This window comes from Malaclemys terrapin, chromosome 1 (genome assembly GCF_027887155.1).
Source record: "Malaclemys terrapin pileata isolate rMalTer1 chromosome 1, rMalTer1.hap1, whole genome shotgun sequence".
Classification (NCBI taxonomy): domain Eukaryota; kingdom Metazoa; phylum Chordata; order Testudines; family Emydidae; genus Malaclemys; species Malaclemys terrapin.
Genome location: NC_071505.1, coordinates 264,801,386 through 265,068,958, shown reverse-complemented (window position 1 = coordinate 265,068,958; position 267,573 = coordinate 264,801,386). Strand labels below are relative to the sequence as shown.

At 43.2% G+C, this 267,573-nt stretch overlaps 4 protein-coding genes across 7 annotated transcripts; 3 read left to right on the top strand and 1 right to left on the bottom strand.

The window, feature by feature from the left end:
- The first annotated feature begins 86,722 nt into the window (after positions 1–86,722).
- On the top strand, positions 86,723–93,622 carry LOC128828212 (G-protein coupled receptor 183-like). Of its 2 annotated transcripts, none has more exons than XM_054012678.1 (2): positions 86,723–86,795; positions 90,033–93,622. In XM_054012678.1, the coding sequence occupies exon 2, from the start codon at positions 90,044–90,046 to the stop codon at positions 91,109–91,111; it is 1,068 nt and encodes a 355-aa protein (XP_053868653.1). In that variant the 5' UTR covers positions 86,723–86,795; positions 90,033–90,043; the 3' UTR covers positions 91,112–93,622. The 2 variants fall into 2 exon arrangements, with proteins under 2 accessions (XP_053868653.1, XP_053868645.1); XM_054012670.1 differs by having other exon boundaries at positions 86,755–86,795; positions 90,030–93,622.
- GPR183 (G protein-coupled receptor 183) lies at positions 86,770–202,130 on the top strand. Of its 3 annotated transcripts, none has more exons than XM_054012649.1 (2): positions 86,770–86,795; positions 196,892–200,257. In XM_054012649.1, the coding sequence occupies exon 2, from the start codon at positions 196,896–196,898 to the stop codon at positions 197,994–197,996; it is 1,101 nt and encodes a 366-aa protein (XP_053868624.1). In that variant the 5' UTR covers positions 86,770–86,795; positions 196,892–196,895; the 3' UTR covers positions 197,997–200,257. The 3 variants fall into 3 exon arrangements, with proteins under 3 accessions (XP_053868624.1, XP_053868633.1, XP_053868616.1); XM_054012658.1 differs by lacking the exon at positions 86,770–86,795 and adding an exon at positions 160,367–160,389 and having other exon boundaries at positions 196,892–202,130; XM_054012641.1 differs by lacking the exon at positions 86,770–86,795 and adding an exon at positions 185,216–185,285 and having other exon boundaries at positions 196,892–202,130.
- UBAC2 (UBA domain containing 2) lies at positions 108,262–262,688 on the bottom strand. The gene is made up of 9 exons (XM_054012694.1): positions 262,563–262,688; positions 240,215–240,342; positions 237,558–237,677; positions 236,819–236,925; positions 159,402–159,525; positions 156,610–156,657; positions 138,697–138,942; positions 115,873–115,995; positions 108,262–112,082 (listed from the first exon to the last, which is right to left on the bottom strand). The coding sequence occupies exons 1-9, from the start codon at positions 262,591–262,593 to the stop codon at positions 111,975–111,977; spliced, it is 1,035 nt and encodes a 344-aa protein (XP_053868669.1). The 5' UTR covers positions 262,594–262,688; the 3' UTR covers positions 108,262–111,974.
- Positions 229,834–235,659, top strand: GPR18 (G protein-coupled receptor 18). The gene is made up of 2 exons (XM_054012708.1): positions 229,834–230,416; positions 234,069–235,659. Exon 2 carries the CDS (start codon positions 234,095–234,097, stop codon positions 235,085–235,087), a length of 993 nt encoding a protein of 330 aa, XP_053868683.1. The 5' UTR covers positions 229,834–230,416; positions 234,069–234,094; the 3' UTR covers positions 235,088–235,659.
- Positions 262,689–267,573: the final 4,885 nt, after the last annotated feature.

The following is a 267,573-nucleotide window of genomic DNA, read 5'->3' as shown; positions in this document are numbered from 1 at the left end:
CAGTGCTGGTTGTGATAAACATTTGACCAAATGATTAGCTTGGATCCCTCGCAAAAATAGGTCATGGTCTTTTAGGCCCAGGATTTCTCATGCAAGAGTACAGGTCCAGTTAATTTCATGTATATATTTCCTGCTTTAAAAGTGTGAATGTAGCTCAGAAAAATTAGTTTCAAGAAAGCAAACATGATAATAACATACACAATTTTAACTATGATGGCTTTTGTCTAGCAATGAGGTAGTAAAGATCTGCATCACCTTTCAAACGTCTACCTATGGCATCCAACCTGGACTTCTAATTTGCTGCTCCTAGTAGCACTTTAACATATGAACTGAAAAATAAGAGGAGAAGAGAGTTTATAGTGAGATAATACATCATAGGAACACAGCAGCACAGTTCAGAGCAACTGCACCTGTGTTTCACCCTGATGGTCCAGCTAGGCACACATTTAGGCTGCCAGCTTGTTGCCAGCACAGGGTGCCCGAGGACAGCACAGTGAGGTTCGTGGCCCGGTGTGCTTCGCGCCAATAAACACACCAGGGGTGGAGGAGCAAACAAAGTTTATTTGAGATCTCAAAGCGGTGCAAGGAGACTGGCACATCTCAAATCAAGCACACTAACAGAAACAGCTTTTCTTCTTTTATACATTTTGCAGTCAAGCCTCATCCCCTCCCGCCCCCGGTAACAATTACTAGGCAAATAGCAATTACATTTAAGCAGTTAGATTATGTTGGCAGCTATAAGCCTAGCTTGTTAGTAACTTCTTTAAACCATTATCTTGTCCTTTTTCCCTTCAGCCAGAAACAATCAGGCCTCATTATTACCGCTTGGTACTGGTAAGGGGGGAGGGGTTACCACTGATAGCAGGTTGCTTACACATTCCACTTGCGGACCCTAAGACAGTTTTTGAGGTCGATTAGAGTTTAAACATGGAAGGAGTTTGGTTCATTTTAGGCCTGGTGCACGAAGGCTTCATTGACACTTGTGATTTTCCCACCCTCCTGAGTTACCTAGGGTGATGGTGATGCCTGGTGATGTCAACAAGCTCCTCAACCATCACCTTTCTTGATTGAGGGTTGAGACCTATTTCTCTCTTCCTCCTACCAAGGGTTTTTCCAGGCTGCACAGTTCCCTGCCTACACTGTAGTTCTCCAGCAAGCCTAAACACACTTGCAACTGTGCTTTGCTTTCTCCTCAGAGGCTATAAACATAATTGTGCAGTTGTAAGTTACCACACAGCCCTTTCTGAGCAAGTACATTTACTCTTAAAGTGAAAGTATTACAGCGAAAAACATTTAAAAATAAAAGAACCTACACATGATAAAAATCTTATCTGAGATTACCCCAACTCCAGCCTTGAGTTCTGGCAGGTGTCAGTCCTTCTAAGTCTTCCATAAGGATTGCCCCCTTGGACAGAAGATCCTATGTATTTGCTGGATTAGAAAGAAGACCCTAAGACAGTTTAAACTCAGTTGTTTTTTTTTTAATCTAAAAGTCCTTTCTTTGTCTGTTGGTCTTTGGGGAATCTAGTTTGAAGCAGAGTTTCTGCAGGTGGTGGTACTTTTCTAGGGTTGCCATATTTCAGCAAGCAAAAAAGAGGATGAGAGGAGCCCCGCCCCCGTCCTGCCCTAGCCCCGCCCCTGTCCCTCCCACTCCCCCCCCAGAACCCCCAACCCTCCCCCCACTCCTTGTCCCCTGACTGCCCCCTCCTGGGACCCCTGCCCCTAACTGACCCCCAGGACTCCACCCCCACCTAAGTCTCCCTGTCTCTTGTCCCCTGACTGCCCCCTCCTGAGACCCTCCCCCCATCCTAACTGGCCCCCTAGGCCCCTACCCCCTACCTGTACCCTGACTGCCCCAACCCTTATCCACGCCCCCACCCCCAGACAGACCCCTGGGACTCCCACGCCCCATCCAACCACTCTCCACCCCCTGACAGCCCCCCCCCAGAACTCCCGACCCATCTAAACCCCTCTGCTCCCTGTCCCCTGACTGCTCCAATCCCTCTCCCCATTCCTGCCCCCCTGAAGCCCCTCCCCCAGAACTCCCCCCCCCGCTCCTTGTCCCCTGACTGCCCCCTCCTGGGATCCCTGCTCCTAACTGCCCCCCAGGACCCTACCCCCTACCTGTACCCTGACTGCCCAAAACCTTATCCCACCCCCCCTGAACTCCCAACCTCCCCCCCCGTCTCTTGACTGCCCCCTCCAAAACCTCCCTGCCCTTTCTCCGACCCTCTGGCCCCCTTGTTGTTGGCCTTCGCCTAACGTCTCTCATCCCAGCATGCTGGGGAGTGGGGGAGGAGCTCCAGACTGCCGGAGCGATCTGCGAATGCAGGGAGGGAGGGAGGGAGGGAGTGATCTCTGCTGCAGTGGAGGCGGAGGACGGGCTCTCTCTGGCTGTCGGAGCCCCATGTAAGTGGCACCATCCGTCCGGCTGCCATGTTAGCCCCGCGCGCTCTGCATGGGGGGGTGGGGGAGGGGAAATCCAGACATTTACAAATTCCCCCCGGACGCTATTTTTAGCTCAAAAAGCTGGACATGTCCAGGGGAATCTGGACGAATGGTAAGCCTAACTTTTCTGAAGGTGTTACTGCCTGAAAGAATTTGCATAATCACCCCCCACTTCTTAGTTCCTGGAGGAGCTGTGGTCACTCTCCCTGTGGGAATTACACACAATCCCTGGCCTACAATCATACATAAACTTAAGTCAGATCTTCCAAAGATTTTGCAGGAAACTGCCATAGTGTTATGCAGTATTCATACGACACAAGGCCTGAGCAGATTAATGTGGACCAAAAGGGGCAACTAACCTTATATACTGCACCTGGAGGGGAGCCAGGACTTGATGAGGCCCAATATTAGAAGAATCCCAGGTGGATGGAGGAGCTAGGATAGAATTGTAACACTGGCAGATTAGGTGCCAGCTCACTGAATACTACAGATGTATAGCTGGAAACCAGTCTGGTTCACTAGGGTTACCATACGTCCGGTTTTTCCCGGATATGTCTGGCTTTTCGGCAATCAAACCCCCGTCCGGGGGGAATTGCCAAAAAGCCGAACATGTCCGGGAAAATGCCGGCTGGGCACTTCCCTTCCCGCGGCGGCTCTGCTCCTCCCCTGACTCTTTGGCTCTGTTTAAGAGCCAAGTGCTACGGGCTTCGGGCAGCCCCCATGCCTCTGGACCCTGTGCCGCCGGAGCCCGGGAGGGGAAGTGCCCGGCCTGGGGCGCAGGGTCCGGAGGCAAAGGGGCTGCCCGAAGCCCGAGCGCTACTGGCTTCACGGGCAGCCTCCAGACCCTGCGCCCCCGGCTGGGCGCTTCCCCTCCCGGGCTCCGGCTGTGCTGGGGAAGCGCCGGCCGGGGGCGCAGGGTCTGGGGGCTGCCCAGCAAACCGTGAAGCCGGTAGCGCTCGGGCAGCCCTTTTCGCGTGACTGGGAGTGGGAGGGAGGAGGGGGCGGAGTTAGGGCGGGGTTGGGCGGAGAAGGGACGGAGTTGGGGCGTGGCTGGGAATGGGAATGGGCGTGGCCAGGGCCCCATGGAGGGTCCTCTTTTTTTATTTGTTAAATATGGTAACCCTAGGTTCACCTTTGTGTTAGTATTGTTAAAATAGGTATTGGATTTATAAAAATGTGTTTAGACTTTATGAAATGCTTGTAAATTGCTGCATGCATTAATCTCACTTAAATATTACTTCTTACCATGGGATATAGATATTATAAGTGTTTTATCTGCAACTGTAAAGCTCTACAGCCAGGAGAGAAACATTACCAAGAGTGAAATACTGGTTTTCCATAAGAGGTGTCATCTGCCCAACCAAAGAAGGCCCAAAGACTCCAGACAAGAGTGTCAGAGGACAAAAGACTTTGCTGATTGCCTCCCCCATGCCCATGAAGGGGAGATGTACAGGTGGACTTGTCCCATCAGCTTGAACTCTAAGGAAAGGGAATAAAAATCCTTGGCAAGAAGGAACTATATCTCTTTATGTTGCTTGGAGTCTGAGTGGTAATGATTTCTAAGCATAAGCAAGGGATCCCCAGATGCATAGCCTCCGTTAGCCCTAAAGGACCCCCACAGCTTGCATGTCACAGCAGCTACTATCACTTTTTGAAGCCTGAGGCTGTAACTCATTTGTGTGTGACTTCATGTTAAGGCTATTGTAATACATGAGGAGTTCACACTTGATTACTGGTTGGTGAAATCTATGATGCACAACCAATTTGAGGTGTGCCCTGCTTTTTTAACAGTCTGCCCTGAGGTTGGTCCTCATGCTCCTGAGCCACTCCAGACAGCTTGAGACGGATTATAAAGCTAGGAAGTGAGAACAGTAGGAGGCAAAACTGGTCTGAGGCTGGCTGAAAAGAATACTGACTGGCACTTGGGTTGTTTGGACTGAGGAGACTGGCTGAGTTGGAGCTGAGGCTGAATTGACTGGACTGAGCTGGAAGCCATTGTGGTGGCTGGTCAGAGATATTGGAGTTGGGGCTGGCAGTGGAGGCTGGACATAGCTGTTGGCAGCTGGGCTGGCTGCAACTGGCCCCCAGTTGAAACCAGACCAAATGCAAAATGCCAGTGGAGATACTGGGGGAAAGAGAAAGTTACCTTGGACTATGAAGGAGAAGAAGCAGGGACTGAGGAATGGTCTCCGATCAGGAAAAATTAAAAAAAAAAAAGACTTCATATGTGATGATTTGAAGAAGGAATACATAGAAAATTAAAAAAAAAAAAAGATAAAAGTCAACATTTTATAAATTGTCAAATCAGTGACAGAAGATGTGAAAATAGGAGATGTTAACCCCCTAAAAATGGCAGACTGAATTAAAGCAGTGTTGGTGAAATACAAGGACTTAAAAAAATGCAGGATGGAGATCTATTGATTGAATATACACATAAAGAGCAAGCTGGAAAAAAAACTTGCTAAAATTGTATCCTTCGGGAAAATGAAACTTGCTTGTCAGCTGCCTAAATTCCAGACAGAAGCAAGAAGGGCTATGTAGGGAGTGCTACTAGAATTGTCTGAGGAGGAGATAAAAAAGAAAATACCAGGGAAGATAAAGTATTGTTTGTTAAACATATACTTAGTAGGCGAGAGGGAGAAAACCAGCCATCTATGGCCTTATGCATAATACTTAAAGGTGGGACACTGCTGGATAGGTTCCAAATGAGGTACCAGTCTTTCTGGTTTCAGAGTAGCAGCCGTGTTAGTCTGTATCCGCAAAAAGAAGAACAGGAGTACTTGTGGCACCTTAGAGACTAAGGTTAGTCTCTAAGGTGCCACAAGTCTTTCTGGTAGAAACCATATATTCTCCTCCTGTGAAGTGCTATACTTGTCATAGGTTTGGACGTGCAGCAGTCATTTGTAAGGGAACAGTGAGGGGCAGTAAATGTGGAGGGGGAAAAAAAATTTCTTATGAGAACTGTGTAGAGAAGGAACAGAACCTAAACGCAGCAATTGCAGGGGAAAGCACATTGCAGCTTATAAAGAATGTGCAGTAGCAGAACAAGCTACAGAAATTAAATTAAAAAAATTAACATTATTCCAAAAGTATCATATGTGGAGGCTACCATAAGATATGCACTGCAGGAAAAAGAAAAATTCTCAAGTAAAAGAAATGATGTTCAGGCCAGCAGAACACATTTGTGGTCAAGAAGGAGACTGAGAAGAATGAGAAATGCTGTATTACTTGAAAAGAAACTCATAGTGTTCATTACAAAAGTAATTGCACCTTGCAGACGGGGAAAAAATGAAATGATTAAAATTGTAACAAAAGCAGCAGAAATATATCTAAAGATAGACCACATTCACGCAATTTTAAATGAGAGCAATAATACAGCTTAAATAACGTGGTCTTAATGAGCCTTTACTGGAATGCGCATAGTTTAATAATGCATGGACAGGAATTTAAGAAAGCCATCTTTGAAATGGGGAAAAAGCCTGATGTAATGTGTATACAAGAAGCGTGGCATAAGTAAACTGTGTTCAGTCTACCAGGATATAATGTACTCTGGAGACATCGAGAATAGGTGGGGGTCTGTATGTTCATAAGAGAAGGATTTAAGTTCTGCACACCCACGGAGGCGTCAATACAGTTCTGTATTGACTTCTGGAAAATGAATGCAATTTAAAAATTCAACTTTTACACCATGTCTAGGGTTGACAAACTACTGGAAAAACGGGGGGCTGCTAAGTATATAGCCACCCTCGATTTCATGACGGGATACTGGCAAATCCCCTGGACACCTAATTTAAAGAAAAAACTGCCTTCCCCAAACTGTGGGGGTTATACCAGTTTGAAATGATGCCCTTTGGACTTTATGGGGCTTCAGCCACTTTCCAGCATCAGATAGACCGAGTGTTATGGCCACATGGAATATACGTGGCCACCTACAATGATGATAGCATCATCTACAGCAAGAGCTGGACCAAAAATATATGAAGCATATGGTTGCAATATTATGGGTTCTCAGGGAGGCAGATTTGATGGCCAACTCAAGCAAGTGTTGACTGGCCACCCAAGAAGCCATCTGTAACCGTGCCTCGTTGGGTCACAACTCAGGATGCCAAATTCAGGACGAACTGCTGAGAAATAGGGCAGATATATCCCAAGACTGGTGGCTAATCCCCCATAGGCTATGCCAAACCAGCAACAAAAGTAAACTCCTGTTTCACAACACTGGCTAACAAGAAGTCATAAAAGCAATTTCCTTGGGCATTCCAGTTCTTATGTCACCACCAAAAACACTGGATTTAGAGATGAGTGGTTCTTTATAACCAGTCTCATCAAATAATAGGTTCTTCTGATCCCAAAGGACCAGCCACACACGCAGGTCAATATATAATTTAGATCTTACTAAAGGATTGGCATCAGCATGATTTTTGGGTATCTAAAATCTAAAGGTTTATTTATAAAAAGAAAGGAGGGAGTTTAAATTACTTAAAAGAATCAATTATATACAGTAATTGCAAAGCTCTTGGTTCAGGCTTGTAGCAGTGATAGAATAAACTGCTGGCTTAAGTCAAGTCTCTGGAATACATCCACAGCTTGGATGGGTCATTCAGTCCTCTGTTCAGAGTTTCAGTTTGTAGCAAAGTTCCTCCAGAAGTAAGCAGGATTGAAGACAAAATGGAGGTGTTTCCAGGGTCTTATATAGCTTTTGCCATGTGGAGAGCATCCCATTGTTCCTACTGTGGAAAATTACAGCAACACGATGGAGTTTGGAGTCACATGGGCAAGTCCCATGTCCATGCATTATGCCTAGTCACAGCGAAATTCTGTTAAGTGTAGATAGGTGTCTCCCATGGTCCATTGTCAGTTAAATGTTCTTTCGATGGGCCACTCAATTTGAATAGTCCCTCCAACATGCTAGCTTCCTTGTGGGCGTTACCCCAGAAGCAAACATTTGAAATCCAGGTATAGAGCCAATACTTATACCTTCAAATACAAAAATGATACATGCATACACATAGCGTAACCATAACCAGAAAATCATAACCTTTTCATAGACACCTCACTTGACAACCTTTATACAAGATTTGCTGCAAATATATAACTGTGGTTGCAACAATGATCTATATAGTCATATTTTAATCAGATAATGTAACATCATCTATGTAGGGCATGCTGGGGGATGGGGACAGCTACAATCTTTGGTGGACAAAGTCCATGCCCTAATGGGCTGCCCCATCCCTTCCACCAAGAGGCAAGTTTGGCAGTGTTGGGAATTAGTGGGGTACTATCAGTGGTTCATCCCAAACTTTGCCACCATCACTACCCTTTTGACGGCCCCAAAAGAGTCTGGTGGACCAATAGCTGTGATGAGGCATTTAGGGCACTTCAAGACCAGTTGACCCAGGAACCAGCTCTATCCTACCCAGACTTCTTGAAGTCCTTTATTCTCCAAACAGATGCCTCTGATGTCAGACTCAGGGCAGTGTTATCTCAGGAATTCAGAGGAGAAGAATATGCTGCTCTCCATCTTAGCAGGAAGTTGTTCCAACAGGAGGTAGCCTACTTGGTCATTGAGAAGGGTAAAATGGGCTATTGATAACCTACAATATTACTTGTGTGGGCAGCTTTTATGCCTAATAACTGACCATGCACCACTCTCCTGGTGGAACTCAATGAAGGACCATAGCCCACACATTATGCAGTGGTATCTCTCGCTACAGCCATTAGCTTCCAGGTGATTGTGACGGATCCCTGGGGTACAGCATGGAACTGTGGGACTCCTGTGCCCCCTTAACACTCCTCCCTGAGCTGTGTCTTACAATGCCATACTAGTGACAAGCAGTAAACCCTTCCAGGTGCTGTGGTCACTCAACCAACAACACCCAACTAAATTGCATGAGTGCTCTCTAAGCCCCTCATGAACTATACAGAGGGAGACACCAGAAAATTCCTCCAGCCTTAAACCCCTGAAGTACACCATCGTACACTGCTCAAAATCTTCTCTTGAACAATGCAAGCTCATTAATTAATTTGCCACTTCAAAGGCTAGTGGACATGCACCAGCCTTTGTAATCTGAGCAGATTTCCCAAGCACTTTAGACAAACTCACTGCTAAGGATAAAACATTAAAATAAGTTTAACAACTACAGAAATATGGATTTTAAGTGATTATAAGTGTAGGCATAAAGGACATGACACCTACATGAGAAATAAAAAATAAAACTGAGGTCTAAATTCTAAACTTTCAGTCCAAGCAAGATTTGACTCAAGCAGTTTCTCATCCCACTAGCCATTATAAAAACAGCTCAGAATTCTTATACACAGGCTGAATTCTCTGCTCGGCCTGGGACCAATCTCCCCAGTTCAAAGTCTTTGTCTTCCCAACGTTCTTGTCACCTTCAGAGTAGATGTGGGAGGAGAGAGGCCCTGGGCTGATGTCAGACTCCAGTTTGTAACACCCCCCCCCCCTCCCGCCCAATCTATGTGCATGGAAAGTACTGTCTCAAACTTCAAGTTAGGGGGTCATGTGTCCTATGTGCCCTGCTGAGACACTGGGCCTCCATTGTCTAAGTGCTTTGGGAGGGGCCCACTGGGAGAATGGATTCTCCTTAATGGGCCATCAACCCATGTCTGGCTAGTCCTAATTTAAATCTGTCTTGGAGGTGTTAGTTGATCCTTTGTTGCCACCAAAAGGCCAGCTGTGGGCATCTCCCGGATTCACAACGGATTTCAGTAACACACACATAGCAAAACTTCATAACTTTACATACAATGGTAACATAATTCAACAGGCTAGTAATGTTTAACAGATCATAACTTCTTAAATGATACCTCATAAGGCATACTTTGTACAAAACATATCATAATAATATCAGTGATTCCAGGGTGCTATTTTGAGATACAGATTTCAGAGGGATAGCCTGTATCAGCAAAAACAACGAGGAGTCCTTGTGGCACCTTAGAAACTAACACATTTATTTGGGCATAAGCTTTCATGGTCACAGCTACAGCCATATAGCTTCCAGGTGGTGCATCTGCAGGTACGGAAAATAAGAACTTCTTTTCACAGGATGCTGGGGACACCAACTAACTCCAGGACACCACAGCTCAGGGTCTGAAGGGGAAGGTGTTTGATGGCATATACAAACATCACACTGGGCCAGAAAGGGTTAAAGGACAGTACTGGGTCGAGGTAGCCCTGCCCCTCCAGCCCTGTAGAGAACGCTCCAACCGGAGACAAGGTTAAAAAGGGAACAACCCAGCTTAGAAGGGGGAAAGCTGGGATGGAAGACAGACCTACCTAGTAAATTTGTTAGTCTCTAAGGCTTGGTCTACACTACCCCCCCCAATTCGAACTAAGGTACGCAACTTCAGCTACGTGAATAACGTAGCTGAAGTCGAAGTACCTTAGTTCGAACTTACCTTGGTCCACACGCGGCAGGCAGGCTCCCCCGTCGACTCCGCGGTACTCCTCTCGCCGAGCTGGAGTACCGCAGTCGACGGCGAGCACTTCCGGGTTCGACTTATCGCGTCCAGACTAGACGCGATAAGTCGAACCCAGAACTTCGATTTCCAGCCGTCGAACTACCTGGTAAGTGTAGCCAAGGCCTAAGGTGCCACAAGTACTCCTGTTCTTTTTGCGGATACAGACTAACATGGCTGCTGCTCTGAGACCTACCTAGAAGGCTCCTGACAAAGGCACTGGAGAAGTCTCCCTGAGGGAACAGGACTAATTACTGAGCCCGGTTGGGTCTGACAGTTTGGTTTCTTTTTACCTTATCTGGGGCCAGAAGCTAAGGGAGGAAAGCAGCAGTAGGAAGTGACCCAGAGGGTAACTCAGCGCCAGCCTCCCCTCCCCCCCCCCCGCACCTCCCTCGGACACCAAATGCTGTTGACCTTCCTAGGGCTCTGGATCAGAGTCCAGTGGAGTGGGCAGGCCTGGGCTTCCCTACCACTGCCCCACCCCCACTATGGGCAGGCCTGGGCTTCCCTACCACTGCCCCACCCCCACTATGGGTGGGTGCTAACCACTAGACCACCCAGCCCACCAAGGACCATATTATGGGGCCTTTTCAGAATTAAATGTTATGAATATTTCTGTTGTCACTTGTACAGTTACTATCTAGGAGCATTCTATAACAACATAGTAAAAGGAATTACAGGAGCAGCCGCTCTGGTCAGCTACAAAACATCAAATTGCCCTCAACTTAGATATCAGGTTTCCTGGTGGAATGAGGATTGCAACCTAGTAATCAAGGAAAGAAATAAGGCATACAAGCAAACAAAACACACAAATGAATAGTACAAACTTAATGAATTACAAAGGACATAAGGTGGTGGCACAAAGAATTATCAAAAAGACAAAAAAGAAAGTTGTTCCATTTCCAACCGAAATTTCTCCAAAGATTCAAAGTTTTCAGAAAAATATAAGCAAATTCAAAGAATGAATGGAATTCATAATAAAAGTAAATGTATACTTAGTCTTATTGTAAACAATGAATTGAGCTCTCCAACTTAGGAAAGGCAGACATTTTAGCAAAAGAATTCCAGAAGGTCAGTAGTGATATGAATCAAAGCAATGAGTGTGTGAGGAAAACCCCCCCCAAAAGGTTTATTGAGAAAAAACTATTAACTGGCTGGAGATAATATGACGATGATGTGCTAAACAAAAAGTTTTGTATGCAGGAGCTTACTGCAGCCATTAGAAAGAGGAAAAATACAGCTCCAGATAAAGATAATATAATTAATGAAATTCTTCAACACTTGTCAGAAGGGAGTCTAAAGGTTCTATTGACTATTTCCAATAGAATGGAAGCAAGCATTGGTGATACCTTGCCTGGTTTCCTAACTGATACATAAAAGAACCTAATGCTGATAGGGCTGTAGCCCTCACATCATGTGTGGGGAAAATCATGGGAAAAAAATAAAAAAAAATATATAGGAATAGTGGAATACTTAGAGAAAAATTATATTCTGAGGTACAAAGAGTTTTCAGAGAAGGAAGATGAAGAGTTGATCATATAGTGAGACTAGAAATGGAAGTACAAAAAAGCATAAGGACTAAGAACTTTATGATAACCTTACTGTACATTGAAAAAAATCACATGACATACTATGGATGGAAGGCCTCCTATAAAAACTAGCCAAAATTGGAATTAAAAGGCAGAATGTTTCTATGGACAATGGACTTTTAAAGTGACAGAAATATACAAATCAAAGTGGGAATAGCTTTGTCCAAAAGCCTATAAGCTTACACATGGAATGCCACAAGGGAGTATTATCAGCCCCACTTTGTTTTCCATTATGCTAAGTGACCAGAACCGGCTCTAGTTACCAGCAAAGGAAGCACATGCTTGGGGCGGCACAATTCCATGGGCGGCATTCCGGCCATTCTTTTTTTTTTTGCTTGGGCAGCATTCCAGCCACCCGTGGTTTTTTTGTTTGTTTATTTTTTGCTTGGGCAGTTGTGCTCTAGGAGCTTGGGGTGGCAAATTTTTTGCTTGGGGCGGCAAAAAACCTAGAGCCAGCCCTGTAACTAACCTCCCAGAAAGTGTGCAGATGGGAATAGGTATTTCCCTTTTCACAGATGACTGTGCTATATGGACTAGAGAGCCAAGGTGGGTGAGGTAATACGTTTTATTGAACCAATTTCTGGATCACCAGAGAAGTAGATCACATCGTGGAATGGGCCACCCAAATACCCCGAGAGAACGTGCTTCAATACAGAAGTAAACTGCTCTGTGACCACACACCCTCCTTGTCATTTACCACCCTCCACTGGAATCAACACAGGATATCATCAAACAACTACAACTCATACCTGATGGGGAACCCATCCTGAAAGAAATATTTCCTGAACCCTCATTTTTGGCCTTCAAACATCCCCCCTACCTCTATAAGCTCATCATCAGAAGCAAGCTCCCCATAGACAAGTACATACCACCTCAAAATGGCATCAGACCCTACCAGAACAGATGCAAAACCTGAAGACATATCTTCACTGGTATGATGATCAATACCCCCCACAGCACACCTTTAAAGATGCATCCTTTCAAGATCCATGGATCTTACACATGCCAATCACAACATGTGGTGTACCTCATCCAGGGCACCAAATGCCCCCAATAACAGCTACGTGAGTGAAACCAGACAATCACGATGCTCTCAAATGAACCATCACAGGAAAATGATAAGAGAAAAACCATGATATCATCTGTGGGTGAACGCTTTTCAAAGTGATCACTCTATGTCTGACCTATCAGTCCTCATCTTCAAAGGAAACCTGCACGACACTTTCAAAAGATGAGCCTGGGAGCTTAAATTCTTCACTCTTCTAGACACTAAAAATCATGGACTGAACAGAGACTGGATTTATGGCTTATTACAACAACCTATACCCACTAATACCCTCTTTTTGTCCGATGACTGCAGAGGTGTTAACGGGCCACACTGCTTTGAATGGTCCCTGTGATGGGGGACACTCACCTCTTATGAGCTCCTCCTGTCAGGTGGATGTGACCCTGCACACTGTCTCTTTCTCTTTGCAGTGCCCCCTGTAGGCTGTTGCCCTCATCAGGTGGGTGTTCAGTGGCTCAGCCCTCCAGCCAAGTCACACACAGTTAAAATGTGAATGAACAAATCCCTTCTGGGGTAAAAAGTCCAACAGGTCCTGTCCCTGTGCCCTTTTTAAAGTCTTTAGCCCTGCCTCTGAGCTCAGTCCTCGGACCCTTCTGGGCTAACTTTACGTCCATGTCTTCCCTGGTATAGAGGAGTGCCCCCCAGGGTTTTCTCTCTTGAGACTCTTTAAGTCCTGCCCTTCACTTAGGCCTTTAAAACAAGTCTAATCTCCTTCTCGGGCCTTAGGACACCCTGCTAGTGGCCGGAGGGAAGACCTGGACCCGCCCACTACTTTGGGTCCTGACCCAGGGACCCTATAAATAGGAGCCACAGGCTGCTTCCTGCAATAGTTGCTGCTGCTGCTACTATTCCCTGGGCCACTTCCTCTTCACCCTTACCTCAGGATTCTTTGTCTGTTCCCTGCATGAGCAGGGTCTCTTCCAGACCTCCTCACCCGGAGAGTCTCACAGCCTTCCAGTCCTTTCTCACCCTTCTGGTGCTGGCTAGCAACTGATCTGCTCAGGCCCTGCAGTTCCTTTTATCTGAGCTTGCTGTGCTCCAATTGGCTGCTTCCCTGCAGCCTTTCTACGAAGGCCTGGAGAAACTACCTTTACTTCTCCTTTTCCTGGGGCAGAATGTGGTAGGACCACGAGGCCTTCAGCAGGGGGGGGTCTCTAAGGGCCTAGTACACCCCATCACAATACCTCCCCCCACAGACAGGATTGGGGGTGAGAGTTCTATTGACAGTTATGTCCCCTCCTATCCAGTCTTTTGCCCTTCTTAGTTAGGGTCTTCTCTCCCAGGCCTCTCTGCCTGGCAAGCTATTCAGTTTCTATCCTGGTTAGTCAAGGTGTCTCCCAGGCCTCTCTTGCCTGGAGAGTTTTTTCAGTTTCTGTCCTGCTTTGATCAGGGTCTTCTCGCTCAGGCCTCTCTTGCCTGGAGAGCTTTTAACAATCTCTTCACCTCATCTCAGTCTCCTGGACTTTGGGATCTCTGCAAGCCTAGGCTTGTCCGTCCCTGCATACAGAGCCTCTACTTCAGTCTCAAGTTCATAAATTATGAGGAGTAAGCGTTGTTTTTCCTTCCCAGTGAACTGGAGATTTGTGGTGAGTTATCTTTTCTGGAACTTCAATTCACTTTCTGATGATTCCAGTGACTCTTTCAGCTCGTCAACCCATAGGAGGGGGGCCATAAAATAGGCCCGCACTACCTCTTTCCCCATCCTGGGGTCCTGTTGCCTACCCAAGCCCCCTTCTTGGGCCTCTCTCTGTTGGAGCGGTCTTGTCTTCTAGCTTGTTCAATGGGTAGTCCAGCCTGGGTTCCCACAGTACCCTGCTGCACCTGGGGCTCTGTCTGGGTCCCCACTGTAGCCCGCTGAGTTTTCCCTCTCTGGGCCTTGGCCAATTCTTCCTGGGCCAATTCTTCCCGGGCCAACTCTTGTTCCACCTGGACAAGTTGGCTGATGATTTTCCGCAGTGAGGTGCTTACATCATCCAACTCCGGTTGGCATTTCCTAAGCTGGTCCCTCAAGCCTTGGGGAAAATCATGTTCTCCCTCTTGGTCCCCCTTTTCCATCCTTACTCCGGCATCCTTACATCCTTTCCAGTTGGACCTGGTCCCCACTGATCCTGGGCCGCTGTCCTAGTCCCTCCTGCATGAGGATTGAGAAACTCACTCAGTCTCTCCCCAGAACTATGGGCCAAAGCAGGTCCTTGACCACCCCAACGGGCAGTCATGCTCTCTGGCCCTGCACATCTCCACTGTCCCTCCTTTGACTATCCCAGGCTTGTCTGATCCTGGGGTCTCCCTCTTATTGCCACTCATTTCAATGTTGTTTTAAATGCCCTGTCACCCCACGAGCAAAACATAACTGTGCTGCCCTTGCTTTGACAATGAGAGAGTATCCCTCAGGACCCATGCAATACCTCTCATGCCCTGTGTCACTCTTGCCATCATGGTTTACATAGGGACAGGTCCTTCTGATATGTCCAAATTGCCCACAAGCATAGCATATCATCAACTGGACCTCCTGCCTCTTAGGCCCTGGAGGAGTTTCTGTGGCTCTTCCTGTAGTTTGCCCCAGCAACTCTGTCTTTTCCCCTGGTTCACCCAGGAGGCAAGCCCTACTTAATGTCCCCTCTGTCCACAATCATAACATCTCCTTGGCCAGGCCTCAGCCCTGAAACTCTCTTATCTATCCAGTACCTATAACCATTGCTGCTGCTTCTTTCCTGCAGAATCTGTAACAGGCACTGCTGCTCTTCCTTTAGCCTGGCAAGCCACTGTTGCAGTTCTAGGCTCACCCACAAGCTGCCACCCCTTGGCGGGCCCATCCCACCCCTTCCTTTTTGATGTCTATGACAGTCATGCTTAGTTGGATGCTGTCGTGGTTACTGGGCTCCCTGCCAGGCTTGAGGTGGGTGTTTCTGGAGCTGTTGCTGCTGCAGCGGAAGAACCACCTGCTCTTGTTAGGAACTCAGCTGGGCCTCTTGTTGCCTTTCTGCTAGTACCCTCTGGGTTTCAGCAGAGCTATGCTGCAGCTGGGCTAACAGAGTCTTCTTAACTCCTCCATTGTCCTCCAACAAAGAAACTGTTGATCATGTGCCATGGCATTGTGGGCAATATTCTATGGAAAAGAACGTTTATATTTGAAAAATTGAGTTGGCTTGGAATCAAAGATTTTTCCCTAAAACGACTTGTGAGAATGTCAGGAAAATGGAATAGTGCAAAAAGATCCTTGCTACATTTCCTTAAGGATACTAAACTAAGTGAAAGGATATTAAATAATAATAATAATAAATGTAACCCTTCTGCCCGTCAGAGTTAGCAGCAACAAGGGCCAGGTTCAGTATCTAGGAGTTCCTTTTCAATAACACAATGCAAAACCGGCTCGAGCCCCCACCCAGTGACCTGGGATAATTACATACCACCCCCTGGGCACCTCTAAGAGGCAATACTTCCCCTCTCACAAGCACAGAGTCTGAGTGTAGCAAAAGCCTTTTAATAAAGGAGGAAAACAATGTGGCATTATGTGGGGAAACACCACAAACCATGAGCAAAAGACCCACCCCCCCAAGTAAATTTGGCAGTGTCCCTTTCCCCTCAGGGTCTTAAGTCCAGGAACCCAACAGTCACCCCACCCATGGTTTCTGCCCTTGGTCAGTGCAGCCCCAGAGTGGTTCTTGAGTCCAGCAACCCAAAAGTCACCCCTCCCACAGGTTCTGTCCTTGATCAGTGCAGCCCCAGAGTTCAGAAGTTCATCTGCAGAGTTTACCTCCCAGCCCAAGTGGAAGGGCAGGAGGTATGGGGGCACCTTACATGCTCCGCTGCTTGGGTCGATGGCTGATTGCCACATCTCTCTGTAGGGTTCTGCTGCAGTCTTCACCGCCAGCCGCTACTCTCTGCAAACCATCCTGCTAGCCACACCTCTCCAGCAACTGTCCTGCTAGCCCTCCTCTCTGCCAACCATCCCGCTAGCTGCTCACCAACATGTCTTCAGGGCTCCCCATTTAACACAGCTCTCAGCTTTTAAGTGATTTCAGCTATTAATAGGGGAGCCTCAGTGCTAGTACACTCAGAACCACTAGCCCAAAGTAGGTCTAATACTTAGACCTAGGAATCAGTGATTTCAGCTCTGCAGTACATAATAAGACCCCCAGTAGAATCAAAATTAGCTGTTATTATATCATAGAGAGCTCAAACTGATGTTTGGGGCCTGCAAGTACATACACATACCTGCCCCTTCTCTCAATTCATTGGGCTTTGGAACCCATGTCCCTTGCCTAGTGAGTGCTACTTAGTTGAGGGCGAACCCCTCCATCATAAAATGCCAGGTACAGTTCTACTGTCCTTGATTCACATAACCAGGATAACAACACTTTAATACTCCTGCCCCAATAACAAAGAGACTGAGGATCCCACAGCAGCCAAACTGACCATTTGGGCAAGCAGTCCATCATGCTGGGCAGGGTGGGTGTGCGCATGCAAACGAGATCAGCCCCTGAAGTCCTTTTCCACAATTCACCACCAGATGTCAGGGTAGAGCTCATTCTGATTCTCCTTACATAAATAATCATCATCATCTTGGCTAAAATGAATGAAGAAAGTGCTGGTCATAGCCTCATATGATGAGGCTGCTGTACGAAAAAACAAAGGAAAAAGTGGAGCTACAGGGAAGGGGTCTGCAAACACTCTCTAGAGAGAAAGGGAGGTGGTCAGGGACAAGGAGGAAGTTCAGGGGAAGAGTAAGCCCTGGGATCCTGCCCTATATTAAGGAGTCTGGTAAGAGACTGAGGGGGGCTAAAATAGGCATGGAGGGCAGAGGAAGCTCCAGGGGTAAATGGAGAGCTGGAGAGGTGGGGTAGGAAGGAGTCCAGGGAAACAGCAACAGAGAGTGAGCTCAGCTGGATTGCTAGTCATAGGGTCCCTGGGCTGGAACCCGGAATTGTGAGTGGGCCTGGGTTTCCCTACCAGCCACTGGGAAGTGGCACAGGAGCTAGAGGCAGAATGCAAGATCTTCTGAGGTAGCATCTGGACAGCTTCTCTGGTGGAACTTTGATACTCTGGATGAGGGGACTGTATAGTGACCTGGCTAGACAGCTGAATCACCAAGAGGGAGCACTTAGACTTGTGAAGAGAGAAAGGGACCACAGCGTGAGCAACCAACAAGAGGGATACCATATGGGATGAAAGTTAATTCCCAGACCTCACCACAAGAAGGCACACTTATGGTGAATGGAACTCTTTACATCCAGATTCACCTACATGCTTCAGCTGCTTTGCCTTTCAAAGACAGATGTACAGCATTTGCTGAAGGTCACATGGCAAACTAGTTGCAGAGTTGGGAGTAGAATCCAGGTTTCCTGACTTCCTGTCTCTAAGCAGATAAGGCTGCCTCTGCTTAATAATTACTCTCTCTTTGATTTCTCCCATCTAAGGTTTTTGCTAAGGACAACAGTTAGGGTTGTTCAGAAACTGAGTACCAGTCAAGAGTCATTTGTGATGGTCACAAATTAAATTAAGCCAATGGTAGGTTAGATAGTTAAATACCCAGTCTAGCAGTGGACATCTATTTAATACTTAATATTCAGAGCAACTAGGACGACTCATTTCTAGTTACTGTCTATTACTCTATGGTAAAATAATGGTTTCTGTATTATACATTATCTGGTCAAAGACCTGGAGTCCCAAGGATATTACTGCAAGGAATAAAGTTTACAATTTCACAAAATAATTGCAGTGCTTTGATAAAGATTACTTTACAACAGGAAGCTGTAAAGGAAGAGAGAGGATTTTATTGACTTCCTGTTCAATATAATGCGTCTTTCTGAATGGGTGTGGTTCCCACACAGTACATCCAAAAAGTTTTTATTGAAGATTCTTCTATTTTCTGGGCTTTCCTTATAGCTTTAGAAATAAAAAAAGTAACAACTCTAAGGGAGAACCATATGTACAAACAGGGAACCCAGGCCATTACCCGATTTTTTTTTTCTGGCTGGTTTACTCCCAGAACCTCTTCTGTTCCCTTCGTCGAGCTCTTTCTCCTACTTCATAAAGCCAATCAGCCTTTTTTCTCAGTGAAATAGCTGCAATGTGATGTAAACAGCAGGATAACTTTATGCCACCACAGAAGGTCCTAAAGCCTGAGATGCTATGACACAGTCTCATATGTAAGTCTTATGAGCACCTACAGAAAAATATTCCAAGAAAAATGTACAGAAAAAATCATACCTGTATGATATTTTCACAGAAACTTTCTTTATGTGAATATAGTGCTTTTGAAAGGAACTGGCTTGACCGCCCTGGTGATTAAAGGCTTCTTTTCCCATCAAATAAATGTTGTACCAACAACAGCCATGCAAGCCTCCACACATTATCCCACTAATGAATCCCACTATTTTTCTGTAGGAAAGGATATTTCAAACTCTGCCCATTTAGTTCTTGGCCTCGCCACTGACACTGCCAACAGGTGTGCCTATTAATGGCTACTGTGGTGTGTTTTGTGATTTAATTAGGGCCAAATCCTACCACTTCCTTTACCACTGCAAAAGGCCCTGACCCGAGAAGAACCTGTAAATTTCTGCTGTGAAAGAAGGGTGAGGATTTGGAGACCCAGTAAAAAGGTGTCATGTTTTCCATGAACATTATGCTGAACATCAGAACCCGCCTCCTCTGGTTCTGTGAAGTTGAGGCAGAATTCATGGGTTATATTATGTTTTTCAATACAGCCACTCTCCCCTGGGCAGCCACACCATGGGAATCCCTAGTAGTGCAACTCCAATAGATGACCCTGGCCCTCAGAATCCTCAGGTTGCCTGGGTGGCTCTGTCTACAGCTTATTCTGTTAAGGGTCAAACCGGTCTTCCCGCATGGAACAATTAGTGCGGATCTACATAGGGAATTCTCTTGATGATTTTTCCTTCAGAGTCCCCAGTTGTAGGTTTCATAACAGAGGTTATGATGTAGTCCAAAGTCTGCAGGAGTTTTTATAGAACAAACAGAACACGCTTCACAGGCTTTACCAGGAGAGACTTTAAGGTTATACAAAACAGCATGAAATAAAAACACAGAAAATTTTACTGTTTTAAAATGGAAGAAATCAGCAAAAGCTAATGTAAAAGAACGACCTGAGATTTATTCTTGAGACATCCTTGTAATAAAATACATAAAAAAATACAGCGGCCAAAAAAACTGAAAAAAGAATTCAGCTAATTGAAAATGTTTTAGTGTTTACCCTTTTATTATTATAAACTCTTCTGATCGACTTTTACTATTACTATTCCTTTTTTGCTAAGCCATTTCAATTACCTCCTGATTTATTGGTTTACACGTACCTTGGGAGTCACTGACCCCAGTCTCTCCATGGGGAAACAAATTTTAATTTAGTTAATATGGCAATAAAAGACATATAAAGAACTAAAAACCTCAACAATATTAGAAGTTGTACCCCATTAGTAATGGGCAAGTCATAAGATTTTTTTTATGACCTACTGGTTTTATTTGCTGCTTACAAAAGATGTCAGCTGTCTAGCTGCAGTACAAACACTACAGGTTCAGTTTCTAAGAAAGAAGTTTATATAAGTATAAGGAGAACAATAAAGAAAACAATGCAAAATAAAGCTCAAAGTCAAAGTACTTTTACAAACTATAAAATTCCCTCATTTCTTCCGTTTAGTTCCCGGGTGGTGCTACCATTTTGCTGCATAATAGCTTGAAATCTTTGACTGTCCTGATGGTTTTAGAAGAGAATTCCTGCCAAACTTATGCATTCTATCAAGCAGATTCACCATTCCCTAAAAAAGGAGCACAGCCAAACCTTCTGTTCCATTAGCAGCTCATTGAACAACTGACTTAACATACTGCAGAGTATCTGGCTACAGCATCTTGCAAGCCTGAGAGGTTTTTGAGGTCTTCTAGACAGAGCATTGGGTCCATCTTCATATTCAGTTCTTGTTTTTCCTTTAAATAGTTCAGAATGCCCATATACCACAGATAGGGATTACCCAAATTCTATGCATTAGGTCATCTTCTGAATACCCCTTCATCTCAGCAGTTTCAGAAAGGCCCATAACAAGGTTATTCCCTTTGGTTATTATTTCAGGAGTCAAACATCTGTGTAAATATCTACAGTTGTCTGGTTTTATTTTGAGTTGTCAGGTTAGATGGATTTTAGGGCTTCATCAGTTTGCATCTGCAGGAATATGTACACTAACGTATATACTTGATTTAGGGATATATCCAAAGCCCACTGAAGTTAACAGCGAGACTCCTATTGACTTCAGTAGGCTTTGGAACAGGCTCTTAATTAGGTGGTGGTAAGATTAGGTTAGGTATAAAGACCCTGAAACTTCTTATCATACAAACATAGGGCCACATTGAGAGCTAGTGCAGCTTGGTGCGCCTTCTGGCATATGTTCATGGAGGTGGGGCCAAGGTATAAAAAGAGGATTCAGAACTGACATAACTGGGATAAGGGTGGGATAAGCCCATATCACAGGCAGCGTGTAAGTGCTGTGAATGGAAATGGAATAATTAGAGGTAGTGCATGATGGCAGAAAAGTGTCTATCAGCTGGTATAAAATAAAACGTCCCCAAGCTGATTTAACTTTGGCAGAGACTACTCCCACCATCCCTCTTCTTCTCAGCAAATACTGCAAAGCTATCACATATCTATATCTGACTATACCATACACAGGATGGAAAGAGAATTATAATCCCTAAACTCCAACAGAAAAAAAATGAGGAGAGCAGAAGAATAGAAGAGATTCAATTAATGTGAACTTGTAACCTTGCTCATCTCCTTGAAATGTAAACAATACTACCAGCCCCAAGCATTCCAAAATCATGAGTCAAAACCTCAAAAAATCACCAGATTGGTTCCATACCTATGATATTTTAAGAACAATAAATATTGGGTTCTTTTTATTTGCCTTCTGTTTTTTCAGCCTTCAGAATACCCATGGTTCATGTTTTTCAGCTTTTCTCTGCAACCAGGAGGGCTAGAAACCTACTTTTTCTTTCAAATGAAAGCTGAGATACTCATGACTCCAAGATCTGGGACTTACAGTAAAACACCAAATATTGCAAGACTCTTCATAAAATCACAAGAGCTGACGACACTGTACAAGTTTGGTAGAGTAAGGAATACAAAGCCAGGCTCTCCTAACACATAGGGTTTGTCTACATTGGAAAATTACATCATGTTAGGATGCAATCTTGAGGAGTAGTGGTAACTAACACAATGTTAGAGAGAATGGAGCTCTCAGTCATGAGCTCTAGGGTCAGCCACATGACCTGGTGACATGATGTTAAACATGACAGTCCCTGTCCACCCGGAGTGTTTAATTTCATGTTAGTTACTATGACTGCTCAAGTCTGTGTTCTAATATAATGTAATTTTTCAGTGTAGACAAATTACTCTTGGGTCTGTTCAGGAGTTTTGAGGTTAAATGAGAAATGAACTCATGACAAAAATCAGATTGAGACCCCTGAACATTGATCAGTTCAGATAATGAAGGTTGAATGGCTGAGGTCAGAAAATGAGGTTATGGGCTTACATTCCTCTTGGCATGTCCAACAGCTGCTCAGAAGAGTCCATGAGGATAGTTGCCAATAGGCTGTGGAATCAAACCCTCACAGCTTATTGCATGGTGGCATTTGGTAACTACAGAATGAGGTGGCTTGTGGTGAAAATTATCAGTTATCAATTTTCTGGAAATACAATACTGTTGGCAAACAGCAGAAGTAAACTGGATGTATTCTAATTACAAATCTGTACAAATCATCCCATACACTGGACCCATTGGCCTTTCTGTAAAGGTACTGAGCTAGGGCACATTAATGATGATCAAAATCAGGCACTTAGAGACATTTTTTCTCAGTTTCACTGAAGTGCTCTTGGCAGTGGAACTGATGTAGTTCTGCTGCATATAGAACTTGTGGGGAGCTCCGCTGTGTGGTGGCTTTCTGCACATCAGATAGCAGCAGTGCCAGAGAATCTGCTGCTACACAGATCCTATTGTCCTTGTCCCACACACACAACAAGCAAAGGGACAAGTGTTAGGCTATTGCAGCCTCCACATTGCAACTCCACATCCTCTCTGCTGGTTTTGATGGAGGGTAAGTATTCCTTCTCCTTATATATTGCTCTAACTGACATCAGGCATCAGTCTCTGATACAGTATTATACCTTAATGGGGGACTGGAATTTAACACTGTCAGAGTGCAGGAATATGTTGCATTTATTTTGTAGGAAAATGTTAACATTGAAAATTAAAGCAACAATTCATACATTCCACAAACATGAAACTCCAGTTTCCCATGTAGTCTACAAGAACTTCATTTGGAGTTGAGGTTGCATAGCACCTCACAGGATAAGGTTCCAAAGGCTCAAAAGAGAATCCCCAAGCAGTGGAAAGCAATGATTACAAAATAAAAAAGTGATAGCTGAAAGGCTACATGTCCTTTTTTGCTTTTAAGTGTAACGTTGTCATTGCTATAGTATTCAAAGCTGCTTAGGGGAAGCATGTCCTTTTGAATAGAAGCACTTCGCATTCACTCAATAGATAAATATTAGTTGTGCCCAGCTGGATGACTCAAGCAGCATACAGAAACCAAACTGGTAATGTCACTCTTCTTAGAAAAGTTTTATGGCATTCACCATTGGTTTATGAATCCTTGTTCAGTTGGATGATTCAGAATCTCTGTAAGTTATGACTGACTTCAAATTAATATTTAACCTAGTTACTTATGTTTAGTTTGGGATGTCCGTGGACTAAAGCAGAGGGCTATTTCCTATTTTATATTACTTCATGCAGCTCTAGAATTCTGTAATACATCTGAGCATCTGACATGCCAAATGTAGAAGATAAGAAAATAGAAATTACTATCTAAATAAAACAGACAAAGCAAACTATGTGCTGCTGTGTTGGGTGAAGCCTGCTGCTAAATTACATCCAAGAAGATGAAAAAGGTGATAAAGAGAGCAAGCTGCCATTGCTGTATCATCAGTTATCAGTTTTCTAAATTCACCCCAGAGCCTATGCTGGCTTCCTGTCGTGGAGATGATGGTTCAGAGCCCCCAAAGCACAAAGTCACATGTCAAAGGGGACGTTGAAATGACGTGAAAAAGCTACAGTGACTGCTCCTACAGGGCAGAGGAGACAAGTTATACAACTTAGTCCAGACCAAAAAATAGTGATTCTGGCTGGAGAATAGTCATCTTCACAAGATGTGCTGAATTAATGCGTCATCTAAGCAGCTTCTACTTGAAGGGTTTCTGTGGAGTCTCTGGGGGATTTTAAACCTGCTATCGCCACCATAGAACAAGAAGGAGGGAAGATGGCTGTAATGTTGCTTGTCCTGCTTGACTCTCCCCATACCCTGGAGATAGTTTAGCTCAGGGCATGTTAATTATATTATACTATAATTATATTTTTATTAGCATTAATAGCAGCAGTATGAGCCTGGAATAAAGAAACCTTTGTTACAGGGGAAAGTGGAGTCTTTTTTTGGCTGAGACAAAGGGGAAAGGTTTCTTTTCTCCAGGCCCTAAAACAATCCAAAATTAGTTGCCATTTGTTAACTCTTTAGCAGTCTATGTGAAATGAATGGAATAGTCTCAGTTCATTTCGCAGTGTACAAGTGTCCAAAAACCTACTATCATAATTAACATTTGTGAGCACTTGTGTTATCTAAGAGGCTAATTGTTATGTTTCATGGCATACAAACAGGGAAGTTAGATTTAAAAACAAAAACCCATAAAATACTCTTGCTGGAAGGTTGCAATGTAATACTACATTGTTTCTTAGAATTCAGAATGATAATCCATAAGAATCCCAAAACAGAGAGAGATAAAGCAGGCTATGCCCTAAAACACACAACGCACCCCACCTTACTCTAAACTGGCTGTCTGCAGACTCACTCTGCTAGGCCGAGATTAAGTGTTTCACTACCGAGTGCCCTAGCCTGCAGGCAAGACCAGGAAAACTCCCTGAGCATTTAAAGTAATAGTTTATCATTTTAATCCAGATTTCAATGCACCATATTAAAGTGACCTGGAAACTGACCTATTCTATAAACTCTAGGGGTTGGCCCCAAAATTATTGTTGAGGTACATTGTTCGGACAGTAAACAGGAAGGTTGCTCGGCCAGTGCCCATACAGTACCTGTTATATGTCTAATCCAAAACATATATCCCCCTTTCTTTGGTGGAATTGTACACCTAAAATTAAGTTTCAGTGGACTACCAAAACACATTTTATGTTAAAATTAAGATATGAAGACATGGTCATAATTAGAAGAGGAAGTACAGTTTCCTCCACTTTCAGCCAAGTAGGGACAACAATGTCTTTGTCTCTGATGGAATTGCCAGATAAGACATTCCTTTTTACTAGTTTCCTACAGCCAACATTTTCAGAAGCATTCACTAATTTTGAAGTCCTCAGTTTTTTGGTGCCAAACTTGCAAAAAATGTGTGTGTGATTTTCCGAGATGTCAAGGATCCGCAGTTCCCATTGACTTCAGTGATAGACACCCAAAGTTTGGCATCCAGAAACTAAAACACCCAAAATTAGGTACATCTGCATATTTGACTCCATGTTACTTAAGTAATTGTCTATTGGATGCCAGTTGAAGGGTGAGTTACACCTATGTGTCCCTACTGAAGGAACAGAGACAATCAAAATTGGGGTGGTGTGCGTTTTGCAACATTTGATTGGTTTACTTTTAGTTAGCAAAATCAACAGCAAGGATGGTTCAAATGTGGTTCCATTTTATCTAAACCTTCAAAGTTTCAAAGTTAGGGGAACAGATTGTATAAATAACTGGCTTTAATAACTGGTTTTAGCCCATCACTAATTTACAGGTATTTTCATATATTGGTCATCGTGCAGTGCATTACTAAGCATAATGCAAACTGTAAGAACAAATTTCTCTTCCTGAAATCAGAGTGATATAGGGTGGAATTTTCAAACACACTCAGTGTTGGCATAACTCTACTTCCATTGAATTCAATGTATGCCATGTCAATGGTAAATTGAATTAAATGGGAGACTTAGGTCAAACTGAACACTTTTGAGAATTCCACTCATAATGTTTGTAAAGAATTATTGCTTAGGTATATTAACTGTCTCTGGGGTCTGTCTGAAATGTTATACATTAAGAGAAAAGTGCCTGTACTGAAAGTTAGGGCTTGTGCCACTAAAGGAAATGCATATAGAAGATTTATGTTTAGCAAAATCTAGCAGATAAATGCTATTCTTCTTTAAACATTTGAAATAGTATCTTAAAGCTCTTACCTGACAAAAATGGGTCAGTTTGTAAGACTCTTATGTATTGTATGCTGAGGATTTTATTTGCTAGGTGATGAATCTTAAACATCTATTATTATCTGGGTCACAGTCCTGAGCACGAAAAGCTCAAGAGGATAATCAGGTCCTCATGGAAAATGGTGAGTTTGCCTTGCACAGATACATTCACTCAGAATGTCAGGAGATTATCTTCCAATTAGCCATGATAAAAGTTCAGCCCAAAGCAGGAACAGCTCACCAACCTGTGCTGGATCCATGCCTTGACACCGTCTGGAATGGACGGAAGTAAGGAACATGCAGAGCTGGAAGCGCCTCAGTTGAATATGTTGGTGGACTAGGAACACTTCTGCACAGGAAGGACAGACAAGTTCTTCCACAACACACTGTGAAACAATTCTTAGGGCGGCTCAGGTAAGTGATGTTAAGAACTCTAGGATATACCTCCAGATATCCTAACGCCAAACCTGGGTAACTGCAGCACCAGTGTGGACACCACTATGCAGTAATGAGTCATGTGTGGCTTTACAGTGTGGATGTTCCCAGATGGGCCTGGAAAGCCTGGGTGACCATGTCTGGGCGCCCAGACCCAAGTACACTCTGCAGTGAAGACATGCCCTATAGGACTAGAAATGAGATGAGAGCTGCCTGCTCTACCAGGAGCCATCTACACCAGAGGAGGTAGGAGTTGACAATGAGACCAGAGCCACCAGTGGGAGAGCAATGTCAAGGGAAGTGGGTAGTAGGGAACTAGGCAGCTGAGAGGCTGAGCAATTTGTGCATGAGGCGGGGGGTGGGAACCAGAGGAACGTGGTAGGGGAGTATGGGCAGGAATAATGGGGAGAAAGAGACCAGGAAGCAGACAAGCATGTGGGAGGGACAGAGGAGGAGAGAGAAACAGAACAGATGGGCAAGGGAAGATGAAATGAAGAGCAAAAAGGAGATAGTGTGATTTTTTTCCCCCAAAGGGCAAAACACTTATAGTTAACAATAAATACATCAATATTTGCCTAATGTTTATGGGAAACAATAACAATTGTGTGACTGTGAATGGGAGTTTGGGAAGGAAGCAAGACAATTAAATGTGGATGTGGCCTTGTTACTGTGCCTCAGTGGGTCACAACTGAGAATATCAAATTCAGGACAAGCTGCTGAGAAATAGGGCAGACACACCCCAAAACTGGAGGTTATTCTCCCATAAGATATACCAAACCAGCAAAAAAAGTAAACTTCTGTTTCACCACACTGGCTAACAAGAAGTCAGAAATGCAGCCTCCTTAAGTATTCCAGTCCTAGATTCAACACCCAGGGTACGTCTACACTTACTTCCTGGTTCGGCGGCAGGCAATTGATCTTCTGGGATCGATCCCGGAAGTGCTCGCCATCGACGCCGGTACTCCAGCTCAGCGAGAGGAGTACGCGGCATCAACGGGGGAGCCTGCCTGCCGCGTCTGGACCCACGGTAAGTTCGGACTAAGGTACTTCGAATTCAGCTACGTTATTAACGTAGCTGAATTTGTGTACCTTAGTCCGAAGTGGAGGGGTTAGTGTGGACCAGGCCCCAGACACTAAACTCAACGATGAGTGGTTATTTAAAACCAATTTAATCAAAGGGTTTTTCTGATCCCAAAGGATCAGCCACATACCCAGGTTGATATATAACTCAGATCTTACCCAATAATCACGCTGTTGCCAATCCTTTAGTATCTAATATCTAAAGGTTTATTTATAAAAAGTAAGAAAGGGGTGAGAGTCAAAATTGGTTAAAGGGATCAAATACATACAATAATTGCAAAGTTCTTGGATCAGGTTTAAAGCAGTGATGGCATAAACTGCTGGCTTAAGTTAAGTCTCTGGTTGCTCCCAGTGATTGGAAGGTCCTCAGTCCCTTGGTTAGAATGCTCCCAATAGTATAAATCCATAGTCCAGAGATTAGAGCAGGAAAGAGGCAAAATGGAGATGCTTCCAGGGCCTTTTATAGCTTCTACCATGTGGAGGGAAACTCACTGTTCCAAAGAAAGCCATTATCCCAATTTGTGGAAAAGTACAGGTACAACGTGGAGTTTAGGGTCACATGATCTAGTCACATGCCCTTGCATGTGTCGATGAGTCATAGCAGAGGCCATTACCCATATTCTAGTTAGAACATGCACAAGAAGGGCCATCAGGTAGGGATAAGCCTCTTCTATGATCCAGTGGCATAGCCAGGATCTAAGGGCAGGGGGAGCAAACATAAAAAAGATGCCCCCCCTTGGCTCCTCCTCTGGCCATGCCCCCATTGGTTCCTCCTCCGTCTGCTCCGCGCCCCCCCCTTGGCTGGCTCTTCCGGCTGTGCCGCCTCCCATTGGCTGCCGGCCGCCATGCTGCGCCCCCCCCTGCTCCTCCGGCCACGGCTGCTGGCCGCCCTGCTGTGCCCCCCCTCGCTCCTCCGGCCGTGGCTGCTGGCCACCCTGCTATGCCCCCCCCTCGCTCATCTGGCCGCGTCTGCCACGCCACCCCTCCCCCGCTCTGCCTCCTCCGGCCACGCCCGCCGCCACCCCATTGGCTGCCGGCCGCGCTGCCGGCCGCCCTGCTGCACCCCCCCTCACTCCTCTGGTCGTGCCGCCCCCTCCCCATGGCTCCTCCGGCTGTGATGCCCCTCCTTGCCTGCATGAGGTTAGCGCCGGCAGGCAGGCACGCCGCTTTTTGAAAACGTGCTGAGGGGAAGCAGCTGCTTCCCCTGCACCCCGCTAGCTACGCTACTGCTATGATCCACTGTGAGTTAATTTTTCTTTGATGGGCCAATCAACTTGAATAGTCCCTTCACAATGTGCTGGCCAGACTAGAAGTAAGCTGCCTTGTGGGTGTGAGCACAGGAGTGAACACAGTTGAAATAAAGATATACAGTCAATATTCATAATTTTATATATAAAAATTACATGCATACAAATAGGATAATCACATTAAGCAAATTATAACTTTTCCATTGACACCTTACATGGCACAGTTTGTATAAGTTTGTTGTGATTATATAACAGTGGTAGCAACAATGATCTACATGGTCATATTTTAATCATATAATGTCACAGGCCTACACTAAGGAAAAGGTTTTTGAAACCTTGCACTAGGTTCTTTGTTCACCCAAACAAGTGAGGAAACCAAGTAGAATAACAGAAAACTGTAGCAAAACTCTCTGTCTTTAACAATAGTATTAAAAATCTACAAGGTAGATCTCTAAGCCACAAAACAAATTGTTAAATTAAAGAGATACTGTACTCTTAAAATGGATGTACTCTCTGGCTCTTACAGTTGATGTTTAGGTCTGTTCCAGCAATGCTATTAAAAATTGTTTAGATCAGATTTGTTTGCCCTCACTTGCAAACCACTAAACCTCTTTGCTGGGTGTGAACATTGACTCCAGCAAAGTACTGTATTAGTACCAGTTAGACAATCGAGAGGCAGAAATACACCAGAAGCAGATTTTTGTTTTTGTGTGTGTAAGACCTGGTCTAAGCAGGGCCAGATCCAGGGTTTTGGCCACCCCAAGCAGCCAAAAAAAAAGCCGCGATCGCGATCTGCGGCGCCAATTCGGTGGGAGGTCCTTCGCTCCGAGCTGGAGAGAGGGACGTCCGCCGAATTGCCGCTGAATAGCTGGATGTGCCGCCCCTCTTCGGAGTGGTCGCCCCAAGCACCTGCTTGACAAGCTGGTGCCTGGAGCAGGCCCTGGGTCTAAGACATTGCTCCAGCCATTATTTTACAGGCTTGAGAAACCTTGTGCCAATTTGTCCCAAACATTAATGTGGTAGGATTGATCTAATTCTTAATCCAAACAGCTCATAGAATTTCAATGTCATGATTTTATATAAAATAGTAAGTAGAAAACTAGAGCAATTATTATTCATTTTAACTAAAGAAATTCATTGCAAACCAAAGTGATCTTGGAAACCTTTGCAGACTTTTAAAATACAGGACTAAATTGTGTGCTGATTTACGCCAGGTGTAACCCCACAAAGTCAGATTGTGCAGGTTATAAATAAACAGAATTTGATCCTTTGGAGAGGATTGGCCCGGGGGAGGGTGATGGGGGTGGGGGAGAATGAGTGTGGGGTATTTAAATAAGACAGGGAAGGGAGGCACACACCACAAAATGCTGCCAACACTATGGAAAACTTTTGGGTAAATTACGGTGAGGGGATATTGCAACATGATAATGGCTCTTATAACAGAGATAACTCTGATTCTGAAAAATAAAGTAAATCTGGGGATTCTGCTTACATATGATGCATGATGATGGGTAGAAGAAGCAGAAAATAGAGGCTGTAGTTTAAAAAAATCTCACATGATCCTTTAATTTGTTTGTATACTACTAGCCTGACAAATCTCAAGATATGTAAAAGGATAATCTTGTGGTTTAAAAACTCTCTCATATAAGGTTGAGATCTGTAAAAGCTACCCTGAACAGACCAGAAAGAGAAAACCGTATTTGCCACTTTTACTGTCACATGAACAGAAATGTCATGTGGTACAATGAGATAAGGAAAGAACAACTGAAGGCTATCTGTTCCAGAATTTTTGCAAGTTAGCAACATTTCTCAGGCTAGACAGCCTCTTCCGGGTCTAACTTTATAATGTGCAAAACATTCTTGTATTTTTGCTCCATTTTTGTCTGGTATTAAAAAAACTGTGAAGTACACCTCTACCTCGATATAACGCTGTCCTCGGAAGCCAAAAAATCTTACCGCGTTATAGATGAAACTGCGTTATATCGAACTTGCTTTGATCCACCAAAGTGCGCAGCCCCGCCGCCCCCCCTCCCCCGAAGCACTGCTTTACTGCGTTATATCCGAATTTGTGTTATATCAGGTCGCGTTATATCAGGGTAGAGGTGTATAATTACTGCTGATGAAAGGGATGGACTGACAATTCTGAATACTAAAAGTAGCGTGTAGCCACAGCAGCATGAAAGGCTAGCCACCCCAAGTACATGCCTGGGGTCTCAGATGGGTAGGTACTCAGAGCGGCTAAACCATCCCACCACTTGTGCTGTCATGGCTAACTTTATTTTTAGCACACTAGCAAGATGAGAGCTAGCTCAATCTGTCTCCTTGAGCTGGGAGATTCCCAGCTCCAAGTGTAGATATGCACATATGTAAGAGGAGCTGAAAGAGGAGCTTGGGTTGATTTCCATGGTCATTCAACTTGGTCTCTCATCTGCATTGTCATTTAAAGCTACCACTTTGCACCTTTTGGACACAACTCAAAGAAATAGGCCATGTCTACACTACGGGGATTATAGGGGCATAGTTACAGCATCATAGCTATGCTGGCATAACCCCATTGCATAAATGCAGAACACAGTGGTAGAAGGGGTTTTTCTGTTGGCGTAGAAACACCACCTCCCTAAGTGGCAGCAGTTAAACTACATCTACACTGAGAGTTAGGTCGGCATAGCTACGGCGGTGGATTTTTCACATGCTGACTGCCGTAGCTATGTTGACCTCAATTTTAAGTGTAGACCAAGCCCTAGACTCCAAACTCATTTCTCAAGGTATGTCTACACTACGAAATTAGTTCGAATTTATAGAAGCCGGTTTTATTGAAATCGGTTGTATACAGCCGATTGTGTGTGTCCCCACATAAAATGCTCTAGGTGCTCTAGTCGGCGGACCGCGTCCACAGTACGAGGCTAGCGTCGACTTCCGGAGCATTGCACTATGGGTAGCTATCCCACAGCTATCCCACAGTTCCCGCAGTCTCCGCCGCCCCTTGGAATTCTGGGTTGAGATCCCAATGCCCGGATGATGCAAAACAGTGTCGCGGGCGGTTCTGGGTACATGTCGTCAGGCCCCTCCCCCCCCCGTCACAGCAACGGCAGACAATCGATTCGCGCCTTTTTACCTGGGTTACCTGTGCAGACAACATACCACGGCAAGCATGGAGCCCGCTCAGCTCAGCTGAGCTCACCATCACCATATGTCCTCTGGGTGCCGGCAGACGTGAGACTGCATTGCTACACAGCAGCAGCTGCTAACTGCCTTTTGGCGGTAGACGGTGCAGTAGACTGGTAGCCTTCATCGGCGATCTGGGTGCTGGCAGCCGTGGGGCTGCATTGCACCAGCCCCTTGCCTTTTGGCAGTAGATGGTGTATTACGACTGTTAACCGTCCTATTACAAGTTGGGTCATCGCACATTAGCAGAGTCTTCCCCGAGCAGCAGATCGTGCAATAGGCCTGAAGACCATCATCATACACTAACTGCCAAGCGCCCAGTATTTGCTGCCAAGCACCCAGAAAGATGCCGAGGGCTATCAGTCACGCTGCACCGTCGTCTTAAGATGTAAAAAATAGATTTGCTCTGTATTCATTTGCTTCCCCCTCCCTCCGTCAAATCAACGGCCTGCTAAACCCAGGGTTTTCAGTTTAATCTTTGGGGGGACCATTCTGTGTGACAGTTGTTTGTGTTTCTCCCTGATGCACAGCCACCGTTCTTGATTTTAATTCCCTGTACCTGTACGCCATGTCGTCACTCGGCCCGCCCTCCCTCCTTCCCCTAGTCCGTCAGATACTACTTTCGCGCCTTTTCTTTGAATTCTGGGTTGATATCCCAATGCCCGGATGATGCAAAACAGTGTCGCGGGCGGTTCTGGGTACATGTCGTCAGGCCCCTCCCCCCTCGTCACAGCAACGGCAGACAATAGATTCGCACCTTTTTACCTGGGTTACCTGTGCAGACAACATACCACGGCAAGCATGGAGCCCGCTCAGCTCAGCTGAGCTCACCATCACCATATGTCCTCTGGGTGCCGGCAGACGTGGGACTGCATTGCTACACAGCAGCAGCTGCTGACTGCCTTTTGGCGGTAGACGGTGTAGCATGAGTTATAGCCATGGGGCTGGCAGCCGTAGGGCTGCATTGCACCAGCCCCTTGCCCTTTGGTAGGCGATGGTATATTATGATTGGTACCCATCATCGTCGTACTGGAGTGGCTGTCAATCATGGCCACCTGGGCAGACATGCTACTGTTTTGATGATGATGGCTACCAATCGTAGTATACTATTTTCTGCCAATTGCCCAGTATTGTCTGCTAAGCACCCAGAAGAGGCCGAGGGCGATGCTGGGCGCTGGCGGACGTGGGGCTGGCAGACGTGGGGCTGCATTGCTACACAGCAGCAGCCCCTTGCCTTTTGGTAGACGATGGTATATTATGACTGGGATCCGTCATCATCATACTGGAGAGGCTATCACTCATGCTGCACCGTCGGCTGCCAGCTTAAGATGTAAAAAATAGATTTGTTCTGTATTCATTTGCTTCCCCTTCCTCCGTGAAATCAACGGCCTGCTAAGCCCAGGGTTTTCAGTTTAATCTTTGGGGGGACCATTCTGTGTGACAGTTGTTTGTGTTTCTCCCTGATGCACAGCCACCTTTCTTGATTTTAATTCCCTGTTCCTGTACTTGTACGCCATGTCGTCACTCGGCCCTCCCTCCTTCTCCTGGTCCATCAGATACTAGTTTCGCGCCTTTTTTCTGACCAGGCGCCATAGCTAGCACTGGGATCATGGAGCCCGCTCAGATCACCGCGGCAATTATGAGCACTATGAACACCACGCGCATTGTCCTGGAGTATATGCAGAGCCAGGACATGCCAAGGCGAAACCTGGACCAGCCGAGGAGGCGATTGCAGCGCGGCGAAGAGAGTGATGAGGAAATTGACATGGACATAGACCTCTCACAAGGCACAGGCCCCAGCAATGTGGAAATCATGGTGTCACTGGGGCAGGTTCATGCCATGGAACGCCGATTCTGGGCCCGGGAAACAAGCACAGACTGGTGGGACCGCATCGTGCTGCAGGTATGGGACGATTCCCAGTGGCTGCGAAACTTTCGCATGCGTAAGGGCACTTTCATGGAACTTTGTGACTTGCTTTCCCCTGCCCTGAAACGCCAGGATACCAAGATGAGAGCAGCCCTCACAGTTGAGAAGCGAGTGGCGATAGCCCTGTGGAAGCTTGCAACGCCAGACAGCTACCGGTCAGTCGGGAATCAATTTGGAGTGGGCAAATCTACTGTGGGGGCTGCTGTGATCCAATTTGCCAGGGCAATGAAAGACCTGGTGATATCAAGGGTAGTGACTCTGGGCAACGTGCAGTCAATAGTGGATGGTTTTGCTGAAATGGGATTCCCAAACTGTGGCGGGGCCATAGACGGAACCCATATCCCTATCTTGTCACCGGAGCACCAAGCCACCGACGACGTAAACCGCAAGGGGTACTTTTCAATTCTGCTGCAAGCCCTGGTGGATCACAAGGGATGTTTCACCAACATCAACGTGGGATGGCCGGGAAAGGTACATGATGCTCGCGTCTTCAGGAACTCTGCTCTGTTTCGAAAGCTGGAGGAAGGGACTTTCTTCCCGGACCAGAAAGTAACCGTTGGGGATGTTGAAATGCCTATCGTGATCCTTGGGGACCCAGCCTACCCCTTAATGCCATGGCTCATGAAGCCGTACACAGGCAGCCTGGACAGGAGTCAGGACCTGTTCAACTACAGGCTGAGCAAGTGCCGAATGGTGGTGGAATGTGCATTTGGATGTTTAAAAGCGCGCTGGCGCAGCTTACTGACTCGCTCAGACCTCAGCGAAAAGAATATCCCCATTGTTATTGCTGCTTGCTGTGCGCTCCACAATATCTGTGAGAGTAAGGGGGAGACCTTTATGGCGGGGTGGGAGGTTGAGGCAACTCGCCTGGCTGCTGATTACGCGCAGCCAGACACCAGGGCGGTTAGAGGAGCACAGCAGGGCGCGGTGTGCATCAGAGAAGCTTTGAAAATGAGTTTTGTGACTGGCCAGGCTACTGTGTGAAACTTCTGTTTGTTTCTCCTTGATGAACCCTCCAAACCCCCCCCCCCGACCCGGTTCACTCTACTTCCCTGTAAACCAACCACCCCACCCCACCCTCCCCTCCCCAGTTCGAGCACCGCTTGCAGAGGCAATAAAGTCATTGTTTTTTCACATTCATGCATTCTTTATTAGTTCCTCACAGAAGTAGGGGGATAATTGCCAAGGTAGCCTGGGATGGGTGGGGGAGGAGGGATGGAAAAGGACACACTGCATTTTAAAACTTTAAGTCTTATTGAAGGCCAGCCTTCTGATGCTTGGGCGATCATCTGGGGTGGAGTGACTGGGTGGACGGAGGCCCCCCCCCGTGTTCTGGGTGAGGAGGCTATGGAACTTGGGGAGGAGGGCTGTTGGTTACACAGGGGCTGTAGCGGCGGTCTCTGCTCCTGCTGCCTTTCCTGCAGCTCAACCATACGCTCGAGCATATCAGTTTGATGCTCCAGGAGACGGAGCATTGACTCTTGCCGTCTGTCTGCAAGCTGACGCCACCTATCGTCTTCAGCCCGCCACTTGCTCTTTTCATCCTGCCATTCAGCCCGCCACCTCTCCTCTCGTTCATATTGTGCTTTTCTCATGTCCGACATTGACTGCCTCCACGCATTCTGCTGTGCTCTATCAGCGTGGGAGGACATCTGCAGCTCCGTGAACATATCGTCCCTCGTCCTACGTTTTCTCTTTCTAATGTTCACTAGCCTCTGCGAAGGAGAAACATTTGCAGCTGGTGGAGGAGAAGGGAGAGGTGGTTAAAAAAGACACATTTTAGAGAACAATGGGGACACTCTTTCATTACAGGGTCGCATATTTCGGCTTGCAGGCAGCCATGGTGGGCCACAGTGTTTTGGCTTTTTTAACCTTCTTAACATGCGGGAGAGGTTGCAAACAGCAGTGCATTTCCCATATCAAGGATGAATTGGGTTGTCCATTTAAAATGGGTTTTCAATGTAAAAGGAGGGGCTGCGGTTTCCCGGTTAACATGTGGCACAAACACAAGTAAACCACCCCCCCCACACACACACACGATTCTGTGGGATGATCACTTCACCCCTCCCCTCCACCGCGTGGTTAACAGCGGGGAACATTTCTGTTCATAAGAGCAGGAACGGGCGCCTCTGAATGTCCCCTTAATAAAATCACCCCATTTCAACCAGGTGACCGTGAATGATATCACTCTCCTGAGGATAACAAAGAGAGATAAGGAATGGATATTGTCTGCATGCCAGCAAACACCGGGACCATACGCTGCCATGCTTTGTTATGCAATGATTCCAGACTACGTGCTACTGGCCTGGCGTGGTAAAGTGTCCTACCATGGCGGACGGGATAAGGTAGCCCTCCCCAGAAACCTTTTGCAAACGCTTTGGGAGTACATAAAGGAGAGCTTTCTGGAGATGTCCCTGGAGGATTTCCGCTCCATCCCCATACATGTTAACAGACTTTTCCAGTAGATGTACTGGCCGCGATTGCCAGGGCAAATTAATCATTAAACACGCTTGCTTTTAAACCATGTGTAATGTTTACAAATATTTACAAAGGTACACTCACCAGAGGTCTCCTGTGTGCCCTGAGGGTCTTGGGTGAGTTCGGGGGTTACTGGTTCCAGGTCCAGGGTCACAAACATATCCTGGCTGTTGGGGAAACCGGTTTCTCCGCTTCCTTGCTGCTGTGAGCTACCTACAGTACCTCCATCCTCATCTTCCTCGTTCCCCGAACCGTCTTCCCTGTGTGTTTCTCCAGTGAGAGAGTCATAGCACACGGTTGGGGTAGTGGTGGCTGCACCCCCTAGGATTGCATGCAGCTCCGCGTAGTAGCGGCAAGTTTGCGGCTCTGCCCCGGACCTTCCGTTTGCTTCTCTGGCTTTGTGGTAAGCTTGCCGTAGCTCCTTAATTTTCACGCGGCACTGCTGTGTGTCCCTGTTATGGCCTCGGTCCTTCATGGCCTTGGAGATCTTTTCTAATACTTTGCCATTTCTTTTACTGCTACGGAGTTCAGCTATCACTGCTTCATCTCCCCATATGGCGAGCAGATCCCGTACCTCCCGTTCGGTCCATGCTGGAGCTCTTTTGCGATCCTGGGACTCCATCACGGTTACCTGTGCTGATGAGCTCTGCGTGGTCACCTGTGCTCTCCACGCTGAGCAAACAGGAAATGAAATTCAAACATTCGCTGGTCTTTTCCTGTCTACCTGGTCAGTGCATCTGAGTTGAGAGTGCTGTCCAGAGCGGTCACAATGAAGCACTGTGGGATAGCTCCCGGAGGCCAATAACGTCGAATTCCGTCCACACTACCCCAATTCCGACCCACAAAGGCCGGTTTTATCGCTAATCCCCTCGTCGGAGGTGGTGTAAAGAAACCGGTTTAAAGGACCCTTTAAGTCGAAAGAAAGGGCTTCGTCGTGTGGACGTGTCCAGGCTTAATTCGATTTAACGCTGCTAAAGTCGACCTAAACCCGTAGTGTAGACCAGGCCTCAGAGAGTGCCACACTGCCAGTAAATAATAGTGACTTTCAGGCCCCTCCTTGTTCGTCAGGGGTATGAAAAATCCGTATCCCTGACCGACATAGATGTGTCTGCACTGGGGGTTAGGCTGGCATAGCTATGTTGATGGAATAATGCTCCCACAGACTTAACTAGTGGTGTTTGGGTAGATGATATGCCTACACCGACGGTAAAACCGCTTCTGTCACTGTAGGTGGCATCTACACCATGGGGTTATGCTAGCATAGCTACGGCATCATCTCCTAACCTCAAGTCTGGTCTACGCTTAAAACATAGGTCGACATAGCTATGGTGCTCAGCAGTATGTGTGACATTCCCAAGTACCGTAGCTATGTTGACCTGACCTCTGGTGTGGAATGCTTCTGTCGACCTAGCTATCATCACCCGAGGTAAAAATGAACCCTTTCAGCACTGTATGTTGTGACTATGCTGTCGGTTTACAGCAGCATAACAACAGCACCATAGCTAAGCCACTATAGCACCTGTAGTGTAGACACGGCCCCAGACACCCACAGTCTGGGCCACGTTTAAACCAGTTACTTAATAAATAAAAGTAATACAGGATAGCTCTTTACACACATTAACGAAACTTCACAACACCCCATAGGCCAGCAGGCATTGGTGTCTTTGTTTACACTTGCCTAAGGCCAAACAGCAAGCAGTGAGAAAGCCAGGATTTGGGCGTACCTGGCTCTAGGTCTGAGCTCAGTTCCTTAGAATGTGCTGATTCTCAAACTTGAAAGGGATTTCTCAGTGAGGGAGGGCATCTGAACCAGCTAGCATGCCACTTACGTCAGTGTTTAATGTAAAAATTATTGTTAATTAAAAAAATAACTGGGGAAAAAAACCTTGACATTTATAGAGTTAATTTAGGGCCTGTTCTGGGAAATCCCTCCTACTGAAGTCAGAGGAGCTATTTGTGTGACTCACGTGAATAAGGACTTCAGTAATGAGTCCTTATTTTTTAAAAAAGCCAGGAGGATTGGTCCATAGAAACTTGAAAACTCAGTGGTAAAATATCAAAGGCACCATTACAGGTGTTTGTTTTGAGGTCTTGATGCTTTATTTTAGTGCAAACTTATTCCTGTTTTAAACGGCTCTGAAAAATAATATTCAGGTGTCAGATTCATTACCTTGATCTCATACCAGCGTAAATCAGTAGTAACTCTGCAGAAGTCAATGGGCCTGTGCATCGGCTCCATTAAGGTATTGGCAGAAGGCAGTCTTAGCGTGCATAGGGGAATCCCCAGGTGGTATAGGACTAGCAGCTCTTGTGTTACCCCTCCAAGCTCTCCCTGGTGTAGGGGGACACAGACAGAGCATCTTTGAGCTCCAGCTATCCTAGCTGTAGGAGTTGTCCTTGGGAACATTGGTAGCTCATAAACCTGTACAACCCCTCGTCCATCAAATTTGCTCACAAGGACTGGATCAGCAAATGGGGGGTTTGGCGTCAAAGGGGAAAGAGGGCAGCTTTCTCTCCTCCCACTTGCCCTGAGCTCAGATGGATTCTAACCAGCTGGTCCTGAGTTGATACTGGTGAGATTAGAATCAGGCTCTTAATAGTGCTTCAGAGAAAGCAGCTCGGCACTTAAGCCCAGAACAGATGTTTCCAGGAAGGACAAGTTTCTCACCATTAGAAATTCTAGATCAAAATTCTAGACTAAAAACAAATCTTATTTGGTTTGATAACTAAGAAACATCAGACTAAACAAAGATTTTAAAGTTTTTAAATAGTTCTTTTTCTTTTTTCATCTAGCCAAGAACATGGAATGAACATGAGCAAGTTATGAAGACCCGATTTATGCTAATAGAAAAACCAGGTGAGAACATATCCGAGCACCTATACTGGGTTCCCTATTGTGAAAAATAATCTTTACAAATCTGGTGTGTACTATGATTTCAATTTATAAATTAAATGTATTTAAAATTTATGGACTTTGACTGCATGAGCAACTACTTGCCTAGACTTTAATGCCAAATGTTTCCTTGTTTTTTTTCCTCTGGGTAAAGTAAACCACATTTCTAATAAACATGGAAAGAGCTTTCCAGATAAAGTCACTATTTTTATGTAAAGTACCCTCCAGACTCATTATAAAAAAAGGTTTACAACCTAAATTGTGCAAGTATTTTGTAACTGTTAAACTTATATAACCTGTACTATAAAAAAAAAAAACAGCCTATTGTAACATGTACACCTCAACATCAATGAGCAACATACAGTAAGAGTTGAACTATAAAGGAAATTAGCACATAAAACTATGTGTTTCAGTTAAGCTGAGCATCTAACACAGGGGCCAGCAACCTTTCAGAAGTGATGTGCTGAGTCTTCATTTATTCACTTTAATTTAAGGTTTCACGTGCCAGTAACACATTTTAACGTTTTTAGAAGGTCTCTTTCTATAAGTCTATAATATATAACTAAACTATTGTTGTATGTAAAGTAAATAAGGTTTTTAAAATGTTTAAGAAACTTCATTTAAAATTAAATTAAAATGCAGAGCCCCCCGGACTGGTGGCCAGGACCCAGGCAGTATGAGTGACACTGAAAATCAGCGTTTCACTTTGCCATTAACTTTCCCCAATATATCTATATTCAGATACCTAGAGGAAAGATCTAATCTATTTCAGGGTGTTTCTGTTCACCACTGCAGCTTCTTGGTGATAGCACAGGACCATTTGGGGAAATCAGTGGTATTAAAAGTTACAGTGAAGTCCAGCAGTATGGATGTACACAAAATTGAGTACACAAATTTAGAGATTGTTTTGAAAAATGTGGCCTTTATGGCAGTAGCATTTCCCCTAGGAGCAGGCATGAAATCTAGGGGTTTTATTTCAAATATTTGTATTCACATTGTTTCATGGACTTTTAATGCTTCAGGTGGTCAGTTATGGAACTGAAATAATACAAGATCTAGTCTTACCACAATATTTAAATGCCTGGAGTAAAAATTCCATAGCAAGTCCATATCTAAGGTTATTTTAACTTTGTAATTTGCCCATCAAACCATCAATAAGCCTATGAAAAATGCAGACACAAATGCAAGAATATTCAGCTTTATTTGGGTTTACTCAAATACAGGTAATTTGGGGGTCAACTGTGGTTCTGTGTAACTTAGCCGCTCAGTCAATTACATGCAATGCTTACAAACACTGTGGAAGACAATGGAAAGGCAAACACATATGTTATCATTACTGGGATTGATCTTTATGTGAAGCATTTGTTAGTTTAATCTCTAGATGGTGCCAAATATGTATTTATATCTTCTCAGGTGATGGAATTTCTCTTCATGTGGATTCGAGCTTCACCTTTGTCAGAAAAACCTCTTTCCTCAGCTTTTGCCCCTGTGGCCTCAGCAAATTTACCCCCAATTACCTTTGCCCAAGGTTCGCTGGGTGAGTCCTTCTAACCTCTTCAAAATCACTGCATGTTGGGCCATAAGAATTGCTCAGAATAACACAGGAAATCTGATTTAATGCCTTTCTCACGTGACACTAAGCAGCACTAACCACTGAACAAAGCGTGAAAAACTGCAGCAATCCTATATTTGCAAGGGATAGGCTGTGAACTAATAGATCTTTTCCATCTCTAACTTCTATGATTCAATGACCATGTGGGCCACAAGGCTAGTTCTCACTCTCTGAAGTTTTGTCTTTTAGGTATATATTAAACGTTCCTTAAAAAAAAAAAAAAAAGCAAGCAAGCTCACTAAATGAAACAAGTAGGTAAAGTCATGCTGCATATGGTACTAGTAAAAATGTAATAGTAAGAGTTGGCTACAGCCAAGCAGCCTTTGTATTACTTCTCTGGAGCTTAGAATATAGTCTAATGTAATTACCTGCTCTACTTTTTAACATTTTATGAGAAAAGTGTGTGTTTTAAAAAGTTATATTTCCATATAAAACATAAAACAGACAGGTCTGGAGTAGACAAAGGTCCTAATTCTGTTCTCATTGAAGTCAATGGCAAAACTTCCATTGACATAAATGAGAGCAAACCCATGAAATAAAAGTGAATTTATCAATGTTTTTTTTTTAATTTGGTGACCAGAGAATCAGGTTTTATTAATAAGGTTTCTCTAATTTATGGTTTCTCTATGTTTTTCCCCTACCCACTACCCCCAGATAACCCACTTTTTTCTTTTGTGATCACAAACCACCCTATATTTTCTTCTGCAACCCAATATGCCAGATTCTTGGATGTCTCTATCCCAGAATCTCTTGCATTGTTTCAGTCAAAAAAAATTAAAATATAAATACATTTAAAATTATCAATTTTTAAAAGTGCATTTTGACATAGATTGCCAAAGGAGGAATTTACATTCATACATTCTTATTGAAAAATGTCATGAACTGCACATTCCCTGGCACAATAGATTCAAAAACCCTAATGACTGAAGCACTTTTCATTTGGAAAGGTATCTGTGCAAGCAAAAGGGGTGGAATGCTTCTTTCTTTCTTTCTTTCTTTCTTTCTGTGTGTAATAAATGGAAGTTTAGATTTTATAGAGACGTTGGTGATCCCTAAAAAATAGTCTTCTGACCTGCGCTGGGGTCGTCATCCCGAAGGTTGAGAACAATGGCTCATACTGAATTGTTTGTTTCTCTTAGCACGGGTCATGCAAGGAAGGAACTTCTCCTGCCAGCTGCCTCACCTCATTAGTGACATGTTCCCAGCACATTGCTCTTTCTATATGATGATGATATTTCTAGCATTTTTATAACATACATTTTCTTTGATCAGTTTGTAATTTCAGGGTTTTTTTTAAATATTTCGCATTACACTTAGACTAAAGGTTTCCAGGTTTCACTTTAAAGTCTTGAAAGGTAGAAAACATACAAACGCTCTCCCTCACCTCTCCTTTCTTTAATCTTACCACACTGCTTGTCAGTGTCATGGCCAGGAGTGAAACAAAGCTGAAAGTGAGAAGCGTGCAGAGCCTGGCCCTACATGAACACTTGCTGAAAAATACGCCTCCAAATCATGCCTTGATATACTTCAACCAGGGTGTGAAAGAGACCTGATGTATCCATTTTGTGCCAGAAGAAATCTTATGTCAGTAACAATACATCCTCTCTCACAATTTCTATGCGAAATACATTTTCCACACGTTGTTCTGTCCTCTTGTTTATTTTCAGGTGTTTACTTTCTCTAATAAACACCTACCTTTACCATACTGGAGTGTGTCCCCCAGTTGTGCTAGGTTTTTCATTCCTAGTTCTTCTAGCCTGCTTTTCATCTACTTAGTCATGTCTTTAGAAGGAGATTAAAAACAGATCTTATTAAATTGACATAAAATTCAATAAAGCTGCACTAAATTGTTTATTCCTATCAAACTCAGTGTTTATTATCAAGGTTTGCTTATTGAGTCTCTGTGGGAGACTTTTAAGCATGGAAGGTGGGATAAAATGTGGTCTGCTGCTCACACAGGCGGCTGGAGGTCAAGACTTCTGGGTTCTATTCACACTTCTGACACTGAATCTGCGTGACCTTAACCAAGTCACTTACAGCCAGATTCTGCCACCATTATTCACTTTAGGTAGCACCCACTCCATGAGCAGTCCTATTGAAACCAACAGGACTAAAGCCCCAATTCAGCAAAGCATTTAAGCACATATTTAAGTACTTGGATGAATACAGATGGACTTCTGAATTGGGACCTAATTGCTGAATAAAATATTATTCAACACGTGAGAAAGGAAGATTCTAGGCTTTAATCTCTCCATGCATTAAATTTCCCAACTGTAAAATGGACATAATTAATACTTCATGAGGATTGCAAAATGTCTTGAGAGCCTAGAATGAAATTGTATTGTATTTATTGTAATTGTAAACTTTTATTTTTAAGATCACGTGAATTCTGAAAATGGATGAGTATTCACGTAACACGCTGACGTACTGAAAGCATCTGGCTTGTCAATAGGACTATATTTCTTTCAACTTACAGCCTACGCTACTGCTTTCATCTTTGCAAGACTGAAAACCTCTAATACTACTTAATAGAAAGTGCATCACTTCTGAAAACATCAACAGCTTTTTGTTTACCCGGAAGTAGCAAATAAAACCTTCCCACAATAACAACCAAGATAATATCTGGGCAAATACTGCAAAAAAATAAAGTATGACTAAAAACCATGAATTCATTTCAGAGATATTCAGAACCCATTTTTTGGTTTCCCGGACCATTTGTACAAGTGATTGTTTGTTTGCTAGAATGTGTTCAGAAAGCAAAAGGCTCACGAATGCATGTGCGAATACTTTTGCAAATTAATGCTGGAAGCATTTGCAGAGTCCAGGGGATGATTGTTGTTTCGTAGTTAGAGTTCAGATCCAAGGCATATTTTAGGCCGGATAAAAGCCAGCTGTGATTTTTTAAGCGACTGTTCTGATAACGTTTATCAGCTTAAGCTTAAATAGAACTGTGCGTATGTAAGAAATTGCAGAGTAATCATGTTTGTGGGGAAAACGAAAAAATCAAGTAATCATTAAGCTAAACTTGTTTTGAACGAGCACAAAACTTACCTATTGACAGGTGGAGAAGTGATATGAAAATGAGAAACTAATCTATATGAATGAGAAAAGATAACAAAAAAGTTATAAATAGATCAGCCTAAACTAAGGGAAGCTGAAGCAGTGTGTTGTCCGCTGCTGGAGGTGACTATCCTGATGAGTGTCTTATTTCTGAGTAACTGATCACTTCTTGCTGAGCATTGTGCCTTACTAAAGATTTGTTAGACCAATCTGCTGAGCAGTGAATTTCAGTCCCAAGAGTTAGTGCCAAGGGAGTGAGGACTACCATACTCTGGGCTCTTCTAATCCAGGTTGACCCACTCCCCCAGTGTGGGAACAGTATGACCTTGGCCAGTCAGTTGGCCTTATCCTAGTCTGATCAAGTCAACTCAGCTGAGAAACTAGGTGAAAAACAAAGATATCAATGTCAACCGAACGCTGCATCTGAGTTAAGCTTTTCTGAATAAAAAAATATTTGCTAAATTAAAGAACTCGCGCCCTTTAAATGCTCTGCTGTGATGCAAGCAGTGCAACTTCTTAATGGGCCACATAACAGGAAAAATGATTTATGCATCCCAAACCTAGGGTCTTGCTTGCCAGCACTGCAGATATTAGCATTTACCTACAGAACCCAGCCAAGTTTCTGTAGCAATTTTGTATGTAGGACTAGGAAAGGACCCTCATGAGAGACTTCTTACAGGTAGAGAACTCCTTAACTGCACACTGATTTAGTCAGTTCACTGCCAGCTTCCCACTGTTCATATCATATAGACTAGTTCTTGCTCATTTGTCCCCAACTCTCTTTGTTCTTTGTCTTTCTGGAGTGCACCCTGGTTTCTCAGCAGTCCTGGTTATTCCCTCAGCTCTCTCAGACACTGCCCAAACCAGTCCACTCTTTTCTGTTCCCATTGCTCTTCAAGCATCCCCTAACCTCCCAGACATTTCTTGGAGATGATCTTTAATTCTACACTTTCATAAAGAAGTTCTTGTGTGAGAAAGAAACCACTCGATATTACCAAGCAGAAAATCAGCTCCTACACTATTACGAGAGAGAAAGAGAAAGAATACATAAAAAATGAATATGTGGTTTAAGCGTGAAGATCAAATTTTGTTCACATTTCCACTACAGTAAATGTGGCGTAAGTCTACTGCAAACAAATTCTGATCTCAGTTCTACTGCTGAAGTTAATGGAGTTACTCCAGATTTACACTGACAGCAGGATTTGGCCCTCACCCTTTATGTATTATGAATAATTTTGTTCTAGTAATGAGCAGAGCTGTGTGAAAGTCCGAGGTTTAAGTTCATTGGGGTTAGTCCACATTTTTTCTCAGTTTCACTTTGAGTTCATTTGACCTAACCCTGAAATTCAAAGTGGAAACTTGCCTGAAACTATTACGGTCACTTAAAAAAATTTTTTTTTACTTGTACACTACCCAAAAAATGTGAGGCATTTTACAGAATAAGGAAATATCAGGTCCCTGCCCCAAAGAGATTACAGCCTAAATTTTAGGCACAAAAGTAAGGGGGGAAGTGATAAGGTAAAACAAAACTAACAACATGAGCACACATTTACCCCCTTTAAGCAGATGCATATCTTAATGACTGTATTGCTTTCATTTATTTTAACTCACTCCTTGTATAGTAAGGGGCAGGGTGCTTAAGGGAAGTGGCCAGATTTCCCTAAGTGCTCAGTGCCCATTGTTGTCAATTAAAACTGATGAACACTGAGCAATTTTGAAATGCTGGTAACTCCATTATGTGCTTCGGCTGTTTAGTACTCAGCCTTTTTGAAAAGCTGATGATGCTAGGTGCTGTGGCAGAAGAAGAGTTTTATTGGCTTTCCTCCACAAACCACAAAATAGCCTAACTTCATTCATAAATTAGCCCAGGCTTGAGAAGTTCAGAGAATCTGGTTTGTGTTTTGAATCTGTAACAAAATCTCCAACCAGGGGAGTGGAATTAGGTTTTGTTTGTTTGCACAGCTCTACTAATGACTGTTAATTGTTGAGCACAAATCCTAGTAGGCTCTGTAAAGAACAATGAGGAGGTAAGGCCCCTGGGCTCAAATAATTTACAATATAAAGGCTCAGTTCTGCCTCTCTTAATCATACTGAGTAATAACTTACTCCCCATGTTTATTTAAATGGCCCAGTCACAGAGTAAGTATTTGTAAAGATTGGGGATATCCCCCTACTTGTTAAAAGTCCTGCACTTAAACATAGAAGAGATTCTATATTTTACAGATTTTATTTCTTTCCTGCTGTTATAGATGTTTTTTCTTTGTATTTCTGTAGACTTAGTCCTGTAAAAAGGGTGGAACCAATTGCATAATTTCACTCACAATAATTTGTTTAAATGCTGAGCTCTGTTGGCATTAGGGAAGAGCTTTACCTTTACTTTTTCTGCCCAAAAGTTGAGAGATGAAATATTATGCTGAAATGGTCACACAACTTACTGAACAATTTGTTGTATTTATAGACCACAAAACAATGTAAGATAATGATAAAATACAGATGAGAAGTAAATGGTTTTGTAATGTGTTACAGTAAAGAAAACATGTCATAGGGGGATCAGTTGACCAAGATCTGGGTCTCTAGTCTCCTGGCTCAGAATATAAGTACCTGTACAGTAATGGAAGTTACTGGTATTCTGTGGCAGGTGAATCAGGCCCTTGGATGGTTTACTCATGAATCAAATATTACACTTCCAGTACCTGGAGGTTAACAACATTCAGACATGTGCAATCAATAGAGTCCAAGGGTCAGATTCCTTTGCCAGATTCCTTTGATTACATGTTTATGGAAAATTAATTTTTTTCAAAAACATGTACAATAAACATGTCATCTACCATTAGGGATTTTACATATTTGAAATGTTAATTTAAAAGTAACATCTGGTGTTTAATTAACACTTCTTTGTTGTCTTTATCAGTTGCCACAAGTGGTACTGGAACAATTTTTATAGTAGGGGTGCTGTAAACCCTGTATATAATAGAAATCACTGCAAGCTAGGGAGTGTGGCAGCACCCCTACTTCCTGCACCTGTGACTGCCACAGATTTTTATAGCAGCACTGGATGTACCTCAATACTACACTATAAAGCAGGGGGTTGGCAACCTTTCAGAAGTGGTGTGCCGAGCCTTCATTTAGTCACTCTAATTTAAGGTTTCGTGTGCCAGTCATACATTTTAACGTTTTTAGAAGGTCTCTTTCTCTATGTCTATAATATATAACTAAACTATTGTTGTATGTAAAGTAAATAAGGTTTTTAAAATGTTTAAGAAGCTTCATTTAAAATTAAATTAAAATGCAGAGCCCCCCGGACCGGTGGCCAGGACCTGGGCAGTGTGAGTGCCACTGAAAATCAGCTTGCGTGCCACCTTCGGCACACGTGCCATAGGTTGCCTACCCCTGCTGTAAAGCCTTTGTCTGTGGGTGGGGTGTGGGTATGGGTGGATGGTCTCAAGCCTGTGTAAATGACCCCACTGGAGGCCAGCGCTGCGAGTGCTGTGGTACACCAGTCTCCTCGCTGTCTAGTACCACTCTGGATGTACCATACACTCAGAGGCAGGCAGTGTAGGTGCTTCAAGCACTAGGCCTTGCAGGCTGTAGCCCTTGGTGGGTTTCCATACACACTCATTGCAGCGGAATAACAAGGATTGCTTTAGTAACCCTGCCAGGAAGAAACACTGCAGATACCCAGGGCAAGATGACTTTAAATGATGAGCCAACGGTTCCTAACTCAGCCCGTAGGGCCAGTTCAGGACAGGAGTATGAAGACAGAGCTCCTCAGACCTAGTGCCAGTGATAGGCACTCCAAGCCACCCCTCTCCCACAGGCAATCATGCACTGCCCAAAAGTTGAGAGACCTCTGAAGCACACCCAGACAACATCTGTACATGCTTGTTCTGCATACCAGCCATTTCCTCACCCTTATGTTGTGTCCTGACACCAAGTGGTGGGACCAGCTACTACCTCAGGAGGGCAAGGACCCCCAGTAGACCAGCCTGTATTCCTCTCTGGTTCCACAGCCCACAGGGGATATTAGTTGGCAGCTCCTCCATGTAACTGTGAGCATAGGTGTGTACCTGGCACGGTTCATGAACTCCCCCAACGGCTGTCCCTTTTGTAGCAAGGAGACCCTGGCACACGTCTACCTACGGAGTGTGTGTCAAGTTGCATCCACTCTTCCAGCTCCTCCAGAACCTCTCACTGAGCCTCTGTCTGTGCTTTACCCTACACCTCCTGATCCTAGCGCACCCCAGTCATGGCCCCACAAAGTCCGGGGGCCTCCTCATCAACCTCCTCCGGCTCTGGCCAAGAGGGAGCCAGCCATCATACCAGGAGGAGGAAGCTGGATGAGGGGGTGGGGTGTTCTGCAACTATGGGGTCTATTCCTATTCCCTGGTTCAGTCACATCTCCAGGCAGCGTTTCTCTGGGCATTATCCACTGACTCCTTAGATGGCTTTGAGGAACAGTGGGTGCTGTCTGGGGTTCTCTGCTTGGTGCCCCCCACATTTTTAATCCCTGACCTCACTCCAGCCCCTGTTTTTTTCATGTACTGTCCAAAGAACTTAATTGTAATCTGGGCTTTGTGGTTCCTCCCCACCCCCGAGCTGAGGGGGCAGGGCCTTTAGTTATGGGATGCCTAGATCACCTGTCCCAGATAGTACCAGCAGCCTCGAGCTCCCTCTTGAGAGGGGTCCCCCTCACCTCTGGCAGTACTTCCCTTTCTTATGCTGGAGAGAGATCACAGAACTCTCTGATGGCTGGGTTTTGCACGGGGAGAGGGAGGATGTAACACAGTACCCAGTAAAAAGCCACCAGGATCATTTACACCTGGTTCAAATCCTCAGCTAACATGGGATAATTCTTTTCCACAAAACTGGTTTGGCTCATTTAATTTTGGTCCATTGGCTTCCCCTCCCCGTACATTTCTAAAGTGCCCATCTTGTGCTACTTCACTACAGAATTATATAATTGACCTGCAGAGGCTCATTGACAGTTCAAAGAAACCACTTCCTTTCCCCACTGTCAATATGAATCTGCAAAAAGGAATGTTGACAGCAGCTTGTTATAACACCCAAACAAAAACAAGTCGAGCAAAATTAACGGTCATAAGAAACATGGATTTGTTTCAGCAAACTACTTAAGCACATGCTTAACTTTGAGCATGTCAGTAGTCCCATTGATTTTAATGCGACCATTCACATGCTCAGAGTTAAGCAGGTGTATAGCTTTTTGCTGGATCAGGACTTGAAGCTGTTAGTTATCATACAATCTGCACAAAGTTGTAATAGCCACTGATGAAGGAGCCAACTTTTCATTGTCTGGTGGGTACTCAGGTGCAATATACACAAGAAGGCCAGGTGCACAAGGATGGCACAGTATTGCCACCTCTCTCAAAGCATGTGATTTTGTCCCCTATTTTAGCAGTTCTCTTAATGTCAGGAAGAGCACCTGCACTCACATGATTTGGGAGGAGGTAGCTGCATGCTCCTCTCACCCACTTCCAGCAACCACCTGATTCCCCTCTGCCAGTTTACGAAAGCCACCTGCTCTCCTCCTCCTTCTCCCTGCTCCTAGGGGGTAGCTGCTTCCTGCCTCCTTCCTTGCCCCCAGCTCACCCTACTCATGGCTGCTTTGAGTTCCTTCTCCCCCTAGTCCTCTCACTGCACTCCAGCCCCAGCTAGTACTGGCTTTGTGGTCTCTTCCCTCCAGCTCCCAAGCACTCCTGCTTCTCTCCTCTCCCTTCCATCTCACCGACCCAGCCCAGGAAGGTGCCTGCAACCTGGCCCCTAAATTCCATCCTCTCTCTCCCACAGCTCCAAGACCTCCCTGCTTGCAACTTCCAGCCCTGACAAATACCTGCTACCTTCCCCTCCCTTGACCCCAAGTCACACCGATTTTCAGTTTCTGCTCTCTGCCCTCACCACACCAGCTCTGACAGGTCCCTACTACCCAGATCCTTCCCTCCTCACTCTGGGTTCCAGGAAGGTACTTGCTACCCTGAGCCCTCCCCACCTCCTGCAGCCACTTGCTCCTCTAACCCCTCAGAGTGTCTGCCCTGCCCCATTCCCACCAGCTCCCCGCTGTCCCACTTCCCAAACTGCTCCTGCCATCCACTGGAGCCATCTTGGAGGGGGCCTGTTGGTACTGACATGCTCCCTTCCTCTCTGTATGCTTCTGGGAGTGACTAGCTGGCCTATGCCCATCTTTCAGTGGGGGGGCACCTGCAGGGCTGTAACCAGGTGGGGCAAGCAGCGCAGTGGGGGTTGGTGGGGCCAGTGGGGACCAGCCTCACACAACAGGATGGTGGTGCTTGGTGGGGCCAGGCAGCCCCACATGGCAGGGCTTGGGGCGGGAGTACTACTTCCACCCCCTGGCTCACCTCAGTGGGCCACCCAGCCTGTCTGGCTTAGGGGAGGTACAACCAAAAAATCCCTGCCCCACACATTGCCTCTAGTAGGGGGTGCAAATATGCTTGCTCGCCCCAGGCAACCAAAATGCCTAGTTATGGCTCTGCATTAAGGGGAACCACTGACCCTCCCCCATCTGATATACAGTAGAACCTCAGAGTTACAAACACCAGAGTTACAAACTGACTGGTCAACCACACACCTCATTTGGAACCGGAAGTATGCAGTTAGGCAGCATAGACCAAAAAAAAAAAAAAAAGGTGTACAGCACGATACTGTGTTAAACTATTAAAAAATGAAGGGAACATTTAAAAAAAAAAGATTTGATAAGGTAAGGAAACTGTTTCTGTGCTTGTTTCATTTAAATTAAGCTGGTTAAAAGCAGCATTTTTCTTCTGCATAGTAAAGTGTCAAAGCTGTATTAAGTCACTGTTCAGTTGTAAACTTTTGAAAGAATAACCATAACGTTTTGTTCAGAGTTACGAACAACCTCCATTCCCGAGGTGTTCGTAACTCTGCGGTTCTACTGTAGTACCTCTGTTATCAGGGGAGTGGCCCTTCCCCACTTGCTGGGACAGCACAACCAGCCCCCACTCTGACCAGCTGAGCTCTAGACCGCAGCCTGCTAAAGGCAGAGCCAGGAAAGCCCAATCTTAGCAGTGTGGGGATTCCCTCCAGGAGAAACCCATATATGCTCTGGGGGAATCCCCTGACACCGACTTTCCTAGCTGACTGACCAAGGGCTTCTTCAGTGGTTTCCCCAGGAATTGAAATTGGGGGGGGGGGTGTTCAAATTTACAGTGGGGGTTGTCAGGGCCAATGAGACCCTTTCATATAAAAGAGATATGAAGAAAGTACATTTTTTGTTAGGATAATGCAAATTACACCAAAACACATAACAGGTCTAGATTTTTAAAAAAATACAATTTTTTAAAAAACTGTATTTAATTTAAATTGACTTTTGAAAACTAAGCCATCATGGGATAAGAGGGAAGTCCTCTCATGGATCAGTAACTGGTTAAAAGATGGGAAACAAAGGGTGGGAATAAATGATCAGTTTTCAGAATGGAGAGAGATAAATAGTGGTATTCCTGAGGGGTCGGTACTGGGACCATTACTGTTCAACATACTCATAAATGATCTGGAAAAATGGGTAAACAGTGAGGTGGTAAAATTTACAGATGATACAAAACTATTCAAGATAGTTGTGGAGGAAAAGACCCCCCCCCCAATTACATAGGCCTTGATTTGTTAACCTGGGCCCAGTAGCGGATGGCGCCATGGAGCCGGGCCCACACTCCAGGGGGGCCCCAACCAGGCCCACTCTTCTCCACCCCCCGCTCTCTCCTGCGGGGGCCAGAAGCTTGGTGCTCCTGGCAGTGAGGCTCCTGCTGCAGTACAAGCTCCCCCTCCCCTGCCTCTTCTCATAGCTTGCTCCCTTCCCACCCTCCCCCTCCCTGCCGCCAATCAGCTGTTTGCCGGCAGGAGGGTGGGGGAGGAGCACAGCCGCAGCATGCTCACCTGGGGAGTGGAGGCAGAGAAGAGGCGGGGGTATCCTTTGGGAACGGGGGTGGAATGAGCAGACCTACTCTGACTGCAGAGCTGCACAGCCAGGCTGAAAAAAGAAGGTGCTGCTCAGCTCCCGGGACTTTGCAGCTGGACACCATCTTCTGGGTCCTAGTGCTGGTTGAGATCCCTTCTGTGTGCTGGGAGCCATCCTTCATCTTGTACAACAGTGAGTGCCCGTGGTGGGTCAGGCAGGGCAGGGGGACAGAGGCAGTGGGGAAGGAAGGGGGTTGGATGGGGAGGAGATGGAGTGGTGAGGAAGGGGCATGGGATGGGGAAGAGAAGGGGATAGGGCAGGGATCGGCAACCTTTGGCAAGCAGCCCGCCAGGGTAAGCCCCCTGGTGAGCTGGGCCAGTTTGTTTACATGCCGCATCCGCAGGTTCAGCCGATCATGGCTCCAGGCAAATAGGGGGCTGCAGGATGAGGGATGTGCTGGCCGCGGCTTCTTGCAGCCTCCATTGTCCTGGAGCGGCAAACCACGGCCAGTGGGAGCCGCAATGGGCCGAACCTGTGGATGCGGCAACTAAACAAACTGGCCTGGCCCACCAGGGGGCTTACCCTGGTGGGCCACATGCCGAAGATTACCGATCCCTGGGATAGGGGAAACGGGGGCCCAGCATGCGGATCCCCTTGGCAGCAGCTGGGGCTCCCCTGTTAAGCTGGCCCATCAAACCCTCCCCCTGACAAGCCCCAGCTCCCCTGCATCTGTACCACCCTGATGAGCCCCCCCAGACACCCTCCCCACTGAGGCCCAACCATCTACACCTAGACCCCCACGCAAATGAACCCTGTAGATAAATCTCTGTATTAAGCATCTTCACATAACTTTCATATGACTTTGTATTATGACTCTCCATATAACCCTGTATTAAGCTATTTTCATACAACTTTGAATCAAGTCCTTTGATATAGGAACTTTGTATCAGATCCCTATGTAGAAAAACTTATAGAAAACTCTGTGTTAAGCCTTGGTATAATGTTATAGTCCCTAAGGATAGTTAAAGTAGAAGAAAAATGTCTTTTTTGCTAGGAGTAGAATAAGATTCCCCCTCCCCACACTTCCTTAATCAATTGGCAGGGGGGAGGGATAGCTCAGTGGTTTGAGCATTGGCCTGCTAAACCCAGGGTTGTGAGTTCAATCCTTGAGGGGGCCACTTGGGGATCTGGGGCAAAATCAGTACTTGGTCCTGCTAGTGAAGGCAGGGGGCTGGACTCGATGACCTTTCAAGGTCCCTTCCAGTTCTAGGAGATGGGATATCTCCATTAATTTTTTGCTAGGAGTAGAATAAGATTCCCCCTCCCCACACTTCCTTAATCAATTGGCATGTTGAATGAATGAAGTGTGAATGAGCAAGGCGTGGAAGGCAAGCACCTCCAGATAGCTAGTTGGAGAGGGGATGGAAGCCAGACCCAAGGACAATCAAACTTGTCAAGTGGGCTCACTAAAGAAGAGCAGACATATTGACGGCCTCGGGGGGGGGGGGGGGAGAAAGGGGGCGTGGTTTAGAATCAAGCACTTTCTTTTGGAAACACCTCTTTGAACAGTATTGGGACAACACCCAAAAGGAAGCAGCACAAAGGACCAACGGACACAGATTTTGAATCTGGTATAGATTTGCATGAGAGGGAAGCTGCTATAAATGTGAAGTGTCTTGCAGAGGACACTGGGTCTTGGCAACATGGGAGCATTGATCCAGATCGGCAGAAGCCCGGCTTCACCCCTCCCCTATCTAACTCACCTGGCCAGTGAAGTTAAGGGGAGGAACTAGTTGGTAACAACAAGATGGAGTGTGTTTGAGTGTGTGTATGTATGTGAGTGCATGAGTGTAATATAGATCATATGCATATGATACAGTGTTGATTGATGCATGTATTACCAAGGAATGTGGCATTTGCCTTATTCCCCCTGAAAAGATCCTGTGCAGTACTTTAAGTACAACAACCCCACCTCCCCTGCACCCAGACACCCCCCCCACTGAGCTCCAACCACTTTCACTTGGTCCCCTCTGCAGACTCCCATTGCCCCTGCACCTGGCACCTCCCTGTGCATCCAGATCCCCCATTGAGCTGCCTGCACCCAGACTTCCCCCCACAGAACCCTCTTACCACCCCCCCTACAACACTCTTACCCCTATCTGGATACCCCTACACTAAGTCTGTCTGCACTTGGATCCTGCTGCTGGGCTGAGCCTCCCTGCCCACATCTGGTGTGCCTGGCACAAAAGGGGCAGGGCCCCAGGGTGTTTCTGTGGCAGGCATGGCCCTTGTGCTGGGTCAGGGTCAGGTTCAGTTTCACTGTCAAGTCCTTGTCCCAGGGGGGGTGGTAAGAGGCCACAGGCTGCAGGGTATTCTCCCACCTCCATGCAGCCAGTGGCCTGTGCTCCCCACTGCCATGGTGGAACTTCCACATTTATTTACTATAAAAAAAAATCAGAATTTTAAAATATTATGCACAGAATTTGATGCAGAATTCCCTCAGAAATATGGGGCGCTGTACAGCTGTGCTGGTGGGACTGTGAAGGGGGTGCTGGACAGTAGGGGATCTGTGGCTGTGGGAGTTGGGCAGGGGGTATGGTGTGCAGGGTGCTGTGTAGTTGTGGTGGGATGTCAGCAGGAGGGGTTTCTAGGCAGGGGGTGCTGGGCATAGGGATCTGTTGGGGAAGTCTCTAGGTGAGGGGGCACCTGCATAAGGACAGGGCACTGGGCAGGGGGCAGTGTCGAAGGGGCACGCTGGCAGCACAGGGCTAGGCGGGCCAGTGTGCGTCGAGCAGTATTAGGTTTGTAAACAGTGCCCTTGTGCTGGGCTGAGTGGGGCCACTCCTGCTGCGCTGCGTCTCATTGCCCCCAACCGGCCCCTCGCTCTGCGGACCACTCCCCATCACATGCCCTATTTCCCCAATGGGGGCCCACAAATATGTTTGGGCCCACAAAAAGTTAATCCGGCCCTGAATGGGCCTGTCTTGTTTCTAACAGGCCCTAAGTCTGAACCAAAACAGCTGTGTCCCCTGGCTGCGGGGGAGCGCAATGGAAAGCCCCAGAAGCAGGAACTATTTGTAATATGTGCCTAATGCTTATAAAATATAACAACTGCTTGTGTGAGATAAGATTGTAACCAATAAGTGTGAAGCATTTGTAACGGTAACCTTTACGCTTAAGAAATGTGTAACTGTAACCAATGCCCTCCCTTACGCCTGCCTTGTAACTACCCCGTGAAATTGCTGTACCCCGTGACATGCTTGGTGTAATGGTATCCCATAAAAGGAAGGTTGCTAAACACTGGAAAGTACCTGCCGAGACCCTAACCCTTATTACTTCCATAAAAGGTATATGAGCAACCACTTTCTGGAAAGTACCAGAAAGACCCAAGAAGACCCTAACCCCTGTCAGATGTTAATTCCAAATAAGGGCAATTATTACTTAAATGTATGATGTATTTGTGGTTTTCAGCTTTATATACTTGGGTGATGCTTCGTATCAAGGGGCGCAGTATCCAATCTGCTACCTCCCAACGCGTTGGTGTGTGTTCAATAAACGGGCCTCAGGCTTGAGTCTCTGATCAAATTACTGCCTGGGTGGCTTTTTCCAGGACAGTTTGGGGGCTCGTCTGGGATACACGTCGCCCCACTGGACTGGAGGACCGCGGACTGCTTTCACACCGATCCCAGGTGCCAGGTAAGAGACTGTTGTCTCTATTTGGGCTTCGGCGGGGAGCTGCCCGTTGGCTCTAGGTTTAGGTGAGGATGCGCTGTATCTGAACCTTTGTTGCTAGACTCATTTGCCTGACGCTTGTTCGTCTTGTGTGTGTGTGTGAAGGTCTGTTTGTTTGTTGACCCAGGGGGAAGCAAGCATCCCGGTTGAGACCTGGCCAAGACCCCAGTTGAGAGTAAGACCGACCGAAAGGGCCGTTGAGTAAGACCGGCTGTTGAGTAGGACTGGCCGAAAGGGCCGTTGAGACCAGGGGAGTAAAGACAACCCCTGTTGTTGGTTGGCCAGTGAAAGCTCCCGTCAGTACTAGGCTGGCGGTGAGTACCAGGTAGGGCTGTGTGCCAACGAACGGGATGAGTGAGGGTCACAGGATTCCCTTCCCTGTTTCCCTCTTTGAGCCCTAGGTTCCCTCCCTTGCTCGGAGAGCAGGGGAGTCCCGGGAAACTGCCCAGGAACTCCTAGGTTGCAGGGTATCCTACCCCGTTCTCTTGAAGGCGGGCTGGTGCCTTCTGCTGGGGGAAGGGTGTGCGGGGACCAAGCCCTTCCTTGACCCTCCTGTTGTGTGCCCAGTGACTGAATTTCCTCCCCAACCGGAGTGCCGGTCCCACCCGGGAGCCTGAAGCTTTAGGCTCCCTCCCCCACTCGGAGAGAGGGGGAGCCCCAGGAAACCGCCCACCGTACCGGAGGCAATAGGGTATCCTACCCCGTTCTCTTGAAGACGGGCCGGTGCTCTTTGCCGGAAGGGGTGTGTGCAGCGACCGCCTCTTTTTCCCTGACCCTCTCTGGTGTGAATGTTGGGATGAGGGCATGCAAGAAGGGCACACGGTAAATGTTACATGTTTTGTCCACTGTACTAGCCGGTTTGTTAAGTGTTTTGTGTTTAGTCCTTTGTGTATGCCTGTCCACCTGGCTGTGGTTGTCTAAGATGTCCATAATGGGGGCAGGGGAGTCTGGGTAAATTCCCATGCCAGAGAAGGGCACTCCTACCGCGTACATGTGCTCTGCTCCAGCACAATCTATACAAGCAGCTGCTGAGGCAGGTCGCCCAAACGAAACTTTGTGGGAAGCTGCTGCCCAGCCCCCACCGGCCCCAAGGGCAAGAAACATGAAGCGCCTTAAGTATCAAAAGCCCTTACACGTACCCCTCAGACAGTGCCAGGACATGCAGAGGGGGAGAAGGGAAAAGCCAGACGAAGGTCCCCACCGTCCACCTCCCCCGGGATCCAGTAAGAACACGTGTCACTATTGTAAACAGATGGGCCATTGGAAAAGGAAATGTCCCTAACGCCCTGGCCGCTCCCCAAGCGGTAGGGGTGGGCAGCATTCTTGTTCCCCACCCCGTCTTTTCACCTCTGACCATTTCTGTCGGTCCTCTGCCTAACTATCATGCTTTCCTCCTCAGTTCTTGTTTACTTGATGACCTTTTGGGAAAAGATTTGCTGTATAAATTAAATTGTACAATCTGCTGTACCCCAAATGGTGTGTATCTGGATCCAGCTCACAATAAGGTCCTGGCAGTTTTGCAGAAGGACAATCGAAAGGAGGAGACCGACCCCACCCCTTCCTCGTTGCAACAGGAACTGCTGACTGAGGTCCCCCCTCCCCTTATTGTGGGCTGATCATGCCAACCCGGTTGGGCACATTGGGTCTGTCCAACTGGTTGAAATTCACCTAAACTCGGCAAAACTCCTTCCCAAAGTGCAGTAAAACCCTCTCTCAAACTAGACCAAGAAACAAATTTAACCTGCAATTACCTCCTTAATTCAACAAGAAGTCATTATTCCTACGGTCAGTAAGTGTGACTTCCCCATTTTACCGTGCTGTTCATGCTCTTCTTCTTCCTTCCTTTCCCGTTGTCCCTAGTCCTGCTACTATTCTTTCCTACAATGCACCAGTGATGAGGGGTTGTTACCTCCTCAAGAAAAAAAATTGTATTAAGTCCGGACATAAAAAAAAAAAAAAGGTTATTGTTAAATAAGATGCATCTAAATATAAAAAATAAATGTGTGTATGTAAATAGGTGTGTAAAAATGAATAAAATGGGGGTTAGCTAAAAAGCCCACCCTCCTTGCTTACAAGGTTGATTTTAAAAAAAAAAAAAAAAGATGGATTGGGGGGGGGGAATTATGCCCAGAAAACTGTTGTGGAAAAAGCCACCCAGGCAGTAATTTGATCAGAGACTCAAGCCTGAGGTCTGTTTATTGAACACACACCAACACATTGTGGGGTAGCAGACTGGATACTGCGCCCCTCGATACGAAGCATCACCCGAGTATATAAAGCTGAAAACCGCAAATACATCATACATTTAAGTAATAATTGCCCTTATTTGGAATTAACACCTGACAGGGGTTAGGGTCTTCTTAGGTCTTTCTGGTACTTTCCAATGTGGTTGCTCACATACCTTTTATGGAAGTAATAAGGGTTAGGGTCTCGGCTGGTACTTTCCAGTGTTTAGCAACCTTCCTTTTATGGGGTACCATTACACCAAGCATGTCATGGGGTACAGCAATATCATGGAGTAGTTACACAACAGGCATAAGGGAGGGCATGGGGTACAGTTACACATTTCTTAAGCTTAAAGGTTACCATTACAAATGCTTCACACTTATTGGTTACAATCTTATCTCACACAAGCAGTTGTTATAGTTCATAAGCATTAGGCACATATTACAAATAGTTCCTGCTTCTGGGGCTTTCCATTGCCCCCCATCCCCGCAGCCAGGGGATACAGCTAGTTTGGTTCAGGCTTAGGGCCTGTTAGAAACAAGACAGGCCCATGTTAACAAATCAAGGCCTATGTAATTGGGGGGGGTCTTTTCCTCCACAATCCCCCCATTTGATGCCGTTTAGGCATCATTAAGACCACCCTCATCAAGGTCTATGTTACTGAGATCCGTTTTTATGGGGTGCATAGGGCAGTAACCGTTGCTGGACACTGAGGCGGACTGCAAGCTAGCCTGTTTAGGAGTGTTGGGGTCGGTGTTGACATGCTCAAGGGTGTTGATACTAGCAACTACTGAAAGAGGTGCTTTCACGTGAGTACACCTCCCAGGTGGGGGACAAGAAGGCACCTTGCTCATTCCTCCAGCTGCTCACTGTTCGCTCTGGCCACTGATGTTTGTTGTGCCACCGTTCATGCCAATGGCCCTGCGCAGTCACCTTCTGCTGCCACCTGGCACTGTCACCTCTGCGAGTTTGGTCTCTTGAGGTTCCACCAGCTCTCAGTGATTTCAGCTGAGCTCTCGGTGGGGGAACCTCGCTGCTAGTGCAGTCTGGGCCGTCTCTTCCACAGAAACACTGTCCCCACAGCAGGACTAAGCACTTAGACCTGATTGATTTCAGCTGCAGTGGTCACTTAACAGAACAAAAGACTATCTATGGAGCCTAATCAGCTCTGTCTTTAAACAGTGGAGAGGGAGTGGTAGAAGATGGTATATTACGATTGGTATCTGTCGTCATCGTACTGCAGTGGCTGTCAATCATGAGCACCTGGGCAGACATGCAACTGTCTCGATGATGATGGGTATCAGTCGTAGTATGCTATTTTCTGCCAATCACCCAGTATTTTCTGCTAAGCACTCAGAAGAGGCCGAGGGCGATCTGGGTGCTGGCAGACGTGGGGCTGGCAGACATGGGGCTGCATTGCTACACAGCAGCAGCCCCTTGCCTTTTGGAGAGGGACAGGTCCCCACCCTCTCTCTTGATGCCCTCAATCAGCACAGGCTAAGTATAGTTCTACTGCCCTTTACTCATACAATAAGAACAACAACATTTCATTCCCTTCCCCCTCTCCCCCGCATTCAAGTAATTTGTAACCCAACCCCAGCCAAAATCTATCACTTGGGCAACACAGGATATCTAGGTAGATCAGGACCAGATTGTATTTACATTCACACCTAAAGCCTTTCCCCCCAGCCCCCAGCTCATCACTAGCTGTCAGAGAGAGCTCATTTAGGCTTTGCTTACAAATCATCATTTGAAATTATTAGGTTGGCCAACATCACCGAAATGAATACACTGACATTGTCATAAAAAACAACAGCTGTATAAGGAAGCTAGTCTATGTTCATACTTTTCAAAATCTATTCTACTTTTTCAGATACCTTAGAGACTAACAAATTTATTAGATCATAAGCTTTCGTGGACTACAGCCCACTTCTTCGGATGCATATAGAATGGAACATATATGTTATATATGTTATATGTTCCATTCTATATGCATCCGAAGAAGTGGGCTGTAGTCCACGAAAGCTTATGCTCTAATAAATTTGTTAGTCTCTAAGGTGCCACAAGTACTCCTGTTCTTCTTTTTGCGGATACAGACTAACACGGCTGCTACTCTGAAACCTGAAATTTTTCAGATACGTGTTTTATCACACACTGTATATGCTTTTAAAGTGTGTATTAATGTTTCAATTTCAATTCAAATTTCCAAACAGTCACTAAATTGGCATGTTTCAGAGTAGCAGCCATGTTAGTCTGCATCCGCAAAAGGAACAGGAGTACTTGTGGCACCTTAGAGACTAACAAATTTATTTGAGCATAAGCTTTCGTGGGCTACAGCCCACTTCATCAGATGCATAGAACGGAACATATAGTAAGAAGATATATATACATACAGAACATGAAAAGTTGGAAGTTGCCATACCAACTGCCCATTTAAGACAGTTTGACAAGAAGGTGTGAGGATACTTAACATGGGGAAATAGATTCAGTGTGCGTAATGGCTCAGCCATTCCCAGTCTCTATTTAAGCCTAAATTGATTGTATCTAGTTTGCATATTACTTCAAGTTCAGCAGTTTCTCGATGGAGTCTGTTTTTGAAGCTTTTCTGTTGCAAAATTGCCACCTTTAAATCTGTTACTGAATAGCCAGAGGTCGAAGTGTTCTACTGGTTTTTGAATGTTATGATTCCTGATGTCAGATTTGTGTCCATTTATTCTTTTGCGTAGAGACTGTCCGGTTTGGCCAATGTACATGGCAGAGGGGCATTGCTGGCACATGATGGCATATATCACTTTGGTAGATGTGCAGGTGAACGAGCCCCGGATGGCATGGCTGATGTGATTAGGTCCTATGATGGTGTCACTTGAATAGATATATGGACAGAGTTGGCATCGAGCTTTGTTGCAAGGATAGGTTCCTGGGTTAGTGTTTTTGTTCTGTGGTGTGTGGTTGCTGGTGAGTATTTGCTTCAGGTTGGGGGCCTGTCTGTAAGCAAGGACATGTCTGTCTCCCAAGATCTGTGAGAGTGAGGGATCATCTTTCAGGATAGGTTGTAGATCTTTGGTGATGCGCTGGAGAGGTTTTAGTTGGGGGCTGAAGGTGACGGCTAGTGGCATTCTGTTATTTTCTATGTTGGGCCTGTCTTGTAGTAGGTGACTTCTGGGTACTCATCTGGCTCTGTCAATCTGTTTTTTCACTTCAGCAGGTGGGTATTGTAATTTTAAGAATGCTTGATAGAGATCTTGTAGGTGTATGTCTTTGTCTGAGGGATTGGAGCAAACGCGGTTGTATCTTAGAGCTTGGCTGTAGACAATGGATCATGTGGTGTGTCCTGGATGGAAGCTGGAGGCATGTAGGTAAGTATAGCAGTCCGTAGGTTTCCGGTATAGGGTGGTGTTTATGTGACCATCGTTTATTTGCACTGTAGTGTCCAGGAAGTGGATCTCTTGTGTGGACTGGTCCAGGCTGAGGTTGATGGTGGAATGGAAATTGTTCAAATCATGGTGGAATTCCTCAAGGGCTTCTTTTCCATGGGTCCAGATGATGAAGATGTCATCAATGTAGCGCAAGTAGAGTGGGGGCGTTAGGGGACGAGAGCTGAGGAAGCATTGTTCTAAGTCAGCCATAAAAATGTTGGCAAACTGTGGGGCCATGCGGGTACCCATAGCAGTGCCACTGACTTGAAGGTATACATTGTCCCCAAATGTGAAATAGTTGTGGGTGATGACAAAGTCGCAAAGTTCAGCCACCAGGTTTGGCATGTAACTAGTTCACAAAACTGGGGGAGGGTGTTGGCGAAATTCAGGGGGGGTGTAGGGAAATCACTGGGCTTCTTGCAGGAGACCAGCAGGCTCAGGAACAGAAGCAGAGCCCATAGAAGATAGGGGGACACTAATTGTTTTTTTGGAGGGAAAGGGGTACCAGTAGCCATTGACTTTTGGGAGGAGTGAAGTTTTGTGCAGCTCCGTGTGTGATGTGTTCCTCATCTCTAAGGGCTTGTGTACACAGGAAGTTCCTGGGGATGGTAAAACAAAATAGCTAGGCTGTGAATTTAAAGTACAATAGCTATTCTGTGCTAGCTCCCTATTTGGACACTCTTATTCCTCACTAAGCATGCCCATGTGCGGTTTAGTATAATCCACTACCAAAATGGATGAACCTAGTCTATACAAGAGCATGGGCGGTGGCTATCATAGGCTGGGGAAAGCTGTGCCTTCCCAAGCAGCCAGGCGTGGCCCCCGCCCACACTCCACCCCCAGACCCCTTCCTGCAGTGCTTCCCACTCTTCCCAGTTCCCCTGTGCAGTGACCCCGGCTCGGGCTGGCACTGGGGCCGCGCGTACCGCCCACCCACCTGCCTGGTGCTCTCGGGCTGGGGCCGTGCCACCCGTCTTCCCGGCACTTCAGGGCTCAGGCTGCTCCGGGGCTGGGGGCACTAGCCTGGGGCAGTGGCCAGCAGCTGCAGGCGGGGGCTCTGGGCTGCAGTGGGGAGGTGGAAGGGGCGGGGCTTTGGCCAGAAGGGTCTGGGCTAGTTAGTGCAGAATAAGTGTCCTCGTAGAGAGCTAGTATGGACTAGCTATTCTGCATTAGCTATTCCAGGCTTTATCCCCATGTAGCCAAGCCCTAATTGTCACACTTACGCACTGGGCTGGGCAGGGGGAGTGCAGAAGTAAAAAAAAACAGACTAAAAACCACAATATAATATTTTTGTAAACAAAATTCTCATGATTTTGAGGGGATCTCATTAATGATTATTGATCTTTTGAGGTTGGCAATATTGGTGTCAGGAGGGAGGAAATATGGCTTTCCCCTTATAAGCTAATATGCCTCTTACTATATGGTGTAAATCAGGAATAACTCCATTGAAATCCCTGGAGATGATATTATGTGATATTCAGTGATCACTTGGTGCATTGCTTAAGGAGCTTGCAAGATAGCTGGTTTATTCTGTGTATGGTTTCAACCAGCTGTGCATAACACCACCACCAACTTCATAGCACCCTGCCCAGACTCTGGCTGGGAAACTTAGCCCTGAAAGGCACAATCCCCACCACCGCACACTCCTATAAAACTAGTGTAACAGGAGAATGAGATCTCTACATTTTAAATGCCTGATGGCAGTGACTGTTTTAATATTTGTCATGGTTACAGGCTACTTGCATTTCTGTCCCCTTTCTGATCTCCCTGAGTGCACGTGCTCAGGGGTTAGGTGTTCTCTGTCTTGGGGTGGGTTTTTTCTGTTCTCCCACTCTCGGACCAGGATCTGGGTACAACACCCCCTCTATACCAACCACTTGCTACTGTGCAGAGCCAACTTGACACCCACATTTCTTCCCTTCAGGAGCCAGTGACCAGAGCTATATAGTGATGAACAGCCTTCTAATACGTATGTTTATTAGTAAAGGGAACAGAGCATTAGAGAAAATGATTTTAAAACAAACAGCCTACATGCATGTTTAGACTAATCTAATCTTACATTTTACCATGTGCTTAGTTAGAGTTGGAGATGAGAAAGTGCTGCTAGACCCCTGGGTCCATCTCCCTTCATATGCAGGATATACAACACCATAGAGAGGCTGATAAGTTGATAGTACTGGAAAATAAAGTAGAAAGGGATGTAGTGGACTGGGAGTCTTGCTGCCTGGTTTCTATTCCTGGCTCTGCAATTAACCTGCTGTTTGACTTTTGACAAGTCACTTAACTTCTTTGTGCCGCTCTATCTGTGTATAGAGCCTAGGCAATGGGACTCTAGGTATGGTCTGGCTGTCCCAGGACAAGCTTATAGGTTATATCAGCAGGGTGGGCAGAGAAGAGGAGAAAATAAAATGAGTTTCAGGTCGGCCTTATTTTGATTGCAAATATTCAACTGCAAAGTCAAAGAAGGGGATATAATAAGCATCTTTATCTAGCCCCTCCATATAGCGGCAAAAACTAGCTATCAAACCATTGAAATCTACAGTTGTCTTCATTCTAGTAAATGCTAATCTTACTGACTTGCAGGAGCTGGTATTTAAGTCAGATCTGTTGAGGAGAATGAATCTATAGTTACAGTTAACTCAATTGAATGTTTTCTTTTAAATCTAATAAGATCATGACAATTGGGTCATCTCTAGTGAAACTGATTAAATAAATGATTTTTTAAGGTCAGTTCAAGTAGTCAGATGACTAGTGCACTGAAGAGATGGGAAATTTCTGGGGCTTTTGCATTTACCTCAACCTGTGAAAGCATTACCCTTCTTGTCCTTTTGTATTCCCATTTTCTATGAGATAATTATGACTCATTCCAACACTGACTAATAAGGACATCTGGATAATCCAGATACATCTTTTTATAAATGGTGAAAAGAAGTTTGGACAGTAATAATACACACTTGTAATAAAGGTTTCTAAATATAATATGGGAGTTACTAGCCAAATATTAATTATTTAAATGTATTTGAGGTTGATCAACAATGTAAGTTAGTATACCAAGTACAGAAGTGTTACATCACATTAAATATGATTGTAGTAAGGAATTGTTTTTGTAGAGAAAATACAAGAAAGATAGAAACAGAACTAGATATGAAGGGGTGGGTCTGTATGTCAAGAGTATTTACAATGTCAGCAAGCTATGGAGAATCTGGTGGTGAAATTCTTTGTATAAAATATGAGTGAAAAATAAAGCGGAAACAACCATCTGATTGAATATTTCTTAGGTATGCATCACCATAGTAGCCAAGCAACCATGGACATCTGCTACAGAATATGAATGTTGGCAGACAGCAAGAACACAAAATTCCTGGACTAATTTCCATGGTGCTCTAAACCACAGGACATGGGGCTAATGGGAGAGTTTAATAGACCGTGATATCTGTTGAATAACAAATACATAGAAAAACATCTCTTCAAAAAAGTTTCTAAATCACTCAATAGGACCAATTCTTTGTTCTGTCTATTACTTGAAACCTAAATCCTACTTTTTATACTTAACAAAATCACTGTTGTTTATTAGTAAACCCAGAGTAAGTGATTAATACTGTGCATATCTCTCTATCAGTGTAATAGAGGGTGGACAATTTATAAGTTTACCCTGTATAAGCTTTATACAGAGTAAAATGGATTTATTTGGGGTTTGGACCCCATTGGTGGCTGGGGGCTGGAGTCAAGTAACCTGCTGAGCAGTTTTTAGTTAAAAGTCTGCAGCTTTGGGGGTGTGGACCAGATCTGGGTCTGTGTTTCAGCAGGCTAGCATGTCTGGCTCAACAAGACAGAGTTCTGGAGTTCCAAGCGGGCAGGGAAAATGGGCTCAGAGGTAGTCTTAGCATGTTAGGTGCAGTGGCAAGGGGGTCTCTGTGACCAGACCCCTCACAGATATGATGCTGATGAATGCCATATAAGTACTTAGGCAGGTTGATGTAAATATTCTTTACCCATGTGAGTAATGTCATTGAAGTCATTTGCAATTATCACATAATAAGCAGTACTCATGTAAGTATAGGCTTGCCAAAACAAGGTCAGTGTCAGTATTCTGAGCTGAGTTTTTTAGAGCGACAAGGTTGGTGGGGCTGGGGGTGATATATTTTATTGGACTAACTTCTGTTTCTATGCTTGAAAGCTTGCCTCTTTCACCAGCATAATTTGGTCCAATAATAGATTTAAATTTTATTAGAGAATATTTAAAAAATAAATGATACAGAAAATTTGAAGCATCAGTTATTAGTCATTGGGGGTAACATACAGAATATAGGGGTATGTTGGTGTTTTGGGGTTGGGCAGCACACATAGTATATACAGACTGCAATGTCCCCAATGAGGGGTGGGTAATCGGTGGGCGGGATCAGGAAACAGTCGATAAGCAGTGAGGGTCTATCACCCATACAGGAAGTAGAGACAGTCATGGGTATAAGTAAGTGGGCTGGGTAATGGGGATGGGGTGACCCTCACGTGGTGGGATTCAATTTGGTTTGGTGGGTTCAGGGCTCAGGGGATAGAGTCCAGCAGGGGGGGTTTGTGGGCGCACGAAGTCTCCCCGGCTCACTCTCGGTATTGTGGCCAGTGATGTGCTCCGTGTAGATGTCCCAGAACCAACGAATAGTGTCCAAGACCATTAGGCGTCTCATGAACCATGCGTAATGACGGCCCACCCCACAGGTCCTCAGCACGCGTTCGTTACATGGGTCCCAGGCACCCAGGGCCCCAACGAGCAGAGTGTCGACATGCACCTCGTAGCCCTTAGCCCACAGGGTGTCAGCCAGGGGGGCGTACGAGCTTGCGGGCTCGGGCTTCACGGAAAGCCAGGGTCCTGTTCTCGAACGGAATCGTTACGTCGACCAGGATGATCTTTACCTCCCTCAGCTTGTCTCTCTAATGTCCTGGGACTAAGGTGACCGTATTTCCCAAAGGGAAAACGGGACACCCCCAGCTGCTTGAGTGCCCCCTCTCCCACGTGAGGCTGTTGACTGTCACTGGAACCCTGCCAGCCCCCCCCACATGCTGGAACCCTGCCTCCCCACCAAGTCCAGTCTCCCCCCCCCCCCACACACACACACCCTCTTTTGAAAAAAAAAAAAGTTTTGACGGACAGGACAGTGTTTAAAAAAACCAGGACTGTCCCGGCCAAAACGGGACATATGGTCACCCTAGCTGGGACGGACACAACACTGAGTGTTTTAAACATTGGGTTTGACTCTGCAACTGCTCTGTGCTCATAGCTCCCACTGAAGTCAATGAATGTTCAGCTTGCATAGCCACTGCAGCATCAGGCTTGCAGCTTTTCATTGTTGCTGAATGGGATGTGGCTTCCTTATTTTATTGTGTTGTGTGGTTTTGATTTCTGAGTGCTGCTCCACTTCTCTGAACATAGGCTCATGCAACCAAGAAAAGCTTAATTTTGCATTCTTCTTTAGAACCATTTTTCTCAACTGTCACATGTTCGGAAAATGCCGATGCAGGGGCTCTTACAATTTTCTTCTGTAGTTTTGATGGGGCGTTCTTAAATGTCTTTGCGTGGCATTACAGTAATATGAGAGTTCCCTTTTGGTGCAGTACTGTTTATTGACAAAGAATGTCCAAAGTCCAGCAGCCTTGAACACAGGAGGAACCAGAACAAAGAGAGAGAGTTTCTTTGCTTACAGCCCCAAGCCTCTTTAGCCAGCACCAGATTCAGAAGCCCCTTCACCAGGCTTCTCTCACGTCACACACCATGCTTGTCCACATTGCATCTGTATCTATCTCAGTCTGTCTTGCTTCTGTCTACACTTTCAGTCACTTCTTTACAGTCAACCTCAGTAAAAGGTCTGGTTTAGCCCACCCCATAATAACAAGGTTTAACCCAACCCACAACAATAATAATAGGGGGCTAAGATTTGGCCACCCCATATGAGTGCACTAGAAGTGACTACAGGCTCAGTGACTACTTTCCCCCCAGGAACCTAGGCAGAAACAGCCATAATTTGGTTGCTAAAGCTCTGGGAGTATTAGGAGGGAGACCAACAAACACTCCAGACCCCAGAACACAAGAGTGGGGAAGTAAAGACATGTCTTAACATAATATTTAGCCAAATTACCATAACATCCCTGGATATTTAATATAGTTAAAATCCCACTGAAGCCATTTTTATGTATGAGCCCTAAATGGCATAGTTTGTTATAATGTTTGCTAAAACAGTACAATACAGTAATTTAAAGCATCGCTTTTTAATGGTTTGTATTCAGTAAATCATATCCCAGTCCTTGGCCTTGTGTATATAAGAAAGTTGCACCAGTTCAACTAAACTGATTTTAGGTACAAGCTTCCTATGTAGGTGCTCTGAAATCACTTAACCCTTACTTAGGCTGGTTTACCTTGTGTTGGTAAAATATGGAATTAAAGTACATCGATTATAAGCCAGGGTCAAACCAGTTGCACTGGTTTAACTAGATTAAGTTGAAATGGATTTACTTAAATTGATGCAATGTGTTTCATGTAGACAAGCCCCTGGTGTTAGCTACCAGAAGATAGAGAAGATGGCTATAGTAAATGAACATTTAATAATGACTATCTTAAGGAACCAGTTGATGTTTAAAAGCCTGAAATTTACAGCTATAGGTAATTCATTCAAAGCTCAGAGTAAGTGCAGTTAGGGCAGTGCAGGAAGGGGGTTGGTTGATAAGTCAGGAGTGTATATGTATTTGTGCATCCATGTGCTTGAAATAGCAGCTGGTGGGGAGCGGGAGGGTTGGTGATTGCAATGGAACAAGGAGCTAAACTCCAGTAACAACTTGGAGGAGGGGAGAGATATTATGTGGAAAAAAGTGGAAGGAGAGTGAGATGAGGTGGCAGCTGGGAACCAGAGAGGAAGGGGTGGATGGGATGGGAAGTGAAATTCAAGTGGGAAGCTGGGGAGAGTTGGATGGACAACAGGCAACCTGGAGAAGGGGGTCAAGTGTGACTGCTGTTTGGCAGTGGGGAAAGAGGAGGTTTCAGATGGAGCTGTAAACCATGGGAGGTTGTGGGGAGAGTTCGGTGGCGCATGATGCTAGGGTGAAATGAGCATCAGGGATAGGAAGGAGCTGGAGGAAGGTACAGATCATTGGGACCTAAAGCAAGAGGTAGGAGGAAACACCAGAACAAAGGTTCTGCTAGAAAAAAAAAAAGGATAGGATTGGCTCAGAGAGGAGTGGGGGATGTGGAAGAACAAAGGACCATGAAGAAGAGACAACTACTAATCAGGGCGTCTGTTAAAAAGACTTTGGCACCATCAGGAATGCTAAACATTTTGATCTCAGCCGCTCACTGCAGTAGTGAATAGGAATAAGGAATGGTAAAATGTAACTTTTCCTAGACACAAAGGAATATCAACCTACTTAGGGTTTATTGGAAAAAATATTAAATTAAACAAAATAAAACCAATATTCCCCGAAAAGTCAGACTGCAGAACTGCCAAGTAGTTTCTTTGCAGTCTTGAGATAATTTTTTTGTATGAACTGCAAAGCAAAAATGAAAAGTGAGAGATTTCTGAGCAGTAGTTTCTTAGCCATTTAGCACAGAACAATATTTTAATTCCAGTTTTTCCTTGCAAAATCCTTTTGGTACCTAGAGAACTTTGTGTCTAACTGGATCTTCAGTTTGCTTCAGTTCACTTTTAAAATGGTGGATTCTGTTTCATTTCCAACATACGCTTAGTGCTTGTCTAGAGTAGGGAAATTTATCCCCATGTAGATATAGCAGTGTAAATCCCTATTGTAGATTCACTGCTCCTGGACAAAATGGTGTTTGCTCCAGGGAAGTCATGTTTTGACATGCCCCATTTTACTCTGGTGAGCATTATAGTTGGCACTAATAGCACCACATATTGTTAAGGTTGCACAACACTTTCCATTAGAAGAACCTGTTTTCAGTTGTGTCTAACTTTGCTTGCATGTGCTGAAATTTTATGGGCTGGGTGTATGCCTGAAGGTGAATGTTTTTGAAAAGTTTCACTAAAATGATTTATCATTTCTGAGACCAAGATTAGGGAGAAATACAATGTTTTATCCAGGTTAAAAAATCTGTACAACCATTTTTTGAGAAAATATTGCACCTCCATGCTTTGATGCAGGGACTTGACTTCCCTGGTGTTAGGGATCTGTTTTTTGCTGCCCAAACATGGCCAAGTAATAAGGCTCACAAAAATTGCTTGGCACAGTTTGTTAAAGTTTGGCAGCTTAACTCCCCAAAGATTCCACCTGTAAAGTCAAGCTCCATCCCAGAGCTTCAGAGGTTGAGCAGGACTTTCAGCATGATTGCCAGGGCAGGAGGGGGGCAACTGTGGTTTGATGCCAGACACAGGAATTGAGAGCAAGGACACTGTCTCTCTTGTGCTTCTCCTGCTGCTGCTCAGGCAGCACGGAAGCAATGGAAAAAACAGCCTCGTTGAAATGCAGACACATGAGAAATCAGGTAGGGGCCCAGACATATATGTTTGCCCATGACAGGTTAATCCGGCCTTGCTGAGCACTCATAATTGCAACTGAAATCGATTGGAATTATGCATATAAAGTGGTATAAAAATGCTAAGTACTCTGGAATATCCTACTCTAGGGGTCTCAAACTGGACAATCAAAATTAGTGGACACATCTTGATCTTCATCTCTCTGTGCTTCAGTTCCTCAGATGTAAAATGGGAATAATCCCACCTGTAGATTCCCATCTCACAGGGAAGACCTTAATACTGGCATTTTGAATTCTTGCCTTTGCATCCTGGGATTGCTTTTAAAGAATTTTTTTGGATGTAATATATACATATAGGGCACACAGCACCGGTGTAAAAAAAAAAAAAAAAAATCCCCTAGTATAGACAGAGCTTCAATCCTCCACCGTTGATAAGCATTTAACTGTCTTTGTCAGAAGGGTTCAACTATTTTTTATACCACAGGGATCAGATAATGAGAAACTTTCATCTTATTTCTATAGAATCAAAACTGAGTGTCTAAGTATTATTGCAGTGCAGGAATGACTAACTTTTGTGCTCACAGGAAGAAGTTATTTCATAACATGAATTTCTTTGGTATTTCTACAACTGGGGTGCCCAAACTTTACTTAACTAAGGGCTGCCACTAATTTGCATAACATGGAGCCAACTGCAGCCACCTTTATCTAATACAGAGGCAAGGAGATCACAAGTCCCAGTCTGCAATATGGCCTATCTGCTAATGCTGAGGTAGAGCACAGACCTGTATTCTCTGCAGCCCACACAGCTGTATTAAAGGTGAGAGAGACCAAGGGCCACATTGTAAAACTGTTTGAGTTGCACTGCAGCAGCCTTTAATTAGGGTTACCATACGTCCGGATTTTCCCGGACATGTCCGGCTTTTTGGGCTCCAAATCCCCGTCCGGGGGGAAATCCCAAAAAGCCGGACATGTCCGGGAAGATCAGGACATGCGGGCGGGGGTGCTGGGCCGGGGGCCGGGGACGCTCAGCGCCGGCGGGGCAGAGCGCCGGCGCTGCCGGGGGACCGGGGGCCGGCGGGGCCGAGCGCCGGCGCTGCCGGGGAGCCGGGGGCACCGAGCGCCGGCGCTGCCGGGGGCCGGCGGGGCAGAGCGCCGGCCGGCGCTGCCGGGGGACCGGGGGCCGGCGGGGCAGAGCGCCGGCGCTGCCGGGGAGCCGGGGGCACCGAGCGCCGGCGCTGCCGGGGGCTGGCGGGGCAGAGCGCCGGCCGGCGCTGCCGGGGGACCGGGGGCCGGCGGGGCAGAGTGCCGGCGCTGCCGGGGGCCGGCGGGGCAGAGCGCCGGCCGGCGCTGCCGTGGGACCGGGGGCCGGCGGGGCAGAGTGCCGGCGCTGCCGGGGAGCCGGGGGCACCGAGCGCCGGCGCTGCCGGGGGCCGGCGGGGCAGAGCGCCGGCCGGCGCTGCCGGGGGACCGGGGGCCGGCGGGGCAGAGTGCCGGCGCTGCCGGGGGCCGGCGGGGCAGAGCGCCGGCCGGTGCTGCCGTGGGACCGGGGGCCGGCAGGGCAGAGTGCCGGCGCTGCCGGGGACCCGGGGGCACCGAGCGCCGGCGCTGCCGGGGCAGAGCGCCGGCCGGCGCTGCCGGGGGACCGGGGGCCGGCGGGGCAGAGTGCCGGCGCTGCCAGGGGCCGGCGGGGCAGAGCGCCGGCCAGCGCTGCCGTGGGACCGGGCGCCGGCGCTGCCGGGGAGCCGGGGGCACCGAGCGCCGGCCGGCGCTGCCGGGGGACCGGGGGCCGGCGGGGCAGGGTGCCAGCGCTGCCGGGGAGCCGGGGGCACTGAGTGCCGGCCGGCGCTGCCGGGGGACCGGGGGCCGGCGGGGCAGGGTGCCAGCGCTGCCGGGGAGCCGGGGGCACCGAGTGCCGGCCGGCGCTGCCGGGGGACCGGGGGCTGGCGGGGCCGAGCGCCGGCGCTGCCGGGGGACCGGGGGCCGGCGAGGCAGAGTGCCGGCGCTGCCGGGGACCGGGAGCACCGAGAGCCGGCGGGGCCAGGGGGTGCTCGGCCGAGGGTCCGGGGGCCGGGTCGGGGGGTGCTGAGCGGGCTGGGGGGCCGGCGGGGCTGGGGGGTGCTGAGCGGGCCGGGGGATGCTTGGCCGGTGGTCCGGGGGCTGGCGGGGCCAGGGGGTGCTCAGCCGGGGATCGGGGGCCGGGCCGGGGGGTGCTGAGCGGGCCGGGGGATGCTCGGCCGGAGGTCCGGGGGCCGGCGGGGCCAGGGGGTGCTCGGCTGGGGGCCGGCCCAGGCTGGAAACGCCGGGGGGGGCAGCCTGGGCCGCTCCTCCTCCCCCCACACCCCCCTTACCTGCTTCAGGCTTCCCGCGAATCAAATGTTCGTGGGAAGCAGGGGAGGGGGCGGAGTTGGGGCGGGGACTTTGGGGAAGGGGCGGAGTTGGGGTGTGGGCATGGGCGGGGCTGGGGGTGGGGCCGGGGTCCGGTGGAGTGTCCTCCTTTTGGAGGCTCGAAATATGGTAACCCTACTTTAATTTTCAAGACACAAGGTCGGTGAAGTAATATCTTTTATTGGACCAACTTCTGTGGGTGAAAGAGACTTGCCTTCAAGCTTACACAGAGCTCTTCCTCAGGTCTGGGAAACATACTCAATTTTCAAGATCTTGTGCGGGAACATTTTGGAATTAAAATAAAATCAGCTACATCATTACCTTGCAGCATTGCCAGCTCTTGCAATGTCTTTGTGAATCTTATGATTTTGATCACAATTTTCAGTCTTGCTGCAAACACAAAGAAAGGATGGATAGAAACAACTTTTTAAACTTTATTTTAGATGTTTTATTCCTAAATGGTCTAAGGCTGCGATGTTTGGATTTGGATCCAGATTAGGTTTCAATGGTGCCAAAATCTCAGGAGCTGTTCGAGTGGGTTTTTTCTCAGCAAATGGCAATGAGAGCTGCTGTTCCACTATCTTGAGCCAAAATCTCTCAGATACTGTCCTCACAAGATTTCTGCAACTAGATCTGAAAAACGGCTGCCTTCGAGTTTGATTTTGTCACAGATCCAGAGTTTCAAATCTGATAAACCCTTGTCCTTTCCCTTCGAAATTTAAAGTATTTGGATTTGAGATTCCGATTCTGGCCAGTCTCCAGGTTTACTGCAAAAGCTTTTTGTTAGAAGTAAAAAAGTGAAAGAGGAAGAGAAAGAAGAGATGAGGCTAAGATGGAAAATATCTTGTACAAACTTCCAGCTGTCTCTTGTACACAGTATTACTACAGAATTTGACAAGTTAGCTAGAGATGAGTATGAGCCAGCTCCCCCAGATCCAAAATACCCCTGAGTTTTGGGGAATCCTGTTTGATCTGAACTAATTCACTGTGGTCTGAATCAAAATCCTGGGTCAAAACACACCCAAATGTAGGGTGAGTCTTTGTCTGTTTCTCAACATGGTACCTTGGACCAACTCTGATATTAGCAATCACAGCCTGGAACCACTTGTACAATAAAGCTAATCTTAAATTTACATATAGTCTTCAGTACACATGGATCTCAAAGCACTTTATATATTTTTCTAGCTGATTACACAAACCCGCTTCATCCACCAATAAAGTACAGCCACCAGCGATGAACAATAGAAACGGTTAATATTGCATTATGTTATGTTCACAGCATACACACAGAGAAAACAGAACCAAGTACTCTTCTGGAAGGCTGCAACATAGCATTACTTTATTTCTTAGAATCCTGGACCCTAACCCACAGCAACCACAACAAAGAGACAGACATAGCTGGCTGCCGCCTAAAGCAGATAGGCACAACTCAACTCACCTTGCTGCAGACTGGCTCTTTCCAGCCTGCCCAAGCCCCAGACAGATACAGATCACACGGCTTTCCCAGAATTCCATAGTCTGCAAACAGGACTCTTACAAATTAAAGTCATAGCTTATACTTCTAACACAGTGTTCAATACACCACACACTAAACTGAAACAACAAAAAATGTAGCTAGCAGAACGTAACTGTCTTACACAAGTTCAGAGAAGGGCTGAAAAATCAGATCAGAGTAATTGGAACATGGATAAAACTAGTTGGAGGCAAAAGGTTCAGATCACTAACAGTCAGACCATTGCGTAATACCCTCGTACATGGCCATCATCTTGAGCCATATCCCATCAACTCCACTGAAGTTCTTTTAATGATAAATTGGTATTAGTTGGTTGGAAACTGACTTATAGTGTCCGCCATAGGACTTCTCACAGTCTAATAAATGGTATCACTTTTCAGTGAGATTGGTACCACCACAAGCAGGAGGGTCAGAAATGCAAATAGCTGTTCCAAAAGTCAGACAGTGTTATTGAACCTTTTTACACCAGGTCCTTTTGTAATATAGCTCAAAGTTTATTCATAATGAGACATGCTCCTTACTTTATGAACTTTGGGGAGGCTTCCGCAAATAGGTGGAGCTTACTTTCACTATTATAACAAAGTACCTGTTGATCGGCACATAGGACCATGTTTTGTTCAAAAGAAGAAGCCACTTCCTTTGACTTGCTTTATTTTTTTTAATAAAGCAGAAAAGATTTTTTTTTTTTTTTTTGCAATTCCTCTTTTACTCCAGTGCCTGGCAACATTGTATGCGTACATGCTTGTGAACAGTTCCTTCTACTCATCATTTAGTTCTTTATTCTACTTTCTCGGTTGAGTTTTCCGAAACATATGAGCCTTAGGCCTTCCTTGCCCTTGACAAAGGCGGTCCCATACCATCTGACATAGGGATAACTTGTTTTGCTCCTGCACCTGTTGAAAGGAAAGCATTTCACAAACACAGGCTAAAACCACAATTTCATCTCTGCTCTCTTATCTTCATCTGATTTCTGATCTGAGGCACACTGCTCCATAACAGAGGTATTACAGAGCATAATGTTCACAGTGGTGTTCAGCAAGCACAAAGGGGCATTTTCAGTAATCATTGATTGTGGGACTAAACAATACCACTAGCAGCATAGATCAAAGATTCATAGATTCCAAGGCTAGAAGGGACCATTATGATCATTTAGTCTGACCTCCAGCCATATAACACAAGACATCAAACTTCCCCAAAATAATTCCTAGAGCATAGCTATTAGAAAAATATCCAATACGGATTTAAAAATTGTCAGTGACAGAGAATCCACTACAGCTCTTGGTAAATTGTTCCAACGGCCATTTATATTCACTGTCAAAAATTTATCCTTATTTCCAATCTGAATTTATGTAACTTCAACTTCCAACCATTGGATCATGTTACATTTTTGCTAGATTGAAGAGCCCATTATTAAATATTTGTTCCCACACAGATATTTATAGTCTGTAATCAAGTCATCCCTTATCTTTTTTTTTTTTTTTTTTTTGTTAAGCTAAATAGATTGAGCTCTTTGAATCTATCAATGTAAAGCATGTTTTCTAATCCCTTAATCATTCTCATGGCTCTTTTCTGAACCCTCTACAATTTATCAACCTCCTTCCTCAATTGTGGATACCAGAACTGGACACAGGTTTCAGAGGGGTAGCCGTGTCAGTCTGTAGCAGCAAAAAGAACAGGAGTACTTGTGGCACCTTAGAGACTAACAAATTTATTTAGGCATAAGCTTTTGTGGGCTAAAACCCACTTAATCGGATGCATGCAGTGGAAAATACAGTAGGAAGATATATATATATATACACAAAGGACATGAAAAAATGGGTGTTGCCATACTAAGTATAACTAAAATAATCAGTTCAGGTGGGATATTATCAGCAGGAGAAAAAAAAATTTTGTAGTGATAATCAGGATGGCCCATTTCCAAGAGTTGACAAGAAGGTGTGAGTAACAGTGTGTGTGGGGGGGGAATTAGCAAGGGGAAATAGGTTTTACTTTGTGTAATGACCCATCCACTCCCAGTCTTTATTCAAGCCTAATTTAATGGTGTCCAGTTTGCAAATTAATTCCAATTCTGCAGTTTCTTGTTGGAGTCTGTTTTTGAAGTTTTTTTGTTGGAGTATTGCCACTTTGAGGTCTGTAATTGAGTGACCAGGGAGATTGAAGTGTTCTCCAACTGGATTTTGAATGTTATAATTCTTGACGTCTAATTTGTGTCCATTTATTCTTTTGCATAGAGACTGGCCAATGTACATGGCAGAGGGGCATTGCTGGCACATGATGGCACATATCACATTGGCTGATGTGCAGGTGAACGAGCCTCTGATAGTGTGCCTGATGTGATTAGGTCTTAGGATGGTGTCCCCTGAATAGATCCTGGACACAGTATTCCAGCAGTGGTTGCATCAGTGCCAAATACAGAGGTAAAATAACCTCTCTACTCCTACTCAAGATTCCCCTGATAAGGCATCCCAGGGTCTCATTAGCTCTTTTCACCACAGCACATTGTTGGGAGCTCATGTTCAGCTGATTATACTCCATGACCCACAAATCTTTTTCAGAGTCACTGCTTTCCAGGATAGTCCTCCATCCCGTAAGAATGGACTACATTCTTTGTTCCTAGATGTATACATTTACATTTAGCCCGATTAAAAATCATATTGTTTGCTTGCGTTGTTTGACTTGTCTTCTTCATTATTTACAAACTTTTGTATCAACTGCAAATTTGCCAGTGATAATTTTATGTTTTCTTCCAGCTCATTGATAAAATGTTAAATAACGTAGGGCCAAGAACCAATCCCTACAGGACCTCACTGGAAACACACCCACTCAATGATGGTTCCTCATTTACAGTTACATTTAGCCAGGTTTTAATCCATTTAATGCGTGCCATGTTAATTTTATATCATTCTAGTTTTGTAATCAAAATGTTGTGTGGCACCTTCTCAAACACTTTACAGAAGTCTAAGTATATTACATCAACACTATTACTTTTATCAACCAAACTTGTAGTCTCATAAAAAAAAGATATCTAGTTAGTTTTACATGACCTATTTTCAATATACCCATGTTGATTTGCATTTATTTCATTACCCTCCTCTACTCCTTTATTAATTGAGTCTTGTATCAGTCGCTCCACTATTTTGCCCAGGATTGATGTCAGACTGACAGGCCTATAATTACCCAGATCATCCTGTTTACTCTTTTTAAAAATTGGCACAACATTAGCTTTTTTCCAGTCTTCTGGAACTTCCCCAGTGTTCCAAGACTTATTGAAAATCAACACTAATGCTCCGTAATCTCCTCAATCAGCTCTTAAAACTCTTGGATGCAAGTTATCTGGATCTGTTAATTTAAATATGTCTGACTTTACGAGCTTTTGTTTAACATCCATATTGTTAAAATTTCAGCACGTCTTCAAGGTCACAGGTTTGTAGCAATCCTTTTATTAAAAACATATTTTGTTATATTAGTTGTGCACAGAATAACTGAATTATAACAACAAGGAGTCCGGTGGCACCTTATGCCCAAATAAATCTGTTAGTCTTTAAGGTGCCACCGGACTCCTCGTTTTTGTGAATACAGACTAACACAGCTACCCCGTGATACTTGAATTATAATAGGAAGGTTTCATGTGTCAAGCAAGTTCCTACTATGAATTACCACTGCACAGTATCACACAATGAAAGTTATATATTCTAGAGAGAGCAAGAGAAATGATGCTATCATTACTCAAAGTTTAATCTTGCAAGGTACTGAGCAACTTTTGTAAACTGCTGAGACTCTTTGTCTCCCATTGACTTATGGAACCAAACCTTCTCTTTACTCCATCAATGTTAACTGCCTGAGTAAGGAAAGCACAATTTATGCTGTGAAATGTGGGTGAAATCCTGGCTGTATCAAAGTCAATGGCAAAACCCACAATGACTTCAGTGGCGCCAGAATTTCAACTTTTTGAAAACACATTATGTGAACAAAATATTAAGGCTCCACAATTAATCACTTGATAATCAGTAAGTGCCAAAGTTATGGTTTCAAGTGCACCCTAGCTCTGTTTCCTGATGGGTGTGTATGGTATAAAATAGACTTTAGTTATATCATCACAGATTTCTTCTGAAATATAATCTAATAGATCATTTATTGTACAACATTCTTGTAATTTTTATGCTTCTATTCTTACAGTATTTTCATTGCCATGTAAAGTGTCGCTCACATAATGCAACACTGTACAAATAAAAACAATAATATATTTACTGACAGAATTTGTATATGGTAAGTTTCCTTCTCCCTAAGATATGGGTTTTTCAGAACTTAGTCAGCAGTTAATCAACCACCAGCAGACTCTTTCTTAGATTCAATACCATGATGAGGCATTTAACTACAAAAACATCTTCGTTAGGAAGATGAAGTAAATGACATATACACTGCAGCAAATTTTCGATATTACTCTGAGTGGTAATATGTAACCTGCATTGTATTAATTTGTGTTGAATACCATTAACTGTTCAGTTTTTATATAAATGACTCATGGATCCGGTCATAGACAGAGTAGTACCTGGTAGTAAAAGATGTTACATATAGGCATCTAAGTTTGTACATAAAATGATATATTTTATTTCAGAAGCGCTATGTGGAGCATGTAATTAACAACTGTATCATGCTGTATGTGCACAAAGGGGCAGAACTGAGGTTGCATTTGTAATCTTTACTTTGACATTTCATGACTCAAGTATTTATCATGCAGCCGTAATGTTCTCTCCATGTAATTTTTTGTCTAGAATTTCCTGCTTTGCAGGGAGGATTTTAAAGACAAAGAACAGAAATAAGACAAACATAAAGAGAAGGAGTTTTACTCTTTTTAATTTCAAAGTTCTGCTGACTTGCCAAAAATTCTAGAAGCGCAGTATTTCGCAAGCCATCACACGAATGCCCGACTCGCATGCACCTTAGCATAGCCATCGGGGAGATTTCTTCTCCTGCAAACTTTCAGAGGTATGCAACTGTGGAAAGTGCTCTCCTCAGCTGTAAAGTTCCTAAGGTGCCTCAGGTTCCTAAGATGTCTCCCTTCAGCCTGCCTTATAAATGGTACAGGAATCTTCTCCCTTGCCCCTTAAAAGATATGCAGTTCCTAAAGATAGCATTCCTGAAGTGCCCTCAGAGCTCACACCTCAGCTTCCACCCACCTTATACAGTGTGCAGCAGCCCCTCCAACCCCTCATTCTTTTAATTTTCACTACACCGATAAGTTAGCCACAACCCTGGGTGCAGTGAGACAGTGATTAATAAAGCAACAAGCCCTGCTCCAAATTATTTTGATTTTTTTTGTATTATGGCAGCACCTAGAGATCCAGGCCCTGTTGTGCTAGGTCTTGTACAAAAGAACACAGAGACAGTTCCTGTCTCAAAAAGCTTACAATCTAAATAGGTAAGTCAGACTAAGTGTGGGAAGGAAAATAGCCAGAGGTGCAGTGATTTACCCACGCTCAAACAGCAGTTCAGTAGAACACCCAGGAATACATCCCAAGTCTCCTGACTTCCAGTCTAATATATTAGCCACTAGACCATTCTGTCACTCATACATGCAAATGTTTTGCTCCTATGCAGAATAGAACTGTCAAATCAAAGTCAATTTTCCATTGGAACACAAAAGCAAGTCCTGTCTCTAAAGAATTACCACTCATCACAGCTATTTATTCTGTGTGAACAGGCCAGTGCAGTGCCCACTTAGTGCTGTGGGAAGTTTCCTCTCCATTTGCACAGTCTCTTGCAGCTGCTTCTTTCTCTTTTCTCTAACATATTTTGCTGTGTGTCATTCTGAACGTGCAGGTTGCGTTGGTCTGTTGATGACACACACTTCCTAAAATAATAAAATTAATAATACTCAGCATGTATCTAGCACTTTTCATCAGTCATTTTCAAAGTGCTTTGCAATGGGGCCAGGATTATTATCCCCAGTTTACAGTTGGGGAGACTGAAGCACTAATTAGCTTCACTATAATTAGGAGTAACCACAACTGGACTAGAATAACTGAAGGAAGTAGCCTCATGTCAAGGCTTACTTAGCAGATAAATCCCACTGAAACCCTATTTTGAAGGCTTAAATGGGACTTAGGTAGTACACAAGTCTTGTGCTGATATTTCCACAGGTATACATTTCACCGTAAGAATGGGAAGAGATGCTATGATCCCCTAATACTCAACAGTTGGTCAGTATTTCCATTACAAATTCTCTTTCAGGAGTTTGCAGTTTGCTAAAAATATTCTCCAGGCTGAAACTTGGCATGCAAAAATTCTCAGCCATTCATTTATGTTTATTAAATTTTTCAAAAATATTTTGACTGGGTTTTAACACATTCTCATTGTTCAATCCCCAGACATGTACTCAAAAAGGGGCAGATCCTTCAGAGAGCTTTGAGAGTTTATTCCAGCTGAGAGTTTACTCAAAACTGTCTTCCTTTTTAAGTTAAATGTTGTAGTTGAATAAGCTGTAAAAAAACATTATTAACCTTCCATAACTGTTGTTCTTTGAAATGTGTTGCTCATTTCCATTCCCATGTAGGTGTGTGCTTGCCATGTGCACTGCTGCCAGAAAGTTTTCCCTCAGTGACATCAGGGAATGCATAAAAGAGATGGTCCTTCCAAGAGAGAAGAGATGCGTCTCTGAGCGAGCCCGGGGTGTGATTCAGGAAGGAGCAGAACTGCAGATACTTCCTGTTGTGCCTCGTCATGAACAAGTCTATCTGGGGAGCTCCCCATCTCTGGAAAACATCCTTCATGATGTCTGAGTGAATCGACTACTTATGATTGGAGAAGGATCTGCTGAGATGATCCACTAATTCATTCTGTGCCCCCAGAAGATTGAGTGGGTTATGCAGAATTCCCACTGGTGAAGGGCTTCGTGGCACAGGTGAGAGGAGCACACTCCACCCTGTCTGTTTATATAGAACATTGCTGACATGTTATCAGTAAGCACCGACACGCACTTGCCTTCCAGTTGGGGCTGGAACGCTTGACAGGCAAGGTGCACTGCTCTGAGTTTCCTCACACTGATGTGTAGCGAGAGCTCTGCCTGGGACCAGAGGCCCTGGGTTTTGAGTATCCCCAGATGAGCCCCTCCAACCCAGATCAGATGTGTCGGTGACTAGAGATATTGATGGATGTGGTCTTGAGAATGGGACACTTGCACCAACAGTCCTCAGGTCCAACCACCAAAGGAATGTGGTGATCACCAAAGGGGGAAATGTGACAACCATGTCCAAGGGATCCTGACCAGGCTGGTACACTGACGCTAGCCAGTTCTGGAGAGATCTGAGTCATAATCTCACATGCTGCACCACGTAAGTGCATGAGGACATGTGCCCCAGGAATTGTAGGTGGTTTCCAGCCGTGGTGGTGGGGTGGTTTCTGAGACTCTCTATGAACATGCCTAGGGCCCGGAACTGGGTCTCCAGAAAGAAGGCTCGGGCCCAGACCAAGTTGAGGACCACCTCTATAAATGCAATTCTTTGAACAGGCGAGAGTGTCGATTTCTAAATGTTTATCAACAGGCCTAGCTTCTTGAAGGTTGACAGTATTAAACTTACATATGCCTCCACTTGGGTCTTGGTTTGATCGTAAGCACTTACTCCATGGGTGCTCCGGGGCTGGAGCACCCATGGGGAAAAAATGGTGGGTGCTGAGCAGTGTTCCCGCTAACTTTTCCCACCCATGTGCGGAATGAATTTTGTTATGTGCACCAATATGGAGGTGATGTGTGACAAATCATCTTTATATTGGTGCACATAACAAAATTCATGTGGTGGAGGTGGGGCCGAGGGATTCGTAGTGTGGGAGGGGGCTCTGGGCTGGGGCAGAGGGTTGGGGTGCAGGAGATGAGGGCTCCAGCTGGGGGTGCAGACTCTGGGGTGGGACTGGGAATGAGGGGCTCAGGGCTGGGGCAGAGGGTTGGGGTGCAGGGGTGTGAGGGTTATGGCTGGGGGAGTGGGCTCTGCGGTGGGGCTGGGGATGAGGGGCTCAGGGCTGGGGCAGAGGTTGAGGTACAGGAGTGTGAAGGCTCCGGCTGGGGGTGTGGGATCGGGGGTGAGGCTGAGGATAAGGGGTTCAGGGCTGGGACAGAGGATTGGGTGCAGAGGGTGAGGGCTCCGTGCGGACTTTGGGGTGGGGCTGGGGATGAGGGGTTTGGGGTGAAGGAGGGTGGTCTGGAGCTATGGCAGGGAGAGAGGACTCCCCCAAGCGCTCTCTCCCCACAGCAGCACTTGGGAGGAGCACCTCTCCCTGCTGCGGGAGCTCTGGGGCTGCAGGATAGGTACCCCTCTCCCAGCCCCAGCAGGTCTGGGCTGGGGGAGGGCCACCCCGGCCATGCCTGGGTCCGGGCCGGGCTGCTCCAGGGTCAAGACAGGCTGCGCTGCCCCGACCACGCCTGGGTCCGGGCCGTGGTTGCGCCGTCCCGTGGCAGCTTGGGGGCTGGGCCAGGTGGGGACTTCCCCGGGCGGGTTCCCTTCGATCCTGTGTTGTGCTAAATAGGCTGCTGCGCGGTTGCCCAGATTACAGGGAATTTAGGTGTTGAGCACCCACTGGCAGCCCCCATATCAGCATCTCCTCCTCCCCCCGCCCCTCCTGCCCACCGGTGGGCCCTACTGATCAGCGCCTCCCTCTCCCTCCCAGCGCCTCCCACACATTGCAATCAGCTGTTTTGTGGCATGCAAGAGGCTGGGGAGCAAGGGGCAGGAGCGAGAATGTGGTGTGCTCGGGGGAAGGGACAGAATGGGGCAGGAAGAGGCGGGACAGGGGTATAGTGGGGGTGTGGCACTGAGGGAAGAGGTGGAGTGAGGGTGGGGCCTGGAGCAGAGCCGGGGGGTTGATTACCTCCCAGCACAATGAAAGTTGGTGCCTGTGGGTCTGACCCTTGATCAGCCAGTCATTGAGATAAAGATAAACCTGAACCTTTTGCTTCCTAAAGATGGCTGTGACAACTGCAGGTTGAATGGGAGCAGGGCAAACTGGTAGTGTACCTGGTTCACAATGAATCGGAGGAATTTCCAGTGACCTTGGAAGATTGAGATATGAAAGTAAGTATCCTTCAAGTTGAGGGTAGTATACCAGCCTCCTGGATCCAGGGAAGAGATAATGGAGGTCAAGTAGACCATGTGGAAATTCAGCTTCTTCATTAATCTGTTGAGGTTTCGCACATCCAGGATGGGTCTGAGACCACCACGGGCCTTTGGGATTAGGAAATAGTGGGAGTAGAATCCTCTGCTCCCTTAGCTCCAGAGGAACCTCCTCTACCACTTCCATTTGCAGGAGTGTTTGCACCTCCTGGATTAGAAGTTGCTTGTGAAAAGGATCCCTGAAGAGGGATGGGGAGGGAGGGTGGGAAGGAGAAGAAGAACTGAATTGCAGTGTGTACCCTAGTCTATCATGTGTAGACCCAGTGGTCTGAGATGATATGGGCCCAAACCCAATAGAAGCATAATAACCGGTCCACAAAAATTGGGGAAGGTGGATCCAGACACTGTCCGGGTATGCTGTCCTTGAACATACCCTCAAAAGCTTTTTTAGACCCCAATGATTGCCTGGCGGGGCCAGACCCATAGGCCGATGAGAACTGGGGAGGAGGCCTCCTTATAGCTCCTGCCCTGCCTCTTATTGTAGTCTTGTTTTGACTGAGGCTGGTAGAAATGGGGCAATGGTTGGGGCTTAAAATTCTTCCTCATAGGAGCCAGTGTGTGAAAGCCTAGGGATTTTAGGGTAGTTCTAGAGTCCTGTAAGCTATGGAGCTCTGAATCTGTTTGCTCTGAAAAGAGCGATGTGCCATCAAAAGGGAGGTCCTGGGCAATTTGCTGAACCTCCTAAGGGAGGCCCGAGGCCGGTAGCTATGAGCTTCTTCTCATGTCCACAGTGGAAGCCACAGTTTGAGCAGTAGAGTCTGCTATGTCCAAGGCTACTTGATGGGATGCTTTTGTCACCGCTCTCCTTTCCTCTACTAGAGCCAAGAATTTGGCCCTGGACTCCTGTGGTAACAACTCTTTGAACTTGGACATCACGCCCGAAAAGTTGAAGTAGTAGCAGCTCAGGAGCACCTGTTGGTTGGCGATCTGGAGTTGGAGCCCTCCCGGTAGAGTATACATTCCTGCCTAGAGATCCAACTTTTTGGCATCTTTGGCCTTGGGGGAAGGTCCTTGCTGCCATTGTCTCTCCTGTTTGTTGGCCACTGACACCACTAGTGACCCCAGCGGAGGATGAATATTTAAAAATTTGAACCCTTTTGTAGAGACAAAGTACTTTTTCTCCATCATCTTTGCTGTGGGTTGCAGCAAGGCTGGAGTCTTCCAAAGGGCTTCAATGAGTTCTAGAATGGCATCATTCAGGGGCAATGCCACTCATGACAGACTGGAAGAGGCCATGATGTCCATCAAGGCATGGGAGGTTTGAGATATTCTCTGCCTGGACCCCCAGGCTTTGAGCAACTATTCTGAGGAACTCATGGTGAGCCCCATAATCGTCCTGAGAGGGCTCAATTGAGTCCCTGCTACCGTCTCATCAGGTGAGGAAGAGGAAAATGCCTGCATGGGTACAAGGCCTTGTTCTCCCTTGGCCCCAGAAGGATCTCGCGGAACTGGGTCCTGGGGTCCCTTGCTAGGCCTGGTAGCGGCTTGAGGTTTCTACACCAAGGATGGTAGCGAGGGGAGCTTGAAACAATAGAGAGTATGATCTCCTCCACTGTGACCCCTCGATTGGTTGAAATGCTTAGGGCTTCAAGAAGGGCCACATTGCACCAGCATTTGCCACTGTGCTGGCCAGGCCATTGGTGGGAACCCTTGGCTCATGTCAGCCATCAGGTAATGGCAGTTGATCAAAGCTGGCTCCTGTGGGAAGTATAAGACTCCACCTCGGTGGACCAGTACTGACCCGGGCCGGAGAGCAGAGGAAGGCAACCGGCTCTGTGCCATCATTGCTGGTTTCCCTTTCAAAGGCACCTGAGGCCTCTGTGCCACAGGAGCTCTTGCCTCTCGTGCCAGTTCACGCCTGGGGGATGGCGGTACCGGGTGTGATAGTAGCTTCTTTAGTAGCTGCCTTGATTGCCTCTGGCGTAGATGGTAGTGCCAGAACTGTATCCCAATGGCTCGGTCCCTTCCTGGGGCCAGAGTGAAAGGTACTATGCTGGCAGCTGTTGAGTCTGAGTGGCCTGGCATGGATCGCACTCTGCTGACTTCCCTGTGAGCAGCAGACCTTGGAGTTGGTGAGCACCCCGCATCCATCTTCTGCTGCCGCCTCCTCGGCACCAATGATTGGGAGCAGGCTGAGAGTCCTGTTGAGGTGTGGACCTCCTCTGCACCGGAGATGCCTGATGGTGCTGAGAGTCCCAGGATGCAGAAGAAGAGTCCTTTCTCGGTCCCGGATTCGCAGAGCTGCGCTGTCTGTCCCTCAGAGAAACCAGAGAGCTTCTCACCAAGGTGGAGGTGCTCAGTGCAGAGTCAGCATGGCTTGGCTCTGACGGGGGACAGAGAGCTGCCTCCATAAGAAGGAATTTGGTCTTTGATCCCTGTCCTTGGTATGGGGCTTGAACTCCTTACAGATCCTGCAGCGTGCTGGTCAATGGGACTCCAAGGCAGCTAGAATGGGATCACTAATGGGCATGGGCTTGTGGCAAGCCACACACAGCTTAAACTCTGGGGACCAAGGCATGCCCCAATGCTGGGTAAGGGGAAACCCTGGTAAGCAGGGTTCCAATCTACTAAACAAACTAAATTCTAAATTCCAACCACTATAGTTAACTATATACAGGTAGAGAAAACTAAAGTCCACTGAGAGAAATACTTGTGTGAATGCAAGGACAAGCTGAAGTTCCAGCGACCCTCACGGGCAGCAAAAAGGAACTGAGGGGGAGGCAGGTCTGCAGGGCCATATATACCAGCGCTATGAGGGCGTGACTCCACAGGGCACCAAAACCAAAATCAACGGATACCAATGAGGGAAATCTTTCTAATGTGCGCACACCTACACTGGAATGGACACGAGCAAGCACTTGAAGAAGAACAGCGTTGACATCCTTTGGTTTTTTCAAAATAAAAGATGGCTAAGATGTACAGATTTTAAAAGCCACTACAGGGCAAGCACAGTTATTTCCCAAAAAGTTGTTCATGTCAAGAACGCTACACCATTTGCAGCTAAATGCCTGTTGCACTGTGTAGTAAGTTAATACAGACTGCACACTTTTATTAGTACAAAGAATGGACCATGTAGTGGTCTTGTGCTATGAACGAATAGTCAGGAAAATTACTAACATACTTGAATCCCTTGAAAGAACCTCAAACCCAACTGCATCTGAAGGACATGCACATGTGCTCACGCACACACACCTTGCTTCTTCCATTTTTTCAGATTAAACCCGAGCGACTGATCCCGATTCTCAGTTCACACAGGTTTTGCATTGGTGTAACACTAGAGTTTTCGACTGACTCACAGTCCTAATGGCATCTCACAGCAGTGTCGGGGAATCAGGGAATTCTAGGGGCAATCACATTTAAGGGTGTGATTTAAGAACACAACTATCCAAAAATTCAGCATAAAGGCACAAATTACACCTTTAACTCACTTAATTGATCTTCTAAGTACAGCACATGTCTCCAATCATAGTCTTACACAGCACACATGCAAGCAAAACCCAAGCACAGTGTTATAGATAATATATAGTATTTTAGTCTTTCCTAACTTTGGTGAGTTTAGTGCCTTTAACAATACGTGCTTGTGGTTTACTGTTCTGGTATAAATCACTTCCTTAACTAGTGAGCAAGAATGAAATCTATTTCTTGTAATAAAAGAAAAAGGAGGTGGGGGGGGGGGAAGAAATCTTCAAAATATTCAGCTTGGGGAATTTGCTGGGTTTTTTTCATTCCTTTCTCACAAATTGCAAACAAAGAACTGCATAAATTTTATTGTGCTTCAAAGAGAAGCCAGATGAAAGAGCACCACCTTGTCTCATAAGGCTCCGCCATTTGTGCAGCATGAAGCGGAAGGGGAGTACAAAGAACCATTTACCTGCTTTCTCCAGCAAAAAGTATCTCACTGCTGACAAGTGATAGATGGACCGTTTGGCTCTCTTTCAGTCACCACCCAGATGATGATGACTAGATTAGGAAAGGCAGAGCATTCTTCGTTTTTGGTTTTCTCTCTCTGTTTCTGCTTGCTGCAAGGCACAGAAGGGTTTTTACTGAAGCACTAGAAGGGGACTTTTTCAGGGACTATTAGAAGAATATTACATTTAATAAATGTACCACTAATATAGCACAGGAGAAAGAGCTGAGACAAGAACTTCTCAACAGCCACCACCACCTCTTGGCCATCAGCCCCTGGTAAGCCACCTCTCCTTGTCTTATTTTCTTACAGGTATTGTACTTTCAGAGACTGACTTGGGCAGTGCAAGGAAAAAAATGACTAAGTGTTTTTTTAAATAGGACCTTTTCAGAAAAGCATCTCTAACTAACTAATTGTATTTTAGCTTCTTTGGGAACACTCAGCGGTCCAGTTTTAATAAGACGGAGTGTCTATTTTCTGCAGAATGACTGTCTTTAAACAAGTTTTCTACTAGGCTGTACTGTAACCATCGTGATTAAGAGGTAAATTTACCTACAAAATTACTTATGTAACACCGCTGGAAAGTTTCATCTGCTGAATTTGCACAGGCTAGACTACATGGGATTTTCATAGAGCATTTCTCCCAGTTTGATCTTGGCGTGTGTGTGTGTGTGTGTGTGTGTGTGTGTGTGTGTGTGTGTGTGTGTGCGCTATTCCACAATGCTAGTGAATTACTGTACAGCACTGCTCCTCCCAAGTAACCAGGAAAGTGTCAACTCTGATTTGCCATGTTTTCAAAATGTTTCAGGGAATTTTTAGTAGGCTTTGGAGGCCTATACAGGGTTCCATCTCAGGATGGTCCGAACATTTGTCCACATCTCACAACCATCGAGTTTGATAGCCTTCAGCACGATTCACCAGCTCTGCTCTGGAGAGGCTGTTGCTTTGGCAGAGCGGTGTGGTTAGTTTGCAGAGTGCCTACCTTTGCTATGCCTAGCCACTGTTACATAACCACCTACTCACTATTGATTGAATTGAGGCATCTACATGTGGAGTCAGGCTAGGAGCGGGGGGAGAAGGTGCACTGTCCGAGTGGCAGTGGCAGCAGCAGGCATCCTGGCTGCAGACGTGCTCCCCAGCAGCCCCCTGCAGCACCAGGGCTGAAAACCAAACCACAAGTGTGGCATGATAAAAGGATCTAATTTAATCCCAGCAAAGTCAGGAAATGGTCACATTCTGTGTATTGTCTAACACACTGGGCTCATGTTTTCCTTCACAGACCCTCTGTGACAAGACACAGTTTCTAAAGACACATGCTATTGTAAAGCTTTGGCACAGTGAGGGAGGTGAAGGGCGGAATTCAAGTTTAAAGATGCATTTCTCTGACATCGACTTCTTGTTTGGCTTTGGGCAAATTTGTGTACCTCAGTTTCCCCATGTGGAAACTGGAAATAATACTTACCTACCTCAGAGGGATGTTGTGATCATTATTATGTAACATGCCAGATAAATATTGAGGAGACAACATTTAAATATATAAAAAGGCAGAAGAGAGAGAATACAATGAAGGGTAAATGCAAACAAAATAGGGGCGCCTAAGAGTTCCCTGTTTAAAAGGAGAAAGACAAGGAAATAGAGCTAAAGCAAGAGAAGGAACCAAAGAAACAGCCCTTCTCCCACCCATGGAGGTGCTCAGAAAGATGATTTATTTTTCGTATTTATTTGTGTTACAGTAGTGCTTAGAGATCCAACTGAGATCCATTGTGCTAGGCACTGGCCCAAAGACACTGTGGTCATGATAACAGACAGGCCATGATAACAGATAGGCCAAACCAATGCTGGGAGGAGATACAGACATGTAGGGCGGTGAAGTGACCCACTTCCGCAAGGTCTGGAAACAGGTCAGTGGAAGGGCCAAGAAAAGAACTCGGGTAGAAAGACTCCCCATCCTGTGCCCTATACACTTGATCATGCTGCCTCCTGTTGCAGTAACAACAGTAAACAAAACAATATTAATGCCTCACATTTGCTCCCATAAAATTAGAGATGGGTGGAACTTACAAAACTGGGATCTGGATTTACAACTTTCAGAGTTCGGGGTGCATGAATCTGGAGTTTTGAGCTAGCGCCTACTAAAATAAAAGAAGTGTGAAAAATCTGGGTTCAGATTCTGAACACCGCTGACCCAAAATTCGGGGGGGGGAGGGGCTAGCTGTAGGTTTTCGGTTCAATCCCCTCTCTGCCTACTGAGGACACAAGGAAAAAGGACATGCAGTAGAAGATATTTTGTTCAATGACTGGTTTGCAATGTAGATCTTTCCAGTGGGCTTGGGACCCAATCAATTGTTAAGAACCAAAAAAATACATATCCCTGCAGTATGACAATTACAGTACCCTGTAATTATATTTTAGCAGCAATACACAAAGAATAATAGCAGTGTGGAGACATGACTTCCCATTACAGAGACCCTCACAATAAGCAGATAGAAGGCAACTTTCTCAGTGTGTTGGTTAAAAGGCAGGTAAGGACCCATCCTATTTCAGAAGCATCTATTGTGAGAGGAAACCACAACAAAAAAGAGGGAGTGCCAGGTTCATTTTATAATGTGTGCAAATAAATAGCCTTACTTCTGTAGTGCAAACAAAGGAGACTGGCTGTAACCAACGTTTGAATTTGTCTCTTAACCTTTATGTTTTGGCAAAATTATACCAACTAGTTTTATTTGGCACCTAAAAGTATAGGTAGGAGCTACTGACTCCCAAGCCAACCTTGAACCCTTGTGTATTAGAGCAGCAAATGGAAAATCAGGGACTGTACTAAAGAGAAAACAACATTATTGTCTTGGGGTGCTTGGGCGAGTAAGGACCACATTCAAACGGAGTGGAGAACTCAGGATTTGGCCATCTCACGAATAGGGTTGATATAATCTATAGGTATTACAGTTTGTAATTGTAAAAGGTTTTTAAACAGCCACAAATAAATGTAGAGATATGGTTCTTCAAATAGATATTTTTCTCCATGCTCCCTTTTCTGGCACAGGCTGTCAAAATGAAAGAAAGTTATATTTTATTGACCTTCCCCTTCTAAATTTCCCCTCCTCTATCATGTAATTTTCTATTTGAAATTCCACATCTCCCTCTCTATAATGATACCACGTCTCGTCCACCAAACATGTTTAACAGGCAGCAACAATTTCTGACACACTCTGACACAACACCCCCTGCTATTGGTTTCCAAGATAAAGAGTTTTGAAGAAAAAAATAAGTCACAGTCTTTGTTCAGAATGTTACACTAAGATCACTAGGAACTGAGTTTCCCAAATGACTAAACCTGCTCATCATGGCTCAGAACGTACTCAGCGTGTGGAAATTCGCTGTTCAAATGAGAACTCTCACTTCTTTTAGTATGAGAGTCTACTAAAGTGCAAAGCCTAAGTAGTTTTGTTATCTGTCAAAACAGATAGTGCACATTATTAGTAAGCTGCTAATGTCATGTCTTTTCTTCTGCCAAGGAGAAGTCCACAGAATGGCTGCCAGTGCTGCTACTGCTGCATCTCAGCTAACTGTCTTCACTTACAGCAATGAAAGCAGCTGCGACGTGTATAACCACCACTTTGCATCAAAAGTAATTTTTTCATTCTTTTACACTGTTCTGCTGGTCTTTGGCTCTTGTGGAAACGTCCTTGCCCTTTACGTCACCTTCCACCGAGGGAAGAAAATCAACTCAACTGATCTCTACTTAATCAACCTTGCTGTGTCAGATGCCCTTTTCACACTTGCTCTGCCTGGAAGAATTACTTATTACATCTTAGAATTCAACTGGCCTTTTGGAGACTGGTTCTGCAGGGTGACGGCATTCATCTTTTACATGAACACCTATGTGGGCATCTACTTTATGACATGTGTGAGTGTCGACCGCTACATCGCTGTGGTCCACACTCGACGGCTTGGCAGATTCAGAAAAGTGAGCCGAGTGAAGTATATCTGCATGCTGATATGGTTCATTGTGTTCCTGCAGACAATGTCATTGCTCTTCAGGCCCATGACCAAGAAGATAGGAGATAAGCTGACCTGCATGGAATATTTCAACTTTGAAGAAATTCCTAAGCTGCCATTTATCCTTCTGGGCGCTTGCATAATTGGATTCTGCCTACCAGTGGGGATTATATTAGTTTGTTATGTGCAGATCAACCTAAAACTATGCAGAGCAGCCAAAGAAAACCCTCTGACGGATAAGAATGGGCACCACAGAAAGGCTTTCACAATCATACTGGTTGTGCTCCTTGCAGTTGTGATCTGCTTTAGTCCTTACCATTTAAATATCATTCAGTTCATGATCAGAAAGATACTGTACCAGCCATCTTGCTCAGCACAGAAAGCCTTCAAGATGTCTCTTCAAATCACAGTGGCTTTTATGAACATGAACTGTTGCATTGATCCAATAATTTACTTCTTTGCATTTAGAGGGTATAAGAGAAGACTCCTAAGACTATTTAAAGCCAGTGTCTCAGCTCCATCCTCCTCCACTGGAAAGTCATATTCAGAAAGCAATAGCAACAGCCACAACCAAGGAGTTTGCTCATCCTCAGCTTAGCTATAACGTTTTCAATTTGTCCACATGTACTCAGAGCTCTTATCTTAAAATTACCCATTGTTGCACTGGAGAAATTCCATAGGTGGCAACAAAGCTGGGAGCATAAGTATAGACAAGTTGCTGGTGTCTTTGCCACTGTATCATCTAACACTCGCCAGAACAAGATGGCATGGTAGTAAAACCACCAGCACCTCTTCCACACTTATATTCCCACCATTCAATGGAGCTGACCCAGTGGCAGGAGAAGGGTGGAAGTCTTAAGAAAAGAGCTGGGTATCGACAAGGTCTTAGACCAAGATACATATTTTTACACACACACACAATATCAGAAGTCTGAGCAGTCACCATTTTATGATTTCTGAAACTTGTTATAACAGCATGGTATTAGAAATTCATTACAATTTGAACATGTATTTCTTATAGAAGTTTATGGCTTGGAATTCAGTGGATGTACAAACTGTACAAACAAACGGACAGAGTGAGAGCCTCATCTTCTCAGTAGTTGTTAAAATAAACAATTAAAACATATTCACAGTCCTTTGGAAATGGCATGCACAAAACTGGTCTTTATATAGAGCACAGCTTCTTGAAAATGGTCAAAAGTTTGTATGTTTTTTAAATCTGGAATGATGCTCTGAAATAGTAAATATTCGGGTATTAATCCAGTTAAATTAAAGTGATGAAGCAGTACTGTGAAACAAGTAATCACACCCAGTGTTTTACAGATATTTGACATGAAGCCAGTCTTCCATTTTCCTGTCTTGTGATTGAAATTTTACTTATTAGCATCCACTGGACCCTGGGAGATGGTTAAAATCAGTAGCAGGAATGTCCCTCTTTCAAAAGTCTGACCTCATCTGTATAATCCCAGAGTATCTACAATATATTTTAAAACTGAAACTGACTCAAAAATTTCTCAGATGATCTAGTGACTTGATATGTCTGTACTGTGGAAAAAGACAAAACAGAACTGCAACTGGCCACAACAATTCCTGTAACAAATGAATGTAATCTAATAATTAGCAGTGGTGAGCTGCTAAAAAAAGAAGTTTAGACATGAGGGGAGCTAACTGTTTTCATTCTACTTTCAAATTTAAGATTGTAAATTTATTTTGAAGATTAAGGGCTAAGTATATGTTGGATTGTCAAGTGTGGAATATTTTAACAAAACTTAAAGGTTTTCAGAAAAAAATAGGTCCCTATTTCTGCCCCATTCAAAATGGTCAAAAGCAGTTTCATTGTCTCAAGTTATTCTAGACAAACCGTATGTGATAGGAGGTAACATAGTGCAATACTCTGAAGAATGTAGATTTGATAAATTATCTGGGGTCATGGATTCATCAAAGATAGGAGCTCACCTTACAGAATCCACAAACAGAACTTTCCATTCTCTTTGATGTAAAACTGGCCAGCTAATTTTGTTGGAAGCTATTTTAAGCTATAGATGTCTTTGCAAATGAGAGTCATGACAAAGAGATAGAGACAAAGCGTTTATGGGTTACATATGGTTCTAGATGTATAGAATCATTGACAGTAGAATAATAAAAATGTAGGTCTGGAAGTGACTTGGTGAGGCCAGCCCACACTGAGGCAGGACTAAGTATACCTCGATCACCCTGACGGAAGTTTGTCTAACCTGTTCTTAAAAAGCTCCAGTGATGGAGATTCCACAACCTCCCTAGTAACCTCTTCCAGTGCTTAACTACCCTTATAGTTGAAAGTTTTTCCTAATGTCTAACCTCAATCTCCCTTGCTGCAGATTAAACAGATTACTTCTTGTCCATCCTTCAGTGGACATGGAAGACAACTGATCACTGTGCTCTTTATGACAGCCTTTTAACATATCTGAAGACTGTTATCAGGTCTCCGCTCAGTCTTCTTTTCCCAAGACTAAACTAATCCAGTTAAAATGCCCATTATGAGGATAAGCTCCCTAGAAAGACTTTGGCCCAATCTCAGAATCTGAACAAAGGAGGATAGGTAGTAATGTATACTTTGCACATTGCCTGTCTCTAACCTTTTTAAGGAGGAGAGTGATTGAGATCTTTGAAGTTCCTCCATAGAGTTAATTTATGGCCATTCTCCTGAGGAGGTGGAAGGGTAACATTACCATTTTTATCAAACATCAATATTTTAAAAATGTATATGTCTAGCTGCTTTTCAAGACTTTACATTAGAAATGTCAGCTTCTGTATAAGATCCAGTGTCTAAATTACTTTGGAAATACTGGTACAACAGAGAGCACAAAACAATGTGCACATTTTCTCTCATATATACACACACACACACTATAAGAAGCCTGAGGGAATAAAGAGTCTTAAAAATTCTTGGAAAACCTCACACACACTTTGCTTTGTCAAACAAGACTTTTGCCCCATGATTCTTAGTGATGAGTAAGATAATATTTCTGCCCCTCCTCCCCAAAGAAGCCTTGCCTTTTAGACTGGCTCTGTTCTTCATTGCATGTTCTTCTTCAAATAAAAACTTTGTTTTGTGAATTGCAAACTTTATTTTTGCATGTAATAAAGCTTCCAAGTGTTCTTAAAATGATCTCAGTTGTTGGAACAGTAGTTAGATCTGATGTCCACGTATTGCTCTTGCACAAAAATCCTCCTTAAAATGCACTTCTTCCACTGAACCTACTAAATTTAATCCCTTTAAATTAGAAGCACTATTACACTTTTGTTTTTAAATTGCAATCAGCACCTAAGAGGATCATGATCTAAATGACAAACCAAACCAAACCGAGGTGATGATTACTCTGTGCAAGGGGCGCACTCTATTCTCACTGAAGTCAATGGGAAGTGAAGCTAACAGCACCTTGCAAGACTGAGCCCTCGGCTCGTAAAATCAGTGAGGTAAGGACAGCAATTTCCTCTGTGTTTTGTACGTTGCTGATGGAGTCACTGGAGTTTTGTTACAGCTGAATGCCCTGTTTTGGAGCAAACACTTATGAGATTACAACACACCTGTGATGGGTTGGGTCACAGAAGCCCCCTTGGGACTGCCACCTGATGTGGCTGGAACCACCTCTGAGCCCGTTTTCCCTGGCAGCTTGGAACTTCAGTACCCTGTCTTGTTGAGCCAGACACACTAGCCTCCTGCAAACACAGACTGAGGTCTAAACCATGTCCCCCACAAGCTGCAGGCTTAACTGAAAACAGCTTAAGAAGTGCTGCTGTCTCCAACACCCAGGTACCCAGTTCCCAATGGGGTCCAACCCCAAATAAATCTGTTTTACTCTGTATAAAGCTCATACAGGGTAAACTCATAAATTGTTCACCTTCTATAACACTGATAGAGAAAGATGCACAGCTGTTTACTCCCCCAGGTATTAATACTTGCTCTGGGTTAATTACTAAGCAAAAAGTGATTTTATTAAATATAAAAAATAGGATTTAAGTGGTTTCAAATAATAACAGACAAAACAAAGTAAATTACCAAGCAAAATAAAAAAAAACCACACACACGCTAGTCTAAGCCTAATACAGTAGGAAACTAAATGCAGGTAAATCTCACCCTCAGAGATGTTCCAATAAGCTTCTTTCACAGACTAGACTCCTTCCTAGTCTGGGTGCAGCAATCACTCACACCCCCATAGTTACTGTTCTTTGTTCAAGTTTCTTTCAGGCATCTCTTTGGGGTGGAGAGGCTATCTTTTGAGCCAGCTGAAGACAAAATGGATGGGTTTCCTTGGCCTTTTATATTCTCGCTCTTGTGGGTGGAAACCCCATTTTTTCCTGTGCAGAATCACAGCTACAAGATGGAGTTTGGAGTCACATGGGCAAGTCACATGTCCATGCATGACTCAGTTCTTTACAGGCTGACACCATTGTTTATATGTTAGTTTGAACGTTCCCAGGAAAGCTCAGATATGGATTGGCGTCTCCCAAAGTTCATTATCAGTTAAGTGTTTCTTGATTGGGCCCTTACTGACAATAGTCCTTTCTCAAGAAGCTGACCAAATGCTTCACTGAGTCTACTTAGAATCAAAACACATTGAGATACAAGTACATAGCAAATATTCATAACTTCACCTACAAAAATGATACACACATACAGATAGCATAATCATAACCAGCAAATCATAACCTTTCCATAGACACCTCACCTGACAACCTTTGTACAATATTCGCTGCAAATATATAACAGTGGTTGCAACAATGATCTATATGATCAGAGTTTATGTCAATAACGTCACAACACCTATTTATTATTTATTTCTGTCCCAAAAAGCTCAGATTCAAACAGACAAAAGGAAAGGGATAGGAATTTTTTACCCCAGATGGGACATGACCCCACAATCTTTGGCTTAGGAAGCCAATGCCTTATCCGTTAGGCCACTGGGGCTCTATACTACATATACTACATGTCAAGTGTTCAAGGTACTAAATTGGCCACATTAAGTAACATAATGGTGTGATAACACAATTAATTGTCCTGTCCTATTGTAAATATAAAGATTATCCCAGGGTACTCACAATTTAATCCTAGGGCTTGATTCAAAGCTCACTGAAATCTATGGAAAGGTTGGCTTTGGATCAGTTCCATAAATCATTCTGTTTTTAGATTGTAAAATACTCTGAGAAAAGGCACAACTTTCAAGATCCAGCTCTGTTTAGACTGTACCAGCTTTGGGATGCATGCTGGGTCTTCCTTCTTCATTTGTAAAGATGTAACGCAAAAACACTTTGCTGAAAAGCAGTCGAGATGGCTACATGCACAACATACCTGACATAAACCCACAAAATGTTACACCATTCAACCCTACCTATCCTCTACTCCACCCACAGGCATACTTCTTACCATTACCACAACGACCAGACACCAAAGAGCATGCAGCACAACCTCTCAATTCTGCAGGCCTCCTGCACACTTCCGTTTACCAAACTACGCCCTTCCAGCACTAATAATTGTAGATCTTTTGTATCTTGGAATAGGGTAGTTTGGTAGAGGACATGATGAAAAGCTGTCATCACTAGAGGTGTGTATTAATTTCCTATGGTGTCTACAAATGCCTTGTGGTGGACTCGACAAAGGACCCAGGAGGTTGGTTCTGAAGCTGTGCCACAGAAGTACAGCATCATAGAAGTGTAGGGCTGGAAAGGACCTTGAGAAGCCATCAAGTCCACTCTCCTGTGCTCCTGAGGCAGGATCAAGTAAATCAAGAACATCCCTGGCAGGTGTTTATCCAGCCTATTCTTAAAAACCTCCCTTGAAATTCCATAACCTCCCTTGGAAGCCTATTCCAGAGATTAACTACTTTTATAGTTAGACAGTTTTCCTAAACCTAAATCTCTCTTGCTGCCAATTAAGCCCATTGCTTCTTGTCCTACCCTCAAAAGACATGGAGAACAATCGATAACTGTCCTCTTTATAACAGCCTTTTACATATTTGAAGACTGTGACTGGGTTCACACTCAGTCTTCTTTTCTCAAGACTAAACAAAAACAGATTTTTTTAACTTTTCTTCCTAGACCACGTTTTCTAAACCTTTGATCATTTTTGTTGCTCTCCTCTAGCTATTCTATTTTATCCAACTCAAGTTCTTTTATTGCTCTCATAATTGGGGTATCTGAACACCTTCAGAAATGACTTGATCAATGTAACTAACAGCTGTTACTTGTGGTTTGTCCTTTCTCCCATCCTCTGCCTAGGAGGAAAAGTGTGTGAGCGGATGGAAAAAAGACATTATCCATCAGCAGCTGCACTTCTTTGACAACTAAAATCTCCTTTGTCAGAAGTTGAAAATAAAACGTCTTGTTGAATAAAATTCGACAGAAGAATGCAGCTTTTATGATGTTATGCACTGGGTACTCAGGGTGCATAAGTTTTCAGTGGTTGAATAACAGCAAAAAAAGGCATTTAATTTCTAACAATTTCTACTCAAAGACTACAGAGTGTACCAGATCTACTCAAGGTTCTTTTGTATGTCCATTTGTATGCAAAGAGGCAAAGTTTTTTAGAATATATCAGTTGATAAAAAAGTGGGTGGAAAGGATCAACCTGACATGGACAAATTTCAACAGCAGACCAAATTCAAACAGATCTTATTAAAAGTTTATGAAAAGACATCAAACAAACAATACTTGGAAAATTGAAAGGGCATAAACGCTAACACTGGGTGAAATTTCACACTGAAGGGCTACCTACATGTAAAGAAAAACAGGCATTTAAAATTATGACCCAGGTTAAGCCCATCTCAGGACACAACCCTAACTAAGGAGCCACAGTAAATGCCTCTATAATAATGAACTAATAATTATGTTAAATGCCTCCCTGAGTGAGGAGGGATCAATTTCCTATACCACACAATGGCAGTTCAGTGTCAATTAAGTAAAAGACTGGGAGGTTTACATTTTGATACGTATATGGTAAACTTTTTGCATTCTAGTCATGTATCCTCCATGTCCAGAAGTTATAGATTTCACACGGGAAAGCAGAATATATCTAATGAGGTACTTATCCAGTCTCCATCTGCATAGCAACTAACTCCTCCCAACTACTGAAATGCATAAATGAGAAATCAACATATCTCTCTCTCTCTCTTCCCCTCCCACTCCTTAGAAGAGAGATATTGATTAGTGTATGGATTTTGTGAATAAATTGGTATGTTGTGTGCCTGTGTGTGTGTGTGTGTACATATGTAAAGAACTTAGTGGAGGAAAGCTAAGTTGAAGAAATGTGTTTTCCATTGAATTCTGATAGAGGTAGTTGCTCCTCTGTGTCTCTTGTAGGAATGAGTCCCATGGTCCTAGCTGTGAAAGTTCTGTGTTTTGCTCCGTTGCAGTTGATCTTTATGGAGAAAGAACAAAACCTCCTTGTAGTGAGTGGTGCTAGATCAGAGGTGAGCTAACTACGGCTACGTCTTCACTACCCTCCTGAATCGGCGGGTAGAAATCGATCTCTCGGGGATCGAATTATCATGTCTCGTCGGGACGCGACAATCGATCCCCAAATCGATGCTTGTACTCCACCAGCGCAGGTAGGAGTAAGTGCCGTCGACGGGGGAGCCGCGGAGGTCGATTTGCCGCCGTCCTCACAGCGGGGTAAGTCGGCTCGGATACATCGAATTCAGTTACGCTATTCGCGTAGCTGAATTTGCATATCTTAAATCGAGCCCCCCGGTGAAGATGTAGCCTATGGCCCGCGGGATCATCCTGCCTGGCCCTTGAGCTCCCAGCCGGGGAGGCTAGCCCCCGCCCGTCCCCTGCTGTCCCCCGTTTCCTGCAGCCTCAGCTCGCCGTGACGCCAGTGCTCTGCGAGCTCCTGCCAGGCGGTGCGGCTACCAGACATGCTGCTCTGAGCAGCATGGTAAGGGGGTGGGGAGTGGGGTGGTTGGATAAGGGGCAGGAGGTCCCAGGGGGCAGTCTAGGGGACAGGGAGCAGGGGGCAGTTGGATGGGGTGGAGGTTTGGGGGGAAGTCAGGGGATGGGGAACAGGGGTGGTTGGATAGGCGTGGGAGTCCCAGAGGGCCTGTCAGGAGGCAGGGGTGTGGATAGGGGTCAGGGCAGTCAGAGGACTGGGAGCAGGGGGGGGTTGGATACTGGGTGGGGTTGCCAGGGGGTGGTTAGGGGTGGGAGGTCCCGGGAGGGGGCAGTCAGGGGACAAGAAGCAGGAGGGTTGGATGGGTCGGGGGTTCTGAGGAATGAGGGGGGCAGTCTGAGGGTGGGAAGTGGGAGGGGGCGGATAGGGGACGAGGGCCAGGCTGTTTGGGGTGGCACCGCCTTCCCTACCCGGCCCTCCATACAGTTTTGGAACCCCAATGTGACCCTCAGGCCAAAAAGTTTGCCCACCCCTGTGCTAGATCCTGCTGTGGACTTCAGGTAGTCCAGGAAGAGATTCAACCGCTCCAAATAGCTCTTTGGAACATGTTTTGGTGGATAAGAGGGATCTCTTGTCTATAATAGCGCCTCAACATAAACCTGTACAAAACCTTTGTATTTCAATTGGTCTGCTTCAGCCCAAGTGTTTGTTTTTTTTAATTAAAAATGATACTGTTGCAAATTAATTTAAAACAACATAGTAAAGAGTATACAAAATGTTAGGCACAATAAACTTTTTCTGTATTTCATTCATTTGCCTCATATGTCATAATATATTAATAAAATGTGTAATCAGTTAAGGAGGTGTTAGTACCGTTATACAAGGCACTGGTGAGACCTCATCTGGAATACTGTGTGCAGTTCTGGTCTCCCATGTTTAAGAAGGATGAATTCAAACTGGAACAGGTATAGAGAAGGGCTACTAGGATGATCCGAGGAATGGAAAACCTGTCTTATGATAGGAGACTCAAAGAGCTTGTTTAGCCTAACCAAAAGAAGGCTGAGGGGAGATATGATTGCTCTTTATAAATATATCAGAGGGATAAATACCAGGGAGGGAGAGGAATTATTTAAGCTTAGTACTAATGTGGACACAAGAACAAATGGATATCAACTGGGACATTAGGAAGTTTAGACTTGAAATTAGATGAAGGTTTCTAACCATTAGAGGAGTGAAGTTCTGGAAAAGCCTTCCAAGGGGAGTAGTGGGGGCAAAAGACATATCTGGCTTCAAGACTAAGCTTGATAAGTTTATGGAGGAAAGGTATGATGGGATAGCCTAATTTTGGCAATTAATTGATCTTTGATTATTAGCAAGTAAACAGGGGTGAAAGTAACTTAGAGGACTTACTGGTACTGCCGGAGTCCTGAGGGGTGTGGCCTCGACCGGAAGCGGCGTGGCCTCGACCGGAAGAGGAGGGGCCTCTCAAGATTTAAAGGCCCTGGGGCACCGGCTCTGGCTGGGAGCCCCAAGGCCTTTAAATCAACCCGGGGCTCCCAGTTGCAGAGGTGGCTGGGAGCCCCCGGGGCTCAGCGGCGAATTAAAGGGCCCGGGGCTCTGGCTGCTGCTGCAGTGAGCCCTGAGCCCTTTAAATCCACCCCCACAGTTCCGGCTGCCGGAGCTACGGCAGGAATTTAAAGGGCTCGGGGCTCACTGCAGCGGCGGGAGCTCCAGTCCCTTTAAATCCCGGCCCCAGCCCGGCCGCCAGAGCTGCGGGTGCGATTTAAAGGGCTCTGGGCTCCCCTCCCAGAGCTCTTTAAATCCCTGCCGTGGAAGCTGGTGCAGTCCGGCACGGAGTACTGGCTCTTGCCGGTACACTGTACCGGACCGGACCAGCTTACTTTCACCTCTGCAGGTAAATATGCCCAATGGCCAGTGATGGGATGTTAGGTGGGGTGGGATCTGAGTTACTACAGAGAATTCTTTCCTGGGTGCTGGCTGGTGAGTCTTGCCCACATGCTCAGGGTTTAACTGATCTCCATATTTGGGGTCGGAAGGAATTTTCCTCCAGGGCAGATTGACAAAGGCCCTGAAGGTTTTTCTCCTTCCTCTGCAGCATGGGGCCCGGGTCACTTGCTGGAGGATTCTCTGCACCTTGAGGTCTTTAAACCACAATTTGAGGACTTCAATAACTCAGACATAGGTTAGGGGTTTGTTACAGGAGCGGATGGGTGAGATTCTGTGGCCTGCGTTGTGCAGGAGGTCAGACTAGATAATCATAATGGTCCCTTCTGACCTTAAAGTCTATGAGTAACACATTAGAACAACAGTTAATCTGTGGAAATCTATTTCCTGCTATTCAGTTTGTATGCTAAGTATATTTACTAAGAATTGACTTAATCCCTATTCTTATCAGCCACTATATGTAACTGAATCTCTTTTGCTTTTGCTCTGAACCTGACATTTTTCAGTGCAAACATACCTTAAATTACCATCAAGATTCTGAGATTAGATATAGGATACCTGCACAGGGACACATACAAAGGCACTCATACTAAAGCAGCACAGAGATAACATCTGAAGAACAATGTTCGGAATTTGTAAACCACAGGGTTATATGTATAGTGTGCATATATAAAAACTCCACACTTGCAGGGAAAAAAATTAAGTTTTTTTAAAACAAGATACATACCGTACTTGTAGAGTCTAAATACCTGTGCCCAGCCACCTTACTCACTATGTGACTTTATAAGCAGTCAGTCTAATCCTCTACCAATAATTTTTACATTCCTATGCTGTGGTTTGACGGAGGTAGAGAAAAATTTCTTCTCTATAAGCATCCTTTCTGTAAAATCAGTACGAATAGAGAATTGTATTATCTTATTTGCAAAGGTTTGAAGCAACATGTAAAGGCAAATGGGGAGTGGACGGCTGAAAGAGCTAATTAAAACCTAATATAATATCAGTTTACCTTTAAAACCTTGTTTCTTCAAGGTAGTGAACCTGAAATAGTACTGCAACTAATATTTGTGTTTCAATGTCACCAGAACTAAGCCCTAAAACAGTATTGCCACCTAGTGGTCATGCTTGAATCTTTTAAGTAACAGCATAGTACAGTAGAATTCTTTAACTGGAGAATGTAGGGTACATTTTCTTTTACCATTTTTTAATTGCTAATTTATAGTTAATCATAGCAATCTGACAGAAAAATAGATTCTTACCAAAACCATGATAGCTACTTAGTATGAATTGAAAATATCTTAAACATGGTTTTCATGGAGCAGACTGCAAAATTTACTTGCAGAGAACCCTGGTCTCTTATCAAAAAAATACACCAATTATATCAACTTCATATTTTTGCTGGATAAGAATGAATCAAAAAAAGTAAGAGTTTTAAAAGGCATGCCGTCAGCATGAAATCTAGTCAATAAAATAAAAAAAGAGAGAAAAACTAGATTGAGATATTAGACCTTTCACCTGCTAAATTTGTGATTTTACAACCACTTTCCTTTTTTGGGGGGGGTTATAAATATTCCCCTATTGAAAATCTTCCAACAGAAAGTGATTTTTAAAGTTGACTGTGTCCCTTTAATTTTAGAAAATACTAGTCTGTATTCAAAAAGTATTAACAATTATAAATGATGACTTTCATATTAAGATTAATTTACAATTTTAATTTATAAAGTCATATTGCAGTTGGACATTTCTAAACTAACTTGTTAGGATCTAACCTATTGTAATACTAAATTGTGTTTTAATAGAAAAAAGGAAAAAAAAATTAGTTTTTCAAATTAGGTTAGAGCATAGACTTTTGGGTGTGTGTATACATATATATAATTGTATATATTTTATATGCACACATTGTGCAAATTGATATTTCCTTTAGCAAATGTGTACAGTGAGAGTCCAACTGCATGACTCGTATGCACCAACAACTTCCAACACAACATAAATCTAACTGTTTCCTGATTTTTTTCCTGCACTTGACGCAACCATGATAGCAAAGCAGGTAAGAAACTGTCAACTGGTAAGTTGCTTGGAGGCAGATCCAGTTTGGGTTTCCTATTGGTCTTTTTAGACACCAATCAGAACAGACTTTAAGGCAGGGAGATGTAGTATTTGTGCTGTTTTTGACCCAGAGGTATTCACAGGATGAAATTGAAAATGACGAGGAGTCAAATGCATTGGACGAATTCATGCTCTAAGAGGCATTTCAGCGTTACATGATTTGTACTGCTTTGATATAGTTAAAATTAAAGATGACTTAAGGAACTCATGCACGGTAGACTGGCAGATGAATAGAGCAATGGCATCAGTGGGTAGTACTTAGGGTGAGTACCATCCTTGAAGCAAAAGGAGTTTTTTAAAAGAGGAAAAAGAAGTTGGGACCCTCCAAAGTCTTTGCGGTTATGGAGGGAAATATAAAAGTGAGGGCTACCTAAGGAGGAATTGCAATGGAAAGAAGTAATTTGCAGTACCACAGGGCCTCCAAGAGGGGGTTATAGATGTTTAGGCAGAAGGCTAAAGGAAGAGAGTGTCTTTTTTGTCGTCTGATCAAATTAATTTAGGGCTGGGATGTTTCACTAGTGACTGACAGACAGGCAGTTGATTTTTATACGATACACATGAGAGCTTTGTTATCCTGTTTAGGTGAGGAAGCAAAGGTGACTAGTTAATGGAGATGGGTAGGGTTCAAACTGGGCCGTTATGCAGTGGTGTAGCATATTGACTCCTCTCCCACGCTGCAATTTTGTGCTTCAGAATCTCAGAGGTGTAATAATAATAATATATAATAGTTTTAATAGTAAGTCTCTAGCTGTTATGATTGCAAAGAAAACCTTGAAAATGTGAACCAAGTATAACTAATGAAACAACATCTTCCTGAGTCTAGAAAAATAGTTCAGTGATGAGAACTGCACCATGAGGTGTGAGTTAATAATGTTGACATTTAAATCATCATCTCTGGGCATTTGAATTATTTTATTGCTCATGAAAGGAAGGAGAGGATCGTAGATCTGCACAGAATATCTTATTTTGGCACCATGAGTGGGTGACATTTTGGAGATAACACCAACGTCCCTGCAATCAAAGCCCAAGTGACTTAGCAAAGCATAGTGGAGCATCGAAGACTAACCAAGGGAGAGCCAAGCCCCGCCTGGAACCCAGCGGAGCACTGACAGCATGCACAATCATGTCTGAACCTCTGCACAACATCTGAACCCATTCCTCACTCTGGCAGCTCGCATGGGTAGAACTTAGAGAAGTACAACCACCTTTCAATCCTGCCCCTTTCCCAATTTTAGCCTTGGAGATGGTTCATGCTATCAGCTGAGAGCACAGCTTGAACAGGGAGGTCTGGAGATGAGACAACATTATTTGCTGGAAAAATAACTTCTGTACAACACACACTTATCCCACTATTTCAGATGTTTTGAATTAAAAATGTTTAATTTAGAGCAGGGGTTCTCAAATTTCATTGCACCACGACTCCCTTCTGATAACAAAAATTACTACACGACCCCATGAGGAGGAACCAAAGCCTGAGCCTGCCCAAGCCCCGCCGCCCAGGGTCAGGGAGGCCAAAGCCAAAGGGCTTCATCCCCAGGCAGGGTGCCTGTAACCTGAAGCCTAAGCCAAGGTGGTGGGGCTCAGGCTTCGGATCCCAGCCAGTCTAATGCCAGCCCTGGAGACCCCATTAAAACAGGGTCACGACCCACTTTGGGATCCTGACCCACAGTTTGAGAATCGCTGATTTAGAGACACCACATTCCTTGTGAGATGACAATAAAATGCTGCCATCTAAAAACACACAGATACACACAATGTTTGTTCTTCATCACCAACTAACGAGCCCCTATGCTACTATTCTGGGCAGGTGAGTGGGGGCGACTGAAGGAAATATTTCCAGTTTTTCTGAGGTACATATGAAAGTGGCAAAGGTGGCAGCCTCTCACCCTACACTCCAAACAAATCCTCAGAATCAGCCAGGGACAAAAGAGTAGGTCTTCTGTGTCCTTTGTATAGGAAATTTGCTCCAAAACAAAGCTAGCACTTTAGTTCCCTCTGATCATATATGGACCGAGAAATCTGCCACATTTCTGCAGGAAGAACGTTGGCTTGGAGGAGTGGCCTCAGGCCATCTATGTAACAGGCCTCTCTCCCTTCAGTCTGGGAGAGAGTGCCATAAAAGTACCCACGCTGGTAAGGGTAACACTGTAGAAAACCTAAGTTTTTTTTTTTTTTTTTTTTTTTTTTTTTAAACTTTCTTTTTGCTACTGAACCCTGTGATGGGTCTAGCCTTTGTTTTATTGTGGAACAGTGTAAGTTGTGATTTCTCTGTTCATTATCTTCTGGTTAACCCTTAGCATCCCTTATACAAAGTAATGAAATTTGAAACTGACATCATGAATAGGTTGGAATATGAAGGAGAGGCATCTAGGCAGCTCTCTAACACCACATTCTACAGGCCATTACCCTCTGATCCCACTGACGGTTACCAAAAGAAACTACACCATCTGCTCAAGAAACTCCCTGAAAAAGAACAGGAACAAATCTGCACAGATACACCCCTAGAATCCCGACCAGGGGTATTCTATCTGCTATCCAAGATCCATAAACAGGGTCATCCTGGACGCCCCATCATTTCAGGCATTGGCATCCTGACAGCAGGATTGTCTGGCTATGTAGACGCTCTCCTCAGGCCCTATGCTACCAGCACTCCTAGCTATCTTCAAGACACCACTGACTTCCTGAGGAAACTACAATCCATCGGTGATCTTCCAGAAAACACCATCCTGGCCACCACGGATGTAGAAGCCCTCTACACCAACATTCCACACAAAGATGGACTACAAGCCATCAGGAACAGCATCCCCAGTAATGTCACAGCAAACGTGGTGGCTGAACTTTGTGACTTTGTCCTCACCCACAACTATTTCACATTTGGGGACAATATATACCTTCAAGTCAGCACCACTGCTATGCGTATCCGCATGACCCCACAGTATGCTGCCAAAATTTTTATGACTGACTTAGAACAACGCTTCCTCAGCTCTCGTCTTCTAATGCCCCTACTCTACTTGTGCTACATTGATGACATCTTCATCATCTGGACCCATGGAAAAGAAGCCCTTGAGGAATTCCACCATGATTTCAACAATTTCCATTCCACAGACTCCAACAAGAAACTGCAGCACGGGAATTAATTTGCAAACTGGACACCATTAAATTAGGCTTGAATAAGGACTAGGAGTGGATGGGTCATTACACAAACTAAAAACTATTCCCCCATGCTAATTTTCCCTTACGGTTACTCACACCTTCTTGTCAACTGTTTGAAATGGGCCATCCTGATTATCACTACAAAAGTTTTTTTTCTTCTGCTGATAATAGCCCACCTTAATTGATTACCCTTGTTAGAGTTGGTATGGCAACCCCCATGTGTTCATGTTCTCTGTATAAATATATATCTTCCTATTGTATTTTCCACTGCATGCATCCGATGAAGGGGGCTGTAGCCCACAAAAGCTTATGCCCAAATAAACGTGTTAGTCTCTAAGATGCCACAAGTACTCCTCGTTCTTATTCCTCTGTCAGACATCTCTGAATTAACAAGAGAGGGCTCCTCTTGAACACTGAATTAGCCACAGTTTTACATCTTACCAATTCTTATTAGATCTGACAAACAAGATTTAGCTTTGAACTTCTGTAATTTAATAGCTTGTCTTTGAATAAGGGGCTGTACTTTGAGGTCTTCAGCTGTTTTATTTTGCAACCACAATCAAAGCAGTTTTCAAAATTAGAAATATTTGGCTGCAACTCTTTATACCAAGAGTAGAAATCCATTTTCTAAAGCTAAAATACATTTTATAATTTAATCCTTACAAAAAGTAAACTTGAAGTGTTAATGTATACAATAAACACTAATATACTAACTACTATCAGATAATTGAAGATGTATGAAATAAAGAGCTTGATGGGAAATTCTTGTCCCATTGTGAAAAAATTTTGAGATTTAAAAGCTTTTTGTCCCAATTGGGATGAGAAAAAGTCAAAATCATGAAAATGTTCAGAAACTAGAATAAATAAATTTGGGGCCAACAAAATGTTTCATTCCTACCAATTTGAAATGTAATGTTTCAATTTTGACCTTTTCATATTTTTAACTTTATTTTTTAACACAAATCATTTAAATTTAAAAACAAAATGTGATCTTGAACAAAAAAATTGAAGTTTTCATTTGGAAAATTTTGAAATGGTGTATTTTGACACTTTTGAAACTTTCCTTTACAAATGACTTTTTAAATGGGAAATGTGTTAAACTGACTCTTCCCTGCAAAAAGTTTTGGTTTTGACAAATCCAACTTGAGGAAAAATGTTTTGTTGAAAAATTCTTGATGGTCTCTAATAAAATATTAGTCCAAGTGTAAGAGGGAAAATGGTCCCCCTATTGTGGGGAACTTTCCTGGCTTATACACTACCCAGTAAAGTGGGCTAGCGAAAGGATCTGAGTCCTCGCTCCCACTTCCTTTACCCAGAGGCCTGCCTGACCTCGAGGGCTCCCCTTCCACTCTACTGTGTGGCAGAATCCTCATAACCCCAACAAGGCTGGGCCCAGGACTCCTGGGGAGCTCAACCCCCAGCCTTGTCGTGGTCACTTAGGGCACGGGCTAGGGTGTCCCCACGCCGGGATGCTCTCTCCACACTGGATGCTTCCCTGACCCATTGATCATTACATACAGTTCAAAGCAAATACAATTTATTACACAGCAATCAAATTTAAAAAAATAAGGAAAAAATGGGAAAGGTTCAAGGAAAACACAGAACCCCCCTCTTTGGCATGGAGACATCACAACCAGCATCTCTGGAATGTAAGGTAAGTTCAGTCTGTTTGTCACAAGTACCAAGCCTTCTTCTCAGGCCCTGGGTGTGCTTCAGGGATGCTGCGCGTCGGACACTTGCTTTGTTGGTGGCCACGCGCCCTCAGGCTCTAGGTGGCAGGGCCTTTCTTCCCAGCGTTGCCCCCACCCATCGGGGTTACGATCCCCCCTCCAAGTCTGGTCTGCCAGGCGTCTTTGTTAGGGGCATCTCCCTGCACTGGGCCTGCTGTGCAGGGTTTCCCTCGCTTTCCCCAGCTGCTCACCACACCCGGCTCTGGACTGCCCCAGCTCCAGCTTCACTCTGCCTCAGCTCTGCTGCTGCTCTGCCTCCAGCTCCCTGGGCTGCTTCTTTGGCCCCTCTGGCTCTGGTTGCTACAGCCCTGCTCCCAGCACAGGTCTGCTCTGTGGCTGCTTCTGTGACTCTGCTCCCAGGGCTCATTTTCTGGCCCCTCTGGCTGGCCCAGCTCTGCTCCCCAGCTCAGCTTGGGCCCCTGCTTTCTCCTTAGTTCGGCCCCACTCTGTCTGATCCAGGCAATTCCAGCTCACACGGAGGACAGGACCCCCCTTGTCTCCTGACTCTCTGATTAGCTGCCCGCCCTGTCAATCAGACTGACCTGAAGCATTGACCTCTCCCCATTGTTCCTGGGGACTGTCAGTCTCAGGGTTCTGATTTCCCATTGATCTCTTCCCCTTTCTTTTGGTACTGGGAGCTAGCCAACCAAAACACCACCACTGAGTTTTAGTGTCCCCTTACACAAGGGCCATCTCTCCCTGAAATTATAGGGTAAAATCAAGCTAATCAATACCAGATTTTTCTCTCTAGTGAACTGACAATTGATTTCTATTCATTTATCAAGGTAGGTACAAATACAAAAAAATATTGTGCATATTGATAGACAACTAGATTGCAAGTGCCAATCACGGTTCCTAGTGCTGTAAAGTTTGGACACCTCTGATATACAGTTAAACATAAGTACAATAAATGCACACACGCACTAAAAGAGAGAGGATTCCTGGAATGTATCTTTTTAATTTTCTTTTAACAAACCCATATTATAGCCACAGTGAGACTTTCCAGAGTTATATACAGCATCATAACCACATGTAAGATGGCTGAGTATTTTGCCAAGTGTCTCGACACTCCTAGGATGTATTTTGCTTGTTTTTGTACAAAAATAACTGCACATAATCTTTTGCTTAAATAATTAGTTCCTTAAGGCATCAATAGGCACTATATACCACATCTATGTATATAAGAAGCTAAATGTTACTGTAAATTTAATCATTTGAGAGGTAGCAATCTCTGTCCCCTATGCTGTGAAAGGAGGACATTTCTGACAAGTACAATGTCTTCTGTAAAGAGCTCCACCATATTGCACCTTAAAAGAAAGGGAAGACCTGGGAACCTGCCGTTCCCACTGTAGAGTTCTGCAGTCATCCCATGGAAAGCTCTGTGCATTTCCCAAATACCATACAACAGTTAAAGATCTCACTCTGATAAATTATTCTGCTCAACAGAAGCTTCATCATTAAAGAATGTTCTTAGCCTTATTGAAACCTGTAATAGCAACCACTACTTGAGACTCTTAGTCTATATGTCTATACTGCAGCTGAGAGAAAGCCTCCCAGCCCAGGTGGTGGACTTGTGTTAGCAGGACTCAAGTTGGTGCACTAACAGCAGCAGCATGGACATCGAGGCTTGGACGGCACTCAGGCTCCCAACCCACCCAACACCCTGGGTCTGAGCTCGGGTGGCTAGCCCATCTCTGCCAAAGCCATGTCCACCCTGCTATTTTTAGCATGCTAGCTCAAGTGAATCTAGTGCAAGTCTGTCTTCCTGGGCTGGGAGGCTCTCAGCTGCAGTGAAGACATATCCTCCGGGTGAGACTATGGCTTTAATAAAGTCAATGACAATTTTGCCACTGACTTCAACAGGGCCCGGATTTCATCCTTGCAGCCTTTCTCTATAGAAAACTGATTTGTATTCTGCTAAAGGGAAAGGGCAGACACTTTCTTTTGCCTCTTCAAAAAATGTCTGGAGTGCACTCCACATGGAAACCATATCATCTGAGACATTTAAAATTAGACTGGACAAAGCACTAGTAAATATGCTCTAAGGAACTATCTTGCACATACATCATGGAGATGGTCTACAGCAGGTGATCCAACAGATTTTTTTCAGCTCTAATTTCAACAAGTCCCACTTTGCTGAATGAATCACCTTGAAAACTTCTTCAGTAGTGTCTGGGATCAAAAAGAAAAAAAAGTTTTTGTCTGAAGACTCTAGAAGACTGCAAGCATTTCAAGACAGGGGCCATGGGTGAAATCTGGCCCCTTTGAAGGCAAATGGGAGTTTTGCCGTTGACTTCAGTGAGGCTAGGATTTCATCTAATATGTTTGTACATTCTTAGAGTGCCTACCACATTGGGCCTAGGTCTGAACTGGGACACCTGGATACCATTGCAATACAAAACAACAAAAATAAAATATTTAGACCTACAGAATATTAATCTGCAAATACTCTAGTAATGTTCTGAATTGCACTCTTAATTACATACTTGCAAATTCTGAGTGTAATATCTGTATGGAATCTGGATGCAGCTCTATTGGCCCTTGTTTCTACAGTAGGACAGTATCTGGAAGTGTCTGTTATATTTAATTTTTTACTTTTACTGGGAAAGATATAAATAAATAATTCTGTACATGGGTAACTGATTCTATCTGAAATTATTTATCACCCTCTATGGCCACCTATTATACAATTATTCTGATAGTGATGGGGAGACTTTACACGTATTTTAAAATAAAGAAGTATGACCTCTTAGACGTATACTCCAAAAGTTTTAACTGAGCTGCAAATCATCATACCATTTTTGAACAGATTCTTTTTAAGGTTTCAGGGCTTCTCTTTGTGATCCAGTCAGTTTTCAGACTTAACTGACTCCAGACATCTCCTTAACCCATGCAGGAAAAATGCCAGTCATCTTTATGTGAACAAAACAATCTTTCACTTAAAAATGCAGGAAGAGTCTACAAAAAGACTGTAGCTGCATGCAAATACCTCACGTTACAATGTTCACAAGCTAAAATAATGGCCTCTCATTTCAAATCCCTTAACCAGTCCAATGGAAATTAAGACATGAGCACAATAATCTGTATTATTGTAAGTACATTATGTACCTAAATGTGAACAAAATCTGATGTTATTTTCTGTTCATTTTGCAGAATACAGTAAAGCTGCCATTTTTAGAAATCCCAATTATCCCCTCAATTTGATTTCTAAAATATAGTTCTTCCTCCTCTCTCTCCCCTCTGTTCTCTTCTTTCCTTCCAACTTCTTACTCCTCCCACTTCATTCTCCCCGACATCTTCAGTCCTGTTTTCAATCATATATGTATAGTACATATACCATGCACATATATAAAATAAATGTATAATATATACATGTGTAACATGTAAGTGCAAAACTCAACTTAACTTTAATTATGGAGCCAGAACTGGCACCTCCATAATAACTGTCTTGATTTGCAGAGGTGCTGAGTACCCAGAAACTCCCAAGCTGGGGAGGCACAGCACTTCTGAAAAAGGGGCGAAATAGGTATATTTATCATTTTAAACTCTAAAACCCATTTCTTGCTCCCCTGCCATTAGACTCCGGTTGGCTTGAGTCAATCCTTCCAAAGGCTAGGCTTCCAGTCAGTGACTGACAGTAAGTGCAGCCTCCAACAGTACACCGAGGGTGGTCTGTATCTATAACAGCGGAAAACTAAGACCAGACAGAACCAGAAGAATGGTCTTTTCCTCTGCCTGGTTTGTATTTTTCTTTTAAAGAAATGTATAGGCTGCTCAAAAAACCAAAACTAACACACAGCATACTAAACACATCCATCATGTTACCATGGAAATGTTCCCAAATCAGATTAATGATGTCAGGCCTGATTTTTTTGTAATCAGCAAATTCCCTTTTACTGCTTCTATTCAAGTATTTTCATGCTGTCTGATCTGTAAAGTCATCTACACAATTTGTATAGTTTAAATTTATACCAGTCACTTAATGTAACCTGCAATACGCACATAACAGTTCTGGTATCCTACATGAATTATGGTACTGAATTACAACTTTTATTTAAAAAGGATTTTGAGAGCGAGAAAATATTACAAACATTAATAAAACTTATCGATGAATGACATGTTAGTCCCATAATTCTTTATGGAAATAACATTAGCCACCACATCTGAACATTTTCTCATTACTGTGATCAAAAATCAAAATACTGTAAAATAATATAGAGTTACAGTTTTAGAGCAAAGAAACTGAGAAAAAGAATAGTATTGTAATTTTTCCTGATAGGTAAATTTAACTGTTTGCAGTAGTTTGAGTTGCTTCTGTATTTCCTAGTTATTAGGAATGATAATATGTCTAATACTGATTTAAAAGAGAAAGACACCAAATTTTTTAAAATAAATTTTGATGATATCATATAACATATAGAGATAAAAGTTACTTTTAAAGAATAACCAGAACAGTAACCACCACTTTATTTGGGGGTTTAGGAACAGTCAGTGTCATCCATGAACACTACTTTGAAACATCGCGTATAGTAGACATTTTTTCTTCTTGGCTTTTGCTCTTTATGAGTCTATCCAGCAGGTGGCTTTGATCCTCTTGCTGATGGTAGATAAACATATCAACTAAAGTTTTTCATCACAGACAATCATCAGTGCTGCAGTAGGAAGTTGGTAGCTACATTAAGGTCATTATTTGAAGCTCTCAGAGCTTCCAAAGCATCTACCCTGGAAAATCCCATTTCCATAAGTCGTGCAACCTGTAAGAGAAATAGAAAAAAACACCTTTAATCACAGTTTTATTCATTTTTCCTTTTAGAGTTATCATATAGCAGCAAAACCGTTCGTTTATTACTGAACACTCTGTGCAATGGTATATCTTTTTTTAAAAAATATCAAACACTTATCTGATCTGGTGTGGCTGGATGAGCCAGAAAACATTACTGCAGTTGAGAAAATACAGTTTGCAATAAAACAGTAATTCCAGTGGTCAGTAGGTACTTGAGAAGCATCTTTCACATGTTACAATATAATTGTGATGGTTAACTTTTTGTCTGCATGCCAACTTTCTTTTATACACGCTGACTCAAACAGTACTGCATTTAAATCCAATTTTGTTTTATGTTATAGCACAGTGTGCCAGATTCAATACCCAAATGGATAAATCATACCAATTTCAAGCTGGAGTAATTGTAAAATCTACATTTTTTTTTAATTGTGTTTAGTTATAAGTGAAAATCTGACTGATTTCTTTTGAAATAGTTTTATTTTTATTCCAATCACAGCAGACAGTAAATTAAAATTTTTGGCAAAATTCACCAAATAGTCATGGCAGCAGAAGCACTTACTATTACCCCCTTACTGGGGGATAAGGTCTGAAACCAGACAGCACAGCCCCAGAAGTGGGCAGCCATGAGCAGGCTGGGAGATACTTCGATTCTTCCTCCTCCACTGGCAGGTCCCTATGAAGCCTGCAGTGAAGATTAAAACTGCCCTTCCCCAAAAGAAAACATCGAGAGAAGGGTAGATACCAATACAACTGCCTGTTCCGTCTAGGACACAACAGCAAATATGCATTTTCCTGCGTCACAAGATTAATAGATTTCCAAGGGACATTGTGGTCCCTAGTCTGACCTCATGTATAACACAGGCCACAGAACTTCCCCAAAATAATTCCTTTTTAACTAGAGCATATTTTAACAAAAAAAATCCAATCTTGATTTAAAAATTGCCGGTGGTAAAGAATCCACCATGACCCTTGGTAAGTTGTTGCAATAGTTAATTACCCTCATTTTAAATATTTATGTCTTATTTCTAGTCTGAATTTGTCTTATTTCAACTTCCAGCCATTGGATTTTGTTATACATTTCTGTTAGACTGAAGAGGTCTTTAACAAATATTTGTATCTAGTCACTGCTTAACTTTCTCTTTGTTAAACTAAATAGATGGAGCTCCTTGAATCTACTGTATCACCATCTAATCTTTTAATCATTCTTATGGCTCTTCTCTGAATCCCTCCAATTTATCAACCTCCTTCGTGAATTGTGGGCCCCAGAACTGCACACTGAATTTCAACAGCAGTCACCACAGTGCCAAATACAGAGGTAAAAATAACCTCTTTCCTCCTACTCGATATTCCCCTGCTTATGCATCTAACAATCACATCAAGCCCTTTTGGCCACTGTGTTGCACTGGGAGCTCATGTTCAGCTGATTATCCACCATGACTCCCCAATTTTTTCAGAGTTACTGCTTCCCAGGATAAAGTACTACCCGCCATCATGGTAGTACGGCCTACAGTCTTTGTTCCTAGATGTGTATTTTTAGCCATATGAAAATGCAAATTATTTGCTTGTGCCCAGTTTACAAAGTTATCCAGACCTGTCCTCTTCATTACTGATCACTTCCCCAACCTTTATGCTGTCTGAAAACTTTATCAGTAGTAATTTTATGTTTTCTTCAGGTCATTGATAAAAATGTTAAATAGTGTAAATAGAGTGAATCTAGCATTTGCATCTGGAAATGTAGACTGTGCATATTCTGCATATAGTTTTGACTGGACGTTGGCAAGAAAGCTGCATTTTGTTTTTTTGGTAGTTCTTTCAATATTGTAACATTTATCCTGGATTTCAAAAATCTTTTTCTCTGATTTAATCTATGCATATATTACTAAAGGTTTGAAAACTAATACATTGTCAGGTTGTAAAATAGGATACTGATCATTTTTGGGTGGGTTTCCCTTTTAAATCCAACGTTTATGTCTTATCTTTATGGGAAGAATGAATTATGCTACTTTTGACATCTTCGCAACAATAGTCTCACATCAAACTAGATTTCATAATAATAATTTCAGAGGCATCTAAAAGTCCTTGTGCAGGGAAAGGTGACCAGATAGCAAGTGTGAAAAATCAGGATACTTCCCCCCTCCCCCCAGATTGGGTGTGTGTGTGGGGGGGTAATAGCTGCCTATATAAGAAAAATCTGTAATATTGATCAGGACAGGATAATATCAGGACGTCTGGTCACCCTAGATGGGGTTTAACAGATCTTTGTGACCCCCTGCTGGAGCATCCACTGCTCTGCTACATCCACCCCAGGAAAAATCTTTCTGAGAGGAAAAGGGCAACAATTATTAGACCTCTGGGCATAGGCGCCAACTTTTACGTTTCCCAGGAAGTGCTCAACCCCCACTCTGCCCCAAAGCCCTGCTCCCACCTCGCCCCTTCCCCCAAGACCCCGCCTTCTCTCCACCTCTTCCCGCCCCACTCCCCCAAGGCCCCACCCTCATTCCACCTCCCGCCCCCAAGGCCCTGCCCTTGCTCCGTCTCTTCCGGCTCCCACTCCACCCCCTCACTGAGGCCTTTGCCCACCCACCGCTCACTGCTCTCCGCCATCCCCAACCCGCCAAACAGCTCGGAAGCACGCACAGAGTTGGTGTCTATGCCTTTGGGCTTGCTTAGAGAAGCATCCCAGGAGCAGCCATTTTGGGAACCACTGAGATCTGGTCCTCCAGCAACTAGAAGGGTAAGGATCAGCAACAGCCAATCAAGGCCCAGCAGGCTGAAATAAAGCAAGCTGCCTGCTACTACCAAGGCAGTTCTGGGCTGGAGCTTGTGGAGTGAGGAGAGATGCTCCCTAGGCCAACAGCCAAAGGAACCAGGTCAGGTCATGGCCTATTGCTGGACATGATCAGTGACAGGAGTAACCTTGCTGATTTATTTCTGGAAAGGGAGTTAAACCCAAGCAGGGTAAAGAAACTATTTTATTTATAAATGGCCCAGAACGGTCAGGTACTTCTTCTATTTGACTTTGTTGTACCCCAGAAGGGGTTTAAACTGACCCGTCCAGAAGGCTAAGCCATGGAAGACCCACAGAGGCAAGCTGACAGCCTGCAGGAGGCACTGGGAGCTAAAGAAAGCAGCAGCACCATGTCCGGACACTGGGGAAGAAGGCACTAAAAACTGGTGAATGCAATGCAACCAGTTCTTACTTTTTCATTGGAGATTGGTCCAATAGGCAGGAAGAGAATATAGCAATTCCTGTCTTATGTTAATGAAACAGAACTGTATTTACTGAGTTTTATACTGTGCATGTGTAGCCATTCACAGCTAACATAAAATTTTTATTTGTGTTATTTATGTGGCTTGATGTGTATACATGATGGAGTGTGGAAACTTTAGAGGGCAAACTCAATGAAAGAATCAAAACTTCCATAATAACAGCTCCACCCATATTCAACATGAATAATGCAAACTATTTGCCAGTCTCCATTTGTTTACCATATTTTAATAGTAAAACTAGCTGGTTGTTTTTAAAAAAAAGCTATATACAAAGCCAGAAATTCTAAAATAATTTTGCAGTTCTAATCCATAAATGCAATTGCATTAGTTCAATCTGTCTTCATGTTGTATCTGTCATTTAGCATTTTAGTTTGAGCTACCAACATATTAACTGTATAGAAGGTTACCACAGGTTACAGATTATGATAAATAGTACACGTAGCCAACCCCTTATCCGTTTAAATTATGTTTTAAAATACAAAAATATTTACCTGTTCCTCAGAAACCTCAGCAGGTGGAGGTGCCTCTTGCTCAGACTGGCCATTATCTTGATAATTTGCATTATGTCTACGACGTAAAGGAGGAAAGAGTCGATTCCAGTTAATCACCCTGCCCTGAAACCAGATATTTATTATTAGTTCTTTAACCCAGAAAGGATATCAAAAACTAACAGTTTTGTATAAATTGTATTATGAGTAAAATGTTTATTTCAAACAATAACTTCTACAATATCATAGTCTTTAATGATTACAGTACTCAAAAGGGTATATTTTCTTGCTTTACTAATTAATCAAAATGTTTCTGCTACATTAAGGAAACATACTAATAAATAGGAGCTATTTGTCATATTTATTTCCTATTTAAGCCTCATGTTAGTGTTCCATATATGTTGAAGGAGGTGCAGCCCACTACCATGAAGGAGAGCAACTTTGAGTTCTGGTCTCTTGTTCCCCAAGTAAACAGCAGTTTGACTGCTTCTGTTGCAACAGACATAAAACCTGATCTTTTTCTTGCTCTGTGTAGTTGACAGGAGTTCCATTCACTGACTGCAGTATCAAGCCCATAACCTCAAGATGTGTGAGCACTTTGTATTACTTAACAGCAGCTCTGCTCACCAATTAAAGGTTGGCATTGAAGTCTAGTTCTCCCTAGGCAGAAGGATAGTGGCTGAAACATTGATCACCACAAATGGGAAAGGCAAAAAATGCAGGAGATTAAGAACGAGGAAATGAGTGGATTTCTCAGGGCACCAACAAAATCACAGAGGTAAACTCAGAATAAAGCCTACTGAGGATGTCTATGTAAAAGTTTTCTACAGCCATCACCATACTAGCTAAGTGACTGTATGAATCTAACACCAGTTGAAATGACTTTGAAAACATCCTCCTCCTTGCCTAGATTTACTCTATTAAATATCACGTTTCACATTTTGGCATTGTTCCAAAGTAAATGCATTTTGTACAGAGTGTGTTAAAGAAACAGAAATTTAATTTTATAATGTAAATGTAACCAAACCACAGAAAAAGAATGGTAAGGTGCTTACTTTTTACAGTATAACAAATACATACATTAATGTCAAGTGTTATTTACATAATTGCCCAGAGGTAACACTGATGTATCAGCAAAGGTTTTTTTGGGTATTATGGGTAATATTAGAACTACTGCCCATGAAAAAAACATCTGTTCCTTCACAATCTCTCTGTTTTATGTGTTTTTTCCTGATGCTTCTGTGTCTATAAGGCAGCTTGTTAACCCCCCACTCCCTGTGTCTCACTATTGTGGAAAGCATTCCTTCTTCCTTTCAGTTTGTATGGGATCTGGGCTTCCTTCCTGCAGCTGCTCTATTTTGGGCCTACAATTCTTTTTCTCAGAAGACCTTCCTCTTAAAAAAACAGTTATGTTTTCTCAGCTCTGCTTTTCTCTTTAAGCTTCTTTGGGCTGGGGCAGTTAACTTAAAATCTAACCAGAATATTGCATTAATGCAGTTTTGTTTGTATTTATTTCCTTTAAAAGATGAAGGGAAAAAAAGACACCAGTGTATTTAACTGAATGTATTTCAAGAAAAATTGATGTATTGAAGAAGGTTGTCTGTTTTATGACATTTTTCTTCTATGCACTGGAAATCATAAGGCATCAGACAGTCAAATAAATGTGCTAATTTATAAATGTACTGGTCTATCTGATGATTGAAATCAGTATAGCTGCCTTTCCAGCTGTACCTATAGCATCGTTAGTGAGTTATTTATTCTGTTTGTCTATGAAATCTTCACAAGTTCATGTTATTTGTCAACTGACACTACCAAGGGTCACCCTTTCCTCTCAGAAATGAGCCTTCTATTTGGCACCCACAACACTCAAAAACATAGTGTTTTCAATCTTTAAAAAAGCAGTTTCTATACTAACTATTTAGACCATCACTTTTGCAACAGACATCTTACTAAACTACGGATGCAGATAATGTAGTAAGAACAGATTCAGGCAGATACCGGAGTGACACATTTCCTAGAAATACCTACATCAGATCAGACAGACAGATCAGATAAGTAATTTTTCACAGCTTTAAATTGCCTTTAAAACATTTCACTGGCCTTTGGATTTAGGTGCCATTACCCAGTATTCTTTATTTATTAATTATAGGGAATACCATAAATGCAGCAATAATATGATCAGGCAAATCTGCAAAGTGTTTAAGGTTTAGCACTGTATAAAAAGATGAGAATTTAACTAAATCCAGTCCCAGAGCAGGTAGGATAGAAAAATCATCATGAAGTCAAGTAATCCCACATATACCAGTTTTTAAAAATAGACAAAAAGCTGAGGGGGGGGGGGGGGGGAAGACTACTGCCAAGCCTTGCCTTACAGGAAATCATTTTCAGACACTCCCCCCACATTCATACACAGTGTTATGGCAAATGTTAAATTGCAGTGTATTTTATGCCCCCTAACATACTTAATATGCAAATATCCAGGTACACTTCAGACAAATATCTGCACTATGGTGGACTGACCTGACTGAACGGAACTTCTAATCTTTTTAAGGGTCATCTACTGTTTATTAGCATACAATTTCTATGCAAAAGGAGCATATTTCATGGTAGATTTGCAATTGGCCTCTCCGCCACTCTCACTGACAGTGACATCTGGTCCAAGCTATCTGTTGACATCCAAGTAGAGCTTGTGAATTTGCTATTTATTATGTGAACTTAATGAAAATGTAATGATAAATAAGGGAGAACGTAAGAGGTTTCAGACCAGGCAATTCTAACTGTGCCACACCGCTTACACCCAGAGTCAATCCCAACAACTTTTTGAGATCTCCCAGGTGTCTTGGAAAATGGTGATCTCAAGACTGTCCCTAGGAAGATGTATGCAAAATCTCCCCCGCCTTTCCTCATTCATGGCTCTCAAAAGCAGCTGCTGCTAAGTGTTTTCAACAGGGGAGATGGGACTACCAGCTTGTCCCTCGTTTCTTAGCTCTGGTTTTAGTGCTCTACTTTATCAGTGGATGGCAGTCATGAAAGAATTACTGGAAGGAAGGAAACTTTCCCTTTGACCTCCCTACTAGTGCACCCTCTTCCTCCGAGAGTCCGTGGGATGGCTTTTTTCCCCAATCTGGGTCTCAAAGCAGCAGAAAGTTTGTCACAGTGAGTAGGCAGGAAGTCACCATCAGCTTTCAAACACTGGTCCCTAGAATTGGATGCTACGAAAGGGAGCTGTAGAAGGTCTATTCCCCATGTCAGGAGCCACCCCTTTTCTCTTACGGTTGACCTACATTATTTAGAAACTGTTTTAACTAAAGCCTAGCTTCTTAGGCCACAGCAGAGAAGACAATTAAATTGCATCACCACTAAAAATCAATGTTAGGGCAGAAATGATCAAGTTGCTGACAGTGCCCTCCCCACCACTGTCTCATAGCTGGGAGAGGTTTCGTCTAGGCCAGCAGGGGAAAAAAAAACCTTGGCCACTTTAAGGAATGCACACACCCTCCTCATGGCACTCAGCCTCCTCATACGTTTGAGGAGGGGAGCTCTTTGGCTGATTGGTTGGATAGAGAGATGCAGCAAAAGTCTAATGGCTCCACAAACAAGGGGAGGTCTTATGAACCCTTCCTCATGCCGAGGGCACCATTCCTAACTGGGAATAAAAGCTCCTCCTTCTGCCCACTGGGATTAGAATAGGAGCGGGTTTGGGGCGCTTGCTGTGGGCATTGTGCGAGTTGCCCTTTGGAGGCTGGGAAGGATTTTTTTTCTCACTGCCAGATTGACCTGGGCAATGTGGGTGGTGGTGGTTGGTTGTTTTTTTCCTTTCTCTCAGCACCCCAGGGACCCAGTGGTGATATTAGGTTGTGAAATTTATTTTGTCACAACTTGGCAGGTGCCCAGTGCAGGTACTCTTTCAATCGGGGGTCCTGTTCCCTGATAAACTGGAATTGGAAGCAGATTAGGAAAAGGCATCTCCTAGAGGAGGTGGGGAATGGGTTTGGGGCTCCAAATGGCTGGAACAGCAAGGAGACAACCTTCTAGATTGTCACAGGAGAGTGGTGGGGTCCGAGCAACAGTGCTGGGAGTGTATTAATGGGATGAGAGCTCACGGCATCCCTCCACAAGGCGGTACAGATTACAAATGAAGGATGACCTGCACAGGACAAGTCATTGCTGGATAGTTCCCAGATGTGTTACTTAATAAAGCTGTGATCTAGTTAAACCACTTTCCTGGTATCTCATCTTTCTGCGGTATACAAGACAATGCATGTTGCGTATAAAAGACATACACACCTTTTTTTGTATAGACTCAGGTAGAGTTATTTATAGTAATGAACCTGTTTTGTGCCCTTATGTAAACAAGCAACCTTCTGGCTGCATAGCCTACTAGCTCTCATTTAACTTTCTAATTCATACAATCCCCTTAGTCTCTTTTAGGGAAGACAACTGTATTAGTTACTCATATCACACACACAACAAAAAAGCACAAAAGAGCTTTTTACTCAGTGTTTGCAAAATAAAAAAAATTATATTTTGGGCAGCTACTAATTTTCAACTAAAGTAACTAAATAGCAATTAAACATTTGTCAATCCTATTCACTTAGAGCAGGGGTAGGCAACCTATGGCACGTGTGCCAAAGGCGGCACGTGAGCTGATTTTCAGTGGCACTCTCACTGCCCGGGTCTTGGCCACCGGTCCGGGGGGCTCTGTATTTTAATTTAATTTTAAATGAAGCTTCTTAAACATTTTAAAAACCTTATTTACTTTACACACAACAATAGTTTAGTTATATATTATAGACTTATAGAAAGAGACCTTCTAAAAACATTAAAATGTATTACTGGCACGCGAAACCTTAAATTAGAGTGAATAAATGAAGACTTGGCACACCACTACTGAAAGGTTGCCGACCCCTGACTTAGACAGAGAAAGAAAATGTATTTTAAAAGTTTTCTTGAAAGCTCTGTAAGCACTCAGATATTTTGATAATGCTAACGCATGTGACTGAATTAATGCCAACTTGCCATCTGTTTGCACAAACAGGAAACGCCTCCTAATATCTGACCTCTACACCTTTTCTAAAGATGTAACCACATAGTGAGAGATGGAAAAAAGGAAACAGCTTTTGCATTTCATTTTTTAAATAACACACAGTCTGCCTCGTAGTGATAATCTACACAATAGTAGATATTTTGGGCAGGGTCAGATATTCTGACTGTCCCAGCTGTTTTATGTAAGATTAAAAAAATATATTAAGGCATCTAATGTGCTAAAAGTAATGTTTCAAATACTTCCTTTCTGATAAAACTTCATACACATTTTGAATTCTACTACTACCTCATTCAAGGAGAGGGTAATAATCCAGGGTGGGGGAAAAGAGACTACATGCTTTGCTATAGAGTGTAAGTTTTAATATTTCTTGTTTTAAGACAGATGTAAAAGTAGTGGCATTAACTCTGGCTAAGAATTTTATACTGCCACCCACCATGGTGTCCAATTACCTTCCATGAATAACAATAACAAAGTTTCTGGTGAACTTCATGGAGTCGCTGGCACTTCTCCCATTTCAGGGTCAAAACTTTGCTTGGGATAGGACCTTGGCTTTGATTTTTTTGTACCCTAAGCCTGTAGACACAAGGAAGTGTCAGTGTTTTGATTGTCATTCTTATGGTAAAAATGCTTTTTGAAAGAGGAAAGTTTTACCGTGATTCCTAAAGATGGTCAGACTGACTTTGCCTGATCTCCTCTGGAAGTTCATTACATAGCTGGATCCCTTTAAATAAGAATGCTTTGTCTCCAGTGCTCACATGCTTCATCCTGGGTTTTGTGATCAGTGTTGCCCCAGACAAATGCAACTGTCACATAGATTCACAGATCAACATTCGGTCTTTGATGTAGCTGGGGTTTGATCCATTGATTACTTTGAAAATTAGGACCAAGGCCTTTAAACTGACTGGGAGCCAGTCAAGGGACTTGAGCACAGATCTGATATGCTTACAGTGGCCTAAGCCATGGAGACGGTAGGCAGCCACATTCTGCAGCACCTTTGGAGTCTGTCCATCATCTTCACACTCAATTCCAGATATGGTGAGTTACAGTAATCCACACCAGAGGTGACAAATGCATGGACCACTGTGGCCAGGTCCTTGTCCAGGAAGAAGGGATGACTTTTCTTAACAAGTTGGAGGTGAAAAAGGCATTTTGGGGAACTGCTGCTTCCCAGTCATCCAAGCTTAGTGTGAAGTCAAACAGGACTTTGAGGCACTGCACCACTTTGACAAATGGGGGAGACAATATCTTGGCTATCTCGGAAAAGCATTTCTCTTTGCAACCAGCATCATTTGGGTTTTGCCAGGGTTCAGTTTGAGCCAGCTCTTCTGCACTGAAGAGTTGATTTCCTGTATGCATTCTGACATCGTAACAGTGGCAATGGTTGCATCAGTTGAGAATGAGACATAGTTGAGTGCCATTGGCATGCTGTGGGCAGCTGAGCCCACAGCATTTCACTCTCTGCCCCAGTGGCCTCATGTATATTGAAGAGAAGAGGTGATAGTATGGATCCCTGGGGGACCCTGCAGGTAAGGGCCTTTAAAGAGGAGGAGGAATTGCCTACCACCACTCCCTGAATTCTGCTGGAGACAAATGATTGGAGTAACTGTAGTGCTGGGCCATCTACTTCTGGTACGTCAGCTAGATGGATCAGCAGCATCTTGTGGACTAGTGTGTCAAAGGCTGCTGATAGATGCAGCAGTATGCACAGCGAGATTTTATGTGTCCAAGGTCATAAGGAGGTCATCTTTTAGTGCTGCTAGATCTATCTCTGGGCTGTGCCCCGGTCTGAATCCTGAACTATGAGGCAGCCAGGATGTTGACTGATGTCACATGTTGTTGAAGCTTGGTGGTTAGATATTTAACTCACCTCTACTCACTTCCTGTACACAAAACCTGTTCTTTTAACAGAAATAAAGACTGAGAAAAATTGAAAAAAGTAAATTCTACAATTGTGCTTTGAGGAATAAATTTTGTAAGACACTACCAATGAAAATGTAAAAACAAAATACATTGCAATAAACGTGTACAACTGCCGTGTGCATATACAGGGCCTGTAAATGATTCAATGAATGGGTGCATTAGCCTTCAGCTCTGGAAACCTAGATTCTAATTCTGTCTTAAGCTACAGATGGAAATAAATGTTGCAGTCTCATCCTGGATGCCCAATGGTTCATATCAGAAAGCCACCGCAAAATGTGATATGAATGGCAGTCTCTGCTCAAGAGAGGCATACAAGCAGAATAGCTAGGGAGTTGCAGGTCAGAATTCAGAGAGCTGTCTGGGGAAGCATGCATAGCACTTGCCTATACTGTCCTTCAGCCAATGCTATTACTGAATTTTATATATAAAATCTGACACGTTTTCCAGAAAAATATAAACTAGATAAGTGACAGGAAATAGAAAAATACAGATAATATCCATACCCTGTATAAAAAGCTTATTAATTGCTAACATAATTGCAGGGGTAACAGTTTTAGAAAGACAGTTACAGCATGATTTGATGTGGAAATTCTTGATTCCTCTAACTATATTTCTATAAAAAGCAAAAGGCAAACTTAACTATTCTATCCCATCTAAATTCCAAATATTAACTTATTAAATGCTGGGAACCTATACATATCTACTAAAACAAATGAGAAGCAAACACAGCACTGTACAAGGCAGAAAATAAGCTTCCTAAATAAATCTGATGATGAAAAGGTTTAACACTTAGCAAAAGAATGACCATAAAAACCTAGCCATAAATTAAATCAAATTATCACCTATCAACATCGTGAGGCAAAGCCCTGCAATTTGTTGAAAGTAAGAAGTGATTGGTGTGGCAGATGAGGAGCTGCTATATAATAATTTTATGAATATTGTATGTGACCTAGTTATTGAGATAGATTGTATAGCTATACTAGGGTTAGTGGAATGTTTATCATATGCCTATATTGCTTTAATTCAATGGGGGCTGTCACCTGGAATGGAAGACAGTGGCTCCCAGATAGGAACATCCCACAACACACTTGAAAGGCAATGGGGAAAACTGTTAGATTTGAGGATTCTACATCCTATCTCCAGCAAAGCTGCAAGCCTTGTTTAGCCAATGCTGGAAGCTAACAGATAAGACGGTTACTCACCGTTGTAACTGTTGTTCTTCGAGATGTGTTGCTCATATCCATTCCATTAGGTGTGCGCGCGCCGCGTGCACGATCGTCGGAAGATTTTCTACCCTAGCAACACCGTCGGGTCGGCTGTGGAGCCCCCTAGAGTGGCGCCTCCATGGCGCTGAATATATACCCCAGCCGACCCGGCGCCCCCTCAGTTCCTTCTTGCCGGCTACTCCGACAGTGGGGACGGGGGGCGGGTTTGGAATGGATATGAGCAACACATCTCGAAGAACAACAGTTACAACGGTGAGTAACCGTCTTTTCTTCTTCGAGTGCTTGCTCATATCCATTCCATTAGGTGACTCCCAAGCCCAACTTAGGTGGTGGGGTCGGAGTGAGACATTGCTGTGTGCAAAACCGCTGACCCGAATGCAGCATCGTCCCTGGACTGCTGCACTAGTGCATAGTGAGCTGTAAACGTGTGGACTGATGACCAAACCGCCGCTCTACAAATGTCCTGTATCGGAACATGTGCCAGGAAAGCAGTCGAGGAGGCTTGGGCCCTCGTGGAGTGAGCGGTGAGGTGCGGTGCTGAGACACCTGCCAGGTCATAGCAAGTCCGGATGCAAGACGTAATCCAGGAGGATAGGCGTTGTGAGGAGACCGGTGAGCCTTTCATTCGGTCGGCCACTGCAACGAAGAGTTGCGTCGTCTTTCTAAAGTGCTTTGTGCGGTCAATATAGAAGGCCAGGGCCCTTCGTACGTCCAGGGAATGCAAACGTTGATCCTGGCGAGTGGCATGTGGTTTGGGATAAAAGACCGGGAGAAATATATCCTGGTTGATATGAAAAGGAGAAACCACCTTAGGGAGAAATGCAGGATGTGGACGAAGCTGCACTTTATCCTTATGAAAAACTGTGTAAGGGGGCTCAGATGTAAGCGCCCTGAGTTCAGAAACGCGCCTTGCTGAGGTGATGGCTACGAGGAAGGCTGTCTTCCATGATAGGTACAGAAGTGAACAGGTGGCCAGTGGCTCGAATGGAGGACCTGTGAGCTTGGAGAGAACCAGGTTGAGGTCCCACGTCGGGACGGGCTGACGTTGTTGTGGGTACATCCGGTCTAAGCCCTTGAGGAATCTAACAACCATCGGGTTAGAGAATACCAAGGACGCGAGTTCCCCTGGGTGAAAAGCCGATATAGCGGCCAGGTGAACTCTAATTGAAGATATCGCCAACCCCTGCTGTTTTAGGGAGAGGAGATATTCCAAAATGAGAGGAATGGGTGCCTGCAACGGGGACGTGGCTCGTTGTTCGCACCAACAGGAGAACTGCTTCCACTTGGCCAGGTACGTGGTGCGTGTTGAGGGCTTCCTACTGCTCAGCAGAATCTGTTGGACAGAGTGCGAGCATTGCTGCTCTGCCTGGGTGAACCATGGAGCAGCCACGCTGTGAGGTGGAGTGATTGCAGGTCGGGGTGACGCAGCCGGCCGTGGTCCTGAGAGATGAGATCCGGACATAATGGAAGCGGAATCGGTGTCTGAACCGAGAGTTCCAACAGTGTGGTGTACCAATGTTGTCTCGGCCACGCTGGAGCGATCAGAATTACCTGTGCCTGGTCTCTGCGCAATTTGAGCAGTACCTTGTGGACCAGAGGAAACGGAGGGAAGGCATAAAACAGGTGGTCTTTCCAGGGAAGGAGAAACGCATCCGAGAGGGAGCCCGGAGCTCGACCTTGTAGGGAGCAGAACACGTGGCACTTCCTGTTGTCTCGAGATGCAAACAGGTCTATCTGGGGAAACCCCCACTTCTGGAAGATGAAATGTATGATGTCCGGACGGATAGACCACTCGTGCGTCTGGAAGGACCTGCTGAGTCGGTCCGCTAGAGTGTTCTGGACTCCAGGGAGGAACGATGCCGTGAGATGGATTGAGTGGGCGATGCAGAAGTCCCACAGGCGAATGGCCTCTTGGCATAGAATTGACGAACGTGCTCCTCCTTGCTTGTTGATGTAAAACATGGCCGTGGTGTTGTCGATGAGAACTAACACACAACGGCCACGTAGGAGATTGAGAAATGCTTGGCACGCCAGTCGTACCGCCATCAGTTCCCGAACATTGATATGCAGGGCTAACTGGGGTGCAGTCCACAGGCCCTGGGTATGGTGTTCGTTGAGATGGGCGCCCCAACCCAGAGATGAAGCGTCTGTAACCAGGTGCAGAGAGGGTTGTGGGGTGTGAAAAGGCATCCCCTCGCAGACCACATTGTGATCTAGCCACCAGGTGAGGGAGGTCAGGACCGAGTTCGGGACCGTGACCACCATGTTCAGGCTGTCCCGATGTGGGCGGTATATTGATGACACCCAGGTTTGAAGTGGGCGAAGCCGAAGTCTGGCATGCCTGGTTACGTACGTGCAGGAAGCCATGTGACCCAGCAGGGTGAGGCACGACCTCACCGTGGTAGTTGGGAAGGCCTTGAGCCCTTGAATGAGGTTCTTGATGGTGCCAAAGCGGTTGTCTGGCAGGATGGCTTGTGCACGTCTGGAGTCTAGAACTGCGCCGATGAATTCTATTCTCTGGGTAGGTTCTAGAGTGGATTTGTCCTTGTTGAGTAGGATGCCCAACTCGTTGAATGTGTGCAGTATTATGTGGACGTGAGCTTGAACTTGCTCCTTGGTGCGACCGCGTACCAGCCAGTCGTCTAGGTACGGGAACACCTGTATCCCTTGTCGACGAAGGTACGCTGCCACAACAGCCATACATTTCGTGAACACTCTTGGGGCCGAGGATAGGCCGAAGGGAAGGACTGCAAATTGGTAGTGCACCGTGTTTACCACGAATCGGAGGAAGCGTCTGTGAAGTGGGTAAATTGTGATGTGAAAGTATGCGTCTTTCATGTCGAGGGCGGCGAACCAGTCTCCAGGATCGAGGGAAGGGATAATGGCCCCCAAAGAGACCATGCGGAACTTCAACTTTACTACGAATTTGTTGAGTCCGCGCAAGTCCAAGATGGGCCGCAGACCTCCTTTGGACTTGGGGATCAGGAAGTAACGGGAATAAAATCCCCTGCCCCTTAACTCTATCGGAACCTCCTCTATGGCCCCCAGGGCCAGGAGCGTAGAAACCTCCTGTATAAGAAGTTGCTCGTGAGAAGGGTCCCTGAAGAGGGACGGGGAAGGGGGATGGGAGGGGGGGATAGAAGAAAACTGGATAGCGTATCCCCTCTCCACCGTGCGGAGGACCCAACGGTCCGAAGTTATAAGGGACCAAGCACGGTGGAAGTGGGAGAGGCGATCCCGGAAGGAGGGGGCTGGATCCTGGGGGATGACTGGGGCGCCGTCCTCGACCGCACCTTCAAAAGTTCTGCCTGGGGCCTGAAGGTGGTCTAGGTGGCCCCTGGTTCTGGCCTGGTTGAGGGCCGGACCACCTTCTCCTACCACCTCGCCCTCGCCTCCGGGCCGAGTCCTGTCTCTGACGAGGCGGGGGGGGGTAGAAGCGCTGAGGCTGTGGCCTAAATGGTCTGCGCTGAGGGCCCGCAACATGCATCCCCAGGGAGCGCATGATTGTTCTCGAGTCCTTGAGGCTCTGCAGGCGAGAGTCCGTCTTGTCCGAGAACAATCCATGTCCCTCAAAGGGCAGATCCTGTAGGGTTTGCTGCAGCTCAGGAGGAGGACCTGTACATGATGTGCCCGCCACTGCCTCATCCGGAGAGGAAGAGGAAGATGCCTCCGGTGGTACAGGATCCAAGGGAGGGTCCTGGTCCCCCTGCTCCTGGGCCGGAGCATCACCTGTGCTTGGGTCCATGGCGTCGGGTGGCGTGGACACGGAAGCCTCCATGCCCCCTGGCGGAGGCCGAGAGATGGTAGACTCCGGGGCCCTTCTAACGGAGTGACCCGAGCGAGAGGTCGAGGGTATTGGAGCCCCTTGCTCCTGGTGGTACGCCCACGGGGTCCAAAACGACCAGTGAGATGGGCCATGAGAATGGTCCTCAGTCATCTCCTGCCAATGGCCCAAATCCCGTTCCTCGGCTTGCCCTTGAGGGGGGTATGCCGATCTCGACAGGTCTTCGGAGGAGCGAGACACCGATCTTGATGGCCATGGCGGTGCCGAGAGAGACGGAACGATTCCCGTGAGTTGCGGTGCCGCACGGTGCCGGTCCGGAGATGATCTATCTCTACGCGGTGCCGGCGAACGGTGCCGGGACCGCGATCGGTGCCGATGATCTCGTCGGTGCCGGGAGCCGGATCTGGACCTCGACGAGGACCTGGAGTATGCCCGGTGCCGGGAGCGGCCTCTTGACGTCGAGCGTCGACCGTGGCGGTGCCGAGAACTACGTCTCGACGTTGATCGGTGCCGACGATCATAGCGGTGCCGAGACGTAGAGCGGTGCCGTGACGAAGATCTTGGCCACGAGTACGACCGGTGCCGAGGTGATATTCGGTGCCGGGACTGCGAGCGGCGTGGGGACCTGCTTCGGGACCTGGACCGGTGCCGAGGTTCCAGCCCTTGCGATGGAGGGCGCATCAAGGCAGGTTTCCCCCTCGACTGGACCGGGTGAGTCAACGGTGCCGTCGGTGCCAGTGGTTGAGGCGGTGCCGGCTCCGTGAGAGCTATCAAGTCTCTCGCCGCCGTGAAGGTCTCTGGAGTCGACGGGAGTTGTATCACCGCCGGTCTCGGTGGAGACGCTATCTGCACCGGACTCAACGGCCTCGGCGCCGGAGTCGACAGTGCTGGAGGCACCTGTTTCCGGTGCTCCACCGGCGGACTCGGCTCTACCCCCGGCACTGGGGGAGCCGGCGTCTTCGGCACGGAGGCCCCCGTCTTATGGGCTTTTTTATGCCCCGGGGATAATGACCGGTGTCGAGGCACTTGTTGCGGTGCCGACGAGGTCCGGTGCCGGGGCGGCTTGTCCGACACCACTCGCGTGGTCGGCATGGCCGGTGCTGCCGGGGCACTGCGCACCGAGGCGCTAGGTGCCGGGGCTTGGCTTGTAGAGGGAGTGTCCGGACTAAGTGCCGCCTCCATCAAGAGTTGCCGGAGCCGAAAGTCCCGCTCTTTCTTGGTCCTTGGTCTGAAGGCCTTACAGATCTTGCACTTATCTGTTTGATGGGACTCTCCCAGGCACTTCAGACAGGAGTCGTGCGGGTCGCTCGTGGGCATAGGCTTAGCGCAGGAGGCGCACTGCTTGAAGCCGGGAGCGTTGGGCATGAGCCCGGGCCCGCGGCCGGGGGAGAAAGGGGGAGACGACCCCCTTAATCCCCTGGACTACTATAACAACTAGAACAACTTTAAAAACTATTTAACTATTTAACTATAAACACTAGAACTATAACTATAACTACAACTGCGAATAACTAACTAAGCTAGGGAGAGTGGAGGACAGCTATGCCGCGCTCCACAGTTCCAACGACCGTCAGGGGCGGTAAGAAGGAACTGAGGGGGCGCCGGGTCGGCTGGGGTATATATTCAGCGCCATGGAGGCGCCACTCTAGGGGGCTCCACAGCCGACCCGACGGTGTCGCTAGGGTAGAAAATCTTCCGACGATCGTGCACGCGGCGCGCGCACACCTAATGGAATGGATATGAGCAAGCACTCGAAGAAGAACAAAAGGTTATAAACAGCTAAAAAGCTATTTGGTTCCTGCAAGGGCGTATCAAAGACTGAGCAAGATTTGAAGATACTCTCCCCAAAGCAGTGAGAGAGAACTGGTTTGTGAGTTAAGGGATCAGATTGTGCCATCCAGACCACAGAGGTTTTGGGGTGTCTAGTGGAATCTTACACCTACCAGGAGCCCCATGTGGTAGATGGATAGATACCTGGTAAGCTAGACTTATGTAGAGAAACCAGGAGAGGTAGAGGTGCAGTAATCCTGGTAATTGTGACAACTGGCTACTAATTTAGAATATTTTCTATGTACTATAGTAGCACCCACGAGTGCTTCTATACTGATGGGTTTGTCAGTTTCCATGAATAAGATTTAGAAGAAAGAGAGGAATCAGCAGCGGCCTCATTACCTGCATCAGTACCCAGAAAATTTAATATTTTTAATGAATTAAGCACCTACATTTTTAAATCTATGAAAACGTGTCAATAAATTGTAATCAGAAAAGTGGGGGGCACAGATCTGTAAAATTCACCATCTATGGACTTTGACACATTTGAACAAACGGGTAAGAAACACCTGAGTAAAACTGAGTTATCTACTGTTCGGAACATTTTTATTTAATATGGTGCATTTTAGAAGCAAGCACAAAAGAAGCCAACCTCAATAGCACCCGAAGAGTTTTCATACTTGGCAAGTTTGAGTAGCAAGCCCTTTTTTGGAAAAAACTTCTGCTAAAAAGAGAGGTCAGGGAATAATTTTTTACACAGCTGGATAAGTAAGGAGGCAGCACCACTGGTCACACAAATTGATATTAACTACAGTTATTAGAATGTATAGTTTGCTCCTAAAGCCCTATATGTTATAGTACTCAATGCAATGATAGCATATGAAAAGGGTTAAAAGAACGAGTGTATGCCTCTCACCCAGGGTGGTTGTGAGCTACAGTATTTAAGATTTTATTGCACGCTCAGCTTGGAGGCGCCCAAGTGTTTTATTTGCACAGGATAGAATAAAGTCCTTCATGTACTCTAGATTCCCCTGGAGATAGCTAGTGCATGCATTTGACTATCATCTTTTCAGTTATTGTTGCTGTAGGAAAGGCAGGCCCAAGTAGTGAGTTTTGCATTTCTCTCTGAAAGTAGAGAGAAATGCAGTCACTCTTCCCCTCTGGAAGGTAGTTCCATAGACTTGGCCCTGTAGCTGAGAAAGATTTGTCTCCTGCTCTCATGAACTTCATTCTTGAGGATGACAGATTTGCTGTTCCCGCTGCTGCTGAGGGAAAGACACCAAAAAGGCCAAAAGGCTGGTGAGTGAAGAGCACATTGAGGAGTGATACAATCAATGAGATGAGGCGTGGCGTGTTACTGTGCAGGGAGAAAATGAGAAAGTTTAAATTGAAAACAGGAGGCAAAGTGAGAATCAGTGGAAGAAGAGGAAATCACATGCAAGCAAGACAATCTTTGCATCAGGCTTTTGGAATGACTGATTTAAAGCAACCTGGGTATCAGAGAGGATGAGATTACAATAACCAAGAAGGATTATAAACGAGGTGTGAAGAAGTTATTAGCTGTGGGGATCAGATTTCAGAAAATCTGTAGAGAAGAAAGCAGCAAGATCTGTTAACATAGGAATGTGCTGGAAGGAGAGACAGAAGACATACTAAGGCATGCAGGTCTGAATGGTAGGAAGGATGGTGGTCTTGTCCACAGTAATGCAAAAAAGTGAAGACAGAAAAGGGTTAAGGAGGGGAAATAATAAAACTGGTTTCAACCAAGTTGCACTTGAACCTCAGCATGCTGCATTGTGTGCTGAAAAACCAGTTCTTGTTCTCCAGGGCTTTAAAAGTCTCCAGCTGGTCTCTGCAAGTTTTGGGCCTCCACTCTGCAGTTTTCTATCTCTTTGCTACATTTTATGTGCCTGTTTCTGTGTTCAGAAACAGTGTCACTCGTGGCTGGTTGAAAGGCAGAAGCTTCTCATCCAGCTATTTGCTGCTCAGCCACCTGTCTGCCTGCAAGTTTTTCAGTGGGAAATGAAAGTCATATCCAGTCTCTGTTCAGAGGCTGATGTACAGATGCGGTAGCTCTTCCCCTCTTCCAACCAATTCTTTCACTTGAGCCTCAAGGGGCTGGAAAATGGAAGATATAACAGAGGAGGAGAGCTGGCAAAGGGAGGGAAAACAAAGCAAGAAGATGGAATAACCATCGGAGGGGCCCTTAAAATCCCAGAACCTACCTTGTGTAGAAGGAGGAGAGAGGCTAAAGAGTTAGAGAAGCAGAAGCAGACACCCGTTCAATCCTAGAGCTCCAAAAGGCACCAGCCAATGGACCTAAAAGAACTTCCCATGCTTGCTGGTTCTGCAGAGTGACTTTGTGGCAGGAGGAGGACACTCAGGGAAAGGAGGGAAAGGAAAAGAGAATGAGATCCAGAGAGTAGCTGGGGAGAAGAAAGATCCAAAGAAGAACCAGAGATTAAAAAGTAAGTGTGGGGTCCAAAGGGGACTCCAAGATATGGGAAAGACTGGGGATGGGGACAAAGACACTCAGATAAGGGAAAAGAACACGGGGGGGGAGAGCTGTGATGGGGAGTACAAGCCCCAGACTGTCCATGAGAGGACTGTCCGAACTAGCCCCACTCCGAGACACCTGTAGCATGTGTCAGGAATGGAAAGGGGAGCTAAAAGAAGAGGACTTAATTAAGTTAGAGGCTGACCAGGAAGGAGAGCAGACCTTCATTTCTCCCTCTATGAGAGAAACCTGGGACTGCTGGCCAGCTAGGCAAGCCGCCCTGCAAATAGGGAGACCAGGCTCAGGAAGACCGACCGAACAACTGCCTGTTTGAAGACAGGCCCTGGGTAGAAGGGCAGGGTCCCTCTGAAGACTTGCCAGATTAATCTCTTTTGAGTTCCTTGTTTCCTGTTGTTCTAGGACTTAAGGGGTGGAACTGGAGGGTGTTGTAGCCAAAAGGCTAAAGCTCCATACACTGGATCCACGAGAGGCAGTGGCTGCCTATGAGACCCCAAGGCAGAGTGCATACTGCCATGTCAGTCACAAGCAGTATGAGAGAGATCAAGGGGGAAAATATCGACTCCTAGAGAAAAGAGGGACAGAAGAGAAAAACAGGACAACCTACTTAAAGAGTGGACAGAAAATCAAAGCAAAGTAGAAGAAAAAGTGGGAGAGAAAAGAAAGAAAATATAATAAAGAAATGGAAAGAAAGTGAAAAGCAATAAGAGAACTTGTAGGCTAGTAAATTTTATTTGTTTTCAAGAGTGTGAATATATACAACAAAGTTTATATTAATCTTTCAGAATTTTGGTGAGGAAGGAAGCTAAAGAATTCTTCATCTATGGAAGAAGTTCACCAACAGCCAGCATTATGGGCGTGAAAAAACAAACAGAAAATGCTGCGGTAATTGTATAGAAAAGAAATAGCTAGCAACTGACATAGCATCAGTTGTTTAAGCACAGTAGCCATAGTAACCAGCAACCAAGACAAGACCAATCATTTAATTACCATAACAACTACAGTTTTTAAACAAATGCAACTGAATTCTCCAGACTGCTATATGCAGACACCAGTATCAATCTATCAGTAACAATTTATACCACCATTCTAAAGGAGGTACACCAGGTAGCAATCTTGATGATCCAAGCTCAAACCCTACTGTGGGTTCATTCTACTCCTCCAAATGTTTGAGTGTCCAAGAGTACAGAAGTTCTGTGAGATATTCCACTGCACTGCACGTTACCCTGGGTTTGGGGCATAACAGCTAGAGAGAATAGGAAAGGACATGGAAATTTTCAAAGAATAAATGGCCAGTGAACATAACTGTTTCCATAGAAAGTGCTACAAGAAAATCCTGCTTTAAACAAACTGTTGAACAACATAGGAGGAAAGAATAAGGAGTTGAGAAAATCTTTTACACTCCTAATTTTTGGGGTAGTAAAGAGTAATCAAACATATTTGCCAGCAGCTGAATACTTTTTTTCCCAGTCTCTTCCATTGTGATGTTCTCTTTTTTTCAATTCTTCCACTCTATTTTTCAATTTTTCTCTCTCTTCTCTTATTTTTTTTTCAGAATTATTTTATTTTGGCCCCTTTGGTACTTACTCTATAGGCTACTGCATTATCCCATTGTTTGCTAATTTTGCTTTGGTTAAGTCTCTCTTTCCCTTTTCCCTTCAGATTATTATTCTTTGAGGTACTCAAACTTAAAAAAGAAAGATGAATTCAAACTCTCCCTTAAATTTCCTCCTAAATTTTGCGATTTAAAGTTGAACCTCTTCTCCCACCTAAATTGCAGTCTTATTGTGTTGGATTGTCTCAACTTGCTGGGCTCATTACAACAGTTTCTGTATTTCTTCTAGAGAACTGAAGTATAGATTTGCTATGAAAAGTGATAATAAAATTGGTGCCTTCTTAGGGATCGATCATAGTTTGTCCTGTTTGCTGGGGTAAGGGAAAGAGCATAAGACAACTCCTTACTCCCTCAATCTGGTACACCATACCTTCCTGCATGCAAAGGGAAATCGGCTACACCGAACTCCTGTGTTCCCCACCTTAGGCAAATGGGTGGGAATGGGCAGGTAGGGTCAAGAAGTGTGTGGAGCCTTGACGCCACTTCCCCAATGCACTTGGTGATGTAGCTATACTGGTATGTAGGGTTGAATATGCTGCAACAGGTCACACCTGTCACAGTTTTTCTGTGAATCCTGAAGCAACATGGAGATCAGGAAGGGGATTGAGAGTCCAGGAGTCAATCTTCCTCTTGGGCTGGTTTGGGGGCAGCATAACAATGTGCTTGCTCTAGACTACCTCACAAATTGGCATTCTCCCAGTGTGTATTCAGAGCCATATTTGCTGACTTTAATTTTTTTTTTAAATGTATATGCTACGTTTTATTACTGTCAACCTTACAGAGCCAATACTGCTCTGGGAGAGTGAACCAGATTCTCTTATAGTTTGTACATCACAAGTAGAATTATTATCTAGGTTCTAACTGTAAGGCCACCTGTGCAACCCCACTGTCTTCAGATTACACACTCAGTTACACCTGTGCAACCTCACCGAAAGCAACAGGTTTGCACAAGAGTAACGCGAGGACAATGTTAGACCTCAATCTTCTATTTATTTAAGAAGTTTTAACAAGTTTACAAATCACTGCTATTTAAATATCAGAAACAACACTCATTACAGCAATTAGATTTTTTTTCAGAGATATTATACAGGAATATAGCCATCAGATCTTTCTATTAAACAGGATGTTACTATGTTACACAATAAGAATCATTACAACACCCATGATACGTTGTTTCTAGCGATTTTATTAAACTGAGTGAAATTGCTCTCTCTCTCTAGAATTTATTTAGCAGATCAGGTATATCTATCAAATGTTAACGTTCAAAAATATTGGACAGATGTGCTTTTTTTGTTGCAGGTTAAAGTAGTTTGGTTATATTTTAAAACATTCAAGTATTCAATCATGAATTGGACCATTTTTCATTTTTGCATCAACCCATACTGGAATCTCTGAGCCCTGCTTTTGGTCATTTGACTGGCATCCAGTAAATTGTATGAGTCAAGAAAAACTGGTTACTAGCTTTGCATACCAGACCTTTCTAAAGTGTTGATAGATTAATACCATCACCTTCCCTTTGTTGACTTTGCTGGGCATTCACTAATATAGCAATAAGGGACTCAAGGATATGAGTAGGGTATTGGTGAATGCATCATGTGCATTATGAAGAGGTAAGCCAAAGGCTACCTGCCTTCTTATTTGACTGAAGTGCACCAATAACCTGGTAATGGGAACAGTGGTTGTAGTTGAAGTGTAGGGCAAAGAAAAATTAAGATATGCTATTAAAATATGGTTCATTTTTGTTTTTTTAAGAACTTTTTCAAAAACCATTTTTGGCATGAGGTGGATAATTCAGTGCATCCTTCCACAATAGAAAATAGTTCTTAGGAGAAGGACAGGACAAAACAATAGGGACACATTTTTTCACCTACTATTTTGAATATATTTACTATTTCTTTTTAATTTTTTAAAATCCTTTTTAAAGTTCTCCTGATTACTTGGGTCCTTTCTGCCTCCTCTTATTTCCCAGAAGTTTAGATACCCCTTTTACAGCAGTTTGTGGCCAAACAGCCACTTTCAGTTTAGTTTCTATTACAACAACTAACTTTGAAGCATTGAACAGTTCCCAGTTTAGTTTTGACAATAAACACTAGGTTAAAAGTGATTGCTGGAAGGGCAGAGAAAAGGTCATTTGCAACTGTCTGGGTTGTACAACAAGGCAATTTAATAAAATTGAAGTGAAGCTAACTATGAAGAATAGTTTCAGAGTAACAGCCGTGTTAGTCTGTATCCGCAAAAAGAAGAACAGGAGTACTTGTGGCACCTTAGAGACTAACACATTTATTAGAGCATAAGCTTTCGTGGACTACAGCCCACTTCTTCGGATGCATCCGAAGAAGTGGGCTGTAGTCCACGAAAGCTTATGCTCTAATAAATTTGTTAGTCTCTAAGGTGCCACAAGTACTCCTGTTCTTCTTTATGAAGAATAGAATTATGTTACCAGGAAGGTAAATGAAGGACTGACACTAGAACTGTTCTAAATTGCCCTAGGTAAAATTCATATAGTGTTAACACACAGTACAGGACAACCCCTGAGTACATTTCTGCAAAGGGAATCATAGAATATCAGGGTTGGAAGGGACCTCAGGAGGTCATCTAGTCCAACCCACTGCTCAAAGCAGGACCTAATACCCAACTAAATCATCCCAGCCAGGGCTTTGTCAAGCCTGACCTTAAAAACTTTTAAGGAAGGAGATTCCACCACCTCCCTACGTAACCCATTCCAGTGCTTCACCACCCTCCTAGTGAAAAAGTTTTTCCTAATATCCAACCTAAGCCTCCCCTACTGAAACTTGAGACCATTAATCCTTGTTCTGTCATCTGGTACCACTGAGAACAGTCTAGATCCATCCTCTTTGGAACCCCCTTTCAGGTAGTTGAAAGCAGCTATCAAATCCCCCCTCATTCTTCTCTTCTGCAGACTAAACAATCCCAGTTCCCTCAGCCTCTCCTCATAAGTCATGTGCTCCAATTCCCTAATCATTTTTGTTGCCCTCCACTGGACTCTTTCCAAATTTTCCACGTCCTTCTGGATGTGGGGCCCAAAACTGGACACAGTAGTCCAGATGAGGCCTCACCAATGCTGAATAGAGGGGAATGATCACGTCCCTCGATCTGCTGGCAATGCTTCTACTTATACAGCCCAAAATGCCGTTAGCCTTCTTGGCAACAAGGGCACACTGTTAACTCATATCCAGCTTCTCATCCACTGTAACCCCTACGTCCTTTTCTGCAGAAAGACTAGCTTACCCAGGAGTCCTTTTCAACCCAAGCTGTGATTTTTATCTAGCATTTTATTTAGTGTATTCCCTCAGCTGAGTCATTCTTCTCCTTTTTAAATACAAAGATCTCTCTGATATAAACTATCTTCCCTTGAAAATGATACCCAGAATGCCAGGAGAGCTGAACCCCTCATGTTTTCCCCATATCTTCAGACAGATATCATCCTATTGACTCTTTTAGGCTAAATTAAATTCAATAGTAGATATAAGAGAAGTCTATCAGTGTTTTCAACCCTAATGCAAACCACACTTTTAACCTTTTACATTAGCACATCTTGTTCATTCAGATCAGATCTTTCCCCTCCCTTCCTTTCCATACTAGCTGCACCCAGCACATAACATAGCAGCTGAATGTACTACTATATGGCTAAAATTCACAGGAATAAAATGCAATTCAGATCTCACACAGACAATTATTCATTCTTATGTAGCTTGTAATTTAGTTACAGAAACCAGAGGTTCATATGGAGCCCACATGTTCACCTGGCTTTACTAGACTGTCAATATATACATTCTAGGATCCTAGGAGAAATACAAATCGAGGCATCAGCTGCTTTATTTTACTGTCTTACAGGGACAAGTAGGTGAGCACCTGCCCTTGTCCACTCCATCAAAACTGAGAAAAATAAAGAGACTAACAATCTAATTTATAGGCAATAAAATGTAAGCACTAAAAGCAGTAACAGGAAAGCACTATGGTTGACATCTACAGGAAAATTAGAGATCAAGAATTTTGTGTGCTTTCATAAAAAAACAAGCATTGTACAATATGGGTGATGTAATCCCTCCTATTTACCCATGCAAAACACCGAACAACAGAGCTGACTTTCAAACTCTCTGAAGAGGATGGTAACTTTTCTGACTGCCAGCATGGTCTGGAGCATCAGGACATGCTGAGTTTTAATTGTGGCGCTGTCACACACCCTGGTCAGCCAGGCCTACTGGTCCAAGTAGTAGTGCTCAGAGGCCAGGAACAGCACCAAAGGTCAGAGCTGTAGTCAGGAACCAGGAATCAGAGCCAAGGGGCACAGCCAGGGCCAGGAGAGTGAGCCGAGAGGCAGGTCCATTGCTACGGCTGGCAGGGGAGTCCACCTTGTTGCATGGACATTTCCTGGAACTCCTTCTGGGCTTAAATACAGTGCCTGGACCAATCCGGAGCCATGAAAGAAGCTGTCAGTACAGCCTCCTGAGGTAGTACTTCCTGTGGTCTTTATCTTTGCAGGATCATCTATGTGACAATGTACACAGGTCCAACATGGCTGCTGGGTAGCAGCACAGAGGTAATGGCCATCAAACAACCTGCAGTCCTGGGTTCTAGTCCCCGCATAACCTCACAACTGTGGGCTTTGTTAAATCACTTCACACCTCAGGCTTACTTTGCTACTGGTAAAACAGTGCAATGCCACCTACCTACCTCTAAGTTGTTTTGTGAAAATTAGTTCATGTTTTGTAATGAACTTTAATAATATAAAATCTACATAAATGTTCACTAACATTACAGAAGTCTATGAAATACTAATTACATAATTTCAATAGGGAAAATTTTTAAAAACAAAACTATACTGGTTCCTAAATTAGATCCACAAATTATGATTAACCAAAACCCCTTTCCCTCCATATTTCCATTACTCAGCATAATCATACACTTTAACAAATAATTTATGTATACCTGCTGTTGTCTTTGCCGTCTCAACTGTGCAAACTGAGACATCATGATTTGACGATCCAGTAATTCCATTCTCTGCTGTCTCTGGATGTCCACTGTTGCTCCCATTCCTACTCGAATCTCGTTGGATGGTTCTGCAGATGAGAATATTGGTTCAAGAGTCCAAGAAAATATCTTTGCCAGCCAGCTGGGAACACACAGCACCTGATGAACTTTTAGCACACTACTGCTGTAGCACATCCCAGAAATCTGAAAGCAAAAGCAAAATGAAAAAAAAAATTTTTTTACACCCAAAGCCTTAACTGGCTGACAGAGGTATGTTGTTCTTTCACTTTTTCAAGGCAAATTTCATCTGGTGTATTTAGCCAGAGTCTTCAGTGGAGAATCCATGTCTCAGTGAATACGGATATAACACTATGGGATTTCTTCACCATAAACTTCCACTACAACCACCAACTATTATTTTTAAAAGTCTGCAGATTGCATTACTTGTGACTCAAGTGTATTTCTTGTTTAGGGGTAAAGTCAAATACCAGCTAAGTGACTTAGTTATAGGCAAATTTCAAATAGCTAAAGCTTTTGATCTCTGGTAAAGCAAATTATCCTGGCTGGCCCTAAAATGGATATGGGGAGATAGGACCTTAATACCACAGTATTGTGACGATTTTGGGCACTTGCTTTAAAAAACACCCAAAAGTACCCCATGTTAAATCCCTGGAGCTGGGGAATGTGAGCCAATCAGCATCCCTCCTGCCCCTTGCTGACCAATGGGTGCCTTAGCCTCCAAAAGGGGGAGGGAAAGGTGAGCTCCTTGATGCCTCCCAGAGTCTCTCTCCCTTCCTTTCACCACTGGCTCCATCAAGTTCCCCAGCCTGTTGAGACAGGTGGGTAGCATTTCTGCTTAACTCCCCACCCCCTCACCCCCACACAGAGAAAAACAGATATAGTCAAGTTGAAGCTTTAATAGTGGGGATTTCATAGGGTCACATAACTAAATTGTTACCTGTTTCAGAGTACACAGACTGTTACTTAAAAATAATTAAATCTAGCAATTTTTCTAACAATTTTTTTTAAAGTTTATCAAAACCCTATTAACTTTTTAAATGGCAGCACTAGAGAGGTTAATGAGTTTAACCAGAAACTTCCTCTTCCTAAGAGATTCCTTCTGTAATACCCTGTTAATGGGCCAAGTCCCTATCCCACATTCAACAAAGTGCACAGCCTATAGGGTCCATATTTACCTCCTCTCTGGAATTTTGAACTTCAGCCTATGTTTCATCTATAAGAATGGCTGTTTTTATGGTTTTCTCAAGGCCACCTCTGTCCTAGCTCCTTACATCCCTCTTGGCACTAATTCAGTGGTTCTCTAACTTTTGTACTGGTGACCCCTTTCACATAGCAAGCCTCTGAGTGAGACCCCCATTATAAATGAAAAACACTTTTTAATATATTTAACACCATTATAAATGCTGGAGGTAAAGTGGGGTTTGGGGTGGAGGCTGATAGCTCATGGCCCCCCATGTAATAACCTCACGACCCCCTGAGGGGCCCCGACCCCCAGTTTGAGAACCCCTGCACAAGTCAACATAATTGCCACCCTGAATTCCATTACAGGGCTTTAGCCCCTGCAGCTAAGATGACTCAACAGAAGAGGCCACATTCCTTCAGAGAATCTTAGAGTCTGCATGACCCAAGAATCTCTGGATGCCAACTGGCAGAGGGCACTGGGGTGTAGAGGGGTACAGAGATTTCTAGGGTTCACCAAAAGAATGTCATGTAAGGTCTCTAATGAAAGTCACCGGTCATCATAAACATTGTGAGATGTATGTATGGAGAATATGTGAAGAATTATGTATATATTCTAAAGTTTATGTTCTCTAAGTCACAGTTAAAAACAGGTCATTCAAAAGTAGTCTGTCTTGAGATAAATTCTTCTAGCATCTGATGGGAGACACTTATCTCCGGGGGAAGTGGGAGGAACCACTGTGTAATGTGTCCTACAAAAGGAGTCTACTGGCATTCTAAGATAAATGCTAATGAAGAAATGGTGGAGACTTCAGAAAAAAATCTAACAGGAAGAAATAAACAGGTGATGGGGGGAACCTTATCTTGAGGTTAACATCAAAGGTCTATTCTAGTATATTTAGAGGAGCAAAAAGACATCCTGGTATTCTTTATCTAGGAAGTAAATGCACAGTTTGCTTTATGAAAAAAAGGATCTCTACCCAAGCTTGGTGGAAAACACTGGAGAGAAGTTAGGGTGAGATAAACTTCTTTAGACTGGAGGATAACGTCTTAGTTAAATTTAGGCTTTAGAATATGCATTGTGGTATGTTGTTTTACATATAACTTTTTGTTCCCATCTCTCACTGCTTTTTATTTGAATCCCTGTTTTTTCTTAAATATATTTCCTTTTGTTTTATATCTGAATTCAAGTGCTGTACATATGACTTGAGCGGTGGTGTAAGGTAAACCCTGTAAACTGTGGTATAGTGTTCAAGTACCACCCTCCCCTCGAGAAGAGCACATCCCTTTTCTTCACCTTTTGTCTCTTTTTCTAGTGCATTCTCAATGAAATTCTCATTCTCAATGGATGAACAATAGACATTTATGTAATCAGAAAAATGCAACAAAGTTGATTCAGACGTACTTTTTCCTTTACTTGCATCAATAAATTCTACATTCCATGCAGAGGTTAGTAGTGTCCAAGCAAGTAAATACTGAATGAATGTGGGGTGGTTATATAATCCTTTGACATCCTTGTTGTGATGAGCATGTTTACAGTTCTCTTCTGCCATCACCGGTCTCTTCCTGTCTATGTCACACAGCGCTATCACAGTTTATTGCTTGTGGCATAACAGATCAGAAAGGCATGTCACAAACACTGACATTTGTGATGTCACAAATGCTGAAATGACTGTAATGCTTCTCAGTGCATGAAGGGCTGTGCGTCATCTTGTTACCATCTGCCTGCAGAGCGAGAGAGTCTTACCTGTACTCGCTAGCTCCTTAACACAACCAGCCTGATCACCACTTAGGCAGTCTAAGTGTATCTAGCCCCTGTTCACTGGATACCCATAGAAATCCCATATCCTGTGTTCCCAAAGGAATCAGAACTGGAAGGGACCTCAAGAGGTCATCTAGTCCAGTCCCCTGCACTCAAGACAGGACTAAGTATTATCTAGACCATCTTTGACAGGTGTTTGTCCAACCGGCTCTTAAAAATCCCCAATGATGAAGATTCCACAACCTCGCTAGGCAATTGATTCCAGTGCTTAACCACTCTGACAGGAAGTTTTTCCTAATATCCAACCTAAACCGCCCTTGCTGCAATTTAAGCCCATTGCTTCTTGTCCTATCCTCAGAAGTTAAGAACAATTTTTCTCCCTCCTCCTTGTAACAACTTTTTATGTACTTGAAAACTTATGTCCCCTCTCAGTCTTCTCTTCTGCAGACTAAACAAACCCAATTTTTTCAGTCTACCCTCGTAGATCATGTTTTCTAGACCTTTAATCATTTTTGTTGCTCTTCTCTGGACTTTCTCCAATTTGTCCATATCTTTCCTGAAATGAGGCACCAGAACTGGACACAATACTCTAGTTGAGGCCTAATCAGTGCAGAGTAGAGCGGAAGAATTACTTCTCATGTCTTGTTTACAATACCCCTGTTAATACATCCCAGAATGATGTTTGCTTTTTGCAACAGCGTTACACCGTTGACTCATATTTAGCTTGAACTGAAATTAACTTCCCCATAATCAAAGAAAGGTTTTGATTGGCTTCCAAACCTAGACCAAGATTGGGCATGGGAGTGGAAGCTTTTTTATTTCCTCTCAACTATGTCCCACATCTCTACTAAAAATCTATTATAAGGGAACTAAACCTATACCAGAAACTTGCCAATATCATCAGAAACTAGCCTATGGCTATAAGCACCATAATATGAGTACCCGCTCAACATTTTTCTTTACTATCCAGAACAACTAGTAGAAACTATGGAGCTCTCATCTGTCCATTTTTTAAAAAGCATTGATTTTCAAAACAAGCTAGAACTTAAATGAGCTCAGTAGGTAACAGCATAATGTTACATCCGCAACAAGAACAAAACACAAAGCAAGTGATCACAGTTAAAGGAAAATATATATCAGGCTTGACAAATCCTGCAGTGTGACTAATGGTGTTTTAACCACAAACCAGAATAATCTCCATGCCGATTTCAGATACAATCATAGCTCTGAGTCACTAACAGCACACAACCAAGGGACAACATGTATAGTTTCGGTACCTTAAAATGTTTTTGTCCCAGAAGGGATAGAGTGCACCAAAGAGGGTTAGAAATAACTATCCTGACAAAATTTTATATAAATTTATATATTTTTATAGTAAATGGTTATTACCATAATGTAAGATCTATACTAAATCACAGAACAAAAAGCAGAGAGTGAGAGAGAAGACTAGTAGGTGAGGGAGCTAGAGGAAAAAGAGTGGTAAAAGAGCATTCAGCATCCCTGTGGTGGGAAGAACATCTCAACAGCCCAACACTGTGGCATTTAATTTCAAAAGGGGGAACTATGCAAAAATGAGGGGGTTAGTTTAACAGAAGTTAAAAGGTACAGTGACTAAAGTTAAATCTCTGCAAGCTGCATGGGCGCTTTTTAAAGACACCATAATAGAGGCCCAACTTCAATGTATACCCCAAATTAAGAAACACAGTAAAAGAACTAAAAAAGAGCCACCGTGGCTTAACAATCATGTAAAAGAAGCAGTGAGAGATAAAAAGACTTCCTTTAAAAAGTCGAGGTCAAATCCTAGTGAGGCAAATAGAAAGGAGCATAAACGCTGCCAAATTAAGTGCAAGAATGTAATAAGAAAAGCCAAAGAGGAGTTTGAAGAACGGCTAGCCAAAAACTCCAAAGGTAATAACAAAATGTTTTTTTAAGTACATGAGAAGCAGGAAGCCTGCCAAACAGCCAGTGGGGCCCCTTGATGATCATTGAGATACAAAAGGAGCGCTTAAAGATGATAAAGTCATTGCGGAGAAACTAAATGGATTCTTTGCTTCAGTCTTCACGGCTGAGGATGTTAGGGAGATTCCCAAACCTGAGCCGGCTTTTGTAGGTGACAAATCTGAGGAACTGTCACAGACTGAAGTGTCACTAGAGGAGGTTTTGGAATTAATTGATAAACTCAACATTAACAAGTCACCAGGACCAGATGGCATTCACCCAAGAGTTCTGAAAGAACTCAAATGTGAAGTTGCAGAACTATTAACTAAGGTTTGTAATCTGTCCTTTAAATCGGCTTCTGTACCCAATGACTGGAATTTAGCTAATGTAACACCAATATTTAAAAAGGGCTCTAGAGGTGATCCCAGCAATTACAGACCGGTAAGTCTAACGTTGGTACTGGGCAAATTAGTTGAAACAATAGTTAAGAATAAAATTGTCAGATACATAGAAAAACATAAACTGTTGAGCAATAGTCAACATGGTTTCTGTAAAGGGAAATCGTGTCTTACTAATCTATTAGAGTTCTTTGAAGGGGTCAACAAACATGTGGACAAGGGGGATCCAGTGGACACAGTGTACTTAGATTTCCAGAAAGCCTTTAACAAGGTCCCTCACCAAAGGCTCTTATGTAAATTAAGCTGTCATGGGATAAAAGGGAAGGTCCTTTCATGGACTGAGAACTGGTTAAAAGACAGGGAACAAAGGGTAGGAATAAATGGTAAATTCTCAGAATGGAGAGGGGTAACTAGTGGTGTTCCCCAAGGGTCAGTCCTAGGACCAATCCTATTCAACTTATTCATAAATGAGCTGGAGAAAGGGGTAAACAGTGAGGTGGCAAAGTTTGCAGATGATACTAAACTGCTCAAGATAGTTAAGACCAAAGCAGACTGTGAAGAACTTCAAAAAGATCTCACAAAACGAAGTGATTGGGCAACAAAATGGCAAATGAAATTTAATGTGGATAAATGTAAAGTAATGCACATTGGAAAAAATAACCCCAACTATACATACAATATGATGGGGGCTAATTTAGCTACAACGAGTCAGGAAAAAGATCTTGGAGTCATCGTGGATAGTGCTCTGAAGATGTCCACGCAGTGTGCAGAGGCGATCAAAAAAGCAAACAGGATGTTAGGAATCATTAAAAAGGGGATAGAGAATAAGACTGTGAATATACTATTGCCCTTATATAAATCAATGGTACACCCACATCTCGAATACTGCGTACAAATGTGCTCTCCTCATCTCAAAAAAGAAATACTGGCACTAGAAAAGGTTCAGAAAAGGGCAACTAAAATGATTAAGGGTTTGGAACGGGTCCCATATATGGCGAGATTAAAGAGGCTAGGACTCTTCAGCTTGGAAAAGAGGAGAATAAGGAGGTATATGATAGAGGTATATAAAATCATGAGTGATGTAGAGAAAGTGTATAAGGAAAAGTTATTTACTTATTCCCATAATACAAGAACTAGGGGTCACCAAATGAAATTAATAGGCAGCAGATTTAAAACAAATAAAAGGAAGTTCTTCTTCACGCAGAGCAGAGTCAACTTGCGGAACTCCTTACCTGAGGAGGTTGTGAAGGCTAGGACTATAACAGCGTTTAAAAGAGAACAGGATAAATTCATGGTAGTTAAGTCCATTAATGGCTATTAGCCAGGATGGGTAAGGAATGGTGTCCCTAGCCTCTGTCAGAGGATGGAGATGGATGGCAGGAGAGAGATCACTTGATCATTAGGTTCACTCCCTCTGGGGTATCTGGCATTGGCCACTGTCGGTAGACAGCATACTGGGCTAGATGGATCTTTGGTCTGACCCAGTACGGCTGTTCTTATGTTCTTATATACCGCTTGTGTGTCCAAAATGTGTGCATGTGTAACCTGTGACTAGCTTAGTCATTGGGTGTCATTTTCATGATGTTTCAACAGGTGGTTTTTTGCCCCTGGCAGTTCCCATCTTCCTCCCTCCCCCAATTTGCAGATGGGGTACTGAGGCACAGAGAGGCTAAGTGACTTGCCCAAAGTCATACAGAAAGTCTATGTCGCAGGCCAGTGCCCCCACAACTGGGTCACCCTTCCTCCTGTGTCCAAAATATACTTCCTGGCAAATATAAAATTTGAAGGAAGAGTTCTCTGCAGCACAGTGAGCCTGCATAGTTGACCTGCAGGACACTAAAATGTCTCAAAAAGCATAAATGCATGGAAGAATGCATTCAATTGTGAAAAACACTGTTTAAATGTACACTGTTAATTCATCCTACCACTTCCATATTTGTTAATTTTTTCTTTAGTGTCACATCAGATCCTTCGTGATTTACTACTGCAGTTATAAAGCTATTAGCTGGACGTGCACGCACCTTTTAACACATCACTCACTTAGTTCTAAAAATATTTTCATGAAGTCTAATCTTTTGAGGAAGAGATTATTTGCATATTTCCAACAAACTCTTCAAGAGTGGAATTAGGTACAGTGAATATATCTTGTGATGCAGCTTGGTTTAATGTCACGCCCACATTTTAATATCACATATTTCTAAAGAACTTCCTCTTCAACGAATTCACATGCAGAGTTTGGTTTGTATCATCTTAAAAACAAGACTTGAAAAAGGATAGGTATAGAAATTTTGAGTTACTCTTCTTTTTGTAAAAAAAATATTTTATTTTTGTTACTGACCTTTTGAGAATCTCTAGTGGTTAAGGTCTATTAATTTACCAGTAAATTATATTAATTACAGTCATTCAGTGATCAAACTGTATGTATCTGACATTAAACAATATATGTCTCATTGTTGAAAGGCTATTGCCCACATAGCAACAAGTATTCAGAAGTTTAAAAATTTTAAAAAGCAAAATCACTGTGCAAGTACTTGCTGGCAGTTGCTAAAACAAAACAAAAAACAGTAGGAACATAAAACATTTGGAATTTTGATCTGCCAAAGTAAAATTTATCTGGGTTGATTGACTTTCTGGTAGTTTGAACATCATCACTTACAATGTTTTCCAACACAATTTTAGGACCCACTTCTACAGCGTGCTGAGAGGACACTCACCATGTTACAAAATATTTAGCACATTGAAGATATGGGGCCCTTGCTCTGAAAAGATCTTTTATTATTTATTTTCTTTTACAATTTCTTAACTTTATGTCTTTCTGCTAGTCCTTAACATAAATTTCTAAATCCCGCTCCCAGACACACACACAAAGTCAACTACCTCCTAAGGCCTCCCCCCAAACATTAGCCCTTTAAGATAAAGGAAGTAGCTGTGGTTTCTTTTACATTTGGTAAAACAAACACAGAAGCTCTAAGACGACACTCTACGTGACAGGCATTTCTGTACTATTTTACTAAGTGAAATGTTTACAATTTAACGAGCTTTATCTGAAATCCATTAAAAAAGGAAAACTAAGGGAAATAAGCAATGGATAGACCAGTGTGGAAAGTTCTGCTCATGGAAAGTTTTTCTGTTTAATCGTCCCGTGTTCACATAGATTCAAAGATTTTAAAGTCAGAAGGGAACATTTAATGATGTACTATGACCTCCTGTATAACACAGACCAGAATTGCAACAGTAACTTGTGTGTGACTAAAGCATATCTTTCAAAAAGGCATCCAGTCTCGATTTGAAGACATCAAGAGATAGAGAATCTACCACTTTGTTTGGTATTTTGTTCCAGTGATTAATCACATTCAGTGTTAAAAATGTGTGCCTTACTACTAATCTGAATTTGTCTGGATTTAACCTCCAGCCATTACGTTGAAGAGCCCTTTATCTTCATGGGGAAAAAATATCAGGTCCTACTTATACAGCATAATCAAGTCACTTCTCAGTCTTCTTTTTGATAAATTTAAAAAGCTCAATTAGTTTAGTTTGTGATTGTGCGGCAGCCCTCAAATCATTTTTGTGTCTCTTTTGTTCAATATCCTTTTAAAAATGTGGACACCAGAACTAGTCACAGTAGTGTATCTGTCTCGTCAATGTCGTATACAGAGGTAAAAATCACCTCCCTACTACTCACTACTCCCCTTTTTATACATCCAAGTATTGCGTTAACCCTTTTTGCTATAGCATCATGCCAAGTTTTTCCACTATGACCCCCTAAATCCTTTTCAGAGTCACTGCTTTCCAGGATATAGTTCCCCATTCTGTAAGTATGACCTGCATTCCTTGTTCCTAGATGTATGACTTCGCATTTAGCTATATCAAGAGCCATTTTGTTTGAATGGGCTGAGATTACCAAGCAAACCAAACACTCCATGTGACTGCATGTCTCATCATTATTTACCATTCTGCCAATCTTTGTGACAGCCACTAATTTTATCAGCAGTGATTTTATATTTATTGATGAAAATGTTGAATAGCATCAAGCCTAATACCAGTATCCATGGATCCCCATAAGAAACCCCTAGATTTGATGATTCCCCATTGACAACTAGTTTCTGAGATCAGTTAGCCAGTCCTTAATCCACTCAACATGTGCTTTATTAATATTGTATAATGCTAACATTTTAAGCTGAATATTGTGTGGTACTAAGTCAAAGGCCTGACAAAAGTCAAAGTATATTACATCTATGCAGTTGCCTTTATCAAATTTGTAATCTCAAAGAATTAAATCAGGTTTGTTTGACATGATCAATTTTCTATGAAACCAAGCTGACTAGCATTAATTATATTCCTATTATTTAATTATTATCAAATCAATCATGTATTATCTTTTACATTATTCTGCCTGGAATTCATGTCAAGATAATTGACCTACAGTTACACCTTGATCATCCTTTCATCCTTTTTGAATATCAGCACAACATTAGCACTTTTCCAATCTTCTGGAATTTTCCTGGTATTCAGCAGGCCAGAGGTCCCCTCAGCCAACTCTTTTAGTACCTTGGGTTCAAGTTATCTTGGTCTGCTGATTTAAAAATGTATATCCCTTGCAAATGTTGTTTAATATCCTCCCTAGTCTAATGGAATAGAAAGTATTTCTTCATCCTCATGTGATACGAGTACATCATCCTGCTACATCCCAAATACAGAACAGAAATATTTACTGAACGCACCTGCCTTTTCTGCATTATCATTAACAATTTTACCATCTCCATCTAATAATTGGCCTGTATCACAGCTAGGATTTATTTTGCTCCAAATATATGTCCCGTCCTTTCACCCTACCCTTATTGCAGTCTGGGAAGTTAGTGACATGTGAGCTTGTTCTCTTTGAAGTCCATTCTTTCTGGAATCCATTAATGTAACTCCTTTAGTGTCTGGGGGTCACTATTGAAAGACCAAATGCAATCCCTGAGCTGAATGTACTGCCTCCACAGTACATTCATCCATTCGTAACCTGTACTTGAGACCAAAAGTGGTAGTTTAATTTAGATTTCTTCTATGGCAGCACAGAGCACTATCCGCATACCTCTTGGCCAAGCCTTCCTTACATAAAATCTTGTTGTCTATTCAACACAGGTTTTCCTAAATGCACATTTCTGTGGGCTCCTCATTTTTGTTTTGATGTAATTACAACAGACACTGATGACTAGAAGGTGTTTCCTCAGGAGGTGAGACTGTATCTGTTGTCATCTGCCTTGTTTGCCCTTTTATCTTTTAGTCTTCCAGTGATGACTTCCAACTCTAACACACTCACTCTCTTTGTTGACTTTCCTCTCTCAAGTCAATAGACACCTTTCCTATATAAAATGTTTATAATGTATAAACCAGAAAAACTAACAAGACACTGGTACTGTAACAAAGCATGTGTTTGTATTTTAAGGTTGTGATGCCTTTCCTTCCCCATATCTGACTTCCTCAACTTTTTCCATGACTTATTATTCTATACATTTCTCCCCGATGTACTTCCCATTTGGTTATTCCACTTCCCCCAACACTCCCCTCATTTATTTTTTCATTTCCCTGACCTTTGATTTGCTTCCTCCTCTCACACCCAATTATTTCATACATTTTTTTCACCCATCCCTTCCATTCTTCTGTTTGTGTTCAAAATGCTAAGTTACCAGTTCATTGCTCTAAATCTCTCCTAGGCAATACCTTCAGAGGCTGGAGACCACATAAATCACTCTTTACTGCTTAAAAATAGACATTCCAATTTAGAAAAATACATAAGCATGTATATAACTTTAAACAAGTGAGAGTAGATTTTCTGACTTCAGTAGACCTACTCTCATGCTTAAAGTAACATATACAGTATTGCCAACCTCAGGCCTTTAAAAATCATGAGATTGGCTAAAAATCATGATCTTTTTAAAAATAGTAAATGTGGGGTTCTTTTCTGGTTTCTGAAGCTTTCAGATACACATTGCTTCACATTTTCAAGCTTTTGTCCACAAGCATAAAGGCTAAAAACTTACTTTAAAAAAAGAAAGAAAGCTGAGATTCTCATGCAATCCCTAGATTCCAGCAACTGGGGCTTTAAGAACTACATAAAATATTGTAGACGCATGATAAAATTGCAAGAGCTGGCAACATTGCCTATGTGCTTAACTACTCTCCTGAATAAAAGCCAGAATAATATACACAAACAAAAAAAAAGGGCTAGTGCACTGTACTGTTGCATAATGGCCTACTTTAAACTTTAACAGAATGAAAGAATTGTGTGAAAATGAATCTGAATGTCAGAGCCCTAAATATGAATCTCCACATATGTACCCTTACTATATACATAAATAAAATCTGCTGCCTCAGTTTTCAGTGCACTATCTACAGCGATATACAATACCATTTAACTTTGGAAAATAGGGCCAATATTGTGCCTTCTGTTACATCAGTGTAACTCTAAAGTACTGAAGGCAAATGTCTGACAAATAGTTTCTAGAACATACTCTCATCCTGAGCTGCACCATTAAAGCCAATTCAGACTCCAATGCAAATTTTGTTTGGCTTCAGAAGTCAATGACATAAAACATTATTAATGTATACTTTACTGTACATTTTGATAACCTAAGCCTATTGTTATTCAGCTGATGCTTCTGTAAATGACCTAAGCCTAAAAGGCTGCATAGAATAACTACCTAAATGCAAGTAGAATTATCTGAAGCATAAGTCCTAGAGAACTCCAGGAAAATTCATAGCTACATGTGTTCTGATTTTGCACCAAGATACACATATATAACTAACTCTGAAATATTTGATTTCAGGGTGGGGTAGGATTTGGGGCAGGATTTGGGGCAAGACTTACTTGTGGGGGTAGATTCAGTCTTTTAAATACACATTAAATAGCACAAACAGCCTAGTGTATTATTTTGTACCATAATCAGGCCTCCATTTTAGCAGTAGTTTTAGATTTGTTGAAGGCACATTGTAAGTATGGTCATGTCACTAGAAAGTACTAAAAATGTGTATGAAACCCACTTGGAAAAATAATTCCTCTTCTTATGGAGAGCATAAACAAGTGTATTGAAAAACAGTATCTCCTTCCCTCCCCAGCTAAAAAGACATGCCTTAGGTATGTACTGGTCAAGGTGTAATTTCAAGCCATGACAAATTTTCAGTCTAAGGCTTGGTCTACACTTATGCTGGCAGAGGTATGGATTTCTCACACCCCTGAGAGACGTAGTTATATCGAACCTAATCCCGAAGCTCTCCCCTTGGTGCAGGTAACATCTTCACTAAGCACTACAGCTGCAGCGCTGCAAGCACGGACAAGCCCTTAGTAAGGTTTATGCTTTCATCTTCAGTGCAAGGGAAACTGTATTACATCATAGTCAAATTATTTTGAGAACTAACCATTCCCCAGATCTCTTCAAATAATTAGTTTGATGATTTCATTCTTACTATCACAGTAAGATATCTCAAAACATGAAAGCACTGATTAAATGCTTTGCTTCTCACCCTTCCCAGTCTCCTCCAAGAAGGACAGACCAACCACTGAAGTGACCACCACTAGAAAAAGAAGCCTTGGCACACTGGTTACTAAATAAACAGAAAAACCAACCCAACACCCATCTCTAAATATGTAATCATTTTTATTTGTAGTCCATGCAAAAGAATACTATTAATGCAATGTCAAGGTTGAGAAATCAAGCATTCAGAAGTCAGAAAACGCAGAGTTAAGGTAGAACTTTCTACCTTAATTCTGTCCCCTTGTGCTGATATCTTAAAATACAGTGTTTATATCATTTCCCCAAAACATACAATATATAGTACAATACAAATATAAAGTAATATTAGAACGTTCAATTTAGTAAATTATAATAGAGTACACACAGACTTCAGAGTAGGTTTGGTTTTTAAGTTTCAATGATATCTATAAAGCAAGTCAAATTTCAAGGAAATTCAGTACTTTTAAAGTGAAGAATGTTGAAAACTAAATGCCCCAGAGTCTGAGACAGTATCCAATTTGGTGATGGCATAGAGAAGACTCAGACTATCCCAGATACTGAGATGAATGTAGTACAGCCTATTTTGAAAGCAAACTACTACGAAATTGACACACATTACACTGGGTGAAAGACAAGACATTTCAACACTTACACCACAAAAAGGGAAGAGGCTCTAACAGACTCAATTTTCCACTAAATACAGCCCCTTGCAACATAGATAGCAGAAACCTTGATATGTAGAACTGTGTGATGATAATCTTATGTATATGTACAGAGGGAACTCCATGTTGCGGTTGGGAAATCTCATCTGTTGGTACCAACCTGAGATTAGCTCTTGTCGCAGTTATGCTGTAGCTAATATTGAGGGAGCCTTGACATGCCCCTCATATTTCAATCCTGCAAGAGTATAACAATGAGAAATATAAACTGACAGCCAATCAGAAATGTACTTCTTTAGAGAGAAGCTGATTTTCGCGTGTTTAATGCAGCATAGAAGTAGACAGGCCATTTTAAGAAGCTGTACTTGTTTACAAAAAAAAAAAAAAGAAAGAAACCTTTTTGTTTCCAGGCTTAACTTGGTTGCGCAATGAGATTGGATAAACCAGTTGAGAAGACTGTTGGTTGAAATTAAATGTAACAAAGACAAAAGTCCATGTTCTAACATTAAAAGTTAGTGTACGGTGTATCACCCGTATAGCTTGCAGCTGCCTGTTTTGATGATATAAATTGCTTCCAGAAATATGTCTATCCATATAAAACAGTTTGATGCAAGTTTCAGCGCTGTCAAATGGCAGTGTAGACAGTGCACAGCGCTGGGAGCTACTCCCCTCATGGGGGTGGTTTTTTTAAAGCGCTGGGAGAACTGTCCCCTAGCGCTGGTGCTGCGACTACACAGCCATGTTAAAGTGTTGCTGCGGCAGCGCTTTAATGTTGGCAGTGAAGACATACCCTAAGTATTTCTTTTTTGGATGCACCAAACGTATCACACCCCCGACAAAGCCAATTACAAGAAACTAAATTTTAAAGTAGGTCCCTAAGTTCTTGAAAGATTAGCATTATATGTTAATTTTTATGTCAACACTGTGTAAGTGTTGACAATACTTTTTTCCTATATCGTACTGTTTGCAGAGAAACTTCCATGAAACTTGTTAGTGGAGGACATTCTGTCCTCTCAATAGCTGAAATGACCAGGCACATACTGGTATACAAGAGATGTGAGCAGGATTCTGTATTTTAATAGTAATTACAAGCAATGGTACTGAAAAATACCTATTTTGATCTTGTAGAGTAAAAAAGTAGCCTCTAATGTGTATTCTACACGGATACAAATTCAACAATCCAGAAAGATGTACTTGAAGCCAAGCTAGAAACAGGATTTTTTTCCCTTCAATTCTGATGATAGAACATATACCCAACTTGCAGATACTACACCAGATCTGTGATTCTGCTATTAAAGATGTTGGGAGCAATCCAACTTCATACTACAAACTTTCCAAAATGTTCCAGTAACTATACATGCCATATCTATAGATATATTTGTAGATATGTGTATTTTTGTCACTACTGGGTCCCCCTCAAACTATTCAGTAGCTACTGAGAAGGAACACAGGAGGAGGAACAACTCAAAGTTGTATTACTTCCAGTCTGTCTTTTTTTGCTCAGAAACCTAAGAGTTTTGCAGGGAATGATGGTGCAGAGAGGAATATCCTCCCCTACTCCAGCTCAAGTATGAAGAGCTCCAATCAAATAATATCCAGACAGGGCAAGGAGAGGAAGAAACAGAGTTGCATAGGTAGCACTACTCTCACTTCCACATGGAAAGAGGGAAATTTGTGTGTGAAGTGCACCTGCGCTTGTAGCTCTTTGGGGGCTGACCTGGCCCAGAGTGAGAAATTTCTTTTAGAAGGGACCCAGCTCATCAGTTTTGCTTGGTAACTTACACATGTATATCATCAGTCATCATTTAGTTGAATGGACTCATTTGGTTTTGTACTTGATATTTAACTTGTAAAAGAGAACTTAATTGGCCGAAACAAAATATATGAGAACTTGACAACTATTCAGAAATGAAGCAGAACACATTTCGATGCTTGATGAGAGCAGAATTTCAACAAGAGCCAGATTTCAAAATGACACTATGCTCAGGCATTTGGGTGCCTAATTTGTCTTTTTAATTAACACAATGGGCACTCAAATGCAGTAACTGTGTGCAAATGATCAGTTACACATCTAACTGACTGTCATGACTACGGACTCAAATACATGACATTTTGCATGTGCAAGTCTCCATGCACAGTTCTCAAAATCTGGTCCAAACTGACTAATCAGTTACAGACAATCAAGAGTAGTACAATTGTCACAAACACACAAATATATAGTTTGCCAAATCAAAATATTAAATACCTTGCAGAAATATACACACAGATGTTATCAAAAGTTTTTGCAGTGTTAAATGGTGAAATATGAACCACTGTAAATGCAGACTTTACATTTAATGTAATAACATTTTACTCTCAACTGTTTTCTAAGCTGCAAAATTACCACTTTTCTCTCTCTCTTTCTAAAAAAAAAAAAAAGGAAGCAACTGCTTATATATAGCAGAGTGATGGTTATGTTATGCAAGAGACATCTGGAATACAGGAGATGTATTTGTTTTCTGAATTACAACACTGATCTTCTGATCAGTCCTTCAGCCGATGATACAGGCAAAGCATGTCTTGCATAAGTATTATGGACTGAAAAATATCAATTTGTACTAATGACTTGATTCAGAGCTATAAACTAGGTGTTGACTTAAAATGACATGAAAAGTTAAATGATATTTTGAAGCATTTATTCTAACTGAAAGTTCAGTTCAGTCCTATCAACTTGCTACCAATGAAAATCAGACTTGATCAACTTACATTTTTTTAAAACATTTTGTTTCTGAAAAAGAACTGAAACAAAACACACAAGTACATTTTATTACAGATGTCTCAGTTCAGAGAAACTGTACAATCTTTGAAAATGGATATTCTGGTAAGTATTACATCACGCATTCTAAAAAAACAAAAACCCATCAGGCAGTAAGTTTCCTTCAAGATCTGTATGACAGGGTGCAAACACATTGCCCTACTGTCCAGTACATATGGTGTCAAATTCAGCTTCCCTTTCCCCCCCCGAACACCCGTGCAAAAGGAAGGGCTATAAAAAGAGCCTCCGAAGTAACAGGAAGACAGCTTTAGTCACAGCTCCTTACTCAGGCGCTCAGGGTGGGGCTGATCTCCAAAATTCAGAAGCTTTGGTTTGTTAGTTACTCTTTTTGCTTATGTTACCTTGGTTTTAGTTACATTTATAAAAATATTGAACTGCTGAACAGATTTTGCTGCCTGTAGCTGCATTTTGTTTCTGCTCAGTCATCCTACCAGCTCACAGTATAATTTAGAATAGGCTTTGGAAATGGATACATGTTTACTGGGCTGTGGAAATGATACCTGGCTCGTCTTATATATTTAGGTCTGTGCTTACCTATCTCCTGAAAGTTCTAGTTGATAGGACCTACCTGTGAGCATAAGTTATTGCCAAATTTCTGATCTACCAACAAAAGGCGTACCTCAAAATGTTCATGCTGAGAACATGAGCATGCTATTCATGTTCAAAATTAGGTGGTCTAATGTTGAGCTGCTTTGAGAGAGGTTCCAACTTTCAGTGAGTCATAAGAGCCATTTCACAGAGCCAGCATTTTAACACCAGAAAGCTGTGTCATTCCTAAAGAAATTTCGAGGACATTCAAAGTTTAAAAGAAGAATCTCAGTGTCTCACTTCTGGGAGCACAGGATGTTCAAAAAAACATATTTTAAGAAGCATCTTGATTGCACTGTAAACTGTATCATCATTTAAAAGTGTCCCAGTGTTAACAACTAAGGTGAAGAGGATAACAGAGGGGCAGACTGCACACCTCACTGAGCTAAGGTGGGGAAACTTATTTCACACCTTTCTTACTGCTACTATATGGTGGCAAACGGTTGTTTTACTCACCTTCTACAAGGAAGGCAAAACATGAATTTACATCATCACAATGAAAAGGCTAGAGAACTGAATGTTAAAATAAAAGCCTGCAATCTCTTAAAAACAGATAACAATAAAATACTTGGGTGAATAAATATAAACAAATACTTTATTAGAATTAACATTTCTACTGTATTGTGAATATTAATCATGATGTGTCTAAAGCTACACACACTGCACTAAAATGATATTCTGAGAAAATGATGCCAACCTGCACATTTTAGCCAAGACAGTCTGGTTACTCTTTATAAAGAAGACACTTCTATTGTCAATCTGTCTTTAGCATCAGTCTAGCCAGTGTCCTAGGACTTCTGAATTTAATACTAGAATTTTAATTTCCATTATTGTTCATAATTTGCTGCTGCTCGGAAACTGGATAATTTGCACAAATATGTTTAGTAAAAATAAAAAACCTCCACGCTTTTACAATAAGATACAAGATTATTTTTAGAGCATCAATAGGTTGGAACATAAATTTATCAAAGTGCTCTAAAACATCACACACCATTTTTGAAATGGTAATACTTACCAGTCCACTTACAGCTACAATCCAGATGTGGGAACCAGAGGTTACGAGCTGGAAGATATAAGAGTAATGATTTTAATATGGGTATTAGTATTTACACAGACGTTGTTTGTGGATTTACTATCCCCTAGTATTATGGTAGGACTTGTGTCTATCTTCTCAAAGTAAACAGTCAGAGTCATCCATTTTTGCATAAATTCAGTTCCATAATAGCAGTGGCATACTCCAGAACTAAAAGAGATGGAAAAAGCAGGTGGGATCTGACAGCTGTTCTTTTCCCACAATACTATGCATTTTCTTTTCATTTATCATTATTAAGTTCAACATAATGCTTTGCAGGAAGTCAGTTTATAAGCTACAGAGAAAAACAAGTTTGAAAGACAGATTTAAACAAAGGAAGTGACTCAGCAGCTCAGAGGGAGAGGGAAAGGAGTCCCAAACAGAGGAGGCAGCATAAGTTAAAGGAGCAACTCTTAACTGTGTAGTCATGGAGGTGGCCCAGAGTGGAGGTCAAGTTTTAAGAAATGAAGTTACTCCATCCCTCTCCGCCCAAGAGAGGGAATCCATTATTTGAATTAAGGTATAGGTATTTAGTCACCTGGAGAAGGTCAGTCTCAGTGCAAGGAAAGGGCCGAAAACCAGACTGAAATTGGTAAAGGAGATTGTTCTGTGAGAGGTAGCCAGAATGAGGCCACTTTCTCCAGAATTTGTCTGCAAAAAGGGTGACTTGAGATGAGATCATAATTCACAAATGAAGAAAGGGCAAATGAGTGCTCCTCACTCTTAGTGTGGCAATAGCAGTTGTGAATGCAACAGGGAAAGTTCGAGTGAAGTCAGAGTGGTTGGCAGCAGCAGTGATCTATTTGTTAGGAAACTAAGGTAAGACAGCAAAAGCCAGTGATTAAGATGGGAAAGGACTCAGTGGGAGATGTTTTTTTCATATGGTTTTGATGGAGGCAGAAAAGAGAAGCAGATAAGATTTCAGAGGGACCAAGGCAGAATGCGGTGCTTGAGCAGAATGCAGAAAAACCCTCCAAGTGCTCAAGGACAGACAGGATGGAGGAAGGGTTGTTAGAGAAGTGGACATGAGTCAGTATTCTGAAACTGGCCTATTCATCCCAAAACACACTTAACCATGTATTATACATTTACTGGTACTTTCCATGGTAGTTTGAGATATTTTTGAGAATATGTCTAGAATGTATATAAATAGGCATCGTTTCTTATAAATGTGCAAGTCTCCTGTTATATAAATCACCCATTCATTTTTAGAACTTTTTGTGGCTACTATATTCATCTACTGACTACTTAATATTTTCTCATTAGTTTTCCTCTTTATGCTTTTGATATTATGTTCCACATAAGTTTTATTTGTCAAATGGTAATGCTGTGTATGAAAATAAAATATAGCTATCAAAATCTTTAATCAACCAGATTCTTGCTGCCGTCAAACACAGGCAGAATCTTGCTGTGAAGTTACATTAAAGTTATATATACTCTTTCCTGCTTCGCATGGCAGGAAACAAGGAAATAAGAAAAAATCAGTTAATGTCACATCAATACAGTGGTTGAGCTATCAGGATTTTTGTTAAAGTAAAAAAGATTAAGCAAAATAAGAGATATTTCATAACTTAGAGTTTACCCCTTTTTTTCTGGGGAATGACAGAAATAGAAGTTAATGAAATAGCAGTAATCTTGCATACTGGCTCATTTCATCCTACCACAGTAGGTCACTGGCAATAAAAAATCCCTATTGTACATATTTGTCCCCCTTGTTTTAGGTGGGGTTATAAGGCCTGAGGGCACAGATTATTTGGGGTATTTAGGCGTTGGTATGTCTAACTGATTTAGGAGACTAAATCTCATTGTCTGGCGATGCTGGAAGAAACACAAGTTTCAGAGTAACAGCCGTGTTAGTCTGTATCCGCAAAAAGAAGAACAGGAGTACTTGTGGCACCTTAGAGACTAACAAATTTATTAGAGCATAAGCTTTCGTGGACTACAGCCCACTTCTTCGAAGAAACACAGGAGCCAATGGATGTAGTTTAATTAGGCAGCAAATTTATTTATGTAAAATATCTGGGAATAGCCAGCAATAAATTGTAGTGTGTAAGTCGTCGTTATTTCTTTAATCGTTTCCATGTGTTTGGGAGGTCTGTTGTCAGACCTCCTTTCCAACCTGGGCCCGCTTGCCCTCCCCTTGTATGAGGATCAAGGGAGCAGGAAAAAGAGGGGGATTGGCCCACTCTGATTCTATGTTTAGGAGGGTAGATGTTGCCAGCCCAATCCCAGGCAGAGAAGTCTTCTCTGGAACTGCCTGGAGTACAAAGCCCTCCCTCTCTGGTCACCTGGAAAGGCAGTGCCGACCTCCCCTTCCTGATCTCTCCAGGTAAACCTTCCCCTTCCTCCATCTCTGCCACCAATTGCAGAGGGAAGCCCTTCTAAGGACAACAACCCCTTTTCTTCTAGCCAATTAAACAAAGGACCCACCACATACAGTTGCAGTGAACATATTTTCAAAAGTGATTTAGGCATTTAGGAGCCTAAATCCCATCAACTGTCAATGGGATTTTGGCTCCTAAGAGCCTAAAACCCTTTTTAAAATGAGATTTAAGCTCCTAAGTCAGTTAGGCTTTGCAACACTGAGCGCAGCAACACCTAAACACCTTTAAAATGTGGGCCTAAGGTGAAATGTATGGGTGGCAATATTACAAAATTAGCTCGAGGGCATGCAAAATTATAAACTGCTACACTGCTAATTCAATGAAAGGTGAACAAGGAAGCACATACTGTACCTGTAAACCCAGTATATAGACCAATGTCTTGTTTGTGATGGGAAATTGGCCTAATATTTGTGTCACTTGCATCCTTGGAATGGAGCAAAAAAATGGTACAAACAAAGCAAATACAGGACCCAAGCTGTGAAAGAAAAAAAAATAATGTAGACAGTAATTAGAAACGATTTCGAAAGGTCTCAATTAACAAATTAATTCCAAATAACTTAATACCTATCCTAATTTCTTAAATACAAAAATGTCAATTGCATTATGTAGGTTATTTTCCCCAATGTTTAGTTGGGCTTTTTATACTGTCATTCTTTTTTGTTTTTTCCTTATTTGTCAAACTAGCAACAAGGACATTTTATTTGGCAAAATACACACTTTGCCTTGAAGACATTATATACGGTTTGAGGACTGATCCTGCTCATATTGCCATTATTCATGTAGCACCCAAAGTGTAATACATGCTTTACAGACAAAGATCAGACAAGGTCCTGCCCTAAAAAAATACAGTCAAAATAGATAAATGATAAGGGACGGAGTGATGGAGGCATCAGCAAATAATTTAACAGTGTATCTTCCACAGCATGGGAGAGGCAGAAGAAAAAGAAACCACACACCTTCCTGTATGTACAGTGGGGTGGGGGGAAAGAGATTCAAAATTTTCGCTCAGTTCACCCACCAGGGGCATGGGCAGACGTTTTCATAGATTCATAGATTATAGGACTGGAAGGGACCTCGAGAGGTCATCGAGTCCAGTCCCCTGCCCGCATGGCAGGACCAAATACTGTCTAGACCATCCCTGATAGACATTTATCTAACCTACTCTTAAATATCTCCAGAGACGGAGATTCCACAACCTCCCTAGGCAATTTGTTCCAATGTTTAACCACCCTGACAGTTAGGAACTTTTTTTTTATATTTTGTTTTATATAGATCACCAACAGGAAGGAAAATAACACCACCTTACTTCAGGACAAAGATGCTTTTTTGCTCCAAACAGGTGAGTAGCAAGTGAAGAGTTATATAGCACGAGAGAGGAGAACAGTGCATTCTCCAGGGCTGTCTGTTATCCCTAACTCAAAGTGCCTACAGAGTCTGTAAACCCTAAAAGGCAAATCTCGGGCAAATACCCCTGACTATCCAGCTTTGCTGCTTCATGTTGCCAAGCGCTCTGTGGAGCATGGAAGCTCTTAAAGATAACCTGATCCCTGCTTCCCAAAACTTACTAAACTTCTCAAATCTAGAAAGAAAATCTACACAAATTACCTGACTAGAACTTCTTTATGCTGAAGTTAAGGTTGAAAATACATATCTGTAACTTAAGGGTAAAAAGAAACTTTAAACAAATATAGTTAAAAAAACCAGCAGCCACCAGAAAGTCAGGATTTTTAGAGTTAAGGTGCATCTTGTAGGAAACAAGCTTTGGAACTGTGGAATTTAGATACACAGATAACAACAGTTCTTTACAAGCCATTCTATTGTCTATACTTTTAAAATTCATTAATAAAATAATAAATACAACCATGTTAAATAAGTAGACAGGAATACCCACAGGCTTGCTGAATTATAATCAAAGCTCCTATTTCTGCAGCCCCTCCCAAAGAGAACTCTCACGGAACACAATGGGAGTTCTATAAGCAGATCAGCAGCATGGTCAGGACCCAAATAACTTGTTGAGATGCTCACTCCACTTTAATTTCACTGATTAGGTTAATTAATAGTGGAAATGTATTTATGAGTTAAACTACTATGAACAACCAACACAGAAGATTCAATATATATGGTAAAAATAGAATTTTTGTGCTCGCTCAAAGAATTGTGGCTATGAATATTTCCTTTGGTTTATGCTCTACCAGCTAAAGACCTCCCCTTTCATCCTCTCTGAAGGTTTCAGTTCTTTAGTTTGGTTACGGGGGATAAAAGAATAAGGGAATTTTTAACATCTTCTATTTTATGCATATGACAAAAATACATTACATAAAATTTTAACTAAAGGAGAGATGCTGAGCAAAATACATTGACCAGTTTAACACATATTCCCTCACATATAAAGAAAATATATCCATATAAACATAATATACAACACCCTAACAGAAATCTGAATTGTTTAAGTTGTAAGAATTCAAAAGCGGGGCTAAAGGTGTAACATGTATAAAGACTCGCTCTACATGACTGCTTGCATAACTTCCACTGGATCCAATGTACCCTGCAGCACAAAGTATAAGAGAGGAGAGGGGAAAAAAAAAAAAAGAAGAGTCCTTCCCTCTGTCAAGACCACTCCCTGCCAATAGTGCATCAAAATTTGTTTTGTCTTATCACTGTCAGAGAAAAGAGTAGTTTGGATACCTAGTTTAGGAATATAGGCTCAAGAATGGAAGCAACAGTTCCCTTCTCCAAAATTTCTTTCTTCAATACAAAAATATCGTATGGAAATAAATTGTGTGCTTTACCCACACTTGAGAATAAGTGTATCCTGTACCCTTGGAAAATTACTTCTCTGCTTCACCCTAGGAATAACAAAATACCTTTGTAGGGCAGTAACTAAAGGAACAATCCAAATGGACATATCCTGCAAATCAGAATCTATGCACCCTCACATCTTTATTAACATGAGTGATAAGATTTTTAATGATACTTCATAAATCACTATCTACTTTAAACTTCTGAAAAGAACTTCGGCAGAAACATTGTGTATGCAAAGGTGTGAACAAGACATTTTCCAGTTCTGGCTAGAAGGTCTAGAAACTTCATTTATTTATTAGCTTTCAATACAACTATGTAAAGCTTTATTTTTAAAATGTACAGATTTTTATTATTCTTTGTTGTATTTTAACACTGTTTCTGGAGTCTTGGTCTCAGTTAACTCTGCTATCTTGCACTTCTGCAGTAAAATTTATTCATAGAATCATAGAAGATTAGGATTGGAAGAGACCTCAGGAGGTCATCTAGTCCAACCACCTGCTCAAAGTAGGACCAATTCCCAACTAAATCATCCCAGCCAGGGCTTTGTCAAGCCAGGCCTTAAAAACATCTAAGGATGGAGATTCCACCACCTCCCTAGGTAACCCATTCCAGTGCTTCACCTCCCTCCTAGCGAAATAGTGTTTCTAATATCCAACACAAACCTCCCCCACTGCAACTTGAGACCATTGCTTCTTGTTCTTATTCTCTCTTTATATCCGTATAATAAACTATATCAAATCACACAATACATAATATAAACTAGACTATGTTACACAAACTTATTTTAAAAAATTACAGTACAGTCTTGATTTAAGTTTCAATAATATCTACAAAATAAGCCAACCTGGGGTTATATCCCTGATCATCCTAATAGTCACTGATGGACCTATGAACGTATCTATTTCTTTTTTGAACCCAGTTATAGTTTGGGCCTTCACAACATCTTCTGGCAACGAGTTCCATAAGGTTGATTGTGCGTTGTATAAAGAAGTACTTCCTTAGGTTTGTTTCAAACCTGATGCCTATTAATTTCATTGGGTGACCCCTGGTTCTTGTGTTTCATGAAAGGGTAAATAACACTTCCTTCTTCATTTTCTCCACACCTTTCATGATTTTGTAGTCCTCTATCACAGGGGTCGGCAACGTTCGGCACGCGGGTCGCCAGGGTAAGCACCCTGGCGGGCCGGGACAGTTTTATTTACCTTCTGACGCGGCAGGTTCGGCCGATCGTGTCCCCCACTGGCCGCGGTTCGCCGTCCCGGGCCAATGGGGGCGGTGAGAAGCCGCGGGCAGCACGTCGCTCGCCCGCGCTGCTTCTCGTCGCCCCCATTGGCCCGGGACGGCGAACCGCGGCCAGTGGGGGCCGCGATCGGCCGAACCTGCCGCGTCAGCAGGTAAATAAAACTGGCCCGGCCCGCCAGGGTGCTTACCCTGGTGAGCTGCGTGCCGAACGTTGCCGACCGCTGCTCTATCATATTCTCCCTTAGTCGTCTCTTTTCCAAGCTGAATAGTCTGAGACTTTTTAAATCTCTCCTCAGATGAAAGCTGTTCCATATCCTTAATCATTTTTGTTACCCTTCTCTTTTCTATTTCTAATATATCTTTTTTGAAAAGGGGCAACCAGAACTGCACACAGTATTCAAGGTGTGGGCGTACCATGGATTTATGTAGTGGTATTATTTTCTGTGTTATCTATTCTTTCCTAATCGTTCCTAACATTCTGATAGCTTCTTTGACTGTCACTCCACACTGAGCTGATGTTTTCAAAGAATTATCCACAACTCCAAGCTTTCTTTCTTGGGTGTAACACCTAATTTAGACTCCATCATTGTGTAGGTATTGTTGGGATTATGTTTTCCAATATACATTACTTTTCATTTATCAACACTGAATTTCATCTGCCATTTTGTTGCTCACTCATTCACTTTTGTGAGATCCCTTTGTAATTCTTCTGAGTCTGCTTTGGACTTAACTATCTTGAATTATTTTGTATCATCTGCAGACTTTGACACCTAACCCATTTATCCCTTTTTCCTGATCATTTATGAATATGTTGAACAGTACTGGTCCCAGTACAGATCTTTATGGGACACTATTTACCTCTCTTCATTCTGAAAACTGACCATTTATTCCTACCATTTGTTTCCGGTCTTTCAACCTGTTACTGGTCAATGAGAAGACTTTCCATCTTATCCCATGATTACTTACTTTGCTTAAGAGCTTTTGGTGAGCATCCTTGCCAAAAGACTTCTGAAAGTCCAAGTACACTATGTCCATTAGATCACCCTGTCCACATATTTGTTGACCCCCTCAAAGAATTCTAATAGATTGGTGGGGCATGAGTTCCCTTACAAAAGCTGTGTTGACTCTTCCACAACAAATTGTGTTCATCTGTGGGTATGTCTACACTATGGGATTAATCCGAATTTATATCATTCGAATTTTGGAAACAGATTGTATAAAGTCGAATGTATGCGGCCACACTAAGCACATTAATTCGGCGGTGTGCGTCCAGGTACCGGGGCTAGCGTCAATTTCCGGAGCGTTGCACTGTGGGTAGCTATCCCATAGTTCCCGCAGTCTCCTCCACCCATTGGAATTCTGGGTTGAGATCCCAATGCCTGATGGGGCCAAAAACATTGTCGCGGGTGGTTCTGGGTACATCCTCCCCCCTCTCCAGGGAAGCAATGGCAGACAACCGTTTTGCGCCTTTTTCCTGGGTGAACAGTGCAGACGCCATACCCCGGCAAGTATGGAGCCCACTCAGCTCAAGACAGCAGTCATGAACATTGTAAACACCTCGCGCGTTATCGTGCAGTTTATGCTGAACCAGAACCTGCAAAACCAGGCGGCGAGGAGTAGGCTACGGCAGCGCGGCGGCGAGAGTGATGAGGACATGGACATGGAATTCTATCAAACCACGGGCCCTGGTGCTTTGGAGATCATGCTGTTAATGGGGCAGGTTATAGCTATGGAACGCCGATTTTGGGCCCAGGAAACAAGCACAGACTGGTGGGACCGCATAGTGTTGCAGGTGTGGGATGATTCCCAGTGGCTGCGAAACTTTCACATGCCTAAGGGCACTTTCATGGAACTTTGTGACTTGCTTTCCCCTGCCCTAAAGCGCCAGAATACCAAGATGAGAGCAGCTCTCACAGTTGAGAAGCAAGTGGCGATAGCCCTGTGGAAGCTTGCAACAACAGACAGCTACCGGTCAGTCGGGAATCAATTTGGAGTGGGCAAATCTACTGTGGGGGCTGCTGTGACGCAAGTAGCCAAAGCAATCACTGAGCTGCTGCTACGAAAGGTAGTGACTCTGGGAAATGTGCAGGACATAGTGGATGGCTTTGCTGCAATGGGATTCCCTAACTGTGGTGGGGCGATAGATGGAACCCATTGGCACCAGAGCACCAGAGTACCCAGTACATAAACCGCAAGGGGTACTTTTCAATGGTGCTGCAAGCACTTGTGGATCACAAGGGACGTTTCACCAACATCAACGTGGGCTGGCCGGGAAGGGTTCATGACGCTCGCGTCTTCAGGAACACTACTCTGTTTAAACGGCTGCAGCAAGGGACTTACTTCCCGGACCAGAAAATAACCGTTGGGGATGTTGAAATGTCTATAGTTAACCTTGGGGACCCAGCCTACCCCTTAATGCCATGGCTCATGAAGCCATACACAGGCAGCCTGGACAGGAGTCAGGAGCTGTTCAACTACAGGCTGAGCAAGTGCAGAATGGTGGTAGAATGTGCATTTGGCCGTTTAAAAGGTCACAGGCGCTCGTTACTGACTCGGTCAGACTTCAGCCAAACCAATATCCCCATTGTTATTGCTGCTTGCTGTGTGCTCCACAATCTCTGTGAGAATAAGGGGGAGACCTTTACGGCGGGGTGGGAGGCTGAGGCAAATTGCCTGGCTGCTGATTATGCGCAGCCAGACACCAGGGCAATTAGAAGATCACACCAGGAAGTGCTGCGCATCAGAGAAGCTTTGAAAACCAGTTTCATGACTGGCCAGTCTACAGTGTGAAAGTTGTGTTTGTTGAAAACCCTCCCCCTTGATTGACTCATTCCCTGTAAGCAAACCACCCTCCCCCCTTAAATCACAGCCTGCTTTTAAAGAAAATAAAGTCACTATCGTTTAAAAATCATGTATTCTTTATTAATTGATTATAAACATAGGGAGAGAACCGACAAGGTAACCTTGGTGAGGTTTGGGAGGAGGATAGGAGGGAAGTAAAAGGCCACTGAAAAAATTCAATATAATGACAGCCTTTTGGTTGGGCTGTCCACTGGGGTGGAGTGGGAGGGTGCACGGAGCCTTCCCCCTCCCCCGCGTTCTTACACGTCTGGGTGAGGAGGCTATGGAACATGGTGCGGGGGGAGGGAGGTTATACAGCGGCTGCAGCGGCACTCTTATCCTGCTGCCATTTCTGAAGCTCCACCAGACGCCGGAGCATGTCTGTTTGATCACGCAGCAGCCCCAGCGTTGCAGCCTGCCACCTACCATCTCGAGCGTCCCTCATGACCTTACGTTCACTGGCATCTTTCCTGTACTTAGATACCGTGTCCTTCCACTCATTCAAATGAGCTCTTTCATTGCGGGTGCATTCCATTATTTCCGAGAACATCTCGTCTCGCGTCCTCTTTCTCCGCCGCCTTATCTGAGATAGCCTTCGGGACGGAGGCTTGAAAAATTTGCAGCTGCTGGAGGGATTGAAAAAAAGGAGAGAAGTTTTTAAAATGATACATTTTACAGAACAATGCTTATACTCTTTCATGGTGAACAACACTATTCACATTACATAGCACATGTGATTTCAGTACAAGGTCGCATTTTCCATCTTAATATTGAGTGCCTGTGGCTTTGGTGTTAGAGATCACAGACACAGGTCCGGGCAACAGAATTCGGCTTGCATGCGGCCACGGTAAGCCATTGTCTTTCGGCTTCTGCGCCCTCCGTTCCCATATACCAAGCAAAGCCCATTGACTGCTGCGGTTTTCCTGTTAATCTTCAAAAGCAGAAAACAAACTAAACTCCACCCCCCATCCAATTCTCTGGGATGATCGCTTTATCCCTCCCCCCACCGCGTGGCTGGTATCAGGGAAGATCCCTGCAGAAACCAAACTAACCCCCCTTCCCGCCATGAATTATCTGGGATGATCACTGTACCCCTCTCCCCACCGCGTGGCTGGTATCAGGGAAGATCCCTGCAAGCCAAAGGTGAAAAGCTCAGCACCAATTCCTCTCCCCCCCTCCCGCCCCCACGCTTGGCTAACTGCAGGGAAGGATTTCTTTTCAGCCACAGGCAAACAGCCCAGTAAGAACGGCCATCTCTGTCCCCTTAATTAAATTCCCGTATTTCAACCAGGTTACCATGAGTGATATCACTCTCCTGAGGATTACACAGTGAGATAAAGAACGGATGTTGCTTGAATGCCAGCAAACACCGGAACCATACGCTGCCAGGCTTTGTCATGCAATGATACCAGATTACTTGCTACTAGCATGGCGTGGTCAAGTGTCCTACCAAGGAGGACAGAATAAGGCTGCACTGCCCAGAAACCTTCTGCAAAGGCTTTTGGAGTACCTCCAGGAGAGCTTCATGGAGATGTCCCTGGAGGATTTCCGCTCCATCCCCAGACATGTTAACAGACTTTTCCAGTAGCTGTACTGGCCGCAAATACATCCCAAGTCCTCAGGGCAAATTAATCATTAAAAAATGCTTGCTTTTAAACCATGTTTTATATTTTAAAAGGTAAACTCACCTGAGGTCCCTTCCATGGGGTCATGGTCTTGGGTACTGGCTTGGAAGGGTACTTCAGTCAGGCTGAGAAAAAGATCCTGGCTGTTGGGGAGAACGGATTGCTGGGTGCTCCCCGCAAGCTCGTCCTCCTCCTCTGCCTCCTTCTCTTCCCCGTCCGCAGAATCCTCAGGTGTGGCTGATGAGATTACCCCCGCCTCGGAATCCATGGTCAGAGGTGGGGTAGTGGTGGCAGCCCCCCTAGAATTGCATGCAGCTCAGCGTAGAAGCGGCATGTCTGCGGCTCTGACCTGGAGCGACTGTTTGCCTCCTTTGTTTTCTGATAGGCTTGTCTGAGCTCCTTGACTTTCACAGAGTCCCTATTGTGGCCTCTCTCCATCATGCCCTTGGAGATTTTTTTCAAAAGTTTTGGCATTTCGTCTTTTCGAACGAAGTTCTGCTAGCACTGAATCCTCTCCCCATATAGTGATCAGATCCAGTACCTCCTGTACGGTCCATGCTGGTGCTCTTTTTCGATTATCGGCCTGCATGGTTATCTGTGCTGATGAGCTCTCTGTGGTCACCTATGCTCTCTTGTGCTGGGCAAACAGGAAATGAAATTAAAATGTTCGCGGGGCTTTTCCTGTCTACCTGGCCAGTGCATCCGAGTTCAGATTGCTGTCCAGAGCTGTCACAATGGTGCACTGTGGGATAGCTCCCGGAGGCCAATACAATCGAATTGCGGCCACACTAACCCTAATTCAAAATGACAATATCGATTTTGGCGCCACTCCGCTCATCGGGGAGGAGTACAGAAATCAATTTTAAGAGCCCTTTATTTCGAAATAAATGGCTTTGTTGTGTGGACGGGTGCAGGGTTAATTCGATTTAACACTGCTAAATTCGAATTAAACTCATAGTGTAGACCAGGCCCGTGTGTCTAATACTTCTGTTCTTTACTATAGTTTCAGCCAATTTGCCTAGTACTGAAATTAGGCTTACAGGCTTGTAATTGCCAGGATCACCTCTGGAGCCTTTTTAAAAAACTGTCATCTCATTCGCTATCCTCCAGTCATCTGGTATAGAGACTGATTTAAGTGTTAGGTTACATACCAAAGTCAGAAGTTCTCCAACTTCATATCTGAGTTCCTATCGAACTCTTGGGTGAATACCATCTGCTCCTGGTGACTTATTACTATTCAATTTAGCAATTTGTTCCAAAACCTCCTCTTCTGACACCTCAATCTGGGACAGTTCCTTAGATTTGTCACCTAAGTAGAATGACTCAGGTATGGGAATCTCCCTCACATCCTCTGCAGTGAAGACTGATGCAAAGAATTAATTTAGCTTCTTTGCAATAGCCTCATCTTCCTTGAGTGCTCCTTTAGAAACTTAATTGTTCAGTGGCCCCACTGTTTGGCAATCTCCCTCTTTCTGATGTACTTAAACAATTTTTTTGCTGTTAGTTTTTGAGACTTTTGCTCATTGCTCTTCAAATTCTTTTCTGGATTGTCTAATTATATTTTACATTTGACTTGCCAGAGTTTATGCTCTTTTCTGTTTTTCTTAGTAGGATCTGACTTCCAATTTTTAAAGGATACCTTTGTGCCTCTAACCACTTCTTTTACTCTGCTAGCCATGGTGGCATTTTTTTGGTCTTCTATGCTTTTTTAACATGGGGTACACATTTAATTTAAGCCACTAATATAGTGTTTTTAAAAAGTTTCCATACAGCTTGCAGGCATTTCACTCTTGTGACTGTTCCTTTTAATTTCCATTAAACTAGCCTCATTTTTCTGCAGTTCCCCTTTCTAAAATTAAATGCTGCTTTGGTGGGCTTCTTTGGTGTTTCCCCCCCAACAAGGATTTTAAATTTAATCATATTATGGTAACTATTACAAAGCAGTTCAGCTACCCTCTTGGACCAGATCCTGTGTTCCATTTAGGATTAAATAAAAAATTGCCTCTCCCCTTGTTGGTTCCAGGACCCAGTCAATATGTGGATAGTTGAAATCCCATATTATTATTATTATTGAGTTTTTTATTTTTAAAGCCTCTCTAATCTCCCTAAGCATTTTGCAGTCACTGTCACCATCCTGGCCAGGTGGTCAGTAATATATCCCTACTGCTATATTCTTATTTTGAGAGCATGGAATTACTATCCATAGAGATTCTATGGAACAGTTTGATTCATTTAACATTTTTATTATATTTGACTCTGTTTTCTTTCACATATAATGCCGCTCTCCTATGAGCACAACTTACTTTGTCATTCCTATACATTTTGTACCCCAGTGATTGTCATCATTACACCAAGCTTCTATGATGCCTATTATATCAATATCCTCATTTAATACCAGGCACTCAAGTTCACCCATTTTAGTATTTAGACCTCTAGCATTTGTAAGCAAGTATTTATAAAATGTGTCACTTTTTAATTGACTGCTTTCATGTAGTGTAATTGAATGGGATTCTTCTTCATTTGACTCTTTTTCTTCAGTTCCTACATGTACTTTATCAACTTCTATCCTCTCCGCTTTACTAGGATATAGAGAATCCCTGTTAATAGATCCTTCCCTATGGGAGTGTCTGTCCAAACCCAGTGCTCCTCTGTACCCGTCAGGTTTTTCAAAAAAAACCCAAAACAAAGCAAACAAAAACACATACCTTTCAATTTGCCAACTTTTTCTTTATATTTCACATTATCTAAGGAATCCATAATTACAGTATACATGCATACATCCATCATAAAATTGCATGCAAAAGTAGTATTCATAGAATATCAGGGTTGGAAGGGACCTCAGGAAGTCATCTAGTCCAACCACCTGCTCAAAACAGGACCAATTCCCAACTAAATCATCCCAGCCAGGACTTTGTCAAGCCTGACCTTAAAAACCTCTAAGGAAGGAGATTCCACCCTAGGTAACCCATTCCAGTGCTTCACCACCCTCCTAGTGAAAAAGTTTTTCCTAATATCCAACCTAAACCTCCCCCACTGCAACTTGAGGCCATTACTCCTTGTTCTGTCATCTAGTACCACTGAGAACAGCCTATATCCATCCTTTTTGGAACCCCCTTTCAGGTAGTTGAAAGCACCTATCAAATCCCCCCTCATTCTTCTCTTTTGCAGACTAAACAATCCCAGTTCCCTCAGCCTCTCCTCATAAGTCATGTGCTCCAGCCCCATAATCATTTTTCCTGTATTATCAGAACAGTGATCATATATAACTTCCAAATGTTCTCTGACCTGTGAAAAAACGGTTACCTACCTTCTGTAACTGTTGTTCTTCGAGATGTGTTGTTCACGTCCATTACACATTAGGTGTGCGCGTGCCGCGTGCATGGACGTCTGAAACTTTTTCCCTCAGCGGCTCCCGTCGGGCTGGCAGGGACCCCCTGCCCTCCTGCCAGAGCGGCGCCCCCCTCTAGCGTATATATATCCCTGCGGGCCTGACCCTCCCTCGCTTCCTTCTTGCTGGAGACTCCAACAGAGGGGAAGGAGGGTGGAGAGTGTAATGGACGTGAACAACATATCTCGAAGAACAACAGTTACAGAAGGTAGGTAACCGTTTTTTCTTCTTCGAGTGATCGTTCACGTCCATTACACATTAAGTGACTCACAAGCTTACCATTGGAGGAGGTTAGGAGTCAAGGAACAATTGATTGAAGCACAGCCCTGCCGACCACCGCGTCTTCTCTGGTCTGGTGATGGATTGCGTAATGGGCTGTGAATGTATGTACCGACGACCAGGCGCCTGCTTTACAGATTTCCTGGAGTGGAACCTGCGCCAAGGAAGCCGCCGAGGATGCTTTGGCCCTAGTCGAGTGAGCCCTGATCGCCGGGGCTGATACATTGGCGAGCTCATAGCATGTGCGAATGCAAAGCACAATCCATGCTGACAAGTGTTGAGCCGAGATAGGCTGGCCTTTCATTCTCTCCGCAATGGCAACGAACAGTTGTGTCGACTTGCGGAATGGCCTGGTCTGTTCCAGATAGAAAGCCAAGGCTCTTCGGACATCGAGGGTATGCAGGATACGGTGGCTTGGGTTCATATGGGGCTTAGGGAAGAACACGGGTAAACAAATGTCCTGCCCCATATGAAATTGCGTGACCACCTTAGGAAGGAACTTGGGGTGCGGCCTCAGTTGCACCTTATCCTTATAAAAAACTGTATATGGGGGTTCCGAAGTGAGGGCTCTCAACTCCGATACCCTCCTAGCTGATGTGATGGCCACTAGAAACGCTACCTTCCATGAGAGGTGCATGAGGCAGCAAGAGGCTAGGGGTTCAAAGGGCGGTCCCATGAGTTTAGTTAGGACCAGGTTAAGGTTCCATGCGGGGACCGGCGGGCGTGAATAGGGAAACACCCTCTCCAGCCCCTTGAGGAATCGGACTACTGTGGGGTTAGAGAATACCGAACCCCCCAACTCTCCCAGGTGGAATGCCGATATGGCGGCCAGATGCACTTTAATTGAGGCAGGGGGGAGCCCTTGATGCTTGAGGTGCAGCAAGTAGTCCAGTATTGATGGGATGGAGGCCCGGAGAGGCTGTATGAGATTACGCTCGCACCAGAGGGAGAATCTCTTCCATTTGGCAAGGTAGGTCGCTCTTCTGGAGGGCTTCCTACTACCAAGAAGAAATTGCTGGACCTGGTGGGAGCACCTATGCTCCGTATCGTTTAGCCAGAGAGATACCACACCATGAGATGTAGTGACGGTAGGTTCAGGTGGAGTAGGCGACCCCGGTCCTGCATGACGAGGTCGCGATGGAGGGGTAGGGTAATCGGGATGGTCAATGACAGTTCCAGCAGGGTCATGAACCAATGCTGGCGTGGCCATGCCGGTGCGATGAGGATGACTGTCGCCTTGTCCCTGCGGGTCTTGAGCAGGACCCTGTGGATGAGCGGGAATGGTGGGAAGGCATACCTCAGGCTCCCGCCCCACTGAATCGCGAAGGCATCTGCCAATGATCCCAGGCTTTGGTTCTGGAATGAACAAAACTGAGGGCATTGGCTGTTGTCCTTGGTGGCGAAGAGATCCACCTGGGGAAACCCCCACCTCTGGAAGATTGAATGCAGGATGTCCTTTCTCAGCGTCCATTCGTGCATGTGGTACGACCTGCTGAGGCGGTCTGCTAACCCGTTTTGGACCCCTGGGAGATACGCTGCCAGTAGTTGGACTGAATGGGCTATACAGAGGTCCCATAGGAGGAGAGCCTCGTGACAGAGGGGAGAGGATCGGGACCTGCCCTGCTTGTTTATGTAGAACATGGCGGTAGTGTTGTCCGTCAGAACTGACACGCTGTGGCCTTCTATGGTAGCGTGAAAGGTCTGGCAGGCAAGGCGAACTGCCCTTAACTCCTTCAGATTGATGTGGAGCAACCTTTCTTCCCTGGACCATAAGCCCTGGGTCCGCAGGTCCCCTAGGTGCGCCCCCCAACCCAGGTCCGACCCATCTGTCACTAACGTCAGGGTGGGCTGTGGTGTGGCAAAAGGGACCCCTTTGCAAACTTGCTGCTGATCGAGCCACCAGTGGAGGGAGTTTGATACCCGAGCTGGGACTGTCACTACTAGGTCTCTGTTGGGGCGATATGTTTGGGCTAGCCACAGCTGTAACGGTCTGAGTCTCAGGCGGGTATGTCTGACTACGTGTGTGCAAGCCGCCATGTGCCCCAGGAGTTGCATACAGCATCTGGCCGTGGTCGTGGGAAACTGTTGGATGGAGCTTATGACCTTTTGAATGGCCAGGAACCTGGAAACTGGAAGACTTGCCCGTGCCGCCACCGAGTCCAGGGCTGCTCCTATGAAATCCAGTCTCTGCGTGGGGCTCAGTGAGGACTTGGGTACATTGACCAGTAGGCCGAGCTTGCGGAACACCTGTAATGCCAGTGCCACGTGGGAGTGGACCTTGTCCTCCGACCTGCCCACAAGGAGCCAGTCCAAGTACGGGTATACCCGCATCTTCCTTTTTCGAAGAAAGGCTGCCACCACGGACATGCATTTCATGAACACTCGCGGGGCCGTTGCTAGGCCAAAGGGTAAGAACGCGAACTGGAAATGGTGTTGATTGATGGTGAAGAGCAGGAACCGCTGGTGGGCAGGGCGGATGGCGATGTGAAAGTATGTATCTTTCATATCGAGGGCAGCGTACCAATCCCCCGGATCCAGGGATGGGATAATAGCGCCCAGGGAGACCATACAAAAATGTGCCTTGACCAAAAATTTGTTTAGTTAGCATAGGTCCAAAATAGGACGGCGGCCCCCTTTTGCTTTGGGAATAAGGAAATATCTGGAGTAAAACCCTTTCCCTCTTAGGCCTGGAGGGACCTCTTCCACCGCTCCTACTTCAAGGAGGCCCGCACCTCCTGCATAAGGAGTTGCTCGTGAGAGGGGTCCCTGAAGAGGGACAGGGATTGGGGGTGAGAGGGAGGGGGCGAGGAAAACTGAAGGGTGTATCCCGCCTCCACCGTGCGAAGGACCCAGCGGTCCGATGTTATACGGGACCAAGCACGGGAGAAATGGGACAAGCGGTCCCTGAAACATACGGGAGGATCAGTTATAAGGGACGGTACGCTGTCCTCGATCGCAGCTTCAAAACCCTTGCTTATTTCCCAGCTGCGGCTTGCCTTGACTTTGGCCCTGGTTAGGCGTATTGTTCCGTCTACGCCTGTTGTCCCTGCCCCTTCTGCGGTACGGTTCCTGTCTAGGATGAGGATGGTACTGCCTCTGCAGTGGTTGGGGCTTAAAGGGTTTCCTCTGAGTCACTGGAGTGTGCATTCCCAATGACTTGAGGCTTGCTTGAGAGTCTTTGAGGCTATGTAATCTGGCATCCGTCTGGTCTGAGAACAAGCCTGACCCCTCGAACGGGAGGTCTTGCAAAGTGTTTTGTATCTCTGGGGGAAGGCCGGAAGCCTGTAGCCATGCCGAGCACCTCATCACCACTCCTGACGCGATTGTCCTGGCAGCTGCATCCGTGGAGCCAAGCAAGGCCTGCAGAGAGGTCTTGGCTAATGCCTTCCCTTCGTCCACTAAGGCAGCGAACTCGGGTTGTGAACCCTGGGGCAGGGAGTCCTTAAACTTGGAGACTGATGCCCAAGAATTGAAATTGTGTCTGTTCAGAATCGCTTGTTGGTTAGCGATCCTCAACTGGAGGCCCCCGGACGAGTAGACCTTCCTACCAAATAAGTCCAAGCGCCTTGCCTCCTTGGCCTTGGGGGCCGGGGCTTGCTGGCCATGCCGCTCTTGTTCGTTGACCGCCGAGACGACCAGCAAACAGGGTGTTGGGTGAGAAAAGAGGAAGTCGAACCCTTTGGAAGGGGCCTTTCGCTGTTGGTGCACTGGAGGCCGGTGTTTGCCATACCGTCTTATAGTTAGATTGTACAGTTTTTATGAGCGGGAGCACGATCCTGGAGGGGCCTTCCGGGCTTAGGATATCAACCATGGGGTCCTCCTGCTCTACTGTCTCCTCCGTCTGCAACCCCAGATTGAGGGCTACTCGGCGGAGCAGTTCCTGGTGCGCCCGATGGTCAATCGGAGGAGGGCCGGACACTGTCGTGCCCGCCACACCTTCATCTGGTGAGGAGGAAGAGGTTAGGGCCTTCTGAGCGTCCTCCTCTTCCTGCAACTCCTCACCGACTGGGCGCTCCTCTGGGGTCTGTCTTATCTGAGACAGTGCCGGGCTCAGTGCCGAGTAGGCTCTTTCTCGCTCCGGTGGTCGGAGACCGTGGCCTCCTTGCGAGAGGAGGGGTGCCCCTGCGGGGAGTGGGACCGGTGTCCCAAGGGACCAGATCTCGAGGTCCTGGGCGAGGGGCCTTGCTGGTGGTAGGCCCAAGGGGTCCAGAATGGCCAGTGTCCTGGCTGGCCCCACTGTGGGTGCCAAGTGGCTTCGTGTTCCCTACCGGTCGGTGCCCTGTGGGTAAATCTGCTGGACTGGCCCGAGTCTGCCTCCAATACCATGGACGGTGACCTGGATGGCCATGGTGGTGCCGTGGGACGGTGCCGGTCCGGGGTCGGAGAGTAGTGCCTCCGTGACCGGGACTAGCATCTTGCCGACCTGGACCGGTACCGGTGACCTCGGGACCAGGAACAACTGCGAGTGGTCGGTCTCGGGGATCGCGTGGCTGACACGTCCCGGTGCCTACTCGAGTAGGACTGCTGGGTCGGTGCCGGGCTCTTATTCAGGCCCGACGGCTGTGCGGCCCTCTGGGTAGCCAGGAGTTCACCAAGGTGGAGCTCGACCGGAATCGGCACCGTGAATGGTGCCGAGACGGTGATCGTGATGGGCGTACCATTGCCGGCTTGCCTCTGGATGGCAGTCTCGGCGGATTGTCCTTGGCTTGGAGGGGGCCCTCAGTGGACAATACAATGAGGTCCTTTGCTGCCTCAAACGTGTCCAGGGTGGAGGACTGTTCCAAAAGCTCCTCCAGCCCTTCCTCCTCACTCCATGCACCTATCCTGGGGCTCTACGGGCCTTTCGGCACCGGAGCCACTGGCACCGGGATCTGTCCTGGGGCTGCCATGCCCTTAGGCGCACTTGAGGTCTTCGCGGGCGCTGCCCTCGTATGTGGGGAGCATTCTCGGGCCTTGGGCTGGCCCTTCGATTTTGCCGGCAAAGATGACCGGTGCAGGGGGCGGTCCTGCTGTGTCAGTGCCATAAGCTTAGGGTGCCCCACCGGTGCCAGATCACGAACCGATGCCGGGGCACTCCGCACCGAAGTTGACGGTGCCGCGGCCTGCTGTGCCGAAGAGGGAGGGCTGTAATGCAGCCTCCAGAAGCAGCTGCTTAAGGCGAAAGTCTCTCCCTTTCTTAGTCCTGGGCTTGAAGGCCTTACAGATCTTGCAGTGCTCTTTTTGGTGTGCTTCCCCCAGGCAACGGAGACACGAGTCGTGGGGATTGATTATCGGCATAGGCTTGCGGCACATGGCACAAGCCTTGAAGACTTGGGTGTGCGGCATGCCCCGCCACCCAGGGCCAGTGTCGGGATTGACCAAACACCTAACACAAAGGAGCTTAACTACTACTAAAAGAACTGATAACTGCTAAGATTAACACTAGCTACTAAGAACTGATAACTGCTAAGAGTAACACTAACAACTAACGCTAAGGGACACTCTCAAGCAAGAGACAGAGTTGTTCCAATGCCGTCACAGATGGTAAGAAGGAACTGAGAGAGGGTCGGGCCCACAGGGATATATATACGCTAGAGTGGGGCGCCGCTCTGGCGGGAGGGGGGACTCCCTGCCGGCCCGACGGGAGCCGCTGAGGGAAAACGTTTCCGACGTCCGTGCACGCGGCATGCGCACACCTAATGTGTAATGGACGTGAACAATCACTCGAAGAAGAATTATAATTCCCTGTATTTTGAGCAAATACCTTCACAGTTTGCCAAAACTGTAGTGTACTTTTCAGGTTTTATTCCTTCTGTACTAAATAATGACTCAAAACACACACACGCTTTACAATTAAGAGTGCACTTAAGAAGGGAAATTACAGAAAGGAATTTCCCATGACCACTACTGCTTTTTAACACAGATAGTAAACATTAAAAGTTTCCTTAAATGCTAATATCTACTGCAAACTGCAACAAACAGAAAATGTCATCTCAAGATCAGGCCGGTGACACATCTAATCCAGTATCCTGTGTCTGACGATGGCCAGATTCCAGATAACTGAGAAGATGATGCAAGAAACGTGAAAGCAGACAATCAATTATTGGTGATAGCAATCAATCAGTTAGCAACTGGTTTATGCCCTGAAAGATTTGGGGTGATGCCCCTTAAAAATCATAATTAATGTAACTGCAGATGAGATGCTCTCCTTATGTCTCTTCCTTTTTTTAATATTACTAAAATGTTGGTCTGAATATCTTGAGGCACTGAGTTCCACAGGCTAATTATCCATTGTGTAAAAAAAATTTCCTCTTATCAGTTTTAAATTTGCTTCTTTCCAATTTCATTTGCCATGCTTATGTTTTTATACTAGAGCTTCTGATTTACTTTCTTTACACCATCATGTTCTGTACTTTTATCATGCCCAGTTTTATTCATTTCTAACTCCACTCTGTAACACTAGTTTTATGTCAGATTAATTCCACTGAAATTCAGTGGAGTTACCTCAACCTAATCCAGTGCAATAGAGAGTAGAATCAACTCTCCTGCACTCGACTGTTCAATTCCTTATAACAGACACAATAGCTAATATCAATCCATTAGAAGATCTACAGCAAACTCGGGTTGTTTTTTTTAAAACGTTTGCCACAACAGCAAACGTAATTTTCACACGATACCATAACTGACTACCTCAATATTTCTTCACTTTAGTTGCCATCAGAGTTTAGCAACCAACTATTGCATTGTCTGTCTTTTTGGTTAAGTAATACATGTTTACTTTAAATAGAGAGGATGACCTTCACAGCAATGTGAGATTGAAAAGGCCTATTCACTCATCTCATTAACAATGAAGGATTGGTTCCTACATTTTTGACTGCCTTGGTCAGCTCCATTTCAAATGTTCAAAACACAGATGTTATACAATTTCATTGGGAGACTACTCCCATTGTTAGAACTTCTGATATTTACTCTAAAACTTTATTTTATTTAGTTTCAATCCATACCTCCTACTTATACCAATCTGGACTTGAGATGGGTTCTGAATGAAGTTCAGTTTCTCAGAGAAGCAAAATCCTGACATTGTGAACAGCTCAGTACAGATACAGACCAATACAGAAATCGTTTAAACTCACTCTGAATCAGGGGTATCAAACTCATTTTGTGCAAAGGGACATATTCTGCACTTTTAATTATGTTATATGGTTTGGGCATACATTTAGGACTATACACTTTCATTGATCTACAGCTGTTCTTCCAAAGATGTCAATGGGAGTTGAGCACATGAATCAAAGGTTGAATATGGTATTTATAGCTGACTAAGGCCCGGATCCTGAAATTTATAACACACAAGTAGATGTCTGTGTCCACTTCAATCCTTACAGGCACAACAATCCGCCCACACCTTGTAAATTACAGGACTGGATCCTAAAACTTTGAATTAATGTAATTGTTCAATAAGGTATTATCCCAGTCAATATCACTCAGTGGGAAAACATGCTCTCCTTTAGGACCACTTCTGTTTCTGGCCTTTCCTTCTCCTCCTTCACCATCTTCATTTTCTTTCCCTCTTTTCTGTCTTTGTCTCTCTCCTTTCTTCCCTCTACATTTCCTTTCCTGCAGTAATTTCTAAACCCCCTCCCAAGTGGATTCATTCACAGCCCCTACCCCATTCTATACACAAAATAATCAGCTATAAAATAATTTATGCTGACCTTTCAGGTGTCATCATTAGAATTTAGAGTCAATACCACAATCAGATAAATTGAGAGTTTGGGGGAGGATGGGAGAGTGGTTGTGACAATTTCTCAAAGCCAAAGTTTCAGACTATCTACAAACTGAGTTTATGTTCTGTTCTGATTTGGATCATTACCTTTGCAGCCATGAGGGCTAGAAACTTACATTTTCAAAAAAGTGAAAGCTTAGAATCTGAATATGAACAGAACAAACTTTGAACATGCCACACGGATAACATATCCAGGCCACAGACCTACTGTAACACAATGCTCTACATTTATACGATCATCACTTAGAAAAGTACATTCAATTTCGGTACCCTCATTGCAAAACAAACATAGCAAAGGTTTAAAAGAAAAGCAATATGTTATACATGTTATGTTATTGGTGTTATTTATTTAAACAAATGAAAAGGAGGGTTTTCATAGCCTAAAAGTTTAAAGTGACTGGATCTATTTTGTATGGAACACAGAAAAACAAAACCCAGGAGATTCTGTAATGCAGAGGTGTATAAACTATGAGCTGATATAGAAAAGATCAGTTGGGCACTCCTACCTATCCTTTTCCTCAAGAGAGAAAGACAATACTCAAAATTTAAAAAAAATTAAAACAGTTGAAAATTAAATACTTTTAAAATTAGCAAATGTCAGTGCAAAGTTTGGGAAAAGAGATCTGGTTTTACAGCCGATAAAGTAAAGATTAGGGAGCTGATCCTGCAGAGGTACATCTGCAAAAATCTTCCCTGTAGTTAATGGAAGTTGTGGGAGTAAAGTCTGCAGAAATAACCCTTAAGTGATTTCACTTGGAATAACCCATTATACTACTGCTATTACTAACTACTACACATTTTTCTTTAGTACATACAGTACAGACCCGTTTACGCACAGCTGTCGGGAGTCAAGCCGTCACGACCGCATGTTAACGGACCGCGGGTTAAGAGGGCCATGCTGAAATATCTTAAGATATCTATATATACACACGTATAATTATCTAGGATTACATATGTATTCACAGCGTCCCAAATACTGCAGGCCTATCTATTAACAGCGCTTTGCAAGAATATAAATTCAAATGTGTAATCTAATAAAAAGATTATTATTACTACAGAGGTGAAAGTAACGCAGGACACTTACCTGTAAGGGGTGGGGGCGGCTTTGGCCAGCGGGGCTAGGGTCAGCATCCCCCAGCCAGCCCTTCCAGACTGCCTGGTCCATGCCGCCCGGGGTTCCCGTGGTGATGTAAAGGGCCTGGGGTTCCCGACGCCGTTGCTGCGGTAGCGGCATCCAAAGCCCCGGGGCCTTTTAAATAGCCAGCCCCGGGGTAGCTGCTCCCTTTGCCACCCCCCCGTTGGCGGCCGAGGGGGGGCAAAAGGGACAGGGACCTTGAAGCACTGCAGGGTCCTTTGCCGCGGCAGCGCTTTAACGTTGCTGCCCCTTCCACTCCGTCGGCAGTAAAGACGTACAACACATTTCCGCTCCGCATTTCCTGTCGATTTCTATGTCAGTGAGTTAGTGAGTAAATCTGTAGCACTACCGGAAGTTCCTGTACCACGTGTTAACGAGTCTCACGTGTTAAATAGGTAGCACTGGGAGGCATGACACTACCACGCGTTAAGCTGATTCGTGCGTAAACGGGTCTGTACTGTACTGTCTACAGAGTGCCATGCAGAAACATAAGCTAAAACAACATTAATGTTAATTAAATTTATTTGGGCTTGAGAGCAAGAGCCCTGAGAAAACTGCAGTTAATGCAAAATGCAACACTACGCCTCCTAAGTAACACAAGTTACCAAGAGCAAATCACCTCAATGCTCTGCTCTCTGCTGACTGCCCACAGAGCACCATGTTGAGCTTAAGGGGTCAGTCCTTATTCTGAAAATGCTAAGTAGAATCCAGAAAACCTAAAGACTAGCTCACCCACTGGGATCCTCAGGATAATGGAACTGTTCCCAGAAGAGTGAAGCTCACCTATACACGAGATAGGAATCACTCAGGAACTGGCCCCAGACTATATAACTCTTCCTCAAAGGAGAGGACCTGATCTTGGGAGGAAGGATTGCCTCACAGTTATGGCCCTAGACTAGGACTCAGGAGACCTGGGTTCTATTCCTGTATCTACAACAAATTCCATGTGTGACCTTGGGCAAATCACTTCATAGCTCTGTGCCTCAGTTCTTTCTGCAAAAGGGTGATAATGATACTTCCCCTACCTCACAGAGGCACTATGAGGATAAATTCACTAATGCCTGTGAGGTGCTCAAATATTAAAATGATGAGGACTTTATAAGTCATTAGGTAGACAGAAGTACCACAACTGCTCAAAATACAAAGTGTATTTCTTAGATCTTGCCTTCCCTAAGAACACATAAGCACTTCAGCTTACATGCAACCCTCCTACATACCAAAACCCCCAAACAAACAAGCAACCTACAATGATGATTTGGGAAATCTGTCTGTACAACTTACGAATTCTGCCTGAGCTCTCTGTATGCGTCTTTATCAGACTGCAAACTGGGAGCTGGCTGTCTTCTCCATTGTCTCTATACCGCCATGCTGGACAGAAATTCCAAGGGGTAGTGGTACAGGGCTGTCAATACAGAAGGTCATTAAATTGGGACCATCTTCTGAATGCTCTAGAATGATGAGGAAACTGAGGCAGGGAACGTGTGTAGGGTTTATTTTTGTATAGCTCTGTGTTTTTCTTGTGCTATTAAAGAGCAATGGTGGTCTGTGAGTTATGTGTTACAATCAGCACATGCCCCTTTCAAGACTTAACCTGTTCGATTCAGAACATCCACACAGCTGGAGTTGTGGGAGAGGAGGTCTGAGCTCAGGGAGAACCTCATGGGTCAACACTAGCGACAGGAGCTAGGCAACTGGACTGCAAGGTTTCAGTTTTCAGGAGGATCTGCACCCTAAGAATATGCCTAAAGTCCCCATGACAGGGGGAGTGCCCGGACTTGGCTCAGACTCCAGAGGCTTAAAACACAGTGGGTCCAGTGGTTGAATTCCCTCACAGCAGCCTAGTGAGCGGCCACAAAAGGGTGCTTGACCAGGTCCGTGATGCTTATGTGTACAAATGGAGATGAAACCCTATTTGACAGACTTTTACCTTCTTGTTTCAATGTCCTAACTCTGGAACTGGCAGTCAGATACTGCAGTGATAGAAGTGGCATAATAACAAAAACCAAGTAGTGAAGAACTCCAGCACTGTCCCTTCACCCCAACAATTACCATATTGCCACATTGTGCTAGCTGAGGACCCTGGATAAGCTTTCTGTGCGGCCCAAGAAAGTACATTCTAGTAATCCAATTTATCAAAGATATGCATGATGGTATCAGATCAGGTATGAGAAAAGGGGAGGGGCCATTTTGGTGACATTTTCAATGGCAAAAGCAACCTTGAGAAGGACAGTTAATCTAATTCTTTTGACATTATTATTTATCCTGCGCTGGGACCCACTATGCTAAGAAGCTGTACAAACGCAGGACAAAAAGACAGTCAGCCCTCGCTCAAGTATCACACCCAGACTTCATATTTAGAAATTTCTGATGGCGTACTAAGTATTTTTACTGCTGGGCACAGAATAGCGTGGCAGTATTGCTTTGTCTAGTCACGTGTAATTTGTGTAATTTCCCTTCAAACATTACTTTCTCTCTCAATTCCTCATAGAAATGAATTCTATTCTATGGTAAAGCATGTAATGACGCAGCTTAACTCCTCCATCCCCGCCCTCACAAAGAAAAAGAAAAAAGATATATCATCCCAAAGCTCTTCTGAATCTGGTGCTGGAACAGAAATACACCACAAGGGCCTGATCTAATGAGGTGCTGAAAGGCCTAACCAACTACTCAGCTCCATGGATCTGAGGGGGCTCAGCATCACTGAGGAAGCATTCAGTATCTTAAAGGATCAGACCTTTTAGTAATCTACTTCCTAACTATGCATACTCACTCAGATTTTAAAACCAGGTCACTAAATCAGGCCACTAAACACAGCCCAGTTTTTGCAGAACTGATCAGTAGGAGTTTCTGGGGAAAATCCCAGGTAATTCTAGATCACAGTTGTAAAAGCAAGTGACAGGATTTTCCACCTGTCATTGATCTCAATAACTTTGTTAGCAAGTAGATGATTTAGCTATTGGAAAAAAAAAAAAGTTATACCAGGTGACAATAGCTTATCATAAAATTCTGAAACACCATTCCTTTCATGCTTCCTAATGCATTCCAATAAAGCCAATTTTTTGGGATCAGTTTTAATTTTTTACAATTTAATTATTTGTGGCACTTTTGACATGTGTATCTTATACACCTCTACCTCAATATAACGCGACCCAATATAACACGAATTCGGATAAAACGTGGTAAAGCAGTGCTCGGGGGGGGGGGGCGGGGCTGCGCACGCCAGAGGATCAAAGCAAGTTCGATATAATGCTATTTCACCTATAACGCGGTAAGATTTTTTGTCTCCCGAGGACAGCGTTATATCGGTGTAGAGGTGTACCTGTGTTATTTATTATTTGTATTGCAGTAGTGATCAAAGTACAATAAGTGCTCTGCAAACTTAATGAGAAGGCACAGTCCCTAGAATGACTAGAATGCTTACTCTACTACAGTGGTTTTCAAACTGCGGGTCGTGACCCAGTACTGGGTCGCATACTGTAAGGCACTGGGTCGCGGCAGCTCTGGTCAGCACTGCCGACCGGGCCATTAAAAGTCCCATCGGTGGTGTTGCCTGGCTAAGACAGACTAGTCCCTACCTGTTCCGACACCGCGCTGCACCCCGGAAGCAGCCAGCAGCAGGTCCGGCTCCTAGACGGGGAGCCACAGGGCTCCACACACTGCCCCCGCCCCGAGCACCGTCTCCTGGCCAATGGGAGCTGGGAGCGAGGGGGGGCGGTGCCTGCAGGCGAGAGCCATGTGGAGTCACTTGCATGCCTCCGCCTAGGAGCTGGACCTGCTGCTGGCTACTTCCGGGGTGCAGCGCGGTCTGCGATGCCAAGACAGGCAGGAAGCCTGCCTTAGCACCCCTGCTGTGTCACTGACCAGGAGCCGCCCAAGATAAGCCCACGCCCCAAGCCTGTGCCCCAATCCTCAGCCCCCCCCCCAACCCGGAGCCCCTTCCTGCACCACAAACCTCTCATCCCCGGCCCCACCCCTGAGTCTGCACCCCCAGCCCAGAGCCCTGACCCCCTCTAGCACCCCCAGCTCTGAGCCCCCCCTGAAACCCGGAACCCCCTCCTGTATCCCAAACCTCTCATCCCTGGCCCCAGCCCAGAGCCCTGACCCCCTCCTGCACCCCAACCCCCTGCCCCAGCCCAGAGCCCCCTCCCACATCCTGAACTCCTCATTCCTGGCTCCAACCCCGCAGCCCTTACCCCCATATCCCAACCCTCTCCCCCAGCACTGAGCTCCTCCCACACCCCAAACCCTTCATCCCCAGCTCCGTTGGGTCGTGGGCATCAACAATTTTCTTCAACTGAAAAAAGTTTGAAAACCACTGCTCTACTACATGTAGTGTTGTAGCCGTGTCGGTCCCAGGATATTAGAGACACAACGTGGGCGAGGTAATATCTTTTACTGGACTAACTTCTGTTGATGAGAGAGACAAGTTTTCAAGATACACCTGAAGAAGAGCTCTTTGTAGCTCAAAAGCTTGTGTTTCTCACCAACAGAAGTTGGCCCAATAAAGGCTATTTCCTCACCCACCTTGTCTACTCTACTATAGATAGTTTCAAAGAATATCTTTCTAAAAATCTGCTCTCTATGATCTCGAAGCATTGATGGTATGAACATGGACCACTGAGAGTATTACTTTTATATACTACCTATCACCATATCATTTAGTTGAATAATCTGCAAAACATTTTTAAATAAGCACTGATTCTTAAGTACAAAGCTCTTTGCCACACACAAATTTAAAATGCATTCATTCTTTTGAAAGTAACATGAAAAGTTTTTCTTTCTGGAATTTTTAGTTGGTTAAAGATTCAACTAAGCAAAAATCTTGGTAAAGTCCCTTCTATGGAAGTTAGTGATACATAACTTCTAGGGGCTTTTTGTTTCTAGTTGATCTCTTTTTTGAATAGATCAATTTAAAAAGAAGCAGAAAGACACCTCAAATAGAGAGGTGCTTTCACTTCCCTTAACAACTCAGGTAGCGAATCAACATCAGAGTACAGAAAAAATACTTCAAGTACAAGGGGGAAAAAAAATATCACCACTCCATAAAAGGACAGTCTCACGTAATCACTCTTAAAAACAATGAGCAAAGGGGAAACATTCATAGTTAAACTACACTGCCATATACAATTACTGCACAGAGGATCTAAAAAGCCACTGATATGTAAGTACTAACAAATAATTTGCTGTTTTAACTGAAATACAACAAACAATTCCAGAAAGTTAATGTATTCTTGTATTGTACTGAATTTTCTCAGGGCAGGATAGATATATTCTTTTTGGGTGAGAGAGAGAAATGTCAACAGGAGAAATTCTATGCCACTAAGACAGTTTACTCAGGCAAGTTACAATAGAGAGACTATCAGTTATTTTTTAATGATAAACAGGTTGAATTAAAATGTTTTATTTATAATATAGCCTTTTGAAAAACAAAATGCAAAAGTTCATTGCTGCATTAGGATGGAGTTTTTGCAAAATAATGTAGCTTAAACCATACTAATGTAGAGACTAATGTGGAAGAAAATATTTTTCAGTAAATATTTCAATGTGTCAAAAAAAGACTTCATATTTCTAAGTTAAAATCTCTCTCTCTCTCTTTGCATAAGTCACTCAATGAACCTGGTAAGATACTTCAATAGTTTGAGAGTTTCTGAAAGCACACTTGTACTGCGGCAGCAGATAGCCTGGAAATATTTGTGATACTACAAGCTATGAAACAATTTTTAGGCTATTCTCAACCCAACTTCTTCTCAATCACAACTCTACTCATACTTAAAAATAATATAGTAATGATAATTTGCCAAGATGCATGTAAGAATCTCTCCTTCATCTTTTGACATGTATTGTCTTTTCAAAGCTTTTTCTGTATAGTTACTCCTTTTTCCAAAATGCAATTGCTTACACTTTTTGCCCCAAAATATCTTCATATGCTGAAGTTAATGCAATGTTACCGGCTATTTGATTTTTAAAAATATCCCCTACTGATAGACTGATAACTTTTTATACTGCAGTGGAACATAAAAAATAATAACATTTTTCAAATTTAGCAACTCTTAATTCTCATTTAACTTTTCAAACAAAACAAAGCCAACCCACAAATCTTTGAGCACATGGACAGTAAAAAGATCAGAAAAGGTGAGCTTTGGTAGCTACATTGATTATTAACCCAACAGTTCATATTGCTAGCACTTTAATCAGTTCCCTTTGAATAGAGAGACTGTTCTTTACCAGACAGTCATTACAGTTATGTAGCTTTTAATAAATAAAACAGATTAAACAGAGACTGCACCAGGACAGGTTACACATCAATAATGTATTAATTATCAGGCAGAGTGCTTTCAGTGCTAAAACACAAGTTGCCATTTGAAATGTTACTTGATTTTAGGAGTGTTATTTCAGAATTTTTCCCATGCTACATTTTTTGGTTCTTTCCTTATTCAGTTTAAAAATTTTAAGCAAGTAAGTGAAAGGAGTTTAGTTGTCTCGACATCAGCTTGGTCTAAGCACTAAATCGTCCTAACAACTATAGATGTTACACCAGAGTACTCGCACATTTTTCATAACCCACATAGACCACATGCAGAAAGAGAAATTCGTTAAGTGGGCACCTTCTCCCCCATTCAGCCAGACCACACACACTACTCTCCCCTTAGTCACAATCGCAGAGCATCACTTGTTTACATGCAAGAGTGAAGTATTTAATATATTTTTAAAGCTGTCTTAATCCAATATAATCACTGAAAACAAGGCGCGCCAGCACCATGTAACCAGCTAGCTCTTTGTGGAACAGCAAATGATCCACACTATGCAACAGATAAGTTCCTATGCCTTTAATGCCCACTGTCCCCACTACTACAGGCATCTTTCCTGCAACAACGAAATGGGATGTGCGTATGAGAAACCACTGGGGCTTGTGCTCTTTCTCCCTTACTGACACTTTCTCTCTCCCCCCTCCCCAGACGATGCCAGGACTTTTCAGACTTATTTAAATCTTTTATGCACTAGTGGTTTATAAGTTACCTTTGGAAGCTGAAATGAAATTTATTTCCTTTCCAACATGTTTTTTGTCCAAGCAAAGATTTGGATTTTATTTCTAAATATAAAAGGGGAATGGTACATGACCAATAACTAGGCTGTAGACATTAGACATCCTACAGCACCTTCATTAGCTTGTTGAACAAGCAGTACTTCTGTTCTTCCCCTTTTGTTTACACTAATTTTATTGAAGTTTCTATTACTTTAGAATGCAAAAGACTACTGTCATAAAATATTAGCCAATGTACACTTAAAATAAATATGATAAATTTCCTACAGAAACACCAACTCAGCCATTTTTCACATCCTGAGTACCGTTAAGCATTTAACAATATAATAATTTAAAATTTTAAATATGGAAAAACAGGAATAGAAGATACTACAGTACATATTTCCAAGAGAGTAGAGTTATCTTTACTATGGTAACCCTAACTTTTGCATTTTCTTACTTTTTATTCTAACTGTGCAACATTAGTGTTCTGTTAACATAGTGTTTTGCATTTATTTCCTAGAAGCATTTTAAGAGAAACAACTCTCAAATAATCTGCATGAATGTGCACTCCCTGGAAGCAAAACACATATCTTGTAACTAGTGTACTGGTGCTCTTTGTGTGTGTACTTCTTCAATGGCACTATTAATTAACGTGTACTTCAAGGAGCATATACTCAATCAATGTTCTGGTGTATTGCTTACAAGATCTGCATTGGAGCCTCTGTTGAAAGGATGGGTCCAGGGACTGGCCTCAAAACTCCCTCACAAAACACAGAGTACAAGGCCCAAAAGGTGGCTATGGACCTGCTTACCATGCCCAGGCAGCAACTTAGGGATCCACTCCTCAGTCAGAGTTCAAATTTCACTGGATCTAGACATATCACTGTATTTTGGGCACAGCTCAACAGCCCTGAGAAATTTGAAATCAATATAATATATTCAAAACACTACATAAGAAGGCTGGGGTGTTAGAAAAAGGCAGGATAGTCTAGGGCAAGCCTTCCTGCAGCCCCTCAATCTTTTTTGAAACCTTGCACATTTTCCAAACTGCTAATGCACACCAATCTCTCTCCTAAAATGTTCTCTTGCACTCATTTAGCATGCAAATTTCTAACATTCATAACTTTGTTAAAACTAATATATTTTGATCAGCAAAAATGGCTGATCTAAAAAAGATGGCCGAGGCTAAAATGGGGTGTGAGGTGAGAGTCCCTCAACCTAGGTCGGGGAAGGAAGGAAGAAAAGAAATCCATCATGTTGACAAAGGTTAAATAAATATACTCAAACCTTTCATATTATTTCTTCTCTGTCTTCAATATAGTGCTAAGACTGCCACCAAATCCCAAAACTTTTCTCTCAACTTTTCCTGCAACTTAAGTCACCCTTGCAAGAAGCAGACAAATTAGGAAATTTCATAAGGATAAGAGCAATATATTAATTAAAACAAAAAACAAAACAAAAATCCCACATCACTACAGTGTCTAATCATTAAAGCGCCATACTGAAAAAGGTCTCCTGACAAATCTCAAACCACAGATCATTGGAGTCAAGCCAACAGACTCTCTCCCTTCCTCTCACCCCCTTCTATTCTCTTTTTAACCAATTATAAAATAAATTATTATTATTCCTTGCCTTTTTGTTAAATAAATATTACGTGTGCCATATTAGAATAAATAAACCAGTCTTATATACAGAGTAAATAACAATTGTCCTTCCACTCTTATAATGCTTACTCTCCTCCAAACAATAAAAATTATAAAGACAAAACGATGCACAGATCACTTCAATTTGTGGATAATGTTTTATATGTGGTTGTAGCCATTTACACATGCCATACCCTGGTGAGAAGATAGATAGTAGATTATTTTCATTCATCCATATTATAGCAAAAAGAGAGAACAAAAATAAAAATTCAGTCAGCTAGGCCAGTATGGGGGAGAAATAGTTGCATCTCTTGTATACAGTCCAAATGTATACAATCTAAGGCCTCAATCCTGCAAATACTTACACATATATTTAATATTATGAACATGAACAGTTCCACTGAATTTAACGGGACTACATGCATGTGTATAGTTAATCGTTTGCATAAGTGCTTGCAGGATCAGGGATTTTGAATTACAAACTTCTAAAGGCAGAAGTCATGGCTTTTTTTTATATAGAAATAGCACAATGGGGATCTTATCCTGACCAGGACCTCTGGGTGCTACAATAGAAATATAGAACAAAATATTACATTATCATTTAGTAACAACTGTCTAATTCAGTGAAAGAGTGCTAATGTTATGCTAATATTTGAAAAGGGCAAGCAGGATGACCTGGGTCATAAGCTGGTGAGTTTGACATCAATCCTGGGCAAAAGAATGGAAAAGCTGATATGACAGTCAATTAATAATGAATTGAAGGACATTAATATAATGAATGCCAGTCAACATGGTTTTATGGAAAATAGTGCTTGTCAAATAAACCAGATTTCAGTCTGGGATAAATGATGGTAACTGCACAGATATCATATACTTAAGCCATGTCTACATTACAGGCACTATAGCAGCATAGCTACGGCACTGTAATGTGGATGCTTCCTACAGTGAAAGGAGGGATTTTCCCGTCGCTGTAATTCTTGCACTCTTCCACTGACCTAACCTTGGCTATGCTGGGGATTAGATCTGTTCACACCCCAGAGTGATGTAAATCTGTCAATCTAAATTTTAAGTGCAGACTAGGCCTTATACTTTTGTAAGGCATCTTAGTATGGCATGGCATTCTAATTAAAATATTAACACTATACAACATCAATAAAGCGCTCGTTAAATAGATTAAGAATTGGCTAACTGACAGATCTCAAAAAGTAGCTTTTTAATATCATCAAATGGTGGGGTTTCTAATGGGTTTCTATAGGGATCAGTTCTAGGTCTGATGCTAGTGAACATTTTTACCAATGATCTCAAAATAAATGCAGAATCACTGCTGATAAAATTTACAGATGACACTCATACAGAGCGATGTGGATAATTTGGTAAACTGGATCCAATCAAACAAAATGCATTTTAATACAGCCAAATGTAAGCTCATATATCTAGGAACAAGGAATGCAGGCCATACCTACAGAATGGGGGGCTTCAGAGTAGCAGCGTGTTAGTCTGTATCAGCAAAAAGAACAGGAGTACTTGTGGCACCTTAGAGACTAACAAACTTATTTGAGCATAAGCTTTCGTGGGCAACAGCGATTCTGAAAAGGAATTAGGGCTCATAGTGGACAAGCAACTCAACATGATCTCCCAGTGTGATTTTGTGGCAAAAAGGGTTAATGCAATCCTTGGATGGATAAGCAAGGGGGTAACTAGGGAGGTGATTTTTACCTCTTTATACAGCAACCGTGAGACCAACATTGGAATACTGTGTCCAAATCTGATGTCCATATTTTTAAAAGGATATTGAAAAATTGGAGAGGGTGCAGAAAAGAGCCAAAAATGATTTGAGGGCTGCCTTACAGTCACAGACTTAAAAAGCTCAATCTGTTTAGTTTATCAAAGAGAAGACTGAGAAGTGACTTGATTATCGTGCATAAGTATCTTCAGGGAGAGAAAATAAGGTACTAAAGGGCTCTTTAATCTAGTGGAGAAACGCACAACAAAAACCAATGGCTGGAAGTTAAATCCAGACAAATTTAAATTAGAAATAAGGCACACATTTTGAAAGAGCAAGGGAGATTAATCACTAGAACAAAATACTAAACAAAGTGGTGGATTCTCAATCTCCTGAAATCTTCAAACCAAGAATGGATGCCTTTTTCGCAGGGCTTTGGAGCTGTGCTCCGGCTCCGCTCCAGCTCCAGGCAAAAACATGCAGCTCCACTGCTCCGGAGCTGCTCCGCGCTCCAGCTCCGGGCTCTGCTCCAAAGCCCTGCTTTTTGGAAGATATGCTTTAGTCAAACACAAGTTATTGTGATCAATACAGAGGTAACTGGTATAATTCCATGGCCTGTGTTATACAGGAGGTTATAATACATTATTAAATGTTCCTTTCTGGCCTTAAAATCTATTAATCTATGAATCAATGCAATCAAATTATTTGCAGCCCACAATGCACCCGCATATACCCATTCCCATGTATTGTCTCATTCAGACAAAACTAAATCAAAACAACCATATCACTATAACTTTCTTCACTATACTGGAAAAAGAATATGACTTCCAGTAGCATGAAATATCCATTTTGTATTCTAGGAATTCGGACAGTGTGTTCTAAAGTGCTAACTTAATAGTTATGTTTTTCAAACCTCTACATTAAATTAATTTGACAAGAAAAGCATGATTAAAAATTGAGAATCGACAGTTCATGCATGTGTAACACTGACAAACAATTAAAGTTCTATTCACATTTATCAGCCTAATATGCAGAGCAAGGAAGCAAACCATTGATATGTCAAGGGCATCAAAGTGGTTGCTGAAATTCTCTGATACAGTTTTCTTGATACATCTTTCTAATAAGGTACAACACAGTTTGTAAAACCAGAGTTCATCTCTATTATTTTCTTAAAAAATTAACCACAGGGAAGAACTATTTCAACATAGGTGACATGAGGGGGACATTTGGTTTAACAATATAATTAAGTAAAAGCATTCCAGTAGCAGTTGTTGGAGGTTGCTTAAAGATATATCATGATTTATGACAGACAAAAAGAACAGGAATACTTGTGGCACCTTAGAGACTAACAAATTTATTTGAGCATAAGCTTTCGTGGGCTACCGCCCACTTCTTCAGATGCATAGAACGGAACATATAGTAAGGAGATATATATACATACAGAACATGAAAAGGTGGAAGTAGCCATATCAATTCTAAGCCGCTAATTAATTAAGATGCGCTATAATCAGCAGGAGGAAAAAAAAACTTTTGTAGTGAGAATCAAGATGGGCCATTGCAGATAGCTGACAAGAGGTGTGAAGATACTTAACATGGCAAAATAGATTCAATCTGTGTAATGACTCAGCCCATTCTGAGTTACACAGATTGAATCTATGTCCCCATGTTAAATATCTTCACACCTCTTGTCAACTGTCTGCAATGGCCCATCTTGATTCTCACTACAAACGTTTTTTTTTCCTCCTGCTGATTATAGCGCATCTTAATTAATTAGCCGCTTAGAGTTGATACGGCTACTTCCACCTTTTCATGTTCTGTATGTATATATATCTCCTTACTATATGTTCCATTCTATGCATCTGAAGAAGTGGGCTGTAGTCCACGAAAGCTTATGCTCAAATAAATTTGTTAGTCTCTAAGGTGTCACAAGTACTCCTGTTCTTTTTGCGGATACAGACTAACACGGCTGCTACTCTGAAATATGACAGACAAAGTCGTTGGGGTAAATCACCAATTCAGTGCACAGTGCTGAATTGAACTAGGGGCTCAATGGGAGTACAATGCAATCATACCAAGGTGTGGGAGTCAAGTAACTGCTTATTTAGGCTGAGGCTTGGAACACTGAAGAAGTGATCTGCTCCACTTTTGTTCAGGCAAGAACATGTAGAACACTACTGCCCTTTTCTACCACCTAGTGGATTGTGATAGAGGTTTGGGAGAAGGAGTCATGAACTCTAGTCACATAATGAGCTAAACAATAATGATTACTGCCAAAAAACAGACGGCAGCCTGGATATCAAGGAACAGGGAAAGATCACTCTTGGACTAATTAATAATACTGTAGACACCTTCCTCTAGGAAGTAAGTTTCCCCTTAATGGTTGCCAGTCCAGTGTTAGCAAGAAAAGGCAAGACCAATCCAGCCAAGATTCTCTCTCTGTATATCTATGTTTTTATACCAGGCACATCAGCCTGATATCTGAGCAATAACAGAGTACTAACAGCTTCAGTTCAGCATAGGAATGCAAGTAATATTACACTGTAACATAGCAGCAGCAGTCACATATTTATATTTCAATTTATATTTTAATAAAGGCTACAGATACAATTTATGAATGTCTATTCTTGCTTAGCAAAAAACAATATTTTCACTAGGAAAAAACTACTACGTTTTTTCTATATTGCAGTTATATGTATTTGCATAGTATATACTCTGTATATTAGAAATATTTATCAATTTGTTTTCAGCCGGACTCTTCATTTTTGATTATTACATCAAGAGTACAAATCCCACAATTCCTCAAGAATAAAAAGTAGGACACATAATTATTCCCTGAATATATTTTAGTTTGTTGCCATACTGCAATGGGCTTGATTATCACAAGTTAAGGATTTTATATATTCTTTTGCAATGGGTAATGTCTAGTTACTTGAGGGAGAGCTGGGTGGAAGAGGGGTACCATAGTGGGATGGTGAAGATGTGGCCAGAAAAGATCAAATACAAGAGACGGAAATAAGAAACACCAGTTTCCTGTATTTAAATGCTTTTAGAAGCACCCAGGAGATTAGATAGATACCTTTTTTGCAACAAGGGAATTTTATAACATCAAGAGGAGAGAAGAAGTAGGAAAGGAAATCAGGGCAATCCTCATGAACATAAATGCATTATTAAATGACCACTCACACCATGCCAAAATGCTCTGAATGATCCATAACCAATTCAAATAAAATTATAGTCAGAAATATAATTATACAGCAATTCTTAGCAAGTGCTTTTTCATAACCAAACCACTAATGTCTGTAAGTTTGCTTTCATGAACACTAAATAATGGACATTACTTTACACCAGGTTTTCCTATTCAAAGCTTACTTTGAAGCTTACTTACACAAATTCAAATTAGGCTCTCCACTGAAAGCATGAAGAAGCTATTACTTCAAGTTTATTACTAGAAAGGACTCAGCAATCCCTAGGCTCAAACAGGGCAAACTCAACCCCAGAAAAGCTCTAGCCAAGTGTCTTAATCAAGATATAAAAATCCATTTCCGATTTTAATTCCAACCCAGAATGAAATATTCTGATCTCTGATATCTGGTACATATTTTATGATGAATCTTCAAGAAAAAGCTGCCACTGCTTACCAGTAATATTTATCAGTACCAGCTGTCTGACCATTCTCTCTCACATAGTCTTCTGTAATAGCACAACTACGGAGCTGATATATTACCTGGAAGAGTCTCTCTCAAAGATGATCTAGCTTAATATATCTATCTTGACATTAGGAACTATATGGAGATGTTTATAGCTTAATTTAAGATCTGAAATATGTGATCCACACATCTACAAATTTATTCTTTATGGAGAACTGTATAAACTGCTGCTAATCGAGCCAGGACTCAGTGACCAGACTAATACTATGATACAGTATGTACTACACCTCTACCCCGATATAACGTGACCCAATATAACACGAATTCGGATAGAACGCGGTAAAGCAGCGCTCCGGGGGGGTGGGGCTGCACACTCCAGAGGATCAAAGCATGTTCGATATAACACGGTTTCACTTATAATGCGGTAAGATTTTTTTGGCTCCCGAGGACAGCGTTATATCGGGGTAGAGGTGTTTAAGTAAACTGAATTGTGACCAACTTGAAATAAATAGGACATTCTGATCAAAGAGTCAGAGTGAAGAATATCAATCTTTTAATTCTTCTGCATCTTAATGGAAGGAAACTGTACACTGTAAAACTAATAATCTGGAACATTTTAGAAATGTGTTTTGATATTTTCTATATAATGCATTTATTCAAACACAGAAGTCTGAAATTGTTTTTAAATGTTGTGTACTGAATAATACCTCAAAGGGGACACACAATACCTCCAAAGCACTTGCAACCCCTCCCACCTTGGTATCATCCACAAACTTTATAAGTGTACTCTCTATGCCATTATCTACATCACTAATGAAAATATTGAACAGTACTGGACCCAGGACCAATCCCTGTGCGACTCCACTCGTTATGCCCTTCCAGCTTGACGGTGAATCACTGATGATTACTCTCTGGGAACAGTTTCTCAGTCTTGAACAGTCTGCCCCGCGAGGTCACACTGGCTTCTCAACATAAGAGCTGTCTCAGCTACTGGAAGCTAGCCAGGACGGAGCTTGTGAAAGTTCTAACACCGCCAGCAACACTACTCCCCATAAGTCAATTATATCCTGTGGCCAAGGCATTTGTAGGCCCCAACAGCCAGCCTTGAGTGGATACAAAGAAAGTGCGAAGGGGACTGTGGTCTTTATGACTAACTTTCAAACCCTTTTATTAATTATTAATTATTATTATTATTACTACACTGAGAAAAGTGTGCTACGCACTTCATGGAAATGGAGACAGGCACCGTTCTTGAAGCGCTTTTAAACTAAATTCAGGCATGACACATAGGGGTTATAGACTGACAAAAAGGAGTAAAGGAGAGGAAGAGAATGAGTTATAATAATCAGATCACTCATGAGTAATGCGTGTTCACATAAAGGTGGCTCCATTAAATTAGAGTTGGTTTGTTTTTTTAAATCTCACTAGCAATAGCCTCAAAATGCAAACCAATCTTCTAGTGCTTTACACAATGAAATCTGCTTTAAAAAACTGAGCTATAATGTCATGCATAATTTCACTAAGCAACAACTAACGAGGAACATAGCAAAAGTACACACATATTTTAAGGGTAGTGGTACCAAGGAGGGAGAGGAATTATTTTGGGTGGTACACTTAGGTGTAGTTAGGTGGAACAAGAAAACTTTAAGAAACTTTAGTCTGCATGGCAGGAGAAAATTCTTGTGGATCAGTCTCTCAGAGAGAAATGGTGGAAGCCCCATCACTTAGGTCATTTACAATTAGACTAAACAAAGCACTAGAAAAGCATCATAGGGCACATTCTGCATTCACAAGGAGATGAATTGAATGATGTTATAGGTCTTTTCCATCTCTAATTTCTATAATTCTATTACATTAGCTTTTATACTTATAGGCCCCGAAAATCAAGAGTTGCAGACTTTGAGTCCCAAAGGCCTGCTAGGTCAATCATGTCCTCTCATATTTTTAAAAATATATTTAAAGTTATTCTGAATTTGCTGTATTCCCATTTAGTCAACAAGTATGATATATTATACCTAGATTACACACTGTTCCAAGAACCACTGAAAAGCAGCTTCAGTGACATTGTGAGTAACCATTTGAAATCAACTATACTTGGACTACGTCGCAGAAAACAACCTTTTCGTTCTAGAGTTAAATGAGTTTGGAAGGTTTCAGTTCAATTGTTATAGGCAATACTAATGTTGAAAAGGCCAGGTCTCTATAAATTAAGTTCTAGTTACATGTTAAAATAAGTCACAAATTTCATATCACTGCCAGAACCTCTTAGCAAATTAAAAAGAAACAAAAAACAAATAAAAACTCCCTAAAATTCACAGGAACAACTTTTAAAAGGTTTCTGTAGTTATTTGACCTTTGGTGACTTCACATGATTATGTGTCATTTTACTTTTAAACAAAACTGAGGGCTTCCCCCCCTCAGGCTTCTTTAAAAGTTCTCTCTCTAACCTCAAACATTTATTTTCCACAAAAAGATATTCTTCTAACCCAGGAATTCCCCAATTCACCCAAGTTTTGCTTTCTGCATGGTTTTGTTTTCTTTTATCAAAGCAAGAGAGACGAACTTTTTTTAAACCACCTTAAAAAAAACAAACAATTTCATCATAATCAAGTATCCTTTCAGGTTTTACAATGTTGGCCTGATGCAGGATCAGTTGGCTGCTGCTAGGGGGAAGAAGTTTGTCTATATTTATTACAAAATGTTCCCTTTTGTTTTTTTTCTTTTTTGTAGAGCTATGGCATTTCCTCCAGAAACACCAGTTGTGAAAATGGTCACTGTCACCACAGCTTTTACAACTCCTCAGACAAACTCCTGTGACCTGTATGAACATCAAAATACAGCAAGGATCTTACTGCCTGTGTTTTACAGCTTTATTTTAATTCTTGGTGTGTTTGGAAATGGACTAGCCCTCGTTGTCATTTTTAAAAACAGAAAAAAAATCAACTCTACTACCCTCTATTCCACAAATCTTGTCCTCTCAGACATTCTTTTTACTACTGCCTTGCCTACACGAATAGCATACTATGCACTAGGATTTCATTGGCCATTTGGAGAAACACTTTGCAGACTAACTGCTCTCATATTTTATATCAACACATACGCAGGTGTAAACTTTATGACTTGCTTGAGTATTGACAGGTTTTTTGCCGTAGTCCACCCTTTTCGATACAACAAAATCAGAAGAATTAAACATGCCAAGTATATTTGTATATTTGTCTGGTTTCTTGTATTTAGCCAAACACTTCCATTGCTCATACAGTCCATGTCAAACAAGGAAGGAGAAAGGACTACATGCATGGAATATCCAAACTTTGAAAAAATTCCACATCTACCATGGATACTTCTTGCTGCCTGTTTAATAGGGTACATCATTCCCCTTGGAATTATACTATTTTGTTATTCTCAAATTAGTTGCAAACTTTTTCAAACTGCTAAGGAAAACCCATTAACTGAAAAATCAGGGATAAACAAAAAGGCCATCAACACAATCATTTTTGTAATTGTTGTGTTTGTCATCTGTTTTACTCCTTATCACATTGCAATTATCCAACACATGATCAAGAAGCTTCAATATAATCCTTTGTGCAGTGAACAGCAAACCTTCCAGAAGTCCCTCCATTACACTGTGTTTCTGATGAATTTTAACTGCTGCCTGGATCCTTTCATCTATTTCTTTGCATGTAAAGGATACAAGAGGCGGATAATGAAAATACTGAAACGTCAAGTTAGTATATCAGTTTCAAGTGCCGTCAGGTCAGCTCATGAAGAAAGCTCACGTGAGATGGTTGAAACACACATGACTATACTTTCAAAACCTTCAAATGGAAAGTTATAAACTGAAAATAAACATTCCAATAATGCAAGTTTAAAAATACTGGGCCTACAGTAAATACTGTTTATGCTTCTGTGCAGTCAAGTAAGTAAGATTGTTTCACAGTATCTTAGGAAATCAAATGTGATGTTGGACTAAAAAATAAATGGTCATGTGAAAGCAAGAAAACTCAAAATGATTATTTTCCAAGCTGAATCACTTTGACCTGTCTTCATGAGTTTTCTAGGAGATTTCCACCACTGATTATGACCTGCACCTTTCCATTCCTGGATTTTAGGAAAGCTTGATTCACACTATCTACTAGTTCTCTGAGAAAGGAATAAACTAAAAAAAGCTAATAGCTCGGAGTGACTAAAAACCAACACATCTGAAAAGAGGTAAACATCTGACTGAGCTCCAATTTAAGCACTCTTGACTAATATGGTGTGTTATGTGCACTGGACTGACAGGGCAAGGGTAAAGATATAAAACAAAGGAAATAACTTTTGAAGGAAAATAAAATGTATATTTTTCATGGATAATTATAAATGTGTAATTTAGAACTTTTTGGAGGCAGGGTTGGATTACAGTATTCAGAACATGAACATCTTATCTAAATGTATCATGGATAACTTTGTGAGAATACAAGCGAAAAAGAGTTAAGACAGTTAGTTTGTAAAATTTTGCATGTGTAAGTAAATCTAAAGAACAAAGAGAGCATTGTTTCCCACAACTATCCAAGGGTCTTCCAGGTTCCTGCTAAAGTCACGGGTTGCAAAACAATAAGATGAAAGATTCTAGAAATGGGAAGAAATGTTTATAGTTGAAATCACCACGATGTGTCAAATTTGTTCACTTTAATGGGAGGAGTGACCACCTCTTCTTGGACACTCTTTATGTGGAGGGCTACTAAATGAGAACAGTGGAAGAAGGAGCAAGCTTCACCATCATGGTTGCTGCTGCCCACATCATCTTCTGGGATGCATCACACCACCATGGGGCCTTCATCGTTCTGAACCTGAAACATGCCTTGACAAGACCAAGCCCTAGTGGGAACAGATGGTACCACTATCAAAGGTACTGGAACAACTTTTCTAGTGGGGGCGCTGAGAGCCATTGAATCAAACTGTAAACCCTGTGTATAATGGAAACCACTTCAAGCCCAGGGGTGCTGCAGCACCCCCAGCACCCCTAGTTCCAGCACCCATAACCACTATCCTATACGCTCCTCTGCCCTCACCTTCCCCACCCCAGAATTGGCTGACTCCTGACCACCACCTAGGATACCAGTCTTTGGTTCCTGCCAGCATACCCTTCCTAATGTGTCGTATTCTTTCCCACCTTATTTCTCCCTTTTTTCTATTTCTCATCTTCTGTCTAATGAGACTCTGCCTTAGCTGAGCAACACAACTTTGCAACACTGCTGTGAACCTGTGAACAAGAAAGGCAAGCTAAAAACAATGCCTTGAACAGCCCAAAGCCGGTAAAAGATTGCCAGATCTCAGAGTGACAATAAGACCATGTGCTGTGCCTGTGTTTCCCCAGCAGTGAGGTTGCAATTGAAAGTCATCACCAGAGAAAGAAGCTACAGTTTCTATCTTTGCTATTCTTAATCTCCCCTCATATGTGAGTTCACCATGTTTTCCCTTAAAGGAACCAGGACCATACTTGAACAGCACAGCAGCAGCAGCTCAGGATCAACTAAAGTAACTTTTTGCTCATTTCTCCACAAAAAAGTGCAGTTAATACCATCTTTAATACTATCTAAAGACTATCAACCGGAGATTTCCAACCATAAAAGACACTGAAGAGAAATGGAACAAGGAAACGGTTACAATAAAAGACTTACTTCACTTTTTAAGTTGTAAATGCTTCCACTGTTTTTTCTTCTTTTCCTGTCTTTTTATTAAAAAGTTAAAAAGATGTTTAATGATAGCTGTTAAAATGGCAGTAAGTTAGCAATAACTTGTCACAAAATCACACTTAACTGTTTAATGTTGTAACAGGAAACATGGGTTTTGTTAACATCTTATTCCTGTTGGGCATGTGACACCCCTTACCACTACGGATTCCATACTATTAATGTCTATCTTTCTACTTATGCCATGCATTTGGTCTAGTTTTAGATTGTAAGACTCTCAGAGCAAGGCATTTCTGTATATTTGTGTTCATTACATTTTACAGGCAAACAGTATGTCACCATATAAGCAATCACTTATGTATATCTCTATTTTTTTAACAAATAAAATCAAATCACAAATTAGTATTAAAATATTAACTCCCTCTTTTCTCTATGTTCTCACATCTATCATTCTATTATTTTTAAATCTAAATATATATATTTTAAAACTAAACAACTAACTTCATGTCAAAATGCTAATTTTCCTTGAGTAAGGACTGCAGCACTGGTCCAATTACATAATAGTTTATTTAAGAAAAGTCTTATATAATGTGCCCCTTAACTCTTTTTTCCTTATTTTAATACATTTTCTCAAACATTTAATGAGACACCATCTTTCCATAAAATAAAGCTCCAGCGCTGAATTACATGGTCTATTAAAATACCTACTTTAAACTTAATTTCCTGGTGGCATTTTACCGTGAGTAACAACTGATTGTTGTAATGATTTCTTACATAGTAATTTAATGCATTATGTAAAGAAGTTTATGATTGGTTCTAATGCAGACTAGATTCAGATGAGAAGCAGCACCCAATTTGTAGACCTTGAACTCAAATTGAAATATAATATACTTGGAGAAAAATCTTCCAGTGTTCTCTATTAGGTTCTTCTCTAGCACCCACCCATCACTTTAGTATCTGAATATGCCCCGAAACAAACTGGAAATAAGAAAGAGCTTAAGAGGTGGATGAGAATTCTTCTTCCTCCTCCCCAAGAGGTTGCAAGAATATTTTTTAGTGTGTGCATGAAGAGCTTCTCCTCTTCCTCTTTTCTTACATGTTGCTGATGTTGTGGAAAGGCAAAGCTAAAGGAGTGAATTTCATACTCATTATAAAGGCAGTAAGGTCTGTGGTCATCCTTACCTCCTCTGGTCTTAGTCTTGGGTCAGATGCCAAGAAAGCTCTGTTTCCCCACCCTCACAAGAGCAATTTGTTGTAGTTTCTTCTTTTCTGTAGGGCATAACTCTGGAAGAAACTTGTGTTTCCTTAGCAAGAGGCATCACTCTTTTAAGTGGTTTAGTTAAACATCTGGAGGGCCTTAATTCACATTTGTCATCTTTAAATTTACCTAATGTCCTATGGGGAGTCAATGTAGCAAGCAGAGCACAAGGGTGATGTGTTCTTAGCAGCCGTTGCTGCTGAGGTGGGCTGCTGTATTTTGGATTAGGTAGAGCTTTAACAGTAGTGTACTAATTCCTAAAGTCTGGAAGCTGCAAAGGCATGGATCACTTGCCAGGTCAGTAACAGAAAGCAAGGGGTGTAAGCCTTATTACCAGCCACAGATGGCAAACTTAACTCTGTGCATGTCCAGAAGGAATGAGGAGCCTAAGAGAATTCCCAGAGAACAAAGCTATTTGGTAATCTGAGGACAGACTCCTTCAAAAACCTAAGATGCTACACTGTTTTCCAGCTCTTCAAAAGGTGGGTCCCTCGTTCCATCAAAATCATCTTGATTTGGTTTAGCTTCAGCCAGCTGCCTTTCATCCACTTGCTAATCTTGGCCAGGCACCAGAATAGTTAAGTAACATTGCTATCAGCACTGCAAGTAAAATAGAGCCTGGTGTCATGTGCATATTGCTGACTGCTGAGACAACGTCTCATGACCTCTCCTAGCAGCTTCACTATAAAAAGAACAAGATAAGTGATCAAATAGAGTCTGTCAAGTGGTCTGTTGGAGACAAGACGTTGCCCATCATATTCATAATGTGGCCTGAAAGGAAGGATCTCACTCAGTGCAGGAGTAATCATATTAACCCTTGCTATATCTCCAAAGCAGAACAATATACTGTGGTCAATTTATCAAATGCTGCAGAAAGAATTATTATTATGAGACGTATACATCCTCCATTGTAATTTCCATTGCATGTTGCTATCTGAAAACTTGACTATGCCAATAAACTCAAATCCTGATACCCCTCTCATGTTGGTGAGAATCAGGAGTAATTCTAGTTTCATACCAGTATAAATGAGAAAAGAATGAAGCCATATGTATGTATTGGCATAAGAAGATATTTTATATGATTCACTTCATTAATGTAATACATGTCATCTTTAATTATAATCTCAATCATGATTAAGAGTAATCAAGTTACTAGTAATCAGAATTGTAATTCTATAAATTGTTAATGACTTATTTTTTGTTACAGGTAAAAACATTACTGTAATTCATTTAAACTAGGGTTGCTATCTTCATTTGGACTTTCCTCTACGGTCTTTATGGGAAAAAAAACAGATGTTAATCAATGTTCAGTTTTAAATGAATTATCTAGGTTTAGGGGAGTCTTTACTGGATAACTTATATGATTTATAAGAGTTGCTAAGGTTACAACAGCAATGAGATGCGGTCTGTGTTTCGAAATTGTTTCTCAAACAGCACAAAGATTTTCACAACATCACCCTTACAAGCTCTAACCTGATTAGCCCCTCGCCTTTGGATAGCTACTGTCTATCTCTCCATCTACTGGTCCATTGCTGGTGACTGAACCTTCACTCAATTTGCAGTAACAGAGGCCAGACAGAGGGCATTTTGAAGGGAAATAATATTGAGTAGCAGCAGCAGGCCATATTACAAACTGAGGAGGAGGGCTACAAAAATATTACTCCGCAGGAGGAACAGACAGAACCCTTGTCACTTGTTTACTGTAATCTTTTTTGTTTAGCATCCTACTATTGAGGAATTTGGGGAGGGAGCAGGATTCAGGCAGGTAGTATACTCTTTTGGAGACAGTTTCTAAGGATTTAGAGAGGAGAGAAAAGAGAAAAAAAGTGACGTTGCCGGCACACTGCAGAGTGTGGGGAACAGAAGAGTGAACCCCTAAAGTCTCCGGAGGTATCAGAGGGCAGCAGACGGCCCTCTGAAGTTGTGTGGAAAAGAAATGGTTGCAAGAAAACAGTAAAAAAGTAAACAGTTTCCAATGCCTGTTTGGAACAAGGAAGAGGATAGCACCCAACATACGGTAATGCATGGTTTTGACACCTCATATAAAAGGTGAAACAAGCAATTTTATTAGTATTTCACTTTGTGGTTTTGTGTATTTAAGGCCTTGGCTACACTTGCACGTTATACTGCAATAAAGCCTCTCAGAGCGCTCTACCTTACTCCCCGTCCACACTGGCAAGACATGTAGAGCGCTCTGACTCCCTGGTGGAGCACTCCACCTCCCTGAAAGGATTAACAGCTGTTGCGTATTGGGTGAGACGCTTCAGTGCCAGTGTAAACAAGAAGTAACGTTACAACGCTCTAATTGATCTCCGAAACGTCCCATAATCCCCTTAACTGAAGTGGCCTCTCTTGTCTTTGTTGTGAACTCGGGACGCGGAAGTGCCCTTTCAAAGCTCCATTTCGGAGTGCCAGCTACTTATCTGGTCTGAGAAAAAAACAAATAGCTAATGTTTGCTTTGAGTGAGTGAGAGAGAGGTGGGGGAGGGAGGAGGGTCTGAACTTACAAGACAGCATGCTGACACACTCTCAGCACCCCAAAAACCCACTCTCTCTCCCCCCACACTCCCTGTCACACTCCACCCCATCCCTCCATTTGAAAAGCCGTTGCAGACACTTGAACGCTGGGATAGCTGCCCATAATGCACCGCTCCCAATGCAGTTGCAAGTGCTGCAAATGTGGCCACGCCAGTGCGCTTTCAGCTCTCAGTGTGGACAGACAGGAGTGCTTTCCCTAGTGCACTCTCTGAAGGCAGGTTTAACTTAAAGTGCTCTACAGCTGCAAGTGTAGCCAAGCCCTAACTCTGGATGATAATCAAAACCCCAAATGTCACACAGCTCCACTAACTACAAACCTATTAGAGTTACAAAAATAGTGTGTGTAACTGAAATAATGATTGTGACCAACTGGTGTGACTACCTGGGTTAATGTAAGCAACAATTAGTTCAGCCTAATCTTATGAAAGAATTGGAGTCATAAAGGGAATCTACTGTCCTGTTTAATAACTTAAATTTTGCTTCTGCTGTAAATCTCTCTACCTATCCACTCTGATAATCAAGTGATTTAAATTTTAACAGCAGAGAGGCACAGTCCCCACTCCTACATCTTCCCTCGCTCTCAACCTCCCCAAAAAATGAGCATGAGGGGCGAGAACAAACTTGACTAACTAAAACATTTTTAGATGTCGGTGTTTACCTGGAATAATACACCAATACACAATATTTTCCCTTCAGCTGATGAACTTGTACTCTAATTTTTGCAGAAAAATTGTGGGAAAAGATAATCATTAGCTTGATTTTTTTCTTCAAATTAGAATTCCTTTTTTAAAAGTTCATATACGTAAAGACAAACAATTTTCCCTTAAGGCTATATATCATCTTTCCAGAACACTTCTATTTCCTCACAAACTGGAGGTCATGCATCATTACAACGGAACATGACAGCTAGGAATATGAGACTTGCCATGCCAGACCATGACATCCAGTCTGCTATCCTGCTTTAAATAGTGGTAAGTACTAAGTGATTCAAAGGAAGATGAGAGATGCCTCATACTATAGCAATGTGCTCATAGGAGTATTTTCTTCCTAATCCCAAGTAATCCCAAAAAATCTAGATTGTAAATTGCACTTTCACGATCAAGAGATTGCACTACAGTATTTGTATGAGGTGAATTAAAAAATACAATTTATTTTGTTTACAAATATTTGCACTGTAAAAATGATAATCAAAAATAATATACACTTTGATTTCAATTACACAAAATACAATACATATGAAAATGAAGCAAAACATCCAAAATATTTAATACATTTCAATTGGTGTTCTATTGCTTAACAGTGCGATTAATCACGATTAATTTTTTTTAGTTAATCGCATGATTTAACTGCGAGTAATCGACAGCCCTAGTTCAAATAATTTCTTCCAATATATACCACTTGGCATTTGCGAACAATAAATTTAATCCATCATTCTGCCCATTCACTTAACTTTCTTAAATTCCTCACAATCTTCTCTAGTTTTTCAACAACTAAATACTTTTGTCAACTTGAAATTCTGCTACCTTCCTGTTCACCCCTTTTCCAGATCACTAATAAATATACTGAACAGCACACATCTTATTACAGTTCATTGGTGCAATCACTTGTTAACCTTTTGCCAGCCTGAATAATAGACTATTTATTCCTACTCTGCATTAAAGAAGACACTAGTACAGAGTGAAGCAACAGGAAGACATCTTCTTGGTAAGTTGTGTCACTAAACAGATACGCTCTTGTGTTTTGTACAATCTGGCACTTCATCATGATGTATCATCACTTTATCATCCTACATATAAGTTGGTACTTATTACCCATATAAGACTCACTGATCTGCAATTTGCAGGATCATCATAGAGCATTTTTGCAACATAATGTATTTGTCTATCCTTGAGTCCTCCAATACAATAAATGATATTTTATGCATTTTTTTTGGTAGCTCAGTCACTTCACCCTTAAAATATATTCGTAACTCTTGGATGCACAATCCTGTCCTCATTACTTACTACATTATAACCAATTTCATTTTATGGTAATACGGAGTATCTCCTTGAAAACTCTGAACTACTGTTCATAAAGATAATTTACAAATTTGATGCTACAAAGTCTTGTTCCTATTAAAGTTGTTTTTGTACAGTGTGGGTTTGATTTTACACTTACTGGCATAGTTTCAGTGGAAAATTAACAGCTTTTTGTAGCACCATCAGTTTTTTCAAATCAAATTTCTTCTTCTTCTTTTATCTGTGACAGTAACTTCTGTTTTTAAGCCAGCAACTAACAGCTCTGTGGTCCCGGAGACTGTTGCAACGAAATCACTTGGCTCCTCTGCAACATCAAACAAGAAAGATAAGGATGTTGCAGAACAGCTTGGTGATTTCTTTGCAACTGTCTTCATCATAAAAGTCCATCCCAGAACTATTCTTTGTAGTCAGATATCAAAATAGAAGATGTTTGAACAAAGTGATGACTTCTCAAAAAGTGTGTGCTCATTTTAATCAGAAATATAACTCTGAGCATAAAAACAAATCAAGCAAAAAAAATGAACAAAATTAATACTAAAAAGCCTTGTTAATTACACACACACTGAGTCTGCAAATTCTCTTCCTGATCAGTAGTTTAAAGACTTGAAGGACAGGTTCTAAATTTCCTAGTAGTCTACTGTCTTGCGGTCTTGCTAGCTGCTTCTCATATACTTAATAACTTTGTTCTTTGTCACCTGTCTTTAGCTATTTGCTCATTAAAGCCCCAGTCATACAACTGCTCCTACCTGGAGCTCCACTGAACTCACCGTTATTAAGCAGTTAAACAAAAGGAGGTAAGTCAAGAGTAGTTGCTTCTCTTGTGTGCACCTGAGTTAGCTATTCCAATAACTTATTTATGAAGTCATCCAATCCCCTGCTTCGCGTTTGTTTCAACAGACTTTTCAGTCAAACAAAGATCAGACATTCTGTAAACCAGTCACATTTATAAGATTATGGTTAACACAGGAGCTGAATGGGAAGACTATTGTTACTCCTGTTCTGAGTTCTTCCCCAAGAACAGGTACCTAGCAGTACTGTGTAATTTGGAAGAGGGAAGGTGTAGTGGTAAGGAATTCAGTCATGAGACATTTAGAAAGCTCAATCTGTGAGGACCATGGGATGAGAGAAATGATTTACCTACTTCATACAAGGATATCAGATTCTAAACAAAGAAGGTAGACAGATCAGAGAACACCAGAGAGAAACTTGTAAGAGTGATGCAATTCTTGACTTCAGCATGGGGCTAGAGGGTGACCAGATGTCTTGATTTTATAGGAACAGTCCCAATTTTGGGGTCTTTTTCTTATATAGGCTCCTATTATCCCCCATCCCGATTTTTCACATTTGCTGTCTGATCACCCTACATGGGGCACTTATTTTAACTGTGCTATTTTTCTTCAAACATAAGATGATAGAAGTCACCATCAACATTAAGCCAAGTTTAAAAAAAAAAAAAAAAAGCTAAAACTATCATCTTTTCAGAAAAGTTTATCCCAAGCCTTTTAAAGTGAACTGCAGAATTTCCTTCTGCATTCCAAGAGGATTTACACCTCCCCATCTTCCTCTCCTCTGGCTATGCATTAAGAACACTTCCCCACAGAGGAAGGAAAGGAAAAATCCCGGTCTCCAGGCTTGCTACCAGCAAGGAAAGCTAGTCTCCTTACAACTAACCCCTAGGTGGACTGAAAATATGGCCTTCTAGAAATCTACTACAACAGCAAGTGAAAAAGAGATGCCCTCCTTGCCTTTCCCCAAAGTGAAAAGACTCTCTTGGCAGAAAGGTTTTCTCCTCTTTCAAGGAGTCAATTTATTACAAAGCTTTTGGCAAAAGAAAAAAAAGTCATAATAAGAGTTGTCACTATACTGTGTCCAATTTTGTTTGCATCACCTTGAGAGAGCTACAGTAGAGACTGGATAAGTGGTTACAAGTACAGTGGACCTTCCATAGGATTGTTCAAAAAGTAGGATTATTAAGCTTGACAAGGAAGAATTGACTTGACTGACATACAGTGAAAAAGTGATTGTGACAGAATACACCCCTGCATTCATACCTTACAGACTACTGTAATAATGTTTGTACAAGGTATGCTTTGTGAGATATTTAAAACTCATAATTTACTGAACAATAATATACACCTCTACCCCGATATAACGCTGTCCTCGGGAGCCAAAAAATCTTACCGCATTATAGGTGAAACCGCGTTATATCGAACTTGCATTGATCCGCCGGAGTGCGCAGCCACCCCCACGGAGCGCTGCTTTACCGCGTTATATCCAAATTCGTGTTACATCGGGTCGCGTTATATCGGGGTAGAGGTGTAATAGCAAAATGCCCACAGCAACATTATATATGAAGTTATAAACAAACTGAGATCATGACTAAAAGTATGCTTTCCAGATAAGTTTGGGTAGTGGCCAAACCTGTTCCTCAAAGACAAACTGATGTCTAAGCCAGGTGTAAACAACACTGATGGACCATTACCTGCTAAGTGGCCATTCATTGGCAAGAAAGAGGGTAGGAGAAAAAAAAATCTACATCTTAGCAAAGAAACAGCAGGGAGTTTCCTTCCACACAGCATGCCTGTCACCTTGCTCCCAGCTGAAAATGCTTCTCAAGGGGGGGACAGGACTACAAAAAGGGGCAGTCACACACACACCTCCTCTCTCTGCCCACTGCATTCACCTGAAAAAGACAAAGGAAGCAGCTGTTGGACTCTGGAGAAGGGGTCCTGACCTAAAGAGCTTGGTCAGTAAGACAGCTGAAAGCATGTGGTGAGAAAACTTTGCTTTGAATCTAATATAGTTTGTTAAATTAGCTACTAGTTGCATTTTATCTTTAATTTTCTTGCAACCATTTCTTATTTACACTCACTTAAAATCTCTCTCATCATAGTTAATAAACTTGTTTTATTATTTTATCTAATCCAGGAGCTCGTCCCTGGCTGCTGCATCGAGAGAGGGCGAGGGCGGGGGGGGGGGTCCTCTCCCCTCACTGCAGCCCCGGAGCAGCCTGCACCCCCAGCCAGAGCCCTCACCTTCACCCCCACCCCTATGCCCCAGCCCTGAGCCCCTCCCACATCCTGAACCCCTCATCCCCAACCCCTCCCCCAGAGCCTGCACCCCCAGACAGAGCCCTCATCCCCCTACACCAAGCCCCCTCCCACACACTGAACCCTCAGCTTCACCCCCACCACACATCACCTCCATATTGGGGCACATAACAAAATTCATTCCGCACATGGATGGGGATGTGCTGGACGCCGCTTCCCCCTGCTCCCATTGGCCTGGAGCGGCGAACCACGGCCAGCGGGACCCGCGATCAGCCAAACCTACAGACGCGGCAGGTAAACAAACCGGCCCGGCCCACCAGAGTGCTTACCCTGGCAAGCTGCGTGCCAAAGGTTGCCAATCCCTGCTGTAGCATAACTAAGGCTGGTAAGAGCCAAGGTGTGGCTGGCTGGCTGGCTGGCTGGAGCACACATAGACATCTTTGGGAGTGATTTATATGCTGGAGGCTGTTTGTGAGCAGTCCAGTTGGAGGCTACAGCAGCAAGGCATTGTAAAGGGCAGAAGTCACACAGCTACCCATGAGTCTGGATAGTGCCCCAGTACGTCACAGTGATCACTCTCCTTTTAGTTTTATCATATAATATGAGAACAAAGACTATAAACATTAAACAAAGAAATTAAACATTAAAAATTAAATTCAGACTATAAGAGTATTAATATTTCTATATATTATAGTTAATTAGTGACTTTTTGGAAGTGCCTGCATCTTGCTATGGCAAGTTAAACAGACTACTCCAGTGGTCTGTTATACTGAACAGTGGTCAGTAGATGGCAGCATTTATGTGATCATTACTCTAGTCTTTCACTGCAAGGGAAAAATTTTCACTGAGCTGAATGAAACACCCTCAGATATATGCTGTTTTCTATTACGCATACTTAGTTTTACTAAATTGAGATTGCACATATTAGCTGCAAATCATTAATAATAAAGTCTTCTAACTTCCTCTCGCCAATATAATAAATAGTCTAGTTTTTTAGTTTTTATTTTAAAAAAATAATGGAGATGTCCTATCTCCTAGAACTGGAAGGGACCTTGAAAGGTCATCAAGTCCAGCCCCCTGCCTTCACTAGCAAGACCAAATACTAAAATATGGGCTTAGTTTGCTGAAATATGTACGGGGGTATTCACTGCTCAAAAATGTAATGCAGATTCAAGATTGACTGGCAGTGCCTTGTACCTTTGTAGCATGTGAAATGCACCTATACTTAAATCTCTGAAAACTAGGAAATATAGATTTAAGGTAATGTCTCTCACACCACACTTGCACACAACCTTAATTTTGCCTCCCTGGAGTTAGCAATTGCCATAGGGACTAAATCAACCCTGACATCTCTCTAAAATAATTTGCCAATTTCTGTATTATGTTCAACAAAATGCTGTATCATTATTCCTCTTCATACACTCCTGCTGATTCTAATGACTCTCACTGTGTTAGGTCAGGTGTACATGTGCTGATCCAGAGATTAGTTGCAGCAAGGTGCCAGAGCTCACAGTACCATCTGAGGAGAGGTGCAGTTGCTGCTAGAAGGATCAGGGATCCCCTTTTTTCTTTGCTGTGCGATGTTGGAGACTTGACTAGGTAAACATAGTTGCCTCTCTTGGTTCTAAAAATCTAAGGGTATGTCTTCACAGCAAAAGATCTGCACAGGCTAGCCCACCTGAGCTAGCCTGAATCCAGCTAGCTAGAGAGGGTAACAATAGCAGTGAAGACAGTGGCACGCAGGCCTCAGGTAGTACCAGCCTGGCATAGACCCTGGGTACGCACTCGGCTTGCTAGCCGGCTCTGAAGCCTGCGCTGCACTGTCTTCACTGCTATCGTTACCTGCGCTAGCTGGATTCAAGCTAGCTTGGGTAGGCTAGTCCATGCACAGTTTTTAACAGAGAAAGTATGAAAGTTTCAAATAGTCTATAGAGTTACTGGGATGCTAGTATGGCTGTCACAGTGACCTTCCCATGGTCACATGTCACTAGGCATGTCCAGAATTAAATGGAATATGAGAGTGCTTCACCCCTTTCTTACACTCTCTGTACTGCCATTTACACAGAGATGCACCCTCTCTGCCTTCTGTGCTGCACTGTTGCTTTTGGAAGTTCTAGCATTTTGGTGGCTTGCATCGCTATGCACTACAACAGTGGTTCTCCACCCTGGGAGATGGTGAGCGGTCCACCAAACATGATCAACGTTAGACTCGCTTGGGCCCAGCGTAGAAAGCTAAAGTCCTGACACGTGAGTCTGAAGCATCAAGTCCCACTACCCAGGACTGAAGCCAAAGCCTGAGGAACCTACCTTTGTAGTGCCCCCCATGGTGTGGGGCCCTGGATAAGTGTTCTGCTTGCTTCAGCAAACTAAGCCCATATTTTAAATAAAAACCAAAAAACTGGACTATTTATTACATTGGTGAGAGGAAGTTAGAGGACTTTATTAATTATTTGCAGCTAAATATGTGCAATCTCAATTTAGTAAAAGTATACTTAATAGAACACAGCACATTTCATTCAGCTCAGTGAAAATTTTTCCCTTGAAGTGAAAGACTAATGATCACATAAATGCTGCCATCTACTGACCACTATCCAGTATAACAGACCACTGGAGTAGTCTGTTTAACTTGCCATAGCAAGATGCAGGCACTTCCAAACTCTCAGAAAGGTGAAAAATCCCCATTATGCACCTAGCCAGTTTAAACAGTTGTGCAGTGCTGCACATTGCAGAGAGTGAAGAGAATTTCTGTTTCTCACAGGGAATTAAGTTATGTTGTGAAATGTGAGGTTTGATTGCCAATATGATTACAGAATTACAAATATTGTTAAAGGTACTAACATCATTCATTTCAATTTAAAATCTAGCCATGCTGGTTTTTCTCTTCTTCAGAACAAAAACGTCACAAATTAACTATAATATATAGAAATATTAATGCTCTTGTAGCATTAATATTTCTATATATATTATATGTTTACATTAGTAATACAAGTTTATATTTTATTCTTCTAACTCCAGACATAGAAATAATATGCACAAACAAGTAGGATGAACACACTCAGTAGATCATAAGATTTGTAGTGATACCTTACAAGAGACCTTTTGCATAAAGCAGGGATTGGCAATCTTTGGCAGGCAGCCCACCAGGGTAAGCACCCTGGGGGGCCAGGCCGGTTTGTTTACCTGCCGCATCCGCAGGTTCGGCCGATTGCGGCTCCCACTGGCCATGGTTCGCTGCTCCAGGCCAATGGGGGCTGCGGGAAGCTGCAGCCAGCACATCCCTCAGCCCGCGCTGCTTCCCGCAGCCCCCATTGGCCTGCAGCGGTGAACCTTGGCCAGTGGGAGCCGCAATCGGTCAAAACTGCAGACGCAGCAGGTAAACAAACCAACCTGGCCTGCCAGGGTGCTTACTTGGCGGGCCGTGGGCCAAAGGTTGCCAATCCCTGGCATAAAGCATATTCCAATTACCTTATATTTACACTCATAAGCATATTTCCATAAACATATGGAGTGCAATGTTACACCCTCCTGAACTTACTGCTGGAGTCTTGGACACTGTCCATGGAGGAGGCAGTACATTTAAAATTCCCGTTTATCTCTGGTTACACACCCTCTCTGTACCTTTAAACCCTATGATATCATTCATAGGTGTCCTAGCAAAGTTCTGGGTTCCTGGACCCTGGGTGTCTGAAAACATGTTGGGGTGCAGTACTGCTAACAGTATGCAGATAGCAATATCTGTTAAAGTGTAGGTGTCTTGGCATTTAGCCACCAATGCCATGAGGCGGTGTTCCTCAGTTTCCTCCTCCACACAGCAGTGTAGGCCTGTTATGCTTCTGCTGCTGTGACAAGCTCCAAGCCTGTTTACAGGCATAAGCTGAAAAGCAACATGCTTGTGGGACTGTCTTGTTACCATCCCTAGCATGTACAAAAGTTTTTTTCACAAATGAGGTAAGTTACACATCTTTAAAGGGTTTACTGGTCTTGACCCAAAGATGAAGTAGCAAAAGACACAAGATTAACAGCTAATTTATGATAGACTTTGTTCACACAGTTTGGCTTGTTCAGGGTCTATTCCATTTTTCAATCCCTTTGTGTACCATGGTAGGTACTCAAGATTCTTCTGCCTCTTTGGAAAAGGCTCTCAATTCAGGCATGTGTTTGAGGTTTTGGCAAGGAAAGGGTACACTGCAACCATGCCTGCCCTCAGCCCCTCCCTCTGGAATCTCTTTGTATTGGACCCCTCCCCCTTTGTGAAGCTTCCCAAATGCAAAGTTTTCCTTCTTCCAGCCTTGAAGAGACAGTGTTATCTCTCACAAGGGTAGCAGGAACAACATTTTTCAATGGAATGCTTTGGATTGGTAAGATTCCCTCGGTTACCCCACTCTCTGTTCCCAAAAGTTCAGCTGGGTGGACTCTCCCCTCCAGGATAGGGTTACCATACGTCCGTTTTTTCCCGGACATGTCCGGCTTTTCGGCAAACAAACCCCCGTCCGGGGGGAATTGCCAAAAAGCCGAACATGTCTGGGAAAATGCCGGCCGGGCACTTCCCCTCCTGGGCTCTGGAGGTGCAGGGTCCGGAGGCATGGGGGCTGCCCAAAGCTGGTAGCGCTCAGGCAGCTCGGCTCTTAAACAGAGCCGAAGAGTCAGGGGAGGAGCAGAGCCTCCGGCCACGGCGGCTCTGCTCCTCCCCTGACTCTTCGGCTCTGTTTAAGAGCCGAGCGCTACAGGCTTTAGGCAGCCTCCATGCCTCCGGACCCTGCGCTGCCGGAGCCCGGGAGGGGAAGTGCCCAGCCGGGGGCGCAGGGTCCGGAGGCATGGGGGCTGCCCGAAGCCCAAGCGCTACGGCTTCACGGTTTGCCGGGCAGCCTCCAGACCCTGCGGCCCCAGCTGGGCGCTTCCCCTCCTGGGCTCCAGCTGCACTGGGGAAGCGCCGGCCGGGGGCACAGGGTCTGGGGGCTGCCCGGCAAACCGTGAAGCTGGTAGCGCTCGGGCAGCCCTTTTCGCGTGGCTGGGAGTGGGAGGGAGGCGGGGCGGAGTTAGGGCGGGGTTGGGGGGGAAGGGGCGGAGTTGGGGCGGGGCTGGGGTGGGAAATGGGCGGGGCCAGGGCCCGTGGAGGGTCCTCTTTTTTTATTTGTTAAATATGGTAACCCTACACCAGGAGATCTGACTCTCAGTCTTCCCTACAAACCTGATTTACAGGTGAGGAATCTGGGGAAAAGCCTCTCTACAAAAGGTGGGCAGACCCTCCTGTCCCCCCTCACCTTCCGTCTGGACTTCTCTCTCTGGGCTCCCCTCTGAGGCAGACAATCCTGTTTCCCCCAGAAGGGCAGTTGACCCTGATCCAGCTGTGGGCTCGCAGCTACCAGCTATGACAGACCCTTCACTATCCAGCAAAATCCCCCCCACCCCTTTCACTCAGGTTGGGCTTGCTTCCAGCTACAGAGTCCTTGGGGTCTGTTCCCACCGCAGCAGTCACCAGGACCCCAACTTCTATCTCCAGGATACACATCTCTGTGCACCCCAGGGCAGGACCTGTCCCCTGCTGACCTGCAACTTCCTGGCAGTCAGCAGTTGGGAAGGCCTCCCTGTTACAAGGTGGAACATCCCCCTCTCTAGGGAGATGATCACAGGACAAGAGCAGGCTCTATCCAGTCCTTCCTGCAGGGACCTGTCTTGAGCCCCGGGGCTACAGGAACTGGTTACGACCATCCCTGTCCCCAAAGCTGCATTCTCCATTGCTACAGAGGAATTAAAGAGACATTCTCCTATTCCCCCAGCAGCAAATGTGACTTCAGCCTCCCCCTGGGGCTTTTAGCACAAGATTCCTTCTTGTTGCTAACAAACCCTGAGACAGATTCTGCCACATCAAAAAAATCATTTCCTAGTAGAAACTGTGCAAAATTGTGTGTCACTGCTGCAACAGTCAGTTTAGCCTGCAAATCACCAGTTTCCATGTGTACCTCAGCTAAAGGTGCAAGGACTTTGTAACCTCCCACCAATTCTAATTCGGCCATTTTTCCTGGTAACAAATCCTTCTCCTGGATCAGGTGCCTCCTGACAATAGAAATTTCTGCAACAATGTCTGTCCATCATCCTGGGAGCACTTTGCCAGTAAGCTTAACAGCATGCATATGCTCACTGCTTGGTTGTGTAGAAGCAACGTTTACAAATCCTGTAATCCTGTAAAGAGGCAGCAGCCTGGGATACTCCTGTGCTCTGAGAAGCAGCAGCTTCATTAATTACCTGCTGCCTGTTCCCACTCAGCCAAGGACATTTATTCCTCAGGTGCTCAGTGGACTTACAATGATAGCACCTTCTGGGCTCTTCTGATTGTACAGGAGACTTGAGATGAGTAATAGGGAGATGGGGAGGTGAACGTCCAGTCTCCTTTTTCCCCCAGGGGTAAAATGGTGATTTTGCTTTCCACCAACCCTGTACCCTCTGCCAGTGGTTTATGTTTAATTGCAGATTGTGACTGCTCGTAAGAGTCTGCAAACCCAGCTAATTCCCCCACTGCATTCACCTTTCTGTCCCTCAAATACTGTTCTGCATCATCACTGCCCATATTCAGGAACTGTTCCTGAGTAACCAAATCACACATTTCTTCAAAGCTTGTAATGCCTTTTCCCCTCACCCACTTGCCTAACAAATCTCTCATTTCATTTACATAAGCCACATTACTCAATCCAGATCCCCTTTTAAGACTCCTGAATTTAACACTGTAGGTTTCACGTGTAATCTGAAACTGTTTCAAAACCAGTTCCTTAAATTTTCCATATAGTGTGAAGCATCATGAATAGGTATCTTACTGAATATGTCCAGAGCTCTCCCAATCAATTTTGCAACGTAAGTGGTCATTTTTTGATCTTCAGGAATTGCATGGAGAGTGCACAGTCTCTCAAAGGTGATGAAATATTCGGCAATATCATTGGATTCATCATACTGCAGACATAACTGCTCCCATTTATGGATTTTTAGGGAAGTAGAGCCAGCTGCTGAAGGGTTTTGTCTCTTCCACTCCGTTACAGCCAGTTCATGCTCCTGTCTCTCAATTTGGGCCTATATTTCTCTGTCTTAAGTCCAGGGCTTGCTGGTGGGCAGCTTTTTGTGCTTCAATTTAAGCCTGTTTCTGGACCTCCATAGTTTCCCTGACTACAGCTGCTTCTTTGAGCCTCATTTCTGCCTGCCACATTTGAAACTCATGGTCCTTTTCTTCCACTTCCAGTCTGGCCAGCTCTAGTTTTGTAGCTGCCTCACTGGTAGTCATTTTCCTGCTTTCTTGAGCTTATTTCCCTCACCCGAAATAAACATGCATGGTGTTCTTAACACATGTTCCAAAATGAGATTGGTATACATGCCTGTCTCAAACAAAGGAATGCGTGTTACTGCCTAAATGCAAATCAAGCAGGAAGGGAAACAAAATAAGCTCCCATAGGTGAGCAAAAAACAGTAGGGAACATCCTTCCATACGGACTTTGCCTCCTGAATCTCAATTGGAAATATTTTCCAAGAGGAGTCTGGCACTATTAAAATGAGGAACAGACACCCAAGGCACTCCCCGCTCCCTGCCCATATCATTCATGGCATCTAGAAGACAAAGGAAGCAGCATTCGACTAGGGGAGAGGTTTCCGACCTAGAGAGTTTGGTCAGTAAAACTGCTGAGAGCATATGGTGAGAAAACTTTGCTTTGAATTGAACATAGTTCATTAAGTTAGGCTCCAGTGGTGTTTTATCTTTATTTTTCTTGTAACCATTTCTGACTTTTATGCCTCATTATTTTTACTCACATAAGATCTCTCCCTTTGTAGTTAACAAACTTGTTTTATATAATCCACTGTGTTTAAACTGAAGTGTCTGTGTAAGATTCCATTTGGGGTAACTAGGTGTGTGGCATATTATTTCTATTAAAAGAAACACGGACTTTATTTGAATTTGAATTGTCCAGGAGAGGGCTGAGCAATACAAAAGGTAGGGGTTGTTTTTTTTGGGTGGGGGGGGTGAGGGGGATTTAAGACTGGGAATGTGCGGGGGTCACCCTGCAGTATAACCAATGCTGGTAAGAGCCAAAGAGCCAGGCTGGCTGCAGCACACACAGTGACATAGCTGGGGGCGACTTGCATGTTGGAAGCTGTTTGTGAGCAGTCCAGATTGGAGGCTACAGCTGCAAAGCACTGTAAAGGGAACCCCAGGTTAGAGGGCAGAGGTGGCACATCTACTCATTAGTCTGGATTGTACCCTGGTATATCTCAGACTTCTACTCACACTCAGTCCAGGTTCAATCATCAGGTAAAAGAGGCAATGACCCTGGTGGGAACAGTCACTCTGGAGTTCATGTGGTCCTTGTCTGGAGAGTAGACCTACCGGAGTCAGGCCTATAGGAAGTATAAATGAAGTCTGGCAAATGATATCATATAAGTACACGAGGCCATGTGGCTTGTTAGGGAAGGGCATAGTTTGACCATAGTTTTTGATTTCCAAGTAATCTGTGTTATCAGATAGCACATTGCTTGATTTTTTTTTGGGGGGGGGGGGGTGGGGGGGGGGGAGAAAGTTCTTGCTGAATTTAAGACCAGTGTTGCTCCAATAAAGTTTACTGTCTGCATGGGGATCAAAATGGACTTTTCTTTGCTCATGTGGATGCCCAGCACTGCTGGCAGATGCAGCAGAAACAAAGTCATTGACCTGACCTCATGGTTGGAGCGACTTGTTAGGAGCCAGTCATCCAAGTTTGCATTGCCGTGACATCTAATTTGGGCTGCACACAGAGAAAATCTTCATGACTACCCTGGGTGCTGTTGCTAGTCCGAAGAGAAGGAGTCTGAATTGGTAGTGTGTCTGAACTACCAGGAACTGAAGAAATTTTCTGACTTTTGAATAAAGATGTTTAATTGTCGAAAGACCAGAATGGGTCTCCACCCTCCATCTTTCTTCGGAGGCTAAGAAATATGGGGAATAGAACCCTCTCCACTGATAGTGAAGTGGCACTCATTCTGTTGCCCCTCACTGGAGAGGAGAATCTGCTTCACAGCAAAGAATCTCCTTGCAAGAGCGGTTCCTGGAGCAGGAACAGAAAGGGAAGGCAATTCGATGGAGTAACTATCTAGAACCCATCTATCATGACAGAGTCTGAATTGTGGGCAAAAAGTGAGAGACAGCCTGAAAGATGGAGGGAACAGAAGCGGTTGGCATTAACAAAAGTAGGCATTTCTCAACTGAGACATCAAAAGTAGCCATTAGTGGGTGGGTGGAAATGGGTGGAGATTGTGATAACAGAGAGGACCAAAAATCAAGGTCTCTAAATTCTATGATGCTTGCGTGAAGGCTCAGCTGGATGCCAGTAGTAAAATATTTGTGACAGGAGCAATCTTGGCCTATATGCCTGCCTGTGGTTTTCTCTCTTCGGAGCTGGGATATAAATTCCCAAGAGGAGGAGGATCGATCTAAAGCAATGGACCCCAAACTTTTTATGTCACGCCCCCCCCCCCACCCGTAATGCAATCGGTCCATGCCCCCGCCAGGGCTGGGAGCCGGGTCAGGGGCCTGGAGCCAAGGCCAGGGCCAGGGCCAAAGCTTCAGCTGGGGCCACGGCCAGAAGCAGAGCTAAGCCAGAAACTGGGGGCAGGTGCCACTGCTGGGAGTAGGGCCAGGACTGGACTGTGGTTGGAGGCGAAGGCCAGAGACTAGGGCCTCAGCTGGGGACAGGGCTGGGGCTGGAGTGGAGTGAGGGCAGAGCAGGGCTGGGTGGCACTCCCTCCTTGACCCCCATTACGGTGGCACACTCCACACTTTGGAGACCACTGATCTAGAATCCTTCAATGAGTACAGAGACTCATCAGTATTATCACTGAACAAGTTTGAATCAAATCCTAAATCCTCTGTGATGTTCTGCACCTCCCTGGGGAACCTCAAAGAGCGAAGCCAAGAATCACACCTCAGAACTATACCAGTGGCTAGCCCTCTAGATGCTGTGACTGCTGCATCTACCTCAGCTTGCAGGGATGTTTCTGCTGCTAGTCTGCTTTCCTGAACGAAGGACTGAAATTGGGCTCTGTCTTCAAGGGGAGGTTTGTCCTTAAAGTCTTCCAATCTAGAGTAATTGTTAAAATTGTATTTCACTAGCGATACAAATTGCAGGCTCACAGAGGAGAATATTTTTCTTCCCAAAGAGTCTAACCTCTTTGAGCCCTTGTCAGACGGGGTGGTCTTAGAAGGTTGTGACCTTGCGCTTTCCATGATGCAGTAATCATCTTAATGCATTGCAGGATGCCCCATGTAGATGCAAAGATTGGATTTTTCCTTAAGGATGTAGGTAGCCTCTTAAGAGACATAAAAGAAGAGAGGGAACCAAATGGCATAGCTAAGCTTTTTTCAATCTCAAACCAGGCTTCTGAGTATACAGTTACTGGGGGGGGGGAGGGGAGAGGGCACCACCTTTCAATAGGATACATTTGGAATGCTACACAATATAGATACAAATCTGGCAACCCCATATCTTCAGTTGCCCAGGATTTTTTTTAAGAGTCTTGTGTGACAAGCGAGGCTGTGTGTTTTATCCCATATAAATGTCACGATGAGCCTATTGATTTGAGCAAGGAGCAAGGGAAAGACTTTGAAACATAAAAGGCTAATGATTTAAGTCAATCTTGGGCAGATACTCATTTTCGCTATTTCTATTCTCCCCAGAAAGGACAGAGAGAGGAGATGCCACCTCTTTACATCCTTGGAAATTTATTTTAATGTATAGTCCATATTTATAGAAACACTTTTGGGAAGATTAGGACAAATTTTAACACTTAAATAGTTATTTTCTTGCATATTTGAAATGGAAAATGCCAAAACTTTTGGATAAATCCATTGTGAGAAATCTTTCCAAAAATATGAGCTACATTCAGTAATGATGAGATTGAGGAGGACGAATTCTTCAATAGTACAAAAATGTTGTCAGCATATAAACGGATTTTGTATTCTTTCCTGTTTATGGTCACACCTTCAATGCCCGAGGGCTGGCATATGTTCATTGTCAGTGGTTCAAGAGAGACATTCAAAAAGAGGGGCGAAAGGGGACAGCTGTGTCGTGTCCCTTTTTCTAGATGAAATGTGAGAGAAATAATTCTGTTAGTTGATAGTGAATTGTGGGGACAATTGTATAATACATTGACCCAATTCAGGAATGATTGATCCCAATCTCTTTTTTTTTTTTTTTTTTTTTTTTTTTTAAATCAGAGGCTCTCTCTGCATCTAGAGATAAGGCTATGGAGCAGTGGTTCTCAACCTATTTACCATCGTGGGCCATGTATGCAGTCCACAATGAGTTATGTGGGCTGCAGATTGAGAACCACTGCACCAGACACACAGTGGCCCGCCCAGCGTTGCGCTGCCAGCCTGCCCCTTCCCCTCACGGTCAGACCCGCACCACATGCCACACCAACCCCCTGCTCCTTGACAGACCAGAGCAACAAAATTTGGGTCACAGCTGTGTGCTAATTGGAGCCACAGGTTGAAAACCACTGTTATGGAGGGAATATCTGATATCGGAGCTTGCTGGATCAAGTGAGCAATTTTTCTCATATTATCAATAGCCAATCTTCCTTTAATAAAACCAGCCTGGACCTGTGTGTATAATTGATACGATGATGGCATTCAGTCGTGTCACGAAAATTTTTGCAATTATTTTGCAATACGTTTTATATAGAGATATAAGGCGGCAACCACCTTTGTTATTCTTTAATATGAAGGTAATTAAAGCAGTTATGTCACAAGACATTGTTCCTTTTTGGAATGTTTAAGTGAAGACTTTTGAAAGAATAGACAATAGCAGATTACAAAATGTTACTAGACTCTCTGGACAAGGAACTAGATGAGTTGCAGAGAACGCACAAGACTGAGCCCAATAATAAAAATCTCCTACATTCTCTAATCAACGCCAAAATATAACTATAGTGAATACTTATCCAGCCAAGTCAAATTTGACTCAACAGGGTCAAACAAATATATTATGAATGGAAAGATAAAGCAGGTAAACTGCTTGTCAGAACACTTAAGATGGAACTATCCACCAACAATATTTCTTCCTTGTTACAAGAAGATGGGAGTGTTGTCCCTGAAACAACTGATATAATTAATCAGTTTAAACAATTCTATCAAGCTTTATATAAGCAGTTGACCAATTTGATAATTCATCGAAAACCTACCTTTTCATACCCTAAGTTCAGAACAAGTGTAGTTTATGGATAAAACAACACAAGAGATCAAACAGGCTATAAAAATATGAATTTCAGCAAGGCCCCTGAGATGGATGCCTTTCTGGCAGATTTCGACACAACATTTTGTAATCTGCTATCGTCTATTCTTTGGGAGGCATGCTTTATGCACGCACCCCTTATGGTAGCTACCAGAGCTTCCCAAAAGATGGTATCTGAGGTAAATGGGTGCTATTTTCTTGTATAAAGTTAGAGATGACTGAATCAACTGTGGAACAAAACTTTGCATCTTTTAGTAGCAGAGTGCTCAGATTCCACTAGAACAGCGGTTCTCAAATTGTGGGTCGGGGCCCCAAAGTGGGTCATTTTAATGGGGTCACCCTGGCTGTCATTAGACTTGCTGGGGCCTGGGACCAAAGGCGAAGCCCAAGCCCCACCGCCCAGGGCAAAAGGCAAAGCCAGAGAGCTTCAGCCTTGGGTGGCAGGGCTCAGGTTACAGGCCCTCCGCCCGGGGTGGGGCTCGGTCTTTACCATTGCCCCTTTCCCCCTTTGCACGTGCAGGGCAGCAGGGCTTGGGCAGGCTCAGGCTTCAGTCCCCCCTCCTGAGGTTGTCTAGTAATTTTCGTTGTCCGAAAGGGGTCGCAGCACAATGAAATTTGAGAACCCCTGACCTAGAAGATTTTAATGATGTGTAATCAGCATCTAAGGTAAGTATAACTGGAGTATGATCTGAAATTAATTTATTATCAATAGCTACTTTTAGGCATCTTGCAATCAGTTCTGAAGACACAAGAAAAAGTCAATTCTGGAATAAGATGAATGTAATGTAGAGAAATATGTATAGTCATCCTCCTTGGGGTGTCCCCATCTCCACATATTTTTTAAATAAAATTAATTCATTAATAAATGAGGGTTGGCCTATTGTGCTTTGAAAGCTGGGCCTTACGTAATTGGATTTGTCCAGATGTCTATCTAGTGTAGTACTCCAATCACCTCCCAGTATTACAGGAATGCCTTTTTAATTGGAAAGAATGTCTGCAATGTCTTTAAAAAAATTCAGAATTACCTTCACTTGGACTGTAAATACTTTTTAGAATTAACATTTTTGAGTTGAAACAGCCTTCAAGAATGTATCTTCCTTTGTGATCAGACCAAGACTGTACATATTGAAAGTCATATTTTTAGGAGTTAAAATGGATGTGCCTTTGCTCTTAGAATTCAATGATGAATGATACTCAACACCTAACACATCATCTTGACTCTATTGGCATATATTTCTGCTACATGAGTTTCCTTAAATAAAGCTAGCTGGCACTTTTTTTATCTGAGATGTTTCAGGATTTTAATTCTTTTGAAAGGGTGATTAAATCCTCTTACATTTCAGGAGCACACTAAGAAAATTCATGGCAAAGTTTTAAATGATATATTAAGACATATAACCTAATTCTAAAGAGATGCATTTTCCCATTGATATTGTAAAATCACATCTCTAGGGTACCATCTGTATTTATACATATTAGATACTGGTTAGTTTTAAATGAATGTATGCCTTCATTTAAGCCTCTAAGAACGTATACAAAAAGACTTATAGTTAAATATCATGTCTCTTCCAAAGTTTATTTGTAATAGAAAACAAAAAATTAGACTTAAAATATATTTGCATGTAGAGATGTTTAGACTATTATTAGATAATATAGGAAGGGGAGGAGCGGATGGAACTGAAGGCATCAGGGATGTTAACGTACCCACATTGGCTTGTTTTAAGTCAAATATTACCCTGTAAATATCACTGGGTGTTCTAGAACATGGATAATATATTCCTGCCTACAGAAATTTTTATGTATTCATAAAGTCTCATCACATGTAAATTAACAACTGATTTGGTAAATCAAAAATAAAATAGTATAAAATCTAAATATGAAAAATACAATTTAAAAAAATCTTAATAGTATGTCAAATGCCCTGCACAAAATTGAATAACTAGTGCTATTTAAGATTTAGGTTATAGTCCACTTTGTGTGTCAGGAGTATTGACTATTCCAAGGGACTTGTGGTTACCATAGCTCAGTGGTTTGAGCACTGGCCTGCTAAACCCAGGGTTGTGAGTTCAATCCTTGAGGGGGCCACTTAGGGATCTGGGGCAAAATCAGTACTTGGTCCTGCTAGTGAAGGCAGGGGGCCGGACTTGATGACCTTTCAAGGTCCCTTCCAGCTCTAGGAGATGGGATATCTCCATTAAAAAATAATAATAATAATAACACAATCCATCAGAGACAGAACTAGCAAAGATATTCTGTCTAGCACTGCAAGTTGTGACGATTAGTGCAGATAATACTTCAGCCAGTAGATGGTGCTATATATCCCAGAAAAATGTTAAACTGTTACTCAATGCATTGCAGAGCTATACAGTTGTTATTGCTCAATTCCAAAGGAGATCAACAGAAGAGTTTAGCCTAACTGATTATCTGCTAGGAGCTGGAAGATTATATAAGCAAATGTTACCATATCTATAAGGATACATAGAAAAGCAAACAGATTTTTAAACTTGAGGCATGCTTTTTATGATAAAACCATTCTGCTATTTTTCGTCAAACCTGGTCTCAGTCTTTCAGGTGTCTGCCAAGCTACATATGGATTTTTACAAACTCTTGTGGAGCCTAATATATCCATAGTGAAGATGAATGGGTACTTGATGCTGTTTTCCAGCTCTCTCCACCCTCAACGCAGAATGCAGGTGGAAAGTAGAAACACGAACAGCAGACATTCTCAGAAATCTGCCAACAGCAGAACTCAAACTCACAGTCGGAGAGTATGGTTCAAGTTCAAAGGCTGCAGGATATTGCCCTTGGCTACTCAGTGACTCTGTCATGTGTATCTCTTGCTTGCCACAGATAAGCAGTCCTATAAAGCACCTATAAAGCATGCACAAATCACACACTGGTTTATTATCCAAACTTGATTGACCCTGGAGATACAATGTTCATTCCAAATAACTTTTGAAATATTGCTTCCCCAAAGGGGCAGTGAATGCTGGACAACAGCAGACTTGAACCCCAACTGTGTGATACAGTTTGGGGTAGATCAGGGCAACAGTTTGAGCCCCAGCTGTATGCAAAAAACCTATAAGAATGTAAAATATTGATGTCATGTGATTTTTGTAAGGGGCACTATATCTTACTAAGTCCTTGCTCAAACCACCCCAAATTTAACCACTAACCCCGCGCCTATCCCAAGCCCTAATGAGGCACAGCAAATTTCAAGATGATCTGAGCATGCATGTGGGTTACAATGCACTTAGAAAAATCAACTGTTAAACAGTAAACTAATCTCAACCTCAACTACAATGGTGCTTACCACCCCACATTCATATAAACTTAAACAGATTTCCGGTTAAGTTTTCAACAAATAAAAGCTGTGGTTAGTGCCCAACGAAGGCATGTGAACTCACCCACAACAACCAGGTTGGTAATAGTTAACAGATTGTGATATTGGAGACAGGCATTTCCTGCACAGTTGAAGAACTGGCCTGAGTAAGAAGTTTCAGTCCCCCTTTCTTTCTGATGGACACATTAACCCTAATGGTGGTAAACTGAGAGTGAAGGAAAACATGCAAGATACAGCTTGTTTCCTACTAAGCTGAAGTTGTGGATAATTCCTCTCTCTGAAGATGCAGGGCTCTCTGTATCCCCTGCGAAGCTCACACAGTGCAACAAACGGGCCAGGTGACTAACCCATTATGAAACTACTCCCCTTTTACTATGCTAGGAATACAGCAGTATGACAGGGAGAGAAAGAAACTAACCATGAGTTGCTTCCTGTTACCAGATTTGCCTGTTACTTTGGGGTACGCTCATTTATTCGGGTTACTCTTCTGGGGGCGGGGGGGGGAATTCTGTAATTCTATCAGTGTACTGCTTGGGTCACTTGTGTTTTCATATGGAGCTCTACTTCTCCCTTCTGCAAGTCCCCTACCCTGCAGGACCTAGGTTCCCTAGGGCTGGGTTTCTCCAGCCCCAGAACCGGATGAACACACACACACACACACACACACGCATACATTAACAGAGCAAGTCTGAATGAACCGGGTCAATCAGCACTTTCAAGCTGTCACCCTTATGTGTCACAGGTTCAGCATGTCCCTATCCCCACTCTCACATCACAATTGTACTGGCAGTAACCTACTTGATGAGCAAACCCCACAGTATTTTGGGCACTGCAGGGATCTTTAGCTTAGGTAAAAGAAGCGTTGCTGTAGAATGAATGGTGGAAGCTAAAAACACAAAAGAGTAAAGTTCAGCAAGAGAGCGAGAAGCAACCAGCTTAACCATAAAATAGGGTTACCATTCGTCCGGATTCCCCCGGACATGTCCGGCTTTTTTCAGTTAAAAATAGCGTCCGGGGGGAATTTGTAACTGTCCGGATTTCCCCCCCATGCAGAGCGCGCGCAGCTTACAGGGCAGCCGGCGGGATCCTGCCACTCGCACGGGGCTCCGGCAGCCTGAGCCCTTCCTCCACTTCCCCCTCCTCTCCCCTGCAACTTGAGACCACTCCCTTCCTCTCTCTCCCTCCCTCCCCCCCCGCCCTGCATTCGCAGATCGCCGGCCGGCCATTCGCCTCGGCCTCCGGCAGTCTGGAGCTCCGACCCTGCTCCCCTCCCCCGCTGTCGAGCGCGCCACTCTGCAGCACAGTAAGGGGGCCAGGGGCTCAGAGAAGCGGCAGGGAGGTTCAGGGGGGAGGGTAGTCAAGAGACAGGGAGCAGGGAGAGGGTTGGATGGGTCAGGAGTTCGGGGGGGGGGCTGTCTGGGGGTTGGGGGTGTAAGGTTTTGGGCAGAGTATAGGTGGGGGGGTCTCAGTAGGGGGCAGTTAGGGGACAAGAAACAGGGAGGCTTAGGTAGGGGGTGGGGTTCTGGAGGGCAGTTAGGAGCAGTGGTCCCAAGAGGGGGCAGTCAGGGGACAAGGAGCAGAGGGGTTTAGATGGGTCAGGAGTTCTGGGGGGGGCTGTCAGGGGGTGGGGGTGTGGATAAGGGTTGGGGCAGTCAGGGGACAGGTAGGGGGTAGGGTCCTAGGGGGCCAGTTAGGATGTGGGGAAGGTCTCAGGAGGGGGCAGTCAGGGGACAAGGAGCAGGGAGGCTTAGGTAGGGGGTGGAGTCCTGGGGGGCAGTTAGGGGCAGGGGTCCCAGGAGGGGGCAGTCAGGGGACAAGGCATGGGGGGGAGGGTTGGAGGTTCTGAGGGGGCAGAAAGTGGGAGGGAGTGGAAGGGGCAGGGGCGGGGCTAGGGCAGGACAGGGGCGGGGCTCCTCCCGTCCTCTTTTTTGATTGTTGAAATATGGTAACCCTACATAAAAGTTATTTATTGTGATAACTACACAAGGAGAGCCTAAACCAACATAACATACATTATTAAAGGTTAATACCTAAGGTAGAAAGGAAAACCAAGAGAGAGAAAGAAGGGGGATCTCACCCACTCCATGAGGCTTGAACTGGTCGGGGTTCCCAGGTGCTGGTCAGGGTCCTGAGTGCTGGTGACAGGCAGAGCCCCAGCACAGTCAGTCAGGAGAAGACGGAGTCCCAGTGGAACTGATGCATAGTTTGGATCTAAGCATCAGGACACTTACTGGAGGGTGAGTAGGGATTTTTGTAAAGAAAATACAATGGTTCAAGGGAGAACACTAGATTTGTTTATAGGTAAACTGATGACTCAAGGGATTTCTTTAGGCTAGGCAATAGGAGCTGATCACTCTTGGCTATGGATAGTGTTCTCTTCCAGGGAGCTCACAATGCAACTAGGCTGCTTCAGTATTTTGGATATCAATCAAGGATTCATTACTAGAATTGGTCTGATAACTGCTGAGCTGGGTGTGGGCAGGCATAGGTTCATTAACATCTGGAGCAGAGATGCCCATGAAGCAGTGTGTCCCTGCTTTTCTGGTCCCAGAGTTCAGTGCAGTTCTCTGTTCTCCATTCTGTATGCAAATTGAGATGTCTCCCTGTCCCATCTTTCATGAAGATGAGGCTAGGGGAGTTGTCTCTGTTCTTCATTCTGTATGCTAATGGAGATGTCTTAATCTTGTCACCCTTGTCAGGAGGGGTCTAAGTGCGTCTCCCAACGCCCTTCACTGCTCTCTGCAAGTTTTTTTCCTCTGACGGATTTTGGTTTAAGCAGAGGCGGGGGGGGGGGGGGGGGGGGCGGAGGTGTCTTTCATGAGTCAGGCTGGATACTGCATCCTGGTTCCCCACGAACACAGAGCTGACTGGTATCATTCCTTCCAGTGAGAATGACGGCATAAAGATGACCCACAACAAGACCATATTCTTCCCTTCCAGTAATTTCACAATCATGATGACAAGGGAAACAAGACTGAGTGGGGACCTGATAACAGTCTTCAAATATGTAAAGGGCTGTTTTAAGAAGACCAAGATCAACTATTCTCCATGTCCACTGAAGGTAAAACAGAAAATAGGCTTAATCTGCAGCAAGGGATATTGAGGTTAAATATTAGGAAAAACTTTCTCATTATAAGGATGGATAAGTACTGGAATAGGCTTCCAAGGGAAGTTGTGGAATCCCCATCACTGGATGTTTTTAAGAACAGGTTGAACAAACACCTGTCAGGGAAGGTCTAGGTATACCTAGTCCAGCCTCAAAGCAGAGGCTGGATTTGATGCCTTGCATTTCTATGATTCCATGAAACACATAATAATGGGCATTTATTTTAATAGGAGCTGGAAGTAGGGGTAGGCAGCCAAAGGATGCGCTTCTTCTCTTCTTGTTGACAAGACAGTGGACCAAAAGAAGGAACCAAAACTACGTAATTCCCACAACAGAAGCAGAACCTCTGGGGGCTAAAACATAGCCATCAACCCTCTCACTCTTAGCAAATCACCACATTTAGGGTATGTCTTCACTGCAAAGTTAACCTGGAAGATTGGCAACCTGATCTGAGCACCCACACTAGCCTAGCCCAAGTCTGAACAGCCACACCGCAAAGCCATACCAAAGTAACTGTGTCTTCACTGGTGCTGCACTCTCCTAGGGCTCACTAGGGTTTCTGGGGGCATATCCCATGGTGCCTGGTGCTGCAGTAAACTGAGCCACTCTGATTTTTTCCCAGAGAACTGTGGGAGAATTAGTCTGTCCTTCTGAGTACATGCGGGGAATTAAGGGAAGGCATTGGAGGACTATCAGCACTCGAGTCGTTTTGCCTGCATCCTCACTACAAAGTGGGCTGGTTACCAGCCCAAATTATAGCAGCACCTGGATTTTAGTTCCTATCTTAGGATGGGCCAGGAAGCCAAGTGGAAAGCACCACTAATCTCAAGTTAGAGGCTTGTGTGTGTCAACAGGACCCAGGTTAGAGAAAACACCCAGACATAGCTAATGTAGGCAACCTGAGCCAAGATGTCAGTCACTACCCTCCAACAAAGTCACCATCACAAGAGATGCCAATTAAATCCCATCCCTTTAACCTTCTCTTGGCACTGTAGCACAGAGGAAGACGATAACCTGAATCAAGGTCTCTACACCCTTCACTGGTAGTCCAATGAGACAACTACACGGCATCTTCAACGTCATCTCCTGTTCATCAGGAGAGAGAGCAAGGTCAGCCATTTTCCTCTAACATGAACAGCAACATGAGGGAGCTCACTGCACAGCATCCCTCCCATCGCGAACTAAACACACAGCTGTTTTCCATCCAGAGCCAGAATTAATTCTGTACTTGTTTTGCTAAGAAATGCATTCATTTTCCATTTGTTTATATGGTGTACTGTATGTTACTTCTCAAATAATAAAGTATTCTTTTGGGGGAAGGAGGTGCTCGGCACCCTGGATACTCTTTCCATGAGTTCTGTATAGAATCCATAGCGGCATAATGAACGCCAGAGACCAAGAAAAAGCATTTCAGGGAACTTTCACTCAGTCTGAAGATATCACACAGGTGATTCACTCCACTGTAAGTGAACTCCGGTGTTTTAACACTGTTGGACTACAACACCAACCGCCACCTTGCAACCCTTAAAACACACTAGTTTCTTAAGATGTTTATGTTTTTAGGATTAAGCAGTGTCTTAAAAGATACAATTTTACAAGCAATCACCACAAAGTTATTTTTGAACAAAAGCTGCAGCATCCTGGGAAGCTGGGATGGGTTAGGTGTCTGGGGGGCTGGACTGGCTACAGTTTAATGCTTGTTTCATTTGGAATGACTTTGAAATTAGCACATGCGTAGCTCAAGATGAGTTCCTCTAAACTAGTTCCATACTAAATGGTTAAAGATATCTCACTCTCTGACTATAGAACCATGCACACTGATGTGAATGATGTAAATACCTATACACTAAATTCAGACTGAGGCCAACAACCCATTTTCATAGAGAAGTGACAGGACTCTAGGTCTCTAATAAAATGCAGTGGTGCAAATTAGGACTTTTATTCCACTTCACTAAGGCCCAAATCCTGCAGGTCTGGCTTGGTCCTTACTTCTGAGAAATTCCCACTGACCTTATTAAGAGATTTGCTAGAGTAAAGACTGAGTAAGAAGTATAGATTTTTTCACTATATAAGCGTCACTGTAATACATACAATAATTGCCAAATAGCTAAAAATATACAAAAAATTTCCAAACAGATTTTATCTGGCCCTGATAAAGTAGTATAATTAACATGGGACATACTAAAGGGCTCATAACATTACATTTTAAATTTGATTTAAAAAAAAGATGTAATTTCTCTGGAAATACTGAGGTTTCCCTTCATGTGTCTTTTATTAAAAACAAAATTGATCCCCAGGAGTAAGAATAGTTTATAGTGGTTTTCTGGTAAGCACACAGATGATTTATATTTTTTATTATTTTAGAAAGCTATTAAGATATTAAATCACCATTACTTTGCCAACAAGAAAATATAGATATAGATACACAATAAGAAATGCATACAAGTGATTCAAGCTTTCTATTTCAAATGTAATGAGTTTCTTTCATTTTCAGGCTGACTACCAGTTCAAAACAATGCAAGTACAATGGGGATTTCCACAACAGGAGATTATGGTCTGTGCAAAATGTTAAAACTCTATTTATCAGAAACGTTCTTTTAACCAAAACTTAATTATTTCCCTTGTGCAAATAATGTATTCAATAAACATCAATTATCCAAATATTTTTGATATTCCCAAAACACTTCAGCCAAAGGGAGTATTATGTATTCTCTACAAAGAAACTGATTTGGAAGACAGAAATATTATAAAAGCATACCTGCTGAAAAATGTTAGAATTCTGCGAGCCAACAAACCTGGCAAGTTAAAGGACATGATCTGTCTACATACAAACTAACAAAAATATTTAAAATACATATAAACCAATACGAGAACCCAGAGCTGGCTTCATTACGTCATCATTTCCTGACTATACAGAAGCGTTTCTATTTTAGTAAGTTGAAGCTGTACAGACAGAAGCAATCTAAACCTTCTGCAGATCTGAGGGTACAAAACAAGCATCACTGAAGTAACTTTATAGTGCATAAAGGTAAGTAATGTTTGATCAATTATTTTCATGTTGAGCATAAAAGTAACTTAGATGTCAATATTTATTATTAAGATTGACTTCCTTCTTTAAAAATATGAATTGTTCTACAACTAATAAAAGGAAGTTTAATTCCACTCCTAATAAGGAATTTAAATAACAGCTGCATTATATGACTGTAAATTCAAGCAAACAGATTTTGTTTTTTAACACATGCAGTCACATACATAGGATGTTTGCTCAGTATTTTAAAAATTAATTGAACCCTTCCCATAAGTAATAGCATCAACATTGATTTTTACCTAAGTAGTTTATATAGTAAAATTATTTGCATATATTGAATGGGCAAACATGCTGGACCTTGCTGATGACCATAAATACACCCAAACAGAAAATCTATGCGGGCATTAGATGGAGGCAGAGAGATGGTAACAAAAGAAAATGTATACGTCAACAACCCCAAAATCTGAGCGATCATTCCAAAAGTAGTTTAGCTCTTTATAAAAAAAACCAAGTGTACTAGCTCTCAGTCAAAATCAGGAAGAACCAATTCTGTCTTTGTTCTGAATGTCCCATAAACAGCATTCAGGTGAGCTTATGATCTTTACTAGTTGCTCAGACACCCCCACAATTTAAAAATATATATATATATAAAAATGAATGACAATACCTGTATGGATCAGCAACAGGAAAGTCTTTTCACAATACTCTAAAAACCTCCACTAATCATTAAATCGTATCAATCAGACATTTGGAAACCAGTGCCCCCTTTAAGACCTTTTGATAAATCCACTTATTCAATTTAAACAGCTAAATATTCCCATCACTAAATATAGTAATCGGGGCAAAATTCTCAGCTCAGATGCACACAATGAAGACCCACATATGCTGCTCTCTCATTGGTATTAATGGATATCCATGCATGCAGCAATGGTTTGATTTCAGTCATAGTTGCATTTATTTATACATCAAACCTCCCCATCCCCTCCCCCCCCCCCCATCCCCAATATACCTAGGTATTTTTTACCTGTGTAGCATCTACATGCCAGATTCCTGACACCCATTTTAAACCAAATAAGGTTGGGAATTAGGTCTTCAACACTTATTAAAAAAAAAAAATGGTGTAGGAGCTCAGAAGTAATACATTATATCACAAGCACTTAATCACTACAAAGAGAAATCTAAAACCCATAAAGAGAAAGAAGGAATGAAAAGTTTTGAAGATACATACTGCCTAAAACAATGCCTAAAACAATGTTCTCTAGGTAGAAAAATGATGGTATTGGATATGGTGACAAATATAACTGTTGTTGGGAGTGTTTTGGGGGGTCAGTTCCATGTTTGTACATTTCCCATAATACTGATTCATAGTTATACTTATGGTATTTTATTAACAAAATTTTTGTCATACTTTTTTTTGTAACTTCTTAGAAAAAATATCTTTATGAAAACATGATCAAAATTGAACTGATTGTTAGATAAGTTTTCATCACTATGCTGCACATTAACAGAATCCCACTTTTGGGATGTGGCCCATCCTTCCTTTAATGTGCCTCAATATCTTTTAAAAATATTACTTTTAATTTGACCCATCCTCTGGGCTGACCACTTCAGAGGCATTTCTGAATCTCCCTCCAAATCTCCTTCCTTGTCACTATAATACACTCCATATTTTTTCCATTCCAAGTGTAATAGTCCATTTTACTTTATTGCCCTTATACTAACATTTTCACTTTAATGACTAAATCATCCTCAGAGAATCAGGAACATTTTGTATAAATGAGAAAACTTAATTCAGATCAAGAGTATAGGATTAGACATTTATGTGTACTAATGAAATAAACTACAGTTCCATTATATAGAACAGCAACAAAAAGTAAGAGATATAAAACCTCACATTTCAAGGCAGAAGTTAATCCTAACTGACAGAGATTAGGAAGAAATTTCCCATATAGACATCATGCCATTATTGTTCAATAGAGGGGTACTCTCCTCAAAAGCATCTGTAACTAGTCATTTAGCCCAGCCAGAATACTGGACTAAACAAACCACGGGTCTAATCTGGAAGCTCTGTATTAGTAAGTAAAGTAGATGGCAGACATTACAGTGAAAAGATAAAAAAAATACAGAGAGTAACAGTGAACTAAGTTACTCTTTAAATGCTTTCTTCACTTACAAGCCTAAAATGGAAAATGTCCTTTCCTCACTTACAAGCCTAAAATGTCCACTGACCTCATGGATATCGCATTCGCTGCTGCTTGGGAAAACCACGAGCAGTATCGCTCAGGAACTGGGAACTATTCAATTATTGCGGGTAAGGAGATCCCACCCACCTACCCACCTACCTACGGGAGGAATAAAGTAGCAGTGATCCCACCTCTCCCCTCCCACACAGAAGTGCCAGGAAGCTGGGTCAAGGGTCGAGTAAAAGAGAACTCTGCCATACACAAAGCAGCCAGGAGGCTGCAGGAACACATTCTTCTTTCCTTTTAGGAAGCTGGGGGAGGGGTACTGTAGCACAGGAACACCAAGAGGTTAAGGAAGTCACATAGTAGACCACTGCACCAAAGTAGGGTGGAGAAAGAGAGAAAGCTTCTTGTTCTCTTTCAGCAGCTGAGGTAGCAGGATGAAACTTCAGTTTTCAAAACACTTATGACAAAGAGGCTGATACAAAAAATGCCGACCCTTTGCCCAGCAGCTTCTCATAAGGACACGGTTGTGAAGTTTGCGTGGTTCATTCTCCACTGCGAATTTTTGTATTAAAATAAAAGTTATAAATGTAGTCCTCTCACTAGTATGTATCTGGCAAACATTTTTCAAACCCTGGATATGGATACTATACTTAGAGTCTAAGTAGCTATGAAGATACCTTTGTCTTCTTTTCATGCCTCTCATATGCAACACTGTACATATGTTCTATTGGGAACTATGCAGTTTGTGCCTAAGATTCACAACTGATATTTTTCCTTGTGTATAGGAACTACACTAAATTTCATGTTTAATTATTCTTTTTATTACTCAGTTTTGGTTATTTTCAATACAAATATACTATCGAGGAGTATATTCTTTAGAAAAGGCTACTTACAAAATTTAAGGACAAGTAGAAGAGTTCTGTTTAATTTGCAACTATTTAAAACAGCAAACTTCGGATACTGTAAGCTCATTAGGGCAGGGACTGTCTTTTTGTTCTGTGTTTGTATAGCATGGGTTTGGTCTCTGGCTGGGACTGCTAGATGCTACAATAATACAAACAAACAAAAAGCCAAACATAACTACATTCAGAAATCCCGGACTTCACATTTTTTCATTATATTTAGGAAATCCTTTTACAAGACACATTTTTAATTCGTTATTTTAAAAAAAGCACCTATAATTATATTTTAATTATTAAATAACACATCGTGCCCTACAAGTTTGATACTACATATATGTAATATCTTTGGGGTAGACATTATGTCTATAGACAAAGTAAGCCTAGCATGTTTTGGGAGTTACAATAATGTCTTTTTATTTCTTGACTGCAATTATTTTTAAATGTGTTTTAAAAATAATTGTGGTCAAGAAATAAGAACTACCTGTTTTGCTTCTATACAAATATCCAACTCTAATTTTGATTGTAATTTCATTTCTCATTATTTACTTCATTTGTTTTTAGGGATCATGTTTTAAGAGGAGAAAAAAATGAATAAACACAATCAAAGTCAAAACATTATGCCAGGAAACTTGCACCCAGAAGAGTACAGGATTGCATCACTTGTCTTTTATAGTTTTATATTCATAATTGGATTGCTAGTGAACATCACTGCACTATGGGTCTTCAGCTGCACCACCAAGAAAAGAACAACTATAACAGTCTATATGATGAATGTCGCATTCCTTGACTTAATTTTTATATTTTCCGTACCTTTTCGGATAACCTACTATGGAAAAGAAGCTTGGCCATTTGGAGATATATTCTGTCGGATTCTTGGTGCTTTCACTGTGTTTTATCCAAGCATTGCTCTGTGGCTGCTTGCTTTTATAAGTGTCGATAGATATATGGCCATTGTCCAGCCCAAACACGTCAAAGAACTTAGGAATACAAGGAAAGCTCTGCTAGCTTGCATTGGTATCTGGATAATGACCCTGGCATCGACGTCCCCTTTGCTATTTTTATATTCGGATCCAGATAAAACCTCAAATTTTACTACCTGCATGAAGATGCTTGATATCATCCATCTAAAGGAAGTCAATATGTTAAATTTTTCTCGTTTGATTTTTTTTTTCTTGATTCCCCTGTTTATCATGATTGGATGCTATCTAGTGATTATTTACCATTTTGTCCATGGCAGGACTTCCAAACTGAAACCCAAAGCTAAGGAAAGATCCATAAAAATTATAGTTACTCTGATTGTGCAAGTGCTTGTCTGCTTTGTGCCCTTCCACATCTGTTTTGCCTTCCTGATGCTGCAAGACGAAGACCAGAGTTACAATCCATGGGCAGCCTTTACCACCTTTCTCATGAATCTCAGTACATGCTTAGATGTTATTCTGTACTATATTGTTTCTAAACAATTTCAGGCTAGAGTCATCAGTGTCATGCTTTATCGCAACTATCTTCGAAGCGTGCGCAGGAAGAGTTTTCGATCTGGGAGTTTAAGGTCACTAAGTAATATAAACAGTGAAATGATATAAACAAAATCAGAAGATTCTTATAATGGGGCCAAGTGACTTTCACTGAAGTTTTGACATTTCAACTTGGTTGTATTCAAGAATGCTCTGGAGTTGGCAATATTGGGACACATTAGATCTGTGGTAGCATAATTGTGGGACAAGTGGAATACCAAAGACTTAAAATATTAATGTTTCATCAATGTGTTTTACATTTTTCATAGTAAATCCAGGAGAACTAAGATATTTATGATCTACCATCTGGGTGAAGTAGGCAAATAAATATATTGTCCGTGATGTACTGCCTCTCAATCAAATGTAAATATTTCCCAGTGTAAAAAAGTCATTGTCCATGCTAGTGTATATACACTTTAAATAAAGCACATGCAGAATTTCAGTGTGACCACTAGTTAACACATCTGCTTATATATGATGCATTAAGATTTTATATTTCCATGCCAGATAGTATATGAAATCAAAGTATCTATTATATTCATAAGTTCAGCTTTTTCCAGGAGAACAAAAACATGAACTGAAGCTAAAGTTTAACTGATATTTACATTTGGTTTACATAAAATCTCTTTTATGTAGCAGTATTTTGACACCCTAAAACTAATGAAATTCTGTAATTATAAATAAAAAGTACACTGAATAGTAGAAGAGATAAATTATTCAAATTGTTAATTATTTCCTGTAAGTATAATATACAACATTACTAATGTCTGGAATACTCCAAAGCTTAAACAGATAGTATATACTTCGTTCCTGAATAATGGATTTAGTTTATACAGACATACAAATAATGTACGTCCCACCTCTAATCTTTCCGAATACTGACACACTACAAGACTCTTATAATAGCTAACCTTAGAAAGTCTAACAAAAACATTTTTTTAATTAGGCTAACTACAGTATAACTTTCCACATGCTTATGAGAATGTCTAATGTTTTTTCCATCAGATACACTAAGGATCAGAAACCGAAAGCCCTTACATTTGACATTAGAAAACAGTGTGTATAAAATCTTTTCTTAATACCAAAGACCATGCAGCATATGGAAACCCCTGACTATGTGAGGTTGACCACACTAAAGCATAAACCTAAATGCAAATACTCAGTTAGCCATCTAGTTTTCTATGTTCTTTTTATTCTACAAATCTCAAAAGCAGCTTATTTGAAACTGAGCTCCTGAAGAACCTTAATTTTTAAACACTTCACTCTTCAAATATGAAATGCAATACATACAGACACGATGTCCTATAAAACTCAGAGTTTTGAAATGTGAACTAATGAAGTACCTTCCAGTATGAAATGCATATAGTTTTGCATATTTTAAAAAGTGAGTTACAGTAACATTAGTTTTGTGCTTTCAGCAGGATAGTTAACACTTAAAAGAGTGTGAAATCAAAACATATATTCAGGAACACTGTACTGGGTAAAGCTTAAAAGATGCCAGCACTGCAAGGTAACTCCTTTCAGTTACTCCAAGACAGAGAAAAAGACAATGTTGTGGAACTGAAAGTCATCACAAAGTGGAAGTGTAATACTAAAAATATTTCAACTCTACTACAGGTCATATTTGGAAAGTAGTGTTATACAAATGAATATTCATGCCAAGAACATTTACATTTTATGTCAAAAAGGATATATTGCATTTAAAGGGTTACATTAGTAGGTTATTTTACTCAAATCTGTGCTAAGTAATCCCTTGAAATTGTATCTAAGACAAAGCCAAGCCCATTAAGAACTACTTACAATCCAGAAGGCAAACTACTGATGGTGATGCCAAATGCATATTGCATAACCTCTACAAGGAGAAGATCAAACAAAGCTGACAGCATCCAGGAGCCCAATAAAAAGGACTGAAAAGGAAAAAACAAAACAGATAGGTCCCAAACATGAATTAATTAATTTAACTGGAGCTAGTTAATTCTATAAGAATAAACATATGAATGATATAAATCTCTGAGGCAGAAACTCTAATGTTTAAAGTTGAAAAAGTCCATTTTAATAGTTCAATTAAGCTCAAGTTTATTTCCTTGGACATTACAGTACAATTTTACAACATAAGTTTACCAGCCCAGTCTTTCTCATCTTAAAGAACTATAAAGAATTGGATTGTTCAATAAAATTCACTTTCATGGACCACATAAAACTTGCTGTAGCCTACCAACATTTTTTCTTTTGGCTTGAGCCATTACTTATTAAATGAAAAAAGCTAAAAATGTTCTTTGATTATTCAATTGTGATTTATGGGTAAAAATACCAATTAAAAATACATTTTGATTAATGGAAATAAAATCTCAATTAAGAATAAACCTTAACATAATCTTTAAAATCAAACATGCCATTTAAAAAAATTGGTTAGCATACAGGATATGAAACAAAGTATTTATCCAAAAAGACTACAACAATGTAAATATCTGACAATATTGTGAGACCAGAGGTTTTAGCAATCGTTTTGGGTATTGAAAATGATAGAAGTGACACTTACTGAAAATTTTCGGCTGCCATATCTTCTTTCAAATATCCTAAAGTTATAAATGAGCAAACTACTGCAGAATGTATCTTTCAGATCAAGACATACTGTTCTCCCAAATACAAGTCTCCAAATCTAGAATATAAAAGCACCAAGATATTTAATTCTCTCCCATCCTTCACAGAAATTCTTCAGGGGATGTGTGTTCAGGTTTAACATAATACAAAAGAGGAGGAAACATTTAGTGACAATATTCAGAGTAAATAGAGTGGTCCACATATATCTGTAATCATTTTTCTAAAGTGATTAGTAGATATTAGAAAGTTTGTTTAAAAAAATAAAACATTTCCAAGTAAGATTTTCTTTTTTAAACTATCTTACCATTCAAATCAAATCAATTCATCTTCAATAGTTCACATTTACAAATACTAATATACCGTGCTTTCCACAGATACTTGCATATAGCAGCACTGATAACAGAAAAAGATGGTTCCCTTCAACAGGGAACTGCTACCATTAACCATTTTTCAGCAGCATAAAGAAGATCAAGTGATTTTAGGACTCCCTTTAAGATGAACTGCAGAGCAAAAGTTAAACAAAATATGGGTTTGCCCTTACTGTTCTTTATAATGTAAAAAACTTTTTCTCCAATTTTTTATTCTGCTTGATTCCTATATTTGAACTATCAGAAACATCAGGTCCTCATTTCCCTCTTTTTACATAGGACCTTAATGAGATATTTGGAAGACCTGAATAGTATTACATGAAGCTGTAATCTGAGCTGCTGGGATGAAGCTCTCCCTTCCCTCAAGAGGCCATGTCTATAATTCAGGGACTATAGCAGCATATCTATGGCATAGCATAAATGCAACCAACAACGATGGAAGAGTGGTTTCCATTGCTGTAGAAACTTTACCTCCCCAAGTTCTTTCATCAACCTAGTTGCATTTAAACTGAGGGTTATGTTGGTATAGCTATGGCTATGTGGATTTTTCTAACCCCTGACCGCTGTAGCTATGTCAACATAAATTTTAAGTGCAGACCAGGCTGAAAACAGCAATGGCATAAGGAATCTTATCAGCTCCTCCTCCTGCCCAGAGTGGGATTTGGGGTAGCGGGGAAGGATAACTAAGTTATAATCTCATGTGAAACTACTGTTCAGGTCTCTCAAAACTCTTTGGAAAACCTCCGGTGGGGGGAGGGGGGGGGGAGAACAGGACAGTGACAACCTAGTATTTTTAACTTAAAAAACAATCAGAAAATACTGGGACTAAACAAAAACAAACAAAAGTCCTTTGAGACAGTTTTTATGTAGCATAAAGAACCAGTCAAGAGCACTGGTTTTGGGGGCTTTTCAGTTTACCTTTTAGGGTCTGAAGACTAACACATTTGGGGAAGATAGTAAGAGTCACTTGTTAGCTCTTTTCTGCTGAACAATGGTATGCAGCCTCCAAAAATGAAGAGCACTTTACAGTAATGTTATTTAAAATACAGAATATTGTATTGAAGATTAATATTGATACTAGAAGGCTCTTTAATTAAGCAGACAAAGACATCACAAGATTCAATTCCTGGAAGCTGAAGGCAACCAAGTTCAAACTGGAAATAAGTTGCAATTTTTTTACTGTGAGGGTAATTAGCCAATGGAGCAGACTACTCAGGCACATGGCAAATTCTCCCTTATTTGGAATCTTTACAATGAGATTTTGTGTCTTTCTAAAAATGATGCTCAAGTTATTGGGCTAGATGCACGAATCTCTGGGTGAAAATCTATGTCCTGTGTTATGCAGATCAGGCGAGATGATTATAATACTCCCTTCCACCACAAAATAAATTTATGAACACAACAAAATTATTCCTATTCACATCAAAAAATCATATTCTATTAAATGTGCTTGTCCATGTCTACCCTAGCAAGCTTACAGTGGCACAGATGTACCAATGCAGCGGCACTTTTGTAAGATCTCTCATGTAGCCGGTCTATGCTGACGGGAGAGAGCTCTTCTGTCGACATAATAAAACCCTCTCAATGAGCGGCAGTAGTATGTTGGCGGGAGAAGCTCTCCTGGAAACATAGTGCTGTGCACACTACCCCTTATGCCAGCAAAAATTATGTTGCTCGGAGGGCGAGAGGGGGTTCACGCCCCTGAGCGACACAAATTTTGCAGACATAAGTGGTAGCGTTAGACATGGCCATAATTTATGCTCAAGTTATACAAGGCTCACACTTCTCCTCTGTTGAAAGACAGATGATGAAATAATATCAGCGTCCCAGCAGAAGGAAATGAGAACTACTCTGATGGTTTGTTTTAGCAGAAGTGAAAAAAATCTCTCATGGGTGGTGATACGGCCTAAATGGGAGTAGTGATGGTAACAGATTGGTGATTTAAGGGCTTGCCTACATAGGAAGTTAGCACAGCAGTTAACTAACTAGCCAGGTGGACACACTTATTCTGAACTAAAGTGCCTTTGTGCAGTTTAGCTAAACAATTGTGCTTTAAATTCACACCCTATCTTATTACAAACTAACTTCCAAAATAAACAAGCCCAGAGTCCAAGACAATGGGGGGTGGGGGGGAGAACTACAGGAGAAATACACTGGGGAATCAAGGAGGACAGAGTTAATATTTAGAAATCCCCTCCCCCTTCTACATAAATGAATTAAAATTTACCTGAAAATCCTCTTTTACAGCTTGTAGGTTATATGTGAAGAACTTCTGATAATGTTGGAAGAGCAGAGTCAATAGAACCGACAGGGCACTTGGGACTAATAAAAGACTCTTTGACAGAGGTGCTTTATCTTTAAAAAAAAAAAAAAAAAGAAGAAGAACAAAAACCTCAGCGGGAGAGACCTCAGATTTAAAAAGCAACTTAATAAAACAAGTGAAAGGAGGCTGAAATAGCACTGGAATCAGCATGAAAATTCATAAGATGTCACAATAACCTATAATGACAAATATTGATGGGAAAAGGTATAAAAGGGAGACAGAAAGATTGTATTAGTCCAAACAAAAAGTCCTGCTGATATAATTCAAGGACTGTGTTAAGATCATGTTTACTAAACAAGAAAAACGCGGAATGGGAAATAAATGAACCAAAACTGGTTTGTCGGAAACTGGGCCTAAATGGTGGCCAACATAATGAGGGGAAGGGCTATTACACCCATCATTCCTTTATGGGGTCATTAAAGAAAGAGACTTTGGGAGAAAATTTGGCTACTGGAGCGAGTTCACCATCATGGTTACCACCCTGGCCATTCTTAATCCTGGTCCTGAAAGATGTTCTGACTGAACCCAGACCAGAAAGAAGGACCATAATGATACCATCCCCTCTACCAGCTCCAGCTCTACCCCAAACACTATGTGGGATGTGCAAGTTTCTCTCTCTTCCCCATATTCCATGTATCCTTTTCCTTCCTCACTTAATTTATTTTCTTTCCTCTCTCCTTTTGTCTTCTGATTAATAAGAATCTAGCTTAGCTGCCTAACACTGTATATTCTGAAAACCTATGGCCAGAAGAGGCAGCTAAAAGCAATGCCCTAAATAGCTTGATGCTGGAGTGAGTTTGTCATATCTCTGAATGGCTGAAAAGATCATGTCCTGTGCCTGCGTTTTTCCAGCAGTGAGGTTGCAAGTGAGAGTCACCACCAGGCAGAAGCTGCATTTTCTCTCTGCTGTTCTTTTCTCTCCCCTTTTGTGCATGTTTGTCTTGATTTGTCTTCTAGGAAATGGGATCAGACTTTAACACCATCACCGCCAACAAAGGCTCCAGCCCAGCTCTGCTAATTTTCTCTTTTCCCCAAAAGGATGTCTTTATAAGCATCTTTAATACCATCCAAGAGATTGTTAAGCAAGGTTTTTTCCCCCCCTTCTAAATATTCTTGTCAGCTAAAGGAAAAGGGAACAAGGGATGTTGTTAAAATGAAAGTCTTATTTAATATTTTACATGTCCAATGCTTTAACTGTTTTTCCTTCTTTTCTGTATCTTTATTAAAGTGTTTAAAAGATTTCTAATGGTCTGTTTGCTATGGTTCTAAGCAAGTTGAGTTTTCTGTATACCAAACCCCACACCTTGTTTAACACTGGACAATGACAGGATCTTGTTAACACCTTTGACTCTTTGGGCCTATATATTCCAATTAAATTAATACTACAATGGTTACTTGCCACTTGTACTTTTACTAATCTCTCCCCGAATTAGTAATTTGAAGATTATTAAACCACTGTGCCAATGTGTCTACAACAATCCCATTCTATGTATTTATCTGCCTAACAAGCAATATGAAACACATCTTCCTATCTTACCATGTACAATCCACAACAAGTAGGACAGACATTTTGTTGTTGTTTGAAGCAGATAGAGTGTTTTATTTTTGCACTGTACCATGGTTTACAGAAATTATATAAAATATTTCATTCTAATAAAAAATCCCATTATAAATGGTTTAAAAAGGGAATTGATACTATAATTACCCAAAAACATCATAACACAGAATTAAGGTTGCCCAGTAGTGCCTCATGCCTTTCCAGAACGGAGAGTGGCTGACCTTTTGAAAATTAGCAAAAGACTTAAAGTACCCCCACAACACAAACTTAATTCTGGCTACCATAAACTGGCAATAGCCACTGGGTTAAATAAGGGTGATGCACAGGTTAAGCTACCAAGAGAAGTGGTGGAAGCAACTGCATTAAATTAAAAAGACAAAAGGTTGGAGGCAGTACAGACGAGAGTTTTTCAAAACCTGGCAGGTGTAAAATGGAATGATTTTTAAAACAAACCAAGAAGTTAAAAGGACAGTAGGATGTGAAATCAGAGTACAGGACTGGCTATAAATCTAAAAGATTATGATGATGCAGAGACTGTTGAAAACAACAGGTGATGGAATAATCACAACGAAAATAATGCAAACATAACCAAGATCAGTCTGACCTACTACACTGCAGGACATCATACACAGGGACACAACCAGGCTGGGTTTAATGAAGGAACAAGCCATGGACAGGAATGAATGGCGACACTGTACTACTCTGTATCTGCAAAGATGATCTGCGATGAAAGAGAGCGAGCGAGTCAGCGAGTGAGCGCAGAGGTTCACAAGAGTAAAGGGACGATAAGATATAGCAAGTCTGAGGAGGTTTGTGTGGAGTGGGCACAGTGTTTGAGTGTAGGCAGCTCCTGTTTGTTACGCCTGACCTAAACTCAAGTTTTGCTCAAGCAAAGAGGTGTTGTTCAACTTTATCCTACAGTGCTCACATGTTCCAGTCTCTAAGTGTTCTGTAGCATCTGCAACAGTACATTGCTAATATGTGATTAGGACAAAATTAAGGATGCACTGTGGCGTGTACTGCAACTTTTCATTTTCTGGTTTTCAGAGGTTTAAGTTTAGCCCTCTCCACATTCTGGAAGGACAAGAGGTGCCACCAGGCAACCTTAACTCTGTGTTAATGAAGGTTTGGGGCATTTAATTTCCTTGATTTAAAAAAAAAAAAAAAAGTTTCTCAGCATCTTCCTACATACTACAGTCCAGCTCTCCCCGTCCACTGCCTCTGGCTCCTCAGCAAGGATTACCCCACCCACAGAATGCACTGGCTACATGGCCATCTCTTCCGTGCCTTTGCATCATCTCCTTGTCTCCCATTTCTCTGTATGTCCACCACACACTAGTTCTTCCCCCTCAACCATCCTCCCCAGGAAGAGGCAGGCAACAGCACAGGGCATGCAGGTTGAAGAGCTGTGGGGAGGATTCAAGAATAGCACAAGGATTAGCATGAAGTCAGTGGGGACATTTTTGGTGGGCAGGGGACAGACATGGAGAGGCGTGGATGTGAGGACTTTTGGGGGACAGAGGTGAACCTGACCAACTCCTACTGCACAACTCAGACCCCCTCCTACTCACCCCAGATTCCACTGCTCTGACCCCTCATGTATTATCTTCAACTGCTCAGACTCTCCTAGCACTACCTTGACTCCTCTAATATTCCCTTCATCATGCCATTGATCGGACCACCCCCACCCCACTTAGAACCTTCCATACACACCACCAACTCCACGCTCCTACTTGACCCTACCCGCCCCTGGTAAATTTAGAGGGGTCTTGGGGTTGTGAGGAGGGCATCTACCAGCTAGAGGGAGGAAGGAACAGGAGAGTGGAGCATTGTCTCTCATCCAGATCAGGGCCTAGTGTCCAGAACAGGGCTGTACACATCCATTTGAGACAAAAGAGGCTCACAGAGGTGTGAAGGGAACATTCAGTGAGCTATTCTCAGCTAAATGAGAACACATGATGGAGATGGATACAGCCTGAAACAATAACTCTGAGACATTTGAGTCTCCCATTCATCTCAGTGGGCATTGTCATTCCCCTTCCATTGGGCTTTTAGTATCCTGTCTCACATATGCAGGGCAGCTGGAAGGGCTCAAACTATCCCTACAGAAGGGCAGGGCCAAATCTCAGTTCACACACAGGGGGTAAAGATCCCCCAGATCTTGGTTCATACATGTAGGATCTCTGCCCTTCCCAGGGCTGGGGGTCGCTGCTGCCCCATTCCCCCTACCATTCCCCTTTACGTGAGGCACATCCTTCTCCGATCCCCAACCGCTGCCCTGAGAGATGGGGCTGTGAATGGGAGGAATCTCCCACCCACTGTCAGGCCCAGCCAGGACAAGGGGAATGAGGCAGAGAAGGTGTGGGGGAGAAAGCCTTCAAATGGAAGGAATGACATGGCCCCTATTAAATTACTAAATAAGAGAGGGGGGAGAAAGAATATACCAATATATCCTGAAAAATGTCTAGTATGCACCAAGATGGATCCACTGTGAGAATGCCCCAAGCTACAACACCTGCTGCACACTAGAAAGGTGCATATCTAGAAAGAGAGTATGGTGATGAGTGGGGAAGACGATAGTACAGACCAGTGGTTCTCAACCGGGGGTCCAAACCCCTGGGGGTCTGCAAGCCCTTTCAAAGGGGCTGCGGGTCCCTGCGGCTGAACCCTGGGTCCCTGGCACCGCCCTCCCCTCCCGCATGGGGCTGAAGCTGGGAGGCGCAGGGCTGAAGCCCCGATCCCCAGTCTCCCCACATGGGGCTCAACCCGGGAGGCATGAGGCTGAAGCCTCGATCCCCAGTGCCCTCACGGGGCTGAAACTGGGAGGTGCGGGGCTGAATCTCAGAGCCCCAAGCCCTGGTGCTCTCTGTGGGGAAGAAGCTCTGAGCCCATGGACAGAGTTGGGGAAATGGAGGGCATCCCCCCCAAAACTGCAGCGCAAGTGCAGAGCAGTCCGGGGGCAGCTCCATACCTCCCTGCCCCCTGGCCAGGTTGGAGGCAGGAAGCCTGAGCCAGACAGTGTGGGGCAGCTGCTGCTCTGGCTGGTGCCAGGGAGCAGGCAGCAGCAGCATTCCCTCCTCTCCTGCTGGTGCCCCAGGTTGAAGCTGCTCTTCAGTTCCCAGCCCCCTTTGCTCCCGCAGAGGCAGCTGGTAAGAGCGCCCCAGGTGGGGAGACCCAGCTCCGTGGCTGACAGACCCCTCTGGGAACAGGGACCACAGGGGAATCCTCCCAGCACACAGCCCCTAAAGCCCCTCTCCCTACACTCTGTGCTACCCCCATGCCTGCACACAGCTTCTAGCTACCTGACTCCCTGCACCCTGAGCTACCCTCCTGCCTGCACACAGCCCCTAGCTACCTCCTCCCTGTACCCTAAGCTGTTTTCAAACTTTTTGAGCTAAGCTCCCCACCTTTGAGTTATAATTTTTGATTGTGTGCCCTCCCCCCAACCCAGACAGTCTGGGTGGCCTTCTGAGTTGAGTCACGGGGTGGAGGTGGCACTCCCTCTCTGGACCCCGCCATATGGAGGTGGCTCGAGACCCACTGGCTCCAGCCCCCCCAAAATAGAAGTTAAATTATGCCTTTGCCCTAGGCCCCTGACACCAAAGGCCCCCCCACCGGGCCATGGAGTTTTTATAGTATGTCATGGGGGGCCTCGGAGAGAAGACGGTTGAGAACCCCTGGTACAGATGATCTCCTTCCTCTGGACAGGTAGCACACATGGAGGAAAAAAAATGTACATTAAGCACATAAATCCAGAATAGTTCTAAAATGAACCTCAGGGAAAGGAAGAACCCCAAATTATATGCAATCTGTTCCACTGTACTGCATATATGTGACTACTATCAAGAGCATGGTTCTTCCTATATCCTTTAGTCATGAACTTCGTACATAGCCTTTGAGTGTCAGCCAGTCGATGATATCATTAAGTGTTGTTGCATGTTACTTATGTTGGCTAGAGGTGAAACCCGATACAGCTCCTCCTCCATTTGGCATCAGAGATTTAAGAGAGAGCTTATATATAATTCATTCTATCAATATTAATTCTACTTTATTACAAATATGACTTCTTAACTTACTAACACTGATCTTTCATACTAGCTTTTTTCATTACGAATTATCTTGTAGTGGCCACTATTGGAAAAAGGACAGTGTTTCTCTTTTCCTGCCAATCATTTTAATTTGAGAGAAGGAAAAGAGAGAAAACATCATGCAAAAGAACATAGTGAAACAGATTTTATGTCACAGGGAGACACAAACAATATCTTATTCTTAAAAATACGTTGTAATGTGAAACAGAAAGCTAGGCAAAAGCAAGGATCAAACATGTACAACAACAATTAGTCAAAATGGAAGACATTCCTTAACCATTACCTAAAAACACCCACTTATCATTTTGATACCAGTGAGCTAATCTTTAACAATGAATACTTAGATTACTTTATGAGTTTAAAAACATTAGAAAAGTTCTCAAAACCCTGTAACAATTTACGGTTAAGTTGATGTTACCAAACATCTAGGTAACAACTGATAGATAGCTGGCTGGACAGTAGTTAAAGGTGGTCTCCCATTGTGATTTATATTTTCCTGTAATGATTTGATATTTGTCTTTGAATTTCAATAATTTTGTGAGTTTAAAGCAAATTTTAACACCTTTTCACAGTTCAATGTAATATGTAGTGCAGAAAGGAACTAAAAACTCTCAAGAAAGAAGTTTCCATAATGGCAAACTATTTTTATAATGAAGTTAATGCACATTAAGTATTTTACTATCAAATGACTATGCCCTTGAATGTGCCACAAAAGTAACTTTCAGAATGTGTTTATTATCTGCATGAAGTGTAGCTAAATATTTTTACTAATGCTCTCCATTTAGGTTTCACTTCAGACTTTTCAAACCTTACCATAGAGGAAACAAGCATTTAGTTATTTTTATAGATGTCACAAACTGAAAAAACCACAGTAGCAACTAACCCGTAAATGTGACAGGCACCCACAGGGAAAGTCACATGAATAACAGTAACCTCAGCTCTCTGTAAAGTCCTCAAAATGTCATCATTGCCTGGTCCAAGTAAACTATTGAGAAAGACAAACACTTCTAGATTAACCATTTTACAAGTTTACTGAAAATGTTAGAGAACCAGCCGGACAGTGGCAGTATATATTGCCCTGCCATTTAGCAGCATGTGGGTTTATAACCAAATATCCTTGTCAAAGGGCAGGCCTGACTGGAATGCCTTTGAGTGGCAGACCATGCCATGACAAGCATGCCTACCTCAGTTTCCCTCCTTCAGAGTCCCCAGAAATAGTGCAGGGTCCTCCCAAGTACAAATATTGCCCTTGTAGGGTTCATTTATTATGAAGTCCCATGCACATATATCATAACAAAAGTCCCACAATCATAGTCCAGATTTCCACCAGCATATTCCAAACAGTACATGCAACATACAGCCCCAGCATTCCTCACAACACCCCACTCTCTAGTGTAGCTCTCCTCTGTCCTTGCACTAGGAGAGCTACCACAGCCCTTCCAACTGGAGTGCAACCATCTTACCAGCAGGAAACCCCACAGCCTCTCTACTGGGAGATCATCCTTGCCAAGGAAGCATCCCTCACTCACCACTATTCCTCTGGGTCCTACACTCCAGCCCTGGACTGATAGCAAGTAAGCGCCACTGTTGTTCCACTGTCTTCAGCCCTCTCTGGCCCTTGGCTCCAGCTCTCTAGTTTACAGAGCTAGCCTGCATCTCCTTTTACTACTGTTTCTGCCTTCAACCCTCTCCAGCTCTCTGGCATGGGGATGCCAGCCAGCAAATGGCTCTTGCTGTTCTGCCTTCAGCCTTCTCCCAGGTCCCAAAAATATAGTCTTCTAGTCAATTCCTCCCTCTTACCAGGGAAAGCCTGCAGAGAGCTTTCTGCACTTGGCAGCTTATCCCACAGACCTGCTCTAGTCTTCTGACTGACTCAGCAGGACACTCTCTCACTGGACCTCTCCCCAAACTTTTATAGCCCCTCAGTGCTGCCCTGCCTTAACTGGCCAAATGTGAGCACCTGTCCTGGCATAGGGTAGTTGGACCTACTTCCTTTACTGGGAGCAGACCACCTGTGAAGGTTTTAACGATGACTGTTTAGGGGAAATTGGTGAAACAACAGTCTCAGGCCTGGTCTACAATACAAAGCTAAGTCGATGTAAGTCGCCTGGCATTGACCTATTTGTACATGTCTACACTTTAATTTGTCTCTGGCCAACGTAAGTGCCACGTTAGAGCAATATAATAAAACCACCTCCCCAAACGGTGTAAAGCCATGACTGACCTACTTAGCTTGATGTAGTGTGAGTGTAGACATTGCATGACCTGTGTCGACCCTAGCGGTCTTCAGCATCTATCCCACAATGCCTCATTCCCTGTTGTTGGTGTCACTAGGCATAACCCTAGGTAACTCGGGAGGGTGGAAGACCATGAGTGTTGATGAAGCCTTCCTGCACTAGGCCTAAATGAACCAAAGTTCCTCCATGTTTAACTCTAATTGACCTCAAAAGCCAGGGGCAGAAATTGGAATGTGTAACAGGCAGTTATCAATTGCAACCCCACTCATACTGGTACCAAGCGGTAACAATGAGGCCTGGCTGAATGGGAGATAATAAATCAAAGGGAAACAGGACCAGATAACGGTTTAGAGAAGTGGTACTAACGAGCTAGATTTGTAGCCGCCAAAACGATTTAACTGCTTAAATGTATAAACGTGGTTTTTGTAGAAGAAGGGAGGGGGAATCGAGAGGGGGGGAAGAGAGAAGGGAGGGGAAATGGGGGGGGAGAAGGCGGGGAAGAGGGAGGAACTTAGCTGTGAAATGAAAGAGAAAAACTGCTTATGGTGGTGTGCTTGATCTGAGACATGCCAGTCTCCTTGCACCGCTTTGAGATCTCAAATAAACTTTGTTTGCTTCTCCACCCTGGTGCGTTCATTGGCGCGAAGCAAACCGGGCAATGAACCCTGCTGTTGCTGTCCTCAGGCCCTCTGTGCCGGCAACACTGTGACAGACTTCTCTGGACACAATTTTAAACTCTATTGCCCTGGAGTCACAGAGGCCAGAAGCCACCCCACACCTTGAAAACCCCAAGTGTTTTTGCAACCTTTTCTTGACTGCCTACCTCAGCAAGCACACCTAGCAGCTCATTTATGTTGTGTGCACCTACTCAACTGACTATACTGCCTCCACACACTCAGAGAGGAACCCCATGTTCTCCTGCCTGGAGTAGATGGGAAATACTGACTTTCCTGGGCCTGTGGGGAGAAGAGGCTGTGCAGGCATAGCTACGGGCCAGCCGTAGAAATGTAGACATCTATGAGTAGATTGCCTATATCTCCCATGCAAAGGAATACGACAGGAATCAGCAGCAGCAACGCTACGTGCAAGCGAAAAAACTTTGTGAGGAATAACACAAGGCCAGGGAACACAACAGATATGATGCTGCACCACAGACATGCCACTTTTACAACCGACTGCTTGCCATACTTGGTGGAGACCCCAACAATACCATACAGATTCTGGATACCTCAGAGGAACAGCATGACACCCCTGCCAGGAACAGCAAGAATAAGGAGGAAGGGGACAAGGAGGACGTGGCAGGGAACCCCAGTCATGCCATGAGCCAGTGCCTGTTCAAGACTCTGCCAAAGTCTAAACAGACCCATCACACGAAGACACATAAAGGGGAAGGGAATTCCCATGTGACTGTAAAGCCATGGGACAATGGTCTGTTTTTATCAGCAGCTTCTGGCATGGCATCTTTGACCTGTGATGCCACATGGTATGTTGTGGGAAGTAGTGAGCAGCGAACATGGAGTTCTCCAAAGACTGCAATGAGTGGAGAGTCTGGGACTTTTGATCCTGTACGTCAACCAGGGTCTGCAGCATTTGGAATTGCTGCCTAAGAAGAACCTTCATGTCCTCTTGTATTTTCTACTGCTTGTCCTGTTAGCACTGCCTTTTTCCTGTCCTCTGTTGTTCTCCACGCTGTCAGTCATATTGGCCCTTGTAGCCCTTGGTTCATCATCTGCTGCAGTACTGGCTTGCAGACCATGTCATTCCTAGTCCTCTTCTTTCTCCTCATCAGGGTCAGCTGTTCTGCGGGCATACATGGGACACCCCCACTGCCCCCAGCACTCCACGCCAGGGGACAGCAAGGAAAACCACAGCTTCACATACACAGACCTATGAGAACCACGATTGAGAAAACAAACGTAGTCCGTTGTGGCTACACATACGCCAAACAGACATAAACCCTTACTTTCTAATTTTAAAATTTTCACTGTTAAATTATGCTAAAAATTTGTATAACATTGCATGTGGGGGGTTTTGCACATGGATTTTCTACACTGTTTTTCTGTACTCCAAGTTCTATTTTGGGGATAATCAAATTATCTTTATTAGTTCACAACAAATATTGCAGAATGCAGAGTGATTGTCAAGGAAAACAGCTAAATGCACACCAAGCACCACAGAATTCATAGTTTCATGAAAACACTACATATTTATAAATGTACAGCAAGCATCACACAATTCATAGAAATGCCCAAAGCTCCAGGCCCAACAGAACAGATACCAGCAGACAAAGCCTCACAAATATATATTGTAGATTGCCCCAGACAAACAAATCCATCAAAGCAGCAGAGAACATTACTGTGGTTGACTGTTAAAAATGCTCTTTCAAAGCCTGTCTCAACCACATAGCTCCATGTTGGGCTCGTGTAACAGCACTTGTGTCTGGCTGTTCAAAGTCACACAGCCGCTCAACCTCCAGCCTGGTGGCAGCTTTTCCCCCTTTGCCTCAGATACTATGCAGGACACAACAGGCAGCTATAATCACTGGGCTGTTCTTCTCAGTGAAATCCAGTCTAGTCAGTAAGCACTGCCAGTGTCCCTTCAGCGTACCAAAAGCACATTCAACTGTCATTCTGCACCTGCTGAGACAGTAGTTGAATCTTTCTTTGCGGCTGTCGAGGTAGCCAGTATCCAGCTTCATGAGCCAGGGGAACAAGTGATAAGCCTGATGCCTCAGAATCACTATTGGCATTTCAGTATTGCCAATGCTAATCTGCTGGTCAGGAAAGAATGTCTCTGCTTGCAGCTTTCCGAACGTCTTCCCTGATCAGCCCACATTGTCATCAGTTAAACGTCCCCAGTGATCCACCAATGCTTGCATAACCATAGAAGAGTAGCCCTCTGTGGCAAGGTGGGCTAATGCCAAAATAAGGATGTGTGTGCCATCTATCGCCCCACCGCAGTTCAGGAACCCCATGTGACGGGTTGGATCACAGAAACCCCCTGGGAGCTGCCACCTGATGTGCCCAGACTACTTCTGCCCCTGCTTTCCTGCCCCATCAGCTTAGGACTTCAGTGCCTTGCCTGGGTTGAGCCAGACTCGCTAGCCTGCTGCAAACCCAGACTCAGGTCTGAATCACGTCCCCTAACCGCTGCAGGTTTACCTGAAAGCAGCTAACAGAAGTGTTCTTGTCTTTAACACTCAGATGCCCAACTCCCAATGGGGTCTAAACCCAAATAAATCCATTTTACCCTGTATAAAGCTTATACGGGGTAAACTCATAAATTGTTTGCCCTCTGTAACACTGATAGAGAGATACGCACAGCTGTTTGCCCACCCAGGTATTAACACATACTCTAAGTATAAAGTGATTTTATTAAATACAGAAAGTAGGATTTAAGTGGTTCCAAGTAGTAACAGACAGAACAAAGCAAGTCACCAAGCAAAATAAACTAAAACACGCAAATCTATGTCTAATCAAACTGAATACAGATAAGATCCTCACCAGTTCCAGAATGCTCCCTTTTACAGACTTATCTCTTTTTAGCCTGGGTTCAGCAATCACTCACACCCCCTGTAGTTACTGTCCTTTGTTCCAGTTTCTTCCAAGTATCCTGGGGGGTGGAGAGGGTCTCTTTAGCCAGCTGAAGACAAAATGGAGGGGTCTCCCACGGGTTTAAATAGACTTTCTCTTGTGGATGGAGACCCCCTCCCCTCTCCTATGCAAAGTCCAGCTCCAAGATGGAGCTTTGGAGTCACCTGAGCAAGTCACATGTCCATGCATGACTGAGTTCCTTACCAGCCAACCCACATTCCTGGGAAAGCCCAGATGTGTATTGGTGTCTCCAAATTCATTGTTGGCTTAAGTGTTTCCAGACTGGGCACTTACTGAGAATAGTCTTTTCTCAGGAAGCTGACCAACTGCTTCACTACAGCCTACTTAGAATCAAACAAGTATGCAGCCAAGATTCATAACTTTGAATACAAAAATGATGCATGCATGCATACAAATAGGATTAATAGATTCAGTAGATCATAACCTTTACAGAGATATGTTACATGACATATACACATTCTATTTATGTTATATATATACAAATATATGCATATTTCCATAAAGCCTTATGGGAGGTACCGTCACACCCCACTCCTGCAAATCCATCCATTATATCCTGCACACTGCCGAGACTCACAGTCCTGCATAGCGAGAGACGATTAGCAGCCCTACACACTTCTATATCAGCAGCCCCCAGTGTAGATTTTCCAACTCCAAAATTATTTCTCAGAATGGTAGCAAAGTGGCATTGCATGCTTCCAGACTGCTATCGCCACTTGCCTCTCCACAGTCAGTGCAGCTCTCATTCTGATGTCCCTGCACTGGAGGGCTGGGGCAAGCTTGTCACACAGATTCAGGAATGTGGCCTTTCGCATCTGAATGTTCTGAAGCCACTACTTGTCATGCCAAACCTGTATTACAATGTGATCCCACTGGTCAGTGCTCATTTCTCAAGCCTAGAAGCTGTGTTCCACCATCTGCAACTGCTCCTTGAATAACACTAGCACTCTTGAATTGTTCTTTGCTATCTTCAAAGAAATGCTCATGAACCTGGCTGTTGCAGTGCTTCTTGCAGGTCTGCAAATACTGTAGATCATACGTCTTGTATTTGCAGCATTCTTGAGAATAGTGCAGAGTTACGTGAGCGCCATACCCCTATCAGAGGCCAAAAAGCCCCACATGGGTTTGTGAGATTTTTAAAAAAATAGCATGAAAATTATGGAATATGGATTCCATTATGGGACAGAGGAAGTTGCATGCTGAGAACTTGATCCTTAGCTCCTAGGGATCCCAGGGCGAGTCGTTACTAACCCACACAACAATGCAAAAATGTCCCAAAAGGTATTGCACTGGATGGTGGCATGTGGCACACTGTGATATCTATCCGTGGTCCATTGCACTTAGCACACAAACATTCCTGGTGATTACACACAGCTCCAATGCAAGCAGCCAACTATGCACACACCTGAGTGGTATACAAACTGCAGCAGCTGTAAACCAATGTAACTTCCATCAACCAACGTTTGTAGTGTAGACACGGCCTACGACTCAATTCTGCTGCTCCTATGGCATGCCACCGCTCTCTCAGCCAGTCAGTTCATCAATTAGCACTAATGTCAATTACTAAGAAAATCCATGTACTTTTTTTTCCAACCCACCAATAAAAGTTAAACAAAAAAGAAATGTGAAGCAACTAATTAAAGGCTAAAAATAAAACAAAAACAACATCCCCTTCCCCAAGAATCTGGTCTAGACAATGGCTCTGAAACACTGCACAGCATTCCATCTAAATAAACAAGTATATCTGGGAGTCCAGGTCTCCCAAATATAGAAGTAAGGTAAGGCTAGTATTCGAAGAAGAAGGTGTAGAATGCTTTTTGCCATGTGAATGTCCAGTATGAACGCAGGGGCTGCGAGTTATATGGGCCCATGGTGCCCGGGCTCCACCAATGTTTGGAGCCGGGTCTCTCCCCAGGCCCTGCCCAGAGCATCCCTCAGCCCCCAGAGCATCCCTGCCTGATTGAAAGCAGGTCGCTGCCTTGACGCTCTGCGCTGCTGTCCCTCGCCTGCGCTGCCAGCGTTGTGCTGCCTAAGGCGAGGCTACAGCACAAAAGCAGCGCTGGTGGCAGGCTGAGGCAGCTGGCTGCTGCTGCACCTGAGGAGGGACCACTCCTGACCCACTCTGCGCAAGGGGCAGCCCCATCCCCCGTGAGGGGCAGCAGCAGGGGAGGAGGCCACAAGTGATGGCAGCCCCCCTCCCCCGACCACAGGGGAGGCAAGGGGACTTCCTAGACCTGAGAGGGGCTCTAGGAGCACATGCAGTGACAGCGATGCAAGGTGAGTGTGCTGCGGGGGGTGGTCCCTCCCCCAGAGCTCGCTGATGCCAGCTGGGAGAGGGTTGGGGGGAGTCTTCCTCTATGGCCCTAGCCCCAGGGCAGCCTGTCTAAACCCCAAGCTCCTCATCCCTGGCCCCACCCCACCCCAAAACCCACACCCCCAGCACCAGCCCTGAGCCCCCTCCTGCACTGTGAACCCCTCATCCCCAGCCCCACCCCAGAGCCCTCACCTGAGGGAAAAAACATACAACTTAAATTTGGCAGTCAGTTTTGGGTATGATCATGTTTAGCACAATACTTGATTATTTTACACCCTTTAAAGTATATAATTGGTTATATAAGGGTACAACAAAATATAATATATTTAAGCAGGCGAGTGCTGCTTCTGACTTTCCACTTTTATTTGGCTCTTGTAATCTTAGGGCACCGGTGTGTTGTAGCTTCATTTTATCCCAGCAACAAATTCTTGATTTGTAGGACCAGTAATAATCAACAATGGATAAATTCTTAATAAAGTTACCCAGAGAAAGAGAAGAAAAGGATAATTCATCAAGTGACGGCTTGAGTTCGACACCCAGCTTTCAAACTGAAGTTATACAAAAGAAAGATGCGGCAAATATACGAGAAAATCGTATCCATAACTATAACAAATGGGCATTTTCCAACTATACTATGTTTCACTGGAAAATTTCTGATCAGCTCTACTTGGGAGTCCTGCAGAGGCAACAGATTTGGCTCCTGAAGAGGTGATCATTTTTATCCATTCTTTAAAAGATACTGCCAAGCTTAGAAGCAAGTCCCCTCCCATTTGTTCCTTGTTTAGAAAGCTGTAGACTACAACCAAGGCTACCAAGTGGCAGGATTAAATTGGTAAGGAGCTGAGGGAGGCGCCATTTAAAAAAAAAAAAAAGAAGAAAGCAGAACCCTTAGCATTTTGTTACTAAAGACATTTTTTTCAATGGAAAATGGAACAGAGCTAAATTCAGCCAACACACAGAAACTCATCTAGGCATCCCCCTCTTTGTCTCCAACCACAGAACATATCATTTTCTTACTATTCGCATGCACTGCAGGAAACATGGGGTCTAACATGTTCCACACTAGCTTCCTGGTAGTACTGAACAAAATATGAAGTAATATTAAATCAAGCAATAACCTGATGTTTTAGGTTTAGGGGGATTTTATTATTTGCATAGCTGCCTCAGCTTTGTGTGTGTTGTGCAAGTAGCAAAGCACAACAATCTATTCTAGCTGTGGGGATTTTTAGCAGCCTGGTAGCACACATGTCAGAGCACTACAGCGCTCACTTGGGGGTAAGTGCAGGTGATGTTCCAGTAGGAACCCTTAGGAAAAGGTTCAAAGGATAGTAATATCTGGGAACACCAGAAATATCTGAGACTTTTAGCAACAGGTCCTGTATCTTAAGAACCCCTTTGTCAAATGACCTCAAATTCGCCCCACTAACCTTACCCAAGGCCCCAGTGGTGCACAACAATTTTCAAGACAATCACAATACTCACATGGATTTTTTTTTTAAAATGCCTCTTACACAGAAAGCTTGGCTCCATCTTAACTATAGTGTGACAAGAACTGCCCCATAATACAGTAATTCAGGTTGCGCTACAATCACCATTTCCTTTACCTTACTCTATGCCTGGTCTAGATATTTGAAAATGCAACCACTCTGTACCTGGCAGTCAAGGTAGATTAATCATACAACTGAACACTTCTTAGGGATGGAATCAACTGATCTCTTTTAGGAAATAGGTTTCAGTGGTAGCCGTGTTAGTCTGTATCAGCAAAAAAAAAGTGAGGAGTCCTTGTCGCACCTTATAGACTAACAAAATGTATTTGTGCATAAGCTTTCGTGGGCTAGAACCCACTTCATCAGATGCATCCTATATCTTTTACTTCATACGTCTGATGAAGTGGGTTAAGCTTATGCACAAATACATTTGTTAGTCTCTAAGGTGCCACAAGGACTCCTTGTTTTTTTTTTTGCTTTTAGGAAATGTACTCAAGCTCTTCAGTTTAGCCACCAGAAATATCTGAGACTTTCGTAATCCTCTCAGCAACAGATGCTCTCAAACAAATTTTAACTGCTTTTCCTTCCATATCACCAAGAAAACCTATAGAATCTACATCCCAAGCTTACTTGGAAACAGCATGTGGGCAGCTTACAGTTCAGCAGCAACTGCCCATTCAAATTCACACTCATCATTATCTCCTCTTCTTAATGACTGAATTGGTCATTTTAAATATTTGGAGTGTTTATTAGTAGTTTAACTTTTAATAGAGCATTTAATTTGTTATATTTTATTATTTTTAAATTACCTTTTGTTAGGCACCCAGAGGCACTGGGATGTGAAATTCAATATAAGTAAGAACTAATTACGAGTGCCATTCCCATGAACATTTACAATGACAGGAATAAATACAAAAATCAAGCAACCTCCTTAAAGCACAATCAACAATCCACAAGATAAAGTCTTCAATTTAGATTTAAAACAACGGATTTTGACAGACATATGAATGTAATCGTCATTTGTTTTAAATAGATATTAATTTATCCATTCCACCACATTTGATGGTTTTCTGTAACAACTCTTTTCCTTTTATTAAAAGTTTGATATTCTGATTGCATTATTGTATATGAGCAGAGCTTATGTTGGGGAAAAAAAAACATTTTTTAGCACGCTACTTTCTAAAAATTGAATTCTCTTCATGCTCACCCTATGATTTGCCACACAATTTTGTCTGATGTTTAATTATCAAACGTTTCTGCTAGAGAAGGCAGAGGCTGCAGCATGTGAACTTGGAGGGACAAGGTTGGGAGGGATGAGGGGGGGAAAAAGGCAATATTAGGATAAAGGTCATAGGTAAGCCTGAATAAGGCATGGATTAAAGACTTTGATCTATATATTATGTAAAAATAAGAGAGCCAAGGATTCTTGGGCTGTATTTTCACTTTGGAGCTTTACATAAGCTACTTCACCCATGCTCTATGTTGTCTACAGATACCAGGGATGGAATTACAGCCTTATAAATGCAGTCTTCTGTTATTTATTCTGTTTTTCTCTAAACTAGTTAAGGAAAAAGAAAGGGTTTAAAATACAAGGAACATACACATTAGTGTTTTAATCTAAAAGGAATCACTCAGTTATCTAATGTTATAGATGGAGAGAACAGTTTAAAGTAACTAATTCATAAGCACCAATTACCGCTAGCAAGAGTCATTGATTATCTTCCTGTCACTATCACAGAAATAATAAAAAATTGCAGCACAGAGCAACCACTTAGATTTACGGGGAACATATTTGAAACATATTTCAATAATTATTAAACCATTACATTATACATTATTTATACAGACCAACATGGTTTAAAACAACATGTGAATGAGCCAAAACTCTATTTGAGTGTGTCATGGGGTGACACTGGCCCCTTTCAGACTTGTCAGCTGACTCCCGCACTTGCCCCAGTTGGGCTATAAGAGAAGGCACCTGGGCAAATCATGCCGGACAGTCAGTCAGGAAAGGGGCAGAGAGAGTATACAAGGGGCTCTCACTACTTGCTCCCTGGAAATAGGGAAACAGGTTAGAAGCCAGGAGGCTGGGTAGTGGGAACAGGATCAGCAGAAGCAGGAAGTTTCCTAGGAGTGGCTGTCAGAGTCCCCACAGAGGGGAGGCCTGGGAACCTGTTGGGAGAAAAGGATCTCCGGGGAGAGAGCACTAGGAGGCAATGTTTCTCAGTTAACACACTATGGGAGAATCCTGCAATAGGCCCCAAAGCAGAAGGAATTGAGAGAAGCAAAAGGGAAAATTCCCTAAGAACTACCGGGGGGAGGGGAGGAAGGGAGATGAGGAACTGTGTTTGTGAGGGGGTTTACCTATGTTTGAGAAATAAAGCACCTGAAAAAGGCTTTGAGTGTAGCAGTGGGTCCTTTGTGGGGGAGGGCCAGAACCTTACAGTGTGGTTCTTAGAACATTTTCCAGTCTCCTATCTACACAAGAAAATGATTGTAAGGAACTGGTCTAATAGGTTCTCTAGACCAACCAGAACAGCCATGTTACCAAACTGTTACAACCCCAGTCTTTTTATGGCCATGCGTACACTTGGAATTAAAAAAAAAAAATTCCCATCAGTGATAACTCTAAACTAGAGAAGGCTCCAGCAGCTCCTGGCATTTTTACCACTGTGTCTATGCCACAAGCTGTTAGAGCCTTTACTGCACTAGAGATGTCACCAATGTGAATTTTTTTCTCTAAAAATCCCAATTGTATCCATGACCATAAAAAGTCACAGGTGGTAACATAATTTGGTAAAATAGTAATACACGGTTTAGTCTCATCTACACAGGCAACTCCAAATCATTAGGGAACTACCACATTCCTAAACTGACAGAATTTGTAGTGTGGATTTTCCTTTAATATGTGAATAGTGTCATAGGCATAACATTCCATTTTTGGTTCAGAATGCCTTTTCATTCTCACCCCCTGTTTTCATTCACTTGCTACTTTCCCAGAAAAGTTAGTTATGAGTCTAACATATTCTCAGTCCAAGATTATCTTAGCTTTAGAAAGTCAGAAGGAATTTTATTCATCAGATTTAAAGTTATTCACCCATATGAGTGTTTTTACTAGCTGATGCACTTCTCGTGGGCTCTTTAAAAATGTTTTTACTTCATCAGATAACTAACAGCTGTGCATTAAAAACTTCAGCATTGAAGTATTGGTTAAAGATAACTATTTTTTGCTTTAGTTGATTTCAAACAGAAATTTAACCTTATATTGTTGTGACAAATGCAAGAACATCACCATCAGCAATCACAAGCATTGAATAGTTTTTTGTAAAACCTTGTCTACTGTAGACAGCTATACTGGCAAAGATTTCTAGAAGAGACTCAGCTTATAACAACAAAATAGTTGTTTTGCTACACCCTCAAATGACATAAGATACATGACAAAAAACTTTGACAGTATAAACTGCATCTATAGTAGGGCTTTTGCTGACATAGCTATGTCAGTTAGAAGTGTGATTTCTTTCACACTCCTAACCAACTATGCCAGCAAAACTTTTAAGTGTAAACCAATCCTAAATCAATAGTCGAACACGTGCACCATCTAAGAAAAACATATGTGCATAGTACTTCTCTTAATTTAACTCAGATTAGGAAGTACATAAAACGCGTGTGCATGTATATACACTCACACCTTCTTTGTATGCATATGATTACGTGCATACACACACACACACACACACTACATCTGAAGGCTCTCCTTGTCTGCCCTCTAACGGTGATTTGCAACTTCTATTTTTTCAATAAGTAAAGCAGTAATAGAATCAGCAGGGAGAAATAATTTCCCTACACCCTGCAATGCCAGTTACTGAACCTATATATTCTGTACTTCGAAACAACTGCAGTACTTATCTGCTCACACTAAGGGCTTGTCTTCACTACAAAATCTGGATATGGTTTAATGTGGTTGTAAAGAATACAGTTAGATGACACAGTCCTGACCATAATTTGTTCTGGTCTACACTGAGCGTAATGACAGGTTTCAGAGTAGCAGCCGTGTTAGTCTGTATCCGCAAAAAGAACAGGAGTACTTGTGGCACTTTAGAGACTAACAAATTTATTTGAGCATAAGCTTTCATGGGCTACAGCCCACTTCATCGGATGCACAGAATGGAACATATAGTGAGGAGATATATATATATACACATACAGAACATGAAAAGGTGGGAGTTGTCTGAGCGGAATGTCATAATCCACATTGTGTCAGCTAACCGAACTCTTTACTGTCATTTTTAAACACAGTTAATTTTTTGTAATGTACATTAGCTCTGAGATTGTCTTCAATGTCTATAGAAATTTGTTTAAAATAACACATCAACCTGACATGGTGTTGTAGCAGTTTTGGTGCCAGAATATTAAGAGAGACAAGGTGGGTGAGGCAGTATCTTTTCTTGGACCAGCTTCTGTTGGTGAAAGAGACAAGCTTTCAAGAAAAGCTCTGTTTGAGTTCGTAAGTTTGTCTCTCTCACCAACAGAAGCTGGTCCAATAAAAGATATTACCTCACCCACCTTGTCTCTCTAACATCAACCTGACATCTAGTCACTTTAAAAAAGTTAGTAGTTACAAAGACTACATTTGTGCCTAAATTACCCTGCCAATTACACTAGTTTTTATAATATTTTCCTATTTTCAAAAATATTTTTCTATTCCTTATTACATGAAAGATTCACACAAACATCAGGGGAATTTGCCTAGGCAGGGCAGTGGACTCTTTATTGGTGGACTCTTGAACCCATGTACAGTCAGCTGCAAGATTGGAAATAGCTGATATTTCACAGGAGGAAACTGTGGAATCAATTGTACAAAGTGCAGTCAAATGCAGAGTGAAACTGAGAGACCTGCCCCCTCTAATGTCATAGAATCACTGAATCATAGAACTGGAAGGAACCTCAAAAGGTCATCTAGTCCAATTCCCTGCACTCAGGCAGGACTAAGTATTATCTAGACCATCCCTGATAGGTATTTGTTCAACCTGCTCTTAAAAATCCCCAATGATGGAGATTCAATTTATTCCAGTGCTTAATCACCCTGACAGTTAGGAAGTTTTTCCTCATGTCCAATCTAAACTGCCCTTGTTGCAATTTAAGCCCATTGCTTCTTATCCTATCCTCAGAGGTTAAGAGCAGCAATTTTTCTCCCTTGTCCTTGTAACAACCTTTTATGTACTTGAAAACTTATGTCCCCTCTCAGTCTTTTCTTCTCCAGACTAAACAAATCCAATTTTTTCAGTCTTCCCTCATAGGTCATGTTTTCTAGACCTTTAATCATTTTTGTTGCTCTTCTCTGGTCTTTCTCCAATTTGTCCATATCTTTGCTGAAATGTGGCCCCCAGAACTGGGCACAATACTCCAGTTGAGGCCTAATCAGCACGGACTAGAGTGGAAGAATTACTTCTCACGTCTTGCTTACAATACTCCTTGTAATACATCCCAGAATGTTTGGGGTTTTTTTGCAACAGCGTTACACTGTTGACTCATATTTAGCTTGTGATCCACTATGACCCCCAGATCCCTTTCCACAGTACTCCTTCCTCGACAGTCATTGCTCATTTTGTATGTGTGCAACTGATTGCTCCTTCCTAAGTGGAGTACTTTGCATTTGTCCTTATTGAATTTCATCTTATTTACTTCAGACCATTTCTCCAGGTTGTTCAGATCATTTTGAATTTTAATCCTATCCTCCAAAACACTTGCAACCCCTCCCAGCTTGGTATCGTCCGCAAATTTTATAAGTGTACTCTCTATGCCATCTAAATCATTGATGAAGATATTGAACAGAACCAGACCCAGAACCCATCCCTGCGGGACCCCACTCATTAGACCCTTCCAGCATGACTGTGAACCACTGATAACTACTCTCTGAGAACGATTTTCCAACCAGTTATGCACCCCACCTTATAGAAGCTCCATCTAGATTGTATTTCCCTAGTTTGTTTATGAGAAGGGTCATGACAGTATCAAAAACCCTACTAAAGTCAAGATATACCACATCTACCACTTCCCCCGTATCCACAAGGCTTGTCAAAGAAAGCTATCAAGTTGGTTTGACATGATTTGGTCTTGACAAATCCATGCTGACTGTTATTTATCACCTTATTATCTTCTAGGTGTTTGCAAATTGATTGCTTAATTATTTGCTCCATTATCTTTCCAGGTACAGAAGTTAAGATAATCTTTCCTTATTTCCCTGTTTATAGATGGGCACTATATTTGCCCTTTTCCAGTCTTCTGGAATCTCTCCTGTCTTCTATGACTTTTCAAAGATAATTGCTAATGGCTCAGATATCTCTTCAGTCAGCTCCTTGTCAACTCTGAACAACAGTAAATTACTTTATTTGCAGAAATAAGGGTTTTTTTAAAGCTGAGAGACCCTTTACATACAGCTGAAATGTGGTTGCAAAAGCAGTTTATACCCAGCTTGTCTGGCATATATAGATACAGGCTAAGCCATGGTTCACCCAGTGTTTTAAGGTCACGTCAATACTAGATGGGAGCTAGTTTTCCTGTCATAGGAGTTACCGTGGTACAGCTGGTCGGTAACACACAATTAACTTCAGGAGGAGAGAGGAGGGAAAACGGAGAACTGGATTAGGAGAATTAAACCAAACTCTGCTCCGCTTTCAAAGCGGTAGCTCTGAGGGGAGGCTGTTTCCATCGACGTTTGTGCCGAGAGGGAAGCCACGCGTGATCGCGCACACAGAGTGAAACGCGGCTCCAGTGACCACGGCAGGGGCGAGACACAGAGCTGAGACCCCTTCGCTAGATGTCCCAGAGGCTCCTGTCTGCCCGGGGGCCGGGGCTCGCGGCGCCCCCGACACAGCAACCCCCGCCCCCGAGAGAGGGCGCCGCCCCCCAAGCGCCCCGGGCCCGCCCCTCTGGCCAGGGGCTCCCGATACTTACACAGCCCGTTGGAGCCGGTGCTGGGGAACATGGTCCACGGCGTTGGGAGGGGGCGGCGCCCGGCCCGCCGGGGAGTCTCCTGAGAAACCCCAGGAGGCCGGAGCCAGCCCGAGGAGGCTCGGCGAGTCCCGGGGACGAGCTGTAAGGCGGCCGGGATGGGCCAAACCGGGCCGTCAGTGAATCCCCGGCGCCCTCTACCGGTCCCGCCGCCTCCCTGCAGGCCGCCCGAGGCGGAGAGGGCGGGAGTCGCCAGCGCCCTCCGGCCGACGCTCATGCCCTGCGTCCCCGCCGCAGCTCACCGGTGCACTGGGGTTAAGCTGCTGAATCGCCCCTGCCCTGGGGCTAGTTTCCCCCTTACTAACCATCGCCCCCCCCCGCACACGCCCAGCTACTCCCTGAGGGGGACTATTTCCCCGCTACTGCCCCTGCCATCGCACCCCCCCACCCCCAGTACTTTTGTGGGCACCCTTGCTTTGGGCGGGGGGTCAGCTGCTTTTAGAGATTCAGGTAAGCTGGCTGGAACTATACTTAATATGAATACTTGTGGCACCTTGGAGACTAACAAATTTATTAGAGCATAAGCTTTCGTGGGCTACAGCCCACTTCTTCGGATGCATAGATTGGAACATATATGGAGGAGATATATACACACACATACAGAGAGCATGAACAGGTGGGAGTTGTCTTACCAACTCTGAGAGGCCAATTAAGTAAGAGAAAAAAAACTTTTGAAGTGATAATCAAGGTAGCCCAGTACAGACAGTTTGATAAGAAGTGTGAGAATACTTACAAGGGGAGATAGATTCAATGTTTGTAATGGATCAGCCATTCCCAGTCTCTGTTCAAGCCTAAGTTGATTGTATCTAGTTTGCATATCAATTCCAGCTCAGCAGTCTCTCGTTGGAGTCTGTTTTTGAAGTTTTTCTGTTGTAAAATAGCCAACCGCAGGTCTGTCATTGAATGGCCAGACAGTTAAAGTGTTCTCCCACTGGTTTTTGAGTATTATGATTCCTGATGTCAGATTTGTGTCCATTAATTCTTTTGCATAGAAACTGTCCGGTTTGGCCAATGTACATGGCAGAGGGGCATTGCTGGCTGACAGACCTGCGGGTGGCTATTTTACAACAGAACAACTTCAAAAACAGACTCCAACGAGAGACTGCTGAGCTGGAATGGATATGCAAACTAGACACAATCAATTTAGGATCGAATAAGGACTTGGAATGGCTGAGCCATTACAAACATTGAATCTATCTCTCCTTGTAAGTATTCTCACACTTCTTATCAAACTGTCTGTACTGGGCTATCTTAATTATCACTTCAAAAGTTTTTTTTTTCTCTTACTTAATTGGCCTCTCAGAGTTGGTAAGACAACTCCCACCTGTTCATGCTCTCTGTATGTATGTATATGTGTGTGTATGTGTATATATATCTCTATATATATCTATCCTCAATATATGTTCCATTCTATATGCATCCGAAGAAGTGGGCTGTAGCCCACAAAAGCTTATGCTCTAATAAATTAGTTAGTCGCTAAGGTGCCACAAGTACTCCTGTTCTTTTTGCGGATACAGACTAACACAGCTGCTACTCTGAAACCTGTCACTATACTTAATATATTAGACAACAGATTTGTACACGGACTAAGGCCCCATCCTGCAAAGACTACACAGGTGCTTAACTTAATGCACTGTGACTAGTCCCACTGAAGTCAAATTAAGTTCTCATAGGATCAGAGCCTGAAGATGGAAAGATATTTACATATTGAATAGGCCTCTTTTAAACTTAAAAAGACCGTAATTGGTATGAGCATAAATTATTGTACTTTTAAAAGAGGAAGTAAATTGTTCATGGTGCCGCCCTGCAAACTTCATTATTGGGGTTTTCATAAATGCAAAAAAGGATGCAATAATACCCTTTGTAATTTACCACATAATATGAAATTTGTTTTTTAAAAATCAGTTCCCTATTCAAATGCCTGTAATAAATAGAAAATACTGAATACAACTATACTTGCTTTATCACTTCAATAACTAAACAGCTGATAGTTTTTGTCTGTAATTGCAACTATGCACATGTACATTTGAATGCTGGACTTTATGCGGTATGCCCAGACGTCTTCCCTGTTTTAGAGTGCTGACAGCAAAGCAGAATTGTACAAAAGTCCTGCTCTCTGTCATCAAACACTCTGAATTATGTTCTGGTGTTCATGCTTCCCATTATAATCAACATACAAGTCAAATCTTTGGCCTATCAGCCTTGATAGCCTTTTCATAGTATTGTAAGTAAGTGAGAAAAAAATGTTTCACAGTTAGCTTTGAAAAATGAGAGGACAAAGATGATAATACAGGCATAAGTAGGTATCTTTTTTGTTGTTATTGATAGACCAGGCCATAGAGGTAATTTAGCCTTTGCATGCAGATACCCTGGTGATGGGAGACTATTAAAAAACCTATCTAGATATTCTCTCTCTCTCGAGTTTTGTGGTTGTCAAGGCTGATTCCTCACTCTGGCACTTCGAGTGCAGAAGGCGGGGGCCCACAAGGATTCTAAAAATAAATACTGGCCACTCCAGGCTTGTATTAAACTCCCAAGGTTACAGCTTCTCTCTGACCTTGGATGGGTAGATACTGCCACCAGCCAAGTGCAGAACCCCTTTGAGCACCCAGGAAGGCACACTTGGGAATTCCTTCCTCCTCAAGCCCTTTCATGCCCCCTCCCTCAGGGAAGAGCTGAGAAAGAAGAAAAAGAGAAATCAGCTGCTGCCACCAGCTAAGTTGCACACAAACCTCTTAAAACACAAAAATCCAATTCTGTTCTTTAAAAAGGTAAATTTTATTAATAAAAAAATACATCTGAGAACTCAAGCTAGTGCTAGATTTTAAAAAAGAGCAACTACAAGGATTAAGCACCAAGAATAACTTTCTTGAGGTCCAGTTTAAAGGTTACAAGAAAAACAAAAGCATCTGGGGTTAACACAGAGAAACCCACAAGCCGTAAAGAAATAAAACGAATAAACCTAATCGTGTCTTTCTAGACATTTCCTGATCTACTTACATATCTGGGGTTTTAAATTAGTAGTTTCTAGGTATAATACTGATGATTTTTTCATATTTGGCCCAAGCTTCTTACAGCATAACTGCTCTGTCCCTTCTCTCCGTGAGTACAAACGCAGACAGACAAAAGGGGAGTCATGTTTCAATTTTAAAAAGTTCTAGCCTTCCCATTGGCTCTTTTGGCCAGGTGCCCACTCACTTCCTTTTACCTATGCATCGCAGTGAGACTTTTTAACCCTTTACAGGTAGAGCAATTAGAGAACAGCTACTAAGAGGGATTTTATAGCTACTGGCTGGCTGGGTGTCCATAAAAGGGAGCTACCCCTGCCCTTCAATTATCACAGTGGTGTTGTATGATCACTAGTCATATGAATTAAGCAGATATTCTACATTATTTAAATATAAAGTATTGTCCACTTCGGAATTAAATTAGGTGGCTGAAATTATTGGACTTAACACTTCTCTTGGAACTGATCCCAGAATAGGAAAGCTAGTACTTATCTGCTAAGCCACTCAGTACAAGCTTAAAGGGGTTTGTCGCTGTCCAAGTGTCAGTTTAAATTTCAGCATTTATGGATTATATTTAGCTAGTGTGAACAATTTGGTAGATTCAGAACAAACATTTAAATTACCTTATCCCCCAAAAATGTAGTTAGAAATTATCTTGTTAACCCTTCTAACATGGCTAGCTGAACATTTTCTAGCTTGTTTTTCCCTACATATGCAATGTTTTTGAACCAAATGTAAATACTAAGGCACCTAAGCTCTAAGGGCCAGAAGCTACCCCTGCTATACATCACAGAGGATAAAAAAAAAGAGTAAGACAAGGTGGATATGCCCCCAAAGGTCTCTGTGCTACCACCACATGATTGGAGCCCTGCAGTTGCGTGGGGGTGGGAGAATATTTGTGCAGGTGAATGCCATAAGCAGCTGTCTTGAATCCCACGATTCCTTCTGAGAAGAAATCCATGCCAGAGCTAATGCTTCAAAAAGCATCATCACCTCCCACTATGGTTTCAAACACTCATTCCCAGTTGGAAAAGGTGTGAGGAGAAAGGATGTATTGTATAATTGCAGGGCAGAAACCCATGGTAACTCAGCTTGCTCCCAGGAAATTGTAGGAAATTAGGGGAAAACATTAAAGGCAGGCTCTCTGCATGGATGTTCACTGGGTGGGAGTCAAGCAGAAGACAAAAATTCAGATCACTTGTCCATAGGCAGCTAAGTCTTCAAATTGTGTTGCCCAGCAAGGAAATATAGTTGTCTCCATGTCTGAGTTGTGGTATCATTCTCTCACAGAAATTGAATGGAAATATTATTGCTGCTGTGATTGTCTAAAGCAAAGGTTCTCAACGTGGTGTTCAAACTAAAAGTCCAATGCAAAATCCTAACAGTGATCTCATACGGTTTATGTTAGCTATCTCAACAGATCAGCACATCTGACTGACACACATTCCATGCATTTGGGGCATTATTTTGCCTTACCAGGGAGGAGATCAGTGTTTAGGTTTTGCATTAGAGTGCAAGTTTGATAAAGTTGGAGTAGATATTGCTTTTAAGTATCTGTTGGAGATGAAAGAAAGCCTTATGGAGCATTGGCAGGTGTTTTTGATAGTGTTGTGGGAAACATGAAGGGAGAAAAGTATGCACAAGTCTTCCCCTTAACTTCTTATTTTTGTGCTTGTAAAGTTCTGCATAGAGGTGGTGTACTCTGCCACAACCTTTACTGTCACTGAACATGGCTTTTGTTTGTTAATTTCCTAATTTTTTTATAAAGCTTTTGTGTAGCTCGGTGGATAACTCCTCACAGTCAGGGAGAAAGGGAGCTGCGCCTGCCTGGGGATCAGAGGGAGAAACTACTACAGCCGCTCCCAGGGCCGGCTCCAGGCACCAGCTTCTCAAGCAGGTGCTTGGGGCGGCCACTCCAGAGAGGGGCGGCACGTCCAGGTATTCGG

Bases quoted from the DNA above. Each gene is read 5' to 3' on its own strand.
- LOC128828212 (XM_054012678.1), top strand. From the start codon at position 90,044: ATGGCTGCCAGTGCTGCTACTGCTGCATCTCAGCTAACTGTCTTCACT.
- GPR183 (XM_054012658.1), top strand. From the start codon at position 196,896: ATGGCATTTCCTCCAGAAACACCAGTTGTGAAAATGGTCACTGTCACC.
- GPR18 (XM_054012708.1), top strand. From the start codon at position 234,095: ATGAATAAACACAATCAAAGTCAAAACATTATGCCAGGAAACTTGCAC.
- UBAC2 (XM_054012694.1), bottom strand. From the start codon at position 262,593: ATGTTCCCCAGCACCGGCTCCAACGGGCTGT. The intron at 237,678-240,214 runs GTAAATTTTAAT...TTTATATTCTAG, and splicing joins CTGTAAAAGAGGATTTTCAG to ATTTGGAGACTTGTATTTGG. The intron at 236,926-237,557 runs GTAAGTGTCACT...TTTCCTTTTCAG, and splicing joins ATGGCAGCCGAAAATTTTCA to TCCTTTTTATTGGGCTCCTG.